At 32.3% G+C, this 236,809-nt stretch overlaps 32 protein-coding genes, 2 long non-coding RNA genes and 1 pseudogene across 64 annotated transcripts; 20 read left to right on the top strand and 15 right to left on the bottom strand.

Moving 5' to 3' along the window:
• LOC109351831 (riboflavin synthase) lies at window positions 1,566–6,887 on the top strand. 3 transcript variants are annotated; one of them, XM_019593474.1, is made up of 2 exons: window positions 1,566–2,445; window positions 6,457–6,887. In XM_019593474.1, the coding sequence occupies exon 1, from the start codon at window positions 1,620–1,622 to the stop codon at window positions 2,430–2,432; it is 813 nt and encodes a 270-aa protein (XP_019449019.1). In that variant the 5' UTR covers window positions 1,566–1,619; the 3' UTR covers window positions 2,433–2,445; window positions 6,457–6,887. The 3 variants fall into 3 exon arrangements, 2 of the variants coding, with proteins under 2 accessions (XP_019449019.1, XP_019449020.1); XM_019593475.1 differs by lacking the exon at window positions 6,457–6,887 and adding an exon at window positions 2,960–3,556; XR_002108296.1 differs by lacking the exon at window positions 1,566–2,445 and adding an exon at window positions 5,958–6,303.
• Window positions 9,821–15,954, bottom strand: LOC109352769 (GPI-anchored protein LLG2-like). 2 transcript variants are annotated; one of them, XM_019594964.1, is made up of 3 exons: window positions 15,832–15,954; window positions 10,991–11,047; window positions 9,821–10,282 (listed from the first exon to the last, which is right to left on the bottom strand). In XM_019594964.1, the coding sequence occupies exons 1-3, from the start codon at window positions 15,911–15,913 to the stop codon at window positions 9,915–9,917; spliced, it is 507 nt and encodes a 168-aa protein (XP_019450509.1). In that variant the 5' UTR covers window positions 15,914–15,954; the 3' UTR covers window positions 9,821–9,914. The 2 variants fall into 2 exon arrangements, with proteins under 2 accessions (XP_019450509.1, XP_019450508.1); XM_019594963.1 differs by lacking the exon at window positions 15,832–15,954 and adding an exon at window positions 11,150–11,286.
• Window positions 21,392–24,412, top strand: LOC109351830 (E3 ubiquitin-protein ligase RMA1H1-like). 2 transcript variants are annotated; one of them, XM_019593472.1, is made up of 2 exons: window positions 21,392–21,548; window positions 23,457–24,412. In XM_019593472.1, the coding sequence occupies exon 2, from the start codon at window positions 23,496–23,498 to the stop codon at window positions 24,234–24,236; it is 741 nt and encodes a 246-aa protein (XP_019449017.1). In that variant the 5' UTR covers window positions 21,392–21,548; window positions 23,457–23,495; the 3' UTR covers window positions 24,237–24,412. The 2 variants fall into 2 exon arrangements, with proteins under 2 accessions (XP_019449017.1, XP_019449016.1); XM_019593471.1 differs by having other exon boundaries at window positions 21,395–21,548; window positions 23,452–24,412.
• LOC109352844 (pentatricopeptide repeat-containing protein At2g20710, mitochondrial-like) lies at window positions 26,544–28,298 on the bottom strand. Its single transcript, XM_019595024.1, has 2 exons — window positions 28,198–28,298; window positions 26,544–27,258 (listed from the first exon to the last, which is right to left on the bottom strand). The coding sequence occupies exons 1-2, from the start codon at window positions 28,296–28,298 to the stop codon at window positions 26,544–26,546; spliced, it is 816 nt and encodes a 271-aa protein (XP_019450569.1).
• On the top strand, window positions 31,189–33,046 carry LOC109352795 (tetraspanin-19-like). Its single transcript, XM_019594991.1, has 4 exons — window positions 31,189–31,426; window positions 31,566–31,670; window positions 32,324–32,443; window positions 32,933–33,046. The coding sequence occupies exons 1-4, from the start codon at window positions 31,349–31,351 to the stop codon at window positions 32,942–32,944; spliced, it is 315 nt and encodes a 104-aa protein (XP_019450536.1). The 5' UTR covers window positions 31,189–31,348; the 3' UTR covers window positions 32,945–33,046.
• On the bottom strand, window positions 32,829–33,397 carry LOC109352796. The gene is made up of 2 exons (XR_002108404.1): window positions 33,251–33,397; window positions 32,829–33,181 (listed from the first exon to the last, which is right to left on the bottom strand). It is a non-coding gene; the product is annotated as an uncharacterized LOC109352796 (long non-coding RNA).
• Window positions 38,148–41,275, top strand: LOC109351956 (expansin-B3-like). Of its 2 annotated transcripts, XM_019593684.1 has the most exons (5): window positions 38,148–38,437; window positions 38,906–39,206; window positions 39,907–40,036; window positions 40,700–40,898; window positions 40,959–41,275. In XM_019593684.1, the coding sequence occupies exons 1-4, from the start codon at window positions 38,257–38,259 to the stop codon at window positions 40,892–40,894; spliced, it is 807 nt and encodes a 268-aa protein (XP_019449229.1). In that variant the 5' UTR covers window positions 38,148–38,256; the 3' UTR covers window positions 40,895–40,898; window positions 40,959–41,275. The 2 variants fall into 2 exon arrangements, with proteins under 2 accessions (XP_019449229.1, XP_019449228.1); XM_019593683.1 differs by having other exon boundaries at window positions 40,700–41,275.
• On the bottom strand, window positions 41,715–54,258 carry LOC109351827 (bifunctional epoxide hydrolase 2-like). Of its 3 annotated transcripts, XM_019593466.1 has the most exons (7): window positions 54,110–54,258; window positions 53,815–54,029; window positions 49,695–49,868; window positions 49,387–49,622; window positions 48,851–49,123; window positions 42,677–42,680; window positions 41,715–41,728 (listed from the first exon to the last, which is right to left on the bottom strand). In XM_019593466.1, the coding sequence occupies exons 1-5, from the start codon at window positions 54,177–54,179 to the stop codon at window positions 48,874–48,876; spliced, it is 945 nt and encodes a 314-aa protein (XP_019449011.1). In that variant the 5' UTR covers window positions 54,180–54,258; the 3' UTR covers window positions 41,715–41,728; window positions 42,677–42,680; window positions 48,851–48,873. The 3 variants fall into 3 exon arrangements, with proteins under 3 accessions (XP_019449011.1, XP_019449012.1, XP_019449010.1); XM_019593467.1 differs by lacking the exons at window positions 41,715–41,728; window positions 42,677–42,680 and adding an exon at window positions 44,671–44,683; XM_019593465.1 differs by lacking the exons at window positions 41,715–41,728; window positions 42,677–42,680 and having other exon boundaries at window positions 48,817–49,123.
• Window positions 41,976–43,153, top strand: LOC109351829 (annotated as a pseudogene).
• LOC109351824 (clathrin light chain 1) lies at window positions 43,344–45,785 on the bottom strand. 2 transcript variants are annotated; one of them, XM_019593462.1, is made up of 4 exons: window positions 45,324–45,785; window positions 44,314–44,467; window positions 43,837–44,188; window positions 43,344–43,797 (listed from the first exon to the last, which is right to left on the bottom strand). In XM_019593462.1, the coding sequence occupies exons 1-4, from the start codon at window positions 45,722–45,724 to the stop codon at window positions 43,646–43,648; spliced, it is 1,059 nt and encodes a 352-aa protein (XP_019449007.1). In that variant the 5' UTR covers window positions 45,725–45,785; the 3' UTR covers window positions 43,344–43,645. The 2 variants fall into 2 exon arrangements, with proteins under 2 accessions (XP_019449007.1, XP_019449006.1); XM_019593461.1 differs by having other exon boundaries at window positions 43,344–44,188.
• LOC109351828 lies at window positions 46,735–58,173 on the top strand. 2 transcript variants are annotated; one of them, XM_019593468.1, is made up of 3 exons: window positions 46,735–46,956; window positions 47,765–48,036; window positions 57,615–58,173. In XM_019593468.1, the coding sequence occupies exons 1-3, from the start codon at window positions 46,800–46,802 to the stop codon at window positions 57,978–57,980; spliced, it is 795 nt and encodes a 264-aa protein (XP_019449013.1). In that variant the 5' UTR covers window positions 46,735–46,799; the 3' UTR covers window positions 57,981–58,173. The 2 variants fall into 2 exon arrangements, with proteins under 2 accessions (XP_019449013.1, XP_019449015.1); XM_019593470.1 differs by lacking the exon at window positions 57,615–58,173 and having other exon boundaries at window positions 46,736–46,956; window positions 47,765–48,595.
• On the bottom strand, window positions 48,677–60,255 carry LOC109351825 (bifunctional epoxide hydrolase 2-like). 3 transcript variants are annotated; one of them, XR_002108295.1, is made up of 7 exons: window positions 60,102–60,255; window positions 59,807–60,021; window positions 59,273–59,446; window positions 58,965–59,200; window positions 58,415–58,701; window positions 58,350–58,365; window positions 48,677–48,810 (listed from the first exon to the last, which is right to left on the bottom strand). XR_002108295.1 is itself a non-coding variant. In XM_019593464.1 (6 exons), exons 1-5 carry the CDS (start codon window positions 60,169–60,171, stop codon window positions 58,452–58,454), a joined length of 945 nt encoding a protein of 314 aa, XP_019449009.1. In that variant the 5' UTR covers window positions 60,172–60,255; the 3' UTR covers window positions 58,249–58,365; window positions 58,415–58,451. The 3 variants fall into 3 exon arrangements, 2 of the variants coding, with proteins under 2 accessions (XP_019449008.1, XP_019449009.1); XM_019593464.1 differs by lacking the exon at window positions 48,677–48,810 and having other exon boundaries at window positions 58,249–58,365; XM_019593463.1 differs by lacking the exon at window positions 48,677–48,810 and having other exon boundaries at window positions 58,242–58,701.
• Window positions 67,312–70,048, bottom strand: LOC109351823 (probable polyol transporter 4). Its single transcript, XM_019593460.1, has 3 exons — window positions 69,555–70,048; window positions 67,745–69,114; window positions 67,312–67,713 (listed from the first exon to the last, which is right to left on the bottom strand). The coding sequence occupies exons 1-2, from the start codon at window positions 69,760–69,762 to the stop codon at window positions 67,745–67,747; spliced, it is 1,578 nt and encodes a 525-aa protein (XP_019449005.1). The 5' UTR covers window positions 69,763–70,048; the 3' UTR covers window positions 67,312–67,713.
• Window positions 81,278–83,082, bottom strand: LOC109352524 (ethylene-responsive transcription factor ERF054-like). Its single transcript, XM_019594536.1, has 2 exons — window positions 81,818–83,082; window positions 81,278–81,702 (listed from the first exon to the last, which is right to left on the bottom strand). Exon 1 carries the CDS (start codon window positions 83,044–83,046, stop codon window positions 81,892–81,894), a length of 1,155 nt encoding a protein of 384 aa, XP_019450081.1. The 5' UTR covers window positions 83,047–83,082; the 3' UTR covers window positions 81,278–81,702; window positions 81,818–81,891.
• LOC109352523 lies at window positions 87,605–90,530 on the bottom strand. Its single transcript, XM_019594534.1, has 6 exons — window positions 90,358–90,530; window positions 90,139–90,271; window positions 89,645–89,748; window positions 89,397–89,568; window positions 89,151–89,285; window positions 87,605–89,058 (listed from the first exon to the last, which is right to left on the bottom strand). The coding sequence occupies exons 1-6, from the start codon at window positions 90,399–90,401 to the stop codon at window positions 87,802–87,804; spliced, it is 1,845 nt and encodes a 614-aa protein (XP_019450079.1). The 5' UTR covers window positions 90,402–90,530; the 3' UTR covers window positions 87,605–87,801.
• On the top strand, window positions 95,167–96,073 carry LOC109353005 (protein EPIDERMAL PATTERNING FACTOR 2-like). The gene is made up of 2 exons (XM_019595191.1): window positions 95,167–95,459; window positions 95,634–96,073. The coding sequence occupies exons 1-2, from the start codon at window positions 95,354–95,356 to the stop codon at window positions 95,912–95,914; spliced, it is 387 nt and encodes a 128-aa protein (XP_019450736.1). The 5' UTR covers window positions 95,167–95,353; the 3' UTR covers window positions 95,915–96,073.
• Window positions 98,186–102,021, top strand: LOC109351821 (ELMO domain-containing protein A-like). Its single transcript, XM_019593458.1, has 10 exons — window positions 98,186–98,289; window positions 98,539–98,641; window positions 99,038–99,147; window positions 99,444–99,512; window positions 99,671–99,786; window positions 100,373–100,427; window positions 100,563–100,683; window positions 101,016–101,063; window positions 101,190–101,284; window positions 101,810–102,021. Exons 1-10 carry the CDS (start codon window positions 98,236–98,238, stop codon window positions 101,909–101,911), a joined length of 873 nt encoding a protein of 290 aa, XP_019449003.1. The 5' UTR covers window positions 98,186–98,235; the 3' UTR covers window positions 101,912–102,021.
• Window positions 117,468–118,690, top strand: LOC109351822. The gene is made up of 3 exons (XM_019593459.1): window positions 117,468–117,735; window positions 118,034–118,102; window positions 118,558–118,690. Exons 1-3 carry the CDS (start codon window positions 117,556–117,558, stop codon window positions 118,654–118,656), a joined length of 348 nt encoding a protein of 115 aa, XP_019449004.1. The 5' UTR covers window positions 117,468–117,555; the 3' UTR covers window positions 118,657–118,690.
• On the bottom strand, window positions 125,108–128,190 carry LOC109352363. The gene is made up of 6 exons (XM_019594321.1): window positions 127,899–128,190; window positions 127,599–127,810; window positions 126,708–126,930; window positions 126,357–126,442; window positions 126,062–126,153; window positions 125,108–125,930 (listed from the first exon to the last, which is right to left on the bottom strand). The coding sequence occupies exons 1-6, from the start codon at window positions 127,992–127,994 to the stop codon at window positions 125,686–125,688; spliced, it is 954 nt and encodes a 317-aa protein (XP_019449866.1). The 5' UTR covers window positions 127,995–128,190; the 3' UTR covers window positions 125,108–125,685.
• LOC109351819 (probable protein phosphatase 2C 52) lies at window positions 133,307–137,419 on the top strand. 8 transcript variants are annotated; one of them, XM_019593449.1, is made up of 7 exons: window positions 134,086–134,184; window positions 134,235–134,340; window positions 134,946–135,217; window positions 135,323–135,673; window positions 135,794–135,911; window positions 136,007–136,230; window positions 136,901–137,419. In XM_019593449.1, exons 1-7 carry the CDS (start codon window positions 134,143–134,145, stop codon window positions 137,366–137,368), a joined length of 1,581 nt encoding a protein of 526 aa, XP_019448994.1. In that variant the 5' UTR covers window positions 134,086–134,142; the 3' UTR covers window positions 137,369–137,419. The 8 variants fall into 8 exon arrangements, with proteins under 8 accessions (XP_019448995.1, XP_019449001.1, XP_019448998.1 ...); XM_019593450.1 differs by lacking the exons at window positions 134,086–134,184; window positions 134,235–134,340 and adding an exon at window positions 133,307–133,560 and having other exon boundaries at window positions 134,711–135,217; XM_019593456.1 differs by lacking the exons at window positions 134,086–134,184; window positions 134,235–134,340 and adding an exon at window positions 133,738–134,076.
• On the bottom strand, window positions 136,317–136,894 carry LOC109351820. The gene is made up of 2 exons (XR_002108294.1): window positions 136,658–136,894; window positions 136,317–136,555 (listed from the first exon to the last, which is right to left on the bottom strand). It is a non-coding gene; the product is annotated as an uncharacterized LOC109351820 (long non-coding RNA).
• LOC109351818 (secretory carrier-associated membrane protein 1-like) lies at window positions 138,844–143,553 on the top strand. Its single transcript, XM_019593448.1, has 13 exons — window positions 138,844–139,032; window positions 139,741–139,806; window positions 140,162–140,263; window positions 140,360–140,422; window positions 140,826–140,859; window positions 140,941–141,063; window positions 141,556–141,618; window positions 141,698–141,791; window positions 142,295–142,340; window positions 142,433–142,500; window positions 142,881–142,929; window positions 143,076–143,141; window positions 143,227–143,553. Exons 1-13 carry the CDS (start codon window positions 138,979–138,981, stop codon window positions 143,311–143,313), a joined length of 915 nt encoding a protein of 304 aa, XP_019448993.1. The 5' UTR covers window positions 138,844–138,978; the 3' UTR covers window positions 143,314–143,553.
• Window positions 144,907–147,277, top strand: LOC109351814 (H/ACA ribonucleoprotein complex non-core subunit NAF1-like). Its single transcript, XM_019593439.1, has 3 exons — window positions 144,907–145,297; window positions 145,736–145,813; window positions 146,037–147,277. The coding sequence occupies exons 1-3, from the start codon at window positions 144,977–144,979 to the stop codon at window positions 147,102–147,104; spliced, it is 1,467 nt and encodes a 488-aa protein (XP_019448984.1). The 5' UTR covers window positions 144,907–144,976; the 3' UTR covers window positions 147,105–147,277.
• Window positions 148,130–152,439, bottom strand: LOC109351817 (protein ULTRAPETALA 1-like). The gene is made up of 3 exons (XM_019593446.1): window positions 151,702–152,439; window positions 149,943–150,258; window positions 148,130–148,487 (listed from the first exon to the last, which is right to left on the bottom strand). The coding sequence occupies exons 1-3, from the start codon at window positions 151,910–151,912 to the stop codon at window positions 148,313–148,315; spliced, it is 702 nt and encodes a 233-aa protein (XP_019448991.1). The 5' UTR covers window positions 151,913–152,439; the 3' UTR covers window positions 148,130–148,312.
• On the top strand, window positions 158,030–162,202 carry LOC109351815 (beta-glucuronosyltransferase GlcAT14B-like). Of its 6 annotated transcripts, none has more exons than XM_019593444.1 (6): window positions 158,030–158,348; window positions 158,554–158,765; window positions 158,876–159,573; window positions 160,926–161,001; window positions 161,112–161,227; window positions 161,422–162,202. In XM_019593444.1, the coding sequence occupies exons 3-6, from the start codon at window positions 158,973–158,975 to the stop codon at window positions 161,928–161,930; spliced, it is 1,302 nt and encodes a 433-aa protein (XP_019448989.1). In that variant the 5' UTR covers window positions 158,030–158,348; window positions 158,554–158,765; window positions 158,876–158,972; the 3' UTR covers window positions 161,931–162,202. The 6 variants fall into 6 exon arrangements, with proteins under 6 accessions (XP_019448989.1, XP_019448988.1, XP_019448987.1 ...); XM_019593443.1 differs by having other exon boundaries at window positions 158,030–158,385; XM_019593442.1 differs by having other exon boundaries at window positions 158,030–158,385; window positions 158,466–158,765.
• Window positions 163,994–167,406, top strand: LOC109351808 (glutamic acid-rich protein-like). 2 transcript variants are annotated; one of them, XM_019593430.1, is made up of 3 exons: window positions 163,995–164,477; window positions 165,805–166,223; window positions 166,254–167,406. In XM_019593430.1, exons 1-3 carry the CDS (start codon window positions 164,271–164,273, stop codon window positions 167,212–167,214), a joined length of 1,587 nt encoding a protein of 528 aa, XP_019448975.1. In that variant the 5' UTR covers window positions 163,995–164,270; the 3' UTR covers window positions 167,215–167,406. The 2 variants fall into 2 exon arrangements, with proteins under 2 accessions (XP_019448974.1, XP_019448975.1); XM_019593429.1 differs by having other exon boundaries at window positions 163,994–164,477; window positions 165,805–167,406.
• On the top strand, window positions 167,600–169,315 carry LOC109351811. The gene is made up of 2 exons (XM_019593435.1): window positions 167,600–168,027; window positions 168,627–169,315. The coding sequence occupies exons 1-2, from the start codon at window positions 167,691–167,693 to the stop codon at window positions 169,313–169,315; spliced, it is 1,026 nt and encodes a 341-aa protein (XP_019448980.1). The 5' UTR covers window positions 167,600–167,690.
• Window positions 173,693–179,956, top strand: LOC109351807 (external alternative NAD(P)H-ubiquinone oxidoreductase B1, mitochondrial). Its single transcript, XM_019593428.1, has 10 exons — window positions 173,693–173,806; window positions 175,351–175,621; window positions 175,902–176,105; window positions 176,295–176,545; window positions 177,386–177,605; window positions 177,711–177,815; window positions 178,109–178,372; window positions 178,475–178,596; window positions 179,430–179,549; window positions 179,653–179,956. The coding sequence occupies exons 1-10, from the start codon at window positions 173,730–173,732 to the stop codon at window positions 179,738–179,740; spliced, it is 1,722 nt and encodes a 573-aa protein (XP_019448973.1). The 5' UTR covers window positions 173,693–173,729; the 3' UTR covers window positions 179,741–179,956.
• On the top strand, window positions 180,818–184,747 carry LOC109351806 (external alternative NAD(P)H-ubiquinone oxidoreductase B3, mitochondrial-like). Of its 2 annotated transcripts, none has more exons than XM_019593427.1 (11): window positions 180,818–181,081; window positions 181,255–181,516; window positions 181,701–181,907; window positions 182,031–182,281; window positions 182,496–182,715; window positions 182,815–182,919; window positions 183,200–183,460; window positions 183,567–183,688; window positions 184,233–184,352; window positions 184,434–184,546; window positions 184,616–184,747. In XM_019593427.1, the coding sequence occupies exons 1-10, from the start codon at window positions 180,990–180,992 to the stop codon at window positions 184,519–184,521; spliced, it is 1,728 nt and encodes a 575-aa protein (XP_019448972.1). In that variant the 5' UTR covers window positions 180,818–180,989; the 3' UTR covers window positions 184,522–184,546; window positions 184,616–184,747. The 2 variants fall into 2 exon arrangements, 1 of the variants encoding a protein (XP_019448972.1); XR_002108292.1 differs by having other exon boundaries at window positions 180,820–181,081; window positions 184,434–184,582.
• On the bottom strand, window positions 186,538–189,366 carry LOC109351812 (vesicle-associated protein 4-2-like). 2 transcript variants are annotated; one of them, XM_019593437.1, is made up of 7 exons: window positions 188,804–189,366; window positions 188,450–188,520; window positions 188,010–188,091; window positions 187,797–187,915; window positions 187,174–187,218; window positions 186,938–187,057; window positions 186,538–186,830 (listed from the first exon to the last, which is right to left on the bottom strand). In XM_019593437.1, exons 1-7 carry the CDS (start codon window positions 189,087–189,089, stop codon window positions 186,771–186,773), a joined length of 783 nt encoding a protein of 260 aa, XP_019448982.1. In that variant the 5' UTR covers window positions 189,090–189,366; the 3' UTR covers window positions 186,538–186,770. The 2 variants fall into 2 exon arrangements, with proteins under 2 accessions (XP_019448982.1, XP_019448981.1); XM_019593436.1 differs by having other exon boundaries at window positions 187,141–187,218; window positions 188,804–189,362.
• On the bottom strand, window positions 191,785–192,428 carry LOC109351813. Its single transcript, XM_019593438.1, has one exon. It carries the CDS (start codon window positions 192,314–192,316, stop codon window positions 192,050–192,052), a length of 267 nt encoding a protein of 88 aa, XP_019448983.1. The 5' UTR covers window positions 192,317–192,428; the 3' UTR covers window positions 191,785–192,049.
• Window positions 196,158–203,483, bottom strand: LOC109351810 (diacylglycerol kinase 5-like). Of its 4 annotated transcripts, XR_002108293.1 has the most exons (14): window positions 203,343–203,483; window positions 202,849–203,081; window positions 202,055–202,177; window positions 201,829–201,957; window positions 201,372–201,457; window positions 200,248–200,371; window positions 199,736–199,784; window positions 199,334–199,416; window positions 199,084–199,151; window positions 197,701–197,775; window positions 197,249–197,336; window positions 196,961–197,077; window positions 196,400–196,793; window positions 196,158–196,244 (listed from the first exon to the last, which is right to left on the bottom strand). XR_002108293.1 is itself a non-coding variant. In XM_019593433.1 (13 exons), the coding sequence occupies exons 2-13, from the start codon at window positions 203,065–203,067 to the stop codon at window positions 196,476–196,478; spliced, it is 1,479 nt and encodes a 492-aa protein (XP_019448978.1). In that variant the 5' UTR covers window positions 203,068–203,098; window positions 203,343–203,483; the 3' UTR covers window positions 196,252–196,475. The 4 variants fall into 4 exon arrangements, 3 of the variants coding, with proteins under 3 accessions (XP_019448978.1, XP_019448976.1, XP_019448977.1); XM_019593433.1 differs by lacking the exon at window positions 196,158–196,244 and having other exon boundaries at window positions 196,252–196,793; window positions 202,849–203,098; XM_019593431.1 differs by lacking the exon at window positions 196,158–196,244 and having other exon boundaries at window positions 196,252–196,793.
• On the top strand, window positions 211,471–212,849 carry LOC109353028 (transcription factor MYB80-like). The gene is made up of 3 exons (XM_019595220.1): window positions 211,471–211,735; window positions 211,874–212,003; window positions 212,107–212,849. The coding sequence occupies exons 1-3, from the start codon at window positions 211,600–211,602 to the stop codon at window positions 212,801–212,803; spliced, it is 963 nt and encodes a 320-aa protein (XP_019450765.1). The 5' UTR covers window positions 211,471–211,599; the 3' UTR covers window positions 212,804–212,849.
• On the top strand, window positions 221,758–223,955 carry LOC109351805 (uncharacterized GPI-anchored protein At4g28100-like). The gene is made up of 2 exons (XM_019593425.1): window positions 221,758–222,784; window positions 223,321–223,955. The coding sequence occupies exons 1-2, from the start codon at window positions 222,152–222,154 to the stop codon at window positions 223,633–223,635; spliced, it is 948 nt and encodes a 315-aa protein (XP_019448970.1). The 5' UTR covers window positions 221,758–222,151; the 3' UTR covers window positions 223,636–223,955.
• LOC109352773 (putative cyclin-D6-1) lies at window positions 229,560–232,581 on the top strand. Of its 2 annotated transcripts, none has more exons than XM_019594969.1 (6): window positions 229,560–229,860; window positions 229,991–230,071; window positions 230,264–230,359; window positions 230,465–230,678; window positions 231,174–231,304; window positions 231,896–232,581. In XM_019594969.1, exons 1-6 carry the CDS (start codon window positions 229,687–229,689, stop codon window positions 232,160–232,162), a joined length of 963 nt encoding a protein of 320 aa, XP_019450514.1. In that variant the 5' UTR covers window positions 229,560–229,686; the 3' UTR covers window positions 232,163–232,581. The 2 variants fall into 2 exon arrangements, with proteins under 2 accessions (XP_019450514.1, XP_019450513.1); XM_019594968.1 differs by having other exon boundaries at window positions 230,465–230,681.

Raw genomic sequence — 236,809 nt, 5'->3', positions numbered from 1 at the left:
GCATAAATCAAAAATATCAAAGTATGTTGTGCCTTTAGTTCTAAGAGGGTGTTAGGAAGGGGAAAATATGGATGGTGCACTGAATTTCTCCTCTTTGTGTTACGGTAGGTGAACTCTTTATCTGCCCATGCTACTATCCACTAACTTTTTCCTAGTTTTTCTGCTGTGTCCCCTCCTTCTGTGAAGTTTATGTAAGCAATTTCATTTCATATTTGTAGTCTTCGATGATATAGGTAATTGGAGCTGTTGTTTTATGCAGAAAAGTTAGATTAGTTGCATGTCCTTTTCAGTTTCTTTTAACGTCTTGCTAGCCATGTTTTACCAACATGTTAGGAAACCCAACCATATTTTCTGATTCTCTTTCAATTGGCCCAGGCCCAGCAACCAATAAAGGGTTATCTGCTTCAAACATATGCTATTTGGCAAGACATGATTGGGCGATGTTAAGGTAACTTCGATGTGGTAGTAAAAAGAGTAATTAGTTGTTTAAATGTAAGAGACATGCTTCATTTTTTTAACCTTAAAGTTATGCTGACTCAGTGATGGAGTAGTAGCACTGGTTGCAATGACTGGAGGAGCAACTACAACAACCGAAGGTGGTGACTAGCTAGTGGCTGGAGGAGTGTATTGGTATTTTATTATAGAATTCAAATATTGTTTTTATCATATACTCAAAACCAATCAATTCTTAATTATGTTTGGTCGGAGTATTATACATCATCATACATGAATCAAACTGCATTATAATTTTTTTTATCATAAATCTTGTTTCAAATAATTTATTTTGGTCTTTTATTTGTTTGAAAATTTTCTAAGTGGTCAATTTTCTTTTTAAAAGTTTTGATTTGGTCCTTTACTTTTTTTTGAAAATTTCAAATTTGGGTATGAAGTTTGTAGGTTAAGGATAAATGTTATATTAAGGAGAAGAAAATTAAAAAATATAGATTATGATTGGAAAATTCAAATCTTAGCAACAACAAAAATACATAAGTCAACGAGAAAACTCAAAATCTGACAATATTATAATGACATTGATGGAAAATTACAAATTTGAGAATTTTCAAGAAAAAAAAACGTTTGAACTTGAAGACCAAAATAACAAATAAGCCTAATATTTTAGCTAAGGTAGTCAAATGCATATTCAAGAGTCAAGACCAAAATCAAATGTGGTTGGGGCAATTCCACAATTTGGAATAGATGAATGAATCATAACATTTTGATTATTTTGTGATCTAGTAAAGTTTTATACTATTAGTAATTTCTCAATAATATTCATACATTTTACTCTCTAAAGTGTATAAATTTTAAATGGTAAAAAATGTAAAGAGTGTTATTGGGGGAAATAAATAAATGCAAATATCAATTATTTTTGTCCTCTATCAAAATTATTACATAAAAATGAATCAATAATTTTAAAACCATATTTTTCATTATTGATACATTGATGAATTAAACATATATAAGTTTCTTTAAAATTATAATTTTGAAAGTGAAAACGCACGTTCACTAACAAAAAAAGCCCAAACCCATGTGTCAAAACTTAAGGACCACCTAACTGAATGACACACTTAACAAGGTTGTGGAACCCAAGTGAAAAATACAAACACAACTTTACCGAAATGGCAGTTCCATCCTCTCTTACCTATTCACCCACATCCCCAAGAATCAGGTTCAACCCTTCTCACATCACCCAATCCAAAACCAACCTCAGATTCAACCTCATTACCAAACCTTCTCCTCTACGCGCCTTCCTTCCCCACACGCGCAAGCCCACTCCCACGCGCTCCTCCACTTTCCAATGCCTCTTCACTGGCATCGTCGAAGAAATCGGAACAATCAAAACAGTTGGCGTTACTTCTGACGGCGGCTTTGACTTGAAAATCCAAGCCAAAACCATTCTTGACGGCGTTAACCTCGGTGACAGCATCGCCGTCAACGGAACCTGCCTCACCGTTACTCAATTCGATACCACCGTTTCAGATTTCACAGTCGGTTTATCACCGGAGACTTTAAGGAAGACTTCACTCATCGAACTCGAACCCGGTTCGGTGGTGAATCTGGAGCGGGCGGTTACGCCGGCGACCCGGATGGGTGGGCACTTCGTGCAGGGTCACGTGGACGGCACGGGGGAGATCGTGTCGAAGGTTCCGGAAGGGGATTCGCTGTGGGTGAAGGTGAAAGCTGGGAAGGAATTGTTGAAGTATATTGTGCCGAAAGGGTTTATTGCTGTTGATGGAACTAGTTTGACTGTGGTTGATGTTTTTGATGATGAAGGTTGTTTTAATTTTATGTTGGTGGCTTATACACAAGAGAATGTGATTATTCCTTTGAAGAAGATTGGGCAGAAGGTGAATCTTGAGGTTGATATTCTTGGCAAATATGTGGAGAGGCTTCTTAGTGTTGGATTTGTTGATAACATTAAGAAATCTTGATTTACTCTCCAAGGTAACACAAATAACCATGCTTTATTTTCTTGCTTTTGTTTTATTAGAATGGACTAACAGTGTTTGGGAAAACAATTATTTAATATGTTTGTGCCTTTTTCTGTGTTATTCAAATGGTCTGAGAGGAATTCATAGGTACTCATAGAATAAGAAATTTCTTATGTTGTATTATTGAATGTGTATCACTTTAGATATGTGATCATGTATTAGATTTTGTTAAATGTTACTGCTGCTGTGAGCCTGTGATACAAAATGGCGGAGCGCTTAAGGATTTCTCGCTGATAAGATGTATTCGCAGTAGACAAGTGGCTCTTGATAAGGTAGCTCCACCATTTGTGCTTGAATAAAATGGAATTATTTTGTGATTCTTCATGTACTTTTCTTCACTTGTACTGCTCATGTCGAGGCTAATTTAAAAACTCGTAGACATGCGTCGAATAAAATGTTTCTGTTAGTTATGAGTTGAGTGAGTATGTTGAAGTTATGGTGTGTTTATACTGTCTATGGTTATACAGGTCTCACTTTTAAGGAGTGAATATGTATCAAGTGACCTTGTAGTCAAGCTTTGAAATGATGACGAGCTTATGCTTGGGCTATTAAAATCTATAATTGGAGTATCTCATTTATAGCTTGAATTAATACATGGTTAGTATTAATTCTGGCTTTCATCTCTGGCTCATTTCTCTAAAACTTTAACCATGACTACAAGTCTACAATGTCTTACCATTCATACACAGTTAGGGATGCCTCAAGTGGAACATCAATAAGATTAAAAGTGCTGCTTCTGTTGAAGATTACCATAATCTGTGATCACCGAGATTCTTAGAGCCTGAACAAACTAACTGATCTGATACAATGGTAGTGTAAGGTACACAATTGTGCTGAGTGGTTATGATTAAGTTCTTATTGTCCACAAACTTGGAGTGTTAAACTTATTGTGCACAACTTGAGAGGTTGTGACTTGGATAAACTTGCGGGTGAAAAACTTTGCCCTCTACCAGGTTCAAGTCACTCATGTTTTGAGAGGTTATGACTAGGCTTGGTCATTCTGCAACCCAAATGCTGTTTTCCTTTTTCCTTTTTTTCTTCTTATATTTAATCCATTCATTTCATCACCCATCTATGAAACAATAACTCTGTGATCATGCATCAATACATGATAATCAATGCTTGAATAGCAAGTCTTGATCCTATCTGGCACTGAAATCATCCTTAAAATTGTGTCAAATGGTTGGTAGCTAATTAGGTATATCTATAAAGGCTCACTGAAATTGTCTCAAAGTTATCAGAGAGACCCTGTAACAATGTCAATTAATTTTCAATTCAGCCCTGCCATCAAAATTTTCAGCTAATATTTTTGATTGGTTGAAGAAGCCACTCTTCCCGGACAATTTTTTTAATGAATGTTTTTCTAGTACACATTTTTTGAAAATTCTTTTGATCTGTGAAGGTATAGAAAGAAAATAATAATTCTTTTAATATATAGCAGATCTTACACAACATGACCAACAACATGTTGGTCAATAAATTATTTTTCAATGTGACAGAAACCGTAATTTGTGACAACTATGATGCTTCGCTGTTTTCTTCAAAACCAACCACTCATTCATTATTGAAAAAGTCAGCCAGCCCAACCTTGTCATCTCAACGTAGGATACAATCAGATGGTATTAAACCAGCTTAAATTTTCCGTTAAAAAGCTTTTTATTTATTTATTTATAAATGTGAAACTTATTTTAGTCTAGAAGGAGTATTCCTTAAAATTACCTTCCCCAAATATTATTTTAAGGAGTATTCCTTAAAATAATATTTATTTATAAATGTGAATTATATTCTAATTTTATTTTTTGATATGAAATATTATTTTATTGTTATAGAGGCTGAGATTTCTATGATTCAAAAGAGAATACACTTGGAAAAATATATTTGTAGTGTTCCCACGATATATACTTCGATGTTTTATTTTCCTTTAAGGCAAGTGGATCATTAGACATATTTAGCTTATAAACTTAAGTGCATCAACGTTTACTTTTACAAAAATTAGTGTATTGATGGGCACTTCGTGCTTATCAATCCACATTCTTATTTGTTCTGATATGTATTATTTTTGTTTTACATTATTTAAAGAAAAATAATTTAATATAATAAATGTGATATAAAAACTTAATAGAAAACAAAGATGTAAGAAGATTAATCAAATATAGAATTGAGGAATAAAAGATAAAAATAAGAAAATGTGTGGAAGAATAATAATGTATTATGAAAAAGAATAAAATTAATATTTAGAAGTTTATGATAATTATTATTGAATAAGTGGTTATTTTGGAATGTGAAAAATTATTTCATGGGTTTTATTTATAGTATAGAAAGATTAGTGTAGATAAACATGAACTTAGAAATTATAAAAGATAAAATAGCGAAACATAAATACTTAATGAGTAGTTATTTTATGTTTATTAGTAGTAGATAAATATGAAATTAGAAGTTATAAAAGATAAAATAGGGAAACATAAAATACTTAATGAGTAGTTATTTTATGTTTATTAGTAGTAGATAAATATGAAATTAGAAGTTATAAAAGATAAAATAGGGAAACATAAAATACTTAATGAGTAGTTATTTTATGTTTATTAGTAGTAGATAAATATGAAATTAGAAGTTATAAAAGATAAAATAGGGAAACATAAAATACTTAATGAGTAGTTATTTTATGTTTATTAGTAGTAGATAAATATGAAATTAGAAGTTATAAAAGATAAAATAGGGAAACATAAAATACTTAATGAGTAGTTATTTTATGTTTATTAGTAGTAGATAAATATGAAATTAGAAGTTATAAAAGATAAAATAGGGAAACATAAAATACTTAATGAGTAGTTATTTTATGTTTATTAGTAGTAGATAAATATGAAATTAGAAGTTATAAAAGATAAAATAGGGAAACATAAAATACTTAATGAGTAGTTATTTTATGTTTATTAGTAGTAGATAAATATGAAATTAGAAGTTATAAAAGATAAAATAGGGAAACATAAAATACTTAATGAGTAGTTATTTTATGTTTATTAGTAGTAGATAAATATGAAATTAGAAGTTATAAAAGATAAAATAGGGAAACATAAAATACTTAATGAGTAATTATTTTATGTTTATTAGTATAGATAAAAATGAAATTAGAAATTATAAAATATAAAATAGAGAAACATAAAATATTTCATGAGTAGTTCTTTTATGTTTTCTCTTTATCTATTAGTATAGATTTATAGATCTATAGATATTACCAATAAGATTTAATATACTTAGTAGATGATTGAGCCTTAAATATACTTATGAATTTGATTTTTTTTTGCATGTATAACAAAGTTAAATGGGAATAAAAATTATTTTAATATTTACATTTAGAAGAAGATTACTATTTTAAATTCGATTAGGAAACGTTTTCCAAGGGGAAACTCTTGTGTCCACCCAAAAAGAAATGTTATTATCCTTGATTTTAGTTTTAATTTAATATGTGTGAATGAATGGACATGTTAAAACTATACTAATGTTTATTTATGTGGACTACGAATTTCTATAAGAAAAAAAGACACGGTATAGATGCCGCGTAATTACAACTCAGTTATATATAGCACCGAAAGGCATAACCCCCTCCTTACATATAAGCCGTCATACCCACGCTTCACGCAACTCATACCACACACTTTTCTCTCTTTCTCTCATTTTCCTCTCAAATATTACAAACCTACCCTATATTTTCTACACGCTCAATATGAAGATTTCTGGCCTCGTCGTAGCCTCCATCGCCGCCGCGTCGGCAACCGCCGTTTCTGTTTCATCACATACGCATGTTTCTGATCAGGTATTTTCCTTCAATCTTGTTCTCTCTTTAAGAATTCAGATTTTTTGTTGAGATTATGTTTCAATCATTTGGGGTCTGAGAGTTTTCGCCTGAAGGTTTAAGTTTTTAACTGTTTTAATCGGTGATATTGATGTGAATGTTTCGGTTTTGCAGGATGGTGCGGCTCAGAGAGCCCATGTGGGTTCTTCCTCGGGTTCGACGGAGAAATTTGCGCCAAGATTTGATGGATTGCGATTCATTGAAACGCTGATCACTGCTCATAGATAAAAAATTTGTCACAGAAGTTTCTTGCTCATATATTGTACCCTTTATGACCCTTTAATCTCTTTTCAGTTCTAATGCTGTCTAGGATATTGAAAAAGAAAATTTTCACTACGGGGAAGTTTTCGACTTTTTCATTTTTGATTATTTTTCCCGTAGGCTTATTTAGGATGAAAATTTGAGAGTGAAAATTGTAATTTTACGGGTTACTATGAATTTTTTATGCTTTGTTTGTACTTTTTCCTTACCTAATTTCTGGGTTGTGACTGGTTCTTTCTATCTTAGTTTCCAGAGGCAATAAAAAAAGTGATTTTGAAATTGTTTATCATTTTAGTGTTTGTGGTTCCTCCTTGATTTGGGGCAGAGGCAATAGAGCTGTCGCATGCCAGCTTTATACAGAAATTTTGGAATTATTAGTTATGATGCTGGCCAGATTCTCTCTTGCCACATGCTGCTGTTTAAAGTGCCTGTTTTAATATTAATTTTTTCCTAGCAGGGGAAATGAAAAAATTGATCTCATATGTATTCAATGACTCTAAAGTGTTTCCAAAAATGTAATTTACTCCTAGAATGAATACCTTTATTATTAGGTTTATGGTATTGAAAATACCAAAAGAAACAAATCACTTTCAAGTATAAAGATAATGAAATGATTTTTTTGTTTTTCTGTTCATACTAGACAGCATTTGGTGCATAGAGATGACAAAATGAGTAAATGCTCTGTTTTCGATTAATCACTGCTGCAAGTTAACATAAGAAAGATCAATTCACTCCATTTTATAACATTTTTGTGGGAAACCAACAATTGAATAATAATAATAATTGGTAACCGAATGGACATGGCCAACTGTCTCGCAAGTTAAATTCAATTATTGCTTTCCAAAAGTAGACATGTGATATTAACACCTTATTGGTTAAGATATTGGTACAATGGTTCAATATGAATTTTGATTTGCAACATAAAACTCGATTACTGAAATCGTTTAATGACTAATCATGTTACGAACAATTATGAGTTCAAGTTTTTCGAATTGTTGTTTTGAAAAAATATGAAATTTTTTGTGTAAACGATTTTGGTTGACATAGTACAATATGATGTACCAGTTTTCAGGTTGAAGATATTGTATTTATAACTACATGAGATGATTGTGTACAATTCAATGTAATGATGAACTTGTTCATAGAATTATGTTCTATTTTAATGGAAGAGCGTCATTGCTTATGCGACATATTTAGTAATTTGCAAGTTTAACGGAAGCAAAGCCACATTCATTGCATGACTTACATAGTATATCCGTCGTGGGAATGGAATATATGGAATATTCGACCTTTTTCCCCACTATCTTTTAGACCAAGTACACAACTTGACCTTATCACATGCACTTGGCCAATAAATTAGCATAAAGTTAAAGATTCTTGTATGAGCATTGGTTGAATAGAAAAAGATATGTTAGAAAATACAAAACTCAATTCCGAGATTTACAAGTGTTTTTATGCTATGTCTCGGAATTGGCTTGTATGTCTTACATGTTATTTCAGACTAGAGCAATAATAATGAAACAATAATAATTAATGTTTAAAATGATATGTTGTTATTGGACCAGTATAGTATATGATACAATAAATCTGACATGTTAATCATAGTAGTTTCAGTGTTTCACAAAGGTTGATGGTTATTGCAAAGTTTACATGAAGGTTGGAGTTAGATACAAAATTGTCCTGACTTCAAACAAAAACAGGCTGGTTACGAAAACTGGTGGACAAAGTCACTTTAACAGCTAGCATGTTAAGAACAAGTGATGGTGTGGGTGGCTCTATAATTTGAAATTTGTTGTTCAAAAGCTAGTTACACCAATTATTCAGTGCCCATTTGAAGAACCAACCACAAGTGCGTAATTTGATAGTTGAGTCATCAAGCAGTATATATGTTTTCAACTTTTGACTAACAAAATTATAATTTTATAGGCATATTATCCCGTAGTTTACAAGTCCAAATTGGGTGCTTCAACTTATGTATAGTTGTATACCATTAAAAACCTTAAATTGATAAATTTTGTTATAACGTGTATTAAATGTAGGGAGGGAAATTAGAGAGTAAATTTAATATATTCAAAGGCTGTATTTGTATTATAAAATCTAGACGAAAACGAATGGGGAGCCCGGAGCATCATGGTAAATTGGTGAAGACAAAATAACATCAGCTTCACTTTACAACTACCATTTCTTTAAAAGAAAAAATGTTTTGCTTCTATTAAAAGTATAACAAAACGTGTTTGCTGTTAAAGCCAGGCCATAATATAAATTATAATTAATGATTATAACATTAGCACTTATATAAATATATTTAGTGTTGGTAACCTACACAGACTCCAAATTCCCATAAAACTAAAGAAAAACACAGAGGAATCTTAGTTGCAAAATTGTACTCATATTATGCAAATGGACACTAGGACAGATATAATATGATATATATTACATTATATATAATAACTGCAATAATCTGTCAGAAACTGAATATTTTGAATTACTGTATGACTGTATCAGGTGATCACCTTGATATACCAATCTGTTCACTGCAATTGTTTGTTCCTTGTTTTCTTTCATGGATGGGTTAAAGAACATACAAGTGGATGGACACATGAACCTAATGTCCTACGGTTTTGGGTCAAGATGCTTCTTTCACTTAGCCTATGGAGGAATATTGTAAGTGATGAATAAGGATCTCCCAACAATATTTTAGTCAAATTAGAAGATATAAATTTAAGAGCGTGCATGATGAGCATTTTAGAGCACTTAATTTTCCAAGTGGCAACCCCACTGCTTTTCATTTTTCTACTCATGAAGCTCCTGTAATGTTGCATCAGCAGTTGTTAAATTGTGACAACCTCAGATCATCACCACCTCCAAAAAGATGATGTTATGTCATAGACATTGTTAGTTCAATATATTAAAGTCTTGAAGATTAAAATATTGTGCTCTTGCCTAATAACTTATACTTTTCAAGAGAGTTGATCCTTGACCTCTACAAAAGTCTATAAGATTTCTGAATAGTTGATCAATGATACAATTATATTTTCCCTAGTCATATGTAAATTGTAATTGTCATTACAGAGTTAAAAGCAAAAAACAAAACGAGTTCCATGAATGTTACAGAGGTTGCCAAGCAAACAAGCTAAGCCAGCCAACAAAACAAAGCTTGCACTTTGGAGCAATAAAGACAAAGGAAAAAAACAAAGGGATAAACTTGAGTAATATACTTTTATGGGCATTTTTTATTTGAAAATGCTTGGATTTACAGTTCTAGAAAATTAATTGAATTAATACAAATGGTTTTTTCACATTTTTAGCCTTTAGAAGAAATGAAACAAGAAACCAAGGAATCCAGCAGTAGTGGTGATTAGCAACACAGAGTTTGGAGCAGCCAAATGAAAAGTATTAGAAGAGTCAGAATTATTGGTTGTCTTGACTTGACTGCAATCAAGACCTTCTTTCCCTTCTTTGCACTCATTAGCAAATAAGCCAGGAGGGTATTTGCCATAAATATTTATGTAGCTAAACATAACTGAAGCACAATCAGTTGTTTCATCACCAATCTCATCCACAAAAGGACAAGCAAATTGCTTAAATGCATCACAACAAACTTTTGGTGGGTATTGGGGTCCCTTGCATTGGCTTGTTAGGATTGTGTAGTTCTGGTTCTCAAAGTCAACCCCACAAGCTGCATAATTTGAGACACAAGTTTCACTGGTTAGTACAGTCATAAAAGATGCAGAAGTTTCACACAAATTTGAAAAGGAAATTGTGGAAACAACACATACATCTAACTTCCTACATAAAAAAACAAGCATAACTGAAAACAGTAATAAAGGTAATGCTTGAATCATGTAAATTGGTGAGATGGAATGGAATGAAATGCAATGAGACTAGGTTTTCTTGTTTGGATTGTTTATAATAAGTTGGAATGAATTCCATTGTATTCCATCCAATATCACTATTGTTTTCCTCCCAATTTGATAGTATGAGATGGAACCAACTTATTGCTCATTTTATTTTTGCAGAACATTCGATCATGAGTTCAATTATTTGTTCAACATTAATAAGACATTTTATACTTCGACAAACTTGTCCATATTTTCTCTCCTCATCCCATCATATCACAGGATAATACAATGTCATCAAACAGATGTTACAAATAAACTTTTCCTTCCTTATTAGAGAATTATAATAATTCACAATATTTTTCTGTACTTGGCAAGAAAAATAAAATTCAATTATGAGGAAATCAGTGTGATTTCATATACTTTGTTACGTTATATCATGCCCATTTGAATTGAAAGGAAACCATTAAAGATGCATAAAATATAAAGTAAAACTATATATAACATAAAGAAAAAGGCAATGGAAGATAAAGTAAATAAAATGTTACCTTTCCTAGCCTGTAAGAGTGCACGGCCAGTGTATGTCCCAGACTCAAATATGTTATCTGTAACAAAACACATAACACAACGACATTAAGCAAAACTTATCAAATACAAATCTATAGTTGGAAGGAAAAAAAGGTTGCAACTTGAAGGGGAAAATGTACTTGAAAGGAAGGGGGATGCAGAAGCCAATGTGGCTAGGAGGAAGAGATAGAGGATGGAAGAGAATAAGGCATTTGAACCCATTTTCTCTTTCACTCCCACTTCCTTTGTATTTTATTTATTTATTTTTTATATATTTTTTCCTTTGATGGGTTTTTACTTTGTAGAGAGAAAGAGGGAGAGATTGGAGGAATTGTGGTGAAGCGAATTGTGAGGGTGGCATAAGTTCCAATGGCTCTCTCTGCGTTACCTTGCCCTTTGGTAGTTAATAATCAACTTTTGTTCCCTCCATTTTCCTGAAGTTATTTTATGAAATAAAATGAGGTATCTTTTATATACATTTGGAAAATGGTTGTAACTGTTACCAAGTAATTGATGATAGACACCTAAACAACCATACTCACAATATTTTTTTGGTTTCCAACGTGTATACTTACACTAGAGACAATTTTATCCGAGTCAGGAAAACTCATAGGTATGTGAGATTAATTCTTTTAGCGAATATTTTTTTCTTCTACAAAATTTAAATCTAAGACCTTGTTGAAAATAAATCAAGCATATATTACTTGAACCACTTGTTGGTCCAATATGTGAGCATGATTTTATAGATGTGACTCTGTAGTTGACAATAATAATTGAAAAACTACTATTTCATATCAATTTTAATTGTGTGCCAAAATATAATTAATATATGTTATTTTCTGATGACTTTTTTTGGCATTTTCTATATTATCACTATTCTCATTCTCAAACATATTGGGCACAACCAACAAGGCGGTGAGAGGTGGTGAGGGATACTCACGATTCGGGGTAATACTCACGATTCGGGGTAATACTCACGATTCTCATTTTGTGGTGCAAGAGGTGGTGAGAGGAAGATTTGACGGTGGCAGGTGTTGCGTGGTTGGGGTCATGGGGCTTTAGGTGCTACCTTCACGTACCACCACCGTCGTCTTCTATGTTTCTCAAAGCAAGACTTCTCATTCCTACATCAAATCTTCTAGGTTTGATTTTTCAATTAATGTTATTATCTAGGTGGTGTTTTATTGGAGCTTTTATATGGTCTTCAAATCCTTAATGGGTAGTTCCTCTTGCTATTATCTATGTAAGATTTTGGTTTTTAGGGTTTATTTGTAGTGGTGTTATTTCGTTCTATAGTTACTATCAACATCTAATTTCATTTTACCCAAAGTGATATAATACCAAAAATTAATTTTATAAAGGTTATTAGTTTTTTTAAATGAATGAATTATATAGGTAATTAAGAATTATTTGTTGATTTAAATGGTATCAATTATAAAGAATTATATGTTGATTTAAAAGATGAATAAATCTAATTGGTCATTAAGATTTACATTTCATTTAAAATTAAATAAATTTTATAAGTTTTTAAATAGGAATTAGGGGAATTATATCAATTTTTTAAAATAAATTATCAATTCTTATCGATATTCTTTTATATTACTTTTGTTTGAGAGTCAATGATAGTTAACAAATCAATGGTAGATGATTTACTTACAGTATAAAAATACTTACACTGTCAGTATATACATATTAAATCCTATCATAAAAGCACATACTTTAAATATAAATATTTCCTTACTCTTTAGCTCAAAATATAATAGAGAGTGTCAAAGAGCGTAATTTTCTATCTACTCAACCAACTCAATTCTTTCTCTAAAAAGTGCAGTTAATCTACACCGGAGAGAATAAAAGTTGTATAATCATCAATGCATAGCCTCATATTAATATGTGGATTTTTGTCCTGACTCTAATAGATGTGTTATCAATATAATCTCCATCCGTGCTTATATGCTCATCTATTTATGAGGTCATTTTCTTTCATTCTTTTTAATCTATTTTATATATATTATTTCTTTTCACTTTTTGTTACACTATTTACTTAATGCTTTGGATTGGTATATGATTCATTTATTATTACCTAATAATAATAAAATTAATAGTAAAAATAGTATTTATGTAAGCTAAAAAATAATAATATAATGATATTAATAATATTTATGTAGATAATAATTATTAAAAAGCAGTCTAAAGTATGATTATGATAATCGTTTTTTGATATAAAATATTAGTAAGTGATAATATAATAGAATGTGTTAGTCACATGGTATTAGGTTTCGCTAGATCCACAAAATAATAAAAAATTCAAAGGTTCGATTTATGAGAACAATACTTATGGGGAGGAGCAGTCATGTACCCCGAAAGTGATTAATTTCTTAACCAAAAAGTAAGAAAATTTCTTTTATAGTACCAAAATAAAATTATTGGCAATTGTTAATCATTCAATATAAATTATAATGATGACTTAGAAAAGGTCTTGACTTCATATCTCTTATTTAAATAATAATATATACCGAAAGTTGCAGAAAAATGTTATAGGGATACTTCCACCTTATCACATTCACATACTTTATGGATTCATTCCCCCACGAGACATGATGCACGAAGGACCAAAAAGAAATTAATTAAATGTCTTATATAGATGTGGGAATTTCTTGAACCGTAACCATTTCCATGCTATTTGCTATCTACAAACTTTATATTAAGGGCTCCATAAAAGAGAAGTTTATTGGAAAATTGATTATATTATTCGGATGCACCATTTTAGCCTCATAAATCCTATTCTGATGGGTCATCTTCCCATGATGAATAGAAGTTTGGGATATATTCTATTACTGCTTCCCTGAACTGCAGTCAAGACCTTTAGGGCCTTGTATGCACTTATTATAAAGTAAGCCTATAGGGTAATGTACATTCAGGTTTATGTTGTAAAACATAGTATAAGCACAATCAGTAGAGAGGTCATTAATATAATTCGCAAAAGGGCAAGCAAATTGCTTGAGTGCCTTGCAACAATCCTCGGGTGAGTAATTGGGTCCCTTGCATTCCCTTGTTAGGTCTGTGTAGTTCAGTTTCGTAAAGTCAATGGTGCAAGCTGCATGCACAATTTGGGACACAAAAGTTTCCACTCATTAGCTCAATCATAAAAACGCACAGTTTAGCATAGCCAAAATTCAAAAAATAGGAAAATGTTTCATGTAGATTACAATAGGACAGTAACCTGTGGAAGGGTTGAGTTAGAAAAGACAGAAAAGAGAATGAGAAAATTTGAAAATAAATTAAAAATTTCTCCCATTTAGTTGAGAGAGGAGAAATAAGAGAGAGATAAAAAATTGAGTAGACCCACAAAAGAAGAAAGTGAGAAGAGAAAGAGAAATTTTATCTGGACAAGATTTGGTATCCCAAATGATGTCCTAAACCATATCTTAGACTAATAAAAATATGTCATGTTAATTAAAAAAATAAATATTTATTATTTTTCTGGTTTGGTCATCATTTGTGACAACAAATGCTTGTCCACTTTATACAATATATAAATAATATCATGTAATAATTAATCTCTTAATTTTATATCCTCTTTTTTATTTAATTCATAATTATTGTTATAAATTGTTGATTAGTAATTAAAAGAGTTTAATATACATTGCAGGCATAGAGATATATATACAATTAATAAATTATTTATATTATTTTTTGTGAAGAGTGAAAGATATAAAACATGAATAATAGATAATGCAGTGACAATATATTTTGACTTTAAATGCAATTAATATAAATAAGTCTGTTTTATATATAAAAATATCAATTGAAAATGTTAATTGAAATTATAATAAAATATATAATTTAAAATTATAAAATTTATTTTTAATTAATAATAAAACAACATTTTTCTGTCTATAAGTATTTTCTTTATTTTAGAATATTTTTGTCATCTAAACCACAACATTATCTCTTCTCATTTTCTATCTAACCAAACAATAGAGAAAAAGAAAAAAATACTTGTTTTTATTCATGTTCTCTCATTATTCTTTTATATCAAATATCATAAAATTTACTTTATTTCTCATTTTTTTATTTCTCACATTTTTTTTCTCTTCTCATCCGAATAAAGCATAAATGCATTTCTCTTTCCAAGTTTTTTTTTATTTCCCCATTCCAACATTGAAAAGAGTAAGGGGTCATAGAATGAGAAAAAAATTCTTTAAATGCTAAGAAGAGCCTAGTTTCATTTTACGTAATTATGAATGTCAGTTTACAAATTAAGTTTTGAATGATAAATAAAGAATGAGAATAATGTATCTCCTCGTATTATAAGATAATTTATCTCCTCTAGGCAGTAAAAATGTGACATGTGTGTTATTTTGTTTATTTTTAAAAATATTTTTATAGAAAATGATGAAACATGACATATGTCATAATTGCACTGTCAGAAAAAGATAATTTATCTGCTTGTACTAGGAGATACTTCATTCCCTGAAAGAAATACCATCACTATCTTTTTATCTTCCTTATCCTTCAAAAGTTCAAAACACAACTAGGAAACACATTATTAACATCATGCTAGTTTACATTTGAAATGAAAGGGAACTCATTGAAATTCATGAAAACCTCATGGATTTCTTCATATCAGGGTTCTAATGTAAAAAGCAGAAGAAATGTTACCTTTGAGAGCCTCATTCTTTACGATGTCACTGCCACCGAATACGTCATCTGTGTACACACAAATAATTCAATCATAATCAAAAGTTAACAAATTCCATAATTGAATATTTTAATGTGACAAATTACATGATAGTAAAAGGTTGAAGGAAAACCGATGTACCAGACAAGAATGTGGAAGCTGAGGCCAACGTGGCTAGAAAAACCAGAGAGAGAATGGAAGAGAACAATGCCTTTGGACCCATTTTTCGTTCGTTCAAGTCTCACCCTTTTGTTATTTTTTATTTATTTTCTTTGAAGGGTGTGCTTCTTTTATAGTGGCCACACCACCTATGAGCAACACATTACCTCATATTCACAATGGGTTGAAATGGTAAGATTTGGAAATGAAATGGGAAAATGAATGATCAAAATAATATTTTTTTATTGATAATATTGTATATAATGTGATGATATTGTGATAAAAAGATATAATATAATATTAACTTTATTTATATTAATATTAGATTTCTAATCAAAGTAATCTTATTACTAAAAGATCTTATAAGATATGTAAATAAATCTAGTATATGATTATCATAATATGATATATTATCTATATATCTATGATGATGTAAATATTCTTTATAATATAATTTAAAATATTCTAAAATACTTTCACATATTCTAATATTCTCTCTTATGCTAAATATTATTGGGCTTTAAGTTTGTTACAAATTAATACATTTAAAAATAAAAGTAATCATAATAATTACATAAACTCCCACAAACATGACTTCTAGCCGTTGCAAACTTTGACGAAATCTTAAATAGATTAATCAATGATCAATGATGAGTTTTGCAAACTCTAGGTGAAAGAAATTGAAGAAGAAGACAACAAAGTTTAATCATCAATGATAGAAGTTATCCCCAAACTTAACTATCATATATGAAAGCAGTCAATGCTTAACTATTCATGAGAAAAACTATGTCAAAGTTTAACCACCGTGAACGAAGCAAAAAAACATTTAACCATCCATGATAGAGATTATATCTAAGCTTAACTATCATTGACAAAAGTATACTTACAAGAATGATGGCCACCAAAAGGCAACAACACCAAACAACATGGACCAAATTAGAGGAACAATCTTCTATATACGGAAGAAATAGAATGAACCATCAACCATAAACCAACATCATTTAAGCAATAAATGGGTCGAGATCAAGAGCACTGAGAAGAACATTAATCAACAAAAGAATACAATGATGTGACAATGATGAATCAATGTGCACAATGGTATGAAAAAATAATGATAAAAATAATAAATTGTATTCATCATATTGAAATTGATATTTTAATTTTTTTGGTACTACAAATTATATTCCTTCACCTTTTGGTAAAGAACCAATCCCTTTCGGGTGCATGACTGTCTTTCCCAACAATTGTCATTCTCAGGAATCAATTTGGTCATTCTGAAGATCTAGTAAGATCTTACACTATTAGACCAAGGGCTTATTAGTAAATGATATTTTAATTAAAAGGACATAATACTAACTCATATTTATATTAATAATAGACTTCTAATTACATAACAAAATAAATCATATAATATAAAATAAAGTATCCTCAATCCTAAAGGATCTAAGATACAATCATCATAATATGAAATATTATCTCTATATTTATGTATCATCTACATATTCCTATAATATAATTTAAGATAATTAAAAATACTTACATATACTCCATCCTATTTAATTACACATTTTATATTATAATATTTTAATATAGTATTTATGTTAATAGTAATATTTATATATGGTAATATAAAAATATAATTTAAGTATTAATGTTAGATGAATATATTTAAAGGCATATTTATTAGCGTATTTAAAGGAAGACTGGTTATTCTATTTAAAGACACTATAACATGCTAAAATATAAAATAAATTTACGAGCCAACTCTTTAAATAGGTGAATTCTAGACAAAAAAATTAAATATATAAAAATGGCAGAATTAAACTATTATATATTATATAGATAAGATATAATCTCACACGTTTCTTGCAGAAATCATAAATTTGTTTGGTCCAATTGTTGAATAATATTTAGATTGATAAAGAATTGCCATATCTAGAATTTAGTTAGTTTTATTTTATATGAATTTATCTATTTTTTATGTTTATCTTATTAGTTATTATTCAGATAATTATTATATTATCATTTATAACATTTTTGCATATATAATAAATTATATAGGTTGCTCATATTTGAGTTTGACCATTATTTATATGTCATAAACTTCTACATGATATCAAAAAAGTTTAATCCTTCTTGACCTGTTCAAGCACCATTCCGCTATTGAGATGTCACAAATTTGGAACTACAATAAGTCATCTGGCTTTATTGTATCAATTTTTCTTTTTTTGTCTTCCTTTAACCTAATATTTTCAATTTTTGATGCAAAAATATCCAAATAAACAAATATTTAACACTCCAGTACAATAATTCACATTTTCCCTCTATTTATATACATGGTAATCCTCACATTGATGATCATTTTTTGATAATGCCTTTTTTTCTTTCATTTATGATTATATCACTAAGTTCTATTCGTACCAACAATCATTTCAATGATGCATTCTCTCTTATTGGTAAATTATGTTAGTGGTGATTATTTTTCCTATCGACGGTCATTCCAATGATGATTATACTACTGAGTTCTCTTCCCACCAACGATCATTATTGTGATGTTTTTCTCCCCCATTGACGAATTATGTTAGTGGTATTTCTTTTTCATTAATAAATATTCTGATGGTGATTATACAAGTGGTTTATCTTCCTATTGACGATCATTCGATTAGTGCCTCTTTTAGCCTAGTGATTTTAATTTCTTTGTCACATCATGGTCGTTCTCATGTTCATTGTATAAGATTTTGTCGTTCACAATATTGTTCAATAAATTTTGTGTGAAGTCCATATATTCATTTGGTTATTTTTAGTTTTAAGGAATTATTTACAACAAGCTTAAAGCTTACTAAACTTTAGCTTGAGGGATCGTGTTAGAGGATATTTAGATGCATAGAAAATTATCATATTTATAATAATTTTTGTCTATATAATAAATTATATGGATTAACTCATATTTAAATTACACCATTATTTAACCATCATAAACTTCTACACCTATAACATAATTAAAGAAGTGACAATTGAAAATAAAGAAAAAATAATACCAACTACTTTCCTTACAAAAGAATAATGGTTGTAGACTTTCTCTCATTTTATTTATTTATCACATTCTTCATTAAGAAAGTTGTAAAAGTTTGTTGTGGAATATATATAGAAAAACTTCATTGCCATTAAAATTATAGTCTAATATCTATCCGCTCATTGTGGAAAGATTTATATATGTTTAGTATATCACTCACCATTTATTTGAAATATTTTTTAAGAGTCAATAATAATTTGAAAATGAATGTTAAATAATACAATAAAAATATATAAAAGTCATACATCGTCAGTATATACATCTTTATCTTTTAATATTTTTTAATGAGTGTCAGGTAAAGCATTGAAGATAAATAAATATACTAACATAAATCTAATTTACCTCAAAGATAAAGAAACATACTAACATTAATCTAAACTACTTAGATCACCTCCAACAAACAAAGTCTTCATTCTTATTTAGATCATATACATATTTTATAATTTATTATAACTTTTCATGAGATAAGAACAACATATATTTTTTACACAATGATAAACATCATTATCTTATTCTTATATGAGTCTCAAAACATCTATATTTTTTCATAACAATTACCTCTCTCCTCACCTTCCCTTAATTAATAACAACAACAAATTATTTTTATTTAAGAATAAAAATCAAAAAATAAGAATAACAAAATAAAGAATAAAGTAAAAATATTCTTATTTCGTCAACAATAACTTTAAGAATAATCATGGTGATTGGTGTTATCTTGCGAGAACCACCCATGCTCACCATAGAGTAGCATATCTTGGATGATGCCATGGATCTTATCCATGAAAGTATTTTACTTTGAATTGTGGTTGGATTGACCATCCTCAGTTGCATTATTAATGTATTTTTCGATCTAAACATCGTCCCTCCCGGTTCACAATTATTTCTATTGGTTCATATATTTGGTATTTATATACAAATTAATGAAATTAGTAAATTATTATTCTAAATTTAAAAAGACTTACATTGCCAAAAGAAGAAAATGTTGACTCAATTTTGGCTCAATACACAACTAATTACACGATTGTCACACTAAAAGGTCAATCATTGTTGTTGTAATAGAGTCATGGAGAAGACTTCAATTACCAAATTGATTCCCAAATCATAAGAAGAATAATTTCAATTTAGTTTTTACAGTTTTAAAATATCATTGCATTTAATTATGACAAAAACAGTTTTAACTAGCTAAAAACTGAGAAGTAAAAAAGAGGAAGGAGATTGCCAATCAAAATACAACAGAGTTATATGTCCATGCCATGTTTTTCGTTATAAATATTTATAATTTAGTTGAATAGTTGATGTAGAGTAAATTATACTGACATTTTCTAAGTTTTAGTCAAATCGTCCATAATTATATACATACATTATATACCTTGTAAGAAAGATATTGTAATTTCTCAAACAAAAAATGGTGATGATTGACGAATGTAATTAAGTCAAACAAAATATAATATATTATGATGACAAATCTAGAGAATATAAGAATCAATATATATATTCATTATCTTTTATTCGTAATAAACCGCACCTATGATTCTAAAGAGATTTTTAAATCACTTTTATACTATATTATAAATAAACAAAATAATGAATGAGAATTGACTCTTATACTATTTAGACATGTCTTCACAATATATTGTATTTTGTTTGACTTAATTACATTTCTCACAATTTTTTTAATAAGAATGAGTGATTTATGTAACTTCAATAAAATACATACCTACTAATTTAATTTAGTTTATCTATATCAAACCATGAGATACAAATGAAACTAGTTATGTTTTCAAAATTTTATTTCTATTTAAAATATCATTTCTATACCTCGAATATGTTATCAATCACATGTTAATTGAAAATACAACTTACATATTTTTATGGGCCGTAGCTCAAAGAAATAAAACTTTCTATTGCCTCGCTTAAAGTGAAAAATAAGAGAAACCTTCTTCCCAAGGAGAAAAAAATAGATAAACTTGGACAGTTTTGTACTCTTGTAGCCCACGGGAATGGATAACCTTTGGTGAAGTTGCGGCACATAACACATTATTGTATGACACATTGACACAGTTATTTGTCTTATTTTGTTTTTCTATGTTATAAAAATTTATATATATATATATTTATTATATTATTCACGATTTTAATAATGATTAAAATAAATAATATATAATATAAGAATAATATATTAAACTCATACACTTCATAAATATATTTTTAATTGTTTTTAATACCTCCAAAAGAAAAATAACTAATAAATAAAGAGAAAAATAATATTTAATATTAAATAGAATAAGATTGTGTACATATATCATCTTCAAATTCACTAAGAGTCCTTCAATCTTTATTTAAGGAAAGATTATTTAATTGCTTCATAATATATTAATATTACATGTTTAGCATAATAAATTCTTAATTTTGATTCCAGGTTTTGATTTTTAATTGCTCCATCATATCAAGTGGCTTATTATAAAATCTCCTTGTACTGAATCTCTTTTCCCCTCGTACTCTTTCTTGTTTCTACTTTGCTTCTCTTATACTCTTTCTGCTCTTCAACCCAATCTCCCATCTACTCTATTCATTTTCCAAGATTTTCAAAGACGTTGCAATTGCACCCTTCAAACACTTCTCATTTGTAAGTATTTTAATATGTTTCTCCTCATGCAACATGTAGTTTGATTGTGATTTTCATTCAACCACCTTCCTTTTTGTGTGCCTAGCCTCTTGTTTTCCTATGGGTGTTGCAATCTTTTATCAAAATCTTTTCTTTTTCTTGGTAACTATGATGAACCGCTTGGTTTTAATGGATACTTTAACTATCACCATGTAAACAAGTGATGCAAAATCATGGAATTTTCTGATCCTTTGTTTTTTCCTTTCTACGATTGTGGGTATTTCCCCATATATATTTTTCGTTGGGTGAGTTTGTTCAGCATATTATACTGTGATAATTTAAAGATTGTTGCTTTCTAATCAAAATATGAGATTTTGCCACCTTTGTTTGTCTGATAATCTTAATCTTAATTAATTTTCTGCACTCACAAGTTTTAATTTCTGCTTAAATCTTTTGTGTTCCTTGTGAAGTTCTGCTTTCAACAAATAGATGTAGGCCTGAGAATCTTGTTTTCTCTCCCTTCAGATCTAGAGAAAAAAAATCAATTACCAGTTCCTGAAAATTGTTTTTTTTTTAAATGTGATATAGGTATCATAAACTTTTTTCTCTCTGAGATTGTTGATATGGCTTTCTCAGACACTCCAAGTTGCCTTCTACTTATGGAGTTGGTATAAGATTGACTTATTCCTTTCAAGTGGAGGAACCTCTTCTTATCCCCACACAATTCTATCTCACATAATAAGATTGATCTGTTTTGATATTATAAAGAATAAAATGCATGACTGTATTGCTTCTTGTTAGTTTCCCCCTTGAAAATAGTTTTGTGATTTAATTGAGCGGTTAGATGATTTCTGGCATTAAACTATGTTTTTAACCTGTTAAATAAAAATTGATTCGACTAGTAACTTGCATATTTACTGTCTCTAACTGTAGGGGTCCTTTTCATCTACCAGAAATAAGAAAAAAGAGTTTCTTTTTTACTATTATTAAAATGCAGGTTAAGTTTTGGCTTCCAATAGTAGAATTAATGGAGTTATGGATAGAAATGCAAAAGCAAAATTCACACTAAAAATGTTATATGAAGTTTTATAAGATAACATAACTTGAAGTTGATATGATCATTGTTAGTTCTGGAAGCAATTTCATATTTTGTATTTGACATACTTTCCTGAACTACTTCAAAATAATTTCACTTCCAAAAATAAGTATTACATAAAGATTTATTCTTTGGTATATTAAGGAGTGGTTGTGGTGTCTTGAGTTAATGACCTCTATCTAACTCCCACCCCACAACTAGCCAACCACCTGAGCTATGCCTAAGTTAGTTGGTAGCAATGTTTCAAGATCTTTAGTTTAACTTTCAAGGTCAATTAACATCCTATAGTGTTGTCTGTGACTGTCATTGGTACTCTAATATTATCTCTAAACCTTTAGATTTGATCCTATAAGATTCTTTTATTAATTTTGCTTCTATCACTTCTTACCTTCATAGAAAGTTATATTCAAAGTGGTTTGATCAAGTAACCATAAATGTCATAATATATAGTTGGTGGTGGTAGGACATTAGGCTTTATATAGTAAGTTGATATATCAGTTTTTTCATTGTTGGCATCTTTTCGAACCACACCAATCAACTTCAAGAGTCAATAATTGTATGGTTGATGCCTTTAAGGCTTAAATTCAATATATGGTACATATAATGTGACTTAAATAGCTTTGCCAAACCTTTCTCAACCATAAGCAAAATAGTTATAGCATTGATGTGTAGATTGATATTTTTTCAATCAAGACTTTCATTTTTGAAAAAAGCTTTGTCTTTATGAATTTACAGGCTGATTTTAAGCCGTTCATCTTCACAAAACTTCATTTTTGAAGGACGGACTAATATCTTATGAGACACTAACAATTTGTACGCTCATTTCAGTTCAGTCATCTGCAACAGAACATAGTTTTATAACAACAGGAATAATGGCCATGGACCAGGACTTTGAGGAGGCTGTGCACGAAATCGGTTCCTTTGAAGATAAACCATATTTTGGAAAGCCGAAATCTTCCAGTGATGCCATTGCAGATTCTGATAGAAATGGCTCTGGTGGCTTTGACTGCAACATCTGCTTGGATTGTGTGGAAGATCCAGTGGTCACTCTTTGTGGTCATCTCTACTGCTGGCCCTGCATTTATAAATGGCTGAATTTCAGAAACATTTCTTCCGAAGAGCAGCAGAAGCAACAATGTCCAGTATGCAAATCAGAAGTTTCTCAATCCTCCCTTGTTCCACTGTATTGCCGCAGCCAAACCAGACGAGTTTCTGAAGGAAAGGATCGTCAAATAGGGACAGTCATACCGCGGAGACCCCTAGCTCCAAGATCTTATAATACTACATATGCTTCTCATCCTACTTCTCAAAGCTATCATCGTCATCATCCGTATCAGCCTCAGCAATTCAACTCAATTCCAAGCAGTTACACTTCACCCATGCTCACCCCAAGTGGTTTACAAGATATGCCATTTGGACTCTTCGGTGGTATGATATATGCAAGGGTCTTTGGTAACCAGGTGACAGACATTTATGCATATCCTAATTCTTATAATAATTCAGGAAACAGTAACCCAAGAATCAGAAGGCATTTAATGGAAGTTGATAAATCACTGAGTAGAATCTGTTTTTTCCTACTTTGCTGCCTAGTTATGTGCCTTCTCTTGTTCTGAATGCTATTTCATTTTCATCTTGTGTAGTAGTACATCCATGTATAGAATTCAATTCAGTAATTTGTTCTCAGACTCTCCCTGATGTATCATATGCTATAGAAGCTGCAAACTAGATATGTGTAATTACCATACCGGTCTGGCTTTGAGCTATATGAAGTAGATATTTGTATGTCTCACTTTAGCCTTTCAGCTTGTTACAAACTTTGAAGATGTTTCACTTTTTTACAACACAAGAGTGAGATGTAGAAGATAAATCCTATGAAGTTTGTTCTTAAGTGAATAATTAAGAGTATATCCATCATTAGACCATCTGATGGATTAAGATGGTGAGAATGACTTTAGATTAGATTCAGGGCAGATATATTTTTACTTGTTCCCTTTAGGACTAAGCTTATCTTCGAGATGATTATTCGAAGTTGTATATCTTGTTATCGATAAAGGTTTGCTCAACTAATAAAATCAAACATTAACATAAAAATTGTGTTTTATTTGTTAGTAAACTTTGATATTGGTAAGTTAGCTTTCAATATCAGTAGAAATCTTTGCTGAGGCATGTTAAATGTTGACCTCAAAAGCTGCAGGGTAAAATGGCTTTTCCTCATGGGCAAAGGGCAGGCAAACTATGCCTTATCCATTCCTTGGAATGGTACAACTTGCCCTGATTCATGCAATAAATAATTGGTATTGTAATCAAATGAATTTTGATTAATGAAGTCTAATCATCAACCTGTCCAAAACTGGATGATGTTTTGAAAATTCTAACTTATCACACCATTGGATGTTTTTTTAATGAAATTCTCTTATATTAGATTATTGTTATTCAACTTCATGGCAAAAATGACTATTTTGGTATCTGGAGTGGGGACTACTGGGGCATAGCTTTTTGTACAATTGTACATAAATAGAAGATTGCTTTATATGATTTTCCTAAGATTAAAATGATTTCTGGTCCAAATTCTTCAAGCCATTGAATAATAATTGCCAAGTTACATAAAGGTCATTCCTTATCCATCCTACTCAGACTGCTAGAGAGTGTTTTTCCACAATCCAAAAATGATATGGAGCTTGAAAGGGAAATATGTGGCCTTTTCTAACTTCTGTTTCTGAGCTGTGTATCACAAGTTACATTGCTTATAATACATGAAGATAATGGTGGGCCTGCCATCATCTCTAATAGTACTATTGTGTACAGTTTTGGTAGTAGAATCATGGAGGAAAACGTCTGCATGATTTGTTTCTGATGCAGAAGATTTGGTCTCTTCTTACCTATTTCATACTTACTTCCAAGAATGCTCTTATGTGTTTATATCTAAAAAATTCATGGTACCTTATCTCTTATCAATTGACAACTGTTATATTATTGTGAAAACACATTAATCTATAACCTGATAGTTGAAAACTGATAGGAAAAAATAAAATGGCCACACAACAAGTATATGAAAGCTATGACACAGAGACCACTTTCCTAATAGTGTTTGATGGTTAAATCTAGAGAAATTAAAAGTACAATAAAAATTATCTATAAAAAACTGATATATTAAAACATGTTCCTCCAGAAACATTTACAAATTAAAGACATTTGGGGTGAGGGCAAGTTTGGTTTTAGTGAACTTCTTCGTGATAGCATCAGAATTTGACAAACTGGTTTTATGGGATCAATAAGATTGTCAAATAACCTTCATGAGGAGCTAATGGGATTGTTATACGGATTACGCTTGGTGTGGGATTGTGGCTTTAGAAAGGTCCAATGCTATAGTGATTCCATGGACACAATTTCATTGATCCAATCTTCCATACCGATTCACCATCACTACTCAGCCATTATTTTAAGCATCCAAGATTTTCTAAAGCTCGATTGGAGATCAGTGTTCGCCACACCTTGAGGGAGGGAAACTCCTGTGCAGACTTTCTAGCTATGAGGGGAGCCACGTCTTCTACTACCTTGACCATTGTCGAAACAATACCGCTTGAGCTCAGAAACATGTTGTTTGCTGATATCATGGGTATGTGGTTTCCTACGACTTAGTCTTGTTCTTTTGTTCAGATTTGTACCAAAAGAATGACATTTGGGTTGGGGGATTCATGTAATTCAGAAGATGACCTCTCCCTGGAGCAACATTTCTTGCCGCCTTTCTCGATCTGAAACTTCATCAGCCTTAAGATGATAATCTTCGTTCCATTATCTTAAGAATTTCCAATGGCAACTCCAAATCTCTCTTCGCTTTCACATAATCACATGATCAATGCAAGCAGCCAAAGTAGATAGGTAAAGCTTCTATCCTGGTGGACCTGCCAAGATAGCTTTCTTCAGTGTTTGAACTGTATTAACCATATCATTACACTTGCAATAACCATGTACTTCCATTTTTCCTTGTATCCTTCCAAAAGCCTCTCAATATATGCTTCAGACTTTTCCATCAGACCATTCTTACAATCAACACTAATCATCACATTTGGAATTCTGATGTCAAAACATGTATTTCCGGATTCCCATTTCTCGAAAATCTTCTCAGGTCCATCCATGTCATTCAGCTTCACTAATGTGCTTAACATACTCCAAACGCGATAGATATCGTCCACTTTTTCAATTGCAGCATACATAGTTACAAGAAATACATAGGCATTCCTCATCCTACCCTTAACTAATTGCTCCGGTTTCTTCAGCATTGCATCAGATTTCACAAATTGGTCAGCTTTAACATAACAATTTGCTGCAATTGAGTATCTTAACCAGTCCACAGTTACCACAGGAGCAGCTTCCATCTGCATTAGTAGCTTCTCCATCGCATTGATGTCTTTAGCGGTCGCATAAGCATTCAGCCGACTTCTAAGTGTAAAAGTGTCATATTTGTTCTTCCCTATCATTTCTTGTTTCATGTTATCCAATTTCTCCACGGAGTTATGTTGTGCAGAGCAGTTCAAAAGAGCACTATAGACGTTGAAATCAATCGAATCATCTGAAATGCTATTAAAACACTTCTCTGCTTGATCTTGGCCATGCACTTTTGCTATTAAATCTAGACTTAAAGCAATTGGACATAACAAATGAAGATTACTTTCATTGCTTATCCATTCTGACAAATGATACAAGGAAAACAATGATCAAATAATGGTCTTAAATGTTACCAACTGAATTTTTACAGGCTAAGCACAAGTTGAGCACATAATTTAGATTATGACTCTGTTTTCGAAAAATAACCTAAATTTATAACTTAAAAAAACCTTCTTATAATAAAGATAAAATAATTACATTCATGTTTGATTATCTAATTAGAATGGAAGTATTGTGTGGAAGATCCAGCTGTCACTCTTTGTGTTCTCTTTTATTTTTTACAATATGATTTTGGGAAATGTTTTCCAAAGTGTAAATCAAAGATATTTGATAAAGTTCTATGTTAACTGTGTACTATGTAATACAATTTTCACATTTTTTCGGCTTAGGGTCGAATATGTATATTATTATTCACGCATGAGAAAAAATTATGTTATACATGGTCTTACCACTTAACATAGAGAAGGGAGCAGGGAGCAGCATCCGAATTCATCAACTGTGTATTATACAAAATTAAATATCGCCACCCAGAAAATCAAAGGAGGAAAATATATCACATAAATTCAATTAACTGAAACAGCAAGATCCACCTCACAATTCACAAACAACGACCAATAACAGCAATATAGAAGAAATACATATCTAGATGATATAAAGAAATTAATAAAATAAAGGAAGAAGAAGAAACAGACACATGAAAATAATATAGACAACAAAAATAGAGGAAGGGACAAAAATAAGAGGAATATAGACTAAGATGATTTCTTTTACATCAAAACCAAACCCATGAAGAGAACATTAGTGAAATACCAAAATAAATACAATATTGTTTAATCAACTGAGTCTGAGATGAGCCATGTAATGTATTACAAATACAATAATCAGCGTTTGATATGTTTGACTTTGTACCACCCTTTCTTGCATGAGTCTCCTACAATCTTCACCCCTTTCTTCACGAAATTCTTGAGCTCCTTGGCCCTCTTCTTCACCTGCTGTTCAAAACCACCCATACCCAGAAATAGTTAAAGGTTAAAACTTTGTGTGGTTTGGTAGAGAGACAAAGAGAAGTTGCAAGTTGGTATTGTACAAGGTGTTAGAAAAAGAGAAGAGAACCACTTTAAAACTTCGGACTAGTGGATCCAATGCATTAAACTTTGATTAAAGTTTTGAGGCGTACTATGATGCCCACGTTGATTGCGGGATAAGCATCAAATCCACGTCACAGCTTTTCATTGGTCATTAGTGTCTAGGGAGTATGGACCACATGGCTCACAGCACAGCCTGAAAGCAAAGTGAACCTAGCTGGCTTTCTATAGTATCACATATGTTATCCAACTACTTTATGCTATGAGATATGATTGACCAGAAAAATATTTAATAATTTTAATTTTAATAATTTTTTTCAACCAATAAAAATTATTGATACATAGAATTGTACAAAAAATGAAATAGTAAATATGCTCCAACTTTCTACTGGGCTCAGCCTACCTAACCATGCATAGTCCACCTCACGACCCTCCTCATTATATATAATTCATTTCCAATATTAGAGAGATAAGTGTTATGAAAAGAAAACAAAAAATGAGACATAATAATTGTTATATCATTTTATTCACAATTGTAATGATATTTTTATCTTTAAAATATTAATTTCATTTATCCTCCTCTAAAAAATACATTAGAGAATTTAAGTGAAATGAAAACAAAACATACTTAAGGAGATGGAAAATAACTATATTATAAAATAAAATAACTAATATATATTATAAACTTTATTAATAATTGATTTATAAGTGATATGTGTTATTATTTTATGATGTGGAATAATTTGTAGCAAAATTTGATTAGAAGATATAATATTACTTTAAATCCAAATTTGGGACATGATCAGTAGAGTTTATATAATATCATGCCTTATTTTTGCTGTGACTAATCTTTATTCTTGGTCTTGTATGTGCTAACGTGGTACAGTATATGTTTTTACCTATTGTTGCTGTGACTAATTAGTAATAATAGAAAGAAAATTTCTGAGAAAGAATATAGGTTCAATATACCTATTAAAAGATATAACACCTTTTCTATGTTTTAAAGGAATTTATTTCAGCATAGACCTGCCTTTTGGAAAGAAAAAAAACTGTATTGGGTTAAAATGTTTATCTCTTAATTGTTATTAGAAAAATACTTTACAATCCACACCTACATATTATATAAGAAGACAATGGAACGATGAAATAGATGGAGAAAGCAAACAAATTGTGAAAGATAAGAAAAGGAAAAAATTATAATCATGTGACACTGGAATTATAATCGTGCTTCTTTATTTTACATGGAGAGACGAAAATGACATCAGAAGTTCACGTGAAATTAAATGTCATGTTTAAATTCATTTTCTAAATTGGATTTAGGTACAAATATTCTTTATTAGTTTGTTAATAAAAGAAGATAAAGGCAGCGCTACCAACCAAATGCTTACAATGAAGCCACTTGCAAGTGATGCGTAAAAAGGGTGTCTAGACTTTAGATCCATTCACTAGTTGGAATGTCATTTTAGGAACGAATTTTGTGTTGTGAAGTCAATAAAGTATAATATGTTAATATCAAATGTAAATAAGAATAATGATGAATAAAGCAAACACTTTTTGCACCTGACCAGGATTTCTCTCGATTTGATTTTGAACGATGGAAAGAGGGGTTACATCTAAAATAAATAAAAAGTTATTATTTTATAATAATTTGGATAGCAGATGTTCCACTTGCAACAACAACAGCAGCAAAATGTAAGAAGAAAAAAATACAGAATATGTTCCAGCTTTGTATATGTGCTATCCACCCAACCCAAGCCCTAGGGTATTAATATTAGAGTGTAAAATATATGCACTGACAGTGTAAAATATGTGTACTGTCAGTGCATCATCCACCATTCATTTGTAATACTTTTATTTCACAGTCAATGATAACTAAAAATCAATGATGGATGATGTAGTGATAGTGTAAAAAACCTTTACACTATCGGTATATATATCTTTTTTCCTTTATATTAATTAACCTTTTTGAGGGAATTGTTTTTATTTTATACTATCAAATTTAACCTTCAATATTGTACTGGGAAAAAATCAACTACTTTTCAATATAAAATGCATTTCATCTCAATCTCAATGTAAAACTAAAGTGGCCAAACGTGTACGTGTGCCAACAACTAAACAGTGGCATTTATAAATTAGGGATTAGGTATTTTACTTATAAAGTTAGTATTCTAATACTAGAAGTCTAGAATACAATCAAATTTGCTTCTTCTTGATTTTTATATTTATTTTATTAAAATAATTTAAAATCAAAACCATGAAATATTTGTTTATCACATGTCATTGTCTAGATTTAGTATGGCGGATACGTTCTCATCATCTAATCTCTTACACATCTAACTCAAATTCTTAGTATATGAAAGATAAAAATATAATGATGAATAATATATTGATATAGTAGTATAACGTTTAATAAATTTACAGGAAGACAAAAAGACTAATGATTCGATATGATATAATAATAACTAGGATTAAGTTTATTCTGTTCCCATTTGAAATTTTGGGTAAAATACTAAAACTAATAATACGAGTGCAATATTTATACCAATGTAAATATTTATATAATTAATATATGATCTATTATTTATTTGTATTACATTTATTAAAAAAGATAAATTATGGGATTCAAATTTTAAGTGCTAAATATAAATTAAATAAAATCTTTATTACTAAAATAAGCTATGGCATATTTAAGGGAACTATTATCAGTTAATATCCTGAATAGGGCAATATTTTCTAATGATTGTATTCATGGTCCCTTGTGTACCGAATTATTTTCCGCTTTTAACTTAAGATCACTTTTGAGTTTTTTCGAGCTTTAAAGAAACAGCGCCAAATCATTTTGTGTGCCGAAACTTTTCATTTTCTGCACGGAATTGAGGTTTCAAACAACCTCAAACAGCAGTGACATTTTTTTCCAATTTCAAACAACCTCATTTTGTCATTAAAGCACTGTTGAAATTGACTGCCTACAGTATATGGTCTTTGTGGTTTTGCTTCTCATGCTGGAGGCTGCAATAACAGTGGATGTATTTATAAACAGGGACTTGGAGAAGGTATATTGTATCGCGATTCTGGAAAACTTTCTCAGTAATTCTTTTGTTAATATAATAACTTTGTAACCTTCTCCCTCAGTGACACATTAGATCAGTTAAGTTATACTCTGATTCAATTTAACTTTGAAATTGGAATCAGGACTTCCCAAAGGACCCTTCGGGGAGTTTTGACCACTTCAAGAATTTCATCAGGTCGAACTTTGAGATGTGCAAATGGATAGGTCTCTCACTTGTTTCTGTACATGTAATTTGCCTTCCTCTTTTCCTCCATGTGTGGCTTTTGCATGGTTCATTATGACAACCATTGGTGAGGCCTAATTACCAAATGTCAAGGATTTCTTCTCACTATGGATTCCAATATGATAGAGAGCGAACCTCGACACAACGGTCAGGTTGTCTGTCTTGTGACCTGGAGGTCATGGGTTTAAATCGTGAAAACAACCTAATCATTTGTGATGGGAAGACTACGTACATATATCTTCCTCATACCTCACTAGGTGAGAGCTTCGTGCAATAGGTCACCCTTTTATGGATTCCAATATTCTCCTTTTTTATACCTCGTCTGTTTTGTTCAGATATTTGTAACCAGAATGAATTTTTCATGATTAAGAGATTGATGTAGGTGAATGATGAATATTAGCCTGTTATATCTATGTATGTAGTTAGTAATGAAAGTAAATTGGAATTGGTATGTTATCCACTATTTCTTTAGTCCATTTGATCTGTCAGTGCGAGACATGATCAGCTCTGTTATATTTCTTGTGCTAATGCACATATTTCTACCGACTCTTCCTGGTTTTTATATTTGAGAATGAAGTTACTCTTAGAATTTGAAATTTTGGTTGTTGTATGAAACACTGATGGACGGTTGCCTGTGGCTGTGCCCTTCACTAACAGGGACTCTCTTTACTACTGGCAATGATACTCAAAGCTCTTGGGCCGCATCAATATTATGACAGCGATGATGAGTATAGGCATGGGCTTAACAATGATGCTTGTGTCAGGGTTAGTGACAAGGTAAAAAAAATCAAATCCTGTAATAGTGTAATTGGTCCTGATTTTCTCATTCAAATCATCTCGGATAGTTGTGTTTTTGTTTGTTTGTTTCCACTAGTTTGCCACAAATACATATTATCACTCATCTGCCTCATCGTTATGTCCAAGAGGCAAGTAGTATTTGATTGAATCTTGGACATGAATTTGAACATGGTGCATGAGTTTGAACATATGTATTTGTGGGATGAATTTGAACACGAATTTGAACATGAACACAAATACATATTAACAATGATGCATGAATTTGAACATGGCTTAGTATTTGATTGAATCTGTAGTATTTGTGGCTGCAATTTCTATTTTTGTTCCTTTTAAGGTAACTATTTCAAAAACTGTTGAAGTTGTCGCACTACATAATAGTACTCAGCATGATACTATGTTAAACCTTATAGTTCTTGCTTGCACTTCCCTGTTTTTGAATGACAATTTCATTCATTCTTTCTTAAACAGACAAATAGGTGAGGCCATTGCTTTCGGTCCTTGATGTTTGGAGCCATTGAAACGCAGGTGAAACAATGCTTTTGTCAATGTCACTTGGTGTATTGAGGATCTATCAGCTGGAGATGGATTGTTTATTAAAATGATGGTGATAGAAGAAACAAATGCTTATCCAAACCCTATCTTATCATCCACCATACTCTTGACAAATATATGCATTATATGATTTATGTTGTAGATTGTATGTAAAATACAGAACCCCTTGACCCCCTTATATACCTGTTGAGAATTGAAACTCTCTCAGGAAGTTGGATCAGAAGATATGAAAACAATATTCTTTTGGTTAGACAGTATACTCATTTATCTGCTGTGGATACAAAGTGAAGTTATGGTGAGAAACATGATTACTTTATTTACTCAATTTTCTGATCAAGAACATGTTGTTGTCATAAACTATGTTTCATCACTTAACCATATGGAGGGAGAAATTATATCTTCTAATAATTTAGACCTTAATTTACCATACAACTAATTAGACTGGTAGCGACTTCACATTCGGATTAAATGATTTTTTTATCTCAACTTATTCAGATCAAAACAAGAGCACCCGATGAATTCTGTGTCCTACTACTACCCTAGTGATAGGGTCTTCCTAAGGAACCGATAGAAAGAATATTAGGTAAGATAAATGTCATATGTAAAATATAACAATGTAACTTTTTTAACGTGGAGAATATTAAGTAAGAGAGAATAATACATGTACCAATAATTTAAGTTTTTTTACTCTATTAATCTATTATGTGTCATTTATATGTTAATTATTATTCAACTGAAATAATAACGTGAATTGACTTTTACGTTGTCACTGTGGATTTCATGCGTTAAAATTCAATTGGTGAACTTTTTACGTTAAAAAACTTTGCTGGGATTTGTAATTATGTATAGCATAACCCATCAACAAAAAGATATTCACCCTATCTCGTTCTTTCACTTTCTCTCTATACTTACTAACCACTAGTAACACAGTCACCAATCATCCCCATTTGAATTATGAATATACATAAACACGTGGGAACAGAAAGCTACATAGACCATTAATACTGTCCTGACAGTTTTTCTTCTATAAAGGGAAAGAACATTATATAATTCAGGAATTTTGTAGATGCTATGATACCTGATCAACTCATTAGAGAATCAAGCTAATCTTTTAGACACCCTACCATGTGGTTTGGCAACTCCTAAAGTCTATGGACAATTTCTGTTACCACAAACTAGCTACCAAATGTAGACGTTGACTTTATTGCTCAACAATGAAGATTGTGGAGCATGGTTCACTTGTTAAAGTTATTGCTTGTGGAGTTATCTTTTTAAACGTAGATTGAATGTTTGTATAAGAAAATTAAAAAAAACTAAGACATTATTAAATGGGTATTTGTTATAGTAATAAGATCCTTAAATGATTATAATGGATGATGCAGCGTTGAAGGAGTCTATATTCTATATGATTTGTTGTTGATGATCCATTTGAAACTATGGCTACCTAAAGTGTGATCCTATTAGTGGGAAGTTGTATAAGGTCTGCATATCAGTAAGTTATTTTTTTTGTATTATCAAGGGTTTCATTCAGGTAAAGAACTAATTTATTTAGTTATCTCTTCCGACAAGTGTTTTCCAGAAATAAAATCAGTGCATGGAATACACTCCAAATGTAGGAGGGAAATATGGAAAAAAATGAAACTGTCCTAGCATTATCACTTTACCACACTTTTCTCCTTCCCCTTCTATCTTTTTTTTGCGCTTTTCATAAAGCATGGTTCATGTTTAGGTACTCATTTCTGGGGTACCCATTATGTTACTCCATTCACTTATTATAAAATAATATAATGTGATTTAAGAGAATGATTTATGTCACTAGTGCTGAATAAAATTCAGTAAATTCACAATGAACCGTAAGGCCTGTTTAACGGCCACATGATCATACTTTATCAAACGGTTGAACCCCACTAAAAGTAAGCACTAATTTTTTAGTTGCATTAAGAAATAAGATATTATTTTAGTAACACATCGTGATTCATGGGCATTTGTTATCTTCTAAAATATATTATCATACTACACTGTCTGAAAATTAATAGAGTGCTAGTGGGAAACTTTGATTTTATTCATCTTTAGAGCAGGATGGGGTCATTGGAGTTGCAAAAGGCCAAGCACAAATACTGCTAAACCTTTTAATAATTATTAATGGTATGTGATTCACTTACTTCAATAATAAATTTTTTAAACTTATATTACAGTTTAACTATCAATTATAAGAAAATCTAATAGTTTGAATTGAGTAGATCTAATCATTATATATCCATAAAATTATTAGCTAAGATACGAAATATTCTTGAAGTAAGTAGATCCTCACACATTATTTATTGTACTATGATTTGTTTTAATGGTTGGTTTGAAGAATATCTCGCAAATTAAAGATATTTATTGTGCACAACTGCACAAACACACGATTAAAGAAAACTTCAATGGTTCCCTCATCTTCACCTTTGAACTAAACTTTCTTTTAAAAGCACTCCAATCCACTCACATATTTGTTTGATTTTGGAGTAATGGTATATTCTCTTACTATGTGGTATATGCAATTTTCTGTGTAAGAATGATGATTAGTATGAAGATTTAGTAAAAAAATATATTATTTATAAATTAAACATTAATAAATAAAATATCACTATGTGGTATATGCAACTTTCTGTGTAAGAATGATGATTAGTATGAAGATTTAGTAAAAAAAAATATTATTTTGATTGATATAATGTTTTGTTTCTGAAAGCTTTGTACTTACGACACGTGGTTTGCATATCCAACTATTCTCGGATAATCAATGAATTAAAGAATTTTATCACCATTGGTTATTTGCCACGCATTGAGATTTAAATGGAAATGCGTTTGTATTAAAAATAAATTTAACCAATCTATCCGGCCATGATGGAGCATAACTGCAATTTCTTTCTATAATGCAATAGTTTATCACTAATGATAAATTGATACTTCTAAGTTGTATTTATGTTCATTGTCTTTTTTATAATTTTGATATGACAATATTACTATTTAATCAACTTGTAAATCCTTTAGATAAGAAAGTTTGTAAATAATTATAATATACTTGTGAAAAACAAAAAACAAACGGATGTGTACAAAAATTATGCATTTGAGATAAGAGTGTTTAAAACTAAATGACATGAAAAAAAAGTTATGCATTTGCGATAACTAGTTTGTGTGTAAAAAATAGACTTCGGTGTGTACAAAAGATAGTACAATCCAAGTGGAGAAACAATAATAAAGAGAAAAAAACTCAAACCGGTTTGTGTGTAAAGAATAATTTTATATATTAAATTTTATTATTTGAATGTTCATATTTGTCTTAATATCAACAAAATAATTATTTAATATAATTCCCATAAGAATATTAGAAGTTTAGAGTATAGAGTTGATATAGGAAGGTTGTTTGGCTGCATGGGTCTTTTTATCCCTTGTCAAACTTGCAGACAAATGCAAAAGATTATTATGCACAAGCACAAATCACAAAACCCTTCTTTTGATTTTTTTACTAGGACTTGTTTTTCATTTTCCTCAAAATCATTATTTTGCTACCTTGGTAGTCAACACTAGCTTCCAGAATCCTGACCTTGGATCTCTCACATGCAAACAATCCCCGGATTTATTGGTAGGCTAGAAATCTTGGATGAATAATTAATGATATCTATAAGCTCAGTTCTAAAATAATACTTAATACAATAAGGTAGAACTTATAGGCAAAGATAACAAAATGAAACACAATAATTTTCAACTTTAGTACTAATTAAGCACAAAGTCTCTTTTCCCTTCTTTTGTCTCACCTTTACTAATCAAGACTTGGAATCAAGGAACTTTTGCATTCATACTGTGTTCTAAGCAGGTGTACCTAAATGCTATGTTTTGCATTATGGTGTTTCATTTGCTCTAATGTTAGTAGTAAGTGGTAACCTACATTATACAGAAGATGCATAAATTATTTTGTTTGTTTTATACTTTATGCATGATATGGATGGTCCACCAATGTGGATAACAAATACAAAGACAATAACAAAATAGTGTGATAGGGCCACAAAGGCTAATCAATCTCAGAACTTGTCCACAATTTTCTCCACTAGTGACTAGACAGAAATGGCATCCACTGCTACCCATTTCATAGCCTGCAAGATTACAGGGAAATCTTTCCTAATTTTGTCACATTATGTGAACAAATTTAAAGAAAAAAGTGGACACATACCCACATTCGTCAAAAAGAAAAGTAAAGATGGAAATAAAAAATTTCCATTACAAACCAAACAAGAAAATAAGTAAAGACTTAAATCAGTGATAGTTTATATACATGTGTTAGGTTTAAAAAATGATTTTTGTTAAAAATGCCTTGGACAAAAGGGCTAAAAGAACTAAATGGTTAATACTTTAAGAGTTTGGTCGACTTAATTTCTCATCATTTATCAAGTGTGTTTGACACAAAAGTTCAAATCCTAAAAATAATTTCATTTACAATCGTGATATGAGACTATGAATATTTATCTTCTTTGTATTCCAATAAGTAGAGCCTGGTACAATCGTTATTTTTAAGAATCCAACATGCGAATATTATGAAAACCCTTAAAATTGATATTTGGAATATATTGTATAAATTAATAATATGTTTGTTTAATGGTAATATCCACTAGATATTGTATTGATGAATAACAAAACTTCAAATTTCTAGTAGCCATATTTATTGAAGGAGAATCACAAATCACAAAATAAAGTATATTGTAACAGTTATTAGTACATGCATAGAAAACAAAGCAATATGTAAGTCAACATAATCTCACTCAGTTTCACAGTAAGAGAAGGTGTGAGAATAGAACTCTCTCTGAAAACCGTTCTGTACGGTGGCGGAATCTCTTTGGGTTAAGCAAAACATCATTTTAAGAGCGTTCCAACTTACAACGTCCCTTGACTCTTATCTTTTCTTTGTTTACGATGTGAAATGACCAACGCACCCTGACAAATAGTAAGCGCGCACTTGTAGTATTACCGCCTTAACTACTGGTGGGACCCACCCTCGAGATAAACAGTGGCACTCTTCGTAAATAAGCACTAAACCAATGGAGAAAAAGGTAAAACAGCAACACTTTTATACTATAAAGAAACCCCTTTAACGGTCTAACTAAAAACTCACACCACAACTACTCACTCACTCTGCCGCCATCAAACTGTCGGCAACGATCTAATCCCACAAAACGGTGGCGCGCAACTCCACTTTCCTTCTAAGCACAATGCAGCGCCACCGTAGCTCCACCGTGTCGAATCTGAGCTTGCTCTGTTTTTGTTTGACGTTGAAACAACTCGTGCTGCTACGTGCGGCGGTCGGACAACCTCAGCACCATGTCCCCGACCTACATTGGTATCCTGGAACTGCTACCTGGTACGGCGAACCCGAAGGCGACGGTAGCACAGGTATATCTCTTAATAAAATCTCATCTTTTCACAATTCGCATTTCACTTGGCAAGTATTTTGACTCGCTGAGTTGACTCAAATGAGAGACAAGTACATTACTATTATTAACCATTGCTGCTAAAAATCAAATGTTTCACACTGTGTCAATTTAGGAGAATAGGTAAATAAAAAACTAATATAATAGCTTTTCAATTCAATTTATCTATATTTGGACCAACCCGTTAACATTTGACACATTGAGTGACAAAAAAGACTTATAATTTGTTTTGTTTCTCATCTATATTTGAGTAATAAATGGTATTGTGTAACTGTTATCATTCATCTTTAATTTGATTTTAAAATAATTTAAATGAATTATGGATAATGTATTTCTTACGCTAAACAATGTATAGATATTAAACTGAGTTGAGAATGGAATAATGAAGTTAATGAGTGGGTAATTGGTGGAATTGTGTTGGTGTGTGAAGGTGGGGCATGTGGGTATGGTTCAATGGTGGATGTGAAACCATTCAGGGCGAGGGTAGGGGCGGTGGGTCCGGTGCTGTTTATGAAAGGTGAAGGGTGCGGTGCGTGCTATAAGGTCAAGTGTTTAGACAATACCATATGCACGAGGCGAGCTGTCACGGTTATTATCACCGACGAGTGTCCTGGCTGCCCATCTGACCGAACCCACTTTGATCTAAGTGGTGCAGCATTTGGGCGCATGGCTATTACTGGCGAGAATGGTCAACTCAGGAACCGTGGTGAAATTCCAGTCATTTATCGAAGGTAACTTTCTACCCTTAATACAAATCATTATTTTCTCAAGGTTAATGTTCATCGTTGTTAATTATATTTGATTTGAACAAAAAAATATAGTTTTTTAAACTTTCCTATTTTAAAATACATTACTTTTCTAAGAAATTTGTTATATGAAGGATGATGTTAGTCAGTTGATTGATATAGATACTTGTAAACCAATTATTCAATTGATTTTTTCTGGGGTAAAATGTTCTATTCATGAAAAAATATTGACTAATTAGAGAGAATGATACCGAAAAATGACACATGTGACATAAGATATTGTCTCATTTTTTTTCTGATTTATCTCATAACACATTTGTTAAAATATTTATATCTATTAATTAATATGATAAAGAAAACATTTCTTTTTTGGAGTTTGCTACTGGACTTTATCTTGATTGCATTGACTCAATCACTAGTTCCAGCTCCTTCTGATTTAGTGCAAATATTTGACTTGTGACTGCTTTTTTCTTTTAAAGTTTATTGTATTGAACTCAGCTTTCTTCATATGGAAAAAAGTTATTTTCTGCTTTTCCTGCCCTGTTTGTTTTGTATATTGGGTACTGCAGTGGTCTATTCCATGTTCTATCCTTTTGTTTTGTGGATTACGGGGAAAAAAATCAATTTGCAATGTATGAATTTTGTCCTCTATAATAATTGATTTTTTTCCTTTTCTTTTACGCAGAACCCCATGTAAATACCCGGGTAAAAAAATTGCCTTCCATGTTAATGAAGGTTCAACACCTTTTTGGCTATCACTTCTTGTTGAGTTTGAGGATGCAGAGGGAGATATTGGCTCCATGCATATAAGAGAAGTATTCATCTTTCTTACATTGTTTGATGTTTATTTCCATCACACTCTTTCCTTATGCTTATTCCTTAAGTATCACAAATATATATCTCAATACGAATAATAATAATAAAGTGAAACCAATATTGCAACCTTGGAATGCTGCTTCTTGAAAATTGTTTCAGATTTGATCAAAAGGCAACTAGCATGGCTAGCCTGGTTATCTTAATCAATGTCTGTGGTGGACAATTCCAAATATTGCGGACTTGTCTCCTTTGGTCACGTGTCTCAGATCCCACACTGGCCACTCTTTTACATATTAGATTATTTGCCAAAGGTTGCAATTGCAAGACCCTTTCCCTCTCATATTAAATATATTATCAGCGTGTCATTCCTCAAATGATGCTGGCCATTGGCAACCACTGTTCCTCTGGTTGTGCGTTTCCCTTTATCTAAACTCAAATACTGTGATATATGGGACCAACTGTTTCAAAGGCTTTTTTTTATATTGTTAGGGTGCCATTTATAATTCTGTGTTAAATATTATTTGCTTTTATTTAAAAGTCATATATACGAATGTGTATGATGTGTTGACAGTGTAATTAAACTCTATTTGCAAATTTTTAGAAATCAAATGAAGAGAATGAGTGATTTTTTCTAATATGTTATTGTATTTTGGTACTGGCAGGCAGGGTCTAGCGAGTGGCTGCAGATGAATCATTTGTGGGGTGCAAATTGGTGCATTATTAGGGGACCTTTAAGGGGCCCATTCTCTGTGAAGCTAAGCACTTCCACTGGGAGAACCCTTTCTGCTAGAGACGTTGTTCCAGGCAATTGGGTTCCAAAGGCCACTTACACCTCTCGCCTAAATTTCTACCCATAACACAGCCTTGGTAATCAATAAGGCATCTTTTACTCAGTTAAAGTTGGTCAAGTCCCATAACACAAAAATAGTCTTCATGGAGCTTCCAACCCTGTTTCCCTTTGGTTGCTATATATACCTTAGTTTTTAACCTTCTTTTTTTTATAAGGAAAGTACACATTGGAGCGCACAAGTGCATCCAATGATACTTCCTTATTATTTCTTTGTTGATTTTTGTATACCTACTTTTTCTGGTGTGTAATTGTTGTTAGTAAATGTCATGTAGCCCTCTCCAAAAGAGGAGAGAGAGCGTGTAGTGTATTATCCAGATGGACTTTGAGCGTGTGTACTGGGTCTGTGTTCGTTGGGCTTTTATGAATATTTATATTGGATCCTTCAATTGAATGAATGTCTTCAAATCATAGATTGTGAAACTTTTTTTACACTAGATCAGAGCTAAATATGTCACCTTCAAAATACAGCAATTTTTGTCTAAATTATACTAATCATCAAGCAATCGAAGACAATACTACTCGAGCCAACTAAGACCATTATGGATAACAAAACTTTCCATGTAAAAATACAACTGTCCTTTAAAATAGAACAACTTTAAATATAGTTTTAGTCACAAAATTAGAAAGGATTTTGCTAAAGCATTGCATGTCCTCCCAATCTAAGTGATTACTAAAGCATTCCCCCTATGGCAGTCAAGGTTTCACATTGAGTGTCTGCCACAAGCAAAAAAGCCTTAAACCGTTCTCTCTTGAATGCATCCACATTGCAACCTCTTTTGAAGTCTTCATTCTATGCCTAAAAAGAAGAAAAATAGAAAAGGATACAAGCCAACAATAAAGACTATGCTCCCTCGGAATATGCAATAAATTACCTTATACCTCGGCTTTAGTTCATTGTCCCTACAATATGGAAAAATAAGTATCCATTGGTAAAATTGTCAGTGTGTCGGTATCCATCTTTAGAAACAATATCATTATCATCTGCAGTTAGAAAATGAATCCCTTTTTTCATTGTTTAATCCTCTCTTAGCCCCATATATGACAAAAGGATAACACAATCAAAAGTGATGTATTTCAGATACTTTTCTTGCTCCTTAGATAAGTGTGATTTGTTTTGACAATGTGGTTCTGCATGTGTTATGGAAGGAGCTTGTGGTTATGGAGAACTCCATAAAGCCAGTCATGGAAAATATAGTGCTAAGTTAAGCACCATTCTGTAAAGTAGAGGGAGTGCTCGTGGGACTTGGTATGATATCAGATGTGTTGACCACATCTTGTGGTGGATGCTTGGAAATCCATCTGTAGCAGACATCTTGTGGTGGATGCTTGGAATCCATCTGTAGCTTTTACTGCTACATATTTCTGTCCTCCAAATTATGGGCTTTCAGAACATTATGCTGGCTGGTGCAATTTTCCAAAAGAATATTTTGATGTCGCAGGTTGCATTTTCTAAAATTGACTAGAGAAAAACTGATATAGTGCCTGTTTGATATAGAAGGTGAAGACAGATAGAACCATTTTGGTAATATTTAAGTTTCTTGCTCATAGCCGATGCCACCTAGTGGGATAAAGGTTTGGTTGTTGTTGTTTTTGCAAGTTTCTTGCTGATTTTCTTGCAGAGTTAAGTGTCAAAGAAGTGGTGGGTTGAAATTCCCAATGAGTGGAAGTTCTCACTTCTATCATGTCTTGATCACCAATGTTGGGAACTTGGAATGAATGGTGAAAGTGGTTGTTGTGAAAATGAAGGGATCAAGAACAGGATGGGTAACCATAGTAAGGAATTGGGGACAAATCTGGCATTTCAATGTCAACCCTCAACATTAGCCTTTGTCCTTTGAGGTCACTATCAGCAGTGGTTCACACATCTTATGAGGTAGCCCCTGCAAAGTGGCAGTTTTGACAGACATTTGATGGAAAACAGTTTTAGCAGAGTAGATTCGGAACTAAATAGGGCATGTTTTGGACTTTTGGTAGACATGAATTTTCTAATTGCAAACTGTGATTTGTGAATGACTAGACAAAGAGCACAAGCTTACTTGCACATTTGCTCACAATTCATGATCAAACATTGGTGCAAGTCTGGTAAAAGAATGTCAAAAAAGAGCATTTTAGAGCATAAACTTTGGCAAAAGATTAAGCATGATCCATATCCTTACAATTCCATTAAACAAAAAACAGTCACTCATGGAATATGTAATATCTAATCATTCTAAAACTTGTCCTTTATAATTGAAGTAGTCAAATGAAACAATTCTGTTTTGTTTGCATCTTGTGCCTTTTTAAACCATCAATAAATGTAATATCCTCTATCCTTTCCCACAAAGTTTGATTCCAAGTATTGTTAAAACTCTTGTTGGATTGACTGTAATTACAAATACAAGCGAGTGTAAAGTTGGAACCCTTGTGTGCTGCAAAACTAATACTACTACGACCAAATATGATAAATTATAGTGGTATGTATGACACAGCTAAGAAACAGATTGCATAAGCTTTAGAAATTAAATTATAAAATTCTACTTTGATAGCCAATGTCAAAGGATGCCAAGCAAACAAAAATGCATCTAAAGCCTACAGGTCTAGGACAGTAGTTTGGACTTTGGATCAATGCTCTCCAAAGGCCATGCTGCAAAGCCTGAAGAATTGGGTATATGGCCATGACTTATTCTCTATGAATTCAGCACCCAATTTAGAGAACTTAAAAAATACAAATAAAATGTATATATAAAAAATAATTGCTAACAAAAAAATACTATCTTGGTCACTGATCAGCTGATGGCTCAGAACTAGGGGCTTGCTCGTCCTCAACTACAGCAGGGGCCTCTGGTGCACTGTTAGCAGCACCTTCTTTTGAAGGGGAAGCAGGTTTATTCCCTGCAGCGCCTTCTTTCGAAGGGGAAACAGGTTTATTCCCTGCAGCGCCTTCTTTCAAAGGGGAAACAGGTTTGTTGCCTGCAGCACTGTCGACTGCAGTTGGTGTTGAGCTTTTCCCACTCTTATCATCCTTTCCCTCTTTTGCATCTTTGCTACCTTTTCCATCTTTGTCTTCTTTGGGTGGAGGAGGCATCATATGGCGAGGCGGGTTCTGTTTAAGCTTCAAAATCATTTGACGCATTCTTGCAAGTTCAGTAGGTTTCCCAGGCTTTGGACCCTGAATAACATGAACTGAAGGCTTATTCTCAGCTTCTTTTTTCCCTCTTCTCTTTTCAATATTAGGAACCTCGCGAGGAATCATCTCTGCTATTGCTTTCCAGTAATGTTTGTCAGCTTCTTTGTGAAACTTATCTTGGTTGGCCAAGTTTATCTGCACATAACACATTATCTTCAATACGCTTATGAGGCATGGCAATGACAAATGGACTCATGTAGCCCAAGAAGAACATAGGAATTTTTTAGTAAGTGCCCACTTTACGGTTTCTAGTTTTCTACCTTCTCTCTTTCTCTGTTGTTAGCTTTGTTTGTCTCACAATTGACCTTCCGTTTTTCATAGAAAGCTTGCTTATAATCTTCAGCTTCCTGTATTATCTGATTCCTTAACTCCTTCTCTCTTTTTTCCTTCTCCTCTAGATGAATGGAATTTTGACTGCTCCGTTTAAATCATGAAAATTACAGTCAGAACAGCAAATGTCGATCGATAATATACACATGACATCATAAGTATTTGAAAAGAAAATAAAAAAGAAACACATGACATTTATTTCATCATAACATTGACAAAATTCCATTTGACATTCAAAGAGGCCCCATAGTTTTAGGAACTTGAGCTACATCTGAATATGGAGAAGGAACAATTTAGAAACTAGATGGCCAGCTTATGATACAGTTCATCCAAATGGCCCAATCATTAAGTAAAAGTTAAGAGAATAAACACCTCCTACTTTATTTTTCTAAAACGTCCTTCATTTACAAATACACCCTAAAGGTATATGCATCATCAAAATAGTCCAAAAATGTCACATCTATACTATCAAATTTGTCATTTAAAATGACATCAAATTAGCGTATCTACTTTGAATCACATCTTTATTATAAAAAGCAACGTAATCAAAATGGAGGGTTAAACTCTTAATTGAATTTGCGTGGTCAGCAAGTAAAAGTGTGTCTACTTTTGGATCATTACATGGACATCGATTTCTATGCAATTTATGAGATCATTATTTGGGTTTGAATCCTAATTTGGGAAGTTTGATTCATTCCAGATTCTTCAATTTAGAATAAGAGTAAGTTCAGTAAAGTCGCTAGAGATTTTTTTCTTTCCAAAATTGTGGGTTATATGATTGATGAAACGAGTTTTTTTATCAAAAAATTACTATAAAACTATAACTAGCTATGTTAGCTTCAAATTCCTCCAAGATAAACCATGAAATCTTGAAAAATGATATATATAAACAAATTCAAAAAGGGAAAAATAAAATAGAATTGATTGAACAAAATCTAACCGTCGCCATTCACGTCTTGCAAATCCTTCCTCCTGCATTTGAATGGGGTCTGGAAGCAAGGGGCCACCACCACCACCATCGGAGGTAAAGATTCCGTCATCATCGTCGGCGGCAGCAGGGGTGGCGTATCCATCTCCGGCAGGTTCAGGTTCGAAGGGAGTGACGTGGTTGGGGTCGGGGGTGGAAATGCCGAAGCCATATACGGGTGGAGAATAGGGATTCTCACCGCCGAAGCTGGGATCAACGGTGAGGTTAGGGCGGTCACCGGCGGCGGCGTAATTATCGGAAGAAACGAACGTTGATGATTCGTAATCTTGATAATGGGAATTCTGAGCGCCGTAGCCCATGAAACTATCATCGTCTTCTCCTTCGTTACCAAATGATTCAAATGATGATGCCATTTTCTCAATTATAGTTCTTGTTTTTTTCGGGATTTTGTTTTTTATTCTTCTTGTTTTGGGGGTCGTAATATGGAGATTGGAGAACGTTGGATTGTTATATTTGTTAGACAATAATTATAATTAACAAGTTAATCAAAAAAAGAATTGAATGATAGGTAGGTAGGTATTATAAAAAAAGACTAAGATCACATGACAATTGATATTCATCTAGGCACATATAACAGAATTGGATCAAAAATTCAAGTGTGCTTAAGTAGGTCGGTGATCTTTATATCCAACCCAACGACCGTCATGCCTAGATGGAATTAGAGATATGTATATAAGGATGTTATCAAATTTTATAACCATGTACATTAATAAGACAACAATCTTCATGTTATTTTTAATTAGTTCACCTATGGAGATGATCTATATGCATGAATATAAATCTTTATGTCCTCAATTCATCTACATTTCCCTATTTCACCCATTTAATTTAAATATCTAGAAATTAATGTATTACTTTTGTAAAATAAAATTGAAATAAGATATTATTTTTATTTGTTGGTAAATTCTTATTCATCTGAAATAGAAAAAAAAAAGAATATAAAACAAACGATAAGTTATATCAGGTTTTATTCTACATATTATTATTCAACATATTAACCTCACAATTTAATTAATTAACATTTATTCATCATAAATTGATTCATTTTTGAACTTCTAATTAAGAAAAACATATTCAATAAATCAAACAACATTGGCAAACAAAAAAAATGAATTCTCCCAGAACACCAATTTTCACTATCTAAAACGTATTCTTGGATCTTTCCATATGTTTTTTTTTGTTTACTTACATACTATAAGTGTCACTCTAGTAACATCATAATTCACAAGGTCAAACAAACATTGAGACGAACTTGTCTAAATTTCCAAATCTCTGAAAATAAAGAGAAAAAACTGTGTCTTGGGACTAAAAAAACCCTAAAAACATTAAGAAATTGATTTAGTGATTTATTCTTATTTATTTAATTTGACCATCATTTAAACATTAAAATGGAATAAGGTGTGGTTTGTGGAGGAGAATAGTGCATCGATGGCAGAAAACAAGAGAGAAAACCAAAGGAGGAAAAGAAGAATCCTTGAACAAGGATCCGATCGTCTCGCTTTCATTACGGGTCGAATATCATCTCTTCCTCCTCAAACCCTTTCTTCATCGATTTCCGATGATTCAAATGTCACTTCTCCTACCAGTACGTTTATTCCCCCAAATCTTATTACATTTTAATCTTTTTTTATTTTTCTTTTCTAACTCGTCTATTATCTTGTTAAATCTCAAATTTACAGTTTTGTTTTTAATTCATTGTTTAATTCAATTTCAAACATTGAATCTAACTTTATGATCTTGGACCAATTTTAACCTAATTCCTGTTTAAATAGTTTCGTATTTCTGTTGTTAACTGTAATTTCTGTATTTTTGTAATTTGCACTGTAACTGTGAAATTTACAAGTTCAGAGCTAATTCCAATTCTTAAGAATTACACTATTGGAATTATGACTAAGGAAAAACTATACTGATATCCCTTCAAGTTTGACTTAACTACACAGGATATGCTTCTTATTTTTCAGAAATTATATTGACTTTGCTTGAGGTTTAATTGTCATTACAGTTACCTTAAGTTTCTGTTGTCGTTATATCCTGAGGTTTATGTTATCATTACACCAACATCTTTGCAACATAAACATTAAGGGAGGTCATTCTCATTTATGCAACAAGTGGAGTAGAAAAAGGGCGCAGAGGTCATTGTCATTTATGCAACAAGTGGAGTAGAAAAAGGGTTGTGCACGAGACTCCCATTTAGTAGGGTATGAGGAGGGTAGACGTAGGCAGTCTCACCTTCACAAGTGGATAGACTATTTCCAATATTTGAACTCCTGACCTCATGGTCACTAAGCAACAACCTTACGGTTGTCCTAAGCTCACCCAACAAGAGGAGTAAATAATTTAACTAAATCAACTTTACTTTTCCCATAATTCTAAATTTTGTTTCGTGCTTGCAGTTTCGCCTCAAGGTGTGGCAGTGGAGGAGTTAGATTCCACTTTGCTAAAGAATGATGATCCCTTAGTTGCTGATCTTTACCCTTTTGAGGCTTCCAGAACCATAACCCAGACACAACCTTTGCAAGAACATGAGGGTGGAACTATCCAAACTTCTGAATTTGATCATGTACAACAACCACCTTCTGATTCATCTGTTGGCAATGTCTCCAACCAACAGCCACAGCAACAACCACGCACTGAAGAATCTAAGCTTTTCATCATCCCAAGTGAAATCAGTTCTGCCATCAATGCCTCAAGGAGTACCCGCCTTTGTTGTTCTGTTGCTGTGGCCCTTCTAGTAGTTGTGTCTTATCTAGGATTCTCTTTGCTTGGTAGCGATTTGATTAAGAGTTTAATAAGCTTTAGGCCACTCTACTTGGTTCTGGTGACAAATTTGACAGTTGTGTTTGCAAAACTTCTTTCTACAAAAAACATAAGACGGTATGCAATTTCTTCTGGTGGAGATCAAGGGGATGCACAACTTGTTAGGGCATTGGAATTTGGCTTGGTGTTGCAGAACGTGGTGGATGCATTCTTCATGGATTGTTCTGTTTATGCAATCGTTGTTGTATGCGGCCTCTCCCTTGTGCAGAGATGACAACAGATTCTTTTGTTAGTTTGATCCATGTCCCTTTCCCTTTTTATTTTGTTTGTACTTTGCAAGTGACTTTGATGTTTTGTGAGTTTGCATACAGCAAGGATAATTAAATCTTAGTTCACTAATTATCTTCAGGTCTGGGTTGATTTGAGTATTGTTTACTGGCATTATTGATTAACTGTTGTTTCTTGTACTGAATAAATTTTTGCAGAGTAGTGGTGTCAAGTATCATTAATTAAATCACACTGCAATGAATGACTGCAACTCCTTCATATCAACCAATTTGTTTCATTTATTATAGTCTCCATTTGAAACTCATTTACAAAGCTTCAGACTTTATTACATGATACACTCTCTTCCTGAGCTCATGCTCCTAATGGAAGTTTTAGTATTTGGATATGATGGTTTTTTCACTTTAAGCAGCTTAAAACAAACATTGTGTGACCACACTTTTAGCCTGAAAACAGGCAATTAGATTCTCTGTTTGTCAAGGAACTCGATGATGAGTTGGTTCACCTTCTCCGGAAATTGTTCATGCACAAAATGGCTTCCTTCTGGAATATATATGATTTCCAAGTTTGGAACAATATTTTTCACTGCCCCACTTCGGATATAACCCTCAATGCCTGGAAACTTACAGACAAAATCTTTCTCACCCATGATCAGAAGTGCTGGGACAGTAACTTTAGGATCACTTAAGCCACCTTCTGTATCGAAACTCCTGCGTGAAAAGACCAAATCTAATATTACAGAGGTCTGTATTTGAAAGAGTAATTGAGTTAGAGCATAGAGTTAGGGCATTGTATGAAACCTGACTAATGGAAAATGCCATGTCTCTTACACAAATAACACTAGTTGAAACTTGAAAACAAATATTTGGAGTAGCATTTCACTCCATGCATTTACATGCCAGTTTCTAAACATTAGGCAAATGAACTTCACATTTTTTGTTTTGAAAAGGAGTGGAAGGGGAAGTCTAGTTACCTGTAAGGAACCTGCAGTGCATACTTGAATCCAGATTTTTCATACAGCGATGCATAGGTTTCAAGGTCTTCCTCAGAAAACCATGGTGGTAGAGGAGCAGATGGGTCATACAAATCCATGATTTCCTGATCATCTGCTGCTATTGGCTCCTCACTTCCAGAGAAGAGAGTGTAGATGTTTCTTATAACTGACTTCACATCAAAGCGGCCAAAATCTGCTTCAGCCCTTCCAGGCTCCTGAAATCGGATAAATTAGTAATGGCACATGGGAATGAAGTTAAAAATTAAGTTGGCAGATGGGATTTGTACCCGCCATCTAGTAATATAGAAGCCCTTGGGGAGATGCTGGTGGATCTGAAGAGAATCAGGACCTGGAAGAATGAAAGGAATGCCTAAAGTTATGATAGCATCTACTCTTTCTGGGTGCACAGCAGCTGCAAGATATCCAGGAATGGCACCAAAGTCCTTGCCAACAAGGAAAGCCTGATATAAACAATTGAAATTGCCTATGTTGTTAGTCATGTTTTGGGTCATTCCTCCCACTTTTAGAATTAGTCAAATAGTAAAGAGAAAAACCATCCCCTAGTATCTGTTGATCTTTTGTACTCCCTATCTATTTCAGGTTGAGTATAGAATTAAGATACTAATCTCTGCTGAATTAAGATACTAACCTTTGTCCCTGGCTACAAAGTACTTGAGGCGGGCTATAAGCAAAGTCCATCTACAAGAAACTTAATTAACTCTACATTCTAGAAACCTAACCATCTAAAACAAATTCACAAGACATGCCAAGTAAACTAAAGGGATCAACCTTTGTGGAGTACAATCTTACAAGTAGGTGGGCCACTTGGAGTTTACATTCTTGGAAGAAAATTATGATAGTTTAATTATTATATTCAATAAATTGAGATTTTATTTTTATGAGTAGTCTTAAAATTTATTTTAATCTCAGGAGAATTTTAAATTATTGTTAAGTATTTTATTTAAATCATATAATATGAGGGTTGGGCGTGTAATTCAAGGTATTCAAAACAAGGCTTAATGTTAATCGAGAACATTTTAAGATCTATTTAAATAATTATCAGTATTACAAATGATTCTTTTGAAATAAATTTATCGTTTATCATTTTTCAAACAGCAATGTAGAATATCTATAGAATTCATTATAAGTTGTGATACCATGTCTCATTCTATTAATAATAACAATGGATACCTACTACTTAAGTTTTAAAAAATGATATTATTTGAGAATGTTTTAAGATCAACTAATTAAATGCGTTATATTTAGCATTTTAAAATTTTAAAAAATATAGATGATATTAATTGAGAATATTTTAATAAGATTGAATTCCTACTATTTAAGTTTTAAATAATTAATTGAGAAAACTTTAAGATCTATTTAAATAATTATTATTAAACTATTATTTTTTAAGTGAAATAGAATACCAATTTTTTTTTATTAATTGTAATATCATAGCTCATTCTATTAATAATAATAATGGATTCCTACTATTTAAGTTTTAAAAATGATCAAATGCTATTAATTGAGAAAGTTTTAATATCTATCATTTAAATGCGTAATTCCTACTTATTCCATATAACATTTTAAAATTTAAAAAATGATTAAATGATATTTAGTGAGAATGTTTTAATAAGATTGAATTCCTACTATTTAAGCTATAAAAATAATTAAAAATATTATTTGAGAACGTTTTAAAATATATTTAAATAATTAGTATTAAGATGATTATTTTGAAATAAATTCATTGTCTATTATTTAAATGTGCAATTATTACATGTCCTATTTAGTGTTTTGAAATTTAAAAAATGATTAGATGATATTAATCGAGAATGATTTGATCAGATTGAATTCCTACTACAAGATTTTTTTAAATAATTAATATTAAAAATGATTATTTTGAAATAATATCCAAAAATTTACTTATTAATTGTAATATCATAACTCATTCTATTAATAGTAACAATAGATTTCTCCTACTTATGTTTAAAAAAATAATTAAATGATATTAATTGAGAATGTTTTAAGATCTACTATCTAAATGTGCAATTACGACATAGCATATTTAACGTTTTAAAATTTTAAAAATGATTAGATGATATTAATCGAGAATGTTTTAATAAGATTGAATTCCTAATATTTCAATTTTAAAATAATAAATAGTATTAATTGAAAAGATTTCAAGATCTTTTCAAATAATTAGTAGTAAAAATGATTATTTTGAAATAAATTTATTGTCTATATTTTAAGCGAAATAGAATATCATTTAATTATTTTATTTTTTAATTTTAATATCATAACTTATTCTATTAATAGTAACAATAATTCATTCTATGAACAAATTTCCTTATTAATATTAATATCATAATTGATTCTATTAATAGTAACAATAGATTCCTCTTATTTAAGTTTTAAAAAATGATTAATGATATTAATTGAGAACATTTTAAGATCTACTATCTAAATGTATACTTACGATATGACCTATTTAGCGTTCTAAAATTAAAAAATCATTGGATGATATTAATTAAAAATGTTTTAGTAAGATTGAATTCCTATTATTCGAGTTTTAAAAATAATTAAATAATTAAATAATATTAATTGAAAACGTTTTAACATCTATTTAAATAATTAATATTACAAATGATTATTTTTAACTAAATTCACTGTCTATTAACAATAATTTTGAATATATTTTTCCTTAATAATTGTAATACAATAACTCATTATATTATGAGTAACAATCGATTCCTCTTGTTTAAGTATTAAAAAATGATTAAATAATATTAATTGAGAACGTTTTAAGATTTACTATTTAAATGTGCAATTACTATATATCCTATTTAGCGTTTTAAAATTTAAAAATAATTAGATGATAGTAATTGAGAATGTTTTAATAAGATTGAATTACTACTATTTCAGTTTTAAAAATAATTAAATAATATTAATTGCAAACATTTCTTTTTTAATAATTAGTATTAAAATCATTATTTTGAAATAAATTCATTGTCAGTTATTTTTTAAGGGAGTTGGAATATCAACATATTTCCTTATTAATTGTAATATCATAACTCATTATATGACTAATTGAAAAGAGGAAGACAGTTTCGACTATATATTTGTAGCCTCATTATTAAGTTTTCGCAAATTAATTATTTACAGTTATGCAAATTTATATTCATAATGAGCATTGCTTAAAATTAGCAAATCATAAATAATTTAATCAAAATATAAATCAAATCAATTATACAATTTGAAACTTCCAAATAATATAGAAGAAAGTCATAAAAAATGACAAAATGGCTTATCAGGATCTCTGATGATGAAAATGGATTTAACATTGAAACATGTTTTGGATCAGATCTAGAACTTTAGTAAGTGTGGATAAACCCAAATGATAGTTGTAAGAATCAAAATATGTTCAAAATTATATCAGTTTTTTTCTTTTAAGACTTTTATCTCTTTGATTGGTAAAATATGAAATAAAATTATATCTATCAATGAACATCTCGGTAGATAATTCATGAATGATGAAGTAATAAAAAAGTGAAATGACTGTAAAATCATAGCTCGTTTTGTGATGGAAGATATTTGATATCTGTCTAATTAAAATAAAAAAAATGTAGGAGAAGTAGTTTTTGAGATTCAATAGAAGAGAAGATTAAGAAGTAAATTGAAATAAGAATAGAAAAGAAAATTAAGAAGTAAATTAAAATGAAATAAGAGTAGAGAAATGAAAGATTAATTTGATGAAAATCATATCTCGTTTGATGATGGAAAAGATTAGACATGTCTAATAAAAATGAAAAAAAAAATAGGAGAAGTAATTTGTGAGTTTCAAAAAAAAAAAGAAGAGAAGATTAAGAAGTAAATTGAAATAAGAATAGAGAAGAAAACTAAGAAGTAAATTGAAATGAAATAAGAGTAGAGGAATGAAAGATTAATTTGATGAAAATAGACTATTCTTTGGACAATCTATTCTCACATATATTCATATTAACATAGTAGAAGAATTAATTCATTTTTAGTTGAGTTTTGTTCCTAACTCAGAACTTATCAAGGATCACGTTGATAGCCTTATCACCATTGGTGTGACGCCTTAACATTGCTCTTATCAATGATCCTTCCTTGTGACGAACCTCATTGGCTTATCATGCTACTTTGCTTGTGGCGCCCTCCCCCTTTATTCTTTTCCATTTTCTTTTATCCAACACAAACATATAAAAGTTCATAAACCAAAAATAAACAGAAGTTCAACCCAAACACTAATTCCATACACATTTCACCTATAATCATACGAAAAACGTGAACATTCATATAAAAGTGTTATTCCACAAGTTAAATTTCGTTTCAAGCAAGAATGATTGACAAACAAAGCAAACCATCCCCAGGCGGTTCCCATCACCTTACCTTGCTGATGGTTAAAGCATCCAAAAGGCCTATGATCTCATCAACCAGGTCATAAATGATTTCCTTTTCTGGCTCAGCTGGATGTTCTGAAAGTCCATAGCCTCTAAAGTCAAAGGCAATTGCCCTATAGCCAGAGTTTGCCACAGCTATCAACTGGTGCCTCCATGTATACCATATTTCAGGGAATCCATGCAAGAATATCACAGCTTTTGAACCTGACAAAGAAAAATATCATTAAGGACAAGTAGACGAAAAGTTATTTAAAAATATTATATTTGAGTTTTCCACTTATTACCACTTCCAATCTCTGCCACATGCAACTTCAGGCCCTTCACTTCAACGTGACTATGTTTTATGTTCTCCATAGTTGAAAAGGGTTTTACTGCAGAGTAGAGTAGAGAGTGTGTGAGAGATAAGGATATTGAGGAAGTGGCAATGTTATTATTATTTAAAAGAAAAGGGAGAGTTTACTATTTTATATATTTGTGGATGTATGGCAGAAATTATTCTATATTACTATAGTTTAAATAGTAACGCAACATCTATGCTCATATATATTTGTGTACCCTTCTATCTAGTAGTTGAAAACTTTATAGGAAGAAATAGTTGAAGGCTTAAGCAAAGCTCCTTTTGGTTTTGGATACCAGAAACGGTTACGTATTGTTTGTTACTTTATGCCGGTTGGAGTTTAGAGACGTGCAAACAGATAAAATTGGATGTGAATCATGCGGTCTATAATTTACTGAGTACTCTGTATAACTCACGCGTGTGATAGGATCTTCTCCAGTATTAGATAGATGAGATTAGACTATGTGACAAAAAAATCTTTAACCATAATTTTTTAAATAATTTATTTTAATTTTCTCTTTATATTTTAATAATAGACTCTCAGATATCGGATATAAGCAATTCTCACCATTCACATCCTCACCACGTGACTATCCATAGCCTCTTCCGTTTGAAACTCAACTTTTCTTTTCTCCTCTCTTATTTCCTTTGGGACCCATGTCGTATCATAATTCGCAAGAACTACTATGTACCATAATTGTTATCCTTAGTGGCACGGTACCTTGTAAGCTTCTAATTGTTGAGTGTTGGCTATTGAGGTCTCCTTGAAGGCAAAATGAAAACGAAACATGTTTATTGATTGCCATTGGGCACCTTATTCAAAGGTGATATATTTCCTGATTTCACATCATCTATCTATATATACATAAAACTACATAAGAAAATAATGTTCCTTCATACCACATGTTAAACTCTCAACAAAAAAGTTCTCTCCTAAAAGGCTCAAGTTCCTAACATACACACTACCACACATACCCATTTGACGTTTCATATCCTCTCCTTAATTAATGAATAATAATAACACCACTATTAATAAATTTGTGGTTGAGATAATTACCGTACTAGGTAATTAGTAGCTTTACTTTAATGGTTTTTTTTATTACAAAAGTTTGCTTAAATAGGTTGATGCCTTTATTTTTTAATTATTCTTTGGTTGCTTCATGATGTGAATTGTGTATATGTTTGTCTATATATTTTCATTTAAGGGGTTAATGCTTTGTTTTTGTTTATTATATATTATCATTTATATTAGGTTGATTATCTTTATTACAAAAGTTTGTTTAAATATGTTGAAGATTTCAATGAAGAGATTAATTCATCAAAGGATACTTGGAAGTGAAAGGTGAGGATCACAAGTCTTTGGCGTGTTGAAAGATATGAAACTCATTCACTACAAATAATTTTCATTGATTGAAAAGTGTTTTAACGTTTAATCGAATTTTTCTTTATTTATTCACTTTTTTATGACAACATGACGTAACATGGGTAAAATTCAAGTTGTTGTAAATAATTTTCATATATCATTATAGGAGTCTTAACTAAAAAGAAGATGACAGATTTGAATGTGTATCTAACTATGTAATAATATTATTAGCGATCTTCAATTTTTATGCTTACTTTTTTAATGGAGCTATAATTTATTTGTTTTTGTTTTTATTTTTACAACAATCCTGGTCGAGTTTGTTCGACTAAGAAGCACTTTGAAAAATGAATGATTGTTTATGTTTTATGTATATATTTTGGATGGTTCTCCAATGTCATGCATGACCATATTTTTGCTACCATGGTCCCTTTACACATGTTCCAAACATGTATTTGTTTTGTTGATTTTTAGTTTTTTGGAGTTATAAGCGGTGTACATTGACAATATATATATCATTGTTTAATTAGTGATAATTAATGTCAAAAACTTTTTGTTATTGTTTATTTTGTAGTTGTTTATTTATCAATTTCAGTTTAATATTTTTGAAACATATGTTTCGACCATGCATGAAACCAACAATGGTTTAGGAAACATGTGTTTTTATATATCCAATCGAATGCACGATAAATATATATGTTCTAAATCATACGATAAAAATATATTGTCTCGTGCGAATGCACGGGTAACTTGCTAGTTACTTATATTAACATATTAACATGTTATTTCTCACCCATTTCAATCAAAGAATAGTCAAAACTTGGAAATGTCTCCTCGTTCTGACCTACATTTCAAGCACATGAAATAGATTTTACTAAACATGTTGTAGGAATGTGGATGATTAAGGTTAGATTGGCTTTTGCTCAATTGAAGCTATCATTTTCGCCTAAGCATCATTACTTTATCATACTTCATTCAATGTATCAAATGGTATATTCAAAATACTATTTCTCTCTCATTTTAATAAAAAAAAAGTATTTTAAGAGGAAATGACAAAGTTAATGTTATCCTGTTAGTAGCACTACCAAATAGGTTTACTTGTCTAGTCAACCTTCCATATTTACAAAGAAATGTACAAACCCTCTTATGCTTTAACTGAATTTTTTGACAGTAACTTTCAGTTTAGAATGAGTTATAAAAGGAAGCCCTGTTAATTATTCACTAAAAATTATTTCATGAAAGCAGGACTGGAGCTTGTTGCTAATCACTTCAGCAAAATGAATCATATATGCTTTGATGTCTTAAAATGATCAAAATTCAGATAGTATAGTTGAAAAGAGTATCAAAATATTATTAAATGGATTTTCATCTTAATTACATCACTTCATGTAGCACATAGTAATGGTGCTACTATAAGTTGGCTTAGAACATCTTAAAGAACCATATGGTGACAGTATCATCTTCGCAAAAAAATCTCACATATACAATGCTATGATTGACTCAAGTGTAATTAAAAGAAATAAGAATAGTTGTCATTACAGTTCCCTTGAGTTTATGTTGTCATTATATCCTGAGGTTTATGTTATCATTACACCAACATCTTTGCAACGTAAACATTAACGGAGGTCATTGTTATTTATGCAACAAGTGGAGTAGAAAAAAGGGTTGCGCACGAGACTCCCATTTAGTGGAGTCTGAGGAAGGTAGACGTAGGCAGTTTCACCTTCACAAGTGGATAGATTATTTCCAATATTTGAACTTGTGACCTCATGGTCACTAAGCAACAACCTTACGGTTGTCCTAAGTTCACCCAACAAGAGGAGTAAATAATTTAACTAAATCAACTTTACTTTTTCCATATTTCTAAATTTTGTTTCATGCGTGCAGTTTCGCCTCAAGGTGAGGCAGTGGAGGAGTTAGATTCCACTTTGCTAAAGAACGATGATCCCTTAGTTGCTGATCTTTACCCTTTTGAGGCTTCCAGAACCATAACCCAGACACAACCTTTGCAAGAACATGAGGGTGGAACTATCCAAACTTCTGAATTTGATCATGTACTGAAGAATCTAAGCTTTTCATCATCCCAAGTGAAATCAGTTCTGCCATCAATGCCTCAAGGAGTACCCGCCTTTGTTGTTCTGTTACTGTGGCCCTTCTAGTAGTTGTGTCTTATCTAGGATTCTCTTTGCTTGGTAGCGAATTGATTAAGAGTTTAATAAGCTTTAGGCCACTCTACTTGGTTCTGGTGACAAATTTGACAGTTGTGTTTGCAAAACTTCTTTCTACAAAAAACATAAGACGGTATGCAATTTCTTCTGGTGGAGATCAAGGGGATGCACAACTTGTTAGGGCATTGGAATTTGGCTTGGTGTTGCAGAACGTGGTGGATGCATTCTTCATGGATTGTTCTGTTTATGCAATCGTTGTTGTATGCGGCCTCTCCCTTGTGCAGAGATGACAACAGATTCTTTTGTTAGTTTGATCCATGTCCCTTTCCCTTTTTATTTTGTTTGTACTTTGCAAGTGACTTTGATGTTTTGTGAGTTTGCATACAGCAAGGATAATTAAATCTTAGTTCACTAATTATCTTCAGGTCTGGGTTGATTTGAGTATTGTTTACTGGCATTATTGATTAACTGTTGTTTCTTGTACTGAATAAATTTTTGCAGAGTAGTGGTGTCAAGTATCATTAATTAAATCACACTGCAATGAATGACTGCAACTCCTTCATATCAACCAATTTGTTTCATTTATTGTAGCCTCCATTTGAAACTCATTTACAAAGCTTCAGACTTTATTACATAATACACTCTCTTCCTGAGCTCATGCTCATAATGGAAGTTTTAGTATTTGGATATGATGGTTTTCTCACATTAAGAAGCTTAAAACAAACATTGTGTAACCACACTTTTAGCCTGAAAACAGGCAATTAGATGCTCTGTTTGTCAAGGAACTCGATGATGAGTTGGTTCACCTTCTCCGGAAATTGTTCATGCACAAAATGGCTTCCTTCTGGAATATATATGATTTCCAAGTTTGGAACAATATTTTTCACTGCCCCACTTCGGATGTTATCCTCAATGCCTGGAAACTTCAAGACATAATCTTTCTCACCCATGATCAGAAGTGCTGGGACAGTAACTTTAGGATCACTTAAGCCACCTTCTGTATCGAAACTCCTGCGTGAAAAGACCAAATCTAATATTACAGAGGTCTGTATTTGAAAGAGTAATTGAGTTAGAGCATAGAGTTAGGGCATTGTATGAAACCTGACTAATGGAAAATGCCATGTCTCTTACACAAATAACACTAGTTGAAACTTGAAAACAAATATTTGGAGTAGCATTTCACTCCATGCATTTACATGCCAGTTTCTAAACATAAGGCAAATAAACTTCACATTTTTGGTTTTGAAAAGGAGTGGAAGGGGAAGTCTAGTTACCTGTAAGGAACCTGCAATGCATACTTGAATCCAGATTTTTCGTACAGCGATGCATAGGTTTCAAGGTCTTCCTCAGAAAACCATGGTGGTAGAGGAGCAGATGGGTCATACAAATCCATGATTTCCTGATCATCTGCTGCTACTGGCACCTCACTTCCAGAGAAGAGAGTGTAGATGTTTCTTATAACTGACTTCACATCAAACCGGCCAAAATCTGCTTCAGCCCTTCCAGGCTCCTGAAATCAGTTAAATTAGTACAGGCACATGAGAATGAAGTTAAAAATTAAGATGGGAGATGGGATTTGTACCCGCCATCTAGTAATATAGAAGCCCTTGGGGAGATGCTGGTGGATCTGAAGAGAATCAGGACCTGGAAGAATGAAAGGAATGCCTAAAGTTATGATAGCATCTACTCTTTCTGGGTGCACAGCAGCTGCAAGATATCCAGGAATGGCACCAAAGTCCTTGCCAACAAGGAAAGCCTGATATAAACAATTGAAATTGCCTATGTTGTTAGTCATCTTTTGGGTCATTCCCCCACTGTTTACAATTAGTCAAATAGTACACGAGAAAAACAATCCCCTAGTTTCTGTTTATGTTTTGTACTCTATCTATTTCAGCTTGAGTATAGAATTAAGATACTAATCTCTGCTGAATTAAGATGCTAACCTTTGTCCCTGGCTACAAAGTACATGAGGTGGACTATAAGCAAAGTCCATCTACAAGAAACTTAATTAACTCTACATTCTAGAAACCTAACCATCTAAAACAAATTCACAAGACATTCCACTCTTAAGAAGTGTACTTTGGCATATATAAATGAGCTTTTGGAAACTCCTTACCTTGCTGATGCTTAAAGCATCCAAAAGGCCTATGATTTCATCAACCAGGTCATACAGGGTTTCTTTTTGTGGATCAGCTGGATGCTCTGAAAGTCCATAGCCTCTGAAGTCAAAGGCAATTGCCCTATAGCCAGAGTTTGCCACAGCTATCAACTGGTGCCTCCATGTATACCATATTTCAGGGAATCCATGCAAAAACACCACTGCCTTTGGGCCTTCAAAAAGAAAAAGATGATTAAGGTGATGTACATGTAAATTATTTAAAAATATTCTATTAGAGGTTTCAAGTAATGACCGCTTCCTATCTCTGCCACATGCAGCTTCAGTCCCTTTACTTCAATGTGACTGTGTTTGATCTTCTCCATCTTAGAACAAGCGTTTTACTTTAGAGAGAATAGTGTATGAGAGATGAAGTGAGGAAGTGGCAAGTGTACTAAAAACATCATTGAAATGAAAAGATGCTAGAACACCATAAAGGAGGGTCCACTGGATGTGTGGTGGACAAAATTTTGTATTACTTTGTTATCAAAAACTTCTGCAGATGGGGATATGAAACAATACAAAATTTTATTTGGATACATTCTAGTGTCAAAATATTTTGTATTTACTTTTTAACTAAAATCCATTCTCATTTGATTCCTCTTTTTTATTATTTAAATCAAAAATATTATTTGTACATCAAAAATAATTACCTCTTATCTAAGATGGATGCATTCCAATTTGAGGGGAATTGAGCAGTTATATTTTTTGTTATTATTTTCTTTTTTTCCTATCTTACAGTAAAAGGTATCAGGTGTACTTAGATCTAACAATCCTATTAATAACACTCCGATCAAAAATTACACTTTTAATAAGTTCAATTATTATATCCTTTATATAAATTATTGTCAACATAATGTTTTAGCACTTTTATGGTCTTTTTTAAGCAATTTAGCTATTTTATCTCTTTCACAATTTTGTCGTGATCATTTTTTGGCCTTGTCTTCAACAACCATTTTCTGTTTTCCTTTAGTATTTATTTCATTGGGTTCATTGCCTAGTCCCATCTAACACTTAACCTGTGTTATATTTCACTTCAAAATCGGAGTTGGACCCTGTTCATTGTTACATTATCAGTTGGTGAATTGTTACACCTTCATAGGAAAATGTCTGTTAAGATTTATTTGTTTGTTTTTCTGTTTTAGAATAAATGTCAGTTATTAAGACTAAGTCTATAGGAATTGAGAGTGCTCTGTTTTAGTTGTTTAGTGGGTAATGGATAGCTATTGTTTAGGAATATTTTACTGATAGTGATTATTTTGTTATCTGCTGTAATGCCTATTTAAAGGCCTATCTTAATGAGTAATAATCATCCCATTTTCAGTTTCAATTGCAAGTTAACAGTGGTATCAGAACCACCGAAAAAAATTGAGAGAGAGATACATAGTCCTGTTGCAATTTGTCTTCTACTAAAAGTCCTAAAAATAATAGGCTGAGATAATGGCCTCCAAAAGCTATGTGCAAGCAGCAATTCCACGATTTGATGGTCACTATGATCATTGGAGCATATTAATGGAAAATCTCTTAAGGTCTAAGGAGTATTGGCAAGTGGTTGAAGATGGTGTAGCAACACCAGAAGAAGACATCACTATTACTGCTGCAGAAAGTAGAGAGTTAGATGCAATGATGTTGAAAGACTTGAGAGCTAAAAACTATTTGTTTCAAGCGATTGATCGCTCTATCTTGGAAACTATTCTTTGCAAAGAAACTTCCAAGGATATTTGGGATTCAATGAAGAAGAAATATCAAGGCTCCTCAAGAGTCAAACGTGCCCAACTTCAAGCTTTGAGAAAGGACTTTGAAATTCTGCAAATGAAGGAAGGTGAGTCAGTTACTACCTATTGTGCAAGGGTCATGAGTATTGCAAACAACATGCGAGTTCATGGAGAGAAGATGGGAGACACCCTTATTGTAGAAAAAATTCTACGCTCACTCACACCACAATTTGACTATGTGGTGTCTTCAATTGAAGAATCCAATGACACAGATGAGCTCTCCCTTGATGAGCTTCAAAGTTCCTTGCTGGTTCATGAACAAAAGATGAATAGAAGTCCAACAATGGATGAGCAAGCACTGAAGGCCTCTACCTATGCTCATTTCAATAATTCCAGGGGAAGGGGCAAAGGTCGAGGAGGTGGAAGAGGAGGAGGTCGAGGCAACCGAGATGCAAGCAGACACCACCAAAATTTCAGAAATGATTATGACCAAAGCAAAATGGGAGAAGTCAAATTTTGTTAAAGAAAAAGAAGACGATGAAGAACAAACTTTGTTGATGGCTTTCCAACTAAAGGATAATAAGCCTGAGCCAAACACATCGTACTTGGACACAGGCTGCAGCAATCATATGTGTGGTAGTAAGTCATTCTTCTCTCATTTAAATGAACACTTCCGCACTATTGTGAGTTTTGGTGATCATTCACGAGTCAACCTTATGGGAAAAGGTGACATTCAAATCATGACTAAAAATGATCATATTGAGACAATCTCCAATGTCTTTTACATACCTGATTTGAAAAGTAATCTTTTAAGTGTTGGTCAGCTACAAGAAAAGGGGTACATGGCTACAATCAAGGAGGGTGTTTGTCAAATATTTGATTCAAAAAGGGGTCTTATTGCTCATGTGGAGATGTCACCAAATAGGTTGTTTCCGCTGCAAATTCAGACTCTTCAAACTTGTCTAACAGCAAAGGTGGATGACCCAACGTGTCCTATTGTTCCTCCAAGTAAAGTTTGTGAAGAATGTATTGTTAGCAAACAACATCGAGACAAATTTCCACATGGAAAATCATGTCGAGCAAAGAAGGTGTTGGAGATTGTACATTCTGATATATGTGGACCAATTAATCCAACTTCAAATGGAGGTAAACGTTATTTCATAACGTTCACTGATGATTATAGCAGGAAATCTTGGATTTATTTTCTGCAGGAGAAGTCTAAAGCTTTTTTAGTTTTCAAAACTTTCAAGTTGTTGGTGGAAAAAGAGTCCGACATGCCTATCAAAATTCTTCACAGCGATCGCGGAGGAGAATACAACTCACAAGAGTTTGTGAATTTTTGTGAGGCCCATGGAATTAAAAAGGAACTTACAGCCGCTTATTCACTGCAGCAAAATGGTATTTCGGAGAGGAAGAACCGTACAATTCTTAACATGGTTCGTTCTATACTTGCAAAAGGTTGTATCCCGAGATGTTTTTGGCCTGAAGCTGCAGCATGGAGCATTCACATTCTGAATAGAAGTCCCACTCTAGCAGTCCAAAACATGACGCCTGAAGAAGCTTGGAATCGACACAGACCAAGTGTTGACTACTTCAGAATTTTTGGTTGTATAGCATACGCTCACATACCAGATCATAAAAGGAGGAAGCTTGATGACAAAGGAGAGAAATGCATTTTTCTTGGTGTTAGCGACAAATCAAAGGCATACAAATTGTACAATCCTATCAACAAGAAAATTGTCATAAATCGTGATGTGATTTTTGATGAAGAAGAGTTTTGGAAATGGAATGAAAATACTGCCAAACAAACACAAGCAATTTGTGATGATATAAATGAAGAAGAAAATCAACAGCCTCTTTCCTCACTTAATCCATCAAATGAAGATCACAGAGATGTTGAACCTTCACAAACAGCAGCAGAATCTGATGAAGATAATGATGTAGCAACACATTCTCAACGTGTTAAAAGGAGGCCTGCTTGGATGCAAGATTATGTGGTAAATGGGATTAACAAACTTGATGATCCACTTACTCATTTTGCTCTGTTTGCAGACTGTGATCCTACAACTTTTGAAGATGCCATCAAGGAGTCAAAATGGCGGGTTGCTATGAATGATGAAATTGCAGCCATTGAAAAGAACAACACTTGGGAGCTGACTGATCTACCAAAAGGGCACAAAACTATTGATGTCAAGTGGGTGTACAAGACAAAACTTAATGAGAATGGAGAAGTTGAAAAGTATAAGGCTCGACTCGTTGCAAAAGGGTACAAACAAGAATTTGGTGTCGACTACAAAGAAGTGTTTTCTCCTGTTGCAAGACTTGACACTATTCGGTTGGTGTTGTCCACTGCTGCCCAATATTCATGGCCAATCTATCAACTTGATGTAAAGTCAGCATTTTTGCATGGGGAGTTAGAAGAAGAGGTGTACATTGATCAACCTCCTGGATATGAGAAACAAGGGCATGGAAACCAGGTATACAAGCTTAAAAAGGCTTTATATGGACTAAAACAAGCACCTAGAGCTTGGTATAGTCGTATAGATTCTTACTTTGGTAAAGAAGGTTTTCTCAAATGCCCTTATGAGCACACACTTTATACTAAATTTGGAGTAGATGGGAAAATGCTTATTGTTTGTTTATATGTTGATGACCTTATTTATGTTAGTAATGATAGAGTCATGCTAGTTGATTTCAAGAAGTCTATGATGGAGGAATTTGATATGACAGATTTGGGGTTGATGCATTATTTCCTAGGCATTGAAGTAACTCAATCATCTGCTGGAATATTTATTTCACAGAAACGATATGCTCTTGATATTTTAGACAGATTCAATATGAAGGATTGCAATTCAACTTCAACCCCAACAGAACTTGGTTTGAAACTCACAAAGAATGAAGGAGGAAAGAAAGTGAATGCTACTTTCTATAAACAAATAGTTGGAAGCCTTATGTACTTAACATCCACAAGACCGGATATCACATATGCTGTCAGCCTAATCAACAGATACATGGAGAATCCAACTGAAGTTCATCTCTTAGCTGCAAAGAGAATCCTTCGTTACTTGAAAGGTACTGCAGATTTTGGAATCTTGTATAAAACTGCCATAGAATCAAATCTGACGGGGTTTTCAGATAGTGATAATGCTGGAGATCTTGATGATAGGAAGAGTACATCTGGTTCAGTGTTTTTAATGAGTTCTGGAGCTGTCACATGGTCATCAAAGAAACAACAAATAGTGACCTTATCAACTACTGAAGCAGAATTTGTTGCAGCAACATCAAGTTCAAGTCAAGCTATTTGGCTAAGAAGGTTACTTGAGGTTCTAAACAATCAGCAACAAGGTCCTACTTTAATCTATTGTGATAATATTTCTGCAATAAAGCTCTCCAAAAATCCTGTCCTACATGGAAGAAGCAAACACATTGATGTGCGATTTCACTTCTTGCGTGACTTGTGTAAAGAAGGTGTGATTGAGTTAATATTTTGTAAGAGTGAAAATCAGATTGCAGATATTATGACGAAGCCCCTAAAGCTTGCTGCATTTGTTAAGCTTAGAAGTATGCTAGGTGTTTGTTCTCCATTGGAGATATTATAAAGAAAGAAGATACTTGTTGCTGCACAATGTTCCTGCGTGAGATTCTTAAACTGATTTTTGCAGATATCAGTTTAAGGGAGGGTGTTAAGATTTATTTGTTTGTTTTTCTGTTTTATAATAAATGTCAGTTATTAAGACTAAGTCTATAGGAATTGAGAGTGCTCTGTTTTAGTTGTTTAGTGGGTAATGGATAGCTATTGTTTAGGAATATTTTACTGATAGTGATTATTTTGTTATCTGCTGTAATGCCTATTTAAAGGCCTATCTTAATGAGTAATAATCATCCCATTTTCAGTTTCAATTGCAAGTTAACAATGTCATGTCTTATATGGAAATAAAGTTAGTTGAGAAATGAAATAGCATTCCATACATTTTTGCATGCCAGTTTTGTAATATAAGGAAAATGAATTTCACATTTCGGGTTTGAAAAGGAAGGGAAATGGAAGTCAGATTACCTGCAAGGAACCTGCAATGCACATCTGAATCCTGATTTTTCATATAGTGATGCATAGGTTGCTAAGTCTTCCTCAGAAAACCATGGTGGCAGGGGAATAGAAGGGTCATACAAGTCCATGAGTTCCTGATCATTACCTGCTACTGGCACCTCACTTCTAGAAAAAGAGTGTAAGATGTTTCTTATGGAAGATGGAATTAGTACTGATACTTGGGTAGGAAGTTAAAAATTATTATGGAAGATGGAATTTTGTACCTGCCACCTAGTCATATAGAAGCCTTTGGGGAGAAGGTGGTACTGAATAGCAGATGGACCTGGTAGCATGAAAGGAATGCCTGAAGTTATGATAGCGGCTACTCTTTCGGGGTGTAAAGTTGAAGGCTTAAGCAAAGCTCCTTTTGGTTTTGGATACCAGAAACGCAAGTATACGTATTGTTTGTTTGTTACTTTATGCCAGTTGGAGTTTCGAGAAATGCAAACAGATGAAATTGAATGCGAATCATGCCATAGTTGAGTGATGAGCTGAATTCTCACCATTGGCATCCGCACCCTACTTAGAAAATGTGATGATTTTTTAGTTGTTTGGTATGATAGAAAATAAAAAAAGTGAAGAGAAAATAATATAATTATTATTAATAATGATATTTTCTTTGTACTATCAAAGAGATATAACCCAAAGTATGTCCTAAATCATGTCTTAAATAAATGAAAACATGCGATGTGAATTAAAAAACTAATATTTCTTATTTTTTTCTGTTTTTATTCCGTCGTCATTGGTTTGGAATATGGTTTAAGACAATCAATTCTAGTATAATTTTTTCTATATGTTTTCCTCTCAATAATGGAGAGAAAACATAATACATATCTCCACCAATTTTTTTCTTTCATTCCTTCTTTTCAATGCAACCAAAAAATGGAAAAAACTATTTTCCTTTCTCTTTCATTCCTCCCACTTTCTTTCCTCCCTTTTTCACCCCAACCAAATATAGCCTTACTGCACTGTACCTTGGTAAGCTTCTAATTATTGAGTGTTGGCTATTGAGGTCTCCTTGAAGGCAAAATGAAAACGAAAAATGTTTAATGATTGCCATTGGGCACCTTATTCCAAAGGTGATATATTTCCTGATTTCACATCATTACTTATATTAACATGTTATTTCCCAGAAGCACCCTGATCCTTGGCTTCAAATTTCTCACCCATTTCAATCAAAGAATAGTCAAAACTTGGAAATGTCTCCTCGTTCTGACCTACATTTCAAGCACATGAAATAGATTTTACTAAACATGTTGTAGGAATGTGGATGATTAAGGTTAGATTGGCTTTTGCTCAATTGAAGCTATCATTTTCGCCTAAGCATCATTACTTTATCATACTTCATTCAATGTATCAAATGGTATATTCAAAATACTATTTCTCTCTCATTTTAATAAAAATTTTATTTTAAGAGGAAATGACAAAGTCAATGCTATCCTGTTAGTAGCACTACCAAATTGGTTTACTTGTCAAGTCAACCTTCCATATTTACAAAGAAATGTACAAACTCCTCTTATGCTTTCAATGAATTTTTTGACAGTAACTTTCAATTGACAATGAGTTATAAATGGTAGCCCTGTTAATTATTCACTAAAAATTATTTCATGAAAGCAGGACTGGAGCTTTTTGCTGATGTCTCAAAATGATCAAAATTCAGATAGTATAGTTGAAAAGAATATCAAAATATTATTAAATGGATTTTCATCTTAATTACATCACTTCATGTAGCACATAGTAACGGTGCTACTATAAGTTGGCTTAGAACATCTTAAAGAACCATATGGTGATGGTATTATCTTCGCAAAAAAATCTCACATATACAATGCTATGATTGACTCAAGTGTAATTAAAAGAAATAAGAATAGTTGTACATATAGGAAAAGCTTGTGTATACAATAAACAATAAGAGTGCAATGTGTTTTCATGTATTCTATTATGACTTAACTCAGATCCTAAATTCTCTGGTGCTAGAAGATCATCCAAGCCAGCGAAGTCCTCCCCATAATTTCACATGTCGGATGTTCGGAAATGAGTGAATTATGTGTTGCCATGGAATGACTAATCCATCGGGGGTCATATAAGACCTGGGCTATTCGACTAATTTGTTAAACCAGTTTTGTTCTTCACAAGTTGTTCAACATCTCCTAGCTCCGTTTCACTTACGTGACTCTGATGTTCATTCTGAAAAATCATCTCTATCTGCTCCAATGACTTTCCTTTGGTTTCAGGAACTAATGTGTACACAAAGACAATGGCAAGAGCAGAAATACCAGAAAACAGAAAGAATGCTCCGCCAACCGTGATTGCACGAGTTACAGATAGGAAAGACATGGCTATAAGGCCGCTACAGACCCTATTACCAACAGCCCCAAGTGCAGATGCTTGAGCACGCACCCGTAAAGGGAAGATTTCAGATGTCAAAACCCAGCACACGGGGCCGAGTCCAACCGAAAAGAAAGCTACATTTCCACAAACAAACAGAATACACAAGGCAATCACAAGAGGCCCTTGTCCAAATAGAGAGAGAGCAGCCCCAACGCTGAACAAACAAACTGTCATCCCAATTGTGCTTATCAAGAGAAGGGGCCTCCTACCTAGTTTATCAATAAGAATTAAGGCTACCAAAATAAAAATGGTCTTTGTTATCCCGACAACAACAGTGGCTGCTAGAAGTTTTGATTTATCTTCAACCCCAGCTGCTTGGAAAATTTCAGGACTGTAATATACAGATGCATCGATTCCTGAGATCTGTTGAAAACACTGAATCCCAATTCCAGTAATCAGCATTCGCCGAAGAGCAGGAGAAGGAAATAGCAGCTCACGCCACACAGGTTGCTCCTCACAATTGGCAAATCCAGCAGCCTGTTGTATTTCAGCTAGTCTCTCCTCCACTTCTTTCTCGTCTTCATTTGTTTTCAACAGCACTGCCCTAGCTTCATCAATTCGGTTCTGCATTACTAACCACCTCGGTGATTCAGGAATAATGAAAAGTGCAAAGCCAATGAAAACTGCAGGCAAAATTCCAACAGCAAGCATCACCCTCCAATTTATGTGGGCTGAAAGGCCAGAAAATGCATAATTTGATACATAGCCAAGCAAAATTCCTACATTTATGAAAATCTCCGGATAAGTTGTAAGAGAGCCTCTAGAGACATTTGGTGATATCTCGGCAATATATATAGGGGAGATCATAACTCCAAACCCTATTCCAATCCCTGCTAGTATTCTTCCAATCATTAGTACTGCATATGAAGGAGCAAGAGTCATTGTGAGCGCACCGGCTTGGAAGACAACTGCAGCTAAGGCCATTGTCCATTTTCTACCAATAATATCTGATGTTCTTCCACCACCTAGACTACCGAGTAGTGAAACAATGCTCAGAATACCGATCAAAAATTCTACCTGAACCTCAGATATGTTCAAATCTTCTTTAATAAATATAACTGCTCCACTCATGACACCCACATCTGAAAATTTCACAAAACAAATCATGTAACTTTAATACATTCCTTCTATAAAATTATTTGGACATCAAGAATTCAAATTCTAACAATAGTCTCTCCGCTTGCAAAGTAAGGTCGATGCATCTACCGAGCAGGAGCCTTGGTGACCCTAGATATTCTATAGAATAATGAATAATCTCAACCGTAAAATCACTATTAATCGAAAGTTGACTTTTTTAATGTAGTTAGCCTAACCCAAAGTTTGGCAGATCTGATCTCATACATACTCAGATTACAAAGATAAATCAGATATAGAACCGAATTGGTCTTAATATGCTACAGAATAACTCAATAAAGATATGGTGGGAGATGAAGGGTTTCTCACAAAGCATCAGCAATACAAATCAAATAGCATAGTCAACGAAAAATGCACAAAATCTGCGACTTTTTCAAAGAAAGCATACCATAGCCGAGAAGGACATTGTTGAGAGAAGCAAAGATGGCACAGGCTATAACATATTTCCTGGTACTGTTCCTCCTATCTTCTTGTTGTTGCCAAACATCGTCGTTATCGTCAGCAAACTCAGAATTCATCCTCTTGTACTTGTTCTTTGTACCCAGTGGAATTCCAGACAAACCCAAATCTCCATTCCCATTTTCTTGGAACCCCATTTCTTTGTTTTGGATTCTAATCAGAAGATGAATTAAAAGTTGTAAGGTTTATTGCTTTTGTTGTTCAAAGTTGGAAGTTGTAACAAAGATATATTTGTGGTTGGTTGAATCGTTGAACTATGTTATGAAATCTGAGAGACTAAACAAGACTTAGAAGCATGAATGGATTGTTGGGTTTTGTTGTTGCACAGGTCTGAAAAAACGAAAGAATGAAGAAAAAAATGAGCACCCGAGATTCAAGGACAAGACTAGACAACTAAGAGATACTGTTTCTGTCGGGGATCACACCCTGTATGTATCACGATTCGTGCAAAAATATTAATTACATTTTTTTAACTAAAGTATTTTTTTCAATCCATCTACCTCATTCTCTTCTATATGTTTGTGGTGTTGCACCAATGTTATTTATTATTTTATTTGGAAATCAGAATATTTATCTACATTTAAGTAAGTTACATCCATTTATATCCATTTATTTTTTAAATTCAATGAATCATATGATCTGTTAAGTTTACACTATTTCATTATTCTTCTTCACTTCTTTGTAAAATTATAGTTAATTATTTTTTAATAATAATCAACACCTGCGGTTCTTAAGAATTGTCGTAATGTGATGCACCACATAACAATTATCACATTTATATACTAGCATTTAGAAACTACAGTATTCAGGACCTAAAAAACATCATTGACTCAAATAATTTGGAGATTAATATAGTGATTTTATTCCTGTTTAAACCATTATTATGTACATAACTCATTTTAAAAAATATTTAATAATTTATTTACAAATCTAGTATTTTACCATGAATTGAGTATAATCGATTAGTGAGTATTGAGTGTTGGTCTACAATCAATTAATTATAATCGACTGGTTATTTAATTATAATAAAACAATTAGTTAAATAATTGTTTAATGCTTAATATAGTAATAGATTGTAATTATTCCAAACACCATTTACTATTCCAAATTCAAGAACGAATATAATATATTTACTAATAATTTAATTGATTGTAATAAAATTAATTGAATAAAAAGTTAAACCTTTTAATTATCCTTCTTCTAAATAGTTTGTTTATTTTTTAACTTTATTTAAATTGTAAAATACATACTCCACGTCCACGAAACACAATCAGGTTTAAGTCCAGTTATTTACAATATAGAGGAATTATCAACTCTTTAATTGAGGAATTCTTCATTCACAAAATTTAAACTCATATTCTTGCTAGAAGAAAAGCACACATATATCAACATATTATGTGAAGCAACTTGTTGATAATTTTAAAACATTTATTGTGTAGCAACAAAATTAATTAATTTCTTCTCAACAAGTAGGTCAAATAGATAAAATTGCTCTAGCAATCATTTAAGTTTTTTGCTAAATGACCAAATGTTTCAAATTTGAGCCTCTCCTGCAACTGTGGTTCATTTGTCCATTTTCTAAATTAAACCCAGCACCGACAATATTTTTGTTCTGTTTCTGGTTGGTATCAAACGCATAATCCTTTATTTGTCGGGAAAGATATTTGTTGTCCCAAAAATAGTATATGAAAACACAGAGAGAGTTTTAAACAAGCATCCAGTTTTACTCATACGTGTAAAAAATAACTAAGAAATTTAGTACTAGAATCACGCAAGCATTTATAGAGGTTCTAATATCATTTTAATAATAAATTTTGTATTCGCAAAATAAATGATAGTATAGGAAAAGTTCACTTTACAGTTTCTCTGAAAAAAGTAAAAAACATTAAAAAAGTTCTAACCGAAGCAGATAAAATATGATGTTTGACAACGTTATGATTTCAACATAATACCTAACTTATGACGAGTTCGCAAGTGATAACTAAGCCGTGTTTTTATTTTATAGTTTCCGTGCAACTTGTTATGCCATGACAATTCTAGATCTCCAAAATGATCGTCTTCAGTCTATTTCATATGGTGGTTGCACTTGATTGTCCTTGTTTATTAATTTCGGGGGAAACTAAAAAAGAAATCTTTTAATGGTCTCATCTTTGAAGTTCTAACCGGTAATTGCACTTTGAATTGGGCAGAAGTGCCTTACGGATATCCATGTTTCTCAGCTATGGGGAGTTTTTTTCATTTTAGATAGACACATGGATATTCAAAAATAGTTTAAATGACAATCTTATAGATTTGGTTCTAAATATAATAACTTTATTTGTATAATTATGTCCTAATTATATCGTCTACCCACAAACTTAATGGCAAGTGATTTGATTATTCGAGTTTAGGGATGGCAATAAAAACCGAACTCGTGGGTACACGTCCGAACCGAACCCGAATTTAATGGGGAAAATCCGATGTGATTAGGTTCGGGTTCGGGTTTTACCCGGATTTAAATTTCGAGTTCGGGTTTGGTATAGCAAAGACCCTAACCCGAACCCGCCCCGAAAGTAACGTAATTCAATTTAAAATTGAAATTTCTATCATTTGCCAATTGTTTTTAATTTTTAATTCTATGTTACATACTATTGGATCTTCAAACATAAAAGAAATAAAATAATGCAGGAGGAAATAGAAATGTTAGAGAAAAATTACACGAAAATAATATCATATTTTCCTTAATACTTTATCATTTTCGGGTTTTTTTTCGGGTTCGGGTTACCCGATGAGTTTGGGATGGTATTTTTATTTTCAACTCCGTTGAGTTTGGGTTCGGGTTTTGAATTTCGGGTTTGGGTATGTACAAACCCAACCTCAACCCGCCCCGTTGCCATTCATATTCAAGTCTAAACTTATTAGAAATATGATTGGCTAATTATCCAAATTGACACTTAATTACAAACAATTATATTAAACATTCATAGCATATAAATTGTACACTAAATTCCAAACAATAAGAATACATGTTTGTCAACATACTAATTATTAATAAAGGATGAAAAATGAAGAAAAAAACAATGAATGAAAATTATGAATAAAATATATCATCCTTATGTTAGGGGATAAATTATTTTTGTAGTTACTAAAATTATGACATGTATAATATATATTTTTAATTTGAAGAGATATTTTGTAAAAAAAAGATTAAATATGACACATGTTATAACTTTAGTGATTGAATATCATAAATTATCTTTTGATATGAGGAAATATTTTATTCTCATATCTTAAATTAAGATTTATGTTATTTCCTTACAGAAAAATACAAAAAATAGCGTATGTCGATTAATATGACGGATTTGGGCCGACCCTGTGGCCCATATCAAATTCATCATGGAATGTCAACAAAAACCCATTTTTAAGGATTATTAACCGTTATACCTAGGGAAAACTGCATCAGATTACCATTTTAAATAGAAGTGCTTTACACAGATTATGAACGACAAGCTCTATTGTCCAAGTATTCAAATTCAGAATCTATAGGAATTGATTAATAAGCTTCTTAGTTGTTATTTTCCATTTTATAACCAAAAAACCTAAATGCAACATTTAACTAAGTCTTTGTTGTGATATTGGTTCTAAGATTAGGCTCTAATATATGATGTATATTTTATAGAGTGAATATTTATAGATTGTCAGTATAAAGATTTATATATAGTCACTATATTATCTTTTGTTCATTTATATTATTATTTTTTTAAAATCAATGCTATTAAACATGAGTTATGGATGATACAGTGATACTATAACATTATATAAAACTCATACATTATCAGTTTATAAATTATACATTTTTTATGATTTGAATTCCGAATTTATTTATTAATTATTTGATTTGAAATAGTATATATGTAATGCAGTATTGACTTTTAATGAATTAACCTCAAATTTTGGAATCAAAGTTTGTTACTTGTCACTATATCAATTATTGACTTTTTTTATAAGGCGTTGAATTCCGCATTCCTGTTTTTCCTCCTATGTATTATTCACTATTTTGATAAGGCACTGAATTCAATATTTAATTTTTTTTCTTTAGAATCTTTGACTTTCGTGATTACATGATATTGTTTTAGAACTTTATATTTATGATTAAATAATATTTTTGTGATGTATCTCATTTGAGTTGCTTTGGATCAAGACAAATGCTGGAAAATTTTATACTTCAAGATAAAGAGTTCACGTGTTGACACCACATCTTGACTCAAAACCTTAAGGCATTAAGTTTATGGGTCTATCCACTTATAAGTTATTTAACTCAATCATTTTTGCTCAATGTGAAACTTCTTCATTCACACTTGGAATACCCAACATATCCCCCTCAAGTGTGAATTCACATTCGAGTATTGGATACACTAGCGCTCAACTCTCTATCTACTTGCACCGCCGTTGGCTTATCATTTCATCAATAGAACACGCCGCTTTGACCTGTCGTTAGGAAGACTTTGGACACAAGGATCCCTCATGGATTTACCGACCACTTGTCGCTTCAATACTCCATTGAGCCGTCGAACCACGGTTCTGATATCACTCTGATAGGAAATTCAACATAATAACAATGTAAACTCTAACAGAGTATATACAGCAGATAATAATTTCCCCAACTTGCTAGAATCTATGAGGAGCAATATCAAATGATGCATTAACACACAAGGGACACCAGAATTTTAACGTGGAAAACCTTTCCAAAGTGAGAAGTAAAAATCACAAGCACAAGTCATTCAATCAAGCTCCACTATAATCAAAATAGGAATACAAGAGTGTCTGCAATATACAACACAAAACGTGCTCAACAATACGGCATACAACAGAGCAACAAACTTGAAAATGAGAACAAGAAAAACTAGAAAAAACAACTGTTGTAACAGCTCATTTTCTATCACCTCGGACGTTGTCTCACCGATCCAACTGTTCATAATGAATTACTATAAGTTTTGAACCTGCTGTCCAAATTTCAGCCCGATCCAATGGTGAACGAAAACGCAGTCGCGAATTTCCCACGGCTGCTTGGAATTCCTGCAAATTGAGTTTTTTTATCTTCTCTCACACTTTTCAATTATCTTTTTTTGCATAAATTGATTTGACTCTCTTGGCACATCTGACTCCTATCTATTAGAGTAAGTGAGACAAGTGGGCTTTGCCCAACTGAGTATTTCTTCACATAGGAAGGGAACTCAAACCCAACATATCTCCCCTCACAACTATGTGGATAGAATCGTCAAACCGACAATCTCACAACAAGTTTCAAACTTCCACCTTGATAAGGCCTTAATCATCATATCAGCACCATTATTATCTGTATGAAGCTTAGCCAATTCCAATAACCTAACATCCAAAACATCACGTATCCAATGATACCTCACATCAATGTGTTTGGACCTAGAATGACAAGTTGAATTCTTCCCAAGATGAATGACGTTTTGACTATCACAAAATAATAAGTATTTGTTTTGGACAAAAACAAGCTCCTGCAAGAATTTCTTCACCAAAAATAACTCTTTGCATACTTCTGTAATGACAATGAACTCTGCCTCAATAGTGAACAATGCAACACAATTTTGCAACCTGGATTGCCATGTTACAGCTCCCCTACAAACTTAATCAAGTAACATGAAGTGGACTTTCTAGAATCAATGTCTCCAGTCATATCAGAATCAGTATAGCCCACAAGAGTAGGTTTATCACCTCCAAAACAAAACCTCGGACTAGCAGTGCCACAAAGATACCTCAAAATCTATTTCACGGCATTCCAATGCTCTCTACCTGGATTTGACAGAAATCTACTAACTGTACCAACAACATGTGCAATATCTGATCTTGTACGCACCATTGCATACATCAAGCTTCTCACAACATATGCATAAGGAACCCGTTGCCTATCTGATTTTTCAGCTTCATTTGAAGGACACTATTTAGCACTCAACTTAAAATAAGTAGCAAGAGGAGTGCTTACCGCCTTAGCATGTGACAACCGAAGTTTCTGATATGACTGGAGACTTAAAATAAGTAGCAAGAAACTTCTGTAACACTCTCTTAATATAGTGTTCATGTGACAACCGAAGTTTCTTTTCTTGTCTATCTCGCATGATTCTTATACCAAGAATCTGCTTAACAGCTCACATGTCTTTCATGACAAATGACTTGCCTAGCTGCTTATTTAACTTGTCAATCATGGAAATATTTTTCTCAACAATAAGCATGTCATGAACAGACAATAACAAGATGATAAAATCATCATCAACAAACTTTCTAATGAAGACACAATGATCAGAAGTAGTCTTCTTGTAGCCTTGCTCACACATAACAAACTCAAACTTCTAGTACAATTGTCGTGGAGCCTCCTTCAAACCATATAGACTCTTTCTCAGCCTACACACATAGTCTTCTTTCCCTTCAACAAGAAACCATCAGGTCGTTTCATATAAATCTCTTCCTTCAAATCACCATGAAGGAAAGCAATTTTTACATCCATTTGCTCTACCTCCAAATCAAAAGTAACATCCAAACTCAATACGATTCTAATGGATGACATCTTCACCACAGAGTAAAAATCTCACTAAAATCAACACCCTTTCTCTGTCTGAAAGATTTAACCATCAATATGGTTTTATACCTTGGAGATGTAGAATTACTTTCTTGCTTCACCCTGTAAATCTACATGTTTTCCAAAACCTTCTTCCCTTTTGGCAATTGGACCAAATCAAAAGTGTGATTATCATGCAATGACTTCATTTCCTCTTGTATTATATCCAACCACTTTTTCTTTTATTCATTTTCCATGGCCTCGTGTTAATATTTAGGCTATTCTCTGTCTGTCACTGCAACATAGTCATCAAAAGGGCATCTGGTATATGGTTTCCTCTTCCTATTAGACATCCGAAGTTGAACTTGAGGTGGTTTAGGAGCATCACCAAGATTCTCATATTGTGACATCTCATGTTCATATTCACTAATATCAATAGGAAAATCTAACTCATCTCCAAGTTGTTGATCACTAACATAATCATGTTGCTCACCATTTTGAACGTTATTCTCAATTGTATCCAAATCACATATAGGCATCCAAAATGGATCAATATCACATCACGGTTTCTAACAACCTTTTTGTCAACAGGATTGTCGCACCCCGATTTTCGGATGCACAACTTATTTTAGAGTCGCCACTACATTTTATAGTTAAAAATGTAGAAAAATCTTTTAAGCCCAATTACCTTGGGCTTTTGGATTTTTGATATTCAGGTTCAGGAGCCGGTTACAAGGTATGGAAGGTATTAACACTATACCCGTCCGCTTTAAGTGATACCGTTCATTAAAATATATGACTATATTATTATTTTAATTGATTGATTAATTAATTAATTATTATGAAAAAAATTTATTTAATTTTATTATTGTGTCTGACAAGATTGACCGCGGTTCAACGTATCCCTATTAAGGGAATCAAGGTTTACGTAATTCTTTAAGTAGAAAATTGTTTGTTGGTTGAATATATTTTAATTAAAAAATATATATTTTTAATCAAAAATATTTATTTTGCTTGTTCATTTAATGGTAAAAATTTGGTTAATTTTTGTTATTTATTTAATTAATAAAATGGAATTTAGCTGATTTTGAGATTTAATCGATTGAAAAGAAGCGGCGTAGTGCAACCTTTCGAAGATGATATGAGAAAAAAGATGTCTCCAGGGCGACCTTCTCTCCATCTTTGGTTAATTCTCAAAATTATATTAGAAGCATTTATAATTAATATTTTTAAGTATATGTATCAGTAAAAAATAATTTTTTTACAAATGATAATTTTAATTACAGTAAAAAAAGTTATTGTTATTTGGTTAGAAATTTTTTATATTTTAATTAAAAAAAAGTTAGTTGAGGGTTAACTATATTAAATGAATTTCTTCATTCTTTTTGTTGTTATTAAATAAATACAAACCTGTGAGAGCTATGATCCAGTAAAAGGAAAAGCAAAGTGCAAAGACACGTGTCAACTCCGTATTGGCAAGGAAAAGTTCAGCGTTGACTAGGACATGTGTCGCCGGAGGAATAGTTGTAGGAGAGGATGCACGGAGTCCAGAATGTACTCGTGCAGATATGATCACTTGCTCTATTAGAATGAGGAATCAAGTGCAGCAGCGTATAGTGAAACCGGATGAGATTTCGTCGCATGATTGGTGAATCTACTGGTCAACAATCAGACAATGGTTGTATGCATATCCAACGGCCTAGGATCAACCTAAAAGCAAGAGCACCACGCAGTGGTACTCTCGTCCACACTGGATCCTCCTCCTTAGCCTTTTACTTTTCTATCTCTTCTCACTTTTGGCCATGTTTTTTCTACGTGTTTACAATGTGTTCAGTGTATTTACAGTGTAGTTTTTATGTTCATCATGACCTCTATTTATATAGTGAACTTTCAACCAGCAAATTCCAAAATTTTGATCAACAAAATTTCAAATTCGAATAAATTTAATCTCTTAATTTCAGGAATCTTAACAGACTCGTTTTACTTTATCTTTTCATATTATTTTAATAATTGTCCGTTACTCCTTTTTTCAAATTTAAATTAGATTGTTAGTGTATTTAATTATTTAAATTATTCAGGATTTTTTTATAAAATATGGATAAAAATAAAATTAATTATTTCCTATACATTTAATATTAAAAATTTTGAAAAATAAAAATAAAAATTATAAAAACAATTTTCTTTCTCTTTTTAGAAAAAGAGATGAGCTCATAGTGACCTATTCCTAATTCAAAATTTTTATTTCCTAAAATCATTTTCTTAATTTATTTTAGTTTTTAACCTTTGGTCAACCTAACTACTTGGATTAAGGAACCTTAACAACCTTAATTTACTATTATTATTTTTGAATTTTCAGTTAACCCAATCACTTAGATTTAGAAACTAGATTTGTTTATTATTATTTTTTGAATTTTTAGTTAACCTAATCATTTAGATTTAGGAACTTCATCTATTTATTATTATTTACTTCATTTGTTTATTATTATTTTGTTTTTGTTATATTTTTTTATTTTGTTATTTTTGAAAAGGAAGCTTGTAAAAGGATATTCTAACTAACTTAAATTTAATTAATTTAATAATTTTGAAAATAATTATAAAAATTTCATAAAAATAATTTATTATTTTTATTCATTAAAAATTCTGAAAAATACCTAAATAAATAAAAATGAAGTTAATTTATTATTTTTATTTAAAAAGTGTTTGGACTTTTTCTGGGCCGGACAAAAAATGAGTGTTCACAAGGATCATATAACATGTAGCCAAATTCATCTTTACCATTTACCATAAACGATAAAGATGCATTGCCTTGTCTTCGCATCAATGGAACACGCCGTCTGGACCTCTTGTCAGGAAGACTTTCGACGCAAGGATCCCTCATGGATCTACCGACCACTTGTCCCCTCAATACTCCGTTGAGCTGTCGAACCATCGGCTCTGATACCACTTGTTGGGAGATCTTCATCCATGAGTTACACATTCCTCTATAGACTAAGTGAAAGAAGCATAAAAATGGACTTGACACTACATCTTAACCTAAAACCTTAAGGCATTAGGTGTATGCGTTCATCCACTTATATCTTCTCTAACTCATCCATTTTTTATCACTTTTTCATTTACACTTAGAATATCAACATTATAATGATTTTTGTCAAATTTTGTTATGTAGTAGTTCAATGTTACTTTCTTCAAAAAATTTTATTTGTGATGCAATGATATTTAATTTGGATGATGTGCTTCAGTAGAGTGAGGTGAGCGTTGTTTTAGATCAATCTCCTTTGAGATAAATGCTGGATTTTTTTCTCCTTCACAATAAACGATTCATTATATAGAGGTTTATAGGGGATTGATATGATAATATCTAAGCAATTATTATATTTAAAAACGTTTCAGATTGAGAAAATCACTATATTAGTAATCAGTAAATACTAAATAGTAGTCTGTTTGTTATTTATTTTTTAGTGTGATAGGGGCTATTAATGGAGAGGATCCTTATTCATAATAAAACGGTCAGCTTCGTTTGGTTCAAACTTCAAAAGAGATTGTCACTACTCACTAGCATCTTTGATATTTTCAGTCTTTACTAAATAAACAGCTCCTTGGGTAAGCTTCAAGCCTTTTTTTAATACAAAAAATAAAAAAAAAAGAATGGGGAGGTCGTTCATATCTAATAAATATTTTTCTTGTTGGTAGTGATTGTATTTTTTTTGTTCATGGGAAACATAAGAAAAAAGAAGAAAAAACTGGTAGGCCTTCAAAAAATTAAGGGAGTATGAACGTAAGTTACTATTAACTCACATATTTAATCACAATGATTTTGAATTTAAAAGAAAGTGACATATATCATAAAATAATAACAGTTTATTGATTAGTAATTGATTTATAAGTAATATATCTTACCTTTTTTTGTGTATTAGGATTAATAGGAAAATTTAGTACCCAAATTTAATTAGTTAATAATTTGGTCAAGATAAAATTCTCAAACTCCTGAGTCGTTACTATCGTGCCGTCAAAAGCAAGGAATGTCGATGATCTCGTAGGCCGGTGATAGGACCCACACTCGCATATCATCTATTCATCTGATCTATTTTTAAGTAAAAACTATGAGTTTGGAGATTATATTAATTGCAACAATTAATGTAGAAAGACGAGTTTTGATTTGTCTTTATTGTTAAAATAAACGTTCCTTTAATTTATCTCAAATGTCTGAAGTGGGGAGTGAGACAATCCCCTATTCCCTGCCACGGTGGGATTCATAACAAATTTGTTTTGTTGGAAATGATAAGATAATTATGAGATTATAATATGTAAACATCATTGTCCTCACCACCTGAAGAGACTATCCTATTCATGTCATATTATATTCTTTATATTATCATATGCTACTCAACAAAAAGGCCCCTAAAAACTTCCAAGTGTGTGTCTGTCAATATTTTTTTTTTATAGTTTTAGAAGGTAGCCAAAAGCCTATTAAAAATTAAGCCAATGACATTATTTAGCCATCAAGAATATGTGGGAAAAAAATTGTGTGATTTGACAAGTCAATGGATAAATTATAGCACACCAGTTTCAATTAAATAACCTATAAACCATGAGTTTTAAATTATCTGCAAGACCTTACATATCAGTTAGCTTTTTAGCTAATTGCATCAAATAGTCTAGCGAAATTTTATATTATTTATGCTTTCCAAATGTTAAAAAAATGGTGGACCCGAATAATTGTGTATTCACCTTTTTTTGGTAGGAAGTGTGCCAAGCCACGAGGTCAAGTTGTATATACATCATAATGTGTTCCAATGTGTGCACAAATCCGATCATCGCAGTATGCATCTTTGTTTCCTGTTTTCTGAAGGTTTTAGAGGATCCTTGTCAGTATTATTTACCTCTCATTATCGATCACGGAAAAGTTTATTATTGATGTTTTTGCTTCATTATTATATCATTTTCTCTAGTCAATATTAATCCGCCTTGAAGGTTTCAAATTTCAAATAGATTGTCAATAATTTTGTTGGAATTATTAAACAAAAATTATACAAGTCATATCAGTTCACTCGTACGCTTGATCAACAATTAACATTTTTCAGCACCTTGTATTCATTTATTTAGGATGCTTATGAAAGAAAATTACGATGATATATTCTATAATATCCAGAAAGGAAAGGATACATAACAATAACATTACAGCAGTGCAAACTATAATAAACATGACAAAGTACATAAACTTAAGTGAAGTAACAATACATCCACCCTTTGGAGCTGAAAAACAAAGCTCATAACGGATGGGAAAATTGAGAAGGAAATCCCAAAAACGTTTCCTTCTACTCTGGTCATACTAAACTGCAGCTACTATATGAATAAAAGCAGCAAATAATGCAAAATATCCAAGAGCAGATAAAAGGGAAACCAATTAGAACACCTAGGAGCAAATAAGGCTCAAGGAGTGTGAACCAGATGGCAATAAGGCCAGTAAAATTATGCAACCTTGTTACAGCAGAAATTTCAAGGAAATGAAATTTTGCTTCAAAGATCATGAAAAAATATTCATAGACCCAAGATGCACAGGTTGTTTGGTGAAAATATTTGCAACCTGTGGGACCATAATAAAGTTTGGTGTGTGCAGTGATCAAATTAACCAAGGTAGGCATTTAGGATGTTAAAGAAGAAAGCTTAAGGAATTAAGGTTGAAGTAATTGGCTTTGACAACATTTCAATTTTGACCCTTCCAGAAGAAGGGCATCATGGGAGAAGAGGAAGATGAAGAACCAGTTCCTGTGTTATATTCTTGCCTCTGATCAGCATCAGGATCGTTGAATTCTTGCTGATTTGGATTCACAAAAGGAAACTGTGACTGCAAAAGAAGATTATTGTTAGTGTCAAAATCATCCCACACAGGACTACGAGGATCCCAACCTGCATTGAACCAAGCAGCCATATCTCCCCAAACCAATTCCTCAGACTCTGAAATGCCTTCACCAGCCACTTGAACTTCCTCACTCACTATTGAATTGTTATCAGTAACCTCTTCTGATATTGGTGCCAGTGATAGAACGCTCTCAGCGTTCACATTCATAGTTTCTTCTTGAATTGGCTCAGGTTGTCTTGAAGTTGAACCATCATGTGGCTGAGAAACAGAAGTTTCTGGTGAAGCTGTTTTAGTTGTTGAAGGTGACTTAACCTTGTTTAGAAAAAGTTCAGGGAAATTGAGCCTAGCATTCTCTCCTCTGAGCTTAAAGGCCTCGCAATCATAAGCCATTGCGGCATCTTCAGCCGTGTTAAATGTGCCTAGCCAGAGGCGAGTTCTATTGCGAGGTAGACGAATTTCAGCAACCCATTTGCCCCAATGGCGTTGCCTCACTCCTCTATAGAGCTTTGTAGGACTCAAATGTTGTAATTGAGGCCTTAACACTGGTCTTCCTCTTGGACTTAGATTCAGCGCATCACTCCAATACTGAAGTTGATGCTGATACTGAACCTGTTGGTGTTGTATTGGATACCCAATATTGTAATGTGAACCAAAAGATATCATTTGTTGCTGTTGCTGGAATTGCTGGGTTGGGTGAAGAAGTGGTGGAGGAAAAGGAGAAAAGTTTGAGGTTCCAGATTGGTGTGAGAATTGCATTGGAGATTGAGTTTGAGAGCCTTCAAGAGCAAAAGGGAATACTATTCTTGAAGAAGAAGGAAGAGGTTGTTGAAGAGAGGATTGGTTTTGGTTACGTTCAGGACTACGAATCTTCTTAAGAGGCCTCTGTGAGCTTAAACTAACACCCTTTCCCTTTCCCTTACCCATCTCAAAATCTTGGCTTTCACTTTCATGAATACTCTTGTTAGATTTCCTACTCTTGTTATATGCATCATCCATCATCACCAATGTTTAATAATCTTACGCAAACTAGATCGAACTTTCTTTGGTTTGGATTCCGATGAAATTCAGAGCAAAATTGGATTGCAAAACTGTTAATTTTGCAATGATTTGTGGGCTTAGAGGTTTCAGAAACAGAGGTGGGGTGAAAGCAGGGGAGATTTTATTTGGTGGTAAAAGGGGGCAAGAGGAAGAGGTTTATATAGTGCGAGGGGAAATAGGGACATAGGGACATAGGGACTCATCAAACTTAGATATATTATTAGAAATGAATAAGGAAGAGAATAATGTGTATTTCATTTATCTAATGAATATATTTAAATATAAGAAAGTAACAAAGAAGTCATTTTATAAAAAATGGAAAGTTAAAAACAGGCCATTCTAACTTAATCATATTGTAAATAAACTGGTTCCTAATAATGAGTTTCAACTAACCCAAAATATTGAAATATATAACAACTCTCAACTTAAATAAAACATTATTAAATATATAACATTAATAACAACTTTCTGGAATTGCCATGAACGACATCAGAGAACACTACAACCACAAAGGATAAAATGCAAGGGTTTTAGCCTTCTCCTTCTTTGGTGCAAGAAAGGAATGTGTAAGGTATAAATATATTGTTTTGATACCTATTAGAAATCAAGGAGTAAAAGAATAATATGTATTTCATTCATTGAATGAATAGAATTGAATACATTAGAGTGAAGAATATTAAAATTAACTAAACTAACTTAATCTTATTAACACTAAACTAACTCCTAATAATGAGCTTCAACTAACCCAAAATACCAAACTATATTTCAACATATACCTCCATCTATTATAATGAACTAACTAATAAATTAGATATATCAAACTAAGCTAATAGATACTAAATGTCTTCCTCTTGTCCATCCAAATTTTAATCAATTCACACACACTATCTTTTCTCACCAGATGAAAAAGAAAAAAAACGTTGAGTTTATTCAAGTGTGAAGTCTCATATTGGATATGCGGGGAGGAATGAAAGAGTTTATAAAAAAGAAATGCTCATGAAACTAATGCCTTAAGGTTTTGGTTCAAGACGTGGTGTCTCACTTGTGACTCTTCACTCTTCCCATAACATGTAAAAATGAAACTCCCTGGTGGTTAGAGGCTCCCCGGTCGCAGTATGGTCCAATAAGTAGTATCAGAGCTGATGGTTCGGCTGGGACATGGGGGAGGAGTGAAATTACACAAATCACTCCTTACAAATTAATGTATATTTATTATTTTTGGTTACAAAATGCATCAATAATTCTAAAAAGATATTATTTAAATCGCTCTTATACTATATAACGAACCAAAAATAATAAAGAAGTATCGACTCATATATTATTTGGACTTGTCTCCACAATATATCATGTTTTGTTTAACTTAATTGTATTTATCACATTTTTTGTTCACAAAATTACAAAGAGTGATATATAATTTGTGTAATTTTACTAAAACTCAGAGGGTATTAGTATATTTTACTCTTTATATTATTTTCAAATATTTTCATTTATGGAGAAGACATGAGACATGACTCTAGTAATGACGACCGAATTTTCTTTGGGAAACACAATAATTAAATTACTCTCCTTATCAAATTCTTTTACATTAAATAATTGGTGGGTCTATAGCACAAGTGCTTGTGGTATTATTTTTTCCCTCTCGAAATAACTGAATGCTATATCAATGAAAACGCTTTGGCTAATACAATATTATGTTATAATCTCTCCATCGTTATCACGTGATGATAAAATAATAATTAGGCACTAAGCTTCAGAAGTGACGATTATAATTTATAACCAATGAACAGCAACATTTGAATTCTACCAAATCCATTTATAAAAAAAAATACTTTTGTATTTGATCATCGTTTAATTACTTTTGAATTATAAACTGAAAGTTCTATATGTAATGTTCATATATTATTCATTACCGTGTGTGGGTATGAGCATGTATACGTGTTATGATGCTAGAAGAGAACACATTCATATATTTTTGGTTGCTTGCTTTCCATTTCTGGGTGCAAAGGGGTCTCAAAGAATCTTAAGCTTTGTAGACAGGGGAACAAAGGTACAAGATCTGTGTGTCGGAAACAGTTTTCGGTCATTCTTCAATCAGGTCGCACGAGCATGCCTCAGCTCTAGCGTAGACAATGAACTGTTCATGTTGAAGGCTTTCTCTAAAAACATTGAGGATACAGAACGCTCAATTATTCTTTACAAGTGTTTTTATGATAACAACAGTTAATACTTAAAAGGGAAACATTATTTATTTAACAGGTGAGATCTTACATTTTATATACACCTTGATGGTGTCTCACTTATTGATAAACATATGTGTCAATAGATAATCAAATTGGGACCACATTTTTTATTCAAAAAATTTGTCATTTCATATACTACTCATTTATAATTGGTTGAAAATTTAATAATTAATTATTATTTTTTTGGAAAGAAGATTTCATATCAATCAAATCACATATTAGCAACCTCACCAAAGTTTAGACTTTATAACATCTGTTTTTTTCCTTCAAATTAACGGTTTCTATGGCAACAAATAATAAGGATCCAAATGTGAAAAGTTGATGTACTTAATCATCACAAACCCATATAGTTTAGTGGTCAATACCATTTTTATGTTAGTTATTTTAGTATAATAAGCCTAGGTAACTATATAGAATTTGTTACTTAAGTTAGATAATCACATATTTTAAGAGTCCTTTCTGAAATTGATGGTTTTGGATTCAAGATAAAATAGTGTTGTAATTGGGTAAAGGGAGCTTTAGGTGAGCTAAGAGCATCTTCATCAACTCATTAAGAGCATCTTCATCAACTCATTCTTATTGAAATAAGATATTTTTTCTGATTTGTAATTATATGATTCTTATTTCCTTAAAATATTTATAGACAAGAATATTATGTTGCTTATTTTTAATATGGGCCCAATAGTAGAAAGTATAAATAGAAAATTCATGTAAATATGTTATAAGGTAGATTGTGAGACTAAAATAAAAATGATGCACAAAATTATAGAAAAATACTATTTTAATTGATGAGAATGTAAAATAAATTATAAAATAGTATGTAAAAATTAAATAAGAACGAAAATAATATTCATGCAAGTTTATGGAAGTTAAAGGATCCACGTAATACCCCCTTCCTTTTGTTGTTGTTGTTGGAACAACATTGCTCCCTTCATTTATCTTTCGGTGCAATGTAAAGTTTGAAACATTAAAATCTCCACATCTTATAGGATTGTAGCTACAAAACCGCTGAAAATCGGCACATGTCGGTGGCCCACCATAAACCACCATAATTTTGTTCTTCTCATATCGTATTCAAAATAGTAGTAATAATAATTGTTTCATATTTGTGTTGTTTACGCATTTCTCATAATATTTTTTTTTTCTTGGTTCAAGTCTTACCCCATTAAAGTGTGTCAACTTTGCCCACAGGTTTCAAAGCATGTAAGTGTGTAACACTGCTACAATCTATATATCAATATATAGTTATATACTACATCTCTCTATATTAAAAAGTGTAATTATTCAACGAGTAGAAAATTTAATAGTTAAATATTTTTTATCAATTGTTATAAATAATACATTAAATGACATATTTTGTCGGAGAGTAGATGTTCTCGTGTCACAATGATGGAGATACTTTCTACTACTTTATGTATTTTTTTGTAAACACAATTTGGTACTTTCCGTACAAATTAAAGAAGAAAAAATATTATTAAATTTATTAATAATTATATGTACTTTATTAAATTATCATTCACGAATAAAATGTTTGAATAATTAAAAATATTTTGGTAACAAATTTATTTATTATAATAACACCCTAAAAAATCTTACGAAAAGGACTGAAGGATATTAACTGCCTAGAAGACAATTTGTATTATTAATCTAACATATTCATGTACAAAATAGTTCGGACCACTCCAAATTGTCTTCTCAGCAGTTATATATATATATATTAATTAGATATATTGTTTTCAAACTTGGAGTTGGAGGTCATTCAAGGGACACGTGGCTCGAAATTCTAAATCGAGATGGTGCACAAAGATTTATTGGACAACAATGAAACAAAAATTGAAATTATAATAAATGTTTAATTTTTTAATTAATAAAACATGAATTTGAGACATGGTTTGAGATAATATATGATTGTCATTTGATCACTTATGTTTTCTTTCTTCATATTAATTCATTCGATAGAAAGGGGACAAATTTGGGGGTCTTTTTCTCTAGCCAAACATAATCACATAATTCTATGGTCTAGCTTTCTTTACAATTTGCAACAGTATTAGGTAGTAGGAACACATGCATGGTGAATATGTCGAGGAATCTAAATGGGTCACTCCCGACCATTTTGGCTCTGAATGATCATCACCTACATTTATTTTTTATAGGATCTCGAAATGCAATCTGAAATGCAGGTCATATTCAAAAAATAATAACTCCAACACTGTGTATATAATCGATTTCACAAGGCACATAATGAGAATTGAAGCTATTTTGATATTTAAACTATAATAATAGGTAATTAACATTAGGTGAAATTTGGATTCTTCATACAGAACCAGTAATCATCAAATTTAGAAAGCTAATGTGTATTATCCTATAGTATGGTTTCAGTATTACGTTAAAGACAATCTCCTCCAATTTAATTTGATGGGGTAGACAAAAATTGAAAATCACAATGCTATAGAAAAAAATAGTATTGCATTCTGTTCTACTTCATTTGTTCTTTACAAAAGTCTTTGTTCTCTAGGTGCTCTCTCTTGAGAGAAGAGAAATTAGCTACTATGTCATCATAATCTGGCAACTTAGGATGAACATGTTTGGGCCGTGGAATAGGAAATGAATATGTTCTTAAAATCTTGTCCTCCCAGTTTTTGGACCTCTCTAGGGGTATAGTCAAGGCTCTTGAGTAGGAAGGTGCAATTTCTGCTCTTTTTAAGGTACCATAAGTCCTTGGATTAGAAGATTTGTCAGAAGAATAGCTTCCCTTGGTGTTTGGTATCCCACTCTGGTTATAACTTTCACTGTTTTGTTTCTGAGGAATGGTAACCAATTCCATTCCCTTGATAGATTCACCATGACAAAGGGGTTTGTAATGACAAAGTTCACTAAGCATAATTTCTTGTTGAACATGTGCATCTCTGACCCCTCCCTTTGGCTTCACTGATAAATCTTCGAAATAGTCTTGGTCAGTGTAAAAACAACAATAGCAAGGTTGGTCCAAGCTGCAATCACACATATCTGAGTTCAAAGATTTTCCCTTTTGTGAGGAGCTATGTTGCTTGAGTCTCATCTGAGGATAACTTGATTTTGGAATTCCTTCGGGTAAAGGCTTCGCCTTTTTTCGGTATGGCTTGTGACAATATACCAGATATCCAATATCCATTATGCCTTGGCCTTTAAGTAATACTGATCTCCTTCTTGATCTTTTCTTAGGTTCTTGTTTTTTCTTTCTGAAGCTCATTATGCTTGACCTGTCCCTAGTTAACTCATCTCCATCCATATCACTTTCATCGTAACCAAATCGAGTTTTGTCTCTCTGCCAGGAATCATCTTCTGATACAGAAAACTGATACTCATCAATATAGTCTACCCTTGCTTTGGCACATGTTGGAGAACTTAGTATTTCAGAATAAGGTACTAAAGCCATATTTTCTACCTTGTTTTGAAATTCAGAAGTTGCAAGGGGAAATGGCTCATGAAATTCTTCTACTTCCTCCACTTTCTCTTGCAAGGGATAGTTCGAGTATGGGGGATAATTCTGGACAGTAGACAACAACGCAGAATTATCAATCAAGCAAGACTCTGGCAGAGAAAAATTGTCACTTGAATTGGAGATTGATGAATTAGAACATATGACATCTCTCTCTATATCTTGAACTTCTAAACGATTTATCTTACATCCTGAAATAGTCTCATTTGCTTTGGCATCACATTCCACTAATTGAAGCATTCTGTTTTCTTTCTCCTGTACAAAAATATTGAACATGATTTAGTAGTCAGTACTAGTGAAATATATTACAACGTATTATCACATTGACCGCGGAACAGCTGAATCACCTGCAATTGTTGCCAATCTGAGTGGTATTCAATAGCTAAAACCTCTGGTAGGAGGTATTTGTCTATAGCTATTTCATCAATCACTTTGCTCTTGAGATCATCTGATACAGATTTTTCTGATAGATTCTCTTGTAACTGTGATTTTGAAACTTACATGATGAGTATGTAAAAATAATCAAAAGTGAAATTGTATCAACCTGAAGTTGTTTTACTAGTAGAGTAAAAAGGTAATCTATTAGAAAAGACCTGCTTGTTGACAAGATTTCCAGGATATAGCTCTACAGCAGCAGTTACAAACTCTTGACCGTAACGCTGTCCGAATAGATTCCTAATGACACGGAGCTCAGGAAGATCTCCACATCTTGCAGAAGCAAATATAAGACTTGACACTGCTTCATTAATATCTTGTGGACAGTCCCTGGTTTTTTGGTAAGTTGAATCATCAGAATATTTGTTTATTTGATATATTGATTTAGGCAGGTAGGAATACATACTTGTTCCTTCTGATATATGAGAGCTTCATAAGGATAAATTCACAAAAGTTATCTAACATTTCATAAGCAATAGCTAGTCTTTCATCTTGGATGAGCTTATTAACCTGAAATTCAAAGAGACAGAGAATACAATGTGGATGCTCAATATTAAGCATATACATTGTTAATGTGTGTGTATATATACAAAGAGACTGAATTTTTAGCAAGAATACACAAGGCATATGCATCCTACTTATATTAAACACATTGCTCTCATATTTTACATATATTCTGGCTTTGGTCTAACTATCAAACTCCCTCTTAATATTAAAAAAGAAAACAAGAGATACAAAATAGAATATTTGTTCTGATTTATGATAATGAACAGTGAAATAGTATATTAGGAAAATAACAAAAGTGACATGTAAAAGTAACAATAATTAATATGATATAGGAGCATATATATGTAGTTAATATCATTCATGCGGTGCTGAAGAAGTATTTGTAATGTATACCCGCTTAAGAGCAGCATCATCATAACCATTGTGTATAAGCTCAGCCAAATCTTTGCGTAGATACTTAGCCATTGTCTCCCTTCTGTTCTTGACTTGCCTCAGTGTGCACCTTGCTCTTTTTAAACTTTTCTTACTGTAATGCAACCCATTAAAAAGATAGAACCTTTAAAATAATCTCACAAGTTTTGAATATACATAGATAGAGGCATTCAGAGTTACCATTTAGAAGCTTTTGACCACCCGAAGAAGATGTTACAAAACATGATTATGATGACAAAGAAGAGTAGTGAGTAGTAAAAGGTGAAGGAAGATAGTTAAGGTTATTTAATTTATGGTTTCTAATTATAGGAAAAGTGAGATAAAAGTTGAAACAGGGAATTATGTTAAAGGAGAAAAGAGTTTATGGTTTGGTCACAGGTTTAATTTAATACAAAGGTTGAGACTTAACTCGAGAAGAGTGAGGTGAAGAAAAAAGGGAAGGTAATCCTAATAAAACTGCTCCACTCCTCCACCTCCTTATACGGTTTATATATAAGAGATCATTATCAACTTCTTATCTTTAATATCCTTCATTATGATCATCATTTATTTAAAACCTGCACTTCTTTATAGATTCTTAAAATATTTCGAGAATTCCACCTTTAAGATTTAGTTTGATTGATTGCATATTTATGGATACTATAAATATATGTTAACAAATATTGTATTAGGATTGAAGGGGGGAATTGAAATAACAAAAAGATATCAAAAGATACAAATTTGAATTTGATGAGATAGATTCAATACAGTTATTATATAATAAAATAATAACATGATAAACTTTTGTAATTTATGCCCAATCAAATCCTAATTATAAATCAAATAATAAATGATTTAATAATAAGAAGTTAGTCTAAATATTTAAGATATTGTTGGATCTGAAAGGTCTATGTTTAACTAGTGGAAGCAAAAGTTAGTACGAGGAGGACTACACTTCCTAAAAGGAATTAACTTCTTGTCTATTAAGATGAAAAATATGATGATGCAACAAAAAATAAATAAATAATTGTGCACATAATAAATTTAAAATTCCATTAGTAAAAATTTATAAGACATGTAAACAAATTAAAAAACAAAAGTTAGATTGATACGTGCAAAAAAAAAATACTGGAGGAAAAACTTATAGAAAATTACATCTGACAAAATTAATATAAAGCAATATATGTGAATAATAGTTTATAATATTATATATAGAGAAGATAAAAATGGGGTATCCACTTAACCCTCCAACTTGGATGAAGATCATTTGTTTCTAACAGTATCCTATTTTGATTCCTGTACTAATCATATATTATTATATAAATAAATAAAAAATAAAAAAATAACATTTTCATTGAGTCGGGATATAATAAGATATTGTTAATCTAACGGTCAAAACAAGTGTATAATAAAAGTCATCTAATTCCTAAGAAAGGGCTCTGTTTTTCTTCTTGCACTGGTTTAAATGCTTTTTATGGTGTGTTTTAACTTTATATTCACTAGTGTGTACAGGCACTTCGTGCTTGCCGGTCAATATTCTATGATACTACGTATTTAATTTTTATATATTTCATATTTTATAATTAAAATATTTTTGTTGTATTTAGTGTACTTAATATTATAATTTTTATGTGTTTATGATAATATTTAGTTTATGGTGAGAAATGTGGTTAATTAATATGTTGGTGGTGGTTAATTAAGATTATATGGTTTTTTGTAAAAATTAAATAATATGAAGGGCAAAATAGGAAATGAAAATTACATCATGGTGGAAGTTAATCATGTTTTGGCTTTATATATAGTATATAGATTGTGAGAAATGTAGTTAATTAATGTATTGGTGGTGGATAATTAGGATTATATAGTTTTTTGTAAAAATTAAATAATGTGAAAGGTAAAATAGGAAATGAAAATTAGTGGAAGTCACATCATGTTTTGGCTTTATATATAACTAGCGTGTTGACAGACACTACCGTGTCTGTCAACCCACTTTCCTATTGTTTGTAATGTGTATTCTACATATTAAGTTGTATTATATATTGTAATTTGCAGTAGAATATATATTTGTTTGAGATAATTGTTCAACATTTAAGAAAAGATGCATATATAATTGTGTTCATCAAGAATAAAGTCTTAATATCTTTACTTAATTATATTTTGTAGCGTGTTGACAGGTACTGCCGTGTCTGTGTCTGTCAACCCGCTTTCATATTATTTGTAACGTGTAGTCTGGACATTTTAAATGTTAAATATTCACATACTCTTTACTCAATTGCATACATTGTGACCAATGCAATATATTTCATGCACTCTTATTTTTAAATGTAATGGATATACATTGTGACCAATGCAATACATTTATTCAATAGATTTTAATTAATTAGATAAAAAAATCACTTTTATATGTAGAATACATATTACAAACGATAGGAAATTGGGTTGACAGACCAGGTAGTGTCTGTTAACATGCTAGAAAATAAAATTAAATGAAGATATTAAGACTCTATTCTTGATGAACACAATTGTATTTCAACAATTACCTCAAACGAATATATATTCAACTACAAATTACAATAAATAATACAACTTAATATGTAGAATACACATTACAAACAATAGGAAAGCGGGTTGACATGCACGGTAGTGTCTGTCAACGCGCTAGTAAAGATAAAATTAGAAGTTATAAAAGGAAATTAGAAGTTATAAAATATGGAATAAATGTTTATTGGTATAAATATATATAAAGATGAAATTAGAAGTTATAAAATAAAATCGTTTATTGGTATAAATATATATAAAGATGAAATTAGAAGTTATAAAATATGAAATAAATGTTTAGTAGTATAAGTATATATAAAGATGAAAGTATAACTTATACAATAAAATTAGAAGTTATAAAATATGAAATAGGAAAACCCAAAATAACTTCATAAAAGTTAGGTTAGGTTTTTCCTTTATTAAGTAGTATAGATATGCAACTTATAGTTAATATATTTGAGGTGGTTATTATATGGTTTTTTTTAAATTAAAATTTTGAAGGGCAAAATAAGAATATAGAAATTATGCCATGGTGGTGGTTACACCATATTTTTGGCTTTATATATAGTATAGATATAGATTAATTAAAGTCATTTAATATTTGAAGTTTATATTGGGAACAAAAGACAAGTCATAAATTAAGGTTGTTTAGAATCATTTGTACGAATAGGGACAGAAAAAGAACAGAGTTGTATGCCCTGATTATTTCTTGGCACGCCATCAATACCAGCTGTACCAAGTTTTCCATTACAAGCTAAGATTGCTCATTGCTCTGGTTCTGTAGTGAATGTCCGAACCAGAGATTGATGCAAGAAGTGTAGGAGGCATGGGTCCAAAATAACGAAGCTTTATTTAAAATATACCCAAATGATCAAGAAAATCGAAATTACAAGTTGCCACGATCAAAACTGCGGGTGAATAATAAAAAACACAAACATGGAATTAGCCACGGTAAGTGTTTAAAAGACGTAGCAAAATAGAGTAAAAAACCTGCTTCAAATAAGAGCCCTCAACATTGAAAAGAGTGGAACCAAGTTTAGCTACTGCTCACAAATATAACCATCGCCAGTTACTGATGAAAAATAAGTAAATTCAGAGGGGAGGGGTCCAGAATCCGTTACAAGAAAAATATTATTTGTATAATCACACTTTTGCATAATTTTATATATTACAAATGACAAATATGGTAAATAATAAGAGTTTTGTTATATTATCTACTATTTTTCCTCCACTATTAACTATATAAATATATTAAATAAGACCACTTTTTAATTTCAGCTCGTAGGGTTGGAAATAGGGGGGATAAAATATTGTATTAGGAAATTATGTATTTAATACAGTAAAACATAGTACACTTAATTTATCAATACACATTTTTTTCAACTCTGTATCATCATGAAAACTTAAATAGACAAAGTAAATGTACGTTTACCACGAAAAATAATGTGTCAAATACCTCAGATAAAAAAACATTTTATATTTTAATTATTTTTTATGTAGATATTATATTTGATATTTTAATTTATTTGTAAATATTACATTCTTTATTTAGTAGTAAGAAATAATGTATACGGAAGGAAAAATGGGAGGCAATTTAGAATTATGCCAGTAATAATAAACCAAAAAAGTTCTGTAAACCATGATGCCACATATATGCTTTTCAACAAAGTATGTCATCGGATGCCATCAACTTGGTTTGGGAAGAAATTTAAGTTTTCATCTATAAATAAATAATTATATATTTAGATTAAACTTAAATGGCTTTTATGATATGAATTTTTTTTTGTGTCTAGAGCTATTTATATAAAGACAAACAATATAATATTAATAACCCATTACAAACTTAATTCTAATTAAATTTTAATATTAAATAATTATTTTGGATAATATAAAATAGGAAAATCACAACACACTTATAGTTTTAAAGTTTAGTATATAAAAAGTACAAGCTTTTTACATTGTTTAATTTGCACATTATCCTAATTCACTCTTATACATAAAAGTGATACACATAATGGGATGAATGATATATTAATCATGTAAAGAATTTATGTTGATAATGTATGTAAACTAGTAGATTTATAAATTAAATCCAAAGAAAATGATTCTATGGTAAGTTTTATATACCTTGCAAGAAATTACATAGGAAGATAAGTTGCATACATTAATGGGACTCACATCAAAGCCTCTGTACCAAATTTAATAGCAGAACTTTATGACCCAAATAAAATGTAGCAAACAAATCCAAGTAGAACTGAGGCTGCATTTAATCAAGCAGGCACTACATGTGCTGCTGAGGCGAGTCTATGTTAGTAGTATTCACGTAAATGAAGCACTTTGAACTCCATGGTCTTTAAAATTCTTCCTCCCTCTTCTTAATTCTTTATTTTCCATTCAACAACAATAGCTTGAGAGATCCTGTGACCAAGTATTAGCAATGCTATTCGACACCTTTTTTCATGTGACATCCTCTTTTGCTTGTGATATATTTCAATACACCATGATCTCTTTTAGCTACGACTTTATATCTAGTTTATATATAACATATAGGCCATTCAAACTTCAACTCCTTCCATTACAATTCAACATCACCTTTTCAACTCAACTTTATCTTTGTAGTCTCGTATATTAAGTGCATACAAAACACTTAGAAGCAATAATGATGAGGAGCTCTGTCTATACTCTCAGTGTTGCTACAGCTTTTCTTCTTTTACTTTATGTTCCAATGATCATCTCTGCAAGGCACATTAGCCATTCACATTCGGGTAATAAGTCCATATATATCTAAATCATTTCCAATATATATATATGTGTGTGTTTTTTTCTCTCATAAATGTGATGGCTTCTATCATATTCCTTGGAAATATTTAGAGAATTCATAATATTAATAAACTTTATCCTAATTTGTGTTGAATGTGACTGGTTTTCATGTTAAGTAGGTCATGGGCGAGACTTTAAGTTGGCTAATACAAAAGAAGGGAGTAAAGTGGGAAAAGCAAAGTTCTATTTGGAAGGAAGACATGCAACAAAACATGTAAGGGGGTTAGACACATTACATGTAGCAGGGTCAAGATTACCAGATTGCTCTCATGCATGTGGGTCATGCTCACCATGTAGGTTGGTAATGGTGAGCTTCGTTTGTGCAACCATTCAAGAGGCTGAGACATGTCCAATGGCTTATAAGTGCATGTGCAATAACAAGTCCTACCCTGTCCCATAGAATTAAGCGTCCAAATATGATATTTTTATGTTTTAATCTATGATCTTAATTTGATTTGCCTTTTCTTTTGTTCCATATATTATATAGACATCATGCATGGATTCCTAGCTGTAAACATGTATGTTGATCGATGGAAAAAAAACTCTCTAGTTCTTATTACGGAAGTTATGATAATGTGTTGTGATTCTGAGGGCCCTAGTTCAATGTCTAGGTCATATATACAGATATACCAGTGTACTAGACACTTTACAAAAGTTTCTATAGACATCTTTCATTTACAAATTATTGGACCTACCCACTAAATGGTTAGAACTTAGGAGGGGACGATATTCAGTTGTGCATATAAAAATTTACAATTTAAATATGACAACTAAATTGATGCCCAAAAAAGATATTCTGGCTAAAATTTCAGTCCAAGTAAACCATAATTATTTAAGCTTGAATTGATAGTTGTGAATTACAGTGATTTTTTTTATTTATACATGTGTCTAGTACTTCTCATTCAGTCAGCCAAAAACCAAAAAATCTAACTGTTTTCTCAACTGAAATAATAAATTATGTGAAATGGCATCCGAACTTGTCATTAAAGAAAATCAAGTTTGAATGGAGTATTAAGAAAAGGAACTAAAGAGGGTTGAAGAAACTAATAGATTAGATTGACAGTGAATGAATTGAAACTCGGATGGATTACTGCACATATTTACACTGATTTTACTATTTATGAATCTTATAAGTGCTATTAGCCCCAAGTTAAAACTTAAAAAGTAAACATTTATCCAGTAATAATATAGCCAAATTTCACTGCCAATTAGACATGTGAACCTTTTCACAAATTGAATAAAAATCCTACATTTATTAGCGATAATAATTATAATATGAAATAGATGGTTTAAACTTCAAAATGGCCAGTCCATATCCTAACCCAAAAACTGTTTTCCTTTTCTTGATGTTTTGGGAAATCAGTTTCTGAACTATCGACTTCTCAACATCTCACATCTTAGTTTTATCACTTTTGGACTAGTTTTTTTCTTTATTATTATTACATTGAGAAGTGGGGTTTTGAGCTACTCATTCCTTAACATACTTTTTTTTTCAACTTCAGAACCAACTAATGTATTTTTTACTACTCCTAAGGGTATTTCTCCCCTTTTTTAGTAAAGATTAATGAACTAATCCCTTTTGGTTGCGTGAGTGTCTCTTCCAATAAATGTAGCTCTAAAAAATTAAATCTTTAATCTTTTGGTCATCTATCTTACACCACACCTAGTTGGTATAGACCTTATCTGTAACTAATGTATGAAAGGGTAGTACAAATTTTGGGAATTAAAGAATGGTGTTTCTTTGGAAAATTTTATTTTTAAACGGTATTATTCCCATGAATTTCCCAACAAAAACAGAGCAATATTAAATCATGCTATTATTTCACACAAGCACCACATTAGAGAAGCATAAGCCAATGACTTTGGGCAGCACCGAGAACTACGTTCTAGGCTAGAACTGAGGAGAATGTATGGTTTGAGGTTTCCAATTTCCAGAACCACAAAAACAGATAGACAAATCAAGCCATCACAAACACTCCTACTCCTCAATTTGCAAAAAAACTCAATCTAACAAAAAAAATGTCATTTTTTTTACTTCTCAAGTTCCTTCCTTTTTCTGGTCCCACCACTTCCCGCTACTATCCTAGTGGGTCTAATCCAAACATTCATACAACCAAGTACCAACAACATCTCTTCTCATATAACTTAACATAGCAGCAGGTAATGTATTTTATTATATGACTTGTATTTATCAATACATCACATTACATTACATGTCTTTATTCTATTATATGGTTTGTTTTTAATCATTCTTTGTTAGGACAAATGTATATCATGTTTGTCTTGTATGTAAAGTTGGTGGGCTAGAAAAGTTGAAATGACAATGCTATGCAAAGCAGGGACACCAACCCCACTTGTTACACCAACTTTTCTATTCTTCTTTTGCATATCACTAACTTCTTTACCATAAAGTTAAGACAAAAAATGAAAAAGAGATCCCTTTGATTACTCTGCCATGTTAACATCTTTTATAGCTTCAGGTTTGGTCTTCAATTTATATTGGAATTTTGGTTTCTCTCTAGTAATTGCTACAAGAAAATTCAGCATAACAAACAAAATAGGAATGGTAGAAAGGTTGAATTATAGGAGGAGATCGTGACTTGAGTGAAATTATAGGCCACCCCTTTTCTTTCAAAAATGTATTTATCTCTTTTTTGTTGCTTTTGGAGTTTTGGTTTAAAAAAGAGCTAATGGAAAACACTTTTGCTTGATTAGACTCTCATGAGATTGAGAAAGCGTAGAAGATGTTTTCCTTCATGCTCCTCTCTTCACAAAGTAAACTCAATATTGTTTTCTGATTTATTCTTCTCATTGTATAGTCTCTTGAATTGAAGCATCTCTTTTTGCTAAGTTAAAGAAACTACAATATGGTTTCTTCCTTTACTTCCTGCATATATTGTTGTAAGCGAGATAGTATACTATAATCCACACTGTAGTTTTGTTAATATTTTCTGTAGATCGAGGAGTTGTTCTTATTCCATTTATCCAGTTACTATTTAAGATGCTTTCAAATTTCAAATGCAGGTTGATGAAGATGAGATTTACTGGAGACGTAGAAAGGAAGATGAAGAGTTGGAATGGTCCCATAATTCCACTCGCTTAATATCTCAGTTAGCTCAATGTTTTAGTGAGTACATTTTTCTCTTCAAGCTTCTTTTCATCCTTGTAAGTTTTATCTCTTCTTTAAACAAATACTTAAATTAGCAGATCATGTTGTTGGGGCCTATCAAACAGAGAAAAACATGCTTTTTTGTTTGCTTAGTCCTATCTAGGATTCACTTCTTGCTTTTCTAAGACAGTCTTAAAGGAATGCTCCTTCTGCTTCAAGTATTAGAAAACATAACACATACAATAATTTGCAGAATGTATTGGAGGAACTTAGTTTAGTTTTGAATTTTACTAGGTCGAAGTCTCTTTAACAATGACCTTAAGTTCTTCACAACACAAAACTTGATGTTTCGGTCCTGTGTCATTTATGATTCAAGTTTTATTTCCTAGCTGATCCATAATTTGTTTCATGTAGCTAATGCTATGGTTGGATCACGATCATGGATTGGAGGACTCTTTAACCGAACAAACACTAGACGATCATCATCTGAAAAGTTTGTTGACTATCCTTTGAGTCCTATTGAGGTAAAGGAAAAATGGAAGATGGTGATTTTTTATAGATATTATAAACTCTTACCTTCTGATTGAACCCTGATTATATGATTCTCTATATCATGTCAATGTAAATAAAAACAGGTATTGTGTCATGGCATGTTTGTTTTTCCCTTGCCAGACAATAGTTAAAAGACTTAGCATTTGTTTAATTAGTCTAGCTATTTAGTTCCAGTAATTAATAGGAAACCATATTCTGCAATTATCCATCCTAGTATGTGTTTCATTGTTATGACAGATTCATTGAACATGTTTCATGTTTATGTCAGGAAGAGAAACTTCAAAGACTTCAAGAACAGCTGCAAGTACCTTATGATGAGACTCGCTCTGATCATCAAGTACTTATTTTTTCATGCAGCTATCTAGCTTTCTTCTTTATTTAATTTCTCCGAATTCTTTCTCAGTACGCATTTGGAAAATACAAGCTTCATTTCTGGTTCATTTTTGGGATTTATTGAAACCACATTATGCTAACAATGTAGTTAAAATCCAACAGGAAGCATTGAGAACTTTGTGGCACTGTTCCTTTCCTAATGTTTCTCTGAGTGGCTTGATATCTGATCAATGGAAAGATATGGGGTGGCAAGGACCTAATCCATCAACTGACTTCAGGTATACCGTTGTGACCATATGAAAGTTCACATGACATTTTGGTCATTCATTGTTTTCCACTTGAAAGAATATGCTGAGTAGAAAGAAAGAAATCAGTACCATTGCACTGCTGCTAAGGTTCACTGTAGCATAAAAGTTCACTACTCCTTTTTTCCCTCTGGCTTAATGATTTCCCAATTCATGGAGCTAGAATTAGACTAAACCACTTTTGTGTCAGATATTTCATAGTCCATTACTCCATTATATATCAACTTTATTAGATAACTACTTGGGAATAGAAATTGGTAATAGAGTTTTATGGTCGAGATCTATGTGTTGCTTGTGCCATAAACACACTAGCCCAGGGCATGAGTCATAGACTTATAGAGAACATCGATGTACAGATTCTTCAATCTTACATGTGGGCCCCGAACTCATTACCGCAGCGGTGCAGCATGTTGACAATTTCTGATTAGTGATTGCACATTATATGAAAACACTTATTCATATGTCTATATTCTTAGAAGGAGTTACATTATGAATACCCTTTGGATGCATACAAATTTTATATTCAAAGGTATTATGGCTGATAACCCGCTTTCCTTAGGGGATGTGGCTTCATTTCCCTGGAAAATCTGCTGTTTTTCGCAAGGACATATCCGGTATGCATTTGTCTTTTATTTTCCACACCTGAAACCATTTGATTCACCTTTATGTCTTCATTTTAGTTTCTTGATATTTATACCTCTTGGGAGAAAAGATGGGTTATTACTAATTGTATGGAAATTCAAATGAAGGCATCTTTTCACAGGCTGATGTTGAAGAAAGATGGGAACCGAGCAACATATGAATACCCTTTTGCTGTTGCTGGCATTAATATATCATTTATGTTGATACAAATGTTGGATTTATGCTCAGGTTAGTGAACAACTTCAAAGCTCATTAGTTTCATTGTTTCTGCTTGTAAGAGTAAAGGAAGGCTAGTGCATGAGCCGCTTGTCATTCTGGGTATTGGGAAAGGGGCAATTTCTAAAACTAGAATCCTTCACCACAAGATTAGAAAGAAGCAACCTCATGACAAGATAATGATGATATGATATAACACATTTGCTTATATGACATTGATAACAATAACATTATTTTCACTTCATATATTAATATTGTTTCTAGGATTTTGAGTGGATGGCCTTTTGGCATTTGAAGTGAGAAAAGCAAACTAGTATTAACTTCTTGTTGAATGTATTTTGCAGGAAAGCCTCGATGTATTCCTGGCATAAATTTTGTAAAGTTATTAGGAGGTAAATGTGGTGCAAATCTCAATATGCCTATTTCAAGTGCTTTCATACATATTGGACTAACCCCAGTTGATATTTTTAGTTTTTATACCTTCAAGTGCTTTAAAGTTTCCTTTCAAAATACTGCAGATAATGAAGAAGCATTCAATATTCTATACTGTATAGCTTTCGAGATGATGGATGCACAGTGGCTGGCTATGAATGCTTCCTACATGAACTTCAATGTAGTTTTCTCTTTTTGTTATATGCATCTTGCCACTTTCTCACCTTGGCTTCCAACTCTTACAGCTATGCAAAAACGGAGAAAAGAAAGAGAAAAACATATTAGAATATAGTTTTGAAATAGTAACAGCTTTGATATTAAGGCCACCTTTTAAATTATAACTGGTCTTCTAAGAAACTTGTTAATGTCCACGTCTCATTTATGACCAGAACATATTTCCTTATAGCAAATGAACTTATATTTTCTACTATGCCATAAGCTAACACTTAGCTCTTAGTGTAAATAGAATGAGTTTTGAAGAAAAGCTTGTAGCATATATTAGTGAACCAAAATTGTCATAGACCATGCAGAAAAGGGGAGCAAGGACTCTTCACTTGATATTTATATCCATAAGCTCCTTTTATTCTAACTTTTTCTCCGAAATCGATATAGTGATGCAATCTGAAAAACATTACTCTCTTGTATCTTTTCAACTTTTGCAATGCTATTCGACATATTGACATTGCAAACTATTACATGGCTGCAGGAGGTTCTACAAGCAACACGAATGCAACTGGAGAGAGAGCTATCCTTAGAAGACATCAACACAATGCAAGACCTCCCTGCTTATAATTTACTTTACAAATAGTTTTACTCTTCCTCTGCTATCTATAACCAACAAATTTCAAGTCAGACAATTTTTAACTTTGTAAGTTTTGTAGACAATTCCATTACAATGGTTATCCTCATTCAACTGTGTATGGCCTCTTCTGAATGAGTTTGTATTATATTTCACACCTTTAAAGTTTTTTATAGCTTACATTTGGTAGCCAATGGTATTGAAAGGACATTTTAATATGCATTTTGAAATTTCAGTTGGAGTTTTTCTAAAACCAGAGAATTGAGAAGCCATCTTCAAGTTCAAAAGGAAATTGGAAATAAAAAATTAATTACATTAGAGTCTTGGAATTGTGATAATGATAAGGTTGGAAGGAGCATTTTCCATATAAAAAATAGGTACATTTATACTCACCCGTTTTGTTCTCCCTAGTGGTTTTTGAGTCTTTGGGTAACACAAACTCTAACCTTTCATGATGTACCTTCTCCATTTTTTGTCAACTTTCAGTGAAGATACTGATTATGATTATAAGAAGTATTTAACAACACAAGTATTTCCATTAGTTGGGTGTTACATGATCAAAAAAAGTTGTTGTGCCGTATCAAATTAAAATCTTAAAATATGTTGTTTTAAATTCTTTTGATGGTTTATCCAGTTTTACATTCATCTTATCAACTGTTGTTAATGGTAGTTCTATTTATCTTGTTTTTTGATGTTGCCAAGAAGTTAAAGAGTGATGAGAACCAATGAAGTGAAGTTCCTATAAGCTCAATGTGAGTTTTGTAATTAATTAGTTAAGATAAAAATGCTAATTTGTTAGAGTAGTACCGGAACTCTAGAAGAAGAAAGTAAAGATTTTTTTTATTGTTATATATAAATATATTATTCATAATTCATATTCATTTGTATTAAAGTATAATATATATACCAGTGTAAATTTTTTTATATAATTACTTTATCATTTATGTATGCTATATATATTATATTTAACAGTGATGATTGAATTTGAATGGTAAAAAATGCACAGACATTTTTTTTCTTCAACGTTTCTAAAAGTGAAAGTATTTTCTTTCTGTCATGCATATATTATAATACATATAGGTTGGTTCATATGAGGTTGAAAGATGAATAAACCAGTAATGAGATTCATAACAGAAGGCACAATGCATTTATCATAGCCAGTTTCATCTTCTACTCCGGTCTCAGCAGGGAGTTTCGTGCCATGTCCGCTGTAATGAACAAAACAGCGATGTCGTGTTCACAGAAACTGTATCTATTGATAAGGCAAGTATGCATCTTCTAAAGGATTTCATAATGAGAAGAGAATGTAAAAGTAATGGATTGTATTGATTATTCATTGGTGTTTTACAGAACCAGCAAGCATTTGTACTTAGAGCTTGCTAACCAAAAGAAGTTTGCTTGGAAAAGAAGTAACAGAAAAAACAACTTCCTAACAAGCAAACTAACTAATAACTAACACACTAAACATATTAATCACGTGCCAAAAGGCTAAGAGTTCTGCTGCTAAACCACTCATACAAATAAATCAAGAATAGCTTGATATGATTAAGTTGTGGATAGAAAACAGGGCAACTTGCAGCCTTAATGTATGCAGGCAGAGCAACTTGCAGCCTCAATGTATGCAGGCAGAGCAACTTGCAGAGTTGTATTCTTGTGTGTAATGATCCTAGTCTTCCTATCTTCATCATGAGCTAGAGCCTGCAATTATTAGGAGACTTCCTCATGCACTAAGGCATGGGCTAAGATATAAAAGCAATTGAGATATGTAAACATAATGTGCAGCAGAAGCAATGTGTAAACATAATATGCAGAGGCAATTATGAAAAAACGATTAGAGCATTAATAATACAATCATAGACATGGATGATGTTTAATACCCCCCTTCAAGCTGGAGAGTATATGTCAAGTATACCCAGCTTGCCCAACAAATAAGAGAAAGGTGCAGGTTCTAATGGTTTTGTTAAAAGATCAGCAACCTGCTCTGAAGTGGAAATAGGGAGGAGGTGAAAGAGTTTGTTCTGTAACCTTTCCCTAACAACATGGCAATCTATTTCTATGTGTTTAGTACGCTCATGGAAAACAGCATTAGCAGCAATATATCTAGCCGAATTATTATCACAGTATAAGAGAGCAGGGTGTTTGTAATCAATATGAAAATCAATGAGTAAATAAGTTAGCCATTGAATCTCACAAGAAGCAATGGCAAGGGCACGATACTCAGCTTCTGAGGATGATCTAGAAACGGTGTTTTGTTTCTTGGATTTCCAAGAAACAAGGGAATCTCCTAAGAACATGGAGTATCCTGAAATAGATTTTCTGGTATCAGGGCAAGAGGCCCAATCAGAATCAGAAAATCCTTTTATTTGCAAAACAGAGGTGGTAGGGTAGAATAATCCTTGTCCAGGGGTGCCCTTGATGTATCTAAGTATTCGAGTCATGGCTTTATAGTGGTTAACAGTAGGAGCAGCCATGAATTGGGTGAGTTGTTGTATGGCAAAGTTTAGGTCAGGTCGTGTGTTTGTTAGGTAAAGCAATCTGCCAATTAGTTGTCTGTACAAGAGAGGATCATGGAAAGGAGTACTGTCCTGCTGATGTAGGTGGGTGTTTTTGACCATAGGTGTGGGAACAGGTTTAGAAGTGAGGAAGCCAGTGTCATTGAGAAGGTCTAAGGCATATTTTCTCTGGCACAGGGTGATTCCTAATTTGGACCGAGCTACCTCGAGGCCTAGGAAGTATTTTAATGTGCCTAAATCCTTGATTTTAAACTGAGCATCAAGATGGGTCTTTACAGATTGTATTTCAATCAAGTCATCCCCTGCTAAGATTAGATCATCAACGTAGATTAACAGGGCAGTGAAATGAGTATCATGTGTTTTAGTAAAGAGGGAATGATCATGTTGGGATTGCTTGTAACCTAAGCAATGAAGAGAGGAGGACAGCTTGGCAAACCACTGCCTACTAGCTTGTTTCAAGCCGTATAGTGATTTGTTCAACTGGCAGACCTGGTTGGGTTTAGAGTGGTGAACACCAGGGGGTAAATTCATGTAAACAACCTCATCAAGGTCCCCATGGAGGAAGGCATTATTGACATCAAGTTGATGCAATGTCCATCCTTTTGTGGCAGCAAGAGCCAAGAGTAATCTTATGGTAGTAAGCTTGATTACAGGGGCAAAAGTCTCATTATAATCTAATCCCTCTGTTTGATTGTACCCTTTTGCAACAAGGCGTGCCTTGTGTCTTTCAATGCTGCCATCAGCATTGTATTTGAGTTTATAAACCCATTTACACCCAATGGCAGTTTTGTTAGGTGGAAGAGTGACAAGGGTCCAGGTGTTATTTAGATGCAGGGCTTGTAACTCAGTGTTCATGGCCTTAATCCATTCAGCAGACTTGATGGCTTGATTGTATGTCTTAGGCTCAATGTGAGAGGTGATGGATAGTATATGATGGAGTTGTGTAGTGGATAAGTGTTTGTAGCATAGAACATTGTCAAGGGGGTGCTTGATGGTAGAAGTGTGTGTGATGGGCACAGAAGCTAAATAGTTGCAGTGATAGTCCTGAAGGTATCTAGGAGGATGTGAAGGCCTAAGGGATCTTCTTGGTGTGATCTCAGTATGGATGGGTGAGGATGGTGGCATAGGTGAGTTGTGTAGGGAATTATGGTCAGTATGGGAAGGTGCAGGGTTGGTGGTCTCATTGATGAATGGATAGTTAAGGAGAGGTTGTGAGGCAGGGGATGGGAAGGTTTCCATAGTATCAGCAGTGTCAGAAGGGTGCTTGTGCATGGTTTGTGTGTCATGGCATGGAAAGACATGCTCATGGAACATAACATTTCGAGACAAGAAGATGTTCCTCATATGCATATCATATAAGAGGAAACCTTTGGTCCCATCAGTGTATCCAAGGAAGAAGCACTTGGTGGCTCTTGGATCAAGTTTGGTCCTATTGTTGATGAGGGTAGAGGCATAGGCAAGGCAACCAAATACTCTAAGATTACTGAGATTAGGTTGTTTATGTAATAGGGCCTCATAAGGACACTTAAAATTGAGAACAGGAGTGGGCAACCTGTTGATCAGGAAAACAGAATGCATGACAGCATGACCCCAAAATTGTTTTGGTATATTGGATTGGAAGAGCAGAGATCTAGCAATGTTCATAATATGTCTGTGTTTTCTCTCAACCACTGAGTTTTGTTGAGGTGTTTCAACACAAGACCTTTGGTGTATGACACCAAGATTAGCATAAAACTCAGGTTGTATGAATTCCAAGCCATTATCAGTTCTAATGGCTTTGATCCTTTTGTTGTATTGAGTATTGGCTAGTTGAAAAAAGTTATGGACCAGTTTTCTTGCCTCTCCTTTGTTAGTCATAAGATGAATCCATGTATATTTACTGAAGTCATCCACAATGGTCAAGAAGTATTTCTGACCATGGATGGTGGGAAGGCTAAGGGGGCCCCAAATGTCCATATGTATGAGGTCAAAAGGTTGAGAACTATGAGATGTACTCTTAGGGAAAGGAAGCTTAGTTTGTTTAGCAGTGTGGCATATATCACAAACAAGTTTGGAATCAAATTTCACAAAAGGAAAGATTTTATTCATGCTTTGTAAAACAGGCAAAGAGGGATGGCCCAATCTGAAGTGCCAAACATCAAATTTATGATCATTGTACTTATTTACAGATCCTATTACATGTGAAGTAGCCTTATGATTTCTATTTAGGATGTATAAGTTGTCATATGCTTCAGCATGACCAATCGTCCTCGAGGAAGTCATATCCTGAATCAAACAAAGGTTCTTATCAAAAACAAGCCTGCATCTTAAGGAGCAAGCAAGTTTGTAAATAGATATCAAATTGTATTTAAAACTAGGTAAATATAGAACATCATAAAGGGTAAGAGCATGAGTTAGGTGAATAGTTCCTGAGTATTCAGCAATCATAGTAATATTATTTGGCAGTTTCACATGTATTGGTTTGATAGTGTTAATACTTGTGAAGTTTGATGCATTATTAGTGACATGATCAGTGGCACCACTATCAAGGATCCAAGTTTGAGTGTTAAGGGTTGTACCTGACATAGTAGGATTATCATTGCTGTGGTGATCTTGGCTAACTTGGTTAATCCTGTGCTCATGGTTGTTGTTGATGTGTAGAGGTTGCTCTGTTTGCTCTGTGCTTATGTTCCTGTGGCTTGTTTCTTGCCTCTTATCTGTTCCCTCATGATCAATGTGAATGTTGTTCATTGATCCATCTTCTTGTTTGGCCTTGAACTTGAAGTTTGGAGGGAACCCATGCTTGAAGTAGCATGTTTCTGCAGTGTGCCTATCCTTTCCACAAAAACTGCAGACTTTATTGTTGCTATTTGCACCAGATGGCTTAGGATAAGTGGATGTCCAACCATTTCCTTGGTATTTCTTTCTATTGTTGAAGTCTGTGTTTGATCTACTCGAATTTCTGTTTCCCTGATTCTTCCATGGCTGAGTTGAGTTCACAGAATTGATTGTCCTCTTGTTGTCATATCCTGGACCCTCATGTTGCCTTTCTTGTTGCAAGACTAATGAGAATACCTTGTTGATAGATGGCATAGGCTCCATGAGAAGAATCTGAGCCTTCACAGTGTCAAATTGTTCACTAAGGCCCTTCAAAAAACATATGATATATTCATACTCTCTATAATTTCTTATAGTTTTAGACATGCCACAACTACATCTTACAGGGCAAGAGCATGTTGGAAGAGGCCTTAGAGATTCTAATTCATCCCAAACTGTCTTCATATCTGTGTAAAAACCAGATACATTCCTTTCACCCTGTTTCATTGAATGAATTTCTTGGAGTAGATCAGATGTTCTAAAGTGATCTCCCTTGGAAAATCGTTCCCTAAGGTCATCCCATAGTTCTTGTGCATTTTCTATATACACGATGCTTTAAGCAATCTGCTGTGTTAGTGATCTTGTGATCCAAGATATAACCATGTTATTGCACCTCTCCCAAGCATCATACATCTGATCTGATTGATGAGGAACTTGTATTGTTCCATTAACAAACTTGAATTTATTCTTCGAACTAAGTGCCCTTTTCATTGATCTTGACCAAGATTAGATAGTAGATACTTGTAACCAGAAACAAAAACAGAACAAAAAATATAGTAGGTGCTTGATTTTTTTTGTATAAATATAATGTCTGGTTTTTCTTCATCCCCATATGATAAAGTTTTGTTTATGTAAATGAAATCCAATTTAACATTGTTTGTCTTTAATGCCATTGATTTTCGATAATCAATTATTAACATCTTGGTGCAAGAAGAAAATTGTAAAAAATAAAATAAGGTTTGTTGTAAAGGATTTCATAGTGAGAAGAGAATGTAAAAGTAATGGATTGTATTGATTATTCATTGGTGTTTTTACAGAACCAGCAAGCATTTGTACTTATAGCTTGCTAACCAAAAGAAGTTTGCTTGGAAAAGAAGTAACAGAAAAAACAACTTCCTAACAAGCAAACTAACTAATAACTAAAACACTAAACATATTAATCACGTGCCAAAGGGCTAAGAGTTCTGCTGCTAAACCACTCATACAAATGAATCAAGAATAGCTTGATATGATTAAGTTGTGGATAGAAAACAGGGCAACTTGCAGCCTTAATGTATGCAGGCAGAGCAACTTGCAGCCTCAATGTATGCAGGCAGAGCAACTTGCAGAGTTGTATTCTTGTGTGTAATGATCCTAGTCTTCCTATCTTCATCATGAGCTAGAGCCTGCAATTATAGGAGACTTCCTCATGCACTAAGGCATGGGCTAAGATATAAAGGCAATTGAGATATGTAAACATAATGTGCAGCAGAAGCAATGTGTAAACATAATATGCAGAGGCAATTATGAAAAAAACGATTAGAGCATTAATAATACAATCATAGACATGGATGATGTTTAATATCTTCCACACATCGTTTATGCATCTTTTCAGCTCTGCCTTTGTTCCTGGATAGTTGCATCCTGTCAGCTCTTGCCATTACAACACTAATTTCTTTGTTTTGTTTTTTCCGTGTTTTCTCTCTCTAAGGTTCAACTCTAAACAATTGACTAAGGAAAAGATGTATCAGGTTAGTTTTTTGTTATATCTTTTCATTCTTAATTTTATTACTATTCGTTCTATGTTATTACTCATTTTTAAATAATTAAATATGAATAGTGAATAATATATTGTTAATATATAAAATTTATATACTATTGATTTATACATTTTTTTCTTTGTATTATTTATATTTAAAAGTAAAGTATAATTGAATTTGAATGAAAATAATGTTATAACAATATATATAACTTTCATAATATATTTCATATGTATGCACCATTATGTTAAATAATATTATTATTAACTAATATAAATTAACGTGAAAATGATCTATTAACTTTCAAAAAAAATTACACTACTCATGCATATATATTAAAACTTATATAAAATGTTTTTAGGATTTAATATCTAAGTATTGGTAGTGTAAATATTTTTCACGTTGGTAACATATCATTTATTATTTATAGATTAATTATTATTGACTCTTGAATAAAATTGGTACATATTAACAAATAATAATATACTAATTATATAAAAAAGTTTTACACTCCTTGTATAGATATTAAAGTCATATTTTTATATAATGATTCAATAAAGATAGGGTTTTTATTTTGCCATCACTAAGCGTCATATTATGGATAATAAACCAATTTTTTTTTTGTAGTGTGTGACTGTCGCTTCTAGGAATTAAACTTTTAATATTTTAGATTTTGATGGGGATCGAGTTGGACATTACATCACTACATCAATACTTTTTGATAGATTACAAAGGTTGATATAAATATAACATGTAATTTTAAAACTCAAGTCAATAATATAATTACAAATATAGATGTGTGATACGAAATAAATAATATAATCATAATTATATTATGATACGAAATATTATTTTGATATATTATTATAATATATATATACATTAAAGGAATTTAGAATATGAAAGTAAAATAGAATGAGACGATGCAACTCATATTTAAACTTTGATTTGAAATTACCATTGACTATATTTTTTGTGGGTATATATATATATATATAATATTGCTTATTTTAATTGTTTGTAAGGATGTAATATTAGATTAATAGCCATTAATAGTTAATAATATGGTAATGTGGATTTAAAAAAGTAATGAAATGTAAATGGGCCGTTCATGTGAGGCCCATTTCAGAGGCAGCGTCAATTTTACGTCCGAATATTGCTTATATAAAGACCGCTATGCTGTTTTCTGTAAACGAAACAGAGCAGCTTTATGGAACTCAGAGAGAATGATATTCAGAGAGAACTATGTCCCTTCTCTCTTTGTCTATACTATAAATATAAAGATGGTCAATGTGTTTTTTCATCTGTCCTAGTTTCGATGTTGCTTCTTTTCATATTTACAATTCATGAGAACTGTAGAAATACATATAATTCGATTTCTTTATCAAAATCGCTTTCAAAATCCTAGAATGATGTTGTTGGAAAGTTCTTTCATTTAAGCTGGTTAATGTTCTTCACTTGATTTTTACAAAGGTTTAAACTCTAGAGAAAGAGAGACAGAAAGGATATGATTTCTGAATGCCCTTTCAGATGCTTTGTTAGTGAAATGTCTCTCTTCTCTCTAGTTTTTTATTCTTTGAAGTTCTTTATAATTCAATCATCAGACAGAAGTGGTAACTATCAAATTATCTCAAAACCCTAAAATCCAATTTTATCAAGATCACTTGGTTGCTTTTGTTCATCATATTGTTTCACTTGGTTTTTACAATGGTTGAAATTCTAGATAGAGAGAAAGATGGAAAGATGATTTCTTTATGTCTTTCCCCACCCTTTATCACCGACACATCTCCCTTCTCTCTTGATATTTCTTTATAATTGATTATTTTTGCAATGCCTGAAACTCTGTTTCAATATAGACCTAGAATTTTATTTTCTTGTGCCCTAACTGACCCTTTATCAATGGCATATCTTTCTTGATTTTCAATCTTTGTATTTCTTGATAATTGATGTAAGGAAAATGTTGTATTTTTTGAGCTTAGAAAGACTGTCCCAAAATCCCAAAAGTATGTTGTGGCAACAATTTCTTTCATTTATGTCGGTAATGAGATCTGTTTATTCAAGAAAGAATGTTTGATCCCGATGAATTGGGATTTTAATTGGCTTTACAAACCCAAGAGTTTGATATAGGCCGTGAAAACTGCTTAGTCCTTGCAATATGAATTCTAGTTGCCTATAATTTGTAAATCAGGATGAGGCCCCGATTTGTTGGCTCAATATGAAATTCTGTATTCACAATGTAACATCAGGATGCTGGTAAAATAAAATTGAGCCTTTGATTTCTTTAACTCAATTGCATTATGAATTTTTTAATCATATTGTAAAGTGGGATGGTATGCTTCGGAGATGATGTCCCTAAATAGGGCATGGTATTCACTGTGTGAAAGCTGATAGTATGGATGTTGCCTAGATGTCCCTAAATGCTTCTTTATTCATTTATGATACTATATGGTATAGTTAAGACTGTTTGATTGCTAAGTGGAATTATTATAATATGAAAATGGATGGTATTCCTGGCCCTTGTTGCCTATAAATTCAATTTTGAATGTGATACTAGTTTGCTTGGCTGGCCCATATACTTGCAATTGCAGTATGAATTATGAATTCTCTATATAAGACCAGGATGATATGCTTGAAGTTGTATAAGCATAAATGCGAAGTGGATTGGTATGCATCTATTTCCCTTAATCCCCTAACTGAAATGGCATGTTTGAGACTCAATAAGCCTAATTGCAATGAATGTATGACTTCTACTATATTCATATTTCATAATCTTTATATTGGATGATGTCTTTGTGCTTGATAAACCTAATTGCAACGACAATATGAATTCTAGTTTCCCATAATTTGTAAATCAGGATGAGGCCCCAATTATTGTGTCATGGTATGTTTGTTTTTCCTTGTGCCAGACAATAGTTGAAAAGACTTATCATTTGTTTTAATCAGTGCAGCTATTAATTATCGTAATTAATAGGAAACCATAATCTGCAATTATGCATCCTAGCATGTGTCTTACTGTTATCACAGACTCATTGAACATGTTTCATGTTTATGTCTTGAAGAGAAACTTCGAAGGCTTCAAGTCCCTTATGATGAGACTCACTCTGATCATCAAGTACTCATTCTTTTCATTCAGCTATCTTGCTTTCTTCTTTATTTAATTTCCCCAAATTCTTTCTCAGTACGCGTTTGGAAAATCCAAGCACCATTTCTGGTTCATTTTTGGGTTTTATTGAAACCACATTTTGCTAACAATGTAGTTAAATTCCAACGGGAAGCACTGAGAACTTTGTGGCACTGTTCCTTTCCTAATGTTTCTGAGTGGCTTGATATCTGATCAATTGAAAGATATGGGGTGGCAAGGACCTAATCCATCACCCGACTTCAGGGATACCACTGTGATCATATGAGAGTTCACATGACATTTTGGTCATTCATTGTTTCCCATTGAAAGAATATGCTGAGTAGAAATGAAGAAATCAGTACCACTGCACTTCTGCTAAGGTTTACGGTAGCATAAAATCTCTTTAGTTCCTTTTCTCCTCACACATAATGATTTCTCAATTCATGAAGCTAAAATTAGACTAAACCACTTTTTGTCTCAGAAATGTCATAGTCCAATATGTATCAACTTTATTAGATTACTACTTGGGAATAAATTTTGGTAATGGGGTTTTCTGGTGGAGATCTATGTGTTACTTGTGCCATAAACACACCAGGTCAGGGGATGACTATAGAGAACATTGATGTACAGATTCTTCAATCTTACATGTGGGCCCCAAACTCATTACCGCAGCGTGTGACAATTTCGGATTAGTGATTGTACATTGTATGAAAACACTTATTCATTTGTCTATATTCTTAAAAATAGTTGTATTATGATTACCCTTCAATTACATATAAATTTTCTATTCAAAGGTATTATGGCTGATAACCTGCTTTCCTTGGGGGTTGTGGCTTTATTTCCCTTGAAAATCTGTTGTTTTTCGCAAGGACATATCCGGTATGCACTTGTGTCTTTTATTTTCCATACCTGAAAGGATTTGATCCACCTTTATGCCTTCATTTTAGTTTCTTGATATTTAGACTCCTTGGGAGAAAAGATGAGTTATTACTAATTGTATGGAAATTCAAATGAAGGCGTCTTTTCACAGGCTGGTGTTGAAAAAAGATGGAAACCGAGCAACATATGAGTACCCTTTTGCTGTTGCTGGCATTAATATATCATTTATGTTGATACAAATGTTGGATTTATATACCATTTTTCTGTTGGTTCAATCTAGCAATATGTGACTCTGCTAATCCATTTTCTGAACATGCCTTTCCTCTGATTCTTCTCAATGTGAGGGTTCATCTCCTGGTAGTCAAGTCTCTGTTCCACCTCTGAGTCTCTGACTAATTCGGAGCCGGAGACCAAATCTTGTGTCCTTCAGCACCAATGCATGCCCTTCAGGCTTTGCAGTTTCTTGGTGCAAATTGATGATGTTTTGTCTAAATGAGAGCTACTGCCTAATATATGGTCTTTGTATCACTCATATTTTTTATTATATCCAGTCTCAGGTTCATTTTTTGATTTAATTGAACTTTTGACCAAAATGTATGGAATGCTATCATGTCAAACTCTGCTGTTAGTAATTTCCTCCTATCACACCAATAAGGTAATACCTATTCCTTGGGTCTATCTTTTGTTCCCCCCATGCCTTCCATCACTTTTCTAATCTACTAGATACTAATCATATTGTGCTACAGTTGTTGGTTTTGAATTTGAGGAGACTGAGTGAAGAAGTGGTAGAGTTAGCAGATGGTACCGCAGTTGCTGGGTAGTCGCACTCCAGAGATGGTGTTTTTTAATTTCATGGGTTTTCTTTCTGCATATAAAGCTTACAGATAATGAGATGGTATGCAAAGTGTCTGATTATCTCCAGAACTAATTCACAACAGCTGAGAAAGAAAAATTATCTATTTTTTTCTCCTACTTGTGTTTGAGCCATATCAAGTAAGTGCTTTTTGTTAATATGTTATTAAAATTTTCTCTGATCCTTAAGAAAACAATATTATGTATAAGGTTCCTTTATTGTTGAACTTGTTTGAATCAATTATTTGTTAACATAAGAGTAAGTGGGTTTGATTGTTCTATTTTAAAATGTGAACTTGTTTGATTTAATGATTCGATGCACAAGCATAGTTCATTTGTTGTTGAACATATGAGTGTCTTGCAGTATCTATTTTGATTGAGGTTAGCTTCATGGGACACATATTCTGGAGGTGAAAATTCAGCTGTCGTTTTGTGTGTGTGTATTTTATTTTAGAAGTGGAGTTTTGTAATTTGAGCTTGTAAAAGGACAAGTGTCATGAAGCATAGTTTTGATGGGAGATATTTGTGAACCAATAGTAGAAGTCTTTACTGCATATACCAATGCAGGTCTCTGGTTGGCTTATCACACTGACTTCTTGCTAACTCAATGTTTGGCCACTAAGTTTGTTGAATACATTATGCTTTCCTAAGTATTGAGTGAGGTGAAATACCTTTTATGAAGTTAAGACTTAAAAGAGGAATCAGTTATTGGGGGCTTTTATTCGGCAGAATATCTTCCCTCACTATTCTTCTTTTTAAGTCTTGCAACTTTTTTCTTTGTTTCTAGACAGGATTAGCACCTCAATAAATTTGGACTATATAAATGGTATTGCTTTTGGTGTGTATTGCAAATTCATTCATCCATTTTCTGTTGGTTCAATCCAGCAATATGTGATAAAGTTATATAATTTGAATTCCCTTTCTTCTGGGTAGGAGGGAAATAGTGGGTTTCATCATTATGTTTATATATCTTAATTTTTAATTCTTACCCGGTTTTTTCTTCTGGTCGAGGACCTTTGTTCACTCGAACACATATATCATTGAAGACATAAAAAGTCACTCACTTATGATATTTATAATGAATTAATGATATATCTATCATATTTTCTTCTGGTGGATGACCTTTCAGAGAAGATCTTCATGAATTAATCTTTCAGAACAGATGTTCAATGTTATATCTATCATATGATATTTATAATTTTATCAGAACATACCTTTCCTATTATTCTTCTCAATGTGAGGGGGTTCATCTCCTGGTAGTCAAGTCTTTGTTCTGCCTCTGACTACTTCTGAGCCGGAGACAAAATCTTGTGTGCCTGAGGCTATTTCATATCTTTCAGTGCCAAAGCATGCCCTTCAGTCTTTTCAGGTTCTTATTGCAAATTGGTAATGTTTTATGTCTAAATGAGAGGTACTGCCTAATAAGTTTATTATATTGAGACTCTGGTTCATTTGTTGATTTAATTGAACTCCACTTGTCTTTGGTTTTAACCAAACTGTTGTGGCTTCTATTGTATGTGACCCAAATATATGGATTATTATGATGCCAAATGCAGCCGTTAGTAATTTCCTCCAATCACACCAGAAAGGTAATAATTATTCCTTGAGTTTATCTTTTGTTTCCCCCATGCCTTCCATCAGTTCTCTAGTCTACTGGATACTAATCAAATTGTGCTATAGTTTTGGTTTTGAAGCTGAGGAGACTGGGTGAAGAAGTGGTAGAGTTAGCAAATGGTACTGCAGTTGCTGGGTAATCGCACTCGAGACATGGTGTTTTTATTTTCATGGGTTTTCTTTCTGCAGATAAAGCTTACAGACAATGACATGGTATGCAAAGTGTCTGATTATCTCCAGAACTAATTCACAACAGCTGAGAAAGCAAAAACATCAATGGGAGGAGCTCTGATGGGGTTGGCAATGCTGGGGATAATGGTGGTGTTTGGTGAAGAGAGCTTAAACTCCATTCTGAGTCTAATAACAATTTGTTGACTTTTCTAATCATCATGTACATTTCTTTGACATTCAAAGAGCCAGCATGGCTAGTTTGTTGTTTTGGTAATTCCTTACTACTCTTTGGATGTTTACCCTTTTCTCTATATACTTCCTTTTCGTAGGTCGTGTTTTCAACTACCCAAGATTAAGCCATGCATCTTCACTCTTCTCACTGGTATGTTATAAAATAAAGCAATAGAAAAAAATAACTATAGACTGGGTAAAAAAGAAAGAAATAAAAGTGAGATCAATTAGCAATCTTTACCATGTTTAGATTTATTGACAGGCACGGTCATACTAGCATTATTGTATCGGATCTTATCAGAATTCCATAATCAAGTGTACTTGGACCAGTATAAGTGATTTCCTATAAAGTCATTGTGTTGCACCTGTTGCAAAACCTGTCAATATGCTATATGCTTTTGCTGTCTGAGCAATCTTCTATCAGAATGGGTGCACACTGCACAGGGAAGTAAAATGCTTGGCAAGTAGCCCCTATTCATTAATTTATTTAAATACTTTACCCCTTAAATTGCATTATTTCTTTTTTTAATCAGATGAGTGCATAACAAGATACTGATAGTGGATGCCCCTGGTGCTAAGGCATTGCTTATTTATTTCCAAAAGCAACAACCACTAACACAAAATTTCACATATCTCATCCCACCCATTTACCATCATGGCCAATGAGAAGTGACGATGATACAATAATCCAAGATCAAAGCTTTATTTGGTTCCACCCCTCAGCCTCCTTGACATCCTCATCTACATTTCTCTACATACCAATTACCAAGGGATCAATTTTCTTCACTTAACTTTCTTGGAATCTCACTCCTAACAGGAAAATGGTTATCTCACCTTTTTAGTTATCAAATTTCACACATAATTACATTATTTTTTCCCAAAGAATGTGTAAATTTGAAGTGAAAAAATAGTGTTAAAATATCATTATTGATCCTAACACGCTCTAGAGAGTTAAATAAGTAGAGAAATCTTTTGGGTCCACCTAATGAAGAAAAGGAAAAGTGCAATAAGGCTCAGAAAATCAAATATCCTCAAATGATAAATTTATTAAAACGAAACAGATATATAAGCACTTTAAGATAGTATACTATAATCCACACTAAAGTTTTGTTAACATTTTTGGTAAATCGAGTTGTTCATATTCTATTTATCCAATTACTATTTGCTTAAAGATGCTTTCAAATTTCAAATGCAGGTTGATGAAGATGAGATTTACTGGAGACATAGAAAGGAAGATGAAGAGTTGGAATGCTCCCATAATTTCACTCACTTAATATCTCAGTTAGTCCAATGTTTTAGTGAGTACATTTTTCTATTCAAGCTTCTTTGCATTCTTGTAAGTTTTGTCTCTTTCTTAAATGAATATCTTAATTGATTTGTGTTTTGCATGAATGAGAAAATGTAATTGTGCCAGTCAAATACTTAAATTGGCAGATCATGCTGTTGGGGTCTATCAAACAGAGAAAAACATGCTTTTTTGTTTGCTTAGTCCTATCCAGGATTCACTTCTTGCCTTTTTATGACAGTCTTAAAGGAATGCACCCTCTGCTTCAAGTATTAGAAAACAGAACACAAATAATAGTTTGCAGAATGTATTGGAGGAACGTATTTTAGTTTTGCATTTTACTAGGTCAAAGTCTCTAACAATTACCTAAGTTCTTAACAACACAAAACTTGATGTTTCGGTCCTGTGTCATTTATGATTCAAGTTTTATTTACTTGCTGATCCATAATTTGTTTCATGTAGTTAATGCTATGGTAGTGTCACGATCATGGATTGGAGGAATCTTTAGCTGTACAAACACTAGACGATCATCATCTGAAAAGTTTGTGAACTATCCTTTGAGACCTGTTGAGGTAAAGGAAAAATGGAAGTTGGTGATTTTTTATAGATAATTATAAATCTTACCTTCTTATTGGACCCTGATTATATGATCCTCTATATCCTGTCAATGTAAATAAAAACAGGTATTGCTTCATGGTATGTTTATTTTTCCTTGTGCCAGACAATAGTTGAAAAGACTTGTCATTTGTTTTAATCAGTACAGCTATTTAATTCTAGTAATTAATAGGGAATCATAATCTGCAATATGCATCCTAGTATGTGTCTCACTATTATCACAGACTCATAGAACATGTTTCATATTCATGTCAGGAAGAGAAACTTCAAGGGCTTCAGGAACAGCTGCAAGTACCTTATGATGAGACTTGCTCTGATCATCAAGTACTTATTTTTTCATGCAGCTATCTTGCTGTCTTCTTTATTTAATTTCTCCGAATTCCCTCAGTACATGTTTGGAAAATACAGGCTTCATCTCTGGTTCATTTTTGGGTTTTATTGAAAGCACATTTTGCTATCTAGCTGCCTTCTCTCTAGATTTTCATTCTTTGAAGTTCTTTATAATTCATTCATCAGAAGTGGTAAATAAACCATCATGGCCATGTCCTTGACCTTGATAACTCAAAGTGCCATGACAGTATGAGTTCTGGCTGGCTTATCGCATCACCCTGACTTCTCTGTAACTCATTGTGTAGCTGCTGGTTAAGTTGATATCGTAGTATACATAATAGTTTCTTGAGTATTGTAGTTTGATTATGGAGAGTGAGATGTAATATCTTAGCTGGAATTAAGGAAGACGATTTGGTTAATGTTGTTTGTTACTCTCTTCATTTATGCAGATTATGCTAATTACAATAACAATAAAAGGGCGGTCCAATGTACAAGGCTCCCACCACCCATTGAGTGTTCACAGTAGGTGTATCGCAGCCTTACCCTGATAATAATAACTATTGTTCATTTTATTAATAAAAATGTTACAGCACGTGGTTGGAAATTCAGGCATATGTTCTCATTGTTCTTGGTAAATATTAGGGATAAATTCTGTGTTTGGCTAATTGGCTTTGAGGATGCACTTTGTCACAAATATATGTACGATGCATTAAGTTCATTTCAAAATGGAGCTGTTTACTTGGAATATCTTCCTCACCATTCCTCTTTTTAACCCTTGTGGCTTATATTCTCTTCGTTTCTAGAGAGGAAATGTGAACTTGTTTTTATACCTCATGTTATTTATAATTTTCTTCAGAATATATCTTTCTTCGCATTTACTCAATGTGAAGTTTCATCTCCGGTCTACTTGAGCCATATCAATTAAGTGTTTTTTGTTAATGTTATTAAAAAAATTCTCTGATCCTTAAGAAAACAATATTTTGTATAAGGCTAGTTCATTTATTGTTGAACATGTTTGATTCAATTATTTGCGATGTGATTGTTCTATTTTAGAGAGATATACTTTATTTCCTTGTGCCCTAATCCACCCTTTATCAATGCCATATCTTTCTAGATTTCCAATCTTTGTATTTCTTTATAATTAACGTAAGGAAAATGGTGTATTTTTTTAGCTTAATAAGACTGCCCCAAAACCCCTAAGGTATGTTGTGGCAACAAGTTCTTTCATTTGTGTCGGTAATGAGATTTTCGTAATCCTCATCTTGATTATTCAAGAATGTTTGATCCCGGTGAACTGAGATTTTAATTGGCTTTACAAACCCAAGAGCTTGATTTGTGCTGTGAAAATTGCACAGTGCTTCCAATATGAATTCAAGTTGCCTATAATTTGTTAATCTGGAAGAGACTCCAATTTGTTGGCTCTATACGAAATTGCAATATGAATTATGATTTAATTTTTGGTTTCTTTGATTAATTGCATTATGAATTTTTTATTCATATTGTAAAGTGGGATGGTATACTTCGGCCATGATGTCCCTAAATAGGGCATGACGTTATTTACAGTGTGAAAGCATATGGTATTGATGTTGCCTAGATGTCCCTAAATGCTTCTTTATTCATTATAATACTATATGGCATAGTTAAGACTATGTGATTGCTAAATGCAATTATTATAATATGAAAATGGATGGTATGCCTGACCCTAATTGCCTATAAATTCGAATTCAAATATGACCCGAGTTTGCTTGGTTGGCCCATATACTTGCAATTGCAGTATGAATTGTCTGTGTAAAATCAGGATGATATGCTTGAAGTTGTATAAGCATAAATGCGAAGTGGATGATATGTATGTGTTGTCCCTTAATCCCTTAACTGAAATGGCATGTTTGAGACTCGATAAGCCTAATTACAATGACAATATGACTCTATATTCATATTTCATAATCTTTATATTGAATGACGTGTTTGTGTTTGATAAACCTAGTTGCAATGGCAGAATGAAGTTTTTATTCAAAAACTGAATTTTGTATGGTATGTTTGACGACCCTTGATGCCTTTATCACGTCATACTATTTTGATATTTCTCTTCACATCTCTTAAGTTCAATTGAATGGTTTTTCAATGCCTTGCCTTGGCAAATCAGTCGATAGATTTGCCACATGAGGGAGGGGTAGTGTGCCACCTATTCTTCCCCATGTTACATCAGTAAAAGAAATGAGAATTACAATGACATTATTTTGGAGGTTATACTTCTTACACCCACTGCCCTTCGTGGGTTTCATTTAGAAATGCAAATTTTGTAAATTGAGCTTGTAGTTTTATTTGGTTACTTAAAAATATAAGCTTCATGAACATGGTTTTGAAGACTGCATATTTGTAGATGAGATTTGCAAATGGTGATACATCTGACATATTAATTATTATTGTATATATGCTTGCACATATTTTTGAATGGCTTATCTCACTGACTTCTATCTAACTCTATGTCTAGCCACCAGGTCAAGTAAGTTCGTCTTACAAATTAGGATTTCTTGTGTAGTGTAGTTTTATTATATGGAGAGTGAGATGAACTATCCTTTATGAAGTTAAGGAAGGGAAGTTAATTATTGTTGGTGATGATATTTTTATTCATCTCTGGAGACTATGCTAATAGTAATATGTATGGTGGAATTTCATGCATATAATCTCGTTGAAGAATGAGTGTGCATTGGGTGTTGCTATTTTTGGATCAGTATCTTTGTTGTTACTGGAAGTATCCGCTTTTATGCATTTTTTGTGAATTGAGGATTTGAATATTTCATTTTTGGTTGAGGGGATAGTGTATTTTGAGCTATCTAATTGCATTGACTTTGTATAAAATTGTAATTTGATGATATGACTTTACTAATATCATTCTAATATCTCCTACCAAATTTAGTCAAGTTCCTAATATCTCATGCTAAATTTGATGATATGAAATTACCATTCTACCTAATGAAAATCCACTCCAGACAAACTTGACTATTCTCCCCAAGCCCAATGGTGGTGATTTTGGGAGATTCTATAGTCTAAAAATGCTGGAAGATCCAAAAATTGATAAGTAGCTAACTTGGCTTGGCTCCATTTTGTTTTGCTTTTTTCTTGATTTAAAGTTAAATCGTTTTATTTATTAAATGTTAACTGAATCTTGGTTAAAATATGTAATATTTGTAATTTCATTCTGATATTATCTGATTGACAAAGTGGACCACTCCATCCTTCTTCAGAATAGTGCACTCTTCTTTGAGATAATTTTGCTGATGCTAACAACTTCCTATGCATGTAAAAGACACATTGTCATACTCTATCAGAGTTCTCCTTTAATCTGCCTTTCATAATTGTGATAATTTCCAAGTCACTAGAGATGTCGAGAAGATCAATGACCAGGAAAAGACTTACCCATAGCAACTTGAGATTCCTTTCAAGACTGTTGTGTTCTCTTGCAGGTAAGTCGTTATCATCGAGCTTCAGGGACATCTCTCTCTTTTATTGATTGAATTTCTGTATAATTGATTTAAGGAAAGTGGCACCTTTCATAAGCTAACAAATTCGATTCCAAAACTCTGAAAGCATGTTGAGGCAATTTCCGTAAACTATGATGTTGTTTGGAAGTTCTTTGTTTTTTCTTCCCGTAAATGATGTTGTTGGTTTAGTTGACAAGGTTGCTTCACTTGATTTTTGCAACCGTTAAAACTCTAGTGGAATGATAAATAAAGAGAGACTTCGATTTCTTTATATTATATATCAGAAGTGACATGTATCATCTGTCCCAAAACCCATTTTTTGCTACATGAATGACTTGATGTTGCTTCACTTCGATTTTTGTAACGGTTCAAACTCTGTCCCAGAAACTGTTTTTTTGCTACAGAAATAGCATGTTGTTGTTGGATTTTTTTGGGTGGCTGCTGGAAATTTCTTTTCCAGCAAACTGACATGTATCATCTGTCTATCCTGATTTATATATTGTTTTCAGTCTTGATGAATTCAAATTTAATTAATTGGCTATACAAAGTTACAGACCTGGACTTTGATTTTGGTTGTGAGAACTAAATCTAATCTGAAATCAGATGACCCTACTTGCCTATAGTTTGAAATCTGAATATTACCCTTTATGATTTCTGCATTCTCTATTCATAATCTTAAATGGGATTGTTTGGTGCCTCAAATGTAATTATGGTATTAATTTTTTTATTCATATTATATATTGGTATGGTATGTTTGTGGTCATGATGTCCCTAAATACAATTGTTGTATGGCATGCTGGATATATGATATGGATTATGCCTGGATGATCCAAAATGCAAATTGCAGTTCTGTATTCAAAATGTACATCATTTAGAATGGTATGTTTGAGCCTTTATCACACAAAATGCCATGACAGTATGAGTTCTGGCTTTGAGGATGCACTTTGTAATGAATACATGTATACATTAAGTTCATTTCAAAGTCTGGCTTTGAGGATGCACTTTGTAGTAAAATTATGCGTGATACTTTTAAGTTAATTTCAAATCTGGCTTTTTACTCGGAAAAATATCTTCCCTCACTATTCTTCTTTTAAAGTCTTCCAACTTTTTCTTTGTTTCTAGACAGAATTAGTATCTCAGTAAATTTGGACTATATTAAAGGTATTGCTTTTGGTGTGTATTGCAAATTCACTCATCCATTCTCCATTGGTTCAATCTAGCAATATGTGATGAAGGACAGGAGGGAAATAGTGTGGTACATCAGTATGTTTTATATATCTTAATTTTTAATACCATACCATATTTTTTCTTCTGGTGGAGGACATTTGTTCACATGAACACTTATATCATTGAAGACATAAAATCGTTCATGTGCTTTCATCTAACAATTTTATCTTTCAGAAAAGATGTTCAATTATCTATTATATGATATTTATCATTTTTTCAAAACATAGCATTCCTATTTCCTCTGATTCTTCTCAATGTGAGGGTTCATCTCCTGGTAGTCAAGTCTTTATTCCGCCTTTGACTAGTTTTGAGCCAGAGGCCAAATCTTGTGTCCTTGAGGCTATTTCATATCCTTCAGTGCCAAAGCATGCCCTTCACGCTTTTCAGGTTCTTAGTACAAATTGGTAATGTTTTATGTCTAAACGAGAGCTACTACCTAATAAGGTATTTGTATCACTTTTACTTTTTATTATATCCAGACTCCTTTTCATTTATTGATTTAATTGAAGTCACTTATCTTTGGTTTTAACCGGATTGTTGTTATTTTGTATTATCTCTGACCCAAATGTATGGAATGCTATCATGCCAAATGGTATGTGATGTGTCTGATTATCTCCAGGACTTATTTACAACAGCTGAGAAAGAGAATTCAACTGCTGATGATCATTCAAAAGGTTTCATGGATAATAAAACGAGAGGAGGGACTTTGATGGGGTTATTGAAGCATCAATGATTATTTGTAGAGGTGCCAAAAAGTAGTGTTGAAAATTTTATTGCATGCTGTAGAATTAGTTTAGTTTTAAAGAGGTGCATGGATAAAGTTTTGCCGATAAAGTAGAAGCTGTAAGAGCTTCCATCAATTCACATGTAATTAGTATAAATAGGTAATAAATATGATGAAAGCCTGCAAGCAAGTCTGAAAAAAGAAGCAAGTAAGGCAAATATAGTTTTAGAGTGCTTCACGTGTGTATAGTGTATTAAGAAAAGAAAACTAGTGAAGGTGCTACTGTGGGGCAGGGTGTAAATCTTTTTGATTAAATAATGCTGTTTTTTTTACAGGGGTTAGCAATGCTGATGATGATAAAGGTGGTATTTGGAGAAGAGAGCTTAAAATCCATTCTGAGCCTAATAACAATTTGTTGACTTTTCTAATCATCATGTGGTTTTTTCAACTACCCAAGATTAAGCCATGCATCTTCACTCTTCTCACTAAGCTGATTAATCTATTTCTAATAAGATAAAGTTGTGGTAATAGTATGTTATAAAATAAAGCAAATAAAACAAAATAGCTATAGAAGAGGGTAAAAAGGAATGAAATAAAAAAAGTGAGACTGAATTAGCAATGTTTACTATGTTTTGAGACCGAATTAGCAATGTTTATGTTTTAGATTTATTGGAAGGTAGGATCGTACTAACTTAATGTATTGAATTCTATCATAATTCTAGAATCAAGTATGCTTGGGCGAGAACATTATTAAAATGGGCGACTTCCTAGAAAGTCATTGTGTTGCATCTCTTGCAAAAGTTGTTAATGTGAGTTTGATTTATGCATAGTATGTCGTAAGTTCAGATAAAATGTGAACATTATGTTAAACAGATTGGAGTCCAACGTAAAATTTTGTTGTATTTTTACGATAATGATCAATGATTGATAATCTTAATGCTAGATTGTTGACTAGAACTCTAGAAGCAAAGGTTGTTGCATGGCTGCCTTCATGTTATAAAAGTAAACAAAGATTTTCATACTTGCATAATGAATGAATGTAAAGAAGCTAGTTCATCAGTCTAAGGTATGAATCGAAAAATCAAATATAGATACAAATTAATGAAAATAATAAACACAGTGATTAAGTGAAGGGTAAATTTCATGTACTCACAAGAAAGTAAGTGGGTTGATGAAAGAATATAGGAATTTGGCGATTCAAATTTTAAATTGTGATACACAATAAAAGAATATCAAGAAATTGGAAGGAAATAATTATTAGTAAACAACATAACACCATAGAGTATATATCTGCTTAATTTCTTATATTTCTTACCATCCATGTTTTTTTTACATGTAAAAGTCGGACAGGAATATTCAAATTATATTTTTCCAAAGGGTTAAGCTAATTCATGTGCTATATGCTTTTGTTATATCTATCAGAATGGGTCCACACTGAAGTAAACTAGACATATACTATGCATGGCAAGTAGCTCCTATTTATTAATTTATATGAATACATTACCCCTTAGATTGCATTATTATTTTTTTAATCACACGAGTGCATAACAAAACACTGATAGTGGATGTCAATGGTGCTAAGGCATGCTTATTTATTTCCAAAAGCAACAACCAGTACTTACAGAAAATTTTACATCTCTCATCCCACCCATTAACCATCATGGCCAATAAGAAGTAGTGATACAGTAATTCAAGATCAAAGCTTTATTTGGTTTCACACCTCAGTCTCTGTGACATCCTCATTTACCTTTCTCTACATACCAATGGGTCAATTTTCATCACTTAATCCTTTTTTTGGAATCTCACAAGGGCTGCTCCTAACAGGAAAATGATTATCTCACTTTTTTTTAACTATCAACTTTAACACATGATTACTTTATAACCATTGATAAAAAATTTCAAACATAAGGTTGTTATATTTAATCAATGATCATAAAATATGTGTAAAGTTGAGTTGAAAAAGTTATGCGAAAATATCATTATTGATCCTAACACACTCTAAGAGGACAAATCTTTTAGGTCCTCATACTGAAGAAAAGAAAAAAAAGTGCAATCAATGGTCCAAGCAAAGGCTCAAACAACCAAATATCCACAAAGGATTAAACTTTAGTGGTCAACTTGTAAAGTAGAGTGGCTTGGTCCTTTCAGCCATGCCTAATACCCATAAAGTGATTAAAGTCATGATGCTGAACCCTTAGTTGCTTCAACCATGAATCAGCCACACTCAAAAGTGATACCAGCCTTTCATGGTCCCTACCATAATTTCCTGAGACCCACACATTTCCTTCCATCTTGTACGTGGCCAAACCAAATGGTGGCAGTGAAATGCCTTCACCTTCCTTTCTCTTCACGTGTGCTCCCTCAGTATGATCATCATCAAGCTCCATATCTATACAAACATGACCAAAAGTTCCATTCAGTGGATATTCTTTTTTACAAAGCCAAATTACAGTTTCTTTGGAGTGAAAAAAGCAAAGTAGTTGTACATAATTATAGGAGTGAAACATGGATAAGGAATACCTTGGAATGATGATGAAAGTGTGTGATAAGTGAGGAAGCATGTAGAAAGGTCCTTAATTGTTCTTCCCATAGGGATATGATATATTGGGTACCTGAAAACAGTAACCATGAGTTAGTATTTATTATCAATTTATCATGATAAATGCTCATACTAACTAGAAAGCCTTGTATCAAGTATTTTTGTTGGGATCAAATTCCAAATGTATTAAACCATCAAGACTGGATCTTTTGTAGAAGACAGAATATGTTCAAAAATTCGGTATAGCTCGACAAGAAGAGAGTGAAACTTAATTACCAAGCTACTGCCATCCAACTTGCTGGTGAAAGATCTACACTTTTTAATGACATCAATCCTGGGTATTTCTCTGCTAACTCAGTAATCTGAAAGTGAGGAAACAATTGGTCAAAACAATGGAATCTATATACTTCTTTACATTACTGGTTATGCAAGAAAGGTATATTTTAGTCATGTCTCTAATTTCACAATCATAGGTCAAAAACTCAAAAGTCACAATTTATCCTTTATGTATTATATATGCCTATCATGAAAACATTGGTGTTCAAAATACGCCTCTGAAAGATGCTATTCCTATTCATATGCCTAAGTAAGTAAGATTTGACAAACAAGAATAAAACAAGGCCTAACCTTATCCATCAGAGGAACTCTTCCGTATGGAGTTGATCTTTCAAAATACTGAAAATAGATGTGACCCAACCGGTTATTCAAATGCCAGAGGCAATCTTGCTCAAATCCTCCTTCTTCTGATGAAGTTCCATCCCACTTCCATGCCTTATCGCACTCGCTATCATCGCTGAAACAATCACTGTAAGAATCCCTTGTTTCAAAGTCACCCGACTCGGCCTCTTCCCTGAAATGCTCATTCAAATTTAAGCATGAAGTTGCAGCATCAAATATTGAAATCCTAGCAATGAAGCGGATAATCATGCACAACATAGTTTACCAAATTACTCCCAAAAACAAAAACAACAAAAATCATAAGCATAAGGAATCTTCGACCATAAGAACATTAGCACCAAATAGTTGGTGCGTTTGGTCATAACGTATCATTTCAACACAAAAAAAGGCATATGATGCAAAATTTGTGGTCACATAAAGTTCATGTGAAGGGAAAATATAATCATGGGGAGAACATTGCTCCATTGATGGGACTTCTCACTTCTCAACTCAAATTAACCAGGTACAATGTGACTTTGCAGATAACAAGAGTATCAGACCGAAAAAAGTGTATGGTTATGCTTTATGATATATATTGGGGACAGCAATGGAAACAAAAGCTTTTGAAGTTTTTTTGGTACTACCATGTGTATCTTTTTACTTTTTGTGTAAGGAACTAATATTTTTCACGGTTCGTTACTGTCACTCCAAACAATTGTTGCTCACAGAAATCGAACCACTAGACCAGCGCCTTGTTGGTAAAAACAATGGAACATCTTGAAACAAAAATTCTTGATTTTGATAAAATTAGAAAAATTGAGCAACCCCACATTGATGATCTTCATATGAACATATATTTACCTGAAACTGGTATTGCTGGTGCATATTTGAATTGCAGAGAGGTAAGGCACATAGTATTGCACAACCATTTCTCCATTTGCCAAAGTGATTGGAACTCCAGCTCCATAAGCACTCAACTCATCAAAGCAATTCCAAAGATCACTCAAGGTGAAATACTCAACCTTTTCTCTCTCCCAAGGGTGCCACAAACGATTCAGGTTTTTAATCTCATGCTGCCAACAAAAAAGCAAAACACACAAAGTCAAAACCAGTCATTCTATGATCATATATATGAGAAATAAAAACAGGAAAAAAAAACACCTTTTGTAGAAACTGGGATTGTACCACAGGGGTGGTAGAACGTAGGAGGCAATCAAGGTTAGACTTAGAATGCATTGACCCTTTATCAAAAATCATAGCTTTGCTTTAGAACAAGAGAGAAAAAAGATAACCCAAATGAAGGAAGAGAGAGAAATTGTGTTATTTGAAAGAGAATTGAAATGCAAATGACCCTCCGAAAACAAAGACTTGAAAATTTTGACCTTTAAGACAACGAATATTTTCCCCGCAAAAATCTCAATCTAGCTGTCCTTTTGATCTCTTGAAACACCAATCTTTCTGTATGTATGAATTCACAGACAGTGACTTCACAAACAATGTTGTAAATTCAACACATTACACGTAAACACAATAACAAGTTTCTCTCTTTTACAATTCAAGCCAAACAAGTCTTAAAGAAAACTCAAGCCTACCCTGCTTTGTTCAACATTTAAGATAAAGCACTTCTAAGTATAACACGTTCACGCTATAAGCTATAACCTTAAACCTTGATAAACCAGACACGTACGAGAAAATGAAGATTTTTTTCCTGTATTTGAACAGAAAAAACTAATGTAAAGCGTTACAAGGACATGGTGTTTATGATGAAATGAAAGTTAAGAGACATTCAAGTATAAATATTAGGGAAAGTGTTGGATTAACTATTGCCGTAATGCAAAAGAAATACATATGATTCTTATGAAAATGATATTTTCTGATTTTCATGTGTCTCAGCTAGCTAAAAGAATAGTTTCATAAAGTTTAGTTTGGATATTTTCTTTTATGAAAATGATTCTTCCGCACAACTTTTTAGGATCAGGTAATAAAGAGAAATAGAAAGATAAAGAGTAGTTGTGATCCATGGTGATAAAGAATAAAGAGAAATAAAAAATTCTCCTATATAACTTTTTGAGTGTAGGTAATATAAAAGAAATGCAGTATAAAGAAAATGTAGAGATAGATAAAAGGAAAGATGAAGTATAAAAATGTAGGAATATCGTTCTCCTTTTCTTTTATATTAGTCTTTGAAGTAGTTGCTTTTGATGGTATTTTGTTTGTTATACAACGAGGTTATCCAATAGATACAACTGTGATTAGTTTTGTTATGATGCATAAAGATTATTAAATGAAGTTTTGGTAATATCAACAACTTCTTTCTCATATACACTAATAATAACACAACAATTCAATCCATCAAAGCCTTAATATTTTTTATATGTTTTACACATGATAAATATTATTATATTACGAGTGTAATATATATGTATTATTGGTTTAAAAATTTATATATACTTAATATATCATTCATTTATATTTATATTTATTTTTTTTTGAAAAGTGTGTATCACTCTTATCATGCATTGGTCAATACCACAATTATTGTTATTGTTATTTTTGCAATCATCTCAAGTAGGGGTGAGCATGAGACGGGTTAAAGCTTGTCCTTATCCGGCTCTAAATATTGGTCGAGTCACTTTTTTGAACTCGGACTCGGCCATATACCCAAAGCTAACCCAACCCTAAATAGCGATCGAGTCAGCCTTAAACTCGACCCGACCCTAGACCGAATTAAATATAATGCATACTCATTTTAGATAAAGACTTCTCTATATTATTTATTATTATGAATATGTAGTTTCATATATAAAATGATATATTATTAATCATGTATATATTATGAAAAATTAAAGAATAAATGATACTTTCGACCAAAATGGTATTATTACTATACACATTTGAGTAGAAACACATACAGACATGATGAGCGAGTGACCCTAGGACGGGAGAGGTCGGGTCACGACCCTGAATATTGACTGAGTCTATTTTTTGAACCCGAACTCGGCCCTAGACTTGATCAGACTCGACTCTATTTGAACTCAATCATAATCAGGCCGTGCCGAGTGAGCAGGTAGGATCGGATCATGCTCACATTTCTCATACCATCCTATGATCCTCAATTTTCAACATGAGACTATCACTATTACCTCAATCATCACCATGTTTGATACTTGGCAGCTCTATTATAACTTTGCAATATGGTAGTAAAGAAAGAAGTCGTGGGAAAAGAATTTTCATGTTTAAGCATAAGAAAGCAGCCATACATTGTACAAGAGTTCAGGTACTTGTTGCAGGTAATCTTAGGCGGTATTTTGCTTGCATTTCTATAAAATCTTAATTGTATCGAATAGAGATCACATCTTTTCAGTGTGTCTTTAACTCTGTCCTTAATTCTCTTTCCATTTAATAAAATTATGATAACTATTTAAAAAAATTAAGTTATGAAAAACAGAATTAAAATTATGTCTTATTTTTTATTATGTGTTTCACAATTTTATTAAATGAGGCATGATTTTGTTAAATTGTATCATCCAACAGCAGCCCCAAGGCACAGAAGAAAAGTACACCATAGAAGATCATCAACTCACCTCACATTTCAGTATTAAAATTACCAACTAATTTTGTCATTTTGGGCCAAACAAACGCTTGATTTCTTGCTGATTTTCCTTCTAATTTCTTTCATCATTTTGGTGTTAACTGAATATAGTTGAACATTTAATCTCATTATAATACTTTTGTTTTCTATATTTGCATTATTAGTAAAAGCTAGCCTAAGGGTCAAAATCAAATTAGAAGTTAGGATATCTGGTGAAGCGAATTGGCAGCAAATGTTTAAACTGTCTTAGTTAGGTAACATTAACAAAACAAAACAAAAGTTTACTATATATGCATTTGTCATAATACAGATTTATATCCACTATTCATTAGTATATAACAAAAACTAAAAAAAAATTAATTAGGAAATATTAAAAGAAAATCCCCCCCTAACTGTATTTTTGTCCTTTTTGATTTTATGTAATTAGTAAGGTGTTAAGATAACAGTAGGATTAAATATATTTTTATTTATTGAAAATATACATAATTTTAGTTTTAATCTGTGAAATATATTTTTTGTTTTGATCTTTATATATTTGAAAACTTTGATTTTAATCTCTATTGAAGATATAGCTAGTACCCATATGTAACACGTGGTGGAGCCACTTGTATTATAAGGTGTACACGTGCACGTCCTGAAAAATATTTCTATATAAAATTACTCTCAAAGTTAATATTTTTGTACTCCTAATTACACTCATGTCATTAAATTGATATACATTTTTGATCATTCATATCAATTTGCATCATTTGTCTTTGTGTAGTTGATCTACAACTAATACTAATTGATATTATGACCAATTATAATGCTAACACCTAACACAATATCATCATACAAATACTAAAACCAAAAAGTTTATTATAGAGACTACGGACTAACAAAAAATATGAAAACTTGTAACAACATTTATTATAGAGACTGAAAACCTATTTAACAACTAAAATGTCGACTAACATGCAAAAAGTTTTACATATGCAACTCAATGTCATTCTCCCTTCAAATTCATTCACCGCATAATTCTATATTCTTCACTTAAGTGAAGAAGTTGAAATTTTGTTCGATTTTCGACTTTCTAACTTGATTTTAGCTTTTAGTTTTTTTTCTTCATTTATTGCTATTGTAATATAAATCATCTTTAGGAGTATTTAACCAAACAAAAGTTATTCATATGGGAGAGTATGAATAACATTTTTTATTTTATAATTATTTGGAAAAAATCAAACAAATTTATCCATTTAATTGAGAGCGTATCAATAAAGGAAATAACAATAAATAAAATTTATGAGACCCTCATTTTTTATCTAAAAAGAAAGTTATAATTTATTGTTCAAAATAGGCAATGAATTAACATTTAATTTCAGTTTTAAAAAGGACATATACTTATAACGATATTTCAATAAATAGTAGGATATACAACTAGAGAAATGCCTATACTCCTTGGGATTGATTTGGTGTACCCCGTGCAATTATGAATTATCTGGCTTCAACTTTCTCATATTAAATTGGATTGTGCATAAATATCAAAGATTTAACAAAATTTGATATTATTTGATATTATCTCATAAATTTGATATTATTTAACAAAAGATTTAACAAAATTGGATTATGCACAATCCAATTTGATATTATTTATGAATTATGAATTAAATTGGATTGTGCATAAATATCAAATTAACTTTCTCATAACATATTCTCATATTAAATCATTTCCATATTTCTTATATTATATTACTAAAATCACATTTTATATAAATTAAAAGCACATTTTTGAAACGTGAAATAAATAATCTGAGTGTATATGATATTTATATTAGTAAAGAATCACACATTTGAGTACATGGCAATGATATGTGTTTCAGGCTAGAACAATGTGATGTTGTGAGAAATATGAACAATTAATATATATCAATGAATTTTATTTGAATAATTAAAATTTAGAGATATATGCATATGAATTTTTTAAGTAATTATGTGACCAACAACTAACTTTTAATTATAACAATCTATAATTTGTTGTACGACCATATTTATTATTCTCACAATTTTTATATGAAATATATTCTCATTTGAATCCCTCTCTAGAGTATGAATCATACTTTCTTCGCATGTTTAATAGTTATGCTATTTAATCTCAAAAAAGATTAACTCCTTACAAAAAATGAGAGACTATTCTTAGTAATACTAAAAAAACTAATAAAACAATTATCTTCTTAGTGTCTTAACAAACATTTAAGAAAGAAAAGTGAGAATGTTATCTTCCAAATATATTGTTTGCATAATTTAATAAATACTAACTTTAATTTCCAGTATTAATTTTCAAAACATGTCTATAGTAGCATAGTGCAAGTATATGTTATGAACTATTTTTTATTTTTAATAACCTCTTAAACTTTAACAGTTGATGAAATTATTATCCGTATAAATATATTGTTAAATTACTTGTAAATAAAAAGTAAATTAATACAATAAGACTCACAATAATAGCAATTCAACAATGCACATTAACCAAATTAATATTCGATGGAAACAATAATTAAAAAATAAAATTGATTGATAATTAAAAAAATAAGTAAACTATAGAGTTAAAAATGATCAATACTATTTATATACAAAATAAAATAAAAAGAACAGTTGAGATTAAAAATGTGACTTAATTTTTTTATTACTTTTAAACAGTTTACTGATAATTAAAGTCGAAGTAATAATGGAGAAGAAAAAATATAATGTGTTAATATAATCTGGGATGGAAGAATTTATATTAATGGAGATACAAGTATATATTTTTACACTTTTTATTATAAGCAAAAGAGAAATGTATAATTGAAAATTGCATATTTCTGCTTTAATTTTTAAAATTCATCCTAACTCCTTTGAGCCATGGTGACCTGTACTCTTGTTTTGGCGCTGCTTTTGCAATGAATACACCAAACTGCTTTTGCAATTAATGCACCACATCCACACTACACCTTTCCTTATTAATACTTCAACCCTCTCTCTCTCTCTCTCATCTCCAACCTTAATTTCCTCATTCTCTGAATCTTGTACTTCTCCCGTTTCCCCACTTTGTCAATTCCTCTCTTTCCTTTGGAGGACATGCATGTTCTGTTTCTTTCCTTCCTCGTAATTTTGTTTTCTTGGTTTTTTAGTTATGCTCAACTAACAAATCTCATCAATTAACTGTTTTACCAAACCAGGTACCGTGTCCCGTGTAAGTTAGCCTTTAATACTTAGGTAGGGTTTTTGTTCTTCTATGTTGTACTTGTTAATTTGCTATTATTGTTGTGATTAATTATTGTCATTTTCATAGGTACAAGGTCTAATCACTGTTTGTGTTACTATTGCTGCTTTTTGTTATTATTATTTATTTATTTGGCTTTTGATAATTACGTAACATTTGCTTCATCTACTTCTACAATATTCTTTTTTTTTTGTTATTTCAGTGATTCTTTGCTGACAAGTTCATAATCTCGTTCGTCTTTTTCTTCTTTGGCGTTTTCACTTTATCTCTTCCCCTCGTTTTTTTCCTGTAGTGGGAAACCATTCTTTTTTTGTATTTTGTACTGATTTTCGTGCTTTATACCCTTTTCTCTCTTCAAGAGTAAGAATTGCCTATTTACCAATCTTTTGATCCACTCCTTGCCGAGGTAAATGAAGAAAAGTGAAAGGAAAATAAGACTTTGTAACTATATGCTTTTGTTCATGTGTATCCCCATTCAGATTCTATCTCATTCAGATCAGTGAGTTCAAGAATGTTAATTCTACTTTTTGATCTTCTTGTCTTACAATTAATTTTTATTTTCTTTCTAATTTTTGATGGTTTTGATGTTTCTGGCCAAAAAGATTTTCTTCTTCTCCTTAAATCATGATCTTCATTTGTTCTCGTTCTTCCTCTCGTCTCCTTTCTTGTAAAAAAGAAGAAAGAAATTGGGGTTCTTTTAAATTTAAGAGAGATAAATTCTTCAATGCTCTTACAAGGATCTCGAATTCAAAATATACATGGGGTGTTGCAGCGTGAGTATTTATCTGAACTATAAATATATATAGAGATCCATGTTTACTGAAAAGGAAAGGCATAAACTTTGGGTCTGATGTTGTTTGAAACATGAATATTGGACAATGTCAAAACATAATTTTTGTTTTCTTGTTCTTGTTTGGTTCGGTTTTTAATGCTTACCTTCTGGGTTAAATCATCATATTATGTATAATTCTTTGTGGTCAAAGATTGAACAAATTTCATGTTAGGATTTATTTTATTGAAATAGCTTGTTTTGGTAAGCTTTTTTTACTCCTTTTTTAACCTTTTATTTTTACATGTTGCCTTGGCTAGATTCTTCTGATTTCACATATTAACTATTAAACTCACCTATCTTTATGTGTTCAGCTGGTCTCGTCATCCATTAAAATAGCCCCTGGCAGACTTTGCATTTGACTAAGGAGGAAATACCCCATTTTTCTACTGTGAGGCTTAAGGTTGCTTATAGTTTGACCTCAGAATATTTGGACTCAGAATTGTTTCTCAGTTGACCAGACTTGCAGCCTCGGCAACCGATGTGATATCTACAGTAAAATTTAAGGAACTTTACCATATATTTTCACCGGATATCTGCATTCTGGAGTTGAGGAAATGGGGTGTTGTGTCTCAACAAGCAGCAGGAGTACTTGTAGCAGCAGGAGCAATGGAGAAAAGGTCTCTCCATCTTGCTTAGAAGTTGGTTGCTGTGGGCAAAAGAGAGCAGCGAGGAGAACCTTCTCTGATCATGTTATTTCTCTACACCATTTACCATCCATACCCGGCAGAATGTTCACCAATGGAAAGAACCAGTCTTCCTGCATGTTTACGCAGCAGGGCCGCAAGGGTATTAACCAGGATGCTATGGTTGTATGGGAAGTAAGTATGTTCATCTTGTTATGTATGCATGATTTATAGAGATTGAAGAGAGGCTTGGTTAGTTTTTAGACATTAACATCCTAATTTGGATATGTATTTGTACAGGATTTCGTGTCTGAAGATATGATCTTTTGTGGTATATTTGATGGCCATGGTCCACATGGTCATCTTGTTGCACAAAAAGTGAGGGATACCTTGCCATTAAAATTGCTATCATTTTTGCATTCGTCTGAATTGAAATCAAATGGAAATGGATTAGGTAAAGCATGCTTCAAAGAGAACATAGAACCTGATACCAGAGAATCTGATAAGGATTGCTCTGCCAAGGATAAACTGAGTTCTACATGGAGAGAAGCTTTCATGAAGTCATACAAGGATATGGACAAAGAGCTCAGGTCTCATCCTCATTTGGACTGCTTCTGTAGTGGGAGCACAGCTGTAACTTTAGTGAAGCAGGTAGTAGAAAGAGCAGCATCTACTCTCTTGTTTCTCATTCCTTTTCCATTTTCTTAATTTCTTATCTTACTCTCTTGTTTCTCATTTCTTTTCCATTTTCTTAATTTCTTATCTTACCAGGGTTCAAATCTGTTCCTGGGCAATATCGGGGATTCACGAGCAATCATGGGATCCAAGGACAGCAATGACTCCATGGTGGCAATTCAGTTGACAGTTGATTTGAAGCCTGATTTGCCAAGTGTGTCTTATGCATCATCAATTATCCTATGCCTGTTCAATATATGCTTTTTGCTTGATGTTGACTTATTTCATTTTGGTTGTGAATCCTTACAGGTGAAGCAGAAAGAATTAAACACTGCAAGGGTAGAGTATTTGCTTTGCAAGATGAGCCAGAAGTTCACAGGGTATGGTTGCCTTTTGATGATGCACCAGGATTAGCAATGGCTAGAGCATTTGGAGATTTCTGCTTGAAGGACTATGGTGTGATTTCTATACCTGAATTTTCTCACCAGCTGCTTACTAATAGAGATCAATTCATTGTTCTAGCCTCAGACGGGGTAAGAAATTTCAATCTCATAATATACTTATCTGTTGGTTCAATTTTTTGTTGTTGCTTTTTTAGAATTTGTTTCTAAATTGCCTCTTTTTTCTGGTACATTTTCTTTTTTTGTTGAAAAACTGTTTGACAAGGAATTTTAACATGGGATCACTAATTTTGAAATAGTTTATGTTGGTTACTAATGTGTTGTGATTGATGAAGAAATTATCATATCAGGTCAAGCAATGATAATGAAATAAGAATTTCTTATCAAAGGAGGCAAATGTTTGGATTAGTAAAATGAATAATGACATAACATCAAATATATGGTGGTATTAATGAAACTGAGAAATTGCTTCTAGAAATCAACCACTGAGTAGAACAAAGCTATTAACTATCTTGATTTGAGACAGATACTAGCAGTAACTTGCCCACTGTTTGTGAACCAGCAGCATATCAGTTTATTTAACTAGACTTTTGATTTTTGAACTCAATTGAAGATATAAAATTTTAGAAGTGTTATCTTAGGAGCTTCCTCAAAAGAGAAGTTGGAAAGTACACTTCAAGTTTCTTATTCCTTTTATTCTACTGCTGTTGATGCTAACCATACTCATTCTGTAGTTTAATCTTAGCTGTGAAAACTTTCATTTCCCTTAATGCATGACAGATTCTCTTGGTGTTATGTGCAGGTGTGGGATGTTTTAAGCAACGAAGAGGTGGTTGAGATAGTATCTTCAGCACCAACGCGGTCATCAGCAGCGAGGATTGTGGTAGATTCTGCTGCTCGGGAGTGGAAACTCAAATATCCTACTTCAAAGATAGATGACTGTGCTGTTGTGTGCCTATTCTTGGATGGGAAAATGGACTCAGAATCTGAATATGATGAACAAGGCTTTTCTTCTGCAACCATCCAGAGCAACCATTCAGGAGTTAATCCAATTGAGTCAGATGAGGGACAAAAATCCGAGCCATCTTTGCATCGGAACGGCACTGTGAGATCCTCAGAAGAGAATGAGACTAATGGAGCACTATATGTTGAAGTTGAAATTGGAGCATCATCCGTTGATGATCAAAACTGGCTAGGTTTGGAAGGGGTCACCCGTGTGAACTCACTAGTTCAACTTCCTAGATTTTCTGAGGAAAGGTCAAACTCTTGAATTTGTTGGTTTAATGATGGGAACTGTTTATTGTAACACATGGCACATCACGGAATTGTTGTCCCAAATCAATCATATTATGGCAAGTCAATTAAAAAAAAAAATATTCATAATTTTGTTTTATTGTGATTAGTTAGGGACATGGTTGGGCACAGCAGATCCACATCCCACATTTAATTCAAGAAAATGAAAATTTCGTGGAAGTGGTATTATTTTGATGTTCTTTGGTTTGCTAATTACTTGTATAAATTAAACCTTAAATATTATATGTATAAAATTGAGCTTAATTAATTAAAGGTCACAAAACTTAATGGATTTTCAGCATGATGCAAGGCATTAAAGACGTTCAACTTACAACATGTATTGAGATATTCATTCGTGCTGAGTCTATAAGATATTCCAGCAAATCTTGGTTGAAAGTGATGTTTTTTAAGGGATTCAAAGACTCCCATCTATGAAATTTGATGTTGCCAGCTAGTGCTAATAATATATTATTGTTTACTGTAAGCTAATTATTGAGGCAAGCTTAGAGATGAATGATTTGAAGGTACATGCAGTGAATCATGAGCAGTGATGATATAGGCCATAAAATAGAGTGCTGGTTTGAAGGTGCAAAATGAATCTACTAACGTAAAAGTAACATTACATACAAGTTTTCTATTTTATAGTACTAACCTATTCAACATTCACATGCCAAGTCCTACCAGGAGTTTTGTCCAATAATTTTCATAAATTTGTAGTAAGTCACATTTATATGTATGATAATTTCTTACTTCATTAAATCATGCCATTTTAGTTTCGCACAGGCGTGCTATCCAGCCCATTTGTTTGATAATTGTTTCCAAATTTTTGGTAATGAAATTGTAATTCCATGGGGCATTTTTTGGTTTCATAGTCTTCCTTCATATTGAAATTTTAATAGTCATTCTACCAAGTCACATTCAAGCATTGTAATTTAAAGTTGCACATTTTTCTCTGTGAACTGCCCTTAGATAATAGAAAAAGTAATATAAGACATCTCTCACTAATTGGTCTACTTGTGTGGCCATTATTATTATTAGATCTTAGACCAAAAAAAATTAAATGTTCTCAATTAACAAAGATATTAGTTAATTATTAAGAGTGTAATATATACATTTTCAATGTAAATATTTTTATATATTTAATACATCATATATTATTCATTTTTATTTTTTTTAAAGAATCAATAATAACTAAAAATGAATGGTAGATGATAAACTAATAATGTTACATATGAGCAATGATATAACATGAAGTGTAATATCTATATTATACATTTTTAGTAAATTTATACATTTATATTATTTTTTTGGAAAGTCAACAGTAAAAAATAAATGGGAAATGAACTGACAATCTATAAAAAAAATATTTTTTTTTTTCTATTTCATTTTTCATTATATATTAAGGTGGGTAGGAATATAAGTAGGGTTATATATTATTTTGTATTACATATTAATAGTAAAAAGTATTTATCTATTTCCAACGCCCTTTCTCTCTCTCTACCGCATTAACAGCATTCCCTATCCATTGTTCTCTCCCAGTCAGATTCAGATCCCTTCGTTTTCGCTCACTCTTACTCATCTCATCTCATGAGTCGCTACGACCCCAACCCCTTCGAAGAAGAAGAGGTTAATCCCTTTTCGGTGAGTTTCTTAACTCTTTAATTTTCTTCCATTTCTTTCAATACCGATTTCTAATCATTTTCACTTTATTCCGTTTCGGATTTTGTGGAGTTTCATGTTTTTCCGTTTTCCTAACGGTTTTAATTTTACCTCTTTCGACAATAGTTGCGTTAATCTGTCTGTGGTATTTTGAGATATCATTGTTGAATTGAAAACCGTAGTGTTAGTTAAATAGAAATGGTTAATGTGTCTCGACTTTGATATAAGACGCATGAGATCGAAAATATGAGGTCCATCAACTTCTGTTAGAGAATACTGTACTAGACCTGTCCAGAGTCAACATAATTTTTTTGTTAATATTTGAAAAAATAATTATCTGATTTATTCCTTTCCTGTTTCTATTATTACTATCTAAGATGTAGTACATATATATTTAACCAACATTTTGCATTACATGGTTGAACAAATATGAACTCTGTGTTTTTTAAAGTTAGAAACTGGAATGATTTTTTCAAACATGTTTAATGCCATTAAACCAATTTAGACATTTCAGATAACCAAGTAATGCACTTAATTTGTTAAATCCTGCTTACATTACATAGATAGCCCATGCATGACTGTTTGCACACATAATTTGTTAAATCTTCACTGTGCTGTGTTCTTCCGGTCTTCCTTTTATATATAATTATTTTAAAAATCTATAACATGCATTTTCATTGATAATATTAGGAAGGAACAGCTAAAGGAAAAGGGTCTGGGCAATCAAGTTATGTTGGGGGTGCATTTTATACTGCAGTAAGTTTTCCCTTCCATCTATCTCAGACTGTTACATTATCTTACAAGAATTTATACTATCATATTTTGACAATGGTATCAATGGTATCAATGGTATGTTTAGGCTTTTGAGATGTATTTTCTGTATTTTGATTGTGAAACAGTGTGCGGGCGTTTACTGTACTGTTACATGTTTTAGTATCTGGAAATCTGAAATATATATGGAAGTTTCGATTGTTGTAGTGCTTTTCCCTTTGTTAACAATCTAGAGTTTTATATATAATATACTGAATGGGTCTATGTTTCTTTTAAACAGAGACAAAAGAAAAGGCATTGTTCACTTATTAACTTACTATGTATTTGTTTAATTCTGCAGCACTCAGGAAGTGTTCCCTCTGCACCCTCAAGGCTTTCACCCCTTCCTCATGAGCCTCATGATCGTGGGGCAACCATTGACATTCCTCTTGATAGCTCAAAGGTAGACTAGGTTTTTAAATGTTGAAATAAATTTCAAAATTATCTGTACAAATGCTTTTGTTGACCAATGATTTAACTCCTTCCTTTTTAACTCTAGGATGTCAAAGCAAAGGAAAAGGAACTTCAGGCTAAAGAGGCTGAATTGAAAAAAAGGGAACAGGTGATTGAACCTGAATTTCAACTGCAGAACTTATTATAGTATATTAGCTTTAGAAATAGAACACAAGTAAACACCTTAAAATTTCAAGTTAGAAACCTGGTTTGTTAGATTGAATATTTTTTATTGCTATTTTATTCTATATGGGTTCTAATAAATTTCATTGATCCTAAGTTAATATCAAGTACCTAATTGGTTGCTCGAGTAGCTTATGTTATATCTGTGATACTTGGCCACTTTCCCCTTCTCTTTTTTATATTTTAGTATTAATAGACCTTCTGTTCATAACTTAGTTTTTTGAAGTAACTACATTCCTTTTAGATTTTTAATGCCACATATTTCACTTTTACATTGTGCTATAATATTATTTTAGTCAGGAAATTGATCTCATATTTTTTTATTATAGGAAATAAAGCGAAGGGAAGATGCTGTAGCACGAGGTATTTGAGTTCATATATTCCTATATACTCCAATGGTAAAAATGCCATAGTCTGATGTTTTACCTTTATTTTCTCTTGCAGCTGGAATAGTTATAGAGGAGAAAAATTGGCCACCTTTTTTCCCCATAATTCATCATAACATTGCAGATGAAATACCAATACACCTTCAAAGGACCCAGTATGTTGCGTTTACAACATGGTTGGGTATGTTGGACTCCATACCTTTTCTTCTAGAATGTGTTAAAGTCACAAATAGTTGCTTGCTGATAATTAAAAATGTCAAGATCTAGATTTTCTTCTTATGAATTATTATCTCTACGTTGTAGTTGAAATAGTAAAGGATGTTGGAGCTTTTAGTATGATACAAAAGTTGGATTACAAAGGCATTTTCATATATGCTGAGCAAAACCATAGCTGAAATTGCTATTTGACTTAAAATAAAAAGAACCCTCAAGTCTTTTGCTTCATAAATCCAAATGGTTTTAGCAATTAGTTATTTTTCTATGTTCTTATTGTTATATACTAATTGAATGCATAGCCTAAACTTTCGTATTTAAAATAGGTAAATGTCCTATTTTATTTTTCTTTCGGTGACAATATGTGCTCTTCCATTCCCCCTCTTTGAAAAGTCTCCCTCCCCAAATTCATTTCAAAATTATTACTTGTGTAGATTTTTAACCTTTTAACAATCCACAGGTCTGGTTCTGTGTCTTTTGTGGAATATTGTGGCAGTTACTGTTGCATGGAGCAAAGGAGCAGGTCTGAGTTACCACTGGATATTGGCTCATCAATCTTGTTAATTTATGCTTAATTTTCACGAACTTGCCTTGCCTTATAGGTCCAACAATCTGGTTTCTTGCTATTATCTACTTCATTGCTGGTGCTCCTGGATCCTACGTGATGTGGTATCGCCCACTTTATCGTGCCATGAGGTAGTGCTAAATATGGTTTAATGATTTAATTTTAATTTAGATTAGAGACATCTATTTAAGTGGGTTTTTCAAACCATTTGTTAAGCTCTTTTGTTATTATTAAAAAATGGTGATCAATATCTTCCTGCTAAGCTTTATCACAATTATGAAGCATCAAACCTTTGACTGCAAGAGCTGTATGTGGGTAATGTGTGGGAAGAACATATAAGCCTTCGGAATAAAATAATGGTACCGTGAAAACTGACAAGATTTGTGGGTGCAAAGTTTACCTTCTGAAATACCTTAATTGGATCTTCTCTTTCAAAAGGGGCATCATAAGATAAGGAGAAAAGGAGAGGGGTGGGGGAGGCAAGTGGAGTACATTGATGCTTAACCTTTTTGTAGGAATGTTTATATTTTGAGCAGGGAAGACTATGTTCTAAAGATTCTTCATTTTTTATACCAATCTTGTCTTCCCTTTTGGTATACTTTTTGTATTATAATTGTGTCATTTCCTGTTACAGGACTGACAGTGCTCTGAAGTTTGGTTGGTTTTTCTTGTCTTACATGGCAAGTTTTATATGTTTTCTTTTTTACATTCCATCATTCTGCACTAATTTTGTGAAGTGCTCATCTCATTTTTCCCATTTTTCTCCAAATAGGTGCATATTGGCTTTTGCGTTTTTGCTGCTGTTGCTCCACCAATTGTCTTCAAAGGAAAATCCCTTGCGTGAGTGCCTTTCTAATCTTTCCTTCATTATTTGTAGTTTGCAATCTGATATTCTTCGGCAACTACTGTTTCTCTGCTTTGATTTTCTAGAGGCATTGAAAACATGGGAGATGGCTGTAGCATTTTATTGTTGTGCTTAGTTATTCCTTGTTTGAGGTTTTGTCCGTAAACTATTCATCTGAAACAATTTACCCTGCATAATTTGTATCTAGTCAACATAACAACTTCCTCAATATTCATCACTTTTTGTACTGTTCTCGTATTGGAGTTGACTCTATGTTCTATGTTTCTTGTAGATCAGTTATGTGGCAAATAATCTATTTCTTTTCCTTATTTCACAGCTCAACTAATATTTGTATTGTATGTTATTCTGTGGACAGAGGTATATTGCCTGCTATCGATTTGTTGGGCAGCAGTGCATTGGCTGGGGTATGTTCTAATTGTGATTTGTTGGCTTCTATAATGCCACTGGCTTGTTAGATAATACAGTAGTTGGATATTATTACTCTGTCCCCAAGGGGGTATATTTTGATGTTCACATCATGATTCCTTTTTGAAACTTTGTTGAATTGCAGATATTCTACATTATTGGGTTTGCATTTTTCTGTCTGGAATCAGTTATAAGCATCTGGGTTATTCAGGTTTCTATAATCTTATCAGTAACTCTGTAATCTTTCAAGTGTGCTTTGTGCTTTCTTGGCTGATCGTTGATTTTTATATTTGCAGCAAGTATACAGGTACTTCCGAGGCAGTGGCAAGACTGAAGAGATCAAGCGTCAGGCTGCGAGAGGGACTGTGATGGCAGCCCTATGACGTGCCGCCTGGAAATGTTTTCCTGATGGTTATACAGAAATTTGTTTTCCTCAATTTACAGTTCTATACACACCTTCTGCGCCTTCCTTAAATACTTGGATTTGTTTTCCTAGGTTTGGGCTAGGATTGAGTATACATGAAATTTTGATATAAGTTTTTCTTGTCCATATTTTAGATCAAACATTGTTTGAGAGTGTCCCTGTCATGCTTCATAGAATGTAACTTATATTTTTGTTTTAACAAAAATGGTTCATCAATTAAACCATGTCAGTTGCTGCTGACTTAACAACAGGTTGAAGATACTCAGTAAAAGAACAAAATCAAAATTGGATGAAGACATGCTTGTAAATAAACACCTTTTTTTACCAATTACTGAATGCTTGTACCTACAATGTATGACAGGTGATGAAGTTTAAATTTAGTAGTAGTGGAGAGGAGTACCTATGTGACAGATGCTACATAACTACATTAGCTACACACTCCATGTCAATGTTATGAGTTTGATCTTACCAAAAAGTACATTTACATTTTGCATATTTCATTTTCCAATTCAAACCTGTATTTTTTGTTGATAAATTGCATTTTTTATAACCAAAGCTTCTACTGACATCATATAAATAACATTTGAATAATTCTAAATCTTCCAGCTTAATCTTTCTTCAAATGAATGTATTATATATGTATATACTGTATACGAGTTTGAATGTGTTTCCAAATGTTATAATTTTAACCTTAGTACGTATCCAAATAAAATAACAAAACTCCTATTACTAAGTCTCCTTGTATGACTATATGTACTGTGTGTCTGTGCCAGCTACCAGTATACCTTTACATTTTATGCTGACCAAATACTAATATAACTAACTTTTTTCTTTTACGAATTACTAGTGAATAACATACGCAGACAATTGTGGAGGGTGTCAATAATTTCAACTTACAATTATTTATCCAGCTGACACGTGGAGCAAAACAAAACCATGTGTTTACTAAACCATTTAGAGTTTAAAGTGCATATTTTATATAATTTATTTAGAAAATGAAGGATTATAATTATGATAATATTTAATTTACATATACACATATTATCATAATTATAATCCCTTTATTTTTTTACTCCCTTTCTACATTAAGCCCATGAAAACATAATGAAGATTCCAAATGCATATATAACTATTTGTGGCTGCCACATTTAGTATATAACAGAGAAAAGTGGTAGAAAGCTGCTTAACCATTTATCATCTATGGCAGAAACTATTGCATCAGCAAGTCCAGGCACAATATCGATGTTTTTTTCCTAAGACCTGGTCTTAAACTTAGTTATTGGACATAGGATTTGTTCATTTTGTGATTATCCTTCAAAGTGTTTATAAGATTCTGTCAAGTAATTAAGTATTGATAAAATGTTTTTCGTTAACTTCTGTTGTGTTCATTTTCATAGTTGAAAACTCTCTCAAGAATCTCCTCACCGTCAGATTAATTTGAATGGGAACAAACAAAATTAGTAACAAAGTTGACTTGTTTGTAAACTTAAAGACTAAATAGACAAATCTAAGATAATTATATTTACTATTTATGAAACTAAATTTTATTTTTTACTCTAAGGGTTTAAAGCAGCACTCCCCACTTTCCAATTATGCATTTTTAAGAGAAAGTATTGATAACAATGGCTACCCAAAACAACAACATGAATGAGATTGCACATGCCACCCACGTGGAGTCTGAGCTTAACCCTAATTCTATTCAAGATGGCAAGTGTCAGGGGAATGGTAACAAGGATGAGATTGAAACTGAAAACGAAGATTCAATTTCTGAACAAAGTAGTAGCAGTAGTGATAGTGAGGAAAGGGATGAAGATGAAGATGAAGATGATGAAAGTGTAAGTGACGATGGTGGAGATGCAGAGAAGATGCTTACTTGGGGTTTGGTTGATGATGCTGATGGTGAAAGAGGAGGAGAACCCACCAGGTCAAAAAATGAGCTTCAGGTATTTATTTATTTTTCAATTATTACTTATATTATTATTATTAATTTTTTAGCATTTTATAACATTTGACATATGCACTTTATGCATATATTGATTTGTTTGAACTGTTTCATAGTGCTTTATTTGAGTTCAGCTCAGCTTGTTCTGACAGGGTATTTTGTGCCAATTCTTGTCACTCTAGGTATATGTGGCCTTTGATTATTTGAGTCTATGACCTTTTACTTTGAAGGTATACTAGGAACTTAGAATTGAAGGAAGTTTGGATGCAAGAAAGTTTGAAAATCTCAGAACTTGATGAAATACAATATCAAAAGATGAAGAATGCCTTTTATTCAGTATTTTGAACTAAGTAGATAGCTACTAGGGATAGTTGTGTGTTGTTTTGAAATTATATTTTGCTTATTGCGTTTTTTCTTTTGAATGGGATAACCTTTGCAGAATCTGCCTCCAGTTCCTCCAGTTGAGGTGACTTTAGAGCCGCACCATCACGTGCAGCCTGTGGGAGTTATTATGTCGGTAAGCTCAAAGGACTATCATCTCTAATCAGAGAATTTAAATAGACATTCTAGTACACATTTTGTTGATTGCAAATTTAGTTTCTATAGCTGCATGGTGAATCTCTGTCTCTTTAAATTTAGTTTTTGTCATTATACTAATATGACCAGAGGAAATGGATTAGAAATTAGAAGGGATGTCGATTATTGTTGAAATAAACTTAATTAAGTTTCTCATTCTGCAGATTCTCAGTGCTCAAGTTATTGTGGAAGGAGTGGAAAAGCATGAGCCTCTTAATGAGGGTTCTATCCTCTGGGTGACTGAAAGCCAAAAACCACTTGGGTTAATTGACGATATCTTCGGACCAGTAAAAAAGCCATACTATATTGTGAGATACAATTCTGAAAATGAAGTTCCTGAAGGGATCGGTGCGGGAACTTTGATCTCATTTGTTCCAGAATTTGCAGATTATGTGCTTAATAACAAGGATGTTAATAAGAAAGGGTATGATGCATCTGGTGCGAATGATGAAGAGTTGTCTGATGAATATGAGTTTTCAGATGATGAAAAAGAGGCTGAATACAGAAGAGTGCAAAGAGCAACAAGGAGAGACAAAACTGATCAAAATCAGGGCAAGAGAAAAATCATTAGAAAGAAAGGTCCACTAAATCAGAATGTGGTCCCTTCCATCCCTGATGCACCTGCACCGCCATTGCTTGATCATGGAATTTCTTCACCTTTTTCAGGCAACCGGCAAGGAAATTTTGGGGGAACAACTATGCCCATACCATTTCCCATTCCACCCTCAAATGCTGGTCCCAACTTATTTTCAAATGGAATTTGGACAAATGGGGCAACAGTTCCACAGCAACCACAACCTTCACCACCTCCTAATGCATTTCCTTCAGATGGCATGCCATGGTACCCACAAAACACTCAAATTCCTCATCAGTTGCCTATGCTTCAATTTCAACAGCTGTTGCATCCCAGTCAGGGACCTCTTTCGCCAGTCATGTTTCCTGGGGTACTGCCCAATATATTTGCACAACCCATGTATGCACAAGGGCTTGTTGGTCCAAACCAAATGCCATTTGGAATGAACACACCCTTTGGGCAGATTCAGTCACCTATCTTTGCTGCACAACAGGGTTTCCCGTCCGGTGAATTGCAGTCTCAAGGAAACCTTAATTTGCATTCTAATACTATTCCTTCTGCCCCCCCTCAATTACGTCCTAGCACATCTGCTGGTCGTAGTAGTCATGGGAGAACATTTCATGCAGCGGGTAGGAAAGGGTCCCGACCAGCTAGGTGAAGGGCTATTGTGCGGTCTTCTGCACATTGAAATATGTTGTGTAATTAGTAAAGATCTTGCTTCACTTTCCCTTGTAAATTTCCTGGAAGTCTCTCTTGAATTTTTGAAATGAATTCACTAAGTTCCTAAATTTTATTCGGCAGTATCATTTGTTTTTCTAAGTTTGTATTGAATCCCGTGGCAGTGATGAGATGCTTGTTCGTTTACTAACTTGATTGAAGGATGGTTATTGGTTAATGAGAGCACCTTACACTTCCAATGTGCTCAATCTGCCCCAAAAAAGAATACAACAACCAAGTCTTTTCTTATATCCCTTATGCAATTTAGAGATCAAAAGCTATTGCTTGCACTCGAATGCTATGGTTAATTCCCCTCATGTTAATTCTCTTATTGCTTTCACCCCATCTCCATTATAATAATGGGTTAAAGTGTGTCATCCTCTTATAACTGTCAAGTTTAAAACTAAACAAGTATACAGAAACATTCTTTGAAAATTATTGATCAACTGAATGATGTTTTTTCAATGTCAATATGGGGCTGACATACTTAAAAATAATAATTTAAGATTGCATACATTCATGGTAGAAAGAAAAGAAATAATAGTTCAATTTTGAAATAATAACAGTAACGTGCTTCACGTATAAAGTAAGTACATTCAATGTGCTTTGTTGATGTACGAAATCTTTCAACTATGCACTAATTTCCACCCAAAACAGGACCTGGACAGGTATTATGTTACTATCAATTGAATATCATTACTTTGTGCCACACGTTTCAGAGTTTTGTTCGAAAATAATAGGTGCACATCACATGCCTAACATATAGGATGTGATAGAGTCAAAGTATCCGTGCATGGAAAACAAAATGAAACTAACTAATTAAACAATAAAAATTGTGAAAATATGAGATAACGTGTATTTACGTGCACGTACCATTATTCTTTCACTAGGGTCATTTGAACAACATTGTTATTCTTTTTTCTCAAATGAATATAAGCAAACATAAGGGGGAAGATAGAGAGATTATGAAAGAGAATAAGTTAGTAAGATTGAAATTTATGATCCAGTCAATGAGATTGAGAACAATGAATGCTGAACTCTACATTGGTAATTTAGTTCCATTAGGAAATAAAACATTCCTATATGCATAAATAGCCCATATGAAGTAGGGCACTTATCAGAACTTGGGAGCATAATTAGTTGAAGGACTCAAGCTTTGGCATTGCTTGTGAAGTCAGTACAAGTTTGGCAGCTGCAATCGGAAAAGCGGCAGATATCACATCCAAAGCACACACAAGAAGTGCAACCTTTGCATGTTGGAGAACGAGGGCATCCCCGATAAACTCTGCGGCTTGCTCGTTCTTCTTCATTATCACATGTAATTCTGAAATGTCATTGTTATTAAATTGCTCCATTGAGTATATAACAACAATGTAGTATTTAATATGGGTGAACATACATAAGCATAAACAAAGCAGACATGTTTGCATATAGTAGTAGTAATTAATACAATTGTTAGGATTATGTTAGATAGATAGCTGAACTCCTCAAGGATTGTGCTCCAAAACTGAGTCTTCCATTCAGAACTGCAAGTTGATTCTTCCAACTCGGTACTCAAAAGGTATTCCCAAACTTACACAATGAGAGAACAAGCCAGTACTGACGAACTAGAGCAATTTAATCTACTAAAATAAATAATAAGATACTTAGAGAGAAAAATTAAATTGAGGACCCCATTCTAGGATAGGCTGTTCATTGAGTCAAATCCAAGGAAAAGGAAAGATATTTTCAGAACAAAGTCAACAGCAAAGAAAATGAAAGGTATTTTTAAGAAGTACTCTTATGCTTGGTTTATCCCTTCACATCCCATCAAAATAATTGTGCACACAAGATTTCCACCAGCTCCTTCTATCATTCCTGGGAGTGGGAATCTAGCTATTAATTTGGTATCAAAACTCATCAAAGTTTCTTTTACCATCAATAGAAAGGTGTGAGGTGATCAGGCAAAGGAGGAATGAAAAGAATGAACAGAATGCACTAGGAATGACAAGTAAAGAAGTGCTTGTGGCTGTAAAACTATAATAGCATCAGCCACAGCACACTTCTAAGACAATAGGAGCTAATCACAATTAGCAGTAAATCTAAGCTGAGTAAAACTGTCGGGGAATCATCGTAATAATCAATACTTAACACTTCGAAAGCCTAATAGCAGTATCTCAAACTCATCCGAAAAGAAAAATCGCAGGAATAATAGACCCATGCTAAAAAAACCTATGTCAACAGACTTTATTTCATGCATTCTCACCTGTAATCTGAATTCTGAAAGGAGTCTCTACATGGCATCACTCCCATTAACCACACCTAGAGGCTAGATATATCAATACTATTTCTCTAATACCGAGAGAGTAAGTTGTGTCCCAATGTATTGCCTCAGAGATAGTCTTCTTTAAAAGATCGATGACAGACATAACAAGTGTGATTCACTACACAAAGCTATTCATTCTATAACAAGCAACAGATCAGTGTTGACCATTGACCATTCTATTTCAATCCATATTTTTTTTTCAATTAGAGACTTTTCTATCATTCACTGTATTTGCACTAATTATGCTCCCACTGTTAATTTTGTCAAATCACAAATGCTAGCGTCAGTATATTTATCTTCCTCTGTCATTTTCAATCCCTGTATGAAGTTATAGATAGAAGATGCAAGTGTGTTCATAAAAAAATTCAAGGCAAGGTTTATAGCAAAATTATATATGAACACAAGTCCAATTGCATGGCTTGCTGACTTGTTTTCAGTTCTTAGTGAAATTTTATTATAAGAGAACAAACATACTTGTCATATGTCAGATCAGAACATTTCCAATTTGTATCTGCAATAGCATCATGGTGAATGCGGCATTCCTCTTTAGTCCTCAGACGGAATCTGCGCTCTTTGTTGCACCGAGAACAGCGAACAAACTCATCACGGTGACAAGCCCGTCCATGTTGGGATCCATTAGCAGCTTTTGACACCTGATTGTAGTATTTGAGCAGCACTGTTTTATACAATGGAACCTTCTCACCATTAATTATTACCCAAATATTATTCTTCCATTTTCTAGCTGTTTCTCTTCCAGAGTGTTTCTCAAATGCAGAAGGAGTCAACTTGTCTAACAATAAAACACCATTATGCAAATAAATTGGTCATGAAGGAGAAAAATACAGTTTTAAATAAAATATTCAGCTCAACCCAACATAGCATGCAAGGTAGATATAAAAAGTAGAAACGAAATTTTTTCTTCTTCTCAATGACATAAATAAAGCACAGTAAAAATACAGAAAAGCACTGCAAATCTCCTGCTGCAAGATATCAAATTGTAAGCAAAACAGTAAAACACAGTTATCAATATTTGCTTAAAATATTAAAATAATACTAATAAAGTAACCAGTAACTAAGGGCAATAAGAGAATCACCTAGCCACTTTTCTCCACCACATTCAAGAATTAGAGATACAAAAACCAAACAAACTTATGCTCACCCTCTCAAAAGTCCACCAGAGAGATCCAGAAAGTCTTTTGTAGAGTTTAAATTCAGAATTTTAATAAATGCTTAATTATATGATATCTTCCATGTATTACTCTAAGGAAATATATTTTCGTAGGAGAGTATTCCATGTATAATTTGTTGAAGAAATTACTTAATTCTTCTCATGCAGTGCTATGAAGCCATCCTGTAGGGTGGCAAGCAATATTTCCAAAATAACTGTAATTGCTTCCTGTGTAAATCAGTATATTCTCATGCATCAGCAAAGGTACCAGCCCTACTGCAAGAACACATGCTCTACTAGGTTCTACCATATATACATCACAACTCCATAATGGTTATTGATAGAATTAGATCCTATGTTTAACCCCTGTGCCTGAAAGCACATATTCACCACTGCCACTAACAAATCAAAATCAACTTCAGTGACATGCACATCAGCCTTCAAGGGCCTACATACCCAAGCACAAATAGCCATCACTCGCACATAAAATAGAGAATATGCAATCAAAGAAAAGAACACAACTTACAACCAAAACAGTTATACATTATAGACTAACAATACTAGGATCTTAGTTATCTTACAATGCTCTACTTTCCCAACCAGACTTCACTGATATTCAAGAAATAGAGTAATAATAAGATTAAGATCACATCTCAACGATGGTGGTTATGATATGTTCATGTTATTAAACACGTGCAAACTACAAACTATGGTAATTAAAGGTCTTCTTCATCAAGAAACAAGACATATTTAAACTCACAAAAGACACCATGTTAATAAAAAATGTTCCACTTTTGCATATGTTATAACTAAAAAACATTCCTTCATCTCGTGTAGTATGTATATCAAACCAACTAGTTCATTGAAACGAATCAACATACACTTCAACTGTGTAACTCTCATGACCACCATCACAAACCAAAACCAGATCAAAAGAACCCCGTGATGATACCCATCAACGTCAAAACTCACATCACCATCGGAAAGTGTCTACATGCACATAAACAATTTAAAAAATTCCATCTTGATATATATAGAGAGAGAAAGTGAGAGAGAGAAAGAGACCTTCTGTGCAACCAGGGGTGCATTCACAAGAGATTTCGAGATACCCATTAGCGAAAACCCTAAGCCTTCCAACAGCATCACCATATCTATGACTAGTACACCCACACGTTACTTCAACATACTCATCAACAAGCTTCACTCCACTTACCTCATTCAGCTCTTCCTCACTGAACAACGGTACCCCACTTTCTCTCACTTGCACCTTCGCCATTTTCTTGACAAAAAGACTCTGTTTTGGGCGAGAAAACGATGTGGGTGAGTATGAGCAGAAAATCGAACGAGGGAGAGAGAGAAATGTGGCGAAAGAAAACCCAGAAAAAACGCAAGAGGGTATTATATTGCTTCACAATAACGGGCTTTTTTTTCTTTTTGGCAGCACGATATGAAGAAGAGAGAGAAACTCACTCAAAAGCACGTTGCGCCTAGAGATCTGGCGGAGAAACGTTGAAATATGTTTAGAGGGAGAAAATTAAGGAGAGAGAAAGGGGTTGGTGATGAGGTTATGAATAACGAATGAGCTGGCTTATACTATATAGTAAAACAAAGTACTGTGTTGTGAGAAGAAAGTGGTGCTACTTGCATGATATGACATACACTAGAATACTAGATAGATGCTAGAAAGAGAAAATAGAGAACGCAAAATTTATGCGAAATACTCTCATGTAACGAGGTTTTTTATATTTGTTTGTGAATATTATTTATTTAAGGAAGTTGCATTGTACTGCATCTCTGTCATCAGGGATCAGGATTCTACTTCTACTTGTAGCTTATATTAATTCATTAACATTAATTAATATATATGATATTGCTTTAGAAAATTGAACAAATCTAGTTTTTTGGAAGGAGAATTTGATTCGCTGCTGTATAAACTGCAATTCAGTTATGGATATATTGTTGTTAGCTATATGAAGTTGTTGTAAAAGAATAAAAGTATATTATTTAGATTAGAAGATAGACTAATTTGAATTAGTTGTTTATTACTTTATTATGACTCTTTTTGTGTTCTGTTACTAGTACTTTGTCAGTTTCTTATTAAATATGATATAGTATTAAAAAAATTACTAAACAGAAGTGGTATTTGGCAATCCTTATTTTGATCATATTATATTTATGGTGACAGAGAGAGACATTATATTATATGTAATTAGCTCTTTAATGTTGTCACGCTCTTTGCCAAAAAAGTAAAGAAGTCTAGATAAGCTTACTCAATTATGATGAATACATATAATAGCCAAAAAAGTAGTGACCTATACCAAATATGGTGACAACATAACTTGTTTGCAACAAAAAAGCAATTGCAATTTATTCCCCTTTGATTTGATTACTAACTATATCAGTGGTTACTCCAGCCACAACTACCATGGTAATAATAATATCATGTATATATAGAACTCCTGACAAGGTCAATAGAAAAATTGATTATATTTCTACCCCTATAGGCTGTATATATGGCAGCAAAACCTTCTTAATCACATCACTTAATCTGTGAAAATATTAGTGTGAGTCAATCAAAATGGTGTGCTATACTAGCTGATCAAAGAAATCTGCATTTCATTTAATCAACCACATGAAAAATATTCACCAGGAAAATAAAGTAAAATTCTTGTATATTGATTATTCAGAAGAATACAAACTTTAATGGATAACTTAGTTGCTGCTACCTGTCAGAAATAGTACTTAAAAAGCTCTTAATTATGTTTAGTTCCCATTTCATATGGTGGCAGCTTTATTAGTGTCCCGAAACTCTTTAGTGAGAGTTGGATAACAAATTTGGTCCCTTTCTTGCCCACTATTCCTTTACAATGTACACCATGACAGTTACCTCATCCTCCATGTCAATGCATCAGAATATAGTCTAATATTGATCGCTTAACATCATAAAAGAAGCTTCAACCTTCATAACATTAACACTGAAACATAGACAGATAAATTGCAAATATATACTATATGGTTTGGTTTGATCCTGCTACAATACTTGTCCACATATCTGTTCTGCAACTAAAAGGGTAGCCAGTTAACCTTGTGCTAGTGTATGCATTTGATTCTGGAGCATATTTATTATTGAGAGAAGTATTTGACTCAGAAATCTGGGTCTGATATGTTATGACATCAACCAGTTATTTCATTCTTTTTTGTCTCAACTACAAAATGACCAGAATAAGAGTAGTTCAGATTGCAGGGACATCTTTACCTTCTAAAAGAACCGCTTGTACAGTAAAAAACTGGTCTCTTTCTTTTTCTTTTGTGATATAAATATCAGGGGAAGTTTTTTTCTTCTAATATATAATGTGTTTAGACTCTATCATACACATGAAAGGAAAAGCTTGATGAAAACTCTTTACACAGTTCACTATGTTTTAATTAACTATCAATTACATACTGCTCTCATTTCTTAAATATTGATCTTCTTTTGTTTCATGTATCTTGATATTTTAAAACTACAATACTTAATCATACATTTTTTTCAAATATATCTTTATTCATTACATTAACTTTTTCACATCTTATTTTACTATTTTTATGCTGAGAAATAGATAAAAAAAAATGAATGTATTTTAGTAAAAATATATATCAGATTGATTAGAACATTTAATCATTTTAAATATGAAGATTGAAGGAGTGGGTAATTTACATTGACAGGATGATTGGGCCCCACACTGGGAAGGGGAACCCGAGAATTTCTGTTAGGTGACTCAATTGTGAAAATGATTTTGCCAAAATGCAGAAGATATGTATTGATTATATTTTACCATGTTTACTATGGTATCATTGGTATGTGAAAAATAGGCCATGCTAGGAAAGAAAGGGTAAAATAAGTCATTTTTTACTGTGCCTCATCTTTTATTATGGTGTGTGAAATAGACAGTACAGGAAAAGAAAAGGTAAAAATAGTTCCTTTTTACTGTGGCATGCAATGGTGACCAAGGTATTTCAGGTACCAAACTCTAGTTACCCTTTTGCCTTAAACATTTATATTCAATAATATATGCAACCAATATTCCAATAAGGTCACATATATAGTTAAAATAATCAAGATAGCTTTTACAAATTGTGAAAAGTCCTGAACTACTATCATATATGCTATGTATTATTCAACGACAAAGTACTGGTTACAATGATGGGTAACTTTTCCACTTCATTTATCGAACAGTGTTTAAGCCTGTGTATAAGTGTCCCCATATGTACTGAAGCAAAATCACATGTTGAAAGTTTCCATTGAGAATTGGCGGTGGCTCATCACCTTTACCAACTTCACATGGATTAATTCACCTATGATTATTGATAGCATATGGTTATCAACTTGGTAAGTAGTATTCCAATTTGAAACGCAAATCCATGTGTAGTTGTTCTATTAGTACCTTTCTCAAGAATGGAACATGGTTGGCCGCTATATCAACCTAATATTTGACTTGGTTGAAAGGAAGCAGAAATTTATGGCAATATATTTCTTCATATCCATGGTAAGTTATATATCAATCATTTCATTAGTTATCAATTAATTTCAAATATTTATTATAAATATAATACTTATTGGTGAATCATGATGATAAGGGCAAGCCAACATGATTGTAAAATCCTAGAGGGTATCTGTCTAATTGTTGGGATATGATAATGTACATTTATTTTCCTCAAACCTTGAATTTCAGTGCAGTTGATATATCAAATGAAAACTCGTATATAAAATTAAAAGTAATTTTAATAAATATTTGGTAATATTAAGAAGCCATAAAAATTATCATATATACTCCAAAAGAATCACCCTGCCATAGAATCCAATGAAAAAAGTTAAAGGACACATGCAGTGGTGGCAGCAGCATTGGCCATTGAGAGAAGAATTGAAATAAAATTAGTTGTGCCTATACACCCTTGGACGGCACCTACCTCAACAACCTTGTGCCGAAAGGACAGACTTATAGATGCTCCAAAAAGTGCTATTAGTAATTTTCTGCTTATTTTTAAGCTATAGTAGGTAGGTACAAGAGTCCATGTGACAGTATATCTAAAGTAATAGTATGCTGTGGTTGCTTGGTGGTATTTATCAAAGGATCTCAAATTTTCAATTATATCACCATAAACTATTAAACTTGCATGCCCTTCACTCAAATAAATATAGTGAGGCGTGATTGCTGTAATGGTTATCTACGACTTGATAGTGCCAAAATGAGGATCCAAATTCCCCTTCACTTTGTCTTTCTGCCAAGAATGATCGTGTTCAACATGATCACATTTTGTGCTCACCTAATTTCTTGGGGACAAATATCTGTTATTAAAAAGTGTTATAAAACATTACCAAACCAATGGTATTGAAGTAATAACAGAAAAATAATAAATATTTATTTTTTAATTGATATGACATAGTTTTATTGATTACAGACATAGTTTTATGTGTTTGATCATGAGATCAACTTAAATGAGAATAATTATCATATAAGAACTTCAAAAATAATAAATTTGCATCATAGATGGATAATTTAAATTAAAAACTAATTATTAATCAAATAATCACTTAAAAATCACGTGTATTTATCTTTTTCATCTTTGAATTTCAAATAATTTGTATATATATTATCCTCCTCATACAGCATCATTGACGTGACTCTTCTACCCCAACAAGGGGGAAATGCTGCATAGACAATTGGTGAATAATCTAAAAGATTATATATAGTTATAAAAATAAAATAAAAAAGCTTGCTAATCAATAGTTCTCTATATTAAAATTTACAAATAAATAGTATTTGAGCTAGCTGGCATGTATTTTGATTAATTCGGGTTTTTGATATATTGCCCTAGTTGTGACTAAAATATTGAACTTTTTTATTATGAAATAATATTGTTAAGGCACTCGTTCAGATCATTTAGAAATAATGCAAAGACATTTTTTTCAATTTTAAATGGATTGTTTCCTTATTAGGCTCACATTAAAAATATGTGTAACAAAACAAAAAGCATTTTGATCTTGATGGTGTGCATGTGCTTTTTAGTTTAAGTTCTAAAGTATTTAGAAGCCACAACAGGTTTCAAGTACTTTACTACAATCATAGGGTAATGTGTAAATAAGTGGGGTTAAGTTGAGTATTTTCAAATTTTAAATTTGAGTACACTAATTTAAAATATAACTCAATATAAAATATGCATATTTAGACTATTTGCGAAATCTTAATGGCAGTCAGTTTATAAGGTTTGACTTTGAATTATTTAAATAATGAAGCTAAGCTTAAACATTTAACTTGTTTACATGCCTTATAAACCTCTAAGAGCATCTAAATAAAATATTAAGTTGAATCTTAAGACTTATCTTAATTTTTAGTGCAATATGCTAAGCTTGTGGTTTGAACTCAACTCATTTATTTTGAAGACATTGATTAATAATAGTCTAGTGAAATCTAAAAAATTGATTATTATCTACAGTAGTTGAGAGTTGAGACATATGAATGTGTATTTTTTCCAAGTTTTAATTTTTTTTGCCAATATTGGATTTTTTTTAATGGACACACATTAAGGATTCAAGAAGAGGAGACCATGTAATTGAGAATTATAAAAATTACTTTTAGATATATTGACATAATAATTTCACCATTTACCCATAATAAATCATGTACCTAAATCTTTGGTTAGTACTAATACTTTACACCTTAAATCAATGTACCTAAAACATTGCTTAGTACTAATACTTTACACCTTAAATCAATGTACCTTAAACACTGGTTAGTACTAATAAATAATAATAAGGCATAAAGTCATAACATTACTAGTATATAAAATGTTATGTGAATAAGTGTTATTTAGATATGGATAGCTAAATGAATTGGGTTTTCTGATCAAAATTCTTACCTATATTTGTTCTTTGGTAATGCAATAACTAACCTCACTGCCTTGGATAAAGTAACTTTTATAGGTTAATATAAATTTCACTAACTTCATGTATATTATAAAATCGTTGATCTAAATGAAAAAGCTGTTCCAGTTTTTAATGGATAAAATCATTTGAAATGTGCATTTGAAGCTTCCAGTTTCCACATTTATTTGTAATAAAACCAAACAACTTTATTTTCCTAACCAAAGAATATAGATAAATAGTCTTATCAAATTTTAATTACACTTAAATGAAAAAATGTTTAAATTTTTTTGTAATAATACAAAGATGTCAATGAATTTATAACTAAACTGTCACAGTGTCACTTCCCAAATATTAAAAGGTTTAAGAAACTTGTAAACTAACGCTAATAATAATACTTTTGCCTGCAATTAAAGCAAACTAATTTTTATACGGCAATTTGTATAAAATATTATCTCTATCTTCATAATTTATTCATCTTTTTAAAGAAAGAAAAAAAACTGAGGCCACACCATGAATGTTCAACATTGCAACACAATCCCATTGCTTCTTCAAGCAAAGCCTTAATCTCATCATAAATCCCCATCACTTTGAATCTTCACTGAATCCTTGTGAATCCCCTTCTCTGTTAATGTTTTGCATCATATTTCCCCTTATATTTCTAATCCTTTCTTGAATCTCAAGTTACCCAAAACTTGCACTTCAAGTGTCTTCTGTTACTTTATCGCTTCATTTATTCGTTTTTTTTCAATTTTGGAGTGACAAGTTCTTGACTTTTTAGCACAGTTTCCAGAAGGGAAAAAAAATCAAGGTGCGTTGAAAAAGAACAAGTGCATTTAATTCTGCAGGTTAAATCTGAACTAAAAGCTTGTTTTTTTCTTCTTGTTCTGAGTTGAAATTTAACTAAACATTACTTGGATTGAGACAGTTAAGGCTGAGATATCCTGAAAATTTCTCCACCTTTTCCGCCTTCAAAAAATTGTTGCTTTATGATGAGGGTGTAATCTTTTTCTCAGTTTTCTGAGCCTATTATCCCGGAGGTGGGTCCCAATTCAACAAGCCAAACATTTATCATATCATATGTTTCTCTGTAAAGCTCCAAAATCAAAATCTTTGGCATTGTGTTAAGGTTGATTTAACCATCTTTGCTTGAAAATCATGTCTTATCCTGCAGAAAAACATGGACCCTTTTGCTTAAATGTTAACATTATAACTACTTCCTAAAGAGGTTGTTTTGGTTCTTTATATTTCTTTCTGGAACCACTTTATTTCTTTCTTATCATTGCTCTCAAATATTTACGAGGTGCGCTTTGAGTTTCTACTTTAATTAATCTGCAGGAGCTGAATATAGATAGAGATCTTGGTTCTCAGTTCTTGCCCTTGAAGAGAAACAGTTCCAAAATTTGATTTTTTATTTCAGCAGTGATATAAGAGTATGAGGAGATATGTCGGTTCTCATTATGGAAGAATGTTTAGTGACAGAAAATGGATTATACCCTTTTTTGCAAGTTTGCTGGTATCTGTGAGTTTGATTCTTACAGCTATTCTTGGGGCATATAATAGTTCTGGTGGTGTAGGAGAACAATTACCCTTGGATGTTGTTTTATTGAACAGATCAGAGGATTCAAGTGGATACTTTGTAGAATCGGAATTGGAAAGGCCTTTAAATGCTGGTGTTATGAAAACAAAGGCACCTAGGTTTGCATATCTTATTTCAGGCACAAAGGGTGATAGTCATAGGATGATGAGAACATTAGAAGCAGTGTACCATCCAAGGAATCAATATATATTGCATTTAGATCTCGAGGCACCGCCCCGGGAAAGGTTGGAATTGGCGAATGCAGTGAAAGCTGATCCAATATTTCATAAAGTGGAGAATGTGCGTGTTATGTCTCAATCCAATTTAGTGACTTATAAGGGTCCTACAATGATTGCTTGTACCCTCCAAGCTATTGCAATATTATTGAAAGAGAGCACAGAGTGGGACTGGTTTATAAACCTTAGTGCCTCAGATTATCCTCTTGTGACACAAGATGGTTAGTAACTGATTACTCACCCTTTATTTGCTTCTTGATGTTATAACTTTTTATTGCATAAACTATGTCTTCCTTGGTTGTTGGAGGGTAGAGTGTGCCTTTACAAACTTATCCTTTGGGTTTAAACAGATGATGCTGTTTCATAGAAGTTTTAAAAACCTGAAAACCATATCGTCATTCAGAATTGTGGCTTGTAATAGTTAGGCTGCTACATCATGCATTGTTTGCATCTCGTTTTTGGCATTATGTTGACTTATTTCCCTTGATCAAGGCACTTGGTTTTGAGGACTGAAAAGATTGTTAAGGACCGGAAAGATTATTTAAGTCTATCCATCTCTCCTGATTGTTGTGGATGATTCAGGGCAGATCTTTTTTTTCCTTCAACAAGTAATGATTGAATTAAATATTAATAGTGGGTTGCAGACTTTCAAAATGTGTTGTTCTTGCTTCCCCTTTAATGCCGTCTCCAATAGTAGAAGGTTATAGCAAGTGCAGTTGGCTTGAGCTAATTAATTGCGTTAATTTTCTGAGTTTGTTGCCAAATTTTTATATGCTTTTCTATGTTATTCTATTGTATGTTTATGTTGTCTCTTTATGTGCTTAGGGAAAAAGGGTAATGCAGCCTGACACTAACATCAAATTTTGCAATTCTATTTGGTACCATTCTGACTATTTTGATGTTAAACTCCTTGCTACTTGTTTTGGTTCAGTGGTCAATTAGTCCCAAAATGTGAGGGATGTGGATTTGAATTACCCTCCAAAAGTTGCACTGCCTAGACCCTTACAACAACAATAACCAAACCTTATTGTGTTCTCCCACTTGATCTCAAAATTTGATGTTTCAAGTCTTACTATTGAAGATTTTATTCATGCCTTGTCAGTTGTCACCAAAATCGATGCATCCTTGTGTTTCTTATGGAGTTCCTCCGTGTGCATATCAAACATATTTTTGAGCAATTTGGCTCGGTTCTAAGGTCACCTTTGTTGTTAATATCTGTTGGATTTTGTTCATGAGTTAGAAGCCTAGCTCATATGATTAAGCAAGGTCACTAAAAGCCTGGTAGTTGCATGCTTCCAGATTAGTGGAGTGTGCATAAATTTCAACTTGTTGTAATGGATATCTAGGTTTGTTTTTTGTCTTCAAAAAAAATAATATGTTCGCCTATTTCATGGTTAAACTTTTGAAAGCATCTAGTTCAGACTTTTGAATAGGTATTTCCTTTTAATTACTGAGCTAGCTACTGTGGATATCAATTGATGGTTTTGTACCATGTGAATGTTTTCTTGTTTTCCTTTATTTCCCCTCTTAACATGCGATTGACTTTTCTCATGGTCGTTTCCTGCTTTTGCAGATTTGCTTCATGTTTTCTCTAATCTGTCAAGAGATCTCAATTTCATTGAAATTTTACCCATTGTTGGTTGGAAACTGTAAGTGAATTGTTACACATGAAAATTACTGTAAAATATGACCCACGCCCCTCTTTTAGTGATTTATTATATTGGTTGATTGAGATTTCTGTTACTATTTATGTGTTCAGGAACCAAAGAGCAAGACCAATCATCATTGATCCTGCCCTTTACTTATCTAAGAAATCTGATTTAGCATGGACTACTCAACGAAGATCAATTCCTACATCCTTTAAACTGTTTACCGGTATATCTATATCTTTAATTCTGTATCCATCTATGACTTTACTTTCCATTATAAGTTTAAACAAGAATGCTCTTTGAAGGTTAAGCAATGCCAAGATTGTCAAATATTTACTTAGTTTGCCAAATAACATTTATTTGCTATTAGATTTGCAAACATGGTTGATCTGATATTTTTGTCTATGCTTTGGTGAACAGGCTCAGCTTGGGTTGCACTAACCAGGCCATTTGTGGAGTACTGTATATGGGGGTGGGATAACTTCCCAAGAACTCTGCTTATGTATTATACAAATTTTGTTTCCTCGCCAGAGGGCTACTTTCACACTGTCATTTGTAACACTAAGGAATTCAGCCATACAGCAATAAGCCATGATCTTCACTACATTGCTTGGGACACTCCACCAAAGCAGCATCCCCGGTCTTTAACTATGAATGACTTTGATAAAATGGTTAAAAGCAATGCTCCCTTTGCCCGAAAGTTCGCAAAGGATGATCCAGTGCTAGACAGGATTGACAAAGAACTTCTGGGTCGCACACATAGATTTTCACCTGGGGCATGGTGTGCTGGGACCTCAGATGGTGGCGCAGACCCTTGTTCTTTGCACGGCAATGATACAGTGTTTAGTCCTGGCCGTGGTGCTGAGAGGCTGCATGAGCTGTTTCAGTTGCTGTTATCCGAAGAACATCGAAACAATAAGTGTTTGTGACAAAGGGGTACCCTCCAAGGAAGACAAGTGTACATAAAGCCATAAACTGTGATTATATATCATATATATCTGGTGTTAATGGTCAGAATTTTGTGTTCATTATAGGTTCAAAGTAAGTAGCAACAAGCACTCACGGCATCAGTTTTTGAAGTGCTTGTTACACAGTTCAGTTGAGCTTTTGGTTGCAAGGCCAACAACCATTTAGGCAATTATAACTTTTTTCTTTAAGGTTACAAAAGGGAATTAAATTTCAGTGCACTTTCAATTGGTTATCTATTTTCTGAAGCATAAATTCTTAGATAAACATTGCTTATCATAGGCACACAATTTAATATTGAACATGCATAAGGTTGTACAATCCTAGGTAGGAATGCACTTATCTCCTAAGAACAAGGTTGAAAACTTGAGATTGCAGACCACAACCCATACTAACCAATCAGGTTTCATCACATCACAATAGATTCAAGACAAATCTACAACCACAATTTCACATTGCAATATTTTGGCTTTGTTGTTTACATTGGCTTTGTAGCTGTGGTGTTGAATTTTAAGACATTGAGGTTAGATAAGTGAATTAATAGTGGAAAAAAACAAGTTAATTTTCATTTTATTCGGAAAAAAGTTATTTTGTTTTACATTTTATACTTGTCTTAAATATGTTTTTAATAGGATTAAATATGTTTTATAGTAAATTAAGCACTTTTTAATAGGAGAGTTCACTATGTTTTACTTTCTGGAAAATACAAAATTTATTTTGAATTTGTGCAATTTATTTTATTTTAAAATTGTCTAGTGTACCTACCTATGTATTGGCTTAATAGTAAATTTGGTTATCCCCACAATGCTACCAATTCAATCCTCCAAATTGTTTATTGTTATATTAATCCCTCCATAGTAAATTTTTCACATGATTGGTAAATATATATATGCGCTATGTGATTAATCCTAATGAAACTATTGTAGCACCATGGAAGAAGGTCTAACTGTCCTTTGACAACTTTGTAACGTATGCCAGTATTTTTTTTGTTTTTCACACCGTATTGGAAACAATCTTGTCCGAGTCAGGGCATCCACCAATATGTAAGACTAACTCTTTTAATGATATTTTTTTCATCCACAAGACTGGAACCAAGATATTACTTAAGGATAATCAAGTATGTATCACTTAAACCAACACTAGTTGGTACGTACGCCAGTATTGGAACAACTGAAATCAAATCTGTCATTAACATGAAACAAAAGATTAGAGAATAGCTTATAGTTGATTACCATTTACTATCTACATTATATATATTAGTGTGTACATGCACTTTGTGCCTGCCAGTTAATATTGTATGGTACTATATATTTAATTTTTATATATTTCATTTTTTATAATTAGAATATATTTGTTGTATTTGGTGTACTTTATATTATAATTTTTGTGTGTTTATGATAATATTTAGTTTAAGGTAAGAGATGTAGTTTATTAATGTGTTGGTGGTTAATTAGGATTATATGATTTTTTGTAAAAATTAAATAATTTGAAGGGCAAAATAGAAAATAAAAATTACACAATGTTTTAACTTACAATAGTATAGACGTTATGACCTATAGGAAAATGAAAATGTTATAATAAAGAGTGAAAAATGTATGCACTATAATTAGATCATCTACTATTCATTATTTATTATTATTTACTCTTAAATAAAAATAATTTAAATGAGAATAATAGATGATATACCGAATATTTATAAATATTATACAAACAATATATATTATAATAAAATCATTAATAACTCATGCAAGTTACTAGTCCAAATACGGTAAACTAAAATAAAGGAGTAGCTGTAAAGTGCACTCACATAATCACACTTCCCACATGAGCAATGCGACTATGATATCTCTAACCAGAAGTAACTGATCAACTATTTTAATTAAATTATAGATCAGATATCTGAATCATTCTTTAATTTGTAACTTTATCAGTAAAACATGATTGTAAAATAGTTACACTGACAAATACTACTTATGTAGAAGAAACAAGTAATTTAAAAATAAGTACTTGTATTACATTTTGAAGCTGAAAAAAGGTATCCTTCTCATTTAGTTGTTGGAGTTTTGTCCCAAAGAATCAGTGGGCTGACACAATTAACATGCATGGTTGACACAACTCATCATAGTGAAATCCGCACCCACAGATATAGAGCCAAGTATGTGTAGGTGGCACGTTCTTTTTGCATGACAAACAACCATAAAGTGTGCACTATAAGCCACAACTCCTAAGAGACAAAGAGAGATAGAAAAAGTGATACATCCCATCCTTCATTTTCATAACTCTTTCCTAAACCTGTGTGGTGCATGAGAGAGATGGCTTATAACAAAGGGTTGCATAGTAGCAGTGGAGGGAATCAAAGAGGAAGGCCATTTGTGTTGATATTGCTCATAATATTTGGTGCTGCATTACTTGGGGTCATGGTGCTTCATAAACTCAGAGAGAGACGCATCTATAACCTTATTGTCAAAGACAAAGATCGTCAGCTTCTTGCCCTTCAACTTCTCATTCAGGTCACTAACTCTTCTCTTCTCCATCTCTCTCTTCTTCTTGTTTACAGGTTAAGGTAATTAAGGTTTACGAGTTACGACCGACCACAAGGTTGAGATTTTGGTTGTCTCTATCAATGGCAACGGCCGGGTCGGGGCCAGGTTTGAACATATTCAAACCCGAATCGGGTTGAAAATAAATATACCATCACGAACTCGGAACCTGAACTAGAAAAGAAACCCGAAAATTATAAATGTACTAAGGAAACTGTAATATCATTTTCGTTTCATTTTTTCTACCATTTCTATTTTCTCTTTATTATTTCATTTCTTTTATATTTAAAGATCAATAGTATCTAAAGTAAAATTAGAACAATAACACATTAGAGAAATTTCAATTTTAAATTGAATTACATTACTTCTGAACGGATTAAGGTTAAGGTCTTTGCTCTACCAAACCCAAACCCGAACTCAATCACATTGGGTTTTCTTTGTTAAATTCAGATTCGGTTCAGACGGGTATCCACAAGTTCGGTTTTCATTGTCATTCCTAGTTGTCTCCAAGAAATGTAACATAACCACAACCATAATTTAAACTTTAGATGTATATAATTCAGAGTTGTAAAAACCGGCTCGGACCGGCCGGTTCAACCGGTTGAACTGGGAACCGGCCTCCAAACCGGTCCGAGCCACATATCAGATCGTTTATGCACATGAAGTGCATAAACCGGGAAGAACCGGCTTGACTCGGTCGGGTTATATAAAAACCGGTGACTCGGTCGGTTCTTGGTTGAACCGGCGAGTCACCTTTATTTTAAAAAAACCGCTAATCTCAAAACGACGTCGTTTTGTGAGGTATATTTTTAAGAGAAAAAAAGCCCAAAACGACGTCGTTTTGAGCTATAACTAATACCCTAATTTTAGAATTATTGAATAGTGGCATACAATATTATATTAGGTATTCTTAGGACAAATATTCTTTACAATATTATATTAGGTATTAATATTATTTGAAATTTATTGATGAAAACCAAGTCAACCGGTTCAACCAATGACTCACCGGTCCGACCAGTGACTCATTAACCCGATAGCCTGACCGAGTCGATGACCGGTCCGAGTTTAATAACACTGGTATATATATACTCACTGTTATTTAGTTTTTACCTCTACATAAAATGCATGAATACTTATACAAATCATAAGCTTAACCCCATCAGAAAAAGTGAGGGGTGCTTCAAATAAATCAGCTTGAACTGTCAGGAATCACTTTTGCAATAAAGATGTTGCTTTTTCAACTCAATTAGGCGATTTTTATATGGCTGCCCCATTAACATTGCTGTTTCAATCACAGAAGGAAAGAGACCGCACCAAAGAGTTGAGAAGGAAGAATGAAGAAATGAAAGGAAAAATATACAACCTGAGAAGTCAAAAGATGGAGCTTGACAGCAAAGTTTTGGAGATGCAGTCCACCATGGATTTACTGAAAGATGAGCAGAAAGTGATGGAATCCACATTCGAGGAGACACAGAATGAGCTCAGGATAATGCAACAAAAAGGGATTGGACTAGGAGGCTCTGAAACAATAGCTCTGAGAGAGAGTCTTAAGCAAAAGGAAGCAGAGATAAAAGACTTGAAGGAACATCTTCAAACCCCATTTAAGAGCAACTCTGTAAGCATCATCAATGGTTCTGCAAACTTTTCTGCAACTGTGGCAGCAAAAGATAGAACTGAGAATGAGAATAGAGAAACAGATGAACACTCAGGTGACTCTGCCAAATATGATGGTAACAAGCATATGATAAATGAAGATGCAGGTGAAAGCAAATCAACCATTTTCGAAGATAGAGGAGTCACAATTGAAGTAAAAGATGAAATTCGGAATGATGAGAATCAAGGAACGAAAAATGAAGACCCTCAAGATGATGGTGATGCACTTAACACTGCAAAAGATAGCAAGGCTGAAGTAGTGGATGGTAGAGAAATGAAAGTGATCAAAGAAGAGCAACCAAGACAGCTTAAGGGAAATGCTGATGGTGGAACACATGATTTTAATGTGAAGCAATCGGAAGAAAAGTCTGGAACTGCAACTGGAGTGAAGAGGAAACATGGCCATGTAAGTAGAACGAAGGAAAAGCGATGGAGAACCGTTGTCAAGAATAGCTTAGTGGAGCAAAATGGAATTTCTGAAAACCATAAAGAGGTAAACAAGGGCAATATAAAGGTCCACAAAGATGAGTTGAAAGATAGAACAATGGGCAAAGTCTCTAATGAGGAAAATGTAATAAGAAAGGATAAGGAAAGTGACAATTCTAACCAGAAGCAAGACGAGGAGCAGGTAAAATTGTTGAAGCCTGAAAACCATGAAGAGAAGAGGGAAGATGCCATGAACATGATAGTGAATAATACAAATCACTATGTGACAAATAATGGCACCACCATTCAACCAGAAAAGGAGAGATTGGATGAAATCAGAGGTTCTGGAGAGCAAGAAGTCAGTGTTGTCCAACAGAATTGGAGTAGGAGGCATATCAAAAGAGCTGAGAAGAATGCTGGAGAAACAAAATCCAACATGTTTCAGGAACAACCTAAGGAAACAAATGTTTCTGATGTAGAAAAGCAGAAGAAAGATGACATTGATGATGGTGAAGATAATGAGGACAAGGATGATGATTTTCCAAGGGAATCCCAATCTGAATTTGAAGATGATAAGGAGGAGTACAAGGAAGAGCTAGATGAGTCAGAGTTTCACTCTGGTTTGTGATTAAACTGTAAATTAAATTTAATGTGTTCATCTCTTTGGTTTGGTGTGCTTAGAATATTTGAAAGAGTGTATTTAAGAACTAAGAAGTAGATGTTAGTGAAACCAGATTTTATTTAGTAACTCATTTTATTGTAGCCGAAACTTTGCAATATTCATGATATCATGTTCGAGATTACATTGATGCACAATGAGATTCAAAATACAGAATACCTTGTTACTACATTGTAGTCAAACTATTATGGTGATCCAGCAAATTTCTTCTTGTAGTTTATGTCAATAAAAATATCTGTTTTCACACGAAGAGTAATTCATGAATTGGCATAAAACGGCCAAATATAAAGAACCTAATGAAAGAGAAAAAAACAAACAATAATTTTAAGAATCTAGCATACCTGAGTTTGTGTTTCATGTACCCTTTACTCAATCCTAAAAAATTCAAAATAATGTCTATCCCTCTCTAATCGTAGCCATAAGCCATGTCCACTTCAATCTCAACCCTTCTATCTTTCAAACCCCATTTCACTTTTTCCACAACACCCTCATCTTCACGCCGATTCCAACCATTCCCATCTCTCTCTTTGCCCAAAGTTCAAGCCTTTAAGCCTCAACTCACACCCAACAATGTTACTGGGGTTTTCCCCAAAGCACCCAGATTCTATCTTTGGAAGCGTTTCGCTGTAAACGACGACGATGCTTTTGTTGGGTTAGATGAAGCTGAGAAAGAGGGTCCAGGGAGAAGCTCTATGCCGGAGCGGTTTCGGTACCTCGCTAAAGAAGTTCCTGACACTAGTATTAGGTGGCCATGGCTTGTGGGTCAGTTCATTGATAAATTTTATTAAACTTGATTTATCTCATTCACTACTTTTGATTTTTTGTTTCGTTTTTAGTTTCTGTAGCATGATTGTGCTTATTGATTTTCAATGAATAATTATGCTTATTTTGAAATTGGATTTTTTCTCAAAACCATGAGGTATGAAATTTTGTTCCAATTCTGATTTTTTATTTATTTGTGGTGCTACTATATAAGTTTTAGTCGAGTATTTGTTCAAAACTACGTTCACTTCTCTTGTAAGTGTATTAATCATGTAGAAAAGGAGTTTTCAGATATCAGCTATGTTTTTCTCCACTGTTTTTTTCACCTACATTTCATCATATAGGTAGAGATTTATCATTGTTGAGGGATAATGGATAGTAAGAATTTAACTGCATCTTTAGACTAATTCTAGCCACTATATAACGTTAAAGCCTCTGTATCTGGCTGAGGGCTGTTTATCTAGGTGTTTTCTTCCCCTGTGTAAAAGTTTAGAAAATAATAGTTTTCAGCTTCCATTTAGACCCATTTTGGTTCAAGTATGCAGTTTCTCTCTTTTATATGCTCAACATGTAACAATTTCTTTCTTGTGTATGTACAGTATTGTCTGTTCTCATCTATGCTTGGAGAGCAGTTCTATTCGAGCTGTCAAACTGGAGGAATGCTGTATTTGGCATCATTCGTTTTATAGGATATGTTTTCAAATATGCTTTTGCAGTATTCTACCGTTTCATCGGAAATCCAATCACTTTTTCAATTAGATGTGTTGAGGATTTGCTTTACACCATTCGAGCTTTCTATTCTTCGATAATTAACTACACTCCTATACCAGACCTGACCATCACCATTGCACTGGCATCAGTTGTTTTATCTATAGCTCAAGCTACTGTGCCAAATTGTGTCAATGAGCAATCTTATGTTTTGACTATATCTGGTCTTCTTGGCTATGCCGCTGTTAGAGGGTATATTTCTGAACCTTTGTTCTGGACCCTCCTGCTTGGGGTGTATGGTTTTTCTAAACTTCTCAAAAAGAGAGATGATGTTTCATCGGCCATGCCTGTTGCAGCTGTACTCGCTGCTGTTGGGGAGCCTTGGGTTAGAGTTTTGGTGATTATTTCATTCACAGCCTTAGCTATTTTTCAGCATTCCAAAATGCTTCAAGAAGGGAAAGAAGTTGAAACAGCTGAGAGGAGGCTTCCGATTCCACTTCTTCTTGCAGCTTTAGCCATTGGCTTACGCATTGCTGCGAAGTGGGCTGGGTATCGGCATTTGACATGGATGATAGTATGACTGACAAGAAATAGCTTATCTGTTTAAGAAGAATGAGGTTTGGTGGTCTATAAAGTTTTGAGGTAGCATGTGATATAGATATTTAGACAGTTATTTTTTATGTACTCCTTGTTGCAATGCGATTATTTTGGTGTGTAAGGGAGCAGCGGTCACAAGGCTGTGTGCTATAGGCTTGTGGTTAGAAACTTTGTTATTGTGTTTGTAATAGAGCCATCGGTTTCAAGATTCAAATACCATAGGAAGGAATGTAAACTGGTTAAATGTGAACAAGAATTTGCTGTGAAGTTCTTCCATTAACTAAGTTCAAGCATTCTAGAAGTACCACGAGACTGCTTCAATAAATGCATTTGCAAATTTGATGTATGATTGCAGCCAATGTACCCAACATCTTACTTATCATACAGGAATGTTGTTACCAAAACCTTTTCCAAGGGACATGTTTGTTAGAGAACAGTATGATGTGACTCCTTCAAAGTGCATCTTGCAAGTTCCTAATAGTGTTATTAGGCAAATTCAAGTTAGCAATATAGCAATATTACTATCATGAGCGGAGCCAAATCTTTTAACCCAAACTTTGTACCATTTCATGTACCTTTTGTTTTTTATTGGTCAAAAAAGTAAAACAAAAATTAAATATATATTAACTTTATATTTTATGACCAATGAGAAACAATTGATACAAGTAGTACACACTTTAGAGAGAATATGTGCTCCCCATTTTTAAAAGAGAACTCAAGATCCAACTCCACAATCAGAAATGTGAAAGCAATATTAGAAGGATAACACTTAATATGGATGGAAGTTATAATTTTAGAGATCAAATTACTAGAGGTGAAGGAGTTATTTGTAATATGAAAGACATTGGTTATCAAAATTATCAGGAAACCTTGGAACTAGATTTGCAATTCAAGCAGAACTTCTAGACAAACATGGGTTAAGATTGGCTTGGATTTGGGTCACCGCAATATAATTTTGGAAAGTGACTAGCTAGAGGCGATCTATATCATTTTAGGCAGGTTGCAAATTCGTTTGGAGTATTTATCTAGAATTATTCGCAACATCAATGGTTTGCTTACCAGTATAAAACTTTCATGAATTTTATGTTTTATAAGAAGATACTCTGAAATATTTTTATCTTAATTATCACTTAACTATATTTGTTCCAAACATAACATGATGTTAAATTAATAATTGACTAACTATAAATGCATTAATATCAAACTCATAATAGTAGTAATTGGCCTCCAACTCCAACCAATGGGATCACCTATCCCATTTTTTCATGTGTCATGGTGTTCCAATCTAATTGGAAGTTGTCATCTATTTAAAAAGAAAAATCATAAAAACATAAAGTAACTTTTTATATTATTTGGTGGGATTTGATTGGTTTGGTACATGATGACATAATTTTTTGAGACCTCTTTCCAACAATACATGTTAACCAACATTAATGGCTGAAAGAAACTTTTGTTAAGACATAAATTGATTAAGAAAATAAGTAAATTTGAGAGTTAAAACTATATTAACAATGAGAATAATATTGATGTATAAGAAAATTAAAAATAAAAATATAGATAGTCGAAATTAAAGAATATAAAGTGAGAATTTTTCATTTTTATTAATTTAATATTATCTTTATAAAAAATTAATTATCACTTAACAATATTTGTTCCAAACATAACATAATTTTAAATTAATAATAGACTAAAAAATAGTTAATACAAAAATATGAAGTTTATGGGTTTTTTTTATAGATCTTTCCCTAAAAACAATATGTCAATGTAATTAACATAAACACATTCCAGATTATTATTTCTCAATCTTTACGATAATAAGGTAGCAAGATTTAAAATTATTGATTATAAATTAGAAAATAATTATAAGCAATATTTAGGATGTAGAAATAAAAACTAAATTTTCTTAACTCAAAATTAACTGGACCATCCAACCAACTCAGAAGTTTACATTGGGCCTAACGGGCTGGTTCGGGTAAACCTCACCCATTTATTACTAGTTTACTACCACCGCCAACGAGATAATTTTCTAGGGTTTCTAGTTTTTTATTGCGCCTATATAACAATCCTATGCCCCCCATTTATCAAATATCCGGAGCCGATTAGGGTTTCTTCAATTCAATTTCTTTTAGTTTACTCTGAATTTTAGATGTCAATAGATTTTGTATTCGATTAGATGTCAATAGATTTTGTATTCGATTAGATGTTTAGATTAGTTTCTATTTCCTCATTTCTTTACGCATGTTGCATCCCCGGGCTTCTCTGATTTATCGATGACGCGAAAGCCCCAATGCTCGTGCAAAATTGTACGCCGTTCGTGTTGCAGTTTAGCCCTTTTTTCATGGCTGTGTTCTGTGTCAAAGTAACTGCAAAATTTCATCTTTTTTAATTTTTTCTCTTAATTCAATTATGTAACTGAATTTTGCCTCGTTAAACCTTCAGCTTGTTTTCGAACACGATGTGTTCTATGGATTTGGAGCTAGTCCTAGAGGCATAAATCAAATGCGGTGTTGTTTTCGATTTTGGGGCTCTTATCTTTCAGTGTCTGTCCTTTCGAAAATACTCGTAACATGTATAATATTAAATATTGATTCGTTTGTATTACTTGGCGATGATTATAACTTATCCGCGCTTCTGAGATGCGTCAATGAAGCACAAAGGATAAAATGGTTGAATTTCTTGATATGAGCCGAGACTGAATTTGATTTTTCCGCAAGAAAATTATTTTTTTGTTCAAGATTATATATTTTCGATCGTTGTTTAGCATCTGTAATTGTAGAAAAATAGTGTAATAGCTGGCTATGATGACATTCAATCAGCTATGCCAGTTCTGCTTCTGAAAATTCTTGATTGAGAAAGCTGTGACATGTTCTGAGCCGCCCAATGTTGCCAATGTTTAAACTTTAGATCCAATTCGTTTTCCTGAATCTTTTATTACAAATTTTGTAATGCTTTTGTTAGATTTTCTTGTAATGAACTCTTCATTTTCCTGAGTTCCACTATACCTTGTACTTTTTTAGTTTGTTCAGGGTCTGAAGAACTCAAATATTTCGTGTTGTCATCAGCTTCATCTCTCGTTATCTCACGGGATAGGAGTTAAATAACAGCACTACATTGTTTGTCATAGCAATTTGATATTGGAATCATGGTTTAACTTTTGTGTGTTTTGTATTATTAAATAATAATATGAATATATGACAACTTCTATAGGTTTTGGTTTTTCTTATTTTCTTTGCATTACCTTTGAACCAGAATATGAATGTAATGAGAATCTCTCGCATGCGGCTCTTTCAGATTTGATGGACTATCAATGATGGGTTCTAAATTTCAGTGCAGTTCATTTTCCGGCTACCTCGTATTTTTCAGTTTGCGGTTGAATTCATGGTTGTGACGTAAAGGAATACAACAGAGAAATGTTTCGTTGTTTTCTTAGCAATTGTTCGCTGTACAGTCCTGAAATGTCCTTGTAATGTTGTTCTTGACTTTCTTGTAATTGACATCTCGGTTGTGTTGGAAATTTAAATACAATGTTAACAACCCTCTGCGGTTCTGCGACATATATATTCATTTGTCCAGTTTTTTTTTGAGCATGTAAAAATTAAAGGATAACCGAAACCTGTGATTATTCACAGGTAGTATTGTACAAGGTATCCGTAAACCACCAGTTAATATTTTTTACTCATTACGAATATGAATTTTGAATTCGTGAACTGTAATTCGGAAATCAATTTATTGAATCTTTTGGATGCGTATCACTAAATCAAATGCCCATTATAATTCTCATACAAAATAAATGCACTTTCTATAGGGAAATTAAGTATACTGGACTGGAAGAAATTGTAATAGACAAATTGATGAATGGGGCTATAAGAATGCTTTAATATACCTGCCTATAAGATATTAATGAAGCTTGTTGTATTGATGTTAATAGTGAACCATGTTTTCGGCGTATATAAAGTTACAGCTGGAAATGATGATGAAGATTTGATGGAAAAGAATTGGGTGATGTCATTAAATATGTAGACAACTGGAACACGGTAAGATGAAAGAATTGGTTATTTGTTTAGGGCTTTAATGTACATCATAATAAATTTACACGACAAATCCGAATTTGGTTTGATTTTTCCAGGTCAAGTAACATAGAATGGTATAATTTAATGACATATACTTACGATGTTATTCTAATCTAATCGTGCATTGACACTTAACAATTTAAAAACATCACTGAAGTAGTCTTTGTCTTCTATTTCAATCCACGTGTACGCACAACGTGATGGTCATTATTGCAACGTGTATGAAGATGTGAGTCCGGTTGAAACTCAAAGTCAGAGCTCAAAAATAAAACCTTGCTTTCTTTATGTCACCAACTTTTCACTACGTCTTACCAATTTTGCTTCCACATGACGATTTCTTCCTTTTTCGTCAGAGCCTCTAGAACTCTCAATAGTTCCAATTTTCTGCTTCTTTGCACCCTCAGGTCATCTTTTTACCACCCTTTTTGTTCTTGTCTTTCTTTTTATACAAGTTTAGTGCTTTTTGTTCTTGAAATCTGGGAAGGTTCCAAGTTCCAAATAAAATGGTGCTCATCAGAATGGGGTGTGCTTTTATCACCTTGATCTTCACAAATTTGCGAACTTATAGAAACATATTGCTAAATTCAATATTTGAGCGAAAGATAGAAGAAATCTTAGATCTTGACAATCGTAGAGAATAGATACAATTCTCCAGTTTAATGCGCACGTTGACCAAGTTTTGACTGTAACAATTGCTTCTACACACATGACCGTTCCAGCATCAGTGTCTTTCTTTAGAGTATTGATCAACTTACATCCACAATCAACTACATGTTTAAGTACTAAGAATGCCTGGTTTGTCTTGTAAAATAAATAAAAATGGCTTGATTCGATATTCGGTTACTATTTGACTTAGCACTTGACCCATTTGGAACAATTCTTGATGTGGGATTAGCATTGTCAATGGATCCAACCAATTTGACCTCAAATATCCATGTGAGTATTGAGCATGTAGCTTCATCCACCTAAGAGGATCATAGATCTTCAAATAGAGGGATGATGACCATAGTAGAGGCTCCTCCAATAGGATACCCCTGAATCTACATAGCATCATATGGTGCTCCTGTTTCTCTCATTTTCCTCTTCTTTTTGATAAAACAGCAATGCACTGAGTTATCACTGGTGAAGCAATTTTAAATGGATTAAATTTAACAATTTAAGGCATTATTGCAATTATTTTTACTCTGCAAATGGCATAAACTTAAGTTCTTGATTTCTAATGCGTATGAGCTTCTACTTACTCTTCCATCCATATTGACAGGTGAGATAATGAATTATGTACTGGTTAGAGTGGAAGACTAATTATTAATGTTTGATACTTGAAGTAACAGGGAAGTTATGTGTCTGTCGATAAAGGTACTATAGGATCAAGAAAACAATAGTTCTTGGTTAGAAGAATTCTAACTGATATAATATAGACTTAGTTATTCACTAAAAAGTAAAAAAAAAACTATTTAGATTATACTTTTTCCTCCTTTGGTTGTGGTGGATAGGAATCTGACCAGAAGTCATAGAATGTAATTTTCTGTAACAACTCCTTCTTATACCATTTGGATAATATATTTAAGATAAAAAAATCCAAGTATGAAGATAAAAAATGGCTACAAGGTAGGCAAAATGACCTTTGGATGTAAAGTAATCTCATTTCTTCAGTAAATAGAAAAAAGGAGTGAGATCATGGACTTCTAAAAGCTATTGGATCAAGTACCTTGCAGCAAGATTTCATCTTAAACTATCCCTTTTCTTGCTCCTATTTCTGATTTTTTATTGTTTCTTCCTTACATTGTTCCAAAAATACCGTCAGCCTGAACCGAGTTCCGATTGTTGTCTATATGTGAACATTCAATAATTGCTTTCTTGCTTCTTGCTTGCACTTGGGCTACATTTGATAGTTTTTAGGTAACAAAGTTTCTGTTTCATTGAGTTTATCTTCCCTTGGAAACTACAGTGGTGGAGGTGTGGTGGCATACTCAGAGTTACAATCAGAAACTCAACGACCTACTATTGATGCTATTGCACCCCCAAAAAAGAAAGTAGTGGTTCTTGGAACAGGATGGGCTGGTACCAGTTTCCTTAAGGGTCTGGATGCTTCGTTGTATGACGTTCAGGTTGTTTCACCTCGTAACTACTTTGCATTTACTCCCTTACTACCCAGTGTAACTTGTGGAACAGTTGAAGCACGGAGCATTGTAGAGCCAGTCCGGAACATCATAAAAAAGGTGGAGTAAACAAAACAAGAGCTCTAAGAATAACTGTTGGAATGTGATTTTTTGTACAGCATTGGTTGCATATGTACATGTAGTAATGTAATGAGAAATAAATTTTTCGTTGAGATCCAACTTATAAAGACAGGATTATTAGAGGAATGACTTTGTTGTATGTCATTAGATTATTGTTTGATGATTAAAAAAATGAGATTATTGTTATCACGATGTGATTTCTTATCGGATTTCTTTTTTTAATAAATAAGCGAGTCTTTTTGTTTCTTTCTCATTGCAGAGAAAAGGAGAAATAAAATTTTGGGAGGCAGAATGTGTCAAGATTGATGCTGTAAACAAAAAGGTGTTTTGCCGGTCTAATATTGAACACTTAGTGGGAAGTGGTGAATTTTCTTTGGAGTATGACTTCTTGGTTGTAGCGGCAGGAGCACAAGTAAATACTTTTAACACCCCTGGTGTCAAGGAGAACTGTTATTTTCTGAAGGTAAATTAATTTTTTTGGGGTACACATATAGAGTACATTCATTTAATGGATCAAAAGCTTTTCTGCTTGTTTATGAATGTCGTTTATCTGGTGATTCATTTAGTCTTTGAATTTGGTGAGAAAAATTATTACCACCACACTCTTGTTTGTGAATCACTTTGCCACTAATCCAAAATGTTACACTGGTAGGATGTCGAGGACGCTCAGAAAATTAGATTGTCTGTGATAGATTGCTTTGAGAAAGCTGTTCTTCCTAGTCTATCTGAAGAAGAGCGAAGGTCAAATCTTCATTTTGTAGTTGTTGGAGGAGGTCCAACTGGTGTGGAATTTGCTGCAGAGCTGCATGATTATGTCCTGGAAGATTTAATCAAATTATATCCTACTGTCAAAGATATAGTGAAGATAACATTGATTCAATCAGGAGATCACATCTTGAACACGTAAGGAAAACACTAACAGTCTCAATTACTCTCTAATGCTTTTAAAAGATTAACATGGAAACTATGCTATCTTCCCAAAACCTTTCATTTGTTTATGTAGTGCGTTACATGTGTTACCTATAGAGAAACGTCTTTCATACAAGTAACAGCATTGGGTCTGGTGCTAGAGCTCCTTCCACTGTCATAATCTTTCACAATAAATGTTGTTTTAGTCCCCTGAAAGTAACTCCATTAGAAGAGCAGGACAGCATTATGATTCGGTTAATGTTACCAAAAGAACAAATCAGATTGATAACTAAATCCATACAGATGAGCAGGACAGTCTTTTTTATGATAGTTTCTGTGTTATGGTTATTATTGAGGATCTGATTTATTATCATAGGTTTGGCATCGTAAATCACTTAGGTTATCAATCAATGTTTTAATGTTACAAATAAGTGCTCTTGATACAGAAAGGACTGCTTTCGTAATAGACTCCTTGCAAGTTTTAACTTGCGTACATCTTAGAAATGTTACCTGAATGGTGTATGCCCAGCTATTACTACCAAGTATTTATTAGCTCCTATTTAGCTCTGGTGGAAGATTGCATTTGCTAACAGGTAGGTGGGAAATTACAACTTTAGATCATTACTTTTCCTTCCCCACAATTTAAGACTTCTAATCTTCTGTTGTTTATGCATTCTACTACCATTGGAAGTTTTCTCGATTTTGTAGCATTGCTAAGCTCATAAAATAAGACAATCATTGAACAAGTCTGACAAACTGCTTAAATCTTTGACATTTACCACAACTCTGGCAAGAAGTCATAACTTAGATAAACTGTGGTCTTCAATATTTTAGGTTTGATGAAAGAATAAGTTCATTTGCGGAGCAGAAGTTTGGAAGAGATGGTATAGACGTTCAAACAGGAAGCCGTGTTGTTAAAGTTAGTGACAAGGAAATTACGGTGAACGTGAAATCAACAGGAGAGGTTTGCTCTGTGCCCCATGGATTGGTTGTTTGGTCCACTGGCATTGCAACTCTTCCATTTGTGCGGGACTTTATGGAAGAAATTGGTCAGGTGCTGCTTAATTCCATGCATTTCTGAAACATGGTTCCCCCATTGGCATAAAATATCATCTAACTATTATATGGTTAATCTATAAGTTAGAATTTCTGTGTGCAGGCCAAAAATCGTGTACTAGCAGCTGATGAATGGTTGCGAGTGAAGGGATGTGAATCTGTATATGCCCTTGGTGATTGTTGTACAATAAATCAACGAAAAATCATGGTATCTTTTAAGCCTTTAACAATTTTTTCGTAACATATGAGCTTATTATATACTGTAAGGTGCTCTATGAATACAGATTTGAGTATTTGACCAACTCGATTTAGGAGCTGGTAAAGAAATTATGCTCATTATGCCCTTTGTTCCATTATTTTCAAGTAATTTCAGTGAAGCTGCTACCTCTATGAACTAAACTGCTATAGTTTTCTTCTTGTGAAGAGAATGGAAGAAATTATGAGTCCCTTTGACAGTAACATAAATCATGATTGTGTTTACTCATTAGCTCTGTTTTCTAGGACGACATCTCAGACATATTCAAGGCTGCAGACAAAAATAATTCCGGCATCTTAACTATTGAAGAATTCAAGGGTGTGATGGGTGATGTCATCTTAAGATATCCACAAGTTGAACTTTATCTAAAGAAGGAACATCTGCTTGATTTGACCAATCTTTTGAAAGATTCGCAAGGGAACCAAAGAAAAGAAATAGACATAGAAGGGTTTAAGCAGGCCCTTTCCAATGTAGATTCACAGGTGAAGGTTCTTCCAGCGACAGCACAGGTAAGGATAATTTCATCAGTAACTGAATTGTTGCTTATGCAAGCTCTGTTTGCAGTCAAATATATTATAGTTTGCACACTTTTAATGCATTGGTATATCTAGGTTGCTGCCCAACAAGGTGAATATCTAGCTAGATGCTTTAACTGCATGGATAAATGTGAAGATCACCCTGAAGGTCCTCGACGATTTAGAGGACCTGGACATCATCAGTTTCGACCATTCCAGTAAACCATATACTTTTTTATGCTCATATTTTATGTTTTCTGTAGTTCCTGTCTGCTGAATGAATATTGGAAAATAGTCTGGTCTATCTAAATCGGACACCCAGGAAACCCGGTTAGTTGTTATGATTGCTTCAAATTTGAAAGCAGTTGATAAGGAAAACTTGGATACCCTGCAGAGGTGCACACATAGATAACAAATTTGATGTCCATTTAAGCGAACTGTTCACAACATAAATAAGCTACTATTCTTCAGAAAGTGTATCTTTTAGTGGATTGTAAGGTAAATTCTGATAAATAATTGTTTTAGGTTGGAGTTCCATGCTTCAACTGCCTACAGAGGATTTTTTCAGCTTCTGGAGATGATTTTTTTGTTGCTAGAAACCATGTTCCTATGATGAGTTTCTGCATTTAAGTTCTGTGACATATCAGACCTATTGCTCAATCAAGATAATTAATGTCATTCTTTGTTAAAAGCTGTGAAAAGATAGAATATTTGACCTCTTTAGAGATTAAGGTTATGTTTGCGAGTTTCATTATGGAGGGAAATAGAAGGTTTAGTTTATCAATTTAAGAATGATTTGAATAAATTATACAAGGGGGTTTATTTTGTGATGAGTTATAAAAAGGGCATCACACTAATGGGTAAGACTCAAACTTAAAATACTACTTTTAATGAGCACCAAAAACCTTATCATGAGTGGAGTGATGTTTTGAGAACCATTTTGGATAAGTTTTTGCTTTAATCAAGTACTTAATTGTTTATCTTGATTTCCTACCTTTAGTTTGCTTAATCCATAACTAATCATTAAGTTGGTGATTACTAATTATCAAAGGTATAAGCATTTTGGGCAATTTGCTCCTTTGGGTGGGGAGCAGGCAGCAGCAGAACTTCCTGGAGATTGGGTTTCCATGGGTCACAGCACTCAATGGCTTTGGTATTCTGTATATGCAAGGTAAATTATCTATGTTTCAATGGACACTTGTTTAACACGTGCCAAATTATTTTTGTGTATAGTAACAAGTTTTGATTGATGATAACTCTTGTTCTATAATCAGCAAGCAAGTGAGCTGGCGCACAAGGGTGTTGGTTATATCTGATTGGACAAGAAGATTCATCTTTGGGAGAGATTCAAGTGGTGTTTAATGTGAATAGCAAACAAAGTCTTAATTATTTTGTGGCACTGTGTTCCTGTTAATTCTTGTACCTATTAAGGTATAGCATGTTTGTCCACTTTCAATTGCAAAAAACACTTAGAGAATTGTCATGTCTTTTGGATGAGAATGCTTCTGATTGCAGCTTCCATTTTGCATCAGTATATATGTATATACTTTGGGTGGGTTAATGTCATCCTTTCTTGGATATAGTTTCCTAAATGCCACACATTCAGCTCAAAAAAAAAAATGTCATCCGTATGTAAACATTATTGTTTTCTCTCTTCTTTTTCTATATATGAAGCTCAATATTCTGGTATAGGTAAATGGTTTTGATATTATATGAATTTCTTTTATTTAATTTGGAAATCAAAATTTACTTTAATCCTACCAACTTTAGCAGGTAGAACTAAAACCACTTTTTATGGAATAAGAAAATGGAGAGGCAAATATTTCAATTTCCTTATGTTTTAAATGGCAAAAATGTTATTTTATTATACTTAAAAGAATAGATGTATTATTACACATTAGATTTTCTTTGGTTTTTCAAGTCTTCATTAATAGAGAGGATCTGTACTCCTTTTTATATGATAAATTTGGATTTCAAAAATTATTCGATTATTACTTTATAACTAGACAAAAGATTTATTATAAGATGTATCAATTCTCAAAATTTGTAGTTTAAAAGATACCCGAATAAAGTATATGTCTTTTAAAAAGTATAAAAAAAGAAGACTAAAACTTTGCTTGGAGAAATATGAAATATTAGGAAAGTGTTTATTTGTTTTATTTTCTATGCTCTTCACTACACTTGTATCTAACCATGTGAGCATACAATTGTTTGATGCTGATTCCATGATTCATAACATTTTCAATGATCCGAGAATTAATGCATGAAAACAGAATGTTGCTTGAACCTGGAATGTCCCGAGACATCAGTGTTCAAACTCCACATATAATGGAGATATCACTTCATTGTTCAAAAGGCAAGTGTCTTATTGCTTCAAGTTGAATTATTCAACCCAACAAATAATCATGTTTAACAAAGAAAATGTAAACCTTTGACCAATTGCCCCAGTATTTATAACTACCTTCAAAATCAGTTAACTCTTCCATTTTTGTTATCACTAACTGTCTTTTTCTTGTTTGCAAAGAAAAGAGGAAACAAAATAAGTAACACATAATAAACAGAAGCAGTTTAAGCACTAAAGAATTTAAGTTAGCTAGCTTAGGATTTCACAATGCGTTGGTCTTCTTACTACCAAACAGCCTCAAGGGTCTTTCATGAGTATCCATCGTGGTCCAAGGCAGTTGTTGTATGCACTGTCATCAGGTCTTGACACATTCTCAAACCTTAATGTTTTTTTCTCATTTTAACAAATCGAAATGTCGTCGTCGCTCCTTTGCGTTATAAAAAGTAAAGTTGTTAATGAAGTTCCATATTTGTTGCACATTACAGTGTCAAGTAGAATGCATGTAATATTTTTCATCTGTATCTATTTGCAGTAGTGGAGGACTAGTGGCATACGGTGATGCCAGACCAGTACAAAGTGAATTTGGTAACGAAATCCCCAAGAAGAAGGTGGTGGTGCTTGGAACTGGTTGGGCTGGAACTAGTTTTCTGAAGAATTTGAAAGATCCTTCTTATGAAGTTCATGTGGTTTCACCACGTAACTATTTTGCTTTCACTCCTTTGCTGCCAAGTGTCACGTGTGGTACTGTGGAAGCACGCAGCGTCGTTGAACCTATTCGCAGTATCACCCGCAAGGTATTCAATTATATTTCCCATGATTATCTTCATCATTACCTGAAGAATTTGAATATGCATTGTGCACCTTGAGCAATTTAATTCAAATACCATGTCATTTTGATCATTTTTTGGTGTCTAAGCATCCACATGGGCCTCTAAGTATGATATGGCTAATGAATTATGTATAATAATGTCTCAACAGAGAGGTGCAAGTGTTCAATTTAGTGAAGCTGAATGCTATAAGATCGATCCAAAGAACAACAAAGTTTACTGCCGTGCTGTTCAAGGCAAGAAGCTGGGTAGCGCAGAAGAATTTTCCATTGATTATGATTACCTGGTAATAGCTATGGGAGCGCGTTCTAATACCTTTAACACTCCTGGTGTTCAAGAGCATGCCCATTTTCTCAAGGTATATACATATTTATACATTTCATTAGCTGATAAAAGCATGCCTCATACCTGCATATGCATTCATATAAGAAAAACTTCCTAATTAGATGATATGTTGATCTACTCATTAATCTCTCTGAAGGAAGTTGAAGATGCATTAAGAATCCGACGAACGGTGATTGATCTTTTCGAAAGAGCAAGCCTCCCGTCTTTATCAGCGGAAGATAAGAAAAAACTTCTCAGTTTTGTAGTAGTTGGCGGTGGTCCAACTGGTGTTGAGTTTGCTGCAGAGCTTCATGACTTTGTACATGAGGATCTATCTAAATTATATCCTTCTATTGAAAAATATGTGAAGATTACGCTCCTGGAGGCAGGCGATCATATCCTAAACATGTAATATTTTTCAAGGCTACTGAGTATGAAATTTTACAATGCCTTTGGATGAAATATCAAATAAGGTTTATATATGGTGTAAATTTTCACTACCTAAACATTTTCACTCCAATTAACTTCTTTTGCTGTTAGCAATTTCACTTATTTTTTGCTTTCCTTTTTATTTGATTTTTTAGATGTGCGTGTATGTTATAATGTATTGGTTCAATTACAGGTTTGACAAGAGAATTACAGATTTTGCTGAATCAAAGTTCTTCAGAGATGGCATTGATGTGAAGTTAGGCTCTATGGTTGTCAACGTATCTGAAAATGAAATCTCTGCCAAAGAAAGAGCAACTGGTCAAGTAGTTTCTCTACCTCATGGAATGGTAGTTTGGTCCACTGGTATTGGTACTCGCCCGGAAATACTTGATTTTATGAAGCAGATTGGTCAGGTTTGTTTCTCTGTCTAACTCTCAATCCAAATGCGAAGTATGGAAGTCATTCAAGACCACTGTTCAAATTTTGCATGCTGTGAATTCTTTGTATGACAGATTAATAGACGTGCACTAGTTACTGATGAATGGCTAAGGTTGGAAGGATTTGAGAACATCTATGCTCTAGGTGATTGTGCCACCGTTAATCAGCGGAGAGTTATGGTATGTGCAATCCATGCATTGTGTATGTCTCTTTGTCTATCATTATAAAGGATGAGTGTTACTTCTTGATTTATACCAGAGTCATTGATAACTTACAACCTTTATCTGTTTCTATGTTCTCACATTATCTATAATGATCATGGAATGAAAATAGTAGTGCTAGTAACTACTCCTTGCATGTTTTACTTTCTGGCAATTGATTTTAGCAGTTTCCTGCTGCTTCCTTAAGCTCTAGTATAAATTTTTAGTGTCCTCCTTTTGTCTTCCATGGTTGTACCAGGAAGATATAGCCGCGATATTTAGCAAGGCCGACAAGGACAACAATGGAAGGTTGGATCTTAAAGAATTCCGGGAGGTTGTTGGTGACATTATTGAGAGGTACCCCCAAGTAGAGATTTATTTAAAGAAGAACCAAATGAAGGATGTGGCAAACTTGCTACAGAAATCTGAAGAAAGCTCTCTAACAGCTGATATTGAATACTTCAAAGATGCTCTTTCCAAAGTAGATTCTCAGATGAAAAATCTTCCTGCAACAGCTCAGGTACATCTACTGCACTCACTACTTAGTTTTCAATAATACCTACTAAACAACTAAGGGTATTCTCACTTCTGCTTTTGTGGTGGCTTCCAAATTTCAATCGTTCTAGGTGGCTGCTCAACAAGGCGCCTATCTTGCAGACTGTTTCAATCGCATGGAGTTGTGTGAGAAATACCCTGAAGGCCCTATCAGGTTCAGGGGAGTAGGACGCCATCGGTTTCGTCCCTTCAGGTTTGGAGAAGTTTCAGCCTGTCTTTTCTTTCATCTTTCAATCTAGCCTTGCAAAATTAATGTTACAAGAAAACTAGCACATATATCAATAGGTAATATAATGGTTAGGGGGATAGGAGTGTTGACACAACGATTAAAGTTGTTTTCATGTGTCAAGTAGGTTACAGTTTCGAGTCGCAGAATCAGTCTCTTGCAACTGCAATATCGTTTGTTATAACTCAAAAGACCAATTCATTAGCTAAACTCACTCATGTTCACTTATGAAGCAATACGACTGATATAGAAAGCGTGTTCAAGGCGTCGAGTCCTTTTTAGTACAAAATGACACTTCACAATGCATCCCTGTTTATAGGTGGTTAAGTCAGTTGACTATAATGGTTAATGTGTTGGTACATACCCACATGAAAATAAATGATTGATTCAATTTGTGTACCTTACCCCTTAACGGTAGGATAGTAACACCAAAAGGGTTCATGATCAACACCTTATGCTTGATATCATTGAAGTCATTCATTGCCTATATTTTTATTGATGTAATGAAAAGGTACAAGCATTTGGGACAATTTGCTCCTCTAGGAGGAGAACAAACTGCAGCTATGCTTCCAGGAGATTGGATTTCAATTGGACATAGCTCCCAGTGGCTATGGTATTCAATATATGCAAGGTAATCTATTGAACATAAAATCACTTTAATACTCTTAATGTTAGTATGTTATCAACCTCAAACTGTTTGCAAAACATACAGCAAACAAGTCAGCTGGAGAACAAGGATGTTGGTGGTAACTGACTGGTCGAGGCGATTCATATTCGGCAGGGACTCAAGTCGAATCTGATATCTAGTTTGAAAGTTTTGCACTACCTTCTGTGTGCTCTATACAGATTTGTTGGCAGCAAAAAAAAAGAAGAGGATGGTTGATTTTCTCATTCAAAAACATTTCCCTTTCTCCTCATCTTATAGAATATTAATAGTACTTTGATCAGTAACCCTGTGCTTTATGGACAGCAATCTTACCAGAAACAAGTCCTATCTACAAATAAAAATGATAATTTTCTTTTCAAGAGTCCATGTTTGACAAAATTAAGGTAAGATCGATAGGTTATCAATTGCATTTATGATTTGAGCAGCAATTATCTATTGCATATCTTGAATCACATCATATGGTTAACTATTTGTTTACTCTCCCTCTTATCTCGTCTCATGATAAAATTATTCTGCTCACGTTATAGAGCAAAAATTATGAATTAAAGAGCTTATGTTTGGGTAAGATCTTAAAAATTATTCATTCAACTTTAACAATTTGGTAGTATTTTCAGAATCATACAGCTTGAACGTCCTTTTTGTTTTTTGTTAAGACACAAAAACAAGTACTGAGATAGTGACATGTAGAAATGGTATTACAATTTTCCCCATGCTACCTAGCTTATAAATTGAATATATAAAAATGCCTCCCACCTAACTAGCTATAAACTATGCCAATGCATTTAAAGACTTTGCCCTCACTTTTTATTTTATCAGGAGTGTAATATCTATACATCATAAAAATTTATATATAATTACTACATTATTCATTATTCATTTATATTACTTGTATATTTAAAAATCAATACTAATCAAATATTAATGATAGATGATGCAATAACAATATAAAAAATCTCATCCACTTGTTAAGTATACCAAATAGTCTACATATTTTTCTCGTTTACCTGACCCACGAATTTACTATTGCTAAGTTTACTGTAAAAAGTAATATGATGTGAACCGATCCATAAAATCCGGAGGCCAGTAAAAGCTTCACCTTAATTATATCTTCTTCATTGACTGTGATTTACCTATACACATTTTTCACAAGTTCAATCTTAAAAATTTATCATAAGAAAACAGAATAAAACATGTATAAAGTGAGTTTATCTCTAAAATAAGAATTTATCTTACTTTAAATGAGTACACCCTTGCTCACTCACTTCAATCAAACACAATCTAATCCACTTTGCAGGAACATATTCTTCATATTATGTATATAATATGTAATTTTGTTTTTACTATTCCTGTTTATACTTGCCCTTTACACATGGCTTATCTGCTGCTCAATCATCAACGATGCACATGGTAATTTCAGGAATAACTAATAGATTCTCTGTTAATAATAGTAATAATTATAACAGCTAATAGATTCTCCCTATAGGAACTTAAATATAATATAAAGCTACTGTTAATAAGAAATGAATGGAGCGGTCCACTTTGTAGATTTTGTGGAATATCATCCCTAGTTTAGTCATATCATATATTTTTTATTCTACAGCAGATAATGAAAGTGACCGCAAGCATTAGTCCATTAATTAACATTTCTATCTAATCCTAACCACTTAGCTCTTCACAATTCACATTGAAGTATATGAAAAAATAAGAATAAGATCAGTCTTCAAACATAGGTCGATTAATCTATATATTGTTTAATATATAAAAAATCTTACTATTTTGGATCTACAGCAGAATTAGGCAACGCATATAGTAGCATACCTATACCTATAATCTATATTATATTATACCAGAAATAGAACTTTGAACTGGCATTCTATTCCAAATTTCTAATCTTATTTTGATTGAAAAAGTAGTACATTAATAATCACTTAATCACACCCTACATTTTTTAACAAGGATCTTGCTCATAGAAACATTTTACTGCAGCATAACTGTAAGATGAAAGAGAAAAGTGAACAGGATAACAAAGAGGCCACAATCTGAAGCAACTCCAACCATAGCAATAGTTACATGATGGTAAAACATCATTTTTTTCTAGTACCAGTTTCATTTCAAACAAAGAAGCAATCTATCTACAAGTTATAGGAGCTGATGCAAAAGTATAATTAAGTACCATCAAACACAGTATTAATTCAATGGTATCTAACACCACAAACATGCTACTGAAATAGAACAAAGAAATACTTTCACAATATCTCTATAGAGCACTTTGCTAGGTCACTCAACCACATCTGATAGATCAGAGGCCACGAAATCGATTTCTCGATATAAAAATGGAGAACATCAAGGACACAACTCAAACACAATTAAAATTAAAATACTTTACATTGGTGGAACACCTTCAACCTGCTGCTTGGCCAGGTATCTTTCTCTTCTTTCCTTCTACATAAGAAACAAGTGAAAATAATGAGAAAACATGAAGTGAGATCATTCAATTCAAATACAAGCTAGAACAAAATGGTAAGGAAATTATGAAAAATGTATATGACCCATTCATCTATAACAAGTCCTTCCCCGGCTACTCGAGGACCTGTCTCCTCTGCAGGCTTCTTTCTTGCTTCCAGTGCAGCCTCAGCCTCAGCCAACTGCCGTTTAAGCTTATCCATGGCCTTCAGGAAACAATATTTAAAATTGTAATCTTTCACACAAAATGGTAGAGGCATGTGACGTATTTGAGATATGTTAATCTTACAGGGCTAGAGTGTTCAGGGTCCAGGAAAACAACCCGCAGAATTTGCTCTATCGATACTTGATCCCTTTGCTCCTCAAACTGTGTGAGGGATCATATGACACAACTGTGATCAGTATTTGAAAGCAATATAGAAGAATTGTTGTACTTAAAACCAATGCACATTCTTTGTGTTCAGTAATCAATAACCAAATCTCTATCCGAAATGTTGAAACTGATATGATTGACATATATAGACTTGGGTTATTAATCCTTACATGGATTAATAAGTCATACATGCCATATGCCATCGATGGATTATGAAAAACGATTTTATCAACAACGTCAAACCTAATACTTGCAAAAACATAAGGCTTAAAGAAACATATTTCTCATTATTTATCATCAATTTGATAATTGCAATTTATGAAGGTTTGTATTGGATTAAACTAAAAACTTGTTAGGCTAGCAGTAAGGTACTTCAGAAAACAGTGAAACTTGATAATCATAAGGATTCATTTATAGAACAATTAGAAAGTATGATGTTGAAAGTTTCATTTAGTATTGAAATGAGTATGATACAATGGAGCAAACAATTCATATTGAGCAGGTATAAAAGCTAAAGTATGAAGATTGAAGCCAAACAGCATGGAAATTGCCAAGACAATGATAACACATACCAGTTCTGGTACATAGTCCATTTCACCTTTCACTTTTAAGCTCATGATTTTAAACTTAACCCTGCTTTTTTGTTCAATCGGTTTCTCATTGTTCTCTGGCGGCTCCACAAACTTAAAGACTGCAAAGTATAAGACACAATTGTAAATGAGTTGACCAACTTGCAAGCATTCACCTTTTTATGCTTCACACTAGCTTAGAAGAGGATAAATTACCAGTTGCAATTATACTTTCACCAGGTGCAAGAACACCACCTGGTGGGCGCATATAACAACTCTTGGGAGCAGTTGTTTGAAACTAGACAAAACAAAACATCACCATCAGTAGTAACCTTAAAAGTGGATAAATGGAACAAGTTATGTCAAATTGACATTTTAACACACAACTCAAGTGTTCATAATCCTATAAAATATATGTGGTGAAATGCAAATAGAAGCATGGTCTTGTTCAACATATTACACTACCTATCATCATCATTTTAATGAGAATTCTAAATATTACAGACAAAGAAGTGTTTCTCCAGTCATGTCACAGTTGTTGTAGCAGACCATCCAAGAAACATTTCTGAGTTCTGATCTCATATTTCTATTTTGTAGGTTGAAAATTGAAACACAACTAAATTAGATAAGAACAATAGTAGATATAGACACGGTACCTTGAAAGCTACATGAGACTTGCAAGTGTTTTTAATTGTGATGGCGCTCCTAACTTGCTTACCAGGTTCATCTTAAAAAGAAATCACATTAAATCAGATTGGAGACAAAGGCAACATTTAATTGGAACTCCAAAACATTAAACATATCCATTTTTTCTATTTCTACCCATTATAGGGAAACTTAAACTTATCCAGAATAGAAATAGTGATAAAACAGGAAAATAAAACTGAATTCCTAAATGGGTTTAATATTATTCAGAAGCAATTAAATGAAAACATAATACAAAATAACACCTTGGATTGGCTTAACAACAACTGAAACAGAAAATGTAACAAAAATTATGAGAGATATACATGGAAAGTAGAGCTTGTTGGGAGGATCGAGACGAAGTCTTCTCCTTGTAGGAAGAAGAGATTTAGCCACGGAAGAAACCGTAGTTTTTGGTTGATGAGTGGATCTATCAAGAGACTGAAGAATCTGGCTTTGCTGATGAACACTACTATGCATAGAAGAAAATGTTGAAGAAGTAAAAGAAGATGATGAAGAAGAAGAAGCATGAGTTGTTTGCCAAAATGACAAATTGCAAAAGCTCCGAACTTTCCCATCAGACCCAGATTTTTCATTATCCACCGCCGACATTGATAGCCCGAATCTCACAAACCTCGCCGGAAAATGGTATCTTCCGGCAAGTGGGTCGCTGAATTGGAAGCAAAGTTTTATACTTTTGTGGTTGAAATATAAGATTTGGCACTACTCACTAGTATAGTGTCAGATACATGCTTGGTTGTCTCTGTTTTGTGAAAGCTCTATAACGTAGATAAGCCTAAACAACAACAATAACAACAACAAAAGAAGCTTGAATGTGACTTTTCGCTGTGTGATTTGCAGTTTTTCGGGTTTTGTCTGAAACGGTGTTTTTTACTCTCAAGTACTTCAATTTTTTTTGTTTACAACATGTCTCATCAATCCAATCCTAGTATAGTAGAAAATCTTCTCCAAATTAGAAATATTTATAAATATATAGAGTTAAAACTCTCCCCATAAATAATTTTTTTTTCTACAATACTTGAACATGAAACTTTACTTACGATGAATTAAATATGTACTTGAACTAACACATTTTGGTATAATAAGGTTAATTGGTAACACAAGCAAATAATAATTAGAATTTTCATCAAAAATATAATGGTAGTAATAATTAGTGTGAAAAAATTGCATGAGAGAATTAGAATATGGAACGAGTTGGGTTGGTAAGTGGCTAAAGACATTGAATGAGTTTAATTATTATGGATGGTTAGTGAAAAAAAAGTAGAATATCAATAAATTATATAAGTGAATTGCCTTGAAACCATGAAATTCAATTTAATTACATTCACTTTTTTACACCAAACAAATGTATTCACCTTCTCTAATTTAAAGCATCACACTCATATTCCCGAATCTACGCATAAATGTGTAATTATATTCACCTTTATGCTATTCAATATAATAAATTTCTATAAAAACATAGTGTTACTAAACAGTAACAATTAGATATGAACAAAATTATATTCACCCCTACAACATGCTACCTTTTGTAATTAAAATCAGTATCAACAATCAACTTGGCTTCAAATCTAAACCACAAAAGATGATGAAATAAAAGGGGTGGCCTTGGATATATGCTTTTAAGAAATTGACAACTCATTCTTCTTTTCTATCCCCTCTATTTAATTCTGCTTGAAAGTAATAAAGGAAGGCTCCTTTTAGCATAGACTTATGCTAAAATGCCATGATAAGATATGATGTTACAACATTTTGGTAGTGTCATTAAGAATGACAGCAATAGAAAACCCAACAGCCACCCCATGTGGCCTTCTTGCACAAGCCCACATCTCTGTCTTTTTTCATTTGGTGTGGATATAATCATGATGAATTCGGTAATTATATAAGCTCAGTCAATAACCCTGTTAGGGAATAATCAAGCAGAATTTACTAAGTATTTTTTTTCTATTTAATCATAATGAACCGGTTAATTATATCATGATAATCATCCGAATCAAGGAGTAGATTTGCAACTTGCAAGGGCCATATATGATACATGGTTGTTAAGTGTCAAATTGTTAAAGAAATTTATATGTTTTTTAGAAACTTAGTGCACATTTATGTAGTGATTGTGTAAGATTTCAGATAATTTAATAATCTTGCTATGTGTACGAAATTTTACATGTTTATGTTGTTTCGGGATAAGATTTATGAAAAAAAGGAGAAAAAATAGAAGGTCGGTACTTCTGAGCACCGCAAGCTTCGCCCAAGCCACAAATAGGAGAAAAATCAGCAGAAATTACTCATGTCCCTCGCCCAAGCGACAAGTGGAGCTAAAAAGTCCGTGATATCCTACCTGATCCTCGCTTAAGCGAAGGATCCTCGCCCAAGCGAGGTGCTCAGATCTGAGAGCCTCTTATTTACTCGCCCAAGCGAGAATCTCTAGCTTGGGTGAGGGTGTAGAAGTTGGAACTGATATTGGAGGTTTCAGAAGTCAAAAAAGGACACTATTCACTTTCCAAAAGATATTCGGCACGAAAATATAGAGAAACACATGGAGATTAGGATAGAAATCGTGGAAATGATTCTACTTCACATTATTCCTTGTATAATTTCATGATTCGAGTGTTGTAATAGAGAGAATGAGTGATTAGATTTTGTTGTGGGTCGAAATATAATCTTCTAACCTATGTACTCTTAGATTCGATTTCATTGTAATTGTTATTTGATTTTGGGAAATTCATCTCGTTCTTAATGCATGAATTCAATTTGCTATTAATTTCTTGTTCTTGAGTTCAAGTTTAATTGGGAAGTTAAACTTGACACCGAACCTGGATCATCTTTCTTCATACATCATTGTTCTAGGAATGGAGAATAATGCATGAATTGCTTTTACATGAAACGTAATGCTAGTTAATTAGTCAAATATCTAAGAAATTGGTATTTGAGCAATTATCTAAGGATTTTACACTCAATGGATTGATGTGAATGATTTGAATGATATATGCATCTGAATCAATAACTTCACAATTCACTTGGAATTGAATCCATGAATGTCATTGGAAAAGAACAATGCATTTCAAGCCTAATTTATTTTACTTACTTTTTGTTCAATTTATGATTTTTTTACAATTAAACATTAAATTTTATAAAAACATCATTGTAGAGATATACTCAATTCATTCTTGTAGGAATTTGTGAAAATCAAGTTGCTCATTGAGAACAATATCCCAATATTTTACCAAATTTTATTACTTGTGTACAGTCATTCCTTAAATATCTAAGGATGGCTCATAAGGGAAATTTGCTATGAAATCAAAGCAGTTTCCACAGACAAATGTTAATAGAAACTGATCTAGACAACTACTTAAGAAACACAAATAAAATTTGGAAAAGCTCAAATGTATCATTTATCAAAATTTACATATCTGTCACAAAAGGATAGACAGCCAATGAAATCTTTTAATACTATGCAATATGATCCTATAAATCTTAATCCCCACCTCCCTTATGGCAAATTAAGGTATAATTTGAAAAAAACAAGATCTTTTCAAATTGCCATGGTGTTATGCTTTCTAGTTGGGACCCCAACAACTTAAGTACATGACAGTCCTCAGTGCCTCTTCTGATTGCTTTGCTTTTTCATCTTTTAATCTTCTAGCAAACACACCAGAAGGTGAAAGCTTATTTCCCTGAGAGAATGACCCAACATGGTTTTTTGCATACTGTTGAGCTTTCCTTAATGCATAGTTCCACCTGCATATTCCTTGGTCCTTTAAGGCCTCCACAACTCCAACACTAGCTGCTACACTCCAAGCTCTAATTGCTGATGCTGAAGTCATCTTGTAATGATAATCTTATAATGCTTATTACACTTTTGGTGACTTTTTTAGACAGCAGAATAAAACAACTTGCTATGATTTATGGTTGAGTGATGAGAAAATGAGGTGAAGGTGATATATATAAACAAAGGGAAGCACATAAAAAGGACAAAGTTGTTAAAGGTTTGGAAAAACCAGGGGTAGAAGTAGTTAGTGGGTTTAGTGAAGCCAGTGGGTTTAGTGAAGCCAGTGGGCTATAGTGTTAAATGTAACATCAGTTTTAGGAACACGTGTATCTGCTATGTGGCATGCTTAAATTGTTTTTTTAAGTTATCACATGTCTCACTTTTTCTATCTCAAACCGATTAATCTTATTATATATTTAAAAATAAAAATTATAAAAATAAAAAAATATTTTTTTTATTTAATGAAATTTAATTGATTTGAGACATGAGAACAAAAATGAGCAAACCAAAGAAAAAGTTCAAGTATGAATTTGGCCTTTACTGAAAACTGGCTTTTTATGATAAGATTTTGTCATTTATATTTTTATTATTTGATCCAACAAAATTGGCTCTTATGATAAGATTATGGCCTACTACCAAACAAAGAGCACACAGTTTTGATCAAACCATATGTCGGCAGAATTGCCCTCATCACATTAATAAGAGATTACTAAGAGTATAAGAGTTTTGCTACTTGACAGTATGGGAACATCACATAGTGGCAGATAAGGTTAGAGGACTTTATGTCTAACCCTTTTAACAATTTGGAAATCATAAATTATCTATTTAATCATGAAAGCTTTGGTTAGAGGATTCTGAAAAAATATATTTGGAATTCATTATTATATGTATGATGTTGATCATTGCTATCATTTTCAAATATTTTTAATAAGATGATAATACATGATATTTGAAGATAGTGTATAAAATTTATACACTAAAATTACATCTATGAAACCAATTTTTATATGAATGTTATGCTACAAAAGTGTTCAAAATTATTCTCATGTTATGATTAATGTGTCTTAATTTGAAGCTAATTGCAATAAATTTGAAATTCATATATTTGAATTAGTGTATTTTCCAATGGAGTTTTTAGTTATAATTAGATCAATCTCAATTCATTTAGGTTGTGTGATGTTCTTTTTTGTACTATTAAGAACATTTCCTCATCACATGGTTAAGAAATTACTGAGAAAGCGTCTTTCGTGATGAAAGTTGTTTTGAAATGCATGATTCTATCAACAAGTATCGTCACCAGGAATCGAATTTATTGGTTGTCATGTTCTTTTATAATGCATATTTTTTGACAATTATATGATGCACCCAAAATTGTATGATCTAGAGGAAAGCTAGGGTCATAAGGCCACAACATCCTATGATCTACACCTGATTCAAGTAAGTTACCTCCCAACATTAAACAAACCACATCCAACACAGAATGAGATAATTAAGCCCGCACAACAAACATTCAAATAAGTTAAGCACGCAACTTCATCGAACTCAACTATAGTAATCTACACGAATGGTTTTAGTACATTATTCATCATCATCATTTAGGTGTTAATACCTATAGACTGATATTGGCAAAACTGTAAAAGTAAAACACATGGTGTACTGTGTGATTTGCAGCTATTTGCTAGTCTTTTTTTTTATCAGATCAAATAACCCATAGTTTTTTACATCAATTTTAAGACACCTTCTTTATGAACCTAGTATGTGATATAGTGAAATTGGTCCATGGTACATAGGTAAATAAGAAAATCAAGTAACTAGCTAGTGTTCTTGTGAGATGAGTATCATCAGTTTCCATTCATGTTCCACTTAGTGTTCTCATTCAATCAAAAAATCTTATTTAATTAAAAATAAAAATTATAATAACATAAATTAATATTTTTACATTATTTTATGAAGTTTGATTGGCTCAGTATAAGGGGATAGAATTTTCTTAGGACAGAGGATCTTTATCCGTTCTTGTGAACTTTCAACCGCAGATGAGGTAAGTACCAAAATTAAATGAAGATGAAATTTTTTTCCAAACAGAATAACCTGACATTCCATTTTTCAATTACCATTTATCATAGTTCTATACATTTACAACTCATGATGGCCTAACAATACTTCTACACACATATTTGTGCTCTAGTAGTACTAGTTAGGAACCCAGCAACTTAAGTACATGATAGTCCTTAAGGATTCCTCTGACTTCTTACTCTTTACCATGCAAGAATTAGAAACCATAGCAGAAGAGGGAATCTTCTTCTTTGCCTGTGACAACGACCCAACATGGCTTTTTGCATGTTGTTGAGCTGAAATCAAAGTATTGTTCCACTTGCATTGGCCCTGGTCCTTCAAGGCCTCCACAACTCCAACACTAGCTGCCACAATACACACTTTTTTTGCTGATGCTGAACACATATTGATTGCTCAGTAGTTAGTTAGAAGTACACAAGCAATTAATTTGATATATGTTTGATGAAGTAAATGGATATGACTCTTACTTATATATAACGAAGCTTAACTGAAAGTAAAGCAAAACTTTTTAGAAACCACAGGTAAAGCCAGTGGTTTTTTTTTTTGTGGGGAAGAACTTTACTAGTTATATATTGAATTTTATATATATTACTTCTTCGTGGGACTGCATGTCTATGTCACTTCACGAATCTAACTCAGCTGCATAGTTAACAAAAATCACATTCCACGGAGATACTCTGAATTCAGTTGTAAATGAAGACAAACTTAGCGCAAAATTTGCATCATATAATGTAAAACCAATCAACTATATAGACCCTGGTTTTAGGAAGAGAGTTGAATGAAAACGAAATCGCTTGTTTTTTCCTTTACTTTTTAAATAATGCTTACGTTAGAGTAGTTACATGGTACTCCATCTTCGGTTTCTGTTTAATAAAATAAGTAACGACATCCTTAAGTTCATGCATACTTTTGAAGGAAAGGTAAGTGTCTCTTGTTTTGTTTGTGCAATGTGTCATGATTAACGGAAAAGATGTATAAGAAGCACTATTTTAGTTACTGTATGACAATGATATCACTGTTGTCATCTATATTCTATATCACTGCTCCTTTGGATATTTTTATTCTCTATTCTTTTCTGGCTTTCCGATGGATTTGTGAGGCTTTAAGGAGAATAAACACGTTTCTCATATGTTAGCTAAGGAGGTAGTTAATTACCTAATCCCCCTCACATATAATAAAGAAGTACTTTTACCGAAAAACAGTAGATAGCATATATCTTTGTTGCCATACTTGTTTAGATCCTCCGAATGACTAAAAGGTCAATGATTTAATTACTCAGAACTATACTTATTGAGAGGGACAATCATGCATCTCGAAAGACATTAATTCATTACTCAAAAAATGAGAAGATACATTTGGTAGTACCAAAAATAATATATCTTTGTTGTCATACCTGCCTTTTATATATATAAACTATTAAGTTGTTCAATCATGTAGATCTGGAAGAATTATAGGATTGAACCATTTCCCTTTCCACTTCTTTTTTCACCAATTCAATGATCACTAACTAAGCAAGATGTTTGTCCAACATCATCTTCATGCACACAAGCTAATTAACTCCGCATGAATTAGGCGAAGTTATGATATGCAAAGAATGCATTTTAACTTCCCTAAGAAGGTTTCCATCTTAGTTTATTGGACTTTGTGTTTCATTTGAGTATTTCACCAGAAAATATAAACCCATCATTGAAATAGTCAAATGGCAACTATAACGTTATAACTGCAAAAGGATTTGAGATTTGAACGCCAATATTTTCTATAGAGTCGTGTGATGTAGTTATTGAATACTCAATATACAACACCTTGCTTATATATGCATGTTATATTTATTCCGACTTGTCATACTTTATACAAGAACTGATGACACATACATGCATCACGGTGTCCCAAACAAGTACCATATTTAAGATGATCCAAAAATAAGAATTTTTACATAATATAATGCACATTACACCTCACTAACGTTTTTCACAAATAATAACGGTAGCCAGGTGTATTTTAAGTTTATAACTGCTGATAAATTTTGAGAATGAATCACTTGCATCTCTAGCAGATTTGTTGTTAACATTAATAGAAGCAACAGACATAAGTTAGGAAACGTCAAGGGCATAACACTAAAGAATGGCTTAATTGTGTAGGACCTAACTGAGAAGAGAAGGATCCACATCATCACGTATTTTAAATGTATCTGCTGCACCAAACTTCCGAAACTCCTCTGAAACAGAGTCTTCCTCCTCACTGTCATCTTCCTCATCACCGAGGCGTGGTGATGATGGATCATACATACTTTTAGACTTGCAAATATGAGTGGCAAGCATGTTAACCTGGCCATGGTGAGAAATCTCTACCACAACAGTGTCATCATCAACCGGAAGAGGTTGTTTCCAAGGTTCTCCATCAATTCGCATGAATGTATTATCTGCTGCACCTTTATGAAATTCAAACCGGATTCTGTGTGCCTAATACCAACATAATTTAAAAGGGAAAATGAGTACTACGCGATATTTAACCTTTTTCTACTGTGATATAAATTCCTTCTAGTCATTTGTATAAATTCCTTCTGCAATTTGAGAAGTAATGACTACAAAAGCAAATGGCACCCAATATTTCATCATATCACATGTACCTGAGCAAGACGAGTTCCATGACCATTTGGAGCAAGCAAAACAAGCCCATGCCACGCATTTCTAAAACCAACAACTTCTATAAGGCCATCATCTACAAATGGTGGTGTCAAATCTCTCTGTATTCCATCAAGATACCATATTTAGACTTTTATAGGAGGGAAAAGTAATAAGTTTTATAAAAGTATGAGAAATTTACAGTTACAGGAACAAATGTTTAGTAGATAAATAACTATTTCAGAATTATCATTCGAAACTTCATATTAAAAAAAATAGCACATGAAATTTACATCACGCTGCTTATTTCTGTTTGGTGTACCCCATGGATTGAATCCACCAGAAAAGCTGGGCAAGTTCAGACAGATAATGGACCGGATGCTGTACATAAAATCGGAATAGCCATATCAGGTGTTAAGCAATAAGCAAACAGAGCTAGCAAACTGAAGAGCAGCAGAACAAAAGGTAAGTTAATTTATATGTCCCTTTCTTAAAGACACCCATATACAATACGGAGACCAATATTAGAGACATCAGTTGTCCAATAATCAACAAACAAAAGCAGCAATACTAAAAGCAAGGTAATTTTGAACTTCCAATCTTTAGCAAGAGAAATAATTGCGACTTGAAAAACTGTTCTCTAGCAAGTTTGAAATGCATGGGGTTTTCCACTGACCTGATGTTTTATGATCTTCATTTTGTGTTTAACAAGATATAGATTGCCGTGTAAAATAAAATGATTTACCTGGGAGGTATGTACAGGTCTTGCCATTGACCATGCCTTTTCATGAATTTTACTTTTGCAAGCTGTGCTATGTTCCTGCATCAAAAAATCAAACTTTATACGCTTAACCATACAAATGACGAATTATATGTTTTGTGCAGTATGTGCATATGCATGCCTATCTAAACTAGCATTAAAAGCAAATTAAAAGCAGGAACGACCTAAGATTCAAAAATGCTAAAACAGTTTCAGTCTCGGAACCAAGTTCAGTAGTTACAAAATTGTCTTTTTGAGTTTAAAAATATAAACAGAAGAAGGCAAACAATATTGGAAACTCTAATTATGAATTTTGATGAAAATATAATTCCGCATGTACAGTTGTCCTTTCTGATCTATGGAGTAAGTAATACTCATCAGATATAAGAAATCAAATAAGCAATAATATGAAAGAAAATAATTACTTTTCTGTTTTATGATCTCATTAGGGTACATCCCAATAAAGTTGGTATTTTAAAAGAATCCAGAGAATGTTAAACTAATCTAGTGATTGTCACTATTCCAGACACCGCCAGATTTACCTGCATTAGCAAATTCCATACCAAGTACTAAATTTAAACAGGAAAGTAAGCTGCCTGTTAAATGTTCAATAAGTTTCAATACTGACATTTGGAGATGCAGGCATGATGAAATGGAAATTGGGTTTTGGTCTCTCAATTTTGGTTTTAATAATTAAGAGTTTAAAACTTTAGTTTGATTTTAATCCAAGCTGTTAAGTGATGACATGACTGAAACTGCCGCAGCCATGTGTCCTGCTAATTGCTGTCACGAGCAACTGTTGTGTGGACAATTACTTGACGACAGTGACTAAAACCAAACATTTGGAACATTTTAGGACCAAACCATTCAAAAAAGTTATAGGGACAAAAACCAAAACCGAATGAAAATCCGGGGACCAAAAACATGGTTAAGCCTAAAGAACTCGGTATTGCTTCCAGCATCATGGCATATCCATGAGGTTGATATGGGAAATAAATTAGGGAATCAACAAAGATATCGTGTGCTTTTAAAATTGAATTAGATCATGTACTTATAATTATCAAGTCAATACTTCGGTAGAAAAATGTTCAGCATAATGTAGACTACATATGCCAAAATCATAAAATCCAATCAAGATAGCCTAATATTAGTTAGAGCAACAGTTGTATAGCGTCAAGTCAACTAATTCTCAGTAAGTAGATTTAGATATTCAATTCTTGCAGAACAGGTTACAGGTGTTAATTTACATATACCTACGCTTGATGGTTCATGATCTTTGACGTGGGTAAAAACAAACTCAAACTATTAAATTAAAAGCATGCAATGCAAAGCCTTTGTTCAATCAATGACAGATCTAAATGAACTGACCTGGAAGCAGGGTGGGCTAATGAAGCAAAAAACCATCCTTGTGTGCATCCAAGTTTCGCATAAGTACTCTGACATTTTGGTAAAAATCAGAACCAAAGTATCATTTTTGAAAAATAGTGGATGAAAATAGATCTGATCCAAAATTCTCTAGCATTTCCATTGAAGATTGAAAAAGTAAAGCAGGTACTGTTTTCAACCAACTAAACATTCTTTACAAATTACTACAATTACTGAAGAAACAACAGTATACCTGATTAGCCAACTGGTTTTTGAATTTTTCAGGATGCAGCTTTCGTTCAGAATGAAATGCATAGGACACTTGAGCATCCATTCCTACAGTTGGCAGTCACAATTTTTTTAACAAGTATTGAAGTAAGGTGGAGTGAGAAAAAAAAGATCCCCTGATATAATCTAATATCTAAAACATTCTAAGAGACAATAAAAATAATCAAGCTAAACAAAGAAAGACTTGTGACATTTTCCAGCTTAGGTTAAAATAAGTGAGTTTTTGCATATTAAATTCATATATAGTTGAATTTACATTGTCATAACAAAGTGCCAATTAATACCTCTGTAAGAGGGGAAATAGATTTATACAGTAGAAACATAATGTTCAGGTACATAAAAATCCGGGAATGACATTCTTACTTACCCATGCTGAAATAATTCCAAAATCCCCCACGAAAAGTATGACAACCTTCCTGAGAAGCAGTCAGAAGTCAGAACAACCAAACAAGGAAGTATGGTCAGTAGGAAAGAAGAAAACCTGCTAAAGATTAAAGATTGAAATAAAACAAATATTGGAAAAGAACTACTATCACCACTTAGTATTAATCATCTTAAATTCAAAATATTAAAACTAAGTAGAGATATAGACAAAATCTGCATGCAGAAGACTTTGTTGTACTTGTTTGCAGTGTCCCACATGCAAAGGCTCCTGCCTTGATAGTAAACCCCATATCATCTTGTCATACATTCAAACTTCGAAGAAGTTACAACCTATTGATAGCTATTTTCACCGAGAAATCAGAAAATATAGTGTATGAAACTGATTTTTTTATGTTTCATGGAAAAGGGGGAAAGAAACCAAGGTATCTTATCCTTAAAGTTGAACCTTGAACTGAATGTAATATAAGAGAACTGGTCAATGGTAGAACACCTTACCATATTAAGTTCATCTGCCTCAGATACACGATGGAAGGCATGCAATGAATGTGGTAGTTCAAGTGGGGGGATTGGATCACAAGAACCTTCTTTTGGAGCTCTCATCCTCATGAGAATGTGCCAGCTAAAGGGTTGGAAAAACAAACAATTATAAACAACTAGCATTTCATAGAAGAAATATGGTAAAAAAGGCGGCCCAATGCATGAGACTCCCACCTAGTGGGGTCTAGGGAGGGTAGATGTACCCAACCTTAGCCTCACAAGCGAAAAGGATGTTTCCATGTATTTATGTGAATCAGGCAGTATTAAATAAGGATTGCAATCTGTGATTATATAAGGGGCAAAATCAAAACTTCTAAGTTCAAACATAAAACAAGGTACTACCAAATACCAATAGCTCACCATGAGCCGTAGCTCAAGTGGCACCAAATCCCTTATAGGATTGCTTGTGCTTTAGGCTATCTTCCATCTTCCTTACATCCAGTCCTAATTCCTAAACCTCCTTTGTAACACCCGTGGGAATATTACTAGTAAAAATGCCCCATAAACAAAATAATTAACAAAAAGTGTATATGAACACACCGTAAAAGAAAAACATTACATATCCCATTAGTTTTAACAAAATGAAAATTGAATGAGTGAAGCAAAGCAAATTACAACTTTTTAATTTGGATTTACTAAAAAATTAACACTTTTTCAATAGCTGGTAATGCAGATAAACCAGATTATACTGTAATTTAAAGCGTGGGCGATCAAGTCATGACTAACAGCTGCAATCATAACCTGGTCATGTAGATTTATTTTGCAATAATGGTATTTTGACAACCAAATTGTGGCAATTTTAAGTTGCCCTTTGATTTTTAGATGGATTTTTGGGAATATATATAGAGATAAAAGATGAAAAGTAAGAAGGAGATAGGGATAGTTTGATTTTTGTTAGAGAAGTTGTTAGATTTAAGTTGTTCAAATAACACTATTATTTTATTCAATAACAAGGACAAAATAAATAGTTTCTCAACAATAGCAAGGGAATGACATCAAAGAGAAAATGTTAGTCACCTGGGTAGAAGAATAAGATAATAATGCTCATTATAAGATTAAAGAATAGGCCCAAAACTCCTTACTTGTCTATTCGCATTTCCTTAGCTTTCAATACTTGATCTAAAAATGCCTCAACTGAGCGAGGATCTGTTCCCGGGTTCTTCTTCCCCTGTAAAGCAGCAAGAATTACGTGTTTCATCATTTTTCTTTTTAACTTCTGTGCTAATTCTTTATCATCACATGATAACAGTCATAGCTACTAGAAATCGAAAATCATCATAGAAACCACAAATTGTGAAACTTAATACTGGTAAGCATGCAAAAATTTCAGGAACAAACGAGCATAATATGCTCCCTCAAGTATACCCAATCAAACAAGAAAGCAAAAACAGGTAATCAGGCACCAGCAAAATTTAAAAAATTAATGCAAAAAAAAAATTGTAGATCTTATTCTATCAAGACAGAGGAAGAGTCAGTATAATTCATTTTGAATAGAAACTTCAAAGTTCTAAAGCATTCGACGATAACGCAATTTCCTACCCAACCAAACGCAAAAGGCAAATTGTTTCCTGTGCCCAAGGGAACTGTGGCAATTGGTGGTGGATGAGATAATTTGAGATCACAAACAACCCCAAGTAGCCATCCTGCTGTTCCATCACCCCCTGCAACCTAAGGCAAGATACATATTCAGAAACTGACAAGACCATATCCTTATAAATTGCTTGCAGAAAAATTACAAACATCAAATATTACTATCATAACTTACAATTAACTTCAACCTCTCCATGGTCTTTATAGCAAATTGATCACCCAGAAGCTTGAGCTTTTCCAAATTAGCATATATTGTGCTCAACACCTTATCAGGAGCTTGTTCCAACAAATCAAAAACCTACAAAATCATATTGCTCTACTCAGTCCTGTCACAAGTTTGTAAGCAACCCAGATCATATGAAGGGATCTGCAACCACAATCATGACCAACACAGTCTTGGCAATCACAATCATGACCAACACAGTCTTGGCAATCTCCACAACAATGCCGTGACCACAATTGCGGTAAGTGTAATGTAACCACAACCATGATAGTAACCACACTTTGCAACAACTTTCAGATAACTTATGTCTACAAGATAATGAACTTTAAGATTATGGAAATGTGCTAATAAGCAGGTGCCGCAGTAACTACGACTACTCCAAAATTCTTAAAAATAATTTTTTTAACAAGAACTCTCTCTCTTTATCATCAATCGAATCAGTGTTCGGGACCCGGGATTCTATTTTATCATCAATCCAATCACCAATTACGTTTTTTTCTTTTTCTTATCAAGGAATAGATCATTTTACTTGTATGACTTAGATGTCTCGTATTTCTCGAAATAACGATTCGATTGACAGGATTTGGTATGATACTCATGATATCCATGAAATTCCAATATTTCTTCTTAGAAGGTATTGACAAGTATTTCTTTATAGAAAAATTACAATTCTTTAAATTAACTACCCTAAATAAAGTATTATTATCTGTTGACAAATTCAATGAAAGACGTGATAACAAGTATACCTGATTTTGGTTAAGAAGAGCGCGGTATGTTGTTAAGAGGTCCCCACCAAGCTGACCACCACTCTTGGAGTTAACGAAAACCAGAACCGGACATTTAGGTACATCACCATCAACCTCAAAATTCTCAACCTTGTAATCCGGTACTAGAATGTAATCCGGAATCTTAAAGTTATTCAAAAATTCAGGAGGAGAAGCCGTTTTCAACCTTGGAGAAGCCATTGTTCAACAATCTTCTACAGGTTCAAACAAACTTGAGAGAATAACAGAAAAAATCATAAAGATTATTTGAATCGATAGGCGATGTGACGGTGATTTATAATTGCATAATTCTCGAATTCAATGTGAAACAATAAATTGAGGAGAAATTATATCCATTAAACCCACGCATGCAATTCAAAATTCAATGAATTTGAATTTGAAGATGAATATATTTTGGCGCTATTTTAGTTTGTGAGAATAGAATGTATGAAATGAGAAGAAGGAAGAGTGTATACCTGGATGGAGATCTGAGAAGAATAACAAGAGAAGTTGACTTGATCTGCAATCCACTGCAAAGGAAAAAGAGTAAGTAATAACGGTATCTTCTCTCACTCTTTCTTGTGGGTCCCTTTTACCTTCCAGATTCAGGATCGGAATGTGAATTCGGACCTACTTTCCATTTGTTTTCTTAAAACAATATGAAAGATATATCCCTTCAACTTATCCTAAAGGAAACAACTTTCCTTTGAAAACTAGCAAGTTACCTGTACATTTGTACGGGACGATATTTTTTGTCGCATGATTAAGAATACATATTACATGTGCATTTATGATTTATGATTAAGAATATGTATGTTGCTCGTGCATTCGCATGGTTAAAACCATGTATGTTACCGGTGCATTCATATTATTAAAAATTATTAATTATATATAAAATCATACGGTCAGACCATACGGTTTAACTGTTTAAATCGGATAAACTTAATATGGATCATCTACTGGTTTAACATCTTGCTCGACTTTCTCAACATTGTTTTTTTACACATACATAACATGGTATAGATAGTAGTATCCTATTAATCAAAAAATCATCAATAAATTTATAATTTCATTATTATTTCATTCTAAAATAAGATTAGTATAAAAATAAATATTATTTAACTCTAAAATAACTACAAACAATATGTTATGATTCATATTATTATTATTATTATTTTAATATTGCTATAGTAACATTATATTTTAATATTGTATAGGTAATCATATTCCTTTTATTTTTAAATAAATCACATGTCATGAGGGTTTGAGAGATTGACACATGTCATGAGGGAGTTCTTGAGAGATTGACACATGTCATTGAGAGATTGACACATGTCATGAGGGACCTTTAGTTTTGATGAGAGGTTGACACATGTCATGAGGGCTTGAGAGATTGACACATGTCATGATATGTTTAAATTCAAGTTAAGTTATATTAGTTACTTTAATCTCATCCATTGATTTTCTTAAATCCAATGGATCAAATGAGTGAAACTTAAAAGTCATTTAAAATTCTTTTTTTTTCTCTCATCATTTTTTATCCACTCACTCATCTGGTCCATTAGATTTAAGAAAATCAATCGATGAGATTAGATGTAAATACTATAACTTAATTTGAATATAAATGAATTATTTCTCATATATGTATAGAGATATTATATCTTAAATTTTATCTCGTACCAATTAAAATATGATATATTAATTAAAAAATTAAATATTTATTATTATTATATTTTTGCTATTGAAACATAATCTGAATCAAAATTTGGGAAAGTAGATATTTCTCAGTATTATACTATTATATAAGTATATCATCTCATTACATTAAACGACATTAAGAATTCTTCACTCAAATTACATAAATTTTAAAAATTCTGATTAAAAAGGTTAAATTAGGATTGTGGATGTGAAGTCACCAGCTAAGATAATAAAAACATAAAATATTTGATCATTGCACACAAAAATAACTTTCTTTCATTTCCCTTCCTAAAGTTGTTGTATTCTAATTAAGATAATGAATATATAATTTGGAGATATAAGCCTTATTCACTTTCAACATTTTATATTACAAAATTAATCACATGTTTTTACGTTACTAAAAAAATTAACCTTCATAATAGTTACATTATCTTAAATTTTATATATTTAATTATTTATGACATGTGGTGATATATAATTGGTATATAGTGTAAAAAATATCAAAATTAAACTCAAATTATAATTGGTATATAGTGTAAAAAATATCAAAATTAAACTCAATTTTAGATAATATAAAAACATTCTCATATATTATGTTAATTTATATGGAAAATGCTTAAAATATTATTTTACTTTTTTCCACATGTTAATTTCAAGAATAAAATAAGTAAATTCGTCTAATCTACATAGTTAGTAAAATTAGATTTCAGATATCATATATGACTAAAGGTTTATGTTTGATCTCTAAAGCCAAACCTTATTTGTTTGATCGCATGAGCAATATCACCAAGAAGATTAAGATTAAAAAATATGAAATGGGCATCAGGATACCTTAACAAGGATTAATATCAAGAATAAATATAAAAATAATAATTAAGATTTATATATTTTAAACCATAAATAAATAAAAGTGTCTAAAATAATTGGAAAAGGAGGGAGGGAATAGCTTTTTTCCTTTAAAAAGTAACACTAATTGCAGGAGGTTTACTAATTTAACCCGTAATCTTGTTTTTCCCTTAACACATCATCTACTGCCACATTTGCTTTTATAGTCACTTTCATTCAATCCAAAAAGATAGGGATGTGTTTTTCTTTTAAAAGGTAACACTAATTGTAGGAGGTTAATGATTTAATAACCTTTTTTTCCTATGTCTTCCACTCCATGTTATAAATGCGTGGAGACATCTTTATCTACTTTGCAGTTTTTGAGAATAAAACTTTTTCAACTTCAAAAGTTTTGCAGCTTATTTCAGCAAAGTAGACAAAGTTTGTTGGAGTAGGGTGTAAATGAGTAAAATTATTTGTGAAATATTCTATTTTGGATCGCTAAATTTTGGATCAAATTTATTTGTGTTTACAAGTTTAATCTTCACAAGTTTGACTCGTAAATAGCTCGTGTGTATTTATATAGAAATATATTATAATTTTTGTAGGGATTATTTTGAGAGCCCTTGACTTAATAAGTGAAAATACTCCTAAATCTTTGTTTTGTAATTATTGATGTTTTATGAATTATCAAACTATATATGTATATATTAATGTTAATAACATAAGAATATTTTAAGGAGAAGTTTGGTAAAGTTAATGAGGGAAAAATGTATGCACTACAAGTTTTTGAGTTTTATATATTGTATTTATATCATTAAATTTTCAAAAATAGTAATCCAAATTAATGATAAATAATATAGTGAATATGTATAAATTTTTATACTAATATTGTATAGATATTAAATTATGGTATTTCTCTCCTTGTATAATTTTGGTTTAACGAGCCTAATAGCAATCTAAAAAATAGACCTTGTCCAAAGTACTAAATAGAATATTTTGGTCTTATAAAAGGCTCCTTGTTTCTGCCGAAAAGAAAAAGTATATTTAGATACAAATAATATATGTGGGCTTTGCCCTCTGGGTACACATATGACCGTATAATAATAGTTGGGCTTTAGCTCTTTGTTCTCTCTCTTTTCGTGACAAGACGGGCCCTTGTGTAATGTTTTTTTTATGTCAAATTAAAATTCCAATGCAGAGGGTAATTCAACATCTATGGTACTCGACTCGAATTGGATTTTCTTCGATAAATAAAAAATACATGTAATTTAGAAGAAAAGGAATCAATTTATTTTGACATGCATATAACTTAACGTAGTACATATTTATATCTACACCATCAAGTATTTTATATTTCCTTATTTAATTTTTTATAATTCTTAATTTTATATTTATTTATACTAATACTAATAACATAAAATAATTATCCATAAAATATTATATGTTTTCCTATTTTATTTTTTATACTTTCTAATTTCATGTTTATCTACAATAATTTACACTAATACTAATAAACATAAAATAACTATCATGAAGTATTTTATGTTTCCCTATTTTATCTTTATAACTTCTAATTTTATGTTTATATATACAACTTATAAAGGGAAAACATAAAATAAACATCACATCATGGTGTAATTTGTAATTCCCTAATTTTGTCATCGTTATCTTCTTATTTTAAAAGTGTATTTAAAAAATTGAACATTACACCAAAAAATATTTGAATTGAATAAATTCAATTGTAAATTATAAATATTGGATACAAAAAAGTAAAAATATGGTCGGGAGGCACAAAATGCCACCACGCTTGTAATTATAAAAGTGTTAGATACAACATGTGATTTAGAAAGAAAAAAACATTTTTTTGTAAGCTTAGGGATTAAATCTCAGACTTTTCATTTTTACAAAAGCTTTATCCTAAGGTCCTAACTGCCACGGCAGTGCAAAGATATATTGTGTTTAGAGAGATATTTAATCAATAAAAATGTAAAATAAAACATCTATAAATGTAGAACTGATGTCAAAATATCCTCTCCAGTAATAAGAAGTAAACGATTATTTCTTCCCACATTTTGAATGACAAAAATATAATTTTATAATAAATAAAAGATAAAAATATTATTATATATTATTTTTTTTGTTTGTTATCATGTAATACCCCCATCTCTAATAATGTAGAGTTAGCAATAAATAATACGTGTGAGTGTGTGTCTCCTAATTACCAAACTCTTTCAATCTTAAAGATTTTCTAAGTTCAAGAATTAGTTAATTCACTAACTACTTGATTCATTGGCAACCACCATTTAGTTACTTGCAACTATATAGACCAGGTGATCCAGTGGACGGAACACTTACGCACAACAAACGTAATAATCCTCTACGTGTAGCTCTGCCATGCACCATTTACACCACCAACACAACCAAATCAACCACGTGTCTTACTTACACTTGCAAAACAATTTAGTACAACCAACAAAAAGAACAATGTCATGATGTTGGATCCTCTTCATACTGGACTCTCTAATCCTACTAAAATATGAGATTCAAATTTTATTCTATCATTTATAATAATATTTTGTCTAAAATTATTTTAAAATTTATATTATTAATTTTTTTTTAAAGTCATATATCATAATCTTATATAATAATGTACCTCGTTGCAAGAGAGATCCATTTTCAATGTCATGTGTCTAGAAAATAAATATAAAATACTAATAAAAACAAAATTCAACTGTATATTGTTATTTTTACCCCTCAAGTTAAGAAATAAAGATTTTCTCCATTAATTGAGAGACAAATGTATGTATTTATCTTTATTTTTAATAACAAAAATATAATTTTATTATAATTAAAATGATAAATGTGTCATTAAAAATTGTATTTCTTTTTATTATTTAGAGCATTTCGTTCTTTGTTAATGAGAAGATCACAACACCTAATTAACTGTATATTAATTAAAAATACGTCCATGCTATGTGCTTGGACTTGAAGCCTTAGAAAATGTGAACACATCTATGCCTATACGCAAAAGTTTAATATAATAATGAATAAAATGAAGTGCTTAGAACAAATAAAGGAAACGAAAACAGTGCTAGCTTCAAAGTTCGTTGGAGTTTAGGACACCATACACACAACAATAATAGAGCAACATATTCACATAAAAAACATAAGTAGTTTAAGTCAACTTCAGAGAGATGATAGATAGGTATTTAAGGGAAGCCATCGTCATGAAGCTCTTCACTTTGCGCCAAGTAATTACCAAAAGCAGGATATGTATTGATACGGTGACGCAGTGTTTCCCACAACGCAACTAAGATTTATAACTTATAGTATCGATCTAGATTCTATATTGATAATTTTCTCTGCACGAAAAGCAAAGGAAAGCCTTGCATGTATACTTAATTATTTACCTTTTTGAATACAGATCAGAGTTCATATTTTATAAGTTATAACTATGACCTTTCACAGCAGCAAGTCAGCAATATATAGCTTCTGAACATTTTAAATTCCACTTAATATAATAAAAGTAGAGTTGGACATGTCCTCTAGACGCAAGACAAGGAGACAATATAATAAGTGTTTTGTTCACAAATTTTCTTTATTACTTTTTGGTAGATCATATGAAATTATTTCTCTGGTATATACTGATTATTAATTAAAATGGCTTCTCTAGATTGTTCCTGCGTGCGTAGAAAAAGAGGTCCACCGTGTGTCCAATCAAGCACAAGGACTTCATCATTAGCAAGCAATATTAATTAAATGGCATCAATATAAAATAGTCTTTAAAACCTTACTTTCTCGTTTCTCTTCGGCGGTCAAACTTCCAAAACTGAAAAATGTAATGGTCAACTAAAGAGTACATATAGTTGTATTTTGTTAATAAAAACATATGAAATAGTCTCTTTATTTGTGAAGAATGTGAGACTTCATATATCTATTTTCTGGAAAGTGAGAGTTTTGTGTCTTATGCCATATTTTTCTTAGTAAAAACGGCAGAAGCAGGAAAATTATAAAACTTCAAAACTAAAATGGCATTTGAGTTAGAAATTAAACAGTGTTAGATGGAGGGTTGATGAATTTTAGAACCTGATTTTCAATGACTTTTGAATTAATGCATGGACAGCAGATGAAGTAACATACCTGCAGCTTCCTTATTATTTAAATGACAAATGGGAGAGTTTTGACTTCACTCGTCAATAAAAGGAAGGACACATGTCATGGATGTTATGCCTACTCTTACCAAAAGGTTGCTACTAGTTAAAATTGGCCGCTAATAGTTATACACGTGTTGGGGTTAACATGGGGTCTACATCAACATGTGAACATGATCAACAAGGTGACACATTTGCATCGATTTACCTCTTATTAGAAGACATGTGTTCAAGTTGACACATTTGCATGCATCCATGTTTCTCATATACATTGTTTTTTTATTTTAAGCTGGTGGAGAAGAAAATGCGGCTATATCTTGAGAAATCTATGCATCCATTTGAACAAAAAGAGAAATTAAAATACGCGGAAATCGACCCTTTTGTATTTGTTTTTTAATTAACAGAACCATATAAGTTGGTGGATTCTAACTAACTGTGTAAAAAAACCCAAATTTCAATGTATTCAATAACAGTTAACTAACTTTAATATCTGTAAATTATATGGTCTGATGGATCCAAATATTAGTATTCTAGTTATCATATAATAATTTGAATGTGTGATGTATGTTTCTGTCTTGATGATAGTATTAAAAATTTAGTGAATTGATTTTAAACTGAAATCACTTATATCATATGAACTTTGCGTAAGGAAAGGTGGAAAGTAATCGGTGTATTGGTGCAACAAGAAGTGGACAAAGAGAAGTTTATATTGGTATGTTGATGATTTCTGTTTTCCAAAATTGAAAGATAATTACAACTGAGGGTAGAGGTCTTGTGAATTAAGTGTGCCAAGATTCTGAATTTTGATAGATAATGTCAAAAAATACGTACCTCATCACCATCTCATTAATTGGTGGTGGAATTCAAAATCAAAGCAAAAGTGGGCAAAAATGAAAATCCACAGTAAAGCAATGTAATAATGAAAGGGAAACATCATAACATGATTTCTCCAAAATTTGATAATGGGGGCTTGACACCCGTACCGTCCATTATTCCACACAGCACAAAATAAAAGGCAAACTTCAGTTCAAATCATCATTTTTTTCAATGTGATTCACACAAGTTTTTCAATGGAAAAGTCAGCTCCCTTTTCTGTGTTGATTCCTTTTAAATTTAATAACCCCGTCCTTCTGATTAGCAGTACCTGTCTCCATATATATGTGGTATCCGTGGCTCTGTGGTTAATGTAATTCTCTCGCCTCAACATGTTAATACAATTGTACTTATAAAAAATGCATGTCATATATTTGTGCGTCACGACCATTTTGAGAATTCTAACTCGCTTTTGGGTCAGTGATGAAAATATGGAATAGTATGGAGTTATATGTATGTATACTCGCTTTATGTATAACACTATGTGGACATCTACTGTCCCAAAACAATATACTACTTTATATGTCATTGTTGCTTGTGACTGCTCAAAAAAATAATTAATTATTAAAATTTTAATTTAAATATATTTTTTCAATCAATCACAAACAGTGACATGACATATGAAGTAACACACTTTGTGGACAGATGTTCTCATGCCATAGGGTCAATTCCAATTAATCTGTATTTAAACAAGTATATACAAACTAATTCTCTCCAGTATTAGTCATTACATTACATTACACTCTCAATAAAAATGGGACATTATTTCTATTTTTGCTAATATATCAATATTAATGCATAGCGTGTCTTATAAAAATGATACATTAGTTCTATTTTTGTTAATATATCAATACTAATGCATGGTGTGAATTGTTTAAGACATACACACATATAGTTAGTGCATACGATAATATATATATATATGGTTGAAAGAGACATGTGGGATACGGTCGGCGCCAAATCATTTAGACTTCAAACTCCTACACTTCCTTAACTTCTTGTACTATAAAAACTCATGTACTCTCGGACATTAACACCAACATCAAAAGTTCATTTTCGTGTTTAATTAAGATCCATCTTTCTTTGTACAAGTCAGGGCCACCAAGTGAACTTTTTAGCTACCCTTTTAGCTTGTAGGAGTTATCCACCTTACTTTACAACTTTATCATCATTAACTTGTAACATGGGAAGAGCTCCTTGCTGTAACAAGAATAACGAACTAAAGAAAGGTCCATGGACACCAGAGGAAGATGTTAAGCTCATCAATCACATTCAGACTCATGGACCAGGCAATTGGCGTAACCTCCCCAAGATTGCAGGTATGTTCCTATTCTTTTGTTCTTTTTCTTATTAGCCTCCACTTACCTAACTCATTGATGCTCCAATTAGCATGAAATTAAAACCACTTGGTCCAGTGTTTATGGAAATTGATCTTTAAGATATTGATTATGTTACAGGTCTGCAAAGGTGTGGCAAGAGCTGCCGCCTCCGGTGGACAAATTACCTGAGACCTGATATCAAAAGAGGAAGATTCTCCTTTGAAGAAGAAGAGACTATTATTCAGTTGCATAGTTTCATGGGAAACAAGTATGTCCACTTTATGTTATATACATATATATATATATTATATACTTGTGTGAATCTTATATATCATATTGCTAATATATATCTCTGACTTTTGAATGTTTAGATGGTCTGCTATAGCTGCAAGGTTGCCAGGAAGAACGGACAATGAAATAAAAAACTACTGGAACACGCACATAAAGAAGAGGCTGATTCGAAGTGGAATAGACCCAGTTACTCATACACCACGCCTTGACCTACTTGACATGTCCTCCATTCTAAGGACAGTGTTGGGGAACCCCTCACTTTTGGATCTGCAAGCCCTAGTTGGTGCCCAAGCTTTGATTAACCCTGAGTTGTTAAAGCTAGCTGCCACTGCCTCTCTTTTCGCTTCACAGAATAATAATACACAGCAGCAGCAACAACAACACTATAATGGGAATTTTCAAGCACAAGAGTTTAATCAATTTCAGACACCAAACCAAACCAACAATGTAGATGGTTTCATTGGTAACATGGGAAACTTGAGATGTTCAAGTTCTATACAAAATACAATTCCTACGTATTTGGATGAGAACTTTGTTTTGCAACAAAACCAAGTTGATGATTTGCTAGGGAATGATCAGGGTTTGGTTCAGTGTCTAAATAATGCAAATGAAAAAATGGGCTATGATTCTGTTATTTCTAGCCCAAACCATTTGAATAATAATTCATCATCCACGTATGTGAATAGCAGCACCGCTGAGGAAGAGAGGGATAGCTATTGCAGTGACCTGTTCAACTTCGAAATTCCTCACGATCTGGACATTAGTGACTTTTTGTAAATGTGTTATATAATAATAATAAGCTCACTTTTTTAATATGATAATATCTGCTACTTAGTTTGCAAACTATTCATGGCTTTTGTCTGCCAAGATTATTATTATTACTTAATTTGGGCTTGGGTCTTGAAGAATTTTTGTGATGGTTGTTTCATACTTGATTTGTGTTCAGAAGAGGAATTCTTTGGATCTTTTTACTAGTGATGTTTCTTTCGAAAGTTTTCTGTAGCTGAATTGAGTCTGATGTCATCGTCTGCTTTTGTTTCTATCTCTCAAATAATTTTGATCTTCTTTCTTTTTTTATACATTTAACAAAAACATTAAAAAAAAAGTGACATTAATTGATGATGTCCTTTTTTCCTAGCATAAAACAAGTTGGTATTTTTTATTTCTGCCCAAAACATGCTGCAACAATCTGTTAAGGATAAAAAGTAACGTGGAGGTTGAAAAGACGGCAATTGAAAGTTTTTAAATGATAATTTGAAATATTCGACAATTATGTTAAAATCAAATCATTGATATATGTAAAATAATCAAATAAAGCTTATAAAACACTGACTCATACATATCTTATAAAGTCATAAATTATTTCAAATAACTTATAAAATCAAGGTTCCTAAATTGGGGTTTTATAAAAAAAATCTCTAGCATTATTAACAAACGACATTACTGCAAAAAATTACAATCTTTATTTTATCTTTCTCCTCTTTTCTTGTTTATTTCTCAATCTTCTACAGCAAAGAAGCGCATTAATGAAGCTGTCATTTGAAACCCTTCCAGCTCATTATTGATTGAGAACCTAAAAGTGTTCCCTTGTCCATAAGTGGCAATTCTTTCTCCTCTTTTTTTTTATAAATAAGAATAATTTTATTCATAATCATTTCAACTTAAGGATCATTGTAATTACAATCCGTAGAGTTGAAGAATAATCACACAATCATTGCTCAAAGAAGAAAGAAAGTTAATACACTTGTTACAAGAGTAAAATATAAAATTCATTGGGTTCTCTACCCCTCATGAAAACAAAAAAATAATATAAACTTCAAGAGAATATTTCAAAAGGATAAAAAACCCTAAAAACATCAATTAAAACACAAAATTTCAGGTCGAATAAATTGATCCGATTCAGTTCGACTACATCAACAACCAATGAAATTATTAAACAACAATTAGAGTGCCCAAAAATGTAAGAGACTCAATTTTTTACCGATGTTAGGTTGAGGATCCTTCGTCATGTTAGCCCCCTTCTTCTCTTTTGAAGATATAGAAGTAGACAAAAAGTTGACCTCGTACTTCTATTTGATATTGTTTTACATGGACATGATTAGATCACTAAATTTATATTAAATTCTTTATTTATTTTTAAATTTAAAAAATAAACATGCCACATATACATCAAGGGAAATCAATTGTTTTTTGAAATTTCTTAACTTAATAAATATGAAATGGGGTATTTTCATATTTGATTTCTCAAATAGAAAATGTTTACAACCTGAAATTTCAGAACATAGTCAATATCACATAGAGAATCAATAACTTCTAAAAAAAATTCTCACGTCTTCGTGTGCCTCCATTCTCTCATCCATTTTATCCCCTTTACGATGCATTGTTACTCTTACCTTTATACATAAGTCATCAACATCCATTTCATGGTTGATTTCCACAAGTAATCACCTTTATTTGCTATTTGCCGTAGAATAAAAGTTGTCAAATTCTGATGATTAAAGATAAAAACCTCTACACACTCCATCAAATGCTACGCAATAATGATTGTCTTATGAGTCAATTTAACTTTTTCTTCTTTGGGTTAGTACTTAGTAGGGTAGCGGATCTATGTAAGCCATACAAAAAAACGGAAAAGTACTCTTCCAGGTACCAAGAAATAAATATGAGCCCAACTAGGTTCGGTTTGTTTTGGTGAACAGACTAAAGATTGTGTAGGCCCAAACTGATGAACATTGATATTTAATAGTTTCCATTTAATTTTCCCATAAAGAAATGCAGGTTAAATTTACTTGGTTACTTGTGACTACTATATTCGGAACTAAAAAAACAGAGAGTAGATGAGAGACCTAAAAGTTCTTTGAGCCTTTTGAACTACATGGAATCATAATGGAATTACTATTTCTTATACTTTTTATCTTTCTTTCAAAAAAGTTCCTCTTCCTTTTTTATCACATCACCAATCATATTTCTTTCATCTCTTCCTATATACATCTCTTCTCTACACCCCATTTATACCTAAAAGAGTGGTGTGGAATAAACATTTTCCTTATTACTTTGTTTAAAGTTACAGACTTCAAATTAAAGTGATGTATAAATGAATTTCCCCACCATATGATTCTATTGATTGAGATCACATATCTCGAATGTTGTTTTACTTCATGATTCAAGCCAATCAAAATGTGATTTTTTGTTATTTTTGTATTTAAATTTTTTCTTTTATTCATGTAACAAAATGTAATAGGCTTGAGATAAAGAATAAGATACGGTTGGGAACAGATAATCCTTGTCCATGACTTCGTCCCTTATTAGCACCAAATGATTTTCAATAAAATAGGAGCTCTACACTGAGTCATCAGTGAATGAAAATGAACGAGCCTTTGTCAAATTTTAGTTCCTTATATACAGTCAAAGTTGATTAAGGTTGTCACGAACAAGACACCGTCGATTAGGGGAGGGATTCTGCACGTGTACCAGTTTGTGAGCAAAAGAGGACAAAATAAAACCACATTCATGCATGATTACATGAATAATATATGCTGGAGGCATAATTCCACGGTACACATAATCTTGTAAAACATTAGGATTCAAAATTTAAATTTAGCGTCTAGAAAAGTAACAAAAAGGCTAATAATTATTAAATGGTGCCAAATGTCTAAGTATAAGGATTTCATTCATCTTGACTCTTAATTCGCCACTAAGATGTAACATTATATATACTCGAAAATGCTGTGTTTGATATATGAACAAGTTGTGGGGGAAAAAGTTCAATACATAAGTTTTCATTTTCATTTGTTTATGTCCGAGGTTAATAAAATCCTGAATATAAATGCATGTAGTTAAATATATTGTACCACAAAATATAGCTACGAGTATTGTTTCTATGCATGATGCAAAATGGCTACCTCTACTGCGCAATTGTGCTTAACCAAAACCTAGTATTTTTATGAATTGGAAGGATATTTCTGGGCCCTGAAACCTCAATTTGTAATTTGCAACACCATGATTGCACCTTTTTCCTTCTACTTTTGGGGCTCAATTACCTAAAAATGTAGCTAACCACCTTCCTTTTAGAACCTAATCAGATATATATAATGCATTCTTTTTATTGACCAATATGCATAGAAAATGTAATACTACCTATGTTCCTGTCTTTTTCCACATGAACAAGATTCTGGAAGAGGTAAGTACATAATTTTATATGTGTTTCTAATAGTAAAAATGTTATTATATTATATATAAAAATATAAAAACGTTTTATCATATTATTGTTTTATTTGTTTTTTGTGGTACTAAACGATCCATACTTTTTCCAAAGCATGATTTGAATTTGTGGGACCCTACCTGAAACACAAAGGGGCCAGATTATTGGGGGCAGGAAAAGAGTTTAGAAACTTTTTCCAAAGGTACTACTTTTAACGGGAACAAATTTCTTTTGGTTGACGTTTTGTATTTGTCCTTTAAACTAATAACAATGCACCTATCTCTATCTCTCTTGTTATCTTGTGTGAGTGGGGACTCAACTGGACTCATTTCTAACATTATATTTAGTTTTTCTACTTTCCACTCTGTAGAATATGTAAAATAGAAATTGATCATACATGGTTATGTTCTGTATATGTAATAATACAATGTAATTAAATTTTGATTTGTTTCAGCCTTGGTTTAAAAATGGCCACAAAACAAATGTTGTTTAGTAACGTGCAAGGAAAATAATAATAATAGGGCTTGGCACTCCCATATTGGCGATTTGGCTCTGAGCAATTGCATTTGTTTAAATAAATAATGTTATCCTCAAAAAATAATGCACTGAAAGAAAATGGCATTCGTAGGCTGTCACGCATGACACAAACAACTGGCAAAAAAAGTTAAAACAAAATTTTTAATATCCCATCTTTTATTTAATTCACACACAATTTTGTAAAGTGATAATAAATTCCAAATTTCCATAAAGTGAACAATCCAATATTACACACCCATTCATTATATATTTAAGGGTAGGGGTGAATATGGGGTGAGTTGGGTCGGGTAGAGGTTTATCTTTTACCCGATCCTAAAACTGGTTGAGTCATTTTTTAAATCTGAATCTAACCATAGACTTAAAAGTAATCTGACCCTAAATGGTTATTGGATCCGCTTTTAAATTCGGACTTGTTCTTATACCCAATTAAATATACCATATATTTATTTTAGATAAAATCTTTTTATTATTACTTATTATTATACTTTTGATATATAAAATGAATATGGAGATATATTCTTAATGATGTATATATTATGGAGAAATTAGAGAATCAATAATATTTTCGATTAAATGATTATCATTACTTTATACAACAATTGATAGAGACCTGCACAGACACGATAAGTGAGTAACCATGGGTCTGGTCAGTCCAGGTCTTGTTTGTCCTCTACCCGACCCTAAATATTGAATGTGTCTAATTTTTGAATCCTAGACCTAACTCTATTTAGATCCAATAATGATTGGGTCACACTAGGTGGGTTGGTAGAGTCGAGTCCTGCTTACCCTATTTAAGAGTAAATAGTAATTTTGATCGTCATATTTTTCTACATTATCAATCAGACCCTTAAAAATTTTAAAATCCAAACTAAATCTCAAAAAATTAAAACGTTAATCAAATTAGTCATAATCATGTTTTATGAATAATTTGATCCTCATGTTTTACACATACTACATAGCAGGTCATGCTTACATGTTTTGCTTGTTGACTTGTGTAATTGAGGATACTCATACTCCATCGCAGATCTTGATTAAAATTTTAGGAGAACAACAAAATTTAATTGCAAATTGTAATTAAAATTAATTAAGTAACGGAAAATACAAAGAAACATACATTATTAGATTATAACTAAAAAATTTAGTTATTTCCTTTTCAATATTAGTCACTTTGTTGTTTGCAATAAATTCATCTTTTGTCTTCCTATCTAATTTTGTTTGCTCGTTTTTGTTGTTGAAAATGATATTTATGTTAGTTGAACCACAATAGTTAAGATAAGGCGAATAATTTGATAAAACAAGATCTGACCAATGACATATTGTTGAAAGTTTTTCAAACTTGAATGACTAACGATATCAATAATAAAATGTTGAAATTGACATCTCAAACTAATATTCTCTTGCTCGTTAAAATCCCTAGCATATAATTGTTGGACAAAAATACATATATTATCAATATCAAATGACTTATAAACATTCATAAGATATATATTATCAATACATACATAATTTTTTCATTAAGTGTAAAGAATTAGATCTATCATGTGTAATTTTTAGAATGACACAAGTTAGACCATATTTATTTATTAAGCTTCAAATTAAAGAAATATGTGATGTCCAATTAGTATATCTATAAAGACGTCATTTGAGTGTAGGTAAATGTAGTGCACGTGTTCTTCCAAAAATCATGTCACTTTATGTGTTACTTATTATGATTGATTGAAAAAATGTATATTATAATTTAAAAATTTAATAATTAAATATTTTTATAATTAATCACAACAAATAACGCACAGAACAACACATTTTATTGAACAACAAATTTGTTGAAGTATGGAAAAATTCAGGGGTGACAACTGTCCCACCTGTCCGTATAATCATCCGCCACTTCATACTCAATTTTTTTATACAAACACTCATACTTACAAATATTTTTTATTAGATGTAAAAAATGAAAACAAGTTACAAATAGGTTCTGACATTAATAGTGTGACTCATCCGCTATATATTTTGATTTTTGATAATGTACACGATCTAAGTCATTAAGTATAATATATATTTAAGATCATTTCGATCAACTAACTAAATTGAAATTTAATCTTAATTCATGAACATTAAAAACTTTCATTTGACTACAGTCTTCGTCGTGCCAAAGCTGGTATAAAGCATTTTTTATGCATAAAACTTATATAAATACGATGATAGGGGTAGGGGAAATGAAGGGGACCATACCTGAGCAGAAACAAAAGATAGAAGGGAAGTAGAAAGAAGGAAAGAGAGAAAATGAAATGAAAAATGAAATGAAAAATGAAAAGGACATCACAAGCAGCCAAATTCTGGGACAGCCTTTTCTTATCACGAGCTGTTGTTGCTTCGTCCTACTCTCTCGGTGCTTGTGCACCTAAACGAATCTCACTCCCTTTCTTATCAAAATCCTCTTCTTCTTTACCTACTGCATCAATCAAAATATTTTATAACATTGTAAAAGTAATGGAAAGTGTTAATCATGATATTAAAATATTGAATATCCACTTCATACTTCATAGTATGAGAAAAGTGTTCATTATAGAATTCACACATGAGAAATAGGAAATGCTATATATATATATATATATATAAGTTTAAAATATATTTATTTGATTTGTATTACTTTTATTTTTTATATTTGAGAGTCTATGATAATTAATAAATCAACAATAAATGATTTATTGACAGTATAAAAACACTTATATTGTTGATATATACATATTAAATATTATATATATAAGTAATACTTAAAATATGTAAAAGATGGTGGCAGATTAAATTAAATGTCTTAAACTAATGGAGACCACTTTTGTTTCGTGAACTTGGAGCATCAGCAAAACGCATAAATCTAGAGTGATATCTGACTGTACCAATATTTCTCATGGCGCATTGTGCAAACTCAATATAATTGATTGTTATTTTGTTGGTTATTTGTCCTTCTTTGTCCATTATATTTTTTTATGTTTATGTAGATAATTTAAAAATATTAAATAACGTAAAATATAATTTTATTAAAATAATATAATATAATATATATATATTATAAATAAAATAAGAAAACGAAGAATTTTGAATGAAAAAGATAAATAAAAAGTATGGTCATAGTTAAAAGTAAAACATAATTAAAATATAAGTTTCTAAAAAGATAAGAAAAATTGGAATAATTAAAACACAAATAAAGAAAGTATAAGATAGCATCTAAACAATTTAAATGATTCTTTTGAAATTTATTTTATATTTTTATGAAATATTTATTATTGCTTCATTTTTCTTTATTATAAGGTTTGATTATCTCTATATTTTTTATTTATTTCAATAAAACTATAAATTAAAGTGCAATATTAAATAACGGTAAGATTGTAATGTTATAATATTTTTCAAAAGGAAAACGAATCACTTCCATTGTTTCTACATTTTAATTAAAATTGCTATTTTCATCATTGTAATACAATTATTTTCTCTTTCCACCCTATGTTAATCAATAATATTTTAATAAAAAATCATTTAATGTACATAAGAATTTGAAAAATATCCCATGAAAAAAACTAAAAAAACAATATATCAAAGAAATCATATAAAAAAATAAGACATAATATTAAAATAAACTATTGATAAATGAGTTTAATATTTATGTACCGATAGTGTATGAGATTGTTATATTATTACTATATTCATGTGTCAACTATTATTGATTCTTAAATAAAAGTAATATAAATAATGATCGAATCATATATTAACAATCTAACAAACTATTCAATTGTTAGTATATATATCAAATTATGGGATTTGCTAACTTTGCACAAGTAAAGTTTTGGACAAAGATGTCCACTTTTTTACTCATCACAACTTAATTTCAATGGGTGTTTATGTTTTTTTGTTGTTGTAATAAGCACAGTTTGGTATGACTTATTTTGTGTTGTTTATGGTTATCATTTAAAAAAAATAAGCAAAAAGTATAAGCTTCAAAATCATGGGCTGAGTTACTTTTCATTTCTCATTTTACCTTAACATAACTTTATCTCTCATCATTTTTACTCTTCCACCAAACATCATAATGATTCACATTATCACCATAACTTATTAAAACTTATATATAAAACTTGACATTCATGTATTATTTATTTTGTGAATTGTTAATTCAAGTTTAACAACTTCTATTTATTTGTGTGTCATGTTATCTTTTTAATATTGATATTAATTTTTATATTGTATTTTATTTTAATATATTTTTTTAGTCTTTGTTATGCAATATTAAAATTTTGTAGTAAATATATATATGATGATTTATTTCTTTATTTTCAATTTTTTCACTTCTCATTTTACCACATCATAACTTTATCTCTCTCCTCCTTTTTACTATACCACCAAACACCATAACTCTCAATATCATCATCATAACTTATCAAAACTTTTGTATAAAACTTGGAATTTGTGTATTATTTATGTCGTGAAATATGTAATTCAAGTTTAGTTACTTCTATTTATTTGTGTGTCATATTGTTTTTTAATATTGATATTGATTTTATATTGTAATTCATTTTAATATATTTTTTAGCCTTTGTTATCTAATATTAAAAGTTTATAGTAAAAATATATAGGATGATAAATATTAAAAAAATGTACATTTAAAAAATAGTGTAAAAACAACCAAAATAATCATAACATAAACAAATAATCTTATAACCTTTTCTATAATTTACTATTTAAAAAATAATATTTCTATCTTACCCAAACAAAACAAAACATGTTAGTTTATATTTAGTTTTCAGCTAAGGTACCCAAATATAAACGAATTATAATCTTAACAAATTGTAATCTCACATTTTATAATCTCTAAAAACGTAATCTATACCACACTAATACTTTTTGCGTTTATGTTATTTGAGAAATCAATAACACATTTTACTCATTTAAATATTGTAACTGTTATTTAAAGATGTCCATAATCCACAATATTTATCTCTCAACGGACAAGCATAGACGCATAGAGTCATAGTGATAAAGACCACATACTTGAAATCCAAACCTTTGTAATTGTACCCAAGCTAATCTAATCTCTCTAAGTTTTGGCCTGCAATGTGTTCCTATCAAATCATAGTGTCTTTGAATAATTGAATCTGTGAGCAAACTATAACAAGGAGGAATACTATAACAGTACGAATCCTTTCACCTTTTGAATCTCTCTTTCTATATTTCCCAAGAAACCTAATTCACTTTCTTGGATAAACAACTTACGAATCCAAACAACATCCCAAAAAAACTCACTCTTCCTTTTCAAACCCCATTCCAATCTCTTTCTCCACCACCCAAACTATCTCCTTTTCTTTTTCCTTCTTTTCTCTAACACAATACAAAAACAAAAAATGCAATCATCATTCACGTCCATTATCGCGTACCTAGTACTACTTATACTACTACGCTTTTCACATGCCGGTTTACTATCCCAACCGGTTCAGCCTCTCGAACCGGGTAACTACCCATCCCCTAACACTGTCCCTGCATTCCCGGTTCAGACCCAAACCCAAACCTGCCGCCTCGACCTCTCCAACGAGCTCTTCGGCGGTGTCAACGCCGCCTGCGGCAAAAACCTTGACCGCAGCCGCTGTTGCCCGGTTCTCGCCGCGTGGCTATTCGCCGCCCACGCCAGAACTGCATTAGAGCTCTCACCCTCTCCTTCTCCGGCTCCGTCAGCGAGCTCCGGCGTAGGAGAACTTCCGATGATGCCAGATGACTCACAAAAATGCGTTAACTCACTTCAAGACTCGTTACTGAGTCGAAACATAAGAATCCCTCAACCAAACGCGAGTTGCGACGCGATTCTATGTTTCTGTGGAATTAGGCTTCATCAGATAAGCTCGTTAAGTTGCCCCGCTGCGTTTAACGTTTCTGGATCTTTCAAAAACGCTACTCCCACCGCTGCAGTTCGTAATTTAGAGAAAAATTGTCGTAACTCTTCTTATGCTGGTTGCTCCAATTGCCTTGGTGCCCTACAAAAGGTTCAACCTCTAATTATTATCATTAAATAAATATTAATAGAACTAAATCCTTTTTTTCATCTTTGCATCTCAATTGTGTTTATTTTGCATTTGATGCATGTGACTAACAAGGCATGTGTTTTCTTTAGTAAAAATATTTTAAAAGTATGATTATAATTTTTGAGAATATACTTTATGATTATAAGTTTTTTTTATGAATTGAATTTATTAAGGGACCATCTTACTTTGTTTATAACAAAAACAATCCCGAAGTGGAAGATGCTTTCTACCATTGCAACATTAGTCTTATTTTGCCGTTTTTTCCAAACATGTTGACATGCGAAAATGACTTCCGATCCGCACTTTACTAATTATTACAAACTTTTTTCGTTTATTCTATTTAAATACTATTTTAATCATACTTCATTTTCTCATTCCTTCCCTTTTACATCGCAAACAACTCATCTCAAACCAGCATTTCGTTTATTCAACATCTTTCTTGTATCATCAAAAAATAGTTATTTATGTTTTCGTAACATAATTATATTTAATTTCAGCTTAAAGGGAACAAGAACGAGACGAAGGGGAATGAAAGCAGGGTGAAGAAAATGTTCAACAGGGACTGTCAACTAATGGGTCTGACGTGGCTACTTGCTAAGAACAAAACGGCATACATACCCACCGTTTCAGCGGTACTGCGAGCCATCATGTATAGTGCGCACCCACATGAATCAAAGTGTAGCCCTGATCAAGAGAACATGCCACTAGCCGTTGATTCTCTTCAGTTCGACACTGCCCATGCGTCATCGTGGCCGTCCAATTTTTGCGTTACGTTGTTGCCCCTAATCATGCTGATTTATGCTTTTGTTTAAAACAGGGTCCAGATCAGTTACATTGGCTTGTTTTGGGTCCCTTTTCTGTGCTGAGTTCTTGACATGTTTCTTGGCTTTGTGTGTCACGTGAAGCTAAGGTAGTGGACAAAAATGGGTAACGGGGCTGTTTCTGACTTTTGAGCTTTTCATGTTTTTTGTGTGCCATCTCTGTAAATTTCAGACTCCATTGACATGTCTGCACTCTGTACATGGTGCTACTGGGACTAGAAAAGCTTTACCTCACATTTTACATAGAAAAAGTGTTTTTCTTTTGTGCTTTCTTTTTTCTGCTTTATGAAAAAATAGTGTTCTTAACCTTTATTCTTACACCACTTTAACACTTAGATTTATAATCTCAATTATGTAATTGAGTAAATTATCAAAGCATGATGATGTATGCTCAAGTGAAGAACAAGATACAAAACAACTTTCGTCCTATCCTAACCTAACTGAAGGGAACTTATGAAGATGTATGACATGTGTTCTTCCTATAATCTGAACTTACAATAGTTTTCTTGAAGCTTTTGGCTTATTGTGCTATAATCCTACTAAGTCTCACTTCACCTAAACTTTTCTTTCCGAAAGAAATTTGATGGGTACTTTTATGTGTAAAAAAACTAAGATTTTTGTGATTGAGTTACTTTACATAATCTTGTTTGTACAGTGTAATTTCTTTTTTAAGGGTTATGTCAAGTATGTGTTGAAAACCAAATCCAGTACTTTTTTATTTGTTAACTGTATAATATCTCAATAAAACTGTTGTCTTTAATTGCTTATCTTCAACCTTTTAACATTATCATTTTTTTAATCAATCAAATGCATCTTTAAGCGTTGGTGTGCGACATCTTTCCTTGTTAGTGTTATGTATAATTTGGATGTTAGCATTGCTACATGTTTGATCAATCCAGCTGCAAGATTAAGGACTTATAAAAATTCTGACAATTGAGTGCTGTACAAATCATTGCAAATGTAAGCATAATGATTTATCACATGTGTCAATCCATTGTGTTGGATAAATTGATTAAGAAAGCTAAATGTTAAGGAATTGGTTGAAGGATGAAAAATCATTTGGAGATGGTAAAACAAAATGCTACAAGTTATAAAGTTGACTAAAAATGGTGAAGTAATGCAAGAGTTTTAAGTCGAAATACTATAAAGCATAAATCAATTTAAGAAACTTATCTGATGGGAATTTTTATGAAAATCCTACACAAAATGCTACAAGTTATTTTATTTTTTTGGTCATTTGCCATAGCCAATACACTCTTAATGTTTGACTTTAATCTTAAATCTTAAAGGTTCTTTATGACTGGAAAAAAGGACTAGAAAGTTGAGATTAATTGTGTGACATATTCTCCGATCAAGGAGATTAACTCTATGATCCCTGTAAATTATTCATCTTCAAATGTAACTATGTTTTATGATATATATATATATATATATATAATTAGGGTATAACTTATTACGATTATAAAATTACCATCCATTTGTTTCATTTTTAGTCAAGAATAAAAAATGCGAACAACAAAAAAAAACTTTAAGTGGTGCATATACTTCTAATGTTTTGTATGCATAAGTCATAAATTAATGAAAATAAAATCCTAGCTTGTGGTGTTTTGGTTTTTTAGCGAGATTTAGATACGCAATTATCCCATTTAAAATCCTCTTGTACATTGTGTTTAACCTTAGACCTTAGCAAATACCGTAGTGGTATACATTTGTATCAGCCTCGATCTTGACAATGTTGGACCACAGGAGGAGGAGCTCCCTATGACTAAGTATGTTGGTCGATTTTGCTAAATAAAGAATGTATAACCAGTTTTATACAGAAAAAAACAAAGAAGAAAAAACTTATTTCACATGTTTCAATAGAGGGGCAGTGCTTATTCGACATTCGAGATTTTAAATTTACAAAACAAAGTTAAAATCTTATAGTTAATACGAATTAACTGGTTCAATGCAAATTTAAGGGAGAATATATTGTTGTTGAATGTCTGTCGTTTTGTAGTCCAATGACAAAGATTCCTTGCCAAACTGAATATTTTTAAGCATAATAAATAAATGTAATGAATCCCAAAGTTTTGGTTTAGCATGTGATCCCTGAAGTGCTAGCTATAATATTTACCTAGCATCAACCTAAAAACAATACTTTTCTATTGCACAGTTGTCATCGATGTTCAAATGAAAACATGAACTTCCATATTTTGACGTGGCATGCCTATATGAGAATCATGTAGGAGTGCTAATTTAATTGCATTACTATTCTTACCAGTTTATTATTATTCTATCTTTATTTATTATTATCAGCTTGTTATTATTTTATTCTTATATTTATCTTTATATTTAGAAATTATATCTCATAATACACTCTATGTAAAAGTTGAAATTCGATTTATAATTTCTATAAATTACAAATGCACCAAATGAAATAGCTGTTACACAGCAGCCTGTTCTTCCTATCATAACTGGTATTTGATTGTAAAACTGAAATAGTTTTGCAGCTCCGAAAGTTAAAAAGAAGAAGGTTAATTAGTTATATTAAACTAGCTTTAATTTTTTAAAATTAAAATTGTATGAATCCTATTTGAAATCAAGCATACTATGGATTAGCTATATTTTTGTGTGGGTAAAATGTAATTGTTTCAGTACATAACTATGATAAATTGGTTTGCAGCTCAGAAAGTAAAAAAAAAAACTAAGTGTAGTTATATTAAACTAGTTTTTATGCTGTAGCGGTTTAAATACCTAAAACAGTAAAATTTCAAAGTGTTTGTCTAGAGGGATACTTGTTAGGAGAACAATCACACATATCTCAAAAATGATAATTATTTACCCAATAGGTAAATAGTTACTTTTGATAATACCAAAAAGAACCAAATTAAACTAAATATAAAACAAAATGGGCTACTCAAATAGTTTGGACTAGCCCGTTTTAGATCAACTTTAGACCGGGCCGAAAAAGCATAGCCAACATTTGGACTACCAAAATGTTATATATTTGGTATATGCAAGTAATTAGTTTATTCGATTTGACTCTATTAAAAAATGCTATGTATTTAAGCCTTTGAGGAGGGGTTGAGAAAAGTTCTACTCATGCCTTATTGAAGTAGAGTTAGAAATCAGATATAAAATAATACAAAATATAACGTAGAGAGCCCCACAATGTAGTGACTGTTGATTTAATATGGGCTCATTTTATTTTTTGTCTATTCGGGCTGGCCTGTTAACACATGTACATTTGACACAAAAGTTTTCTCAAGCTACTGGTTTTGAGTGTGGTTAAAAAGGAACATGAAAATGAGGAGAAGAGTTTATGCATGTAGAAAAACCAGAATAAATGATGTAAGCAAACCACATAGATAATGTATATTCTGTGAGAACCTGTATCTTGTGATAAGAATCCATGGAAAATAGACAGTATTAGTAACAAATCAAGTGCATAATCAATGCTTTCATGTAACAATCTTCATTGCCTTATACACTGAATATTATTGAACAACTTATGAACGTTACGTACTGAACCTATCATTATTTTGCATGCCTTATACACTGAATATTGAACAAATTATGAACGTTACCTACTGAACCTATCATAATTTCTCACTACACTAAGGTAAAAATAGGATGAATTTTAGCATAAATTATAAATGCCTTGTCTACGTCCTCTATTGCAAACATTAAGCATGCAATGATGCTGTTATCTGCATGGGTTATGTGGCGTGCTACCCTTTACTCGTCAACTCATCACGCCTTTCTCTCTCTACATGCTTTTATTTTTAGTAAATTAGTATTTTTATTCGAAGCGTGAAGTCTCTTTTGTCTGACAAAATTCTTCAATTGCTCCAAAACAAATGCATGTACATGTGTGTATGGTATATATTTCAGAGAAACTAGAAAGCAAAAGGAAAACGGCTATATTATTAGTCTTTCAATGTGAGAGCCTGAGAGGTAAAAATAAAGGTCTCTTTAGGCTTTCTCTCGCATCAAGGTATGCAGGGGAAGATAATCTGTAATATTTTTTTACCCAAGAAGATGATACCCAACAAGGAAAGTAAAAGATGCACAGAGATAAATTATGCAAATGGAACGTACTTCAAAGGCGTATTTTGAACTAATATTGTATTAAATTAATAATTAGTTTAAAATTATTCATATTTTATAGTCACAGTTAATTGATTAGTTAATCTTAGTTAAATACAAATTTTTATATAAGTTTTTGATTGTGACTTTTTTACTTATTCAATTTCATTAAATACATACAATTCATGAAATATAAACTCTTATCTACTTGATTTCTGGTAGCCGGTAGGCTTGTCTAAGTGTTGACACGCATGGAAAGTCATTTAGCATCTTTGCTATGCCCAAAACCTTTTTGTATCCCAACTTAATACTATTACAAACTTCAATTATCCCCACCCAAGAACCAACAAAACTGATTTGATTATTATTTATCATTGACCCCCTTGTTTTAAGAAATTGACTTCCCGTTGCAGTTAACAATAATACAATATGTAATTATGTACCCTTCTTCTTGTGCTTTTTATATATATATATATATATATATTAGTTGTAATAACAATAGGTGGTAGTCAAGACCAAAAACACAAGAAAGGTACATTATTGGAAGAGCTGTAACTTAAGTATGCCCCATGTCGCAACAACCCCAAACTAGTTCATAGACAGGCTGGACAAATTAATTTGTGTGTCATAGACCAACCAACACTATTCATATGAGGAAGAGCACCATTGCATTGCCAAATAAAAAGTTCAGGTCCATGGGGCCACAAATTGATATTCCAAGTCATGAATTGTGTGACCATGAAGAGCCATCGCCAGCTGATATATAAATAGCATATAATACTGCGAGAACTTTGCAATTGATGGAAGAGTTTTGGGATAGAGAGAAGTTTCATGATTTTAAGTTGTTATCTTATTCCATCTTAAACCCTTAAAATCAAGAGACAATAATACATGTTTTTTTGTTGAAATGAGGTTTCATGTCATTATATTCTAATTTAAGTGGATCCATACTATTAGTGTCATTCCATCTATTTTATTCATTTCCATGTATCTAAAGATATCCTAAACATTGGCCATAATTATAAGTGGCATCTACACTTATTTAATGTTTAAAAGAAAGAGTATTAATAAGTAATGTTAAAACATTGGTTAAAAGAAGTAAAATAAGTATTTTGTCTTGGAAAAATAAATAGTTTTTAACATACTGCGAAATATTAAAAAATTCTTAATGTGGTTTCTTACATATTAGATTGTAATTTTCAATCTCAATTTTATCTTTTGTAATCCTCAACTCAAAAAAATACGACATATTTTTCAACTAATAAAAAGTAATATCACATGAAGTAATACACTCTTTTGATACAACATTTTAACCCAAGATCAAACACAAAAATCTGAGTTAGGTTTTGGATGCTTATAATTAACCGATCTAAGTAACAGCATCTCATGCAACCCTGACCACAGGGGACCAAACACCTCATATATGTTCCAACAAGTTATTATAACATTCCAATCAGAGGCAATTGGGAAAGAGAGAGTAGCATAGAAAGCAGCAAAATTAATTAATTAAAGAGGGCATAGTAAATAATAGGAGGAAAATCAGAAAAAAGTTACATAATCTTATTTTTAACAATCAAAATTTAGTAACATACTTTACAATAAATGAAACTATTTCTATTTCTTCTTTACTATTCATCTTTTATTTCATTAAAATAAATATCAGTAATGTTCTCACAATTTAATTCTCAAAACACACAGAAATGGAGAAGTTAAATATAAGAAGCAAACCGAGCTCATCCATAGTTTTTTAATGCACTAATCATATATGAATTTGATATAGCGTTATCATATAATCTATTATTCATTTTCACCCTCATTAGTTTTTATTTGAAGAAAATTGAAAAGCAAAACTCTCTCCTCAGCTTTATCTTATACTAATATACTTTGCCTCTCTTCAACAATGACTCTCCACCTTGCCTTTCAGCCACACGTCACTGAGTAACTTCTTCACAAATACTAAATAACTCGTCCATGGAGTTTCACCTCGAAAACCCTTTACAAAATTTTCACGACTTTCACTGTGGTATCTCTTGCCTCTTCCTTATTGAATCTGACCACATTCCATCACAACATTACTCTCATACTCTTAATGCTAGAGATCTTGACATTTTTATTAGAAGAAAAGTCGTTTCTATAATTTCACAGGTAAGTCATAACTGCCAAGTCTAATTGGTTTCTTTTTTTCTAAGAAATAGAATGTAGATTATCTTTTGAAAAGACTGTATCTTTAAAGTAATCTAAACGTACGTACGTGGGTTGAATTTGTTTTGCTCAGTTGTGCTGCAACTTGGATCCACTTTTGTCTTACCTTGCTGTCAACTATCTAGACCGGTTCCTGGCCAAACAAGGAATATTGGTAAAGAAAACTAATGTGCTTTCTATTTTGTTCATTTAATTGTTGTAGTAATATTTTCAATCAAATATTAGCATTGGCTTATTTGTTTTACCATAAATAAATATACTACTAGGTCACATTGAGGAATGTAAAATTTTATAAGCTGGACTATGCTCTCTTAAGATCTAACACTTAATTGGTTATATGTTCAAGAACCCAAAGCCATGGTCCCTTAGGCTTCTTGCAATTTCTTGCTTTTCTCTAGCCGCCAAGATGATGTGTGCAGAGGACTTGGCTACTAATGTTCAGGTAAAAACGTTACACATTCTAACCAGTGTTCTTGAAAAATGAGAATATATGAAAGGTTTTATAAGCTATATGTTGTTATTTATTGAATGAAGATCGTTTTATTAGGCCCTTTTGGAACAAAGTGATGGTGACTTCATTTTTGAGACACATACAATACAAAGAATGGAAGCCATTATCTTGGGAGCACTACAATGGCGAATGCGGTCCATCACTCCCTTCTCTTTCATAACTTTCTTCATTAATTTGTTCACTCTCAAAGACCAACCAATGAGGCAAATTCTTAATGACAGAGTTGCTGAAATTATACTAAAGTCACAACGTGGTAATCGTTGCATATTTTTCAATGTTTTAACTTTTTTTTAACTTTTTCCAAATATTTTAAAAACTAAATACACATTTATACTTTATTTTTCACTATATCATTTATCATTCCTCATTTTAACATTTATTTTTCTATTTCCTTTAAATTTATTTTAAATGTATTTATCATTTTAAATTAGAGAAAAAATGTATCCACTAATTATACATTATCACTGCATCATTCACGGTTATATTTAATTATAATTAACTCTTCAAAAAAAATAATTCAAATGAATAATATAACAACTTTGTATAAATCTAACACTCATAATATATAAATATTACATTCTTTAAATTATGTGTATCACCTTAAATATCAAAAAATATATTGAGTAACTAGACATGATTAATGTTTAGTGACTTTAGTCGGCGTAATATTTGAGAAATCTATAGTTCATTTTGATCATGACATCAATCTTGAATTCTTGTTGAATAATCATTGGCTTTTATGCAGATATAAAGCTTTTGGAATTCAAGCCATCCATAATTGCTGCATCAGCGCTTCTGTGTGCTTCTCATGAGTTGTTTCCTTTTCATTATCCGTCATTCTTCAGAGCTATATCCGATTGTTCATATGTAAATAAAGTACACATCCTTCCTTCATCATCCTCGTCTTTTTATTATTATTATTATCATCAGTATCATGCCAAAAATACACATAGTAATTTGTATGAGATTATTTTTTAAGGACTTTGGGTATGAACTTTTTTACATTAAATACTAATCATTTATCACCCATGGGTGAATCTTTGTAGTTATTAAAAAAGGTCAATTTATAAACAAAATAAATAAATAAAAAAGGTCAACTTTCAATGATATGATAATTAATGAATGATTAATAACGTAAAACTAATATTCCTGATTGCATTCAAATTATATCCAACTTAAATATATATCATATTTATGTCATTTTTTTAATGAATTTATTACGTTAAGGAGAGATAAAATATTTTTTATTAATGGTTTATAGAAAATTTGTGAAATTTCATTTATGACCTTTTGCTTATTATATGACATGATTTATTACTGGATTATTTTAATATAATCATTGTCTATTTGTGAAATTTATATATACATATACATATATATATATATATATATTTATTTATTTGTGAAGAAGGCGAAACTTCTTTATAATATGGAGAATTAACAGATAGTACGTTAATTTTACTGCAGGAAAGCGTGGTGCAGTGCTATAGTTTGATACTAGACATAGCTGCGGAAGAGGATTGTGTGTCGGTGTTCAATGCAGTTTCGAGTTCAATCACACCGGTTAATGTGTTGGACCATCATTTTCCAAGTTCAGAAAGTGATCAAATCAACGGTATCACTGTTACTGCATCTACTCTTAGACAACAAGATAACCAGGACCATAAGAGAAGGAAAATCACTGGTTATGGTAACAATCAAACGGTTCACATTTCTCGGATTAAACAATGCTGAGAATTAGTAATGCAAGTAGAGGATAACATTTAATCCTCTGGTCCATCTGAAATCGACCATGTCATATTGTCATTAATTAGTCACATCATGTTGATCTAGTTAACAATTATATAAGGGGCAAAAAATGAAAATTTTGAAGAGAAAGTGATGGGGTGAGAGAATGAGATTGAGAAGAAAGAAAGCAAGGTGATGCCGTGATGGATATAGTTCAATGAGAAAATCACTGTCACATGATCTTGGTACGGCCTTCGTTATAAGGTGCTGGGAATTTTTGTTTTTTGTTAGAGACCAAACGAAAGGACAGAACATAACTTTGAATTGTAGGGTTGAACTTTGTGGGTCTTTGTTGTAAATTTGTAATTTGTGTCTCTTGCTTCTGGCAAAGTAATAATAAATGTATGTAACACCGTAACAGTGAAGCAACTATTTTCTTGGAAAGTAAAATTTAGCACTTTAATATATTATTTCTGCTTCATCTTTCTTGAGTCTTATGGAGATCAAGTCAGCGCGAGCTAGAAGGGGGAAATCTCGCTATATGAGCCTGCAAGTACTTTTCTTTACTAGAATGGACATAAGACTTTTGACTCTGATTGGCTATTAACATGATGGGGCTAAAATGGTTAACCATTAATTGGACAGCTAAGAAGAGTGTCACCAATCTCTATGTGTGTGTCTTTGTCATTTCCCAGTATTTGTTTTTGTCTTTACTTCTTTCTTTTCTCTATGTTCCTTCTCTTAAATTTCTGCAATTTTTTATCCACTGTTTACATATCCCTGAGTTATCACCAATAAAATTTCACAAATTTGGATTATATGTCAATCAGCTGAGATATAGATAAATGTATCGTCATAATAAGATTTGAAATCAGAGTAACTTAATCAAATTAAGCAACACCCCATAATCAATCAATAAACTCCTTAATTGTTTGACACTAGCAAGTCGCAAACATTTCATTGAGTGTTATAAAACTCAACTTAAACCGATTGGTTTAACTGATCCAATCATAAAAAAATACCTAATCAGTTCGAATCTTTCTTCTAAGTTTTCATTAATCATTATAATAAGATATACCTTTAATAGAGGTAATATAGTAATTAAGCTTTAAATAATACTGCCTTGTTTTGGTATTTGTATATATTTTTAAAGAGTAAATTACACTGACACTCTCTGAGTTTTAATGAAATTATACAAATTGTCCCTCATTTTTTTCGACTTACACAAACCCTTCATTTTTATACTTTCATTACACTAACTACCCTGCATGAGAAATAGGTGTAATTTTGTGGAAAAAATGTGATAAATGCAATTAAGTTAAACAAAACATGATATATTGTGGAGACAATTCCAAATAATATATGAGTCGTTACCTCTCTATTATTTTTGGTTCGTTACAATATAGTATAAGAGCGATTTAAATAATATATATTTAGAATTATTGATGCATTTTGTAACAAAAAATAATAAAGATACATTAATTTATATATTATATGAATTTCTTCTCACAATATACATGTTTTGTTTAACTTAATTTCATTTATCACATTTTTTGTTTAAAATATTACACTTATGTGTAAGTTTTTGTAAGTGACTTCTTTATTAAACAAAGGGGCATTTGAACAAATAATAACACTTATTTTCGTTCTATAATGTTATTACACATCTTACATTTTTGTACATAGAAAATGTGATTAGAGAGAGACAAGCATTATATAATGTCAACAAAAACTACCAGCCGTTAAATATGCTTATATGCATATGCCCCATTGTGTATATGGTTTGCTACATAAGTTCTGTTATTGTTAGTTATGATTGGTTCATCTCTTAGTTAGTTTCGGTTATGGTAGTTAGACTTGTGTTTACTTTAAATGGTAGCTTCAGTTTCAAGCAATTATCAATTTTTTTATTGTATAAATTCTCTATAATTTGTCTTTGTGTAGAATAATTTCCAATAATAAAAGTTCAATGACTTTTCTTCTCTTTTTGCTTTTTCAATTCCCTTCTTTTCTTTCTTGTTGAATTGCCAAGAAACTAAGATGGTATCAGAGCAAAATATCTATTCTTCATATTTTTTCCTCTCTTCTTTCATTTTCTTGGAGCTGCCTAGTGTTGAGTTAATGGTTGAGCTCTTTGAGAATATTGTTGCTCTATTAGTTGATGAAAATGATTTGTATATAGGAAGCATGTGTCTCTTATTGAAGCATATGTCCATAAATCTAACATTTTTTTCATATGTTAGCCAATTTTGTTGCATCAGTGGGAAAACAAAGACCCTGGCATGACAATCTTTGGTAAACTTCTGAAGTCTAAGGCAAATAGGAACTACATCTATTACATGGACAAAAACAAGTGGAGAAACCAAAAAGCGATTGATTGTTGAGATCATAGTAAATGTTTCATTTTTGGTAGAAGATGCAACAATAATAACATTGCAAAACAATAATCAGTACACTAGTCTTTCTTTCTTTATCAATCTATTTTATAATATTCATATTCTCCATTCCTCTAAATCTTCTTGATATCTTTGAGCAAAATTTGCCAATATTTCTCTTAATTCTTGAGGCAAATATTGCCCTTATTATTCTCTTGTTATTCTTGAGCAAAATCACTCATATTTTATCTCACTTTTCTCTTATTATTCTTGAGCAAAATTGCTCAAATTTCATAATACCAAGAAACCAAGAATGTATTATGCTTGAGCATTGTTCTTAAAGAAAAGAAATAATCATTCTTTCAACACTTTGGTGATTCTTTCTTTCAACGAAAGCAACAACGTTTTTTTGAGAATGTGTTGTTGAATTCAATGTAATCAATAACGCATTGTCGAAGATCATTATTCCTAATTCTACAAAGTTACGTACACGATAGAAAATATCCTTATGCATACAGAAACAGAACATAACAACAAAATAAATGCATAGAGAAATATCAAATGACAACTATATGAACACAATTGAATTTCAACTGAATTTAATTTATATATTGAACATTAATTACACTATTTACATAAACATATATTACATAGACCAAATCATATACATTACATTGAACATTAATTGAATTCCCTAAGCTATAATATGTGCAAAACTAATCTACTATACCTATCATTTGTGAACTAAACTAAATACAAACTTTGACCATTGTTCTCTAATCTAGTTGACTTGGTCATCTGTATACGATTTTCCAACAAACTTGATTTATTAGTTGATCACTGCTGAATGCTCTCCTTCATGAATTTCAGCACGTAATAGCTGCAATCTACCTCGTTTGTTTGGTAAGGGGTCTACAATTAAAATGAAGTGAACATATAAGTATAACATTAGTTAGTCATTGCACATATAATTGTTTGAGATGATTTGTTTTAATACCTGTATACGAGTCCACTTGATTTTGTTGGGATTTGGTAACTTGTTTCTACCACGATTATTCAATTTGTAAACTTTCACTGCACTAGACAATAGAAAATGTACTTAATTAATAAACAATTGGGAAAGTGAAAGTGTGACTAAAAGTTTAAACGAATAGTTCACTTACTTAGAAAATATCTCTTTCATAGCGACGTAGTTGTTCATATCACAACGTGCCAATGAGTCAAAGTAGTATATTTCTTCATTGACCCGATTGATGACAACCAAAACCCAATGTTGCCTAACAAAACATATGTACATGGTTAAGAAATGTTAAACACAACAAACATATTAAAGAAAGAAATATAAAAGACAATTATAAAATGCTCACCCGATATTAAAATGTGCAAGAAATAAATCTGCATCTTCTTTATGATGGATAAGATTATATGTAATTCGTTCTGTTTTTTCTCCAATCTCATTTTTTTTGTGCGACATCAAATTGGTAAGGTGTGGAGATATGACATCATCTTTTTCTTGTTTACCTTAATAAAATTTTCATACAAGTACATAATATATATAACGCAAATGTTAGTTAATTATAACACACCGCCATGCAAAAGTGAGAAGTTAAGAAAACATAATTTACCTCATATATATATACATACATTATTTGCACCTCTACAATCACGTTTATATACATCCCAGGCTTCACTCATGCCAACGTATTCATCAATACTATCCCTTTAGACTGTAACACCGCGAATTTTACGATCTAGAATTATAAGATTTTATTAATATTTTTATTAATTATATTTTCGAAAATGAATTTCTGGGAATTTTAGGTAAAGAATTAGACACAACTCTAGTTGAGTTTTAGTCTTGAAATTCTATTTCCAATTTGGTGGTAAATTTTCATAATTTTCGGAGACAGACGGTTTCGGACCACTGTCGAGGTCAAATATCACCCGGTACGGCTCAATAAGTGGTTTTTGAGTTCCGTAACTCGGAATCGAATTCTGATCGCGCCGTTGGCTTCGTAATCACATTTCGAGTCAGGATAGGCCCTGAGTTGCTCCATAACTATTTTCTAAAATACTTTCTCTTGGAATGCCGAAATTCGAAGTTCCAACCGTAAAGTAAAATCGGGCGATCATTTTTGACTACTCGAATATTGGCCGACAATACTTGAGCATAGTTTTTAATCGCGCGCGTTTCGCAGAAGTCATAGCGTCGCATGAGTCACTTCACAAAATCTACCTACTAAATATTATAGATTGATTTACTACCACCAAATCCCCT

Source organism: Lupinus angustifolius, chromosome LG07 (genome assembly GCF_001865875.1).
Source record: "Lupinus angustifolius cultivar Tanjil chromosome LG07, LupAngTanjil_v1.0, whole genome shotgun sequence".
NCBI classification, from domain to species: Eukaryota; Viridiplantae; Streptophyta; class Magnoliopsida; order Fabales; family Fabaceae; genus Lupinus; species Lupinus angustifolius.
This window is presented reverse-complemented; position numbering and strand designations above follow the sequence as displayed.

Bases quoted from the DNA above. Each gene is read 5' to 3' on its own strand.
- LOC109352524 (XM_019594536.1), bottom strand. From the start codon at position 83,046: ATGATGGATGATGCATATAACAAGAGTAGGAAATCTAACAAGAGTATT.
- LOC109351822 (XM_019593459.1), top strand. From the start codon at position 117,556: ATGTTTCGGTCCTGTGTCATTTATGATTCAAGTTTTATTTACTTGCTG. The intron at 117,736-118,033 runs GTAAAGGAAAAA...TATTCATGTCAG, and splicing joins ATCCTTTGAGACCTGTTGAG to GAAGAGAAACTTCAAGGGCT. The intron at 118,103-118,557 runs GTACTTATTTTT...TCATTTATGCAG, and splicing joins AGACTTGCTCTGATCATCAA to ATTATGCTAATTACAATAAC.
- LOC109351806 (XM_019593427.1), top strand. From the start codon at position 180,990: ATGCGTTGGTCTTCTTACTACCAAACAGCCTCAAGGGTCTTTCATGAG. The intron at 182,716-182,814 runs GTTTGTTTCTCT...TTTGTATGACAG, and splicing joins TTATGAAGCAGATTGGTCAG to ATTAATAGACGTGCACTAGT. The intron at 184,353-184,433 runs GTAATCTATTGA...CAAAACATACAG, and splicing joins TGGTATTCAATATATGCAAG to CAAACAAGTCAGCTGGAGAA.
- LOC109351815 (XM_019593445.1), top strand. From the start codon at position 158,973: ATGAGGAGATATGTCGGTTCTCATTATGGAAGAATGTTTAGTGACAGA. The intron at 159,574-160,925 runs GTTAGTAACTGA...CTGCTTTTGCAG, and splicing joins TCCTCTTGTGACACAAGATG to ATTTGCTTCATGTTTTCTCT. The intron at 161,002-161,111 runs GTAAGTGAATTG...TTATGTGTTCAG, and splicing joins CCCATTGTTGGTTGGAAACT to GAACCAAAGAGCAAGACCAA.
- LOC109351807 (XM_019593428.1), top strand. From the start codon at position 173,730: ATGACGATTTCTTCCTTTTTCGTCAGAGCCTCTAGAACTCTCAATAGT. The intron at 176,546-177,385 runs GTAAGGAAAACA...TCAATATTTTAG, and splicing joins GGAGATCACATCTTGAACAC to GTTTGATGAAAGAATAAGTT. The intron at 178,597-179,429 runs GTAAACCATATA...TAATTATCAAAG, and splicing joins CATCAGTTTCGACCATTCCA to GTATAAGCATTTTGGGCAAT.
- LOC109351818 (XM_019593448.1), top strand. From the start codon at position 138,979: ATGAGTCGCTACGACCCCAACCCCTTCGAAGAAGAAGAGGTTAATCCC. The intron at 141,792-142,294 runs GTAGTGCTAAAT...TTCCTGTTACAG, and splicing joins CCACTTTATCGTGCCATGAG to GACTGACAGTGCTCTGAAGT. The intron at 142,930-143,075 runs GTATGTTCTAAT...GTTGAATTGCAG, and splicing joins GCAGCAGTGCATTGGCTGGG to ATATTCTACATTATTGGGTT.
- LOC109352773 (XM_019594968.1), top strand. From the start codon at position 229,687: ATGGAGTTTCACCTCGAAAACCCTTTACAAAATTTTCACGACTTTCAC. The intron at 230,682-231,173 runs GTAATCGTTGCA...GCTTTTATGCAG, and splicing joins TATACTAAAGTCACAACGTG to ATATAAAGCTTTTGGAATTC. The intron at 231,305-231,895 runs GTACACATCCTT...ATTTTACTGCAG, and splicing joins ATTGTTCATATGTAAATAAA to GAAAGCGTGGTGCAGTGCTA.
- LOC109351827 (XM_019593466.1), bottom strand. From the start codon at position 54,179: ATGGAGAACATAAAACATAGTCACGTTGAAGTGAAGGGCCTGAAGTTG. The intron at 49,869-53,814 runs GTAAGGTGATGG...TGTTTATATCAG, and splicing joins ATGCTTTAACCATCAGCAAG to GCTTTCCTTGTTGGCAAGGA. The intron at 49,623-49,694 runs GTACAAATCCCA...ATCCGATTTCAG, and splicing joins TCTATATTACTAGATGGCGG to GAGCCTGGAAGGGCTGAAGC.
- LOC109351805 (XM_019593425.1), top strand. From the start codon at position 222,152: ATGCAATCATCATTCACGTCCATTATCGCGTACCTAGTACTACTTATA. The intron at 222,785-223,320 runs GTTCAACCTCTA...ATTTAATTTCAG, and splicing joins GCCTTGGTGCCCTACAAAAG to CTTAAAGGGAACAAGAACGA.
- LOC109351824 (XM_019593461.1), bottom strand. From the start codon at position 45,724: ATGGCATCATCATTTGAATCATTTGGTAACGAAGGAGAAGACGATGAT. The intron at 44,468-45,323 runs GTTAGATTTTGT...TAAACGGAGCAG, and splicing joins GCAAGACGTGAATGGCGACG to TCAAAATTCCATTCATCTAG. The intron at 44,189-44,313 runs GTAGAAAACTAG...TGTTATGTGCAG, and splicing joins ACAACAGAGAAAGAGAGAAG to ATAAACTTGGCCAACCAAGA.
- LOC109351812 (XM_019593436.1), bottom strand. From the start codon at position 189,089: ATGTCGGCGGTGGATAATGAAAAATCTGGGTCTGATGGGAAAGTTCGG. The intron at 188,521-188,803 runs GTATATCTCTCA...TTTCTTTTTAAG, and splicing joins CAACAAGCTCTACTTTCCAT to ATGAACCTGGTAAGCAAGTT. The intron at 187,916-188,009 runs GTAATTTATCCT...TATACTTTGCAG, and splicing joins TGAAAGTATAATTGCAACTG to TCTTTAAGTTTGTGGAGCCG.
- LOC109351956 (XM_019593684.1), top strand. From the start codon at position 38,257: ATGCAGCGCCACCGTAGCTCCACCGTGTCGAATCTGAGCTTGCTCTGT. The intron at 39,207-39,906 runs GTAACTTTCTAC...TCTTTTACGCAG, and splicing joins ATTCCAGTCATTTATCGAAG to AACCCCATGTAAATACCCGG. The intron at 40,037-40,699 runs GTATTCATCTTT...TGGTACTGGCAG, and splicing joins GCTCCATGCATATAAGAGAA to GCAGGGTCTAGCGAGTGGCT.
- LOC109351813 (XM_019593438.1), bottom strand. From the start codon at position 192,316: ATGACTTCAGCATCAGCAATTAGAGCTTGGAGTGTAGCAGCTAGTGTT.
- LOC109351831 (XM_019593474.1), top strand. From the start codon at position 1,620: ATGGCAGTTCCATCCTCTCTTACCTATTCACCCACATCCCCAAGAATC.
- LOC109351821 (XM_019593458.1), top strand. From the start codon at position 98,236: ATGAGATTGAGAAAGCGTAGAAGATGTTTTCCTTCATGCTCCTCTCTT. The intron at 98,642-99,037 runs GTGAGTACATTT...TGTTTCATGTAG, and splicing joins TCAGTTAGCTCAATGTTTTA to CTAATGCTATGGTTGGATCA. The intron at 100,428-100,562 runs GTATGCATTTGT...ATTCAAATGAAG, and splicing joins TTTTCGCAAGGACATATCCG to GCATCTTTTCACAGGCTGAT.
- LOC109352844 (XM_019595024.1), bottom strand. From the start codon at position 28,298: ATGGGTGGTTTTGAACAGCAGGTGAAGAAGAGGGCCAAGGAGCTCAAG. The intron at 27,259-28,197 runs GTACAAAGTCAA...AATTGCTTTAAG, and splicing joins GACTCATGCAAGAAAGGGTG to TCTAGATTTAATAGCAAAAG.
- LOC109352363 (XM_019594321.1), bottom strand. From the start codon at position 127,994: ATGATTTTTGATAAAGGGTCAATGCATTCTAAGTCTAACCTTGATTGC. The intron at 127,811-127,898 runs GTGTTTTTTTTT...TTTTGTTGGCAG, and splicing joins AATCCCAGTTTCTACAAAAG to CATGAGATTAAAAACCTGAA. The intron at 126,154-126,356 runs GTAATTAAGTTT...TACTGTTTTCAG, and splicing joins AGTTGGATGGCAGTAGCTTG to GTACCCAATATATCATATCC.
- LOC109352523 (XM_019594534.1), bottom strand. From the start codon at position 90,401: ATGTTTTGTAACATCTTCTTCGGGTGGTCAAAAGCTTCTAAATG. The intron at 90,272-90,357 runs GTAACTCTGAAT...GTTGCATTACAG, and splicing joins TGGTCAAAAGCTTCTAAATG to TAAGAAAAGTTTAAAAAGAG. The intron at 89,749-90,138 runs GTATACATTACA...TTTGAATTTCAG, and splicing joins ATGATGCTGCTCTTAAGCGG to GTTAATAAGCTCATCCAAGA.
- LOC109351817 (XM_019593446.1), bottom strand. From the start codon at position 151,912: ATGGCGAAGGTGCAAGTGAGAGAAAGTGGGGTACCGTTGTTCAGTGAG. The intron at 150,259-151,701 runs GTCTCTTTCTCT...TTTTATTGTTAG, and splicing joins CACCCCTGGTTGCACAGAAG to ACAAGTTGACTCCTTCTGCA. The intron at 148,488-149,942 runs GTATGTTTGTTC...ATGACATTTCAG, and splicing joins TCTGATCTGACATATGACAA to AATTACATGTGATAATGAAG.
- LOC109351814 (XM_019593439.1), top strand. From the start codon at position 144,977: ATGGCTACCCAAAACAACAACATGAATGAGATTGCACATGCCACCCAC. The intron at 145,298-145,735 runs GTATTTATTTAT...TAACCTTTGCAG, and splicing joins GGTCAAAAAATGAGCTTCAG to AATCTGCCTCCAGTTCCTCC. The intron at 145,814-146,036 runs GTAAGCTCAAAG...CTCATTCTGCAG, and splicing joins CTGTGGGAGTTATTATGTCG to ATTCTCAGTGCTCAAGTTAT.
- LOC109353028 (XM_019595220.1), top strand. From the start codon at position 211,600: ATGGGAAGAGCTCCTTGCTGTAACAAGAATAACGAACTAAAGAAAGGT. The intron at 211,736-211,873 runs GTATGTTCCTAT...ATTATGTTACAG, and splicing joins TAACCTCCCCAAGATTGCAG to GTCTGCAAAGGTGTGGCAAG. The intron at 212,004-212,106 runs GTATGTCCACTT...TTGAATGTTTAG, and splicing joins CATAGTTTCATGGGAAACAA to ATGGTCTGCTATAGCTGCAA.
- LOC109353005 (XM_019595191.1), top strand. From the start codon at position 95,354: ATGATGAGGAGCTCTGTCTATACTCTCAGTGTTGCTACAGCTTTTCTT. The intron at 95,460-95,633 runs GTAATAAGTCCA...CATGTTAAGTAG, and splicing joins CATTAGCCATTCACATTCGG to GTCATGGGCGAGACTTTAAG.
- LOC109351810 (XM_019593433.1), bottom strand. From the start codon at position 203,067: ATGGCTTCTCCAAGGTTGAAAACGGCTTCTCCTCCTGAATTTTTGAAT. The intron at 197,337-197,700 runs GTAAATCATTTT...TTTTATGTACAG, and splicing joins GACCTGTACATACCTCCCAG to CATCCGGTCCATTATCTGTC. The intron at 197,078-197,248 runs GTAAATTTCATG...GATGGAATACAG, and splicing joins ACAGAAATAAGCAGCGTGAT to AGAGATTTGACACCACCATT.
- LOC109351819 (XM_019593449.1), top strand. From the start codon at position 134,143: ATGGTTTTGATGTTTCTGGCCAAAAAGATTTTCTTCTTCTCC. The intron at 134,185-134,234 runs TTAAATCATGAT...GTCTCCTTTCTT, and splicing joins AAAAGATTTTCTTCTTCTCC to GTAAAAAAGAAGAAAGAAAT. The intron at 136,231-136,900 runs GTAAGAAATTTC...TGTTATGTGCAG, and splicing joins TTGTTCTAGCCTCAGACGGG to GTGTGGGATGTTTTAAGCAA.
- LOC109352795 (XM_019594991.1), top strand. From the start codon at position 31,349: ATGGTCTTTGTGGTTTTGCTTCTCATGCTGGAGGCTGCAATAACAGTG. The intron at 31,427-31,565 runs GTATATTGTATC...AATTGGAATCAG, and splicing joins TAAACAGGGACTTGGAGAAG to GACTTCCCAAAGGACCCTTC. The intron at 31,671-32,323 runs GTAATTTGCCTT...CTTCACTAACAG, and splicing joins TCTCACTTGTTTCTGTACAT to GGACTCTCTTTACTACTGGC.
- LOC109351811 (XM_019593435.1), top strand. From the start codon at position 167,691: ATGTCCACTTCAATCTCAACCCTTCTATCTTTCAAACCCCATTTCACT. The intron at 168,028-168,626 runs GTCAGTTCATTG...GTGTATGTACAG, and splicing joins TAGGTGGCCATGGCTTGTGG to TATTGTCTGTTCTCATCTAT.
- LOC109351808 (XM_019593429.1), top strand. From the start codon at position 164,271: ATGAGAGAGATGGCTTATAACAAAGGGTTGCATAGTAGCAGTGGAGGG. The intron at 164,478-165,804 runs GTCACTAACTCT...TTTCAATCACAG, and splicing joins CCCTTCAACTTCTCATTCAG to AAGGAAAGAGACCGCACCAA.
- LOC109351823 (XM_019593460.1), bottom strand. From the start codon at position 69,762: ATGGGGTTCCAAGAAAATGGGAATGGAGATTTGGGTTTGTCTGGAATT. The intron at 69,115-69,554 runs GTATGCTTTCTT...TGAAATTTTCAG, and splicing joins CAATGTCCTTCTCGGCTATG to ATGTGGGTGTCATGAGTGGA.
- LOC109351828 (XM_019593468.1), top strand. From the start codon at position 46,800: ATGGCAGAAAACAAGAGAGAAAACCAAAGGAGGAAAAGAAGAATCCTT. The intron at 46,957-47,764 runs GTACGTTTATTC...TCGTGCTTGCAG, and splicing joins AAATGTCACTTCTCCTACCA to TTTCGCCTCAAGGTGTGGCA. The intron at 48,037-57,614 runs ATCAGTTCTGCC...ATCCCAAGTGAA, and splicing joins TTTTCATCATCCCAAGTGAA to ATCAGTTCTGCCATCAATGC.
- LOC109351825 (XM_019593463.1), bottom strand. From the start codon at position 60,171: ATGGAGAAGATCAAACACAGTCACATTGAAGTAAAGGGACTGAAGCTG. The intron at 60,022-60,101 runs GTCATTACTTGA...TTCTTTTTGAAG, and splicing joins TGTGGCAGAGATAGGAAGCG to GCCCAAAGGCAGTGGTGTTT. The intron at 58,702-58,964 runs GTAACTAGACTT...CTTTTCACGCAG, and splicing joins GCATTGCAGGTTCCTTACAG to GAGTTTCGATACAGAAGGTG.
- LOC109352769 (XM_019594964.1), bottom strand. From the start codon at position 15,913: ATGGGTCCAAAGGCATTGTTCTCTTCCATTCTCTCTCTGGTTTTTCTA. The intron at 11,048-15,831 runs GTACATCGGTTT...GTTTTGTTACAG, and splicing joins AGCTTCCACATTCTTGTCTG to ATAACATATTTGAGTCTGGG. The intron at 10,283-10,990 runs GTAACATTTTAT...CAAATTATGCAG, and splicing joins ACTCTTACAGGCTAGGAAAG to CTTGTGGGGTTGACTTTGAG.
- LOC109351830 (XM_019593472.1), top strand. From the start codon at position 23,496: ATGGCCATGGACCAGGACTTTGAGGAGGCTGTGCACGAAATCGGTTCC.